The sequence below is a fragment of the Callospermophilus lateralis genome, chromosome 2, assembly GCF_048772815.1.
Source record: "Callospermophilus lateralis isolate mCalLat2 chromosome 2, mCalLat2.hap1, whole genome shotgun sequence".
Lineage (NCBI taxonomy): Eukaryota > Metazoa > Chordata > Mammalia > Rodentia > Sciuridae > Callospermophilus > Callospermophilus lateralis.
The window spans coordinates 84,365,336-84,653,693 of record NC_135306.1 but is presented as its reverse complement, the minus strand read 5'-3'; the positions used below and the strand labels follow the sequence as shown (position 1 = coordinate 84,653,693).

The 288,358-nt window shown below is 37.3% G+C and overlaps 4 protein-coding genes and 1 pseudogene across 9 annotated transcripts in view; 4 read left to right on the top strand and 1 right to left on the bottom strand.

Moving 5' to 3' along the window:
• Window positions 1–103,601: 103,601 nt before the first annotated feature.
• On the top strand, window positions 103,602–103,696 carry LOC143393190 (U6 spliceosomal RNA; annotated as a pseudogene).
• A 44,111-nt stretch (window positions 103,697–147,807) lies between these two features.
• On the bottom strand, window positions 147,808–178,955 carry LOC143386515 (uncharacterized). Its single transcript, XM_077108133.1, has 5 exons — window positions 178,826–178,955; window positions 178,274–178,682; window positions 157,455–157,659; window positions 151,874–151,952; window positions 147,808–147,952 (listed from the first exon to the last, which is right to left on the bottom strand). Exons 1-5 carry the CDS (start codon window positions 178,953–178,955, stop codon window positions 147,924–147,926), a joined length of 852 nt encoding a protein of 283 aa, XP_076964248.1. The 3' UTR covers window positions 147,808–147,923.
• Window positions 178,512–239,345, top strand: Tut7 (terminal uridylyl transferase 7). 6 transcript variants are annotated; one of them, XM_076846141.2, is made up of 29 exons: window positions 178,512–178,610; window positions 179,738–180,288; window positions 186,041–186,222; window positions 186,927–187,043; window positions 187,542–187,719; window positions 189,890–189,978; window positions 191,560–191,611; window positions 192,840–192,909; window positions 193,715–193,841; window positions 195,853–195,972; window positions 200,908–201,057; window positions 203,846–204,026; window positions 205,397–206,502; window positions 207,105–207,255; window positions 208,583–208,669; window positions 209,228–209,328; window positions 211,421–211,478; window positions 214,802–214,905; window positions 215,742–215,831; window positions 216,559–216,672; window positions 216,846–216,923; window positions 217,523–217,700; window positions 220,169–220,216; window positions 220,300–220,391; window positions 221,818–221,933; window positions 223,806–224,131; window positions 226,509–226,585; window positions 226,907–226,970; window positions 237,343–239,345. In XM_076846141.2, the coding sequence occupies exons 2-29, from the start codon at window positions 179,769–179,771 to the stop codon at window positions 237,408–237,410; spliced, it is 4,644 nt and encodes a 1,547-aa protein (XP_076702256.1). In that variant the 5' UTR covers window positions 178,512–178,610; window positions 179,738–179,768; the 3' UTR covers window positions 237,411–239,345. The 6 variants fall into 6 exon arrangements, with proteins under 6 accessions (XP_076702256.1, XP_076702257.1, XP_076702260.1 ...); XM_076846142.2 differs by lacking the exon at window positions 237,343–239,345 and adding an exon at window positions 230,286–233,476; XM_076846145.1 differs by lacking the exon at window positions 226,509–226,585 and having other exon boundaries at window positions 237,343–237,365.
• Window positions 239,346–243,096: 3,751 nt separating this feature from the next.
• On the top strand, window positions 243,097–267,065 carry Isca1 (iron-sulfur cluster assembly 1). The gene is made up of 4 exons (XM_076846140.2): window positions 243,097–243,289; window positions 258,865–258,918; window positions 263,011–263,116; window positions 265,394–267,065. Exons 1-4 carry the CDS (start codon window positions 243,209–243,211, stop codon window positions 265,540–265,542), a joined length of 390 nt encoding a protein of 129 aa, XP_076702255.1. The 5' UTR covers window positions 243,097–243,208; the 3' UTR covers window positions 265,543–267,065.
• Window positions 267,066–281,937: 14,872 nt separating this feature from the next.
• C2H9orf153 (chromosome 2 C9orf153 homolog) overlaps window positions 281,938–288,358 on the top strand; it is a 21,572-nt gene continuing 15,151 nt past the window's right edge. The window contains exons 1-2 of the mRNA XM_076841557.1: window positions 281,938–281,985; window positions 286,034–286,171. Of these exons, the coding sequence (XP_076697672.1) occupies window positions 281,938–281,985; window positions 286,034–286,171 (186 nt within the window). The remainder of the gene's footprint in view (window positions 281,986–286,033; window positions 286,172–288,358) is intronic.

The window sequence follows — 288,358 nt, the reverse complement described above, 5'->3', positions numbered from 1 at the left end:
ATGTATTTATTTAAGTCTCTGTTTTCTATTCTTCCGAGCACATACAAAGGAGTGGAATTTCTGGGACATATGGGAATTCTATGTGTAATTTTTTAAGGAAGAGGGCAAACTGTTTTCCAAACCAGAATCATCATTTTACATTCCCAACCAGCAATGTACAGGGCTCCAATTTCCCCACATTCTTCCAACACCTGTCATTTTCAATTTTATTGTTGTTTCTTAATTGTTATTATTATAACCATTCTAGTGGGTATGGAGTAGCTTCTCATTGTGGTCTTGATCTGCATTTCCCTAGTAATCAATGATGGTGAGCATCTTTCATATGCTTCTTGGCCATTTACATATCTTCTTTAAAGAAATGTCTGTTCCAGTCCTTTGCCCCTTTTAAAATTGAGTTATTTCTCCTTTGGTTTGAGGTTGTAAGATTTATATCTTCTGGATACTAGATACTGGATACTATCAGATATGTGATTTGCAAGTATTTTTTCCACTCTGCAGGTAGTCTTTTTCACTTTCTTGGCAATATCCTTTGATGGAGAAAAGTTTTTAATTTTGAAGACTGCAGTTTTTTCTTTCTTTTTTTTTTTTTTTTTTCTTTTGGTGCTCATGGATTTTTGCACAAAAAAAAAAAAAAAAAAAACTTCATAGTTTTGTTTTTTTCCAGAGTGCTCTATAGTTGTATCATGCAATATTTAGCCTTTTCAGTCTGGCTTCTTTTCAGACATGCTTTACTTCTTTTTTAACCAAAGCACCTAAATGAGTACCATGCACTTTGAAGGAAATTTTATAAATGTTTACCAAGCAGTTTACTGTATAGATTTGGCTGAAAAGAATGACCTACAATTTCCCAGCCATTTCAAACATTCTAAAGCTGTTATCCTTATATTTCAGAGTATATCCTATGTTTCCCAAACCAACAATTGTTTCTCATTAGTTCCTTAGAAAAACCATAGTTTTACTATACGTATATCATCCTTTCTGAGAAAGAATACTGCCTAGTCTTCCACTTGAGAATTTTTAGGGGTTTTTTTTTGTTTGTTTTTGTTTTGTTTTTATTGTTCTTTGGCCATTGAACAGCTCTGATCTTTTAAAAATAGAGACCTTTAGGTAGACTTTTCTCAGGCATAAATCATGAGAGGGAGGGAGTAACCTGAAAGTTTAATGTGTTATAATTGCTCTTGGATTGCCACACCTCCTCTGACTTATTATTCCCAAGCAAATGATACCATCTAAATCTTTCTGTGGGATTTATGGCTATACTTGCCAGGAAGGTAATTTATCTGGCTAAAAAACATCCAAGATAAATTTTCCAAGTACAAAACTTGGAGTCACCAAGATGTCCTTCAGTAGGTGAATGGATAAACTGTAGAACAGCAGAAAATGAAATATTATTCAGTGCTAAAGTGAAAAACCATGGGAAAACCTTAAATGCAAATTACTGAGTGAAAGAAGGCAGTATGCAAAGGGTAAATACTGTGTGATTCCATCTACAAGACATTCTTGAAAAGGTAAAACTATGGATATGTTTAAAATAACAATGGTACTATAAAGCTCTAATAAAAAAAATAGATAAATAGGGGCTGGGGCTGTAGCTTAGTGGCAGAGCGCTTACCTAGCATGCTTGAAGCACTGGGTTCAATCCTCAGCACCACATAAAAATAAATAAAATAAAGGCATTCTGTCCATCTACAACTACAAATTTTTTTAATTAAATAAAATAAATAAATAAATAAATAAAATGATGGTGATTATCAGGGACTCAGGAGAGGGAGGGATAAATGGGCAGAGCATAGGGGATTCTTAGAGAAGTTAACTGCTCTGTATGACATCATAATGATGGATACATGTTATCATACATTTTTGGAAATCCTCAGAATGCATGATATAGAAAGTGAACTCTAAAAAAATTAATTCATATAATAATAATATGCCAACATATTTTTATCAAGTATACAAATGCCTTGCTCCAGTATAAGATATTGATAATGGGAGATGATATGAACATGTAGGTGCAGGAGATATATGGGAATTCCAAATGTGTTACTTAATTTTTCTGTGAAAATAAATCTGCTCTATAAAGTAAAGTCTGTTAAAAGAAAAAAGAGCAGTGACAACAACAAAAATAATATATATATATGAGACTTCAGACTTCAATAAGTCACAGGGTCACTTTTGATCAGAGGAAGAATTGTCTTTGGGAGGTAGAAATGTTTGGAGATGGGCTTCAAAAAGCTGCCTGGCCTTTGGAAAGCCATCTCTTCTGCAATACTAGTCCACAGTGTTCCTCCCACTACTTGAAGACACAGCAAGAAACCATCCTCTCAAATATAGAGCAGCCCTTCCCATATAACAAATCTGCCAGTGCCTCAATCTTGGACTTCCCAGCCTAATTAGCAAATAGAAATCCCACACACCCAGTTAGATTTGAAATTCAGGTGATCAATGAATAGTTTTTAGTCCCAAATATTGCATAGAACATATTTGTATTAAAAAATTATTCACTGTTAATCTGAAATTCAAATTGAACTGGGCATTGTATTTTAACTGAGAACTATATATGTAGAGAAAGGCATTTCACATGTTTGGGCCTTTTAATTCCTTGCCTGGAGACATGTTCCTCTACTGGGAAAGTTTCATGGGAAAAACATGGTCTCAGGAAGAAAAACTCAAGAAAATTTAGGGAAGAATGGGACACCTGCCTTGTCAGCTGAATCAGCTCTCCCATGCCAGGCAGCCAACAGCATGAAGGTGAAATCCTCTCCTCCATTCACTGTTCAATTTTTGAAAGCTAGCTACATAAAATATGCACTGCTTTAAGCCATAGATGAGTTTCTGAATGGAATATAAATGAAATCACATCTTAACTGTAACAAAACATCTTCACTTAAAGCAACCCTTGAAATAAACACACACATATGCACTCAAAACCCCACCTCTCTTGCTGTAAAAGACCACTCTCTAATTAAAACTATATTGCATTTCCATCATAGTTTTTCTGAAACTGAGATACACATACACATAATCTTAATCACACCCTGGCACAAAAGACCACAAATATTTTTAACTGTTTTCAATGAAAAAAACAAAACAAAACTTCATTTCCTGCTCACAGCTCACTTCCACTAAGCATTCCAATATCACCACCACCTGCTTCTGTTTAAGCAAAGAGTTGCCCAGTTTTCTCCCCCAAACTGGGTTCAATTTAATTATGAATTTCGTTTTAACCCACACCACTTGGTGATTAAGACAGGAACAGAAACCAAAAGAAACCTATAAGCTGAAATAAAAGTTTGTTCCAAACATTTTGAGAAGTTTTTTTTTTTTTCATTTCCATATATCCTTTGTCCCTGCAATCCAGCCAACTGTGACATTAAAGACTCTCCAAGGAAAATATCTCTGTTATGACCACTTAGAGATAAGTTAGTATTGTATTTTCCCTTTGGAAACTTGAAAGAATTCTCCAAGGTCTCTAGATACTTCAATCAGGGTCTGGCTCTTCCTGATTCCTTCTGAATTACATCAGAACCATCTAAAATTCCATGGCAAAGATTCAGTGGAAATGCCTTTATGCATGCAGCTGGTTAATGTTCATGGATTATTCATGAAGCACCACCATCCCAAATTGGTCTAAAGGAAACAACAGGACAAAGGGCTCAGCAACCAGCCTGACTAACTGGAAATCTGATCGGATGAAGTTGGTGTAGTCATCAGAACTAAGGCCCCCATCAGATCTGATTTCCGATGAGTTTCAGCTGAATCTGAGCAGTAAATACAAAGCAGCTGTCATTGCTGGTGCTACAATGGTAGTAGCCAAGGCCACTCAAAGACCCATTCCTCTCAGATCTGCAACTCGTGAATGGTAAAGGACACTCATGATATGCCTTGAAAAATTCATGGATATGAGCTCAGCCACATGTCCTTTAATGAGTAGCTGGCTTCTTTTTAGAAGAACTAAAGACCGAGAACAAGACAGCAAAAGCACATGTGAGGACAAATTCCCAAAATTACCTTGAAAGGCATAAGAGCTGTCTCAAGGGAAGTGGCAAACGTAAGCATCGAAGACAGAATTTGACTCCTGGGTTTCTGCCTTTTTCCAAATCCAAGATGGTTTTTAGTGTTCTATTTTTATAGAAGGAGGCTGAAATTTGCAGAAAGGGTGATGGCCTTTATCAGAGGCATTACTACAGTGTATATTCCTGGGGCCATAAAACAGAGTACAGAGGTTTGGATCAGTACTCAAAACCAACTCTCAAACCAGGGTCCAACATAGAAGAAGTCACTGAATGCTAACACAGACGTTAACAGTTCTGAATTCTCCTAGCTAGAAGGCAGAGGGGAGAATTACTCATGAAGGGGAGGAAAGAGACAGAACTAAGATGAGCTAGAGAAGACAGGACAAAAGAGGTATTCTCAGTCAAAGTAGGGAATGCTGAAAAATTGCTCATGTGTTTCTCAGACAAGTGTGTATTTGGCACATGGAGCATCATCTATGGCAAACATAAAGATGTCCTCACTAGGCCCCCTTCACTGACGTACTTCTTGTCTCTGACACTGGAAGAGCCATTAGCATAAAGTCTTCACTGCCAGCCCCTTTGGAGGCTGCCTCAGCTGCAGAAAGCCACCTTTTCCAAGGCCTTCCTGGGCAGCCATGTCCAATCACTGATTCATCTCAGCCAAATTCAAGCAAACTACAAATCATTATTCTATATCTAGAGTCCAAGTAAAAACAGTTGGGGCTGTCATGGCTTTCATTCCGCCCACATCTGATTCCTTTTCCTCCCTTATGACATTCCCTTCCCAAGAGCACTCCTGAATTAATATCCCACATACTGTAGGGGCACCCTACTTCCTCCATCCAATGCATCTGATTTAAGCTTCTTCAGAGACCTTCACCACAATTGTTCCTGTTAACAAAATATCAGTCAAGATCTCTGTAGAAGGGCTTAATGTGGTTAGCACCTGTTTCCTGTTGCTCTACTCTGTCTTGCAAAAACTAAATTTAACTGTGGACTTGATGGATGTACTCTGCTTTTGTGGTATTATCTGTAAAATACCCCCTGACTGTTCTAAGAAATGGGACAATAGGCACTTTCTGAGAACTCACAGAAAAAATAATGTTTCTATACTTCTATGTAAACTTCTGGAAAAAGTTACGGACCTCCAAGCTCCACCACCCTTCACTGGGTATAAAGTTCAAAGAATTTCTAGACTCAGCAATCAGAGAAAAAAATGTTGTAGGTAAAAGGCCCCTCTGAACCAGCTGCAGCCAATAAACCTGCTTCCTGCTAATTCCTCAGGTGTCCAGTCTCTTCTGTCCTGCATCAGAACCATCCTCCATTGCAGGATCTACCTATCAGGAAACCCCACCTGTGACACCATATATATCTTGGATTTCCTTAACAACTTCCTAGTGTAAACTTGGCTAAATCTCTAGCTGAACCATTGGATGACACTCAGACAATTGATTTCTCATGCCTGAAAATAATACACAGGAAACTTGGGTCATCAATTTATTGAGGCATTTGATGAAAGAGCATGTGTGAGTTATTGGCACTAGGATAAACAATTGCCAAATAAAGAGGAACAGCGTGGATTATTAGATAAGGGAGAGCTCATATTCTTGTTGTTGTTTTTCAGCTGTGTGAATCATTGTGGCTGAGGCAACCTGGCTTAATAATGCCAATTCATCATGTGTCTCTTTAATTAAAAGTCAGAATGAAGAATAGCATTATACTATTTAAATTTTGTTCATCATGTATCACTCTTTAGCTCCACTTGGGGTGGGTAAGGAAAGAGAGGTCTGTGAATACAAACAGGACCAGAACCTTCTCCCCTTTCTTTGTCTTCTCTTAGAAGTATAATCCTGAGTATTAATTTGGGGGTCATCTCTGAATTCTGAGCTCAGCTACCCCCTAGCACCACCACCCCATCTATTTGGATGTCTTTAGCAGCTCAGACAGGGCCTCCTTGACCACGGAGCAATATCCACAGCTATGGAAGAGGCATGCCTCTGACATCCAAATGCTTGAACCTACTCTCAACTCTTGGCCAGAACGTAGGCACAGGACCCTGTTTTCAAGCCAACAGGAATTCCTAAAGACTACTGGCAAACAACCTCAGCAACCCTCAAAGTAAAACAAACTTAGAATATGAAGTGTTTCCTATTCAAATACTGGGGTCATCATAGGGAAGCTGAGAAACTAGGAGGGACAAAAATATGACACTTGTTCTTAAGACAATTCAGGTGTCTCGTGGCTCAGCCCAGTCACCACCTGTAAATTTCACAAGGCAGGCTTTAGGACAGGATGTACTTTGAGCATTTTGTTTGAGGGATCCTGTTTCTTAACTGTCTTTTCAACAAAGATGGTCTCCTTGACCATCCCAGAAGGACCCATATCAACCTGAGATGACACAACAGAATAGTTGCACACAGTCACAGTCCAAGGAGGGAGGAGGGTAAAGGGGGACTATAAAAGACGATTATGGAGAAGAGAAGGCAGAGCAGGAAATGCCAGATCAGATTTCTCTTCTGCTCCAGCAGGAACAACTGTGACCTCTGAACATCCAAGATAACAAAGGAGCCAGAGTAACAAAGAAGCCCGTCTACCAGGAAGGTTGCTGAGGAATGAGTTGAACATCACATAGGCATTTGGATGTCAGAGGCCAATTGTGGGCACCCTCTGGAAGGAAGTCTTTCTGGATGATAGAATCCCCTTCCCTCTGCTTCCCAACTTCAGGAATGAGCATTACTGAGAGTACTTGTTTTAAAAGCTGACCATGAACCCTACTCCTAGAATTTTTGAGTTTGTAATGAGAGGCAGGAATCTGCTTTACTAGTTTATATTTAAAGTTAGCCAAGGGTGATTCCAATGCATGAATCATGGTTGAGAAACAGAGCTCATATCTACAGAGAAGAGTTTCTTCTCATAGTTTTGACATTTGCTTTCCTCCCAGCAAGCCAGTCTGGATTGTGTGCGTAACAGGCAAGCATACACTCCTAAAGAGCCTGGCAGAATTTGAACATAATTATTCTAAGGGGAGTGGATGAGAAGAAATGACTATAAGGGTTTGATGAAATGTTAGGAATTGTGTTGGCTGATTCACCTAATCTTGATTTAGTTGATTCTTACAAGAACCCTGAGAAAAGAAACACCTCCATTTTACAAATGGAGAAACTGAGGCTCTGAGAAGTGAAGCAGGTAATTTGCCAAGGATCACAGGAGTAAAGTAGCAAAGACTTAAACACAGGAAAATCTGGCTCTGAAAGTAAATATTCCTGAACATAAGAACATGCAGGACATTTTAACATCCCCATTCTCAATCTACTCCCTTGGAGACTCCAGCTTGGTGTCTTTGTATTGGAGCCCTGCAATCTGTAACTTAGATAATTTACATTTAGGTGACTTTTCCTTCCAAGTTAAGAAAAGATCCTAGTAACCTTACTTATCTCTCATAAAGTGCACATATTTTTTTACTCCTTCCCAGTAGACTTAAGTGCCTCAAAAAATTCGTTTTTGCATTTAGGGCAAAAGTATTGCTTTTGAAAACCGCCTGACAATACCCTCTAAAACGTGTCTTGGAAAATAAATGTGTTGCTATTCAGCTGGTTTCCTTCCCTATGTTGTTTCTTTTTATAGAGAAAATCATTGGATCAGGATAAAGGGATTTCCAAAGTCATGTAATAATACTTAAGGGTGGGCAACATTTTTTTGCATGAGTCTCAGTAATAAAAAACAGTAAGTGGTTGAAAAAATGGTCACAGAATTTGAACAACTGCTGGGTTCCTTAGAGAAATTAATTGCTTGATGGAAGGATCAAGTTTCTACCCTTCAATTTCTCAATATTTTCTAGTTGTTCTCAAACTTTAGGGTACATCAGAACAATGATTGTGGGGGAGGCTGTTAAAAATGCCTAAGTGGGTTCATAGTGGGTTTTAATGGTCTGTGTTTTTGAAAGAGCACCTCAGTTTAGTCTGATGCAAATGCCTACAAACCACAATTTGAAAAATTATATGTCAATACAGCTTTAGTTCTTCTTAGAAGTAAGGTATAAATGAATTAGTGGATGGATTGATGCATTGATAATAGATAGATGGGTATCAGAATATCAACCCACAAAAATGGACCAGTAGATAATTTCAAACATTCTATATTATCATTACTAGTTAGTAATCCTACTAATTACTAGTTAGTAATCCTACTAACATTCTTGGGAGGAAAAGATTGCTATCCTGTTAAGGTATGAGATCTCTCACTTATGTAGTAGTCTTGAAGAAGCTTATCTGAAGCAAATCTGGTTTTACTATCAATGTTCATGATAAAATTGGGCTGTACTCTAAAAGGAATAATAGAATCCTCAGAATATAATAAAAGAGCAGCGGATAATACATTAAACATTTACAATTTGAAACAGTTGATATTTTGATGGAAATAAAAATATTATTTAACAATTTAACAGTAACCTTGTATTGTGTTATTATACACTGAAAGAGAAAAATAGGGTCGTTTTCTCAAAAAAATATGTGATAAAGTAGGCATCAAAAATCCAATGAGGAATGAAGGAAATATTTAATATAATTTGTTTTATCATACCATATAGCAAAATAAGTTCTAGATAGTTTTTAATGAGTCTTTTTTGGGGCTTGGGGGGGTTTTGATTTTGTTTTTTTGTTTGTTTTATTTTGTTTTGCTTTTCTTTTAATGCTGGGAGTTGAATGCAGGCCCTCAATGCAAGCATTTTCTTTTAATGCTGGGAGTTGAATGCAGGCCCTCCATCATTGAGCTAAGTCCCCAGCAGAGATAAGCTTTTAAAATTAGAGAAAATGCAAATAAAAAGGATTAGAGACTTCTCAGGATAGATAAAATATGAATGAAAATATCAGCTTCTCAAAGCTCACATTTTTCTTGTTCACGTGATAAACCCATAATGCCATTATAAGTGTCCAAAAATGTGTCTATGAATGATTCAATGTATTAAGTTTCTTAAAAGGAGAAGGACTTTACAACAAAGACAGTGAAAAATACCACAAAATGTCTTTAAAATAAATCAATAGATTATAAAAGTCAGAAAACAAACCAGTGAAATATTGGCAGCAAACATATGCACAGATAATGATTTAATAAATTTGCTACATAGAAAATTCATAGCAACAAAAGTATTGTACACATAAGGCACTCTGTACTCTTCTCATTTGCTGCTTGTGGGAATATAATTGGAGACATTCTAGAAGACAATCTGATAAGATGCATCAGGTACATTATGAATACTGTTTATTTCAGGCATTTGTGCTAAAGATTCAACTAAAGCTAACTATTTGGGTCTGTGATAATGTATATGCTAGGATAAAATAAATGTTCATGGCTTTTAACAGATGAAAATATTGGAAACATCCAAATGTCTATCAACACCAGGTCCCAGATCATCATGGAACCATAAAGAACCATTAAAGAATTAGAGACTGAGGTAGGAGGATCGAAAATTCAAGGCAAGTTCTCAGAAACTTAAAAAGATCCTCAGCAATTTACTGTGACCCTGTCTCAAAAAATAAAAAGGGCTGAGAATGTAGCTCAGAGGTAAAACACTCCTATATTATCCCCCAAATTGTGCCTGATTTTTATATGAGAAATTTTGGGTGTAAATGAAATAATTCAAACTAAAAACAGCATGTTTACACAATACTATGATTTATGCATAATATCACAAAATGGATATTCAAAAATGATTAAAATGGTAAACTTTGTATTATATATTTTAATCATAATTTTAAAATCCAGCATGTTTTATTAGTTTTAATAAACATTAAGAAAAATATTAATTCATAAAATAATATTATGAAGAAAATATTTATTCTGAGTGATAAAATTATGAATGATTTTTACTTCTTGATCCTTTGATAAATGTCTCAGTTTTTATAGAGTACATACATAATTTTCCATTATTTTACTTATGTTAATATTATCATTAGTAAAAACAATAAAGCTTCTACTTTGGAAAAAAGTTCATCCCATACATAGTGAAATTGAGCAGAGAAAAATTATAGACATTTCAAAATAAATAATAATATAAATATATGAGAATTTGTTCAACATTAACAATTATCAAACTTATGCATACAAAGTGAAAATAAATGACGTTTTCAAATATCAGCTTAGCAACTTTTGGGTTGTTTTATTTTCTTTTAAGACAATACCTAATGCTGGTACATTAATTACTGGTGTCTCCCAATTACCACACATTTGAAATGTAATCACCAATTAATACCTTTTTTGTCCTACCCATTTGCTTTGTACTCCACCAAGCCCTGATGTCAGTACTATAAAAGAGCCCTCTCTTCTCTCCCTCACACCTATGTGAGGCATCATTCCAAGCTGTTGTCCTTCATCCATCTAAAGCTGCTTTCTCATGTGCCTTGCCCTTCACTCTCCATTCCAGTCCTGGGTTTTCTCACTTTTGACGCCACGATTTCTTTTCATATGTATGGCCTCTTCTTATTGCTCAAACTGAATTAATAATCTTCCTTTTACCCCCTTGTGTGTCTCATGAGGCATGGTGAGCCCTAATTAATACAGCTGGAAGATCATGATAATCCTCAGTTTTCTTTAAATTTATGGCTTTGTACTAAATCAATTTGTGTCTCAGAACCACCACTCCCAGTGACCTGTGTCATGCTTCACTAGTAGGTTCACTTTATATGGTAATTCACATCTTCAGATTAGTGTTGTTGTGAACTCCAGATTGACTTTATTTGCAGGAGTCCTTATGTACCTCAAGCCACATACACACAAATCATGTATAACTACATCCAGACATGGAATTAAGATGGAAGTTATGAGTCTCCCGAGTCACACCTAAGACTGAACAGAACCCAGCAAGGTCCCAAGGCCAACACAGACCCCTGAGTCATTCCTTCAAAACATGGCCAGTAACTCTTGGCCTGACCTTTATAAATACACAAGGAAATGCAGGGACAATTAGTAATTTAAGGAAGAGTGTGTATTATTGATATATTCGAATTTTTAGTTTTGGAGATTCTCTGTATTTGACATGAAAAGTAGAAAATGTATTCCTTCATTGAAAAAAAAAAAAAAAAACTACCTCTGTCGATTTTATGTCCTATAAGCAAAGCAGTTTAAGTGGGAAAAAAGCACTACAATGAAATACAAGTTTGGGGGTGTATTTGTTTTTTTTTGTTGTTGTTGTGTTTTTTTTTAAAGATAGAGGGGGAGAGAGAGAGAGAGAGAGAGAGAGAGAGAGAGAGAGAGAGAGAGAGAGAATTTTAATATTTTATTTTTTAGTTATCGGCGGACACAACATCCTTTGTTTTTTTTTGTACGTGGTGCTGAGGATCGAAACCGGGCCGCAGGCATGCCAGGCGAGCGCGCTACCACTTACGCCACATCCCCAGCCCCTGGGGATGTATTTGTGCTCACAAAAAAGATGTTCAAAAAGGCAATGTTACTGACTTCCACACTCCTACAGGCACCCCCATAATCCCTAAAATCTAGTCTTTTAAAAAATATATTTGGAAGACTGACATTTCAGCATGTAGTCTCATTTTGTGTGTGTGTGTGTGTCAGAGATTAAGAACTTCCAAGCTAGATAAAAGAGCTGCTTGCATAACCAGCACATCCTGTAAATAGGTTTACCTTAGTTCTCGAACAAACCTGTGTTCTATGAGGCAACCATGAGTGTAGCTTAATGAGAAACTGGCCAGCTCAATCTCAATTTCTCAGGGTATCACAATCACTTCATTTGCTCATCCATAAGCATCTTCTGAGTCTTACTCTTGGGCCAATCATTGGTATACAATAGGTGGCTATGCCTTTTGGTCACACTGGCAATGAAAAAGTCTAATTTTCCTTTCCATACTGAAAATTTTTGAGGCTGATTTTAGCAAATTGTGAGGTACAGAGGAACTAATGAATTTTAAGTCTGTAGGCTTTAAGTCTTATTTTCAGCATCATTCAATACAACTAAGTATTCGTTCTCTACAAACACTTTTCTCTGACTTCTTACAAATGGCTCCATCCTGTTTTCCTTGACTGGCTCCTCTTCCTGTCTTGACCTCCATCCACTGGAAGTCCTGTGGGCTGCTCAGTCCCAGTCCCCTATTCCTCTATGCTTTCTCTTTTTCTAAAGTAACCACCCCCATCCCCTTGATTAAAATTGCTCTTTATGTAGTGACAATTCCTCATTATTTATTTGCTACTCAAAACCTTCTGCTGACCTCCAGACTAGCACATCCAGCAGCCTTTTACATGCCATTTGGAGTTTCCAGGACATCCACCCTCGGCCTATCCCAGTTGATTTCTGACTCCTGCCTCCCCCACCATGTATCTTCTTTCCTGGGATTGAGTTAATTAAAGATTCACATGCAACTATAAAAAAATTAATACCATATACCCTTTACCCATTTTCCCCCAATGGCAACATCTTATAAAACTATAGCATAAAATCAGACTTAGGATATTGACATTGATATAACCCAACCCACAGGATTCCCCAGTTTTATGTATTTGACATGAAAAGTAGAAAATGCTTATGAATGTGCATGTGTGTGTGTGTGTGTGTGTGTGTCTGAGAAACTTCTTCAAATGTCCACCACATAGTCAAGATATAGAACAGTTTCATCACCAAAAGAATCCCTTGCATTGTTTTTTATGCTCTTTTCTAATCTACTCTAACCCTCTTCCCATGTCCTAATGCCAAATACTAATATGATCTCCCTATCTCTGATTTCTCATGATTTATTATATAAATTGAATCATGCAATATATAGCTTTTGAAGATTGGCTTTGTTCACACGTGTACCATAATTCTCTTCAGATTCATCTAGTTGTTGCATATATCAGTCCTTTTCCCTCCTCTGAATTGCTGAGTAGTAGTACTACAACTTGTTTAACCCTTTACTCACGAAGAACATTTGCATTACTTCCTCTTTTTAACTATTAACAATAAAACTACTATGAATGGTCAGCTATAGGTTTTATGTGAACAAAAGCTTTCATAAATCAAGAATGCAAATTTCTGAATCTTATGGCAGTATGCTGTTTAGCTTAATAAGAAACTGTCAAACTTTTTTGCAGAGTAGCTATACCACTTCATATCCCCAACACCTCACCATTTGAAGGATTGCCTCTTTCTTGGTATGAAGTCTTTCAGATCCAAGAAAACATTGCTTGCCTGAGATTCACATCTCCAGCATTCTCAATATCTGAATTGTCACCTGTTGGTTAACTAAATTTCTCTGAACTGCAATTTGTGAAAGTCAAATTACAGATTTGTAATATTGCTAGATTATTAGATGAAGTGAACTTCATCTTCTTGGGCTTTGCTTCCCTATTAGTCTTTCCCACTCTGAGAAAACTTAAGGATGTTTTCCTGGGCTTTTGATCCTAAAGCAAGACCAGTTAAGAGGCAAGGGGAAACAAGAATAAGCTACACTACCTTGAACTTCTCCATCCCTCTGGTAGGACCATGTGACTTCAGTGCTTTGTTTTTTTTCTTTACACAATTCCTAGAATCCCTTCTGCTAAATTTGACTCTTCCTTTGCTAAATACAGTCATTTCAATATTTCCTTTGCAGACATCTGCTCAGCTTAGCCCTTCAATAACTATTCCAGACAATATGATTGTGTAAGAGAATGAGGAACCATTGGAATTTTGGCTATACTGAGTTCAATGCACTGATTAGGGATCCATGGCAATCCAAGGATCACTAAATACTTGATGCAATGGACAGGGGTCATCTAAGGTCCACTACCTGTTGGTGTTCTAGGAAGAGGTTATCTTTTCTCCTCCATATGCTTGAAGTTCACAAAGAGCCACCTCAATCCAGATGAGTGAATTCTAAATCAAGAACAAAATTTGACACATGTGAACAAACATGACTAGAAGGGTGTCATCAAGATCACCTTTCCCCAACAGGAAAACGCCCTCATCTGACAATATCCACGCAGATTTGTCTTTATATTGAAAGATAAACTCAATCCAGGTATATTGATTCCATCAGGCAAATATTATGAAATCTGGAATAGGCTGAGGAGGCGAAGGGAGAAACATTATTAACATGATGTGGACAGTCCTGATACTTCCCACATTCTGGGTTCTTTCTCCTTATCATTTCTTTTTCTGACTTTTTCAGTCATTGTACTGCCCAAATACTTCCTTCATTCTCAGTCTTATTTTTTTCCAGGCATACTAATGGCACAGGCACAACAGATCTTTGTAGGCCTTGCCCCAACCCTCCCAGGGACCACTGGAGCAATACCCCAACATCAACACCACCCTCAAACCAAAACACACCTAGCCCTACGTCCACTGGATAATGAGTATATTTTTCAGAATAGAAAAAATTCACTGTTTTCAGAAAAATATTCCCGTTCCAAAGACCCTCAATGTAGTTAGGCAGGGAAAGTAGTCTTGGAGAGAGTTTTCATGTCCTGGGCTTTCAACCCAGTTTCCATTCAGTTGCAGAAGAGTGACCTGAGTGCTCCCTGAGGGTATGCAAAGATTTCTTACTCAAGTCTGAAGATGTAATGTCTCCCTTCCATTCCCAGCACTACCATGCCCACTCATCTGCCTTTCCTTGAACTCTAGCGTCACCTTGTTGGGAAAAACAAGAACAGAAAAGAGACTGTGCACTGGTCACCATCACCTGCCTAGGTCTATAGGAAATAAAAATAGCAAGCATACTATACAGATGTTTGCCACCTCTGTTGCTCCTTCAGATAAAGGCTCACTGGGTTGGTATAGAAAGGTCACTAATGGTCACTAATTACAACCTATATTTGGTAGCAAGAGATAAACAGGGCCAGAGCAACCTTCCAGACATACACACAGAACTTGAAGTTCTGGAAATAACTTAGTCACTTGTGGACAAGCAGACCCTAATTCTGCTCTGCCCCTCAGGAGCAACATGGACAAACCACAGCAGGTGAATAGGTCATGGTAGCCTCTCTTGTTCCAGGACCATGTGCACCATGTACAACAAACATCAAGCCAGCTCTTCTGTTGTGACCTTTGTCTGGACAGCTAGTCCCTGGTGGCAACTTTCCCTGCCTCTAGTGGCTCTTAATCACTAGAATCCTCTGGCTTAGTCTGTTCAGGATTTTATAATAGAGTATCACAGATTGAGTGGCTTATGAACATTAGAGATTAATTTATCATAATTCCAGAGGCTGGAAATCCAAGATCAAGTCAATGATCTAGTAAGAGTCGAGTTCTTACTTCATAGCCATGATCTAGCATGGTGGAAGGATCAAGGGAGCACCCTGGGGTCCTTTTCATGAATACTAATCCCATTCATGAGGGCTCCTCCTGCATGACCTAATCACCTCCCAGAGCCCCTGTTTCCAAATACCCTGGGGATTGGATTTCAACATAGGAATTTTAAAGGGACGGGAATATTTGGTCAATAGCATCCCTTTTTGAGTTGTTCAGGTTCTTTTCTTCCCACCAACAATATAAAATCTCCTCCCACTTTTACACAAAACAATTCAGCTCTCCCATGTCCCTGTACTCCAGTCCACAGACCTAAAGCCATCTTGATTTGGAGCATTTCTCATAATCCAACCTCAGAAGAAAGAAGCTGCAGTTATGCATAACAATATCTTTGTTTTGAATCACACTGATTTCTATTTCCTGGACTTTTGTTTTGGTTTTCCCTCCTACTTTTAAACTTTTCGCCAAGATCTTTGTTATATTCTCAACATTTAAAAATATAATAAGATTATTCATTTGATGGCATAAATGCATATGATTTATGAGGGGTGTGTGTATTCTATTTCCCCATATTACCTAGGCATATAAAGGTGATTTTCATTTTGATGAATACAGTTTACCTATTTGTTCTTTTTCTTGCCTCTGCTTTTATTGTCATATTTAAGAAATCACTGATGAATCTGTATACAGGATGTGTTTCCATTTATTTGTTCTTTGATTGCTTTTGGCAGCCTTTAGTAGTTACCACACCTTAAGTTTTATATGCATATTATAAATATGGCATAATGAATCCCACTATTATATGTAATTATAATGCACCAATAAAATTTTTAAAGAGTTTTATATGCATAAAATTAACAAGAAGGACAAAAAAAGAAGCTAGTAATAATTGTCACAGTGCTGGGTATGGAGATAAAAACAACAGATGGAGGAGGCCTTTATGTACTTCATTGTACCTCTGTTTTCCTTTCGTGCCTGCATTCTGTGAATCAGAACCACAAACCGAGTGAGGTAAATAGGGCACCTGTGGCTCAGGTGCTGACCCTGCCCTTGCATGAACCTAAGAGTGAGTACCTCCTCAAGTTTTGTGCTCCAGACCCTCTCCTGAGACCTGCCTTTGATAAATGGCTTACCACTTATCCTTATCTCAGGGTCTGCTGCAGGGAATCCTGCCCAAAGATACCCTCTACTCTCTGCCAACATGTTGTATCCTCAGAGACATTTCCCTTGATAACCCTTTTGGCAAGTAGGAGACTTCTACTATCTCCTGTTCTACTCCATCACAAAAATGCTGTTTCTTTCCTCAGTAGAAATTACCTGGTTTTCTATGTTTACTTACTATTTCTCTCACACAGGTTGTACCCTCCATAATTGTCCTAGCACAGTTTCCAGCATAAGATAAGCACTTAAAATGCATCTGTTAAGAAAAAAAGAAGAAGAAGAGATGGATAGATGGATGGAAGGACAGAGGGAGAGATTTATTCCCTGAGTGTCAAAACAAAATTCAAGGAAAACAACTTTTTACGTTGAGGAAGTTGAGATTTTAAATTCAAGCATCATTATAAAACCTTAATAAATAAAATAGTACATTTAAAACATATTTCTAAAGGTGTATTTAGACCCAGGACTCTAAGGGAAAATATTATTTCTGAATATCACTTCTTATTGTCAAATCTGCCCATCTCATCTGGATCTGATTTAGTTGGATCTTCCTGTTGCTTTTTATTTTCCTTTTTTTTTTCACTGAAATATTCCTACATTTCCATTATGTCATGTATTTTGTAACCATAGCTTAAATATCTGGTTTCTTCAAAAATCTCTGGGCCAGCAAATCTGTTTTGCCTCAGATAAGCTCCAGATTTGTAACATAATCATATAATTTATGCACTTGGGACCTCCTTTTTCCTGCCTTCCCTTTATACAAAGAAAACTTTCTACAAGTTTCCAGGACACTGAGATTCTTTTTTCCAAAATATTATGCAAATACTAAAGATGCCTTTCCCCTCAAGGTCCTATGAATGTTTTCAGACATTGGAGATTCCCACAATATTCCTTTGTAGCAAGAGCCAGATTTGAAGAGGAATGGAGACACTGAGCTCAGACCCCAGAAGCCAATTTCATGTAGGGAAACAGAGGGTGAAGTCTCCCTTCCAACATGCAAAAAACTTTGCTGGATCCTGAGCCCACAGGAAGGTGACCAATGGGACTCTCTGTGCATGAATGTTTTTGTATAGTTCTGTGCCCTCCACCATAGTAGCTTTTGCTTGGATGTTTACAGATTTGCTCTGGAACAGATGGATAAACATGTTCTATAAAGTACCAGATAGGAAATATTATAGACTTTTTGGTTTACATGTGGTCTCTTTTGTATCTTTTGTTTGTTGTGTTTTTTTTTCTTTTTAATAACCCTTTTAATATGAGAAGCTGATCCCTAGATTGCTGGTTATACTAAACAGGTCACAGGAGAGATTTGACCCATGGGCCATAGTCTAGTGAACTCTGATCTAGAAGATGCAAGAAAAAGAGTTTGTTTATCTGTGCTTCTTGTGGTTTCCTTTTTGATCCCTTCTCTGACTTCCAGTTTATTGGAATAAACCTCCTGACTGTCTCTACCTAATACTACTACTCTGGTCTGTGCCAGACCCTGCACCAGGGTACATTAATTGCAGAACCTCACTGAACAATCTTTTGAAGTTAGGGTTTATAAATAGAAAAATTGAGATGTACACTAAATAACCTCCCAAGATCATACTGAGTCAAGAACCAAAATTAATCCTGATTCTAAGTCCCTCCTTTGCTCTTTCTACTAAACTTGACAGTACCCGCTTTCCCTATTTCCTATCTACTTCCAATCCATTGTATATCACTTTACTCAGTCTTCCTATATATCAGTTTAATGACATTTGATCATGACATTTCCCTTATACCACCTGAAATCCACTGTACTGTATATGTTTTCCATATAACAATGCATTCAATTTCTTCATTTTCTTTACCCAGAAAGTGTTTGGAATCTTTCGTGACTCTTCAGTACTTAACAAATATAGTGAAAGCTCTACCACTTAGCTCTGATTTGACCTCAGTTTAACTTCTAAGTTTTACTTACCTACCCCCTGTGGTTCTCTATATTTGGTCACGCTGAGTTATCCTATGCTTTCTCCAAATGGAACTTTCCCATTGCCCACATGGCCATTTCCCACGGCCATATTTTCCTTCATGCCATCCCCTCCCTCCTCACGTCTCCACATACAGTCATCCGTTGGTATCTGTGGAGGATTGGTTCCAGGATCCTGCAGATATCAAAATCCTTAGGTGCTCAAGTTCCTTGTATAAAATGGCATTCTATTTGCATGTAACCTATGCACATATCCTCCTGTACACTTTAAACCACCTTTAGATTATTTGTAATACTGAATACAATGTAAATGCTATGGAAATAATTGTTATACTGTATTATTTAGGGAGTAATGAAGAGAACAAAAAGTCTGCACGTGTTCAATACAAATGCTGTTTTTTCCCTAATATTTTCAACCCATGATTGACTAAACCCATGTAGAAGAATCTGCAGATTCAAAGTACCAACTCTATCTCCCTCTTGTTCATCCCTTTGTCTTCTCTAGGAAGCCTGTGCTATGGACCCTCTTCTTCCAGGTAGAGGGGGTGAGCTCCACTTAGCAGAGCTATGGCCCTTTGTTTGCAATTCTATTCCAGGAATTAAACTTGATCAGGGAAGAAATGTAAGAAATTGGCATGGCATAGCCATCTGATCCCTGACTCTTGGAGGTGAGGAAGCGCAGCAACCCTCACCTAGGCATGGTGATGGCATCTGCCAGCAAACTAGAACACTCAAGGTCTGCAGGACTTGGCATATGTTTTGTTTGATAGTCTACTGTTTTAAGAGCATAATTCTGCTTTAGCTAGAGTTTTCCCCAAGAGAGAGCTTCCAATTGTTCACTACTTAAGCTTGATCTTGTAAGATGGAGCCTTGGCTTTAGTTAGTACTGAAACTCCCTTCTCATATTCTATCGTCATTCATGTCTTCAGCTTTCTAGACAGCTCCTATACTCATACACATCATTGTATTTACATATTTAATGTACTTCATACTTGGCACACTATTTTCAAATGTATTCTCACATTTAATCTTCATTTTTTAAAAAAATCCTGTAAAGCCAATGATATATCCTCAGTTTATTCATCTATAAACTGGAAGAAGTTAATGAGTTTGTACAAGAGTCACAGTGTGTCCTCACTGAGCTCCAACATTGCCTGTAAATACTATCTTGCGGATAATAAATGGCAGCTCCATATCCATACATGTGAACTTCCTTCTACACATTGATTAAAAATTCCTATAACCACAAAATTGGGTAGAGAAGGAAGGGGCAGAAAGAAAGGACAGTAAATATCTGAAGATGGTTCTCTCCCAGGAACTACTTGACAATTTCTATAAGGCTCTAACACTTTATGATATGAAGGAAATTTTTCTTTCCCTAATGTAACATCTTATACCTCTGCAGGCATGCCTTTGCCTCACCCAATCACCCATGAGGACTTGTAACACAAAAAATTCTATTTCTGAATCTGCTATATCAAACAGCCTTGGGGAAGAAAAAATACATACTCCTAAGGGAATGTGTAAGCATGTGTGTGTGCATACATATATGAGTAAGTATATAAATATATTTAATAGCTCCAGGAAAGATGCACAAAGTGGATATAATTGTCACAGGTATTGATTATATATATCATGTGTAAAGCTGGAGAAGATGTGACTATTAAAAAGAAAACTCCAATGTTTAAATGGAGAAAAGAAAAAGGTAAACAAAAATGATAGAAACTGAAATTACTTAAATGCTCATTCACACTCACCAGCAAGAAATGAGACAGATCTGAGGTTAGCAGAATTGATATGAATGGCCTCGTTGTCATAGTTTCCAGCTAAGAACTTACCTTCAGGCAAACCATAACCAATTTACAACCTCTGCTCAGCATATCCTGAATCAAAATTATTAAGTGCATAAATTTTGTCTTTGGGGAAATTTTCTCATATCACTTCTGATGTTTGTTCATTCATTCATCCATCCATTCATTCATGCACACATGCATAGACACATACATTCAAGAAGCATTTCTTGAGTTCCTGCTATGAGCCACACAGTCTGGTAGGTGCTATTACTGGCAGAGAGCTAATCAAGTAGTAGAGATCAGGCCTCACAGAGCATAATAGAAGTGTCAGCTCCTATTTGTGAAGTGCTCCCAATATGCCATTAGTTATCCCATTAATATGCACAAATACCCCACGCAGTAAGGTTCTTATTCTGAAAACTGTGGTAGTGAGGGTGCTCAGGAATTTTCCCAACATCCTGCTCAGTGCCCTCTGCCTTGGTCCCAGGCTTCATGTGCTTTGCTATACTGCAGCACAGTTTTTTACAAATCTCATATGAGAAATGAACTTTTTAAATTTTAAATTTCTTAGTAGCCACATTTGAAAAGAGGTAAAAAGAAACAAGGGAAAATAATTTTAGTTATGAATTTTGTTTAACCCAATATATCACAAAATACTACTCTATCAACATAAGTACAAAAGTTATTAAGATATTTCACAATTTTTTCAGCTCCAAAATCCATGTATGTTCTACATATACTGAACATTTAATTGAACAGGCCACCTTTCCAGGGCTCAGTGACAACCTGAGGCTAATGACAACTGTATATCTAAAGCCTTTTCTCCTGCATTTACACTGGATCCCATGTGGGCACAGGTGATAATGACCAAAGAATAAGGCAAGGGTCAGTTTCTGTGAGGATATAGAGAGAAGCTTGGTTACTCCTCCATGGGTTAGGATATTAGGAAGAGAAGCCTTCAAAAAAAGCTGACTATTTAGCCAGACCTTGAAAACAAGGAGGGAACATATGAGAGCAGAGGAAAGTTCTGCTAGGCTGGGTGAGCAGGCAGAGCAGAGGAAGAGGGGCTGGGTGGGAAGCCCAGGCTGTGAACATGAAGGTCAACACCAGTTCACACTGCCTGGAGCATGGGATCATGGGAAGGGATCATCCCTGGGAGCAGTGTGTTCACAATTTTTTTAAGAACCATGTTTTATACACCCTCACTACCACAGTTTTCAGAATAAGAACCTTACTGCGTGGGGTATTTGTGCATATTAATGGGATAACTAATGGCATATTGGGAGCACTTCACAAATAGGAGCTGACACTTCTATTATGCTCTGTGAGGCCTGATCTCTACTACTTGATTAGCTCTCTGCCAAAATAGCACCTACCAGACTGTGTGGCTCATAGCAGGAACTCAAGAAATGCTTCTTGAATGTATGCATCTATGCATGTGTGCATGAATGAATGGATGAATGAATGAATAAACAAATTTTCTCATGTCACTTCTGCTTATGATTTTTCAAGTTTACAGTGCTACAAAAAAAAACGTATACATTCAGTAGAAACTATCTTCAACCTTTGAATTTTTCCATTCCCAGGCTAGTTATACACTTTACAATCCTTTCTCAAGATTCTGGGCAAGGGAAGTGAGCCACAGCTCCCATGATCACAAAGGGCATGTGATGCTCTGTAGCATATTCCAAGCAGCAGTAGCAGAAGAAGCAGCCAGCAATTAATTTTAGTTCTTTCTGCTGTGTGTGTAAGTGATAGGTGTCCATACCATCATTCGCTTTTCACTTTCAGTACAGTGTTTATACGTTTCATGAGATATTCGATTCTTTATTATAGAATAGACTTTCTATTAGGTAACTTTGCCCAAATGTTAGCTAATATAAGTGTTCTGAGCACATTTAAGTAGGTTAGGATACGTTGTGATGTTCAGTGGTTTAGGTGTATTACATGCATCTTCCACTTAAAATATTTTCAACTTATGATGGGTTTATCAGGACATACCCCTATTGTAAATCAACATCTGCACAAGTACGCGCATGTGCATGAACACATACACCTACCACCACATTTCAAAAAAAAAGTTTTCCCAAAACTTACTTTTATGTGTTACATTCTGATAGTTTCTATTAAATTCACTTCTACCATAATTCTTCAATGTTAATAGTGATCCAGCAATTTATTTCACAGTCACTCAGTGTTGGACCTCAAAGAAGCTACCAAGGAGGATATGAGTTGTCTGCATCTCTAACACCCATTTCCATCTCTTCTCTCAATGCCATGTCCATTTCTTCAGGGAAAGTTTATCAGTGGAGCTGACCCATCTCCATTTCTAGGAGGACACATCTAACTCCAGCATAGCCCACCAGAGAGTTGCATTGCAAGGTCACTGCAACTGATTCGGAGGTTAGTAACCAATCAGAGATTATTCTACAATTTTTCTGCAGTGTCTAGAACAAAGAAGAAACTTTTATACTATACATAGGAGAATACAGGTGCCCCCATGAGTTGATGTCCTGCAAAAAGGGACTTCCAAGAGAGAAAAGAGGGTCGCACTGCAGAGAAAACCAAATTTTGAAAATATGATTTGATTCCTGGAACAAGCCGTGCCTGATTGCCCACTCCAAATCTACCATGGGGTTTTGAAATTATGAATCAATAGATTCTCCTTTTTCCCTTAGGCCCATTTGAGTTGGATTTTCTGTCTCTTGAAATAAAAAAAAAAAAATTTAAAAAGCTGTCTGATAAAAGTCCCGTACAGTGTATTTTATCGCCTGCCCTTGTAAAGATCCAGGCATTCTTCTTTGTGGCAATTATTTGTCCTCTACAATGGTCCCTTCTACTCTAGAATTCAGAATTCTTTTTTCTCTATGCATTCTTTTCACCATAGTGTTAGTGTCTCTGAGCAGTCTTACCTAGGCTACTTCTCCTGCATTTTTAAACTCATTAGTTTGAAGAGTTATATCTAAGGATAGCATTTCAACAGTATGGAGAGCAAGTAGGGAGATATTTGGGAACAAAGATTCACCTGGTGCCTGCTCCTTCCGTACACAGGGGCTTATTTTTTAATGATCACATTTATATATATATATATATGTTTTTGTTGTTGTTGTTGCTAGGTGATTGGCTCTGTCCCGAAACTCTAAGCCTCCCTCTGGGGTTTATGACTCTCCAAAAGTCTCTAGCTTAATTTGAACAAGGCACCCAAAGAAGTATCTTGCTAATTCTTGGTTGCTTAAAGGAAAATATGAAAGCTTTAAAAATAAATTCTCTGCCAAATTTTCAGAGCTGCAAAAGGTTGTGTCTAGAACTGTCAAATGTCAAAAATAATTACCAGGCTGAATGTGACTCACATATCTAGAGGGTGTGATCAAAGCTAATCCTTCCTGCCTCCATCTGTCTGGACAAAGCAAGGTAGGAAAGCTGCGGGTCCGGTGCCTTCAGGCCTCATGATTTGCAGAGGAAGAGCCCTCAAGTTAATACTGAAGAGTTCTCTTTAGCTCCCAGGGGTGATTTTATGTATTCACAGGTCAACTGCTGATAATTATACGTGTGTGTTTATATACTTGTAGAGAATACTTCATAAATGCATAGATATATTGTGTTATATTTACCAGGAGGTTTTTAAGCTCTTCATTTAAAGTAAAATATAATCCAGAAGAAAAAACTATAGAAAGCAAATGTAAATCTTTAAAAATTATTATAACCATAACCCAGGCAAAAAAAAAAAAAAACAGAACTTTGCAGCCAGCCCAGAAATCCCTGTGGTTTGCTTCACCTCAGACAAATATATATATATATATATATATATATATATATATATATATATATATATATATATACATACATACATATACACACCCCACAGTGGGGGTCATTGTGTGGGTCCCCTGTCCTCCAAGACATAACCACTGTTGGACTCTCATGATAATCCTGTCCTTGTGCTTCTTTACAGTCTACACTCACAAGCATGTTCTTAGACTTTGTTGTGTGGTCTTGCCCACTTTTTCTAATTTGGAAGGTCTTCATTTCTTCTCTTCATGGGTTCCCTTTAGTCCTTTTCTTTTCCTTATTTTCTTATTGCAGAACCCAACCTGCTGCTTTAGGGTTTTGGGTTTTTTCCTGTGTATTTCATGCCTGTTATCCCTCATCTCTTTCTCTCAGATTTAGTCACATCCCAGAACTTCCCTCCTCTACTCGACACCAAGTAACTGTGTTAACAAACACCTATGATCCTTTGGTATTTTCTCCAAGCTCCTAAAGCATATTGTTATGGTTTGGATGTGAGGTGTCCCCCAAAAGCTCACATGTGAGACAATGCAAGAAGGTTCAGAAGAGAAATGATTGGGTGGTGTCTTAACCCAATCAGTGAATTAATCCCCTAACAGGGATTAACTGAATGGTAACTGAAGTGGTAGGCTGTGGCTGGCCGAGGTGGAATTGGGGCGTGACTTTGGGATATATATTTGTACCTGGCAAGTACAGACCCCCCTCTGCTTTCTGATCACCATATGAGTTGCTTCCCTCTGCCACACTCCTTCGCCAGGATGTTCTGCCTCACCTTGAGCCCCAAGGAATGGAGCCAACCTTCTATGGACTAAAATCTCTGAAACTGTGAACCCTAAATAAACCTTTCCTCCTTTACAGTTGTTCTAGTTGGGTCCTTTAGTCACAGCAGAAAAAAAACTGACTAAAACACATATGTATTGATAGAAATTCATGCATGCACAGAAGATTTTCAGGATAACATCCATACTTATTGAGAAGGTCTACTCCTGCCACCTTTCCAAGTCTTCTTTCTAAGTCTTCTAAGTCTTCTTTGTAGGAATCCTTCCAAGTCAGTTAGTTAAAACTCATTCTTTTTTGACAGCAGTATAGACATATAGGATAAAGACATGCCAGTTTTAAAGCAACAGCTGGAGCAGGGGATCAGGCTGGACAATTGTTGGACCTTTATTTTGTGTCCAGTTTTTTGCTCAATGAATAGTGCTACAAATAACATCTTTGAACACATGCAGAATAAGAACTTTCATGTCTCAGAGATAGATTCCCAATAGTTGAACCATAGGTTCAACTTTTAATAGCTGTCAACAGATTGATTCCTCAGATGTCACCAGCGAACTCTACCCCTCATCACCATCAGGAAGAATTCAGCCTCTTTATTTTTTACCAGTGTGGTGGATGGGGAGTGTTCTTTGCTTCTTTAGATTGTTGAGCATCTTTTCATCTGCTCTTCATATTTTTCACTGGTTTTTCTCTTGGGACCTCTAGACTCATCCTTGTGAATTTGCAAGCCCATTTATCAATTAGCAATCTAATCTTTATCTATACAGAAAGCAGCTTGATTATATACGAGCAGATTTAATTCTCAAGGGCAGCAGTTTGTATTCATTCATACCAACAATTCAATTACTTCTAAAAAGTTGGTGTATCTTATTCTCTGAATAGTATGAAATGGGTCAGAATACTACATTGATTGGAGATATTTATTCCCTGAATGTGAAGAGGAAAAGTTAAATTTATGAGAGAGATAAAGAACTCAGAATATTCCTGGGTCCACATTACTTTTTTCTGTACCTTTTAAAGGTAGCCACATAGATGACAATGTCCCTGCTAAGATTTTTTATGGTGACAGATTTTCCAAGACAGTTGCCAAGTTTCACTCTGGAAAGAATTAGTCAGTATTATGGTTTGGATGTTGGATTAATAATCACCCCATAGAAATTAACTAGTTCTCAAAGGACTGGGTCAGTTACTATGAGGGTGAGTAGTTATAATGGGAGGCTGCCCCATGTGTTCAGCCTCATCCACACACTCCACTCATCACTTTCACACATTCCCCTATGTGATGCCATCTACCATGTTATAATGTAGCCAAAAGGTCCTCACCAGAGACCACCACATGTGGCCTCCTGACCTTGGAACTTTAGCTTCCAACTGTGAGCTAAACAAACCTCTTTTCTTTATAAATTATCCAGCCCCTGGTATTTTGTCATAACATCACAAAACAGACTAACACAGTCAGTTAACTATTATTTATCCAACAAGGTTCTGTCTTAGAAGTTTTGAATTGTTTTCTTTTTAGAAATTTTATTTATTTTAACTAGGTATATATGACAGCAGAATGCATTTTGATTCAGTGTACACAATTGCAGTACAACATTTCATTTCTCTGGTTGTGCATGATGTAGCGCCGCACCATATGTGCAATCATACAAGTACCTACAGTAATGATGTCCATGTCATTTATTAAATTGCTTTCTATTCAATAAAGTCCACATTTCCAAGTAAATTTTTAAGGTCCCTGTTTTTATTTGGTTTTCTAGAAAGTAGAGCCTGAGATAAGGCCTTGGGTGCAAGTGATTTATTTAAGAAATGAGTCCAGGTCATGTGACGGAGGGAAATGGGAGAGGAAAATGGGGAAGAAAAAGGCAAGGAAACCATGATATAGAGAACCAGCCCCTCAGAGGAAGTGAGTAGAAAGTGCCTCATAGTTGCCACTCTAAAAGAATGGAGGCTTGAGGCTCTGACTACCAGATCTCAGTTTCCTTGGCTGAGAGTCACCCCAGGGTTGGGAGATCCCCGTGCTTCAGGAGCCCTGCACACAGGCCTAAAGCAGAACGACGGGGAGACACTAAGGTACACACATAATAACTGTCCACCACAGATGCATAAAAGTCACAGGAGGGCCAGGGGAAAGTGATTCAAGACACAAAGGGCACCTGCTACTACCCCTCTCAACAAGCCCTGATCTGGCTTCCTGCATCAGCCTCCTCTCTTTTCAAAGATATCTCTAACTTTTCTGCTTCCATAATATTATGGATCTATGTTTTCTCTCCTGCTATTCAAATCCTCATTTTCTTCTGAGCCCAAAAGAGTTTGCCATCTTTGAAAGCTCAGATTTGAATACTACCTTTGAGTGGCAACATAGTGGTGGGAGAGTTTGGACTTAGGTGTCTGCTATAGTTTGGATCTTGAAGGTCCCTCAAAGACCCTGTGTGTTAAAGCCTTGGTTCCCAGTTTGGTGCTATTAAGAGGCAGTAAAAACCAAGAGGTCCATCCTAGTGGGAGGTCTTGGGGTTATTTGGGATGTACTCTTGAAGGGGATTGTGGGATGCCAGCCTCATTCTCTCTTTAATTTCTCAGCCACCATGAGGCAAGCCGCTGCTTCCACCATGTGTTCCCTCACATAATGGGCTGCCTCATCAGAGGCCCAAAAGCAAAAGGGCCAACCAACTATGGACTTCAACCTTCAAAAGTATGAGCCAAAATAAACCTCTCCTCTTTTTAAGTTGATTATATCTCAGGTATTTGTTTGAGTAACAGGAAGCTGACCAACACAGGGTCCAACATAGGTGCCTGCTGTGGTTCAGCCTCTTTCTGGCTATACCAGAGACCTGAAGAGCTAATTTGGGGTCCCAGAGAGGCAAATGGCTTCCTACTGCACATATATAGGGGAGTCTAGGATCCAATTCAACCAGACCAGAACCTCTGCTGAAAACAAGAATCTCCCTCTGTGCCAAAAGTCTCAGTGAAGCCTATGCCCAGCATGTTCCAGCTCAATAAACTCTGCTTCTGTGGAAACTAATTAAATAAATAAATATTAAAAACCTTCATAAAATAGCAACAGAGGATCAGAAAGAGCAAAACAGGAATTGATATCTCGATAAAACTGGTCTCCTCAACAATCCTTTAAACAAGCACTCTGTCCCCTAAACGTCTCCAATATCTCTCAAACCTACTGCCCAGTCACTGTGGCCTGAGTTACAGAAACATAATAATCCAATAAGAGCAACAACCCCATCTGCATAAAACTCAGGGTACTTTGAGAATACAATGAAAGATGAAACTTGTCCCCTCCACAAAAAAAAAAATAATGAGAAAGTAGGAGGGAAGTGTTCATTACCCTCACAAAAGGGAAAACATCTGGATTTGACAAGCTGGAGACAATTCAGGTATGTGCCACTGCTCACATTGTGTGAATGTCATTTCCTACTTGCCTCTGAGGCTAAAATATCAAAACTGACACTATCTCACAATTTGAGAGCTACTCCCTGCAAAACGACAGTATATAAATTTTATCATAAACAAGTCAGCACAAAAGTCCTCCCTCCTCACTTATTTAAGAAGACACTGTGCTAATCCTTTAATTAAGCAGCATGGTTATCTGTCAAACTGACTTTCCCTCTGCCGAAAAGTATTTTGTTATCACAGAAGCTGTTGATAAATATCCTGCTCAAAGAATTTATGCTGTTACAGAAACATTCCCTTTAAAAAAAACAACAGCAGAATGGAAAACTTAATCTTTTAATCCTTTCAAGAAAGCAAGCACTACCCAGGCCTAATCAGGAGCCACTACCCTCATGCCAGCTTCCTGCTGAAGGAGATGCAGACATACACCCTGGAACATGGTCTCAGTGCAAACAGCCACTCAGGGGATATTTCCAATAGGATGTCGGAGGATTTAACTGAGTAGAAGCCACAAAAAAAAGTCTCAGATCCAGCTGAAGCATCGCCTGCTCCCAGGCTAAGGGCTAAGACTGGGTGGAAATGGGTCACCTGCTGTTCAGAGGAAACATAGGGGCCTGAGTCCCAGCCCTGCCATTTGGGAGCTGTATGAAGCTGACAAAATCCCATAATTTTTTCTATGTGAGGCATTTTCCAAAAGTAGGAATAGCAGCTCTGTCTGGGAAGTCTTTTGTTAGGAAATGAGAGAGTGCATAGGAAAGCACTTTGCAAAGTATAAGATAGTGGTAGAATTAGCTGGTTGCTCCAGTGGATTGTGTTTACAGGTATGTAGAACCCAATCAAAAAAAAAAACTAAGATTATCTATCGTACTCTACTTAGTTCTCGTAGGTCCCAGAAACACAAAAGAGAAACAAAAAAACTTTATTCTGGCAACCTGTACATAGTTGATTACATTCTAACAATGAAACCTTTCTGGTATTAAAGCCAGAAATAGAGAAGCTCAGGATAGACTAAAATGCCCAGAAAAAAAAAGAGAGAGGAAGGCATCTCAAATAAATGAAAAAAAAAAAAAAAAAGGTACGGGGAAAACTTGCTAGTCAAAAAAAAAAAAAAAAAAAATCAGAAAAACAATTTCATACTTCATTTCTGAATCAAATTAATTTTAAATGTATGGAAGATCTGAGCATTAAATAAATCATAAAAAGTACCAAAAAAGGCATGATAAGGAATGCTTACAATTTTATTGAGGATATCTAAGCATAATTTAAAAAAAGAAGAAATATTGATAAATTCAACCACAAAAAAAATTTAGTATTGAAAGTGGTTAAAAAAACACAAAAAAAAGCAAACACACACACACACACACAAAGCAAATGTAACTAAAATTTTTAAAAACTCACAACATACCACAGCAGACAGAAAATTAATATAAAGAACACTATTTTAGGATATGGGGTTGTGGCTCAGTGGTAGAGCACTTCCCTAGCATGTGTGAGGCACTAGATTCAATCCTCAGCACCAAATAACCATAAATATATAAAATAAGGGTATATTTTTTTAAAAAAAGAACACTATTCTACAATAAGAAAAAGCTGGGCAATCTAATTGGGGGAAAACATGTCAAGAGTTTAACAATACTTTTCGAGAAAAAGAAATCCAAAACACACTAAATAAGTGAGGGGTTCTGCATGATAATAAAATTCATATAAAATAAGGCATGAAATACCATTTTCACCTATCATACAGGAAATAAAGTGTTTGAGTATATCCAGTCTTTGGGAGCAAGAGGATAGAAATAACTTTTTGTTAGAAGACTATTATGAAAGGCCATTTAACCTAACAGAGTGGAGCAAGTAGAAGCCAGAACGTCAGATAATGAAGACAAAATATATCATCTTGAAAAGAGTCTAGCCAACTCAGAAAGGCTGGTAAAAAAATCATGAGAAAAACATCCAAGAGACATGGGATAACATAAAAAAACCAAACTTAAGAGTCATCGGGATAGAGGAAGGTATAGAGATTCAAACCAAGGGAATGAGTAACCTGCTGAATGAAATAATTACAGAAAACTTTCCAGAAATAAAAAAGGAAACAGATATACAAATTGTAGATGCATACAGGACACTGAGCATACAAAATCACAGTAGACCAACGCCAAGACACATTGTTATGAAGATATCCAATATACAGAACAAAGAGAAAATATTAAAAGCTACAAGAGAAAGGAGGCAGATTACATTCAGGGGTAAACCAATAAGATTAACAACGGATTTTTCCTCACAGACTCTGAAAGCGAGAAGATCCTGGAACAACGTATTTCAAACACTGAAAGACAATGGATGCCAACCAAGAATTCTGTATCCAGCAAAATTAAGCTTCAGGCACGACAACGAAATAAAAATCTTTCATGATAAACAAAAGTTAAAAGAATTTGCAGCCAGAAAACCAGCATTGCAAAGCATCTTGAGCAAAACACTACACAAGGAAGAAATGAAAAACAATAACCAAAACCATCAGTGGGAAGTGCCTCAGTAAAGACAGAGGGCAGGGGAAAGCTAATCATGGAGAAACAAACTAAATTTAAAAAAGAGATAAATAGTCAAACATGGCTGGAAGTGCAAACCTTATATCAATAGTAACTCTAAACGTTAATGGCTTAAACTCTCTAATAAAGCAACATAGGCTGGTAACATGGATTAAAAAAACAAATCCAACAATATGCTGCCTCCAGGAGACACATCTGATTGGAAAAGACATACACAGGCTGAAGGTGAAAGGTTGGGAAAAAATATACCACGCACACGGTCCTCGTAAGCAAGCAGGGGTGGCCATCCTCATATTGAATAAAATCGACTTCAAGATTAAGTTAATCAAAAGGGAGAAGGAAGGACATTATATACTGTTAAAAGGAACCATTCACCAACAAGACATAACAATTATCAATATTTATGCACCAAATAATGGTGCTGCAACGTTCATAAAACAAATTCTCCTCAAGTTCAAGAATCAAATAGACCACATCACAATAATTATGGGTGACTTCAACACACCTCTCTCACCATTGGACAGATCCTCCAAACAAAAGTTGAATAAAGAAACTATAGAACTCAATATCACAATCAATAACCTAGACTTAACTGACATATATAGAATATATCAACCATCATCAAGTGGATATACTTTTTTCTCAGCAGCACATGGATCCTTCTCAAAAATAGACCATATATTATGCCATAGGGCAACCCTCAGTAAATATAAAGGGGTGGAGATAATATCATGCGTTTTATCTGACCATAATGGAATGAAACTGGAAATCAATGATAAAAGAAGGAAGGAAAAATCCTACATCACATGGAAAATGAACAATATGTTACTGAATGATCAATGGGTTACAGAAGACATAAAGGAGGAAATCAAAAAATTCTTAGAGATAAATGAAAATACAGACACAACATACCGGAATCTATGGGACACAATGAAAGCAGTTTTACGAGGGAAATTCATCACCTGGAGGTCATTCCTCAAAAAAAGAAAAAAACAACAAATAAATGAGCTCACACTTCATCTCAAAGCCCTAGAAAAGGAAGAGCAAAACAACAGCAAATGTAGCATAAGGCAAGAAATAATTAAAATCAGAGCGGAAATCAATGAAATTGAAACAAAAGAAACTATTGAAAAAATTAACAAAACTAAAAGTTGGTTCTTCAAAAAAATAAATAAGATTGACAGACCCTTAGCCATGCTAACGAAGAGATGAAGAAAGAGAACTCAAATTACTAACATACGGGATGAAAAAAGGTAATATCACAACAGATGCTACAGAAATACAGAAGACAATTAGAAACTATTTGGAAAACCTATATTCCAATAAAATAGAAGATAGTGAAGACATCGATAAATTTCTTAAGTCATATGATTTGCCCAGACTGAGTCAGGAGGATACACACAATTTGAACAGACCAATATCAATGGATGAAATAGAAGAAGCAATCAAAGACTACCAACCAAGAAAAGCCCAGGACCAGATGGGTATACAGCGGAGTTTTACAAAACCTTTAAAGAAGAATTAATACCAAAACTTTTCAAGTTATTTCAGGAAACAGAAAAGGAGGGAGCTCTTCCAAATTCATTCTATGAGGCCAACATCAGCCTGATTCCGAAACCAGACAAAGACACCTCAAAGAAAGAAAACTATAGACCAATATCTCTAATGAACCTAGATGCAAAAATCCTCAATAAAATTCTGGCGAATCGAATACAAAAACACATCAAAAAATTGTGCACCATGATCAAGTAGGATTCATCCCTGGGATGCAAGGATGGTTCAATATACGGAAATCAATAAATGTTATTCACCACATCAATAAACTTAAAGATAAGAACCATATGATCATCTCAATAGTCTCAGAAAAAGCATTCAACAAAGTACTGCACCCCTTTATGTTCAAACCATTAGGAAAACTAGGGATAACAGGAACTTACCTCAACATTGTAAAAGCTATCTATGCTAAGCCTCAGGCTAGCATCATTCTGAATGGAGAAAAATTAAAGGCATTCCCTCTAAAATCTGGAACAAGACAGGGATGCCCTCTATCACCACTTCTATTCAATATAGTTCTCAAAACACTGGCCAGAGCAATTAGACAAACGAAAGAAATTAAAGGCATAAAAATAGGAAAAGAAGAACTTAAATTATCACTATTTGTGGACGACATGATTCTATACCTAGAAGACCAAAAAGGGTTTACAAAAAAACTACTAGAACTAATAAATGAATTCAGCAAAGTGGAAGGATATAAAATCAACATGCATAAATCAAAGGCATTTGTGTATATCAGCGACAAAACTTCTGAAACGGAAATGAGGAAAAACACCCCATTCACAATATCCTCAAAAAAAAAATAAAATACTTGGGAATCAACCTAACAAAAGAGGTGAAAGATTTATACAATGAAAACTACAGAACCCTAAAGAGAGAAGTAGAAAAAGATCTTAGAAGATGGAAAAATATACCCTGTTCATGGATAGGCAGAACTAACATCATCAAAATGGTGATATTACCAAAAGTTCTCTATAGGTTTAATGCAATGCCAATCAAAATCCCAACGGCATTTCTTGTAGAAATAGATAAAGCAATCATGAAATTCATATGGAAAAATAAGACCCAGAATAGCAAAAGCAATTCTAAGCAGAAAGTGTGAATCAGGCGGTATAGCGATACCGGATTTCAAACTATATTACAGAACAATAGTAACAAAAACAGCATGGTACTGTTACCAAAACAGGCGAGTGGACCAATGGTACAGAATAGAGGACACAGAGACTAATCCACAAAGTTACAACTATCTTATATTTGATAAAGGGGCTAAAAGCATGCAATGGAGGAAGGATAGCATCTTCAACAAATGGTGCTGGGAAAACTGGAAATCCATATACAACAAAATAAAACTGAATCCCCTCCTCTCGCAATGCACAAAAGTTAACTCAAAATGGATCAAGGAGCTTGATATCAAATCAGAGACTCTGTGTCTGATAGAAGAAAAAGTTGGCTCCGATCTACATATTGTGGAGTCAGGCTCCAAATTCCTTAATAGGACACCCATAGCACAAAAGTTAATAACAAGAATCAACAAATGGGACTTACTGAAACTAAAAAGTTTTTTCTCAGCAAGAGAAACAATGAGAGGTAAATAGGGAGCCCACATCATGGGAACAAATCTTACTCCTCACACTTCAGATAGAGCCCTAATATCCAGAATATACAAAGAATTCAAAAAGTAGACAATAAGATAACAAATAACCCAATCAACAAATGGGCCAAGGACCTGAACAGACACTTCTCAGAGGAGGACATACAATCAATCAACAAGTACATGAAAAAATGCTCACCATCTCTAGCAGTCAGAGAAATGCAAAGCAAAACCACCCTAAGATACCATCTCACTCCAGTAAGATTGGAAGCCATTCTGAAGTCAAACAACAACAAGTGCTGGCGAGGATGTGGGGAAAAGGGTACTCTTGTACATTGCTGGTGGGACTGCAAATTGGTGCGGCCAATTTGGAAAGCAGTATGGAGATTCCTGGGAAAGCTGGGAATGGAACCACCATTTGACCCAGCTATTGCCCTTCTCGGACTATTTCCTGAAGACCTTAAAAGAGCGTACTACAGGGATACTGCCACATCGATGTTCATAGCAGCACAATTCATAATAGCTAGACTGTGGAACCAACCCAGATGCCCTTCAATAGATGAATGGATAAAAAAAATGTGGCATTTATACACCATGGAGTATTATGCAGCACTAAAAAATGACAAAATCATGGAATTTGCAGGGAAATGGATGTCACTAGTGCAGATTATGCTAAGTGAAGCTAGCCAATCCCTAAAAAACAAATACCAAATGTCTTCTTTGATATAATGAGAGCAACTAAGAACAGAGCAGGGAGGAAGAGCAGGAGGAAATGATTAACATTAAACAGAGACATGAGGTGGGAGGGAAAGGGAGAGAAAAGGGAAATTGCGTGGAAATGAAAGGAGACCCTCATTGTTATACAAAATTACATATAAGAGGTTGTGAGGGGAATGGGAAAATAAACAAGGAGAGAAATGAATTACAGTAGATGGCGTAGCGAGAGAAGATGGGAGGGAGGGGAGGGGGGATAGTAGAGGATAGGAAAGGTAGCAGAATACAACAGTTACTAATATGGCATTATGCAAAAATGTGGATGTGTAACGGATGTGATTCTGCAATCTGTATTTGGGGTAAAAATGGGAGTTCATAACCCACTTGAATCTTATGTATGAAATATGATATGTCAAGAGCTTTGTAATATTTTGAACAACCAATAAAAAAAGAGAGAGAGTTAAAAAAAGAGAGAGAGAGAAATAACATCCTTTGTATCTAGGTATAATAATGCAGTTAACTATTTCCTTAATCTTGGATTTTTAAATTTTAAGTTTTTAAAAAATGCTACACATATTAAATGAACTTTTGGGTAACTGAACATTGATACAAAAACAAAAATATATTAAAAAAAGAAAGGCCATTTAACAGAAAATTTTAAATCATAGATTCAGCAATAATATTTCCAGAAAAGTATATTCCTTACAGGTGTACAAAAATTACATAAAGAAGAACATTTAGGCGGGGCATGGTGGTACACACCTGTAATCCCAGTGGCTCGGGAGGCTGAGGCAGGAGGATTGTGAGTTCAAAGCCAGCTTCAGCAAAAGTGAGGTGCTAAACAACTCAGTGAGACCCTGTTTCTAAATAAAATACAAAATAGGGCTGGGGATGTGGCTCAGTGGTTGAGTGCCCCCGAGTTCAATCACTGGTACCCCACCCACCCCAAAAAGAACATTTGTTGAAATAATGTTTGCTTTCAAAAAAAAATGTGTCTTAAGTGCCTATTAGTAGTCAAATCAGGTAAGAAGTATTCATACAACAGAATGCTAAACACCTATTGAAAGAAAAAGAGAAAGTTATTTATACTGACATGAAAAAATGCTCATATATTGTCAATTGACAAATCCTACTTTGCAGAAGAATACAGGTTATTCAGGTTAACACTAACATGTACTTTGATTATATAAATATATAAAATATATAAATGGTCTTATAAGTGCATAGAAAAATCTATAATGTTACTCAATAGGAGTGAAATTTAGAAAACTGGGGGGAAAAAAGTTCTTTTATTTATTTATTTTTATTTTTTAAAAAAATAAATGACAATGGAATGCATTACAATTCTTATTACATGTATACAGCACAATTTTTCATATTTCTGGTTGTATATAAATTTCAATTTATATATTGTAAGAAAATTTTACCATAAAGAATAGAAGGGAGACCAGTAGAGTAGAGGAAGGGAGCCAGGGGGCAGAAGAAGGAAAAGAAAGGGGGAGGTCCTGGAAAATGAAATTGATCAAATTATACTGTTATATTTGTGTGTATGTACAAACAAAACAAATCAGACTATTATGTATAATTGTAATGCACCAATAAATGAATAAATGTTTTCATTAACTTTTATTAATTTTATAATATAAAATAAGAAAAGATAGTGTCACATTATATGTGCATAAAGTCCAACAAAATTAAATGAAGAATATTCTCAGAAATAAACTAAATCTATTGTCTATAATGAGTATAAAACTCTTGGGAAGTATATGAATCTTTACTTGAGAATGTGAAGAACAATAAAAACGTCGAGATGATTTCTTAAAACTTCTAGAACATGGAATATCTGCAATTTTTCTTAAATATAATTGTTCCCTATTTTATTAAATTACTTAGGAATGCCTCAATACCATTCCTAAAAGAATTTGGGACTTATTAAAATATGCAAAAGTAGTTTAATAAGATTTAAATATGTGTGAAAAATCAAACAGGAAATAGGGGAGGAAAAATAAATGAAATAATGTTAGTAGGAAAAAAATGTATGTTGTAGCATCGTGTCTCCATAACTTGATTTCCGAACATTTCTGCCAACAAGGAAACACATATCTCCCTAGACTTCACAGTGTCCATAAAGTCAAAGCAAAACAATTGCTTATGAAGAGCCCCATTATTGGAGTAGTGATTCCTGAGAAAAATTTCTTTCATGATAAATTAACAAGGTTCTCCAAAAAATTCCTACAGAAATTAATTTCATAGAGTGGTATTTGTTGAGGTAAGAAAAGCAGAGAAAAAAAAAAGCTGCTGGTACTCTTTACTTTCTAGTTCAGGATCTTTTTCAAAGCAAGAAAACCAACACTAACTTGCCTACTTCACAGTCATGATATGCAATTTAGATCACTAAAATCCCAAGAATGCTAACGACAAAACAATTTTTGTAAACCTTCAGTCCTTGACACCTCACCCATCCTGGTACATGGTATGCATTCAAAAACTATTTCACAGCAGCATTAGAACACGGTGAACTCGGATTTTATGTGGACATTCTATGGTCACCTGCTCCTCTGCTAGTCTTCTATGTTGCCTTTCATCAATGACAATCAGGATTGCAAAGCAGTAAAACACACAAAGGAAGCTTGGAATGTCTTTCAAAACATACCTTTCTCCTGGCCCTAGGAGTTAGGAGGTGGGTACAAAATTGTTAAAAGATAAAGTTTTCGGGAACAAGATCAAAACAGTTCAAAAGATGCTATTGTGCAGCTGTCAGCCAAGGGGACTGTGCTGCAGAGCTAATAAGAATGATATGGGAAGCCTGCAATTTAGTCAGCTACAGACTCCTGACCCTCAGTGCCTACATGGAGATGCATCCATCAGGTGTGTATTTCATAGAGTAGACATTTAAGAATTAGGGAAGAAGTTGAAGGTGGGAACGGTCATTGACCCAGGACCTTCTTGCTATTAGAGAATTTCTTATGGGTAGCAACTACATCACCTCATCATCTTTAAAAATAAAAAGGTAGATCCACCAAATAGACCTCAGAGAGGTTACCCTCAAGAAACTTGATAGTCCCTCTTCACTCTTTGGTCATAAAATTCAGTATATGACACTGAAATATTTCAACCTCTAAAGAACTAATTCAGAAGTGGAAATACCTGGGAATAACATTGGCCAAATTATATTATTACCTTGTGACTATGTAAGAATATGTTACAATGAATCCCATTGCTAAAATTATAATGCAGCATTAAAAATGGGAAAAAAATTAAAAAGCAAATTTTAAAAAGTTTTTTTTTAATTTAAAAAATTTGCATTCACCAGCTAAGCAAGCAGCCTTTCCAAAATGAAGAGTAGGACACAACCATGTAAAAGAGACCTTTGGAAGAAAGGTAAGTGCATCAAAATAAGAGAGTCAAACTGAGTGCAACACTGCACTCCTGTAATCCCAGTGTGGTGTCTGCCTGTAATCCCGACGACTGAGGAGCTTGAAGCAGAAGGATCACAAACTCAAGGCCAAGCTGGGCAGTTTAGTGAAACTCTGTCTTGAAATAAAAAAGAAAAAGGTCCAGTGGGCATAGTTCAGGGGTAAAGTGCCCCCTGGCTTCAATCCCCAGTACCATAGATAGATAGATAGACAGACAAATAAATAAGTGGGTCTGTAACTGAGATATGCCGCGTGCCCTCAGTCTGGAAAGGACACACACACATCAACAGCCATCTCACCCCTTAGGTCTGTAATAAGAGGGAGCAGAGTGCACACAAGTAGCCACAGGTTTACAGACTCATTTTTCACACTCCCACTCCTTTCCTTCCCTGTTGGATCACAAGGTCATGATTTCTCTGTCCTTAACATCTCCATTATCAATAAAGAATCCTGAATAAGCTAAAGTCCACTCATAAATTATTGATCCCATCTGAGTAGTAAATAGAAGACATCAGTGCACACCACCTAGACAAAATAAAACAGGAATTTATTCTATTTTTAAAGTTTTCCAAAAAATAAAATTCCACATATTTTATTTTGTAATCCAACCCTAAACCTTGGACTTAAAGATCAAAGTTTTAAATTTTTTTTCACACAAGTGGGGGGGTATATGCAAGTGGGCAGACTACAAAGTGGTGAAGAATGCAGTAAAAATTAACTTCTTTCCCCAGAAGAGCAAAGTTGTCATTGCTGTCCCTTCACAAATGGAAGTCAGACATATAAGACAGAGCTAAATGAAAACAGGGGTGTCCAGGGCTTGGCTGGGACTGGAATGGGAGAGTACTTGGGCAGTCCCAGGGCTCTGGCTACCAAATGGCCCTCTCCTTTTTATACCTGATACCTCAGATCAATTCACTTAGCAGGCCACTGAGGTGTCACTGCTACCAAACAATGTACAGATGCCCCAAGAAAGTTCCTTCTGCCAACAGTATCTCTTACTAGACATAAACACCTACTTTCCAAGCTTGAAATTTATTAGCACCCAAATGATGTTTATTACCCCGCAGCTTGTGATCGCGTCATGGATTCTATCAACCAAGGAGACTGGATTAGCTCACATACCTAGGTATTTATGACTCTGAAGTGAGCCAGTTTTCAGAAGGAGTCCTGAGGACACATGGAACTGATCGCCAACAGGTGGATGAGCTCCCCTGGAACAGGAAGACCAAAAAACAGCCAGGACGGAGGAGAAACTGCAAACTAACAAAGCAAGAGTCTAAACCATAACTAGCAACTGACCAGAACTAAAAGACATGAGCTAACCAGGGTGTAAAAAAGCAACCAAATATTGCAGTAATATCATTTTTTAAAAAGCAGCAAGATTTTTCACTCAAATAAAAAATTTTAAAAAGAACAAATGTCATTGAAATTTATTCTTAATGGAACACTCTGAGTTATCTATGTATGAATATGAGAGCAATTAATTTTTTTTTTGGTAGTGGGGACTGAGTCCAGGGCCTCATGCATACAAGGCAAGCACTCTGCCAACTGAGCTACATCCCCAGCCCCAAGAGTAATTAATTTTTAAATAGTGGAGGTTTAAAAAGTTTTTTTTCAAACCAGAAATATGTATATTCTGAAGTGCAATTTGATATCTGTTTAACCAAAACCATTCAAGAGAAAATGGAAATTTGAAGAAACACTGATGTATATGCTGGATTAGGACGTCATGGAAATAGAAGCAGAAGGACCACTATGATGGAATAAAATACTAAATTTCCAAAAATATAGATAGTATAAAATATCCTAATCACTTCAGTATTTTGTTATCATCTTCTGCAGTAGTTGTTAATTTTTGTTAACTGTTGCTCATTGTTTTAAGGAACATACAAAAAGACAATTAAACTTGGGCTTTTCTTTTGGAGTCTTCACTCCAGAACAGGGGTAATTGGTATCAGGGTCTTTCAGAAAATTATTTCAGAGAGATTTACACATTTATTTCCTGGGCCTTCTTCCTACCTGACCAGTGTGTCACGTTCTATCTTCACAGTCCCTTAACTTTGTCTATTTGTGTTCCCCATCGTGTAGGTTATAGGAAGTTTAAGGTTCTTCACCAATTTTGAAGATAAAACATTGTTTTCTAAAATATCTACTTCTCTCTGTTGCTGTCCATCCCAAAACTTATCCTATGTCCAGCCACTAGCAAGTGAATCCATATGGGATATTTACTAATAAGTTTCTGTTTGTACTTTCTCAGATATTTTTTCACCATCAGATTTCCAGCAATGTAAGCAACTGGAATGTAGGAAATCTGAAAGTTGTAGGGTCAGGAAAAGTATCAAAATAGGTCCAATCACTCATTTCTTGGATCAACATGACCCAGGTTGCCAGACGGTCTATCATTTTCTATTTTGCAGGTTTCTTGCCTACCTGTTTTGCATTTTAACACAAAATTCTGGGAAGGAATTATCACCAGTATGATGAGAGAGAACTTTCTTTTAGTTTGAAATCTGGATCCTGTCAAGTCCATGGAAAAGTCAAATTGAACAATTTACTAAATAGGGGCAAAAGATGTTCATTGCCAATTTGGGTAACTGGCTGTGATTATCAGCAGGTTCTTGAATGCCCACAGGGTATATGTGCATGTCCTTATGGAAAGACAACTAATGAGGATGTCTACATGGAGTCACTGAATAATCTCACCTGTCACCCTAATTCTCTACCTCTCTGTCCTAGTGGAGACTGGCCTTTGTTTTCTCAGTGCAGCATTAGTCCCTGCAGAGCCAGATTCCCTTGGAAGAAGGAAAAGTCACCCAGGAATGGAATGTGAGAAGAACTGGGGAAGCCAGGCTCTCCAAATGTCTAACTCAGGGAAGAACTTCAGTGTGCCTGTGGCAAAACATTAACCTATTTGTGTTTCCATCTCTCATTTGTAAATGGGGTAATTATAACCTCCCTGCCTCATATGGCTTGGGAAGCTTCATTAAAGTTGGTAAATCATTTTGAAGATGGGAGTTATTGCTCATGGCTCTGGCCACGAGTCCTCCCTTGGCATTTCCTGGCAGCTGGCTTTGTCTTAGATGGAAGACAGAGTTCTTTCCTGTCCTTCTATCAACACTGAACATCCAAAGGGAAACTTTCTTTTTTCCCAAAATCTGTGTTCTCAGTTGTATATTTTTCATCACAATTCAGAAAGTATTAATGATTTTGGATGCAATAACAAAATAAATATCCTTGTAAAAAATCCCACAAAGTTATAGAATTATCATCAATAATAATTTCTATTCATTAAATCATGCTGATGTCATGTTCAAGTGTGTATTTCTATAAATTCAGAAACAAAGGAATCTTGAATATTCTCTCCATTGGGATTAATACCTAAATCAACTTGCCTTTGCTATGTAGTCCCTTGAAGGTCCATGGGTTAAGGTCATAGTCCCCAGCTTAGAGCTTTCAGGAGGAAGAAGAACCTTTAAGAGGTGGGGCCTAGTAGAATTTTTCTGGTCATTGGGGGCATACCCTCGAAAAGAATTGTGGGACACTGGTCTCTTACTTTTTTGCTCTTTGCATCCCAACCACGAGCACTTTACTCTGCCACATGCTCCCTGCCATGGTTGGGAACATGATGTGCTGCCTTGCCATGGGACCAAAGAAGCAGGGCCACTGAACTGAAACCTCCAAAACTGTGAGCTAAAATAAAACTTTTCTCTTTATAAGCTGATTATCTCAAGTATTTGTTACGGTAATGGAAAGCTAACAAGACCTTCTTTTTAAAAAAAAAAAAAAAAAAGCATTACCATTTTTATGTTGCTCTTCCATACACATATATACACACACCAACGTGCAAGGAACTTTTAAATATTTTCTTATATATTGAAACAAAAACAAAAATGCCAAAATATCTTTGGAACTAATTTTTGTGTTAGAATATTTCAAAAGAACTACATTTTAACCAAAAATCTATGGATATATTAGCTTGATTTGGGTGGTTGTTTTTAGTTTGGTTTCGGTTTTGGTTGTGTTAGGGGATGATTGATACTTGGGCCTCATACATGCAAGCATGAAGTATGTGCTCCCCCACCAAGCCACAACCCCAGCCCAGCTGCTTTTTTAGATATTCAAAAACATAAAGTTAAAAATAAATTTACTTAAAAATGTATGTTTACTTAAGTAATCACTATTAAGATGCTAGTTACATAAAACATGGTACATCCACCATGTGTATATGAACACATACATATATGCACAGAATAAAATTCTAGATATGTTTTAATTTTAAAAAAATATAAAATAATGTTTATTTTATCATATATATTTTATTTTTATAGATGCTAAAAATAAGGTGATAAATTATAACATGTAATAAAAGAAATATTATATTTATAAAACATAACATGCAGACTATCTCTGGAAGAACAAAAATAAAATAGGTAACAGTAGTGAAGAAATGAACAGCCTCAATCATTTGAAGGAAACATGCTAATACTGGGAACTTTTTGCCTTTGCAAGTATAGTAGTAATTTCAGAAGGGTTTGTCCAATTTTAATCCTACATAAATCCTAAAAGGCCTGGTGATAATTTCTGAACACACTAGGCCACGTGCAACCTTTCTCTTTGGATCTGTAAGGTTTTTTTTTTTTTAATCCAATATAATTTTGTATAACAAGACAAAAGAAATATTCCTGGACATATTGAATGCAAATTTGCCCCAAATTAGTTGCTTTTACTGTCTGAATTACTCCATACTTTCCTAAAGGCCAAATGCTTTCTGTGTAAAACTAGGAATCAATATGTCCAGGAATATTTCTGCTCTCTTGTTATACAGAATTATATTGGATTAAAAAAAAAAAAAAACCTTACAGATCCAAAGAGAAAGGTTGCACGTGGCCTAGTGTGTTCAGAAATTATCACCAGGCCTTTTCAATCAATGCCCTATCCCTGCTTGTCAATGTTAGGCAGTGTCTATATGGATCTTCTGGGATAGGACTACTTAATAGATCAGAGCCCTTTACTGATTGATACTTACCAATGAAAGAAATATTCATAATATGAAATGCCATTGCAGTTATGGTCCTGGACTCAATATCTAATAACTGCCTTGTGAAATGATAAACTGAGGAGGAAACAAATGTTGGAAATGTGGGGGCAAAATGCATAAGAGACCAAATGTTCTCTCTGATATGTGGATGCTAACCCACAATAAGAGAGGGTAAGGAAGGGAAGAACAGAAGTCCAATGGATTAAACAAATGAAGGGAAGGGGGGGATAGGAAGGACAATAGAATTAATCGAACATCACTTTCTAATCCTTGTATTTGAATACACGAGCAGGATTACTCTGCATCATGTACAACCACAAAAATAGGATCCTAATTATAATAAGTTACATTTCATATATGTATAATATACCAAAATATTCTACTGTCATGTATATCTAAAAGGAACAAATAAAATAAGAATCTAAAAAGAAGCATATTAGTTCACTATTCATTTTGAGGAGTGAGAAATCAGGATAATGGGAGCTACTCAATCCAAGGATCTCTTTTCTGAATCCAAGGATCTCTTTTTAAAGAAAACAAGATTTAAATAATCACAGTGATCCAAAAGAGGCTGAAATTCCAATCCAGGCTATCAGACAAACCCCAAGTCCTGGGAAAACAAAATCATTCATTAATTTTCTGTCAAATGTTCTAGTGATCTACATGTTTGCTTGATCATCTATCCATAGCCGCATAATAGAAGTGTGTCTCCCCTCCTCTTTCTGCTCCTCCCACTAAAGCAGAAAGCATTTTTTAAAAGTTGTTTGGAGAAGTTGTTCTCAAGTTTGTGTGTGAGGTTAAATTTGTTTAACCTCAAGTTTACACAACACTTGGGGCTCTTCATGGAAGGTAAAATAACGTCCAATCTTAAATCCCATTTGCTAAGCAAGAAAACCTCATACCCTAGATAGGCCTGTGGTCAGCTAGACACGACCTTTGAAAGATAAGTGCCTCAGAGACTGAGGCCAAGGTCAGAATGTTCTGTTGCAGCTTGGTTCTTCTGGCTGAAACTCACATGCACTAAGACAGATCTGGCCCAAAGTGAATGTTAGATACTAAATTCTTTCTTATTATTTCCACTTTTAGCTCACTCATAACTTATTTTACATTATTAAGGCCCATTAAGGCAGGAAACCAGTTTCTCTTCTGAAAGAATTATAAATGACCTCTGAGCTTTGGCACCATTAGTTCACAAAGGTTTCTGGTTCTTTTAAAATTGTTCTTTGCTTTATCAAATAATTTTTCAAATTATAAAAGTATGCCACCATAAGATACAGGAAGGAAAATCTATACAATTCTTCCATGTGCATCTTCCATAATGTTTCTAGGCGTAAATGAAAGCACAAATTAAACACGAAAAGACACAGGACATATATTTAGATGGGTAGAATGATGGGCTTATCATTAAATCATGCATGATTTAATAGCTTTGGCTTTGCAAATTAAAATACTACTTCCATTACTCTGGTATATTGTTTTACTTTTGCTTTTCTAGCATATAAGAATAGATTATCAATATATAACTTGATCAATAGATAGCAATATATACATGATCAATAGATCAAGTACTAACATATCTACATACATATACTAATTTTATGTAAATGAAATCCTATCATCTTTGATAGAGATCTGCTTTGTGCAACTTTTTTTTTCTTTTTTTTTTGCTTGCCTTCATTTTCCCTAAGCCCATAATTCCTTAGCATCCCATGACTGCAGCTAAAAACCATTATCTTTGTGTTCATGTCATCATAGAAATACACACACACATAGAGAATTATTGGTCCATGTTTATTTTACAAATTGGATGATTTTATACAGTTTTTGTTTGTATCCCCCTTTTTCCCCTCTTATTTAGTAATACTCTGCCAACAAGGATGACTCAAACCTATATCTAAAAATGTACCTTGGTGAAGTGATACCAATTATTTTACCAACGATTCCCTCAGAGCTTCTTTGTTTACAGCTTATTTTTTGTGTGTGTGGTTTTGCTCTTTGCCTTTACTAATGATGTTTCAATAAATATCCATGTAAATATAGCTTTCCATATTAATTTTGGTGATTTTAAAGCCACCTACACTAAGGAGGACTGATTCATAAGAGAGTTTTAATAATTATTGAGTGCCAAGGACATTATATGAAACTGAATTACTAAAGGAGAGTTGGCGGGGAACATGAGGATAGTGTTGATCATGAGAAGGCATAAGCAGGGCTTTTCAGGATGTTTACATTTCTGAGGAAATGTATAATCAGAGCAATGGACTGTTAGCATATGTATTTATAAATTTTAGTGGCTAAATTCATTGTTTCTTCCCCTGAACATGGTAACAACTTAACTTGTTATTAGCCATGCATGAAAATGCCCTTTTCCCAGCCACCCCACAGCAATAGGTAGGAGAGCTTTAAATTTCTGCCAGTGTTATCTCATTGTTACTTTTTTTGGTACCAGGAATTGAAACCAGGGGTGCTTAACCATTGAGCCACAATCCTAGCCCTTTTTATTTTTCATTCTGAATTGGGGTCTCACTAAGTTTCTGAGGCTAACTTTGAACTTGTAATTCCCCAGCCTCAGATTCCACAACCACTAGGGTAACAGACATGTGCCATCATGCCCAGCTCATATTATTTCTTTTATCTGTGTGCCCCTCATTACCAGCATCTTTTTATAATTCTTTAGCCCATCTGGAACTCTCGATATTTTTACTCAATTGTCTTTTCCCACCTTGCCACTTGAGTGATGTACCTGAAAGTGAGCAGAAAGTGGGTGGAAATCACAGCTAAGATTAAGAATAACCAAGAGTTACATGTGTAAAGAAAAGAGCTAGAAAATGGAGCTCACACACACACAATTTTGCCAAAAGGCCAGTGATGACTGGGAGGCAGTTCTACTTTACACACAGATCTATGATGGGCTTTTGTCCTCTATTTTTTTTTTTCAGTAACAGAGCAAGAAGACTTTGCCAAGAGCCCAGGAGCTGAGTTGACCTAAATTATGGAGGAAGTGTCTAGTGGAAGAAGAGGGAACAAAAAGCAAAGAGGTAAAGTGAAGGAAAGGAACACATAGTGAATACTTGGGCCAGATACTGTGAACATTTTAGAGTTATAATCTCAGTTATTCCTTGAAGTAAACCTACAAGATGAGGTAGGTTCTTGTCTCCATGAACATGCAAAAACAGAATCAGCAATGCCAAGTACCTTCTTCTGCATCATTCAGTTAGGGAGGGATGGCTCTCAGAGCACAAGCCAGGCCTCACTCCCACATCTATGCCCTTTACTAGTCATCGTGAGGATGCCAGAGGAAACCCAAGCAATGCACTTGGCCTGCCTAGAAAAGCCAGGGAGACACAGGCTCTGTAAACATCCTGAAAAGCCCTGCTTATGCCTTCTCATGATCAACACTATCCTCATGTGCCCAGCCAACTCTGATTTAGTAATTCAGTTTCATATAATGTTCTTGGCACTCAATAATTATTAAAACTCTCTTATGAATCAGTCTTCCTTAGGGTAGGTGGCTTTAAAATCACCAAAATCAACAAATTAAAAACAAATACTGGTATTGCCACAGGCTGAATATCTCAATTTCTGATGGAGTATTTATTAATACTTATTAATATTAATTTATTAATACTCCAAATCCCCCAAATTTATGGATGAGTATTATTTTCTCCTTTTGTAACTTGACAGTTACCTCACTAATCAGTACCTTTTTCTTGTCTCCTTGCTAATTTAAACTTTTTTGATCACAGAAGTCCACTAAAATCTCATTCTGGAATAAAATCCAGTTGTTCAATGTTAATTCTCCATTTAGGGCTCCTGAAAATAACTTTGGATTTTTCCATGGAACAATTAATTATGCAAAATATAAATGATTACACATAATATGGAAGTTATCAGCACTGTACTGGAACAGATATGATGCAGCCAGCCCATCTAGCCTGTTTCAAAAGCTGTAAGGGACAGACATCCATTTGAGACATCTGCTTCAATTTCTCATTGCATTGTCAAGCCTCATTACATAAAGGTGGTTTGTGTTTCACATTAATTAGCCAAGAGGTTTGAACATTTATCCAATACCCAATAAGCATCCCTCTGCAATGAGTTAGTCTTTGAAAAAAAAACAGTCCTGGCTTTCTTATATTTATTAAAGTGAGAAAATAGACATTCCATTCTCTTGAATGTCAGCTGAAGATATTCCTGCTTTATTCTTTACATGAGTAATATTTCCTTCTTGTTTCATGTGCCTTGTGGGCACATCATTCAAGTGCAAAGACAGTGGGGAATGTCATCTGAAAAAGTTCAGTAAAAGGAAGCTGTGTGTATATGATGAGGGCTTTCACCAAAAATACATGAAGTACCCCTACAACTCAATAATAAAAAGAATACAATTAAAATGTCAGAAGCAGACATTTTTCCAAGGAAGGTACACAAATGACCAATAAGCACAAGAAAAGATACTGGTCATCATTAGTCACTAGAGAAATGCAGGCTAGAAATATAAACACATATACCACTTCATGCCTACTAGAATGGCTAGAATAAAAAAAGACAGATAATGACAAGTGGTAGAAATGATGTGGCAAAGACTGAACCCTTATATGCTGTGGTGAGAGTATAAAATAGTGATTTGGAAAACAATCTGGTGGTTCCTCAAAAAGTAAAACAAAATGACCCAAAAATTCTACTTTTAGGTATCTAAAAAAATTAAATATATACAAAAATGTGTACATGAATGTTTATAACAACATTATTCATAATAGCTCAAAATTGGAAACAACCCAAATGTCCATCAACTGATGAACAGATAAACAAAATGTGGCAAATGAAGGAAAATGAATACATGCTACAAAATGAGTGAACCTTGAAAATGATATGCCAAGTAAAAGAATGTAATCAAAAATGTTCACATATTATAATTCCATTTATATAAAATGTCCATAACCAGGAAATCTATAAAGACAGAAAGAAGAGGTTTCTTCAAAATGGCGGTTAGACAGTGGGGAGAGAAATGGGAGTAATAGCTACAGTCAATGGGACTTCTTTTTGAGGTAATGAAGATGTTCTAAAATTGACTTTGATGATAATTGTGCAAATCTGGGAATAGAAGTAGAAAACCATTAAATCATACATTTTAAATGGCTGAATTATACAGTATATGAATTATAACTTAATAAAACTATTTCTAAAAACCCGTAAAAAGAAATCTATGAGTTCTGTGAATATAAGACCCACTTGTTAGATGCTCCAAGTAAAAGCAAATGGTAGAGTAACAGGAGAATTGTATTAGAGTTAGAGGAACAGAACTATACGACTAATAGGTGATTTTTGTGGACAGATGCTAGATAGATAGATAGATAGATAGATAGATAGATAGATAGAATAAAATGGAATTTGTTTATTAGATTGGCTTTCAGGACCAGAAGCTGAATAGTCCCATGATAGATGACTGCAGACTAGAGAGCTGGAGGAACCAGTATCTGCTCAGTCCAAGAAGCTGTAGTCTCATAAGAAGCGGGACCAATTTTGCACCCAATCTAGGACTAGAGCCTGGAGAGTTACTGGTCAGAGGCTGCTTCGGGGAGAATAAAGGAGCTCAACTCTGACATTCTCAGATTATGGCAGTAGCAATCCAAGATCTGTTCCAGAGAGAGAAAATGCAACTGCAATGATGTTGGCTTCCTCCTTCCTCCACCCTCCTTCCATCTATGCCCCAGTCCATTGGGCTGCACCATCCACATTCAGGGTGGGTCTATCCTCCTCATGTGCCATCCCACATGTCAATGATCTCTAGAAACACCCTCACACACAAAAATCTCTGAATCAAATTGACAATTCATATTAACCATCATTGGTCAAAAGAGCGTACTACAGGGATACTGCCACATCGATGTTCATAGCAGCACAATTCACAATAGCTAGACTGTGGAACCAACCCCGATGCCCCTCAATAGATGAATGGATAAAAAAAATGTGGCATTTATACACAATGGAGTACTACGCAGCACTAAGAAATGACAAAATCATGGAATTTGCAGGGAAATGGATGACACTAGAGCAGATTATGCTAAGTGAAGCTAGCCAATCCCTAAAAAACAAATGCCAAATGTCTTCTTTGATATAATGAGAGCAACCAAGAACAGAGCAGGGAGGATGAGCAGGAGGAAAAGATTAACATTAAGCAGAGTCATGAAGTGGGAGGGAAAGGGAGAGAAAAGGGAAATTGCTTGGAAATGGAAGGAGACCCTCATTGTTATACAAAATTACATATAAGAGTTTGTGAGGGGAATGGGAAAAAATAAGGAGAGAAATGAATTACAGTAGATGGGGTAGAGAGAGAAGATGGGAGGGGAGGGGAGGGGGGATAGTAGAGGATAGGAAAGGTAGCAGAATACAACAGTTACTATTATGGTATTATGTAAAAATGTGGATGTGTAACCAATGTGATTCTGAAATCTTTGTAATGTTTTGAATAACCAATAAAAAAATAAAATAAAAATAAAAAAAAACCATCATTGGGATGTAGGAAGATAAAGAATAGAGATGCCCAATTTAAAAGGGGATTATATGCTAATAAACGCATTGTAAGTTTGAAATATTATAGGTAAAAAATGCATTTAAGTTGGAGATGTAGCTCAGTGGTAGAGTGCTTCCTTAGCTTGCATGAGGCCATGGATCCAATCTCCAGTACCGAAAAAAAAAATTATTTACTACACCAAACATCATAGCTTAGCCACATAATACACCAGAGAGTATCTATTGCTTTCCCTTAGAATCATGCGGCTGACTGGGAGTTGAAGCTCTGCTGGCACCATGAGTATATTGTACCATATTTCACTAAGTTCAGAAAAAGACTAGAATTCAAAATCCAAACTACAATTTCTACTAGATGTATACTGCTTTAGCACCTCTATAAAGTCAAAAAGCATAAGTCAGGAACCATCTGTATATGTGAAGAACCCGTGAACCCATCTAATCACAAGGGGCAAACCAGATGAACAGCATACAATTCACATAGCTGGTGTGAAAGTGTTAGAACTCCACCAATTTAGTCACTCAACAAATGTTTATTGAGCATGTTCCATGTGCAAAGTTATGTTCTAAGAAATTGGGATACAGCCATGAGCAACTGTTTTAAAAAGAGACTTCTGTTTCTTGTCTGGTATGTAAAAAGCTTATAAGTTATTGCTCCAACAAATAAAAAGCTGAAAATCTGAAAAAAATAGCAATTATTCTTAGAACCATAAGAGAAGTCACAGGACAAACGGCTACTCCCATAATTGGAAAGGAAGACAGGTGAATCAAAGGATCACAACTTAACTAGAAGAGAACAGAAACCTCCCTGGGAGCCAGTGTTGGGGTAGGGAAATCTGAATTATAATAAATTGCTTGAGGCTCAATGTGGACAAGTCTGAAAGATCAAAGATCCAGGAGACCCATCGGAGCAGAGTCCCCACACTTTCATGAGTTCTATCTCCTGGACCTCTGCTAGGTTCTCATGGTGAATATCAGAGGAAAATCTCCTCATGCTTACAGAATGGGAGGAGAAAAGGAATCATTTTGAAATACCACAGACTATTCTGTTCTTAACAATGCCTGCCCTCAGGAGAAACTATTTAATCAGAGCCTAACCTACTGGAGTTTTGTCATAGATTAACTGACCAGAGGGAAGGGAAATAGCCAATTCCTTTTTTAAAAAATTTTTAATTGATTTTTTAAAAAATAAATGACAGCGGAATGCATTACAATTCTTATTACACTTATACAGCACAATTTTTCATATCTCTGGTTGTATATAAAGTATGCTCACACCAATTCTTGTCTTCATACATGTACTTTGGTTAAGGATGTTCGTCAAATTCCACCATTCTTGCTAACCCCCTGCCCCCTCCCTTAACCTTCAACCCCTCTGCCCTATCTAGAGTTCCTCTATTCCTCCCACGCTCCCTCTCTATCCCACTATGAATCAGCCTCCTTATATCAGAGATAACATTAGGCATTTGTTTTTTGGGGATTGGTTAACTTCACTTAGCATCATTTTTCTCCAACGCCATCCATTTACCTGCATATGCCATAATTTTATTCTCTTTTATTGCTGAGTAATATTCATTGTGTATATAAGTCACTTTTTTTTATCCATTCATCTATTGAAGGGAATCTAGGTTGGTTCCACAATTTAGCTATTGTGAATTGTGCTGCTATAAACATTGATGTGGCTGTATCCCTGTAGTATGTTGTTTTTAAGTCCTTTGAGTATAGACGGAGGAGAGGGATAGCTGGGTCAAATGGTGGTTCCATTCCCAGTTTTCCAAGGGATCTCCATACTTCTTTAAATATTGGCTGCACCATTTTGCAGTCTCACCAGAAATGTATGAGTGTACCTTTTCCCCCACATCCTTATGAAGTTCACAGTCCAGAGCCATTGGTTCACTGAAAGACTGAGACGTAACCACAGGACCATAGAATGATTCTCCTCCCCAACAAGTTACATTACTAAAGGCCTGTTTACAAGACATCATGTCTGGCTATCAATAAAAAATTACAAGATACACCAAAGTAAAAAATATTTAAAGATGGCTAGGGATATAACCCAGAGTCAGAGGGCTTGCCTAGCATTCATGAAGCCCTGGGTTCCATTCTGAGCACCATTACATCTGTGTGTGTGTGTGTGTGTGTGTGTGTGTGTGTGTGTGTTTAAGAGACACCAGGCCTATAGTAGGGATGTAGGGATGTCGGAATTATCAAGCTGGGAATTTAAAACAACTATGATTAATATGATAAGGTCTCTAATGTATAATGTAAATAACAATTTAAGTAACGTGAAAGGCAACATAAACAAAAGATGGAAGTTCTAGGAAAAATAAAACAAAAACACTGTAACACAAATGAAAAATACTTTGATAGGCTTATGAGCAGATTGGACATGGCTAAAGAAAGAATCTCTGAACCTCAGGATATCTCACTAGATACCTCCAAAACTTAAAAGCAAAGAAAAAAAAAAAAAAGAACAGCACATCCTATAACTGTAGAACAACTACAAAAGGTGTAATACATATGTAATGTGAATATCAAAAAAAGGAAATAAAGGGAAATGAGCAATGTTTGAAGCATAAAAACTACAATGAAAACTAAGGAGGTGCCTATAAAACGAAATCCATGATTCAGATTCATGATTCCTTATCTTCAAGCTTAATATTACGCAATGTGCAATATTATGGGTTGACTGTCTAGATGTGAACACCCACCACACTAAGGAAGTTGCATAGAAATGGGAATTAGCTCTGAAAATGTCTCAATAACTGCTCTGAAGGAAATACAATAAAAATAGTTTTGGAACACTTGTGATAAGATTACAAAGATTGATCACTTGACATCATTGTATCAAGTATTTTGTCCATCTAGGGACAAAGAAGTTCAGAAGTATTTCATGTTGTACATGAAATAAAAGATAGGAAATCTGTAGAGATAAGATTTCAGGACATTGCTGGGTTGCATGGATTCCATTCATTCTACACAACTCCCAAACTAAATCCCAGAACTTGATTCAAATCTGGAATAGACTTGGAACTAAGATGTTTTTTCTTTTTTTAATGAATTGCACTTTATATATGATCCTTCTCCTGAGTAGGCAGTACTGTGAACATTGACAGTATCATAACTAGAAAGTATGTGACTTAAGACACAATCCCAAAGCACAGAATAACTGCATTCAAATCATTGCTCTATTTCTCACTGGCTTAGACAACTCATTCAACCTCCTTGTGAAATTAGCTTCCCCCTCTATAAGGTGGCAATCATGATAAAAATCACCTCTAGGGACTGCTATAAATATTAAACATTGATGGTGCATGCCCCTAATCCAAAAGACTCAGGAGACTGAGACAAAAGGATTGCAAGTTTGAGGCCAGCCTTGGACACTTAGCAGGACCTGTGTTGAAATAAAAAATAACGAAGACTGGAAGTACACCTCAATGGGAAAGCATCCTGGTATTGCAAAATAATAATAATAATAATTAACTGTGTTAATATATGTAAAGAATTTGAAATTGTGCCTGACTCTAAACTCTGTAAGTATATGTGCATTCAGAAATTAAAATCACAGTGTTGCCACACTTTTCCAAAACTGGTTATAATGTGATATTTTCTCTTAATCACTGAATATTCATGTTTTGATTAAATGCCTCCTGCCTACCAGGCATTGTGCAAGACATTTAGAATAATAAATTAATTGATGAATATAGTTCATAATCTCTAAGCTGAATGGTCCATTTCATAATGTGCATAGAGTACCCTTTTTAACCACTGTCTCTTTTCAAAGCAGATGACAAATGGAAGTTGCCATTATTGCATAACATAAGTGGTAAAGACCATCCAAGCTAGGAGTAGGATAGCACAAGCTGGATCCTCCAGAAGGAACACCAACTCAGCATCTGTGTTGTGACTACAAATTATTGAGCCTAGAGTCACAATCTAAAGCAGAATAATATGATCCTGTTCCTTATGAGTTTGGTGAGTTACATTAATGCCCAGTCAAGTTTAGAGCACTGTGTCTCCAGGTAAACATGAAAATTCACACTGTGCAGGCCTGAGAGAAATCAAGGCTGACAGAAAGACCCAGAATATGGATCTAACAAAAAATTAAAAACTGTACACCACTCTTTCTACATCTTTTCCTGCTGAGTTTTATGGATTGCAGAGACCTCTTCAGTGTATCTGGTTTGTGATTTTTGTTAAACCTTTGGATTGGCAAACAAAGGAAGAGATGATGACCATGGAAATGCTCATTGACCATTTTTTGCGGCTCAATGATTTCCCCAAATCAGTGAGGCTCAACATGAGAACTTTCTAAGCCATCTGTGGTTTCAGTGAGACTTCACAGCAACTCAGCAGCTCCATACAATACAATGCACAGTATGGCCCAATAGCATGATGGTCATTCCACTCATTCCTTTGTGTAGTCATTCTGCAGGGACAGCACTTTCCATGTGCTGGATAGGGTGCTAAAAATCAATATTACAAAGGTTGTTTTAATTTTTTAATTTAGAGCAAAAATAAGTATAAATGTCAAAAGTTTAATGTTCAGTCAGAAAAGAATTAAAATTTCTAGCAAAATAAATACATAATTTGATGGTGCCTTTACGAGGAACCATCAGCCTAATATATCATTGTGTCATATGCCCATAGTTCAAGTGCAAATTTCTCAGGAGCTGGTGCAAAGCAAAAGTCTTGGGAAGGTGTAATCTCCCTTTTCCATCATTGTTTCTGAAGGAACACTACTCAAAATTATCCTCAGAAATGTTGCACCAACTGAGGATAAGCAATATTGACCTGGAAACTGTGCTAACATCATGCACCTTTCTGTTTGTCACAACACAAAGTTCAGGTTAACCTGGTTTTGATCTGTTCTACTCGGGGATCATCCTCATGAGTAGACCTCCTCATCTGAAGTCATTCTTGAATGCCTAGACTTATCTAGGGGCCTCAGAGTCATGTTATCACAGGGCAGCTATAAAATTTTTATAGTAGCAAGACTTCATTGATCAGTGGGTCAACCATACACGCAGTAAAAATTGTGTGTCAGACAGAATTCAGAAGCCAGGCCACAGAGGTCAGGCCTGCTGTTTGACTGCTGGTGTAGAGTTTCTTAATGTCAAAGAATCCCTTCAAAAATGTGTTCCCACCTGTTTACATATCTCCCTCCAAAAAGATGAATAAACAACCAAAAATCAAAACAAAGATAGCCATTTAAAGAACATTAAGTCAAATACAGACATTAGATGGTAAAGAAGTCATATTTGTATGAGGTCTTAAAGGATCCAGATATAATCCTTGTACTGTCCAAGAAAGATGAAAATTGAGGTAGAGGGAAATAGAAGGAAAATGAATTTGTGATATTTACCAGACTTGTTGGGGGCAGAAGGAGGGGAGTCTCCTTTTCAATGCAGGATCACTTTGTTTTCACAGTTGTGTTGTAAAAACAACTGATAATGCCTGGAATGGCCTAATTCTGCCACTTTCAAAGAAGAGTTCTCTGTGGCTTATCTAAGTAGCCCACTGATCCCAGCCTTACACACCCTGTCTAGACTAAGCTGAGCATTATCAGCAACCTCTAAGTATTAGTTAAGAACCTACTCTGACACGTTCAGCCTAATAACCTTGGTATGATAGAAGATGTAGGAAGACACAGACTGATTTCCATTTCCTCCAAGTTTTTCACTGATGATAACTAGGAAACAAGAAAACCCTCTGCTTGATGTTCTCCATTGCGTCAGAGAGAATGATGGCAGGTGCTCTTTCAGTCCTTGGAAACAAGAACACATTTTCTCTAACTCCTTCCTTAATGATATTTCTGAATCTAATAGGAGAGGAGAAGCAGTCTCCAGCCCTTCCACCCTGAGGGTTCTCAATCAACAGGTCAAGGGCTACACGCACGTCTCAGATCTTATAGAATCCTAAAGTACTGCTTCTGCTACCCACCTCTCACCCAAATCTTCTAACGGACATGGATGGAGAACAGTTGTTGATGGTTCCCTCTTCTCAGCCCTGGTGGAGTGGGCCCCACCCACTTACAGGTTATGTGGTCAGCTCCACAGAAAAATTAGAAGTGTTATTCCTCACATTCAGGTTGGGAGCAATTATATCTAAAGGAATATAATACCCAGGAAAAAGAGAACTCTGCCTATACTCTGACCTCTATCTGCGCTGCCCATCCCTTCTGGGGAGCTCTGTGATATAGACTGAGTAGGCAGGCCTCTGGCATACCTGTCCTAATTCAGAGATTGGACATTCATTAAGCATAAACTATATGTCTGGCATTGTCAATTTATGGAAGAGTCTGATTCCCACGTATGAACTGAAAAGAGGGAAAGACAGGATGACACAAAGCTGTGCAAGTGATAAGCACCCAGCCAAGGAAGTGAGTAGGGATTGACATACAGCCCATGCTTCTCCATATAGCACATGCACCATATATGGGGCTGTATCTTCTCAGAAGGGGTGGCTTTTCCTACTGTCTAGTCCAATAGAGGCCCTGTGTAAGAGGTTGGCATGTGATCAGATACCAATGGACTACAGTTTCCCATTATCAGACTATTGCTAACAAATGACATGAAAGAGGGTGTATCTCTTAATTTGTCATTGCCTCCATCCATAAAATGGGGACAGTAATGTTTCTCTGTATTTTATGCCTTGAGATAGTTATTTTAAGGAGAAATATCAAAATTTATTTCCTCCTGTTGCCCAAGTGCTACTTACTAGCTATAAATCACTATATGATCAGAGAATAAATCTATTTTGTAGTCCCTATCAAGGAAATTTAGTGGAAGCTCTTATTTCACTAGCTAGGCAGTGGTCATAGAAAGTTCTCACTAGGCACTGGCCAAACAGCTAACTGCCTGTTCAGAGATTGAACTAAAATTTCAGATCAATTCTTCATCAATTGTCCTTTTTCAATTTTAACAAGCAAACTAAGGTCATAAACATGGCCACCAACAAACTCTTGGAAAGAGATGCAGAAAGGACTTTCTTATCTCAAGAGCAGACAATGTATCTTTCTCATCCTTGAATTTCAGGGCCCAAATTGAAATGTGGGAGCTCAATCAATATTTGTTGCTAAGTGGTCCATATACGCTCCTAAGCACATGACTCTCCTGAAGGGTCTTGAAAAATTCATACAAAATAACAAAATTCGGAAGGGTCTTGAGTAATTCATACAAAATAATTCAGTTCGGGTAGGTCTTCAGGAAAGGACCTTTGATTCCTGTTTAAAAATTTCCTCATATCTAGACTAACTCTTGCATGTTTCCCTCTAGCTTTAAAAGTCAGAAAACATGGCTATAAATTCATTGATTCTGCATATCCAGGCTATGTAAGAGACTAAAAGTTTCACATTTTAAGTTCAAATCTAATAATTATAATATACTGTGTCTGACTTACATATGAATAGTCTTTCTAGGTAAAAATGAAAACAATTTAATGTTAGTGCCACAGGCATTCTATGACCACTTGCTCTATGTACAGCACTTCTAAATACTTTTGTCCATTTTATCTTTCAGTCATAAACCATATTTTCAGTCTTGAAAGTCAAAAGAATGCATATTATCTAACCTCAATAGAACCTCAAAACCATAGTGGAGAGAAAGCATATTCCATGGTCTCCAGCCCAAGGTCTCATTTCTGGAGGACAGCAGAGCCTCATAACATACAGGCAAACTGCAAGTCTATTCTCTCATTTCTCTCCTAACATCTAAGGACAGGGTTTGCAGAGGGAGATTCCCATGAGCAGCCCTCACCCAGTCTTTAAATGTATTTATTCTGGTTTCAATAGCATCAATTCCCTCATCAGTGATTAAATAATTCTTTGCCACTTAGTGGCTTCATTCTTCTGGAAGCAGATGGCCACTTGTGAATGTATTAACTGCCACCTTGTGGAATAGGTAAAAACATTTGTAAAGGGTTGACTAGTCAATTTTTGGTCACACTCGAAAACATTTTTCTCATTTTTTTACAACTTTTCTGTACAGGATCTCAAACCTAGCAGGAGAAAACAACAACAACAACAACAAATTATTGGCTTTATGGACTTTTGTTCTCTGCCAAAATGGAGGTATAATACACAGAAAGCAAAATCTTCCAGTCCCAGGAACATTCCTAAACTTCACTGACAGTGCCAGGAACTGAACCATAATCCCAGACAATTATATTTACAAGAAAGGGACTGGCCATAATCTCTCCAAAAATAATGTTCTTCACATTCGTTCTGTATAGAAATACAACATACATTGGTTTCGTTAGCCATGTTTGAATTTTGATCTTAGCCTAGAAAATTAGCCTGACCTAACAGAAGTGTTTAAAATAGCCTATTCTACAATGGATCACATCATTTGATTTCAATGCTGTTCATGTCTGGCTTTTCATTGCATTTTCCTACTGCAAATATATTTCTATGGTTGCGTGTATCTCTATAGATGGCTCTAAGAAAAGTGTTTTCTTAGAAGCAAGACTGTACCCATTTGCTAGTTAAGGTGTCACCTCTTTCTCATTCTTTCATTTCATACGATAAATCACATAAAATGCAAGTCTCCCTGATGTAGCTTCAGTTGGCCACCGAAAACGAATGAAAGCAAGCCCTTGGTTTCCAAGCTATATGAATGTGTTTTAGAGCTTGGCACCAGCAAATTTATGTTCTATTTTCCCAACCCATTCTGTAAAATATACCCTCTAACTGACCCAGAGAGTAATGATGGCATTTAAAATGCCAGCAAGAGAAATATTTAAGGATTTCAGACCTGAACAAACTATTAATTCATTGGGTTTTTTTTTTTTTAGTAGTCTCTCTTTTTTTTTTTTTTTTTTTGAGAGAGAGAGAGAGAGAGAGAATTTTTTAATATTTATTTTTCAGTTTTCAGTGGACACAACATCTTTATTTTATTTTATGTGGTGCTGAGGATTGAACCCAGGCGATCGAGTTACTGCTTGAGCCACATCCCCAGCCCTTGTTTTGTTTTGTTTTTTGGTTTTTTTGTTTGTTTTTGTAGTTGTAGATAGAAACAATGCCTTCACTTTATCTATTTTTATGTGGTGCTAAGGATCGAACCCAGCACCTCACACATGCTAGGCAAGCACTCTGCCACTGAACTAGAACCCCAGCCCCTAGTTTACTGTTTTTTATATTGTGTCTATTATTAAATAATTTATAGTTACTGTCTTTATTATATACAGCAACCCCTATAAAGCATTAGATATCATTGTCTACATTTTATGTATGAGGAAAATAAGGCTTTAGAGAGGGTAAAGAAACTGCCTGAGGTAACATCTTAGTTTATATTTAAAGACAATTCTAATTTTGAAGCATATGCATGTATTTAATCATTCCACTTTGCCAACTCCTCCAAGAAACTACATTCATCTGATTTGGGACATTGTGGACTACTAAAGAATATCAGAGAAGTTTGACTCATGAAATTGAAGACCTAGAAAGAACCTTACCACTAAACATTGGTGTGGTGGACTCAATCCTCATGCACTGCAGAGAAATAGACAAGATACTGATTGAAAACTCATACTTAACAGCTAACTGAACTATTGACAGACATCCAAATAAGTGTCATCTCCTGAAAATGCCATCAAATGACACAGCACTAATTCTATTGGTGCTTCCAGTGCTCAGCACATATTTGGAACATCATATTTCAGAAACTCCTTCAAAGTTCATTTACAAAGCATCTAAGAAAAGATCTCATTACTCTATAATCACTCCCTTCTTTGTCTAAATATAGTATTATCTGGCTTAATTACCCTCTCATTTACCAAACTTGGTTCTAAATGAGTCTTGGTTGTTTTCAAAACTAAACCCAACTTCTAAAGATGAAAATGACCCACCAATCTAAGAATATTCAATAGAAAATTTTCAAATAAGAACTATCAAAAACTTTTTGAATTGAAGCTACATTTTGTTTGTTTGTTTGTTTGTTTGTGACAAGATTTTCCTGAACCTGTTTATGTTTGTTTGTTTGGTGGTTCCGGGGATCAAACATGCTAGGGAACTGCTCTATCACTGAGCTACAGCCCAGCCCCAGCTACATTTCAGAAAATGCACACAGTCTTCTAAAATGAGCACACATTTTTTTCCAGCTTTAAAAATTGAATATATTCAAAGGGTACAATATGATAATTAGGTATATGGACACACTGTAAAATGAATACCACAATCAAATTAATTAGCACATCATCATAATATGTAGTTACCATTTGTGTGTGTGTATGTATGTCTGTAGTGAGCACAGTTAAGATCTACTATGTAGCAAAATTCAAGTAAACAATACAGTTTTGTTGATTATATACCATGCTGTACATTAGATCCCCAGAACTTATTCATCTTACAACTGAAAGTTTTTACCTTTTGACCAACATCTCTTTTTTCCCCAAACCCCAGCAACCATCATTCTACTCTGTTTCTATGACAACATTTTAGATCCCATATATGAGTAAGATCATGGGGTATTTGTCCTTCTGTGTCTAGCTTATTTCACTTAGCATAATATCCTCCAGGTTTATTCATGTTGTAACAAAGAATTTCCTTCTTTTTCATAATTGAATAATAGTTCATAATATATTTCAAATTTTCTTTATGTATTCATCTCTCCACAAACAATTAGGTGGTTTCCACAGCTTGGCTATTGTGAATAATGCTGAAATGAACATGGAGGTACAGATATTTCTTTGAGATTCTGATTTCATTTCCTTTCGATGTATACCTAGGAGTGGGATTGATGGATCAGACAGTAGTTATGTTTCTAATTTTTTAAGGAACCTCAATACTATTTTCCACAATGACTGTACTGATTTACAGTCCCACGGCAATGTATTTAAGGGTTCTCTTTTCTCCACATCCTTGCCAACAATTATCACTTATCTTTTTGGTGACAGCCACCCTAACAGTGTGAGGTGATATGTCACTGTGGTTTTGACTTGCATTTCCCTCATTAGTGATTTGTCCATTGTATGTCCTCTTTGATCCTTTGCTCATTTCTTAATCAAATTATTGATTCTTGCTATTGAGTTTCGTTGGTTCCCTATATATTTTAGCTATTAACCTTCTATCAGATACACGATTTGCAAATATTTTCTCTCATTCCACAGGTTGCCTTTGAATTTTGTTGATTGTTTCCTTTGTTCTACAGAAGCTTTTTAGTTTGATGTAGTCTAAATTGTTTATTTTTACTTTGTTACTTAAACAAATATTTCAATGTATAACTTCTAAGTTGTTTATTTTTAAAACTAACCACTTAATTGGATCATCATCACTCCTTGCACATTCATTATAATTAATGAATCTAAATATCAATTACAGTTGTTTTAGTCAGGGTTCTCTAGGGGAACAGAATCAATAGGAAGTATGATTATAAAAAGGGGATTTATTAGATTGGCTTATACAACCAGAAGCTAGAGAGTCCACAATATGCTGTTTATTGGCTGGAGACCTGAAAGAGCCAGTAGGTACGCAGTCCAAGAGGCTGAAGCCTCAGAGCAAAGGGATCAATGGTACTAACCTCGTCTGAGACCAAAGGCTTCTGGAAACTCCCTGGAGAATCACTGGCAGAGTCCACTTTGGGAGAGTGAAGAATCAATCCTCAGGCAATCGCAGCAGCATACAAGAACCCATTCAAGAAGAATAGAGCTTGCATCTGCTACTGCTTCCTTGTTCTTCCAACTTTTATTCCATTCAAGCCATCATCCTATTGAATGGTGCTGTCCGTGTTTAGGGAGGGTTTCCACGTTAGTTCACTATACCACTTGCCAATCATTCCTAGACCCACCCTCATTGACACACCCAGAAACCCCTTAATCATCAGCATCTCTTAATACAATCAAGTTGACAATTCAAATTAACCATTACAATAGTCAACACCATATTACTAACTGTACCATCATAAAAATAAAACATTCTTCATTTGAAACATTTTCCCTGTATTTATATTACATAAATATATATGTATTTTTTTAATAAATACAACATTAAGTCTTTCAATGCTTCTGCTTTCATTTTATGGATATTTTATTCGATAAGCTCTTTTTCTATTTTTACCAGACAAGTCAATTCAAAAATGTACCTATTCTCTGTGTTTATCTTAAAAGGTACTGAATAACCACAATGACACACTTATGGTTATTCATGTACTCAGATTTTTTGGTGTTTGATTGTTAGATTTTATTGGATTTTGGAACATTTGCATATGCATGATATCTTGGGAATGTGACCCAAGTCTAAACAGGAAAATGATTTATGGTTCATTTGCAACTTACACACATAGCCTGAAGATAATCATGTACAAAATTTTTAGTACACCTGAATTTTGGCTGCAACCCATCACATGAGGTCAGTTGTGGAATTTTCCACTAGTAGTATCATGAGGGTGCTCAAAAAGTTTTAGGTTTTGGAGCATTTCAGCTTTTATGTTTTTGGATTAGGGATGCTCACACTGTAATGCACTTTCTCATCCCTAATTATGTGCTCAGTTATTCTCAATTATCTTCTGCTTACTATTTAAAAAATTTGAATTAAAGAATCCCTCCAAGAATATCATTACAGATAGATGTCTGGACCGGGAAAACACCAATTTGAGCTAAATATTGATGTCAGATCAAAAATAACCTTCATGGGCTGGGGTTGTGGCTCACAGTGGTAGCATGCTTACCTAGCATGCATGAGGCACTGGGTTTGACCCTCAGGACCTCATTAAAAAATAAAAAATAAAGGTATTGCATCCATCTACAACAACAACAAAAATATTTTTTAATAACCTTTACAATGTTACCTTAACAAAGTTTAAGTGTACTATGTATTTGGGTGCTTTTCTTTTCTCTCATATTTTAAAATGACATTGAAGCAAAAACAAAACAACATATAGATATTAGGATCAATAAACATGATTTGTGAAGAACAGAAATTCAGGACACATATCTGATTTTTTAGTCGATAACTAAAGGAAGGCCTATTTTGATTAAGAAAAAAAAATATTTGATGAAAAACAAATCCTTAAAACTAATGATAAAGTTATAAAATCACAGAAAAATAATGCAGAAAAGCAGAGTGATAATATCAAGTGCAATTTGAAAATGTATTTCCAGCTCTTGGAATGTTTCCTAGAAACAATATAGCATCAATAAGAACAAAAGGCAAACAAATTTAAAGATGATATTAATAAATTATAGTATAGCCAGATATATTTTGAGTACTATCAGAGAAACAGTTGAAATACATTTATTCCCAATCAACTTTGTAAAATAGTGTAAATATTACATGAGAAGATAGCAATCATAGGGTGCAATCAGAAAGCAATTTCATTCTTATTTCCCACTGTTCCTTTAAACCTGCTCTGTGGAGGGGCTCCAAAGTAGCTCAGTGGGAACTTCCTTAGCAGCACTTCCTAGTATCCACAGGCCCCGAGTTCAATCTCTAGTGCTATCGACCGATCGATAGATAGATAGATAGAGAGAGAGAGAGAGAGAGAGAGATAGCAGGCAAGCTCTTCCTTGACTGGTACGGCCCTAGGACCTGACTGTGGTCACATTTACACTTGACAGTTATTTAAAACTGACTTTCTCTCTCTTGAACACTTTTGTGGGTTTTTTCAGAAACCCTTTCCCTTGATTACTAGAAATTGCTTACCTACAGTTCTTTTTCCTTGAGCAAACGATTCTCTAGACCAGCTGGCTGCTCTAGCTTGTCCCAGAAAATGGACTTCCAGTGACACTCCTCTGGTCCTTCCGTAGAAAAGACTTTGCCCCTCCAAAAGGACCTCTGGGGTAGGAATTAAGGCAGTCCTACTCAGGCTTTTCTTCCTGAGCAGCCCACATCTGCATCCTTTGCTCCTGCAGACTAGACTGCGGGATGGTCCACTCTCACAGGAGCAGTCGGCTGCTCAGCCTTGGGTCCTTCAAGCTGGAGCCACACGTCAGTTCTCTCCGTCTACCAGACTACCAGGACCTCATACTGAACTCTCTGAATCGTCCCCTTCAAGTCCATTTCTCCTGGGCTTCAGGTAAGAGATGGGCACCCACAGTACTCACCTATAGCTGAGAGAGGAATCATGACATATAGAAAGATGATCCTCAAATCCTCCATTCTAAAATCTGACTCTGCTAAACTTCACATGGGTAAGAAGAGCAATGAAATCAAGTTTTACCCATATTTTTTTAAAATTCTGCAACCTGGTTTACACCTCCACTATGGAGATCTCTCTCTCTCTCTCTCTCTCTCTCTCTCTCTGTGTGTGTGTGTGTGTGTGTGTGTGTGTGTGTAGAGAGAGAGAGAGAGAGAGAGAGAGAGAGAGAGAGATCTTGACTTGAGCCAACTCTATATGATATATACAATACGGGGTTGGCTTTAGCTAGTATTTCCATTTTAACATCTCTTTGCACTGATTCCTTCAAAGTATCCACTGCCCAGGCTGGTTTGACTCTCCAGGTGAATCAGCTGCTGGATATGCCTGGGAGGAAAGACTCTGCAATAACATAGTGAAACACGATCCCATGGCCCATCAGGACATCAGCACTGTCTACTTGAGGCAAAAGGAGAAATCAGATCCACTTCTCAGACCATGCCTGACTCTAAGATACTATACTCATGATTCAATCAAACACTGTTGAGAGATCCCCTAGGCCTTTCTATAACTAGGCTTCAAGTCATTTTCAAGACCACCAAGTTTATTCCTTAAGGTCCTTACCCCCTAATACTGAAAACCCTTCAATATCTTGCCCACCTGCCTCTTTGCTGACCCTGATGACAAATTCACAGGTTCTAAGAACAGTATTCTGGTGAATAGAAGGATTCATATCAGCAATAATTACAAAAACTGGGGAATGATGAAGGTTCTTATGGCCCTGGTAACCCTCCTGAGGAATGCAGATGGAAGTTCTGGTGTCTTAAAGCTCCCAACTTTTATTACTAATAATAATATTCCCTAAAATTTTGGTGGCCATATAATATATCATCCATAATCAGGCATTTTGAACATCCAAACAGGTGCAAATAATAATTATGCTGAGACAGACATATTCATGAGTTTTCCAGATAAGTTTAAAGGGTGGTCATTTTCTCTTCTTTCCTGACTACCTCTGAAAAGTCTGTACAGAAAGATCACCTTCCTCCATACAGGAAGGGCACCATCTTGAACATGAATTTATTCTTGCTTTGGTTGGCCAGTTGCAGTTTTGTCCAAAACTAAAATTCATCACTCAGAGCATTTTTTCACAGGTCAGGTCTTTTCCAAAGAAAAATCTTACCTGGCTTCTGAATTTTCTCATAGTTGATAATTTTAAAAAATACACTGCAAATAATGAAACCTCTCAGTGTTTTTAAGTCCCAGAATATCCAAATATTCATCATGATTTTTCTACATATATGGAAATTCTCTTCCCAGTGAAAAAGAAAAAAACAAGTCCTTAAAGAAACATCTTTATGAGTTAAAGTGTGTGTGAGAATTGTTTAACAGCCTGCATGATTCATTGCCAAGCCTAATACAAAAACGCATGTATGAGAATTTCAATGTGAATATCCTTATCTGATTATTACACAAAACCACGTTTCTTTCTCTCTTTTTTTGGAGCATAGATCTTAACTGTATTTTAATCTAATTGTGTTAATAAATAATTATATAGTTTTTATGACAGCAGAATGCATTACAATTCTTATTACATATCTAGAGCACAATTTTTCATATCTCTGGTTGTATACAAAGTATATTCATATCGATTCGTGTCTTCATACCTGTACTTTGGATAATAACAATCATAACATTACACCATCATTAATTACCCCATGCCCCCTCCCTTTCCCTCCAATCCCTCTGCCCTATCTAGAGTTCATCTGTTCCTACCATGTTCCCCCTCCCTATCCCACTATGAGTTAGTCACCTTATATTAGAGAAAACATTCACCATTTGGTTTTTTGGGATTGGCTAACTTCACTTAGCATTATCTTCTCTAACTCCATCCATTTACCTGCAAATGCCATGATTTTATTCTCTTTTATTGCTGAGTAATATTCCATTGTGTATAAATGCCACATTTTTTTAATCCATTCATCTATTGAAGGGCATCTAGGTTGGTTCCACAGTTTAGCTGTTGTGAATTGTGCTGCTATAAATATTGATGTGGCTGTGTCCCTGTAGTATGCTGGTTTTAAGTCAGCTGGACAAAACCACATTTCTACATCTTTAGGAAGTATTGATCCTTTTCTGTTACTATGAAAAAAGCAGTGTTGTTTATAAGTCTTCCACTTTTAACTGTCACAATCTTTATTAAGGAACATAAGCCTATGTTATCAACCCTGACTGAAGAACATCTGTTTGAGATGAGAAGCAGAAACATATTTATATATTGATATATTTCAACTAGATAAGATGTGGGAAATACACCATTGTCAGTCAGGTCATTTCCTGAGCCTTATTGCAACTTGAACTTCAATTACCAAAAAAAAAAAAAAACCGCAGGTGTTATTTTTATATTTGCTTAAAATAAATATTATATGGATTAATCTATTCCTAACAACTACTAACATCAGGTTACTTTTCCTTTGTACAATTTGTGAAGATGATTTAAATTCTACACACTCCTTCCCATATATTTTTTCTGTAGTTGTTAGGGAAGTTCCACTTTTTTTGCACTTTGCAAAAGATAGTTTGAGTTTGTCCTGATAAAACAATTGTTTATGAAGATCAAAGACAGTTGAATATTGGCAGCACCACATGGTTCCATGTAATAGTATCTCATTTGATCCTCTCAATGACCTGGCAGATGGCTATCATTATTGTTTCTGTTTTAATAATGATAAGAATGAGATTCATAAGGATTAAATTCTTGGTACAAAACCATTCAGTGAGTACATGGCCAATACTTAGAACCCCAGCCTTTCAATCCTAAATCATTTTTTGTTATTATTGTTTTTTCATTATGATGAACTTAACTCATGACATAGCTCAGGGATTTTTGAGACATCTTGTACAGAAAGTCCAGATTCTAAGCTATCTCTTTTCCCTGTGCCCACTGATATATTATAAGGAAAAGATCCAAACCCAAGAACCACAGAGCTTGCTTTATATAAGTTCTTGGAGGCAAATTCTGAAGACAAGGGGGAAAGAAGCAAAAGGAATGTAAAGAGTCCTATTGTTCTCAGAACTGTCAGGGGCTATCAATTTTCCCTTCATTAGGGAATTAATGCATAAAACTATATGGCTTTCCAGGCCACCTGCTTGCCCTTTAATTTAAAGTTTATCCCCTTTTCAAAAATGGATTTTTTAAAAGTGATATATAACAAGGATCAGTTCTTCATAGGGAAAGAAAAAAAAAAGCCAGCATCATCTAATTTACATCCTGGATCAAGCACGTTATGTTAGTTTCATTCAAAGAAGATTCCCAGACAATTCTCACACACATTGCTGGTTTTCTCAACACACTGATGGCTGCTGGACAGTAATCACTTTATAACCTGGAAGGCAGCCCTTCCTCCTTTTGTGGGCTGCCTCCCAAGAATTAGAACCTGCAGGTAGCAAAAAGAACGGGACAGCTGTGGGTTCAAGAACAAAAAATAATGGATCTAAATCAATCAGACGTTATCTTCATACCTCCTCCAAATTATGGGCCTCTTCCGTATGACATCTTTCACGCTAGAAATTCAGGATTGCACTGGAAAGGAAAGGAAATTTCAGATACATCTTGCCTAATTAAACAAAAGACATACTTCACTGAGCTGGCATTTTATGGACATCCTGTATTCCATTAAGAGATCCTTACCTTGAAGAAATTTTAAAAAAAGAAAAAGAAAAGAAAAAAAAACCTCTCACATCTGGTCAACACATCTTTAAAATGCAGCATGTTCCCAGGGAAATGGAAACATATTTATGATCCCTAAGTTATAGGTGAGTAACACAAGATAGGGAAGACCTAAATTTAATTCTCTTTTTAAACCTAATAGGTAAAATATGTTCTATCTGAAGAAAAAATAGCACAGGCTCACGTGCTCACTAAACCTTCTGGAATGTTCCAGGGATGATGAACTCAAGATAAAAGAGTGCAGATGAGTCTGAAAGAAGAACAAAGTGAGCATAATGGGTTCTATTTTCAATTTCCATTTTTAAAAATAGGCTTTAAAAATAGGCTTGATTTTCTTTTCAGCTCTGTATAAAGTTCTCTTTGGACCTGGAGCCGTGGGGGGGGGGGTGGAATACTAAATGTTCATGGCTGGGAAAAGTGACTCTCTCCATGGAGGCCATTCTTCCTGTTTCTTATTTAAGGCACTAGAAATTAATCTGAACTGTCTCCTTCCAGATATGGAGAAACCAGATTCTCTCCTTTCCTTCTTACCCTCCTCTCCACCCTTTAAGGAGAAATGGGAAACATTTTTTCTGTCATCATAACCTTTTTTTGGGGGGGGGATCAGGGATTTCTGATGAATATGGCATTAAGCTTTAGGCAGTTGGGACTCTGAGGTATCTAAATGGCAGGAAGTGATTTACTATGATTTATCCCCAGAGAACAAAGATTGGAACACAATAGTGATTTTTGTTAATAATATGAAAAGAGGTTTTCTACATACAAATTACATTGGCATATGTTTCTAGGTTAAATGTCCATAAGGTTCCAATTTAGGCTTTAAATTCTTTAAAAATCATACTCAACAATCTCATATTGTAAATTTGATATGAAATTAGTGAATTTTATTCAACAAAAATGTTCACCTCTAAGGAGAAAAACACTAGTTCAATCAGTTGACTAAACCCCAAATATTGTAAAGGCAAATTGCTAAAATATTTTCAAGAAAAAAAAAACATAAGAATTCTCTTATAAAAATTTTAGATTCATGTTAATTTATAGTGCATTTGACATTTAATAGGATATTTCTCATTAGCTGCTTTACCAAAATTGTCTGCAGATAATATATTCTTTACTTTTTAGTCAAAGAAGAGAAGAAAGGGGGAAAAATCTGGCATCCATGTTTTCTCAAATTATTTTCCAAAAAAATATTTTAAGTACCACTGAAATTATTTGAGTTCATTCCTTTATTAATTAACATGCATCAAAAACATGCACCTATTAGATATCAGAGACCAAAAAGGCCCTGCCTACCCTTAAGTAGTTCACAGACTAATGGAAGAAAACAGCATGTAAGCATTTAGAATATAACCTCTAAGTGTTATCACCAGGACCAATGCTCCACAAACAATTCCATTCACAACTGTTCTTCTCATAAACATCTTTGTACATAAGAAACACAGGAATCTATCATAAGCATTTCATGAGCATTATATTAAGCCTAACATCCACAATTCAGAGAGGTATTATTTATTTCATTTTACAGATAAGGAGGCTGCTGGTTCAGAATGTTTAACTCATATAACTATTAGGCAGCTTAGGCAATCCTTGAGGCTCCTCTGGTTTTACATTCCATGCCAATTTAGCCAAGCCCCATGCTATTCTCTCATTGTAGATTGTCTTAGTCCAGTTTCTGTTGCTTATAACGCAATACCATAGACTGGATAACTTGTAAAGAAAAGAGGTTTATTTGGGCTCACAGTTCTGGTCCACAGTCAAGGGGCTGCATGTGGTGACAGTGTTATTACTTCAAAATCTTACTGGCAGAGTCCTGAGGTGATAAGGGCAAGATATGGTGAGAAACAGGGACTGTACATGTATATCTCTTCCAGTCTCTCACCCTTTTCTTAGAAACACCAGTACTAAATCATGAGGTCTCCACCCTAATGACTTTATCTCATCCTTTGTGAAATCCCCTCCCAAAGGCCTCACCTCTAAACACTGTAGTCACATTAAATTTCCACCCTATTAGTACCTCACAATGGAGATTAACCATATGCAAATCATAGTTTAAGATTAACCCAAAATCTGGACACAGGGATGCATGCTTTCGATCCCAACAACTCCAGAGGCTGAGGCATGATGATCTCAAATTCAAGGCCAGCCTAGCAACTTAGAAAGATCCTGTCTCAAAATTTAAATAAATAAAAAGTATGTGACTTAGTGGTGAAGCACCCCTGGGATCAATCCCCAGTACCAAAAGATTAAACAAAACTTCACTACAAACTAATAATACTGTTGCCGTAAAAGGACCACTTGCTGAATTCTCAAGATAATTTACTTTTGGAAACTAATATTTCTCTATTCAACCATCGCATGATTTATAATAGATTATTAAAGTTTTAGAACTTAAAAATCCACTCTAATATGAGAGCTAGAAGTAAAGATTCTAAACATTCTGAGATGCATAAGACACTTTTTACCTTATTGAAACCTTGTACATCCCAGTATATCTGAAACCTCATGTGCTCATATAAAACTACCCCTAAAGAGACCATCAGTTTTTCAGAAGAATTAGAAAGTTGGTATTTAACTAGTTGAATTAGATGTTTATTTTTCAAACTGATATGGAAGAAATCCTTCCTTAATGGGTTCACCCACCACTTAATTCCACATTAAACCAAACTTAGAGACAAGATGGGGTTTAGCCACAAAAATGTGGCCTTCCCTCTACTGCCTACTTCCTAAGCATCAATTATGTCTTAGAGACTTAGCTCTAATGGCCTAGACAACAGTCTAGGTTTACCTTCTTCACCTGGTTTCTTAAGGGGCTTTTATAAGGGGGCACTGTTTTTTTCTTTTAAATTCTATAAAATGTCCTCAGTTACTATAGTTTGAATCTGGAATATCCCCAAAGGCCCATATGGTAAAGGCTTGATTTCCATCCAGTGGCACTGTTGGGAGGTAGTGGAGCCTTTGAGAGGTGGGGCCAAGTAGGAGGTTTAGGGTCACTGGAGGAGTTTCCCTGAAGAGAACTATGGGACCATAGATTCTTCCTTTTTCGTTGCTCCTGATCATCAGTATAAATGGCTTCCTTCCACCACATGCTCTGGCCATGATGTACTATCTCACCACAGGTCCAAAAGCAAAAGGACCAATCGGCCTGGGACTAAAAACTCCAAAACTCTGAACCAAAATAAACCTTTACTTTACTCTTAATTTTCTGTTTGTTTTTTGTGATACTAAGGGTTGAAAACAGCGCCGTGCTCATGCCCTACCAGTGAAATATGCCTTTCAATCCTCAATCTTTTTTTTTTTAGACAGGGTTTTACTAAATTGATCACAAATTCAAATTTGTGATCCTCCTCCCTCAGCCTTCCCAGTAGCTGAGACTGCAGGTATGTACCACCATATCCAGCTCACCTTTACTTTATTCTTTTTAAATTTATTGTGCCAGGTATTTTGTTATAGTTATGGAAAGCTTATCAACATATGAGAGTACAATGCAGTGAATAGCCACAATCTTTAAAACAATTACACATACTGATTTTCTTACTCTGCACTAAAGAAGACTACATATGCACTTGTAGCAAATTCACAAAATGTGTTCTCCAAACATAGGTTAGAAAAATGTGTTCTAATAGTGGCTAACTTAAAACTTCCTTTAATTTGGCTATTGGGCATACTGAAAAATGACAAATAAAATATGTAACAGAAAACTTCTCTTCTTGTTGGGATGAGGAATATTAGAAAAGTATTTCTATTGACATTTTCTAATACAATTTTTCTAAAGAAAAACAACAGGTCTCATTATACCCATCCCTTTTATCTATCTCCATTAACATTAAAACTATTAGAGGTATAGTGTTTAATGTTATATTTGAGTTGATGGATGTTCAGGGTGGGAAGACATAAGGATGATTCCAGTTCAGGAACTGGATGGATGATTCATTGATAGAAACATAAATTAAAGGAGGGTCATTTTGAAGAGAAGATAGGAATCAGAGGCAAAGGAGAAAGATCTAGACTGGAACCACAAATTTTTAAATTATTCTACAAAAGAAATGAACCAAACAGGCTCTAGAATTTTTACCCTGAAAACAAAAATGTCTGTTCTTTTCTGTGTAGGTGAGGCCAAGACCTTGTTCTGATCAGTGTGTTCAAAAGATTCACAAAATGCTGCGCTCTTAGTTCACGTTTGTGTCTACGTGCATTGGAGTTCGTGCACACAGTTATGCTAATTCCATTGTACTTACCCTGAAACTGTCACATCTCAAGCACACCTGAACATGTCTGAGAACATGATATCGACACAAAGGACCAAGCAGACAACAGGGAAATAACATGGAAAGTTGAGGTAAGACCCCTGGCAGGGTATCAAGCCAAGGTAAGAGGACACTTGTTTCTGAATGAAACATGTGCCTACTGCTCACTTCACCCTCCCAGGCCTCAGGATCACTCAGATTCCTCATATCCTCTACTGAATCTGGTTCACCGAAAGGAAACACAGACACTGCCATGAAGCTTTAAGAACACAGAATAAAGCCACACTAGGACAGGTGCTTTTTCAGAATGATCATGGCGAAGATGGATGCCATGAACCAGAGCCCTGTCTTGATGGAAGTATTGCAGAGGCCACCACCCTTTCAGAAAGCATTGTGTCGGCGGTGCTGCTTGGAGGGATGAGGCCATCAGGCACTGACGCCCCTGAGAGACCCCAGAGCCTCCTTATCAGATGCCAGGGCAATCAGGAGACGAGTTCCTCACTTCGCCATCAGCAAAGACAGACCACATTATAGTCCCCTATGAACAAAATGCCACAGAATGGTGATTCGTTGTTTCAGTCAGATTTTCATTGCTGTGAACAGAATACCTGACTGGAATAACTTGGAGGAGGAAAATTTTACTTTGGCTCCCCGTTTCAGAGGTTCAGTCCATGGTCTGTTATCCCCATTGCTCTGAGCCTGAGAGGAGGCCGGACATGATAGTGGAAGGGTGTGGCAGAAAAAGCTACTCAGATCTTGACAGCCAGGAAACAGAAAAAATGTGTGTCAGGAAGGACAGATATAGTCCCTAAGACCACGCCCCCAGGGAACGACTTCCTTCCAGCCCCAGGGAATGACTTCCATCAAAGGGGTTAATATATTGACATAATCCAATTGTTGCCTAAAATCCCCACCTCTGTACCTTGGGTACCATGCTTTCAACACATGAGCTTTTGGGGGGGACATTCCAGATCCAGACTATAACGTTTATGAACAACAGAAATTTATTTCTCACAATCATAAAGGTTGGAAAGTCCAAGATCAAGGGGATGGCAGATTTGTTGTCTATCAGGGACCTATTTTCTGTTTCATAGAGAGCTCTTTCTCACCAAGTCCTCACCTGATGGAAGAGGAAGGAGTACCTCTAGGGCTTCTTTTATAAGGGCACTAATCCCATTCTAAAGGGCTCCATCTTCATGACCTAATTACCTTCCAAAGGCCCCACCTCCTGATACCATCACCTTGAGCATTAAGAATTCAACATTTGGATTTGGAGAGGGAACATGACCATTGAGACCAAAGCAATGGCCCTCGGGATTTCAGCAACAGCATGGCTTGCTTTATTTGATCCTTTTTATTTGATTTTCATGGAATTTTTAACAAAACTATAACTGTCAAATGTTATGCATTGTCTAAACAAAAGTAGGACAAACCACACCTGGAAAAGTGGGACATGTTAGATACTTCATAGTACCCAAGAAGAACATGTTAAATTATTCCATGCTTCCAAAGCCATGTAAGAAGAACCTGAGAATTGAGAATTTTCAGAGTTTGTAGAGGCAGAGGCAGAACCAGAGAAATGCTACTTTGTGATTTATTTTAATTTTAATTTTAATCCTAGTCTAGCATGTCTTCAGAAAGAGAAGTGGTATACATCTGTAATCCCAGCAACTCAGAAGACCAAGACAGAAGAATCACAAGTTCAAGGTCAACCTAGACAACTTTGTGAAATTTTGCCTCAAAATAAAAAATAAAAAGGACTGGGAATATAGCTCAGTGGTAGAACCACCCTGGATTCAATCTCTAGCAACACATGAAAAGGAAGACAGGAAGGAAGGAAGGCAGGAAGGAAGGAAGGAAGGAAGGAAGGAAGGAAGGAAGGAAGGAAGGAAGGAAGGAAAGGGGCTATACAAACAGAACAAACAAGAAATTTTATAACTCCTACCAATTCCTGTACATTAAAAGTGTCTATTTTTAAACAAACACACCTCATAATTCAGAAATTTCTGATTTTTTTCTAGGAAAATATTTGAATTATATCTCAGTTCCCTATTCAACCCCTGGCAATGAAATGCTCAGAGCAATTGTTCTTCTCTTACTGTCTTTGTAGTTCTACGGGTCTCTTATACTTAAAAACAGAAAGAAGAATGTGAAGGCTCTTGCTCTCTAAAATTCAGTGATCAGAAAAGAAAGTTGCCTAGGAAAATTCAAGGTAAGCCTGACACACAATAGCAGGCACTGTTCTCACAGCTAACTAGGAAACCTGGATGGTGCCCAGGTTTGAATCACACAGAAGTAATTATCCCTTCCCTTCACAGATAACTTTAGAAAAGCATTCCCTTAACATTCATGAACTTTTCCCACTGCATCAAGAGAAACACAGGAATGTAGCTCAGTCTGCCTTGGCCAGAGGAAGATGTTTCTCAAAATTGAGTGCATTTGTTTAAGTGCATCCTGTTTCAAAAAAAAAAAAAAAGAAAGAAAGAAAGAAAGAAACAAAGAAAAAAAAAGGTAGTTTAACTCTAGGGTTTTTTTCCAAGAGGTGAATTAATGGACTTTTATCAGATGACTGAGAAAATAATGCTAAGTATCTGATGAAGAATCATATTGCTTTGTATTTCTTTTACAAAAAAAAAATCAAGCTGATTGTGCAATGAGAAGGCATCCCACATGACAAATCAGTCAAGATGAAATGCAGTGGTTTGGCATTTCTGGAAATTTAATTCTCAGGTTTTGAAAAATCTTGGGAAAACAAGAAATCTCATTGCTAAAGTGGAATAGGTTAGCATAGTGGCAGCAACCCACTTGTAAGAAAAACTGATTTGCAAACAGAAAAGAAAATTTCAAAGCAACAGCTTGTCTGTAAAGCCGCCATGTAAGAGATAATTCGTACACAACAAAAGTCCAATAGCAAGAATGAGGAGGGTGCACTGGAGAAGCTAAGTCCTACACAGTTTTTATCCCTTTGATTCTTTTTACCCAACTTTCATGAGTAAGGTACGCAAGTTCCTCTGCTTAAGATTTTTTTCCATATTACTTACTGGTAGCATTATAATTATACACAATAGTGGGATTCCTTGTTACACATTTGCACATGTACACAATTATAACAATATAATATGATCAATATCATTCACCAGTTCCTCCCTATTTCTCTCCTTCTCCCTTCCCTTAGGCCCCTACCTCTATTCTACTGTCTCCCATCTATTTTCATGAGATCCCAACACATACACACACCTTTTATTTTCTTTTTATATTCTTTTTATTTTCTAACTTCCACATATGAGAGAAAGCATATGATCCTTGATTTTCTGAGTTTGGCTTATTTGGTTTAACGTAATACTCTCAAGTTCCATTGATTTTTCTACAAATGTCATAATTTTATTTTTCTTTATGGCTGAATGAAACCCCATTGTGTTCACACACCACATTTTTTTTAACCATTCATCCACTGATAGACACATAGACTAGTTCCATAATTTGACTGTTGTGAATTGTATGCTATAAGCAGGTGTATACATGTATCAATATAGTATGCTGACTTTTTTTTAGTGTATTGACCATTTGTATTTCTTCTTTTGAGAACTATCTCTTTAGTTCATATGCCCATTTACTGATTGGATTTGGGATGGTAAGTTCTTTGAGTTCTTTATATATTCTGGGTATATATAAATCCTCTATTGAAAGAGTAACTGATACAGATTTTCTCCCATTCTGTAGGTACTCCCTCTCTCTATTTTTAAAATATTTTAGTTATAGATGGACACAGTACCTTTGTTTTATTTATTTATTGATGTGGTGCTAAGAATTGAACCCAGTGCCTCACACATGCTAGGCAAGTGCTCTACCACTGAGCCACAACCCTAGCCCTATAGGTTCTCTCTTCACACTCTTGTTTCCTTTGCTGTGCAAGAAGCTTTTGAATTTGATACCATCCATTTGTTAATTCTTGGCATTATTTCCTGAGCTTTAGGAATCCCATTGAGAAAGTAGTTGCCTGTGTCTATATGTTGGAGTGTTGACCCTACATTTTCTTATAGCAATTGAAAAGTTTCTGTCTAATTCCTAGGTCTTTAATCCATTCTGAGATGACTTTTGTGCAGGATGAGAGATAAGGGTCATGTCTCATTGTTTTACATATGAATAATCAGTTTTCCCAGTACCATTTGTTAAAAAGGCTGTCTTTTCTCCAACCTTGCCACCTTTGCCAAGGATCAGATGTCTATATCTTTGTGAGTGTGTCTCTTATTCTGTATCACTGATCTATATACCTGTCTTTATGTTAATACAATGCAGTTTCTGTTACTATAGCTCTGTAATGTAATTTGAAGTAAAATATTGTGATGCCTCTATTATTGCTTTTATTTATTTAGACTTGATTTTGTTATTCTAGGTCTTTTTTTTTCTTCTAAATGAATATTGGGACTATTTTTTCTAGTTCTGTGAAGAATGGCATTGGGAGACTGGAGGAGGAAGCCGCCTGGCGCCAGCCAAGCCAGACCGGAGGAGGAAGACCAGCCCCACCCTGTGTGCTAGTCCGGAGGAAGCCCATCAACCCTTAAAATCCATCAAAGGGGGTGTGGATACCAGCACAGTTCTGCAGCTGATCCAGGTACCTGGTTTCCACTCCCCCACCCTTAGCTGCGATAACTCAAAATATTTCCCACAAGCTTTTGGGGGTTGTAGCTATCAACACAAAACAACAGCTGTACAGGCACCTGGTTTCTACCTCAGAGACTAGAGTAGGGAAGATACAGGTAGAAGCTCATTTCCTTTCACACTGGCTATACCCACCACCCTGAATACAGAGGCCCAAGCTAGGAATAGACAACGCCACCTACTGGAAGAAAGGAAAATAGTGTTCTGAGAGACTTTTTTTTTTCTCTCTTTCTCTCTTTTCTTCTCTCTCTTCCACAACTTCAACATATGTGAAACCAAGAACTGTGCATGAACAACCAAATTACCAAAGTAATATAATATAGAGGAATTGCATATACCCCACCTTCCCCCCATTTTTTCTTTATTTCTATCTTACTTTCCTTTTCCTTCTCTCTTATTTCTCTATTCTTCCTTGTTATTTTTTCTTTTTTTTTTCATTCGTAATCTCTCTATCCCACTTTCAATCTCCTAACTTTTGCTATCTATACATAGGGGAACTATCTAAATACAGATAGGAGGTTGAGTCTATACATTCTTCCATAAATTACCAGTCTAGTGGTTAGAGTTATCCAAAGGTGCTAAGTTAGTTTAACCTCATTCCCTCACTCCTTTCTCTTTAAGTATAACATCCTTCGTCTGAAATTAAGTTTTCTATATGCCACCAGATATGGTACGCCTTTTATGAAACTAAGGAATATATTCTTAAGTAATAATTAAATTCAATATCTATAGTCTTAGAATCTAACTATAAATGTATTAATAATGAAAACTTGTCCTTAGATAATGTACTGTTGATATTGGGATCTGATAACATTGTCTTTCTCCGAAAAAGAGGGATATTGGAGCTATTCAAGAACAATACAAATATATAAGGGGAAAAACATTAGCTCAACAGTTTCACAAAGCTAGAAAGAATCATGAGCAGTATGAAAAGACAAGGAAAGAAAGGACCACAAACAATACAGGTCAATTCAACATTAGATGAGGTAATATCTGCAGCTGATGGAATGTCAGACAAAGAGTTCAGGATATACATGCTTCAGATGATCTGGAGTCTCAAGGAAGACATTATTCATCAAATTCAGACAATGAAAAATCACTTTGACAATGAATTACATAAACAAATCCAAGAAGCAAAAGATCAACTCTATAGGGAGATAGAGGATATAAAAAACAAACAAACAGAAATCCTGGAAATGCAGGAAACAATAAACCAAATTAAAAACTCAAATGAGAGTATTACCAGCAGAGTAGAACACTTGGAAGATAGAACTTCAGACAACGAAGACAAAGTTTTTCAACTTGAAAAGAACATAGACAGCTCAGCGAGAATGTTAAGAAATCATGAGCAGAACATCCAAGAATTATGGGATAACATCAAGAAACCAAACCTAAGAGTTATTGGGGTACAAGAGGGTACAGAGGTCCAAACCAAGGGAATGAGTAATCTATTCAATGAAATAATACTAGAAAACTTCCCAGACTTAAAGAATGAAAAAGAAATCCAAATACTAGAAGCCTACAGGACACCGAATATACAAAATCATAAGAGATCCACACCAAGACATATAATAATGAAGATGCCCAACATACAGGATAAGGAGAGAATCTTAAAAGCCACAAGAGAGAGGAAGCAGATTACATTTAAGGGTAAACCAATCAGGATAACTGCTGATCTTTCAACACAGACTCTGAAAGCTAGAAGATCCTGGAACAACTTATTTCAAACGCTGAAAGAAAAAGGGCTCCAACCAAGAATCATGTGTCCAGTGAAATTAAGCTTCAGGATTGAAGATGAAATAAAAATCTTCAACGATAAGCAAAAGTTAAAAGAATTTGCAGCTAGAAAGCCAGCTCTTCAAAACATCCTTGGCAAAACATTACAGGAAGAGGAAATGAAAAATAACAATGAAAACCAACAACGGGAGGTAGTACAATAAAGGAAAAACTAAGCATAGAGGAAAAACTAATCATGTTAAGTATCATACATAACCAAATATGGCTGGAAATACAAACCATATCTCAATAGTAACCCTAAATGTTAATGGCTTAAATGCACCAATCAAAAGACATAGGCTAGTAGAATGGATTAAAAAAAAAAAGATCCAACAATATGCTGCCTACAGGAGACTCATCTGATAGGAAAAGACATACACAGACTGAAGGTGAAAGGTTGGGAAAAATCATATCACTCATACGGACCCTGGAAGCAAGCAGGGGTGTCCATACTTGTATCAAATAAAATAGACTTCAAGCCAAAGTTAATCAAAAGGGATAAACAAGGACAATACATACTGCTCAAGGGAACCATACACCAACAAGACTTGACGATCATTAATATATATGCCCCAAACAATGGTGCAGCTACGTTCATCAAACAAACTCTTCTCAAGTTCAAGAGTCTAATAGACCACAACACAATAATCATGGGAGATTTTAATACACCTCTCTTACCAATGGACAGATCTTCCAAACAAAAATTGAATAAAGAAACCATAGAGCTCAATAATACAATTAATAACTTAGACTTAATTGATATATACAGAATATACCACACAACATCAAGCGGATACACTTTCTTCTCAGCAGCACATGGATCCTTCTCAAAAATAGACCATATATTATGTCACAGGGCAAAGCTTAGCAATTACAAAGTAGTTGAGATACTACCATGCATTTTATCTGATCATAATGGAATGAAATTGGAAATCAATAATAAAATGAGAAAGGAAAAACCCTACATCACATGGAGATTAAACAATATGCTACCGAATGAACAAAGGGTTACAGAAGATATCAAAGAGGAAATTAAAAAATTCTTAGAGGTAAACGAAAACTCAGAAACAACATATCCGAAATCTTTGGGACACTATGAAAGCAGTACTAAGAGGAAAATTCATTTCATGGAGTTCATTCCTTAAAAGAAGGAAAAGCCAACAAATAAATGACCTCATACTACACCTCAAAGCCTTAGAAAAAGAAGAACAAATCAGCAGCAAATACAGTAGAAGGCAAGAAATAATTAAAATTAGAGCAGAAATCAATGAAATCGAAACAAAAGAAACAATCGAAAAAATTGACAAAACTAAAAGTTGGTTCTTTGAAAAAATAAATAAGATTGATAGACCACTAGCCACACTAACAAAGAGAAGAATAGAGAGAACCCAAATTACTAGCTTACGGGATGAAAAAGGCAACATCACAACAGACAATCCAGAAATACAGACGATAATTAGAAATTATTTTGAAACCCTATACTCTAATAAAATAGAAGATAGTGAAGGCATAGATAAATTCCTTGAGACATATGAACTACCCAGATTGAATCAGGAAGATATAAACAACCTAAACAGATCAATATCAAGGGAGGAAATAGAAGAAGCCATCAAAAGACTACCAACCAAGAAAAGCCCAGGACCGGATGGATATACAGCAGAGTTTTTCAAAACATTTAAAGAGGAACTAATACCAATACTCCATAATCTATTTCAGGAGATAGAAAAAGAGGGAGAACTCCCAAATTCATTCTATGAGGCCAATATCACCCTGATTCCCAAACCAGAGAAGGACACCTCAAAGAAAGAAAACTACAGACCAATATCCCTAATGAATTTAGATGCAAAAATCCTCAATAAAATTCTGGCAAATCGTATACAAAAACATATCAAAAAGATTGTGCACCATGATCAAGTAGGATTCATCCCTGGGATGCAAGGCTGGTTCAATATACGGAAATCAATAAACGTTATTCACCACATCAATAGACTTAAAGATAAGAACCATATGATCATCTCGATGGACGCAGAAAAAGCATTCGACAAAGTACAGCATCCCTTTATGTTCAAAACATTAGAAAAACTAGGGATAACAGGAACTTACCTCAAAATTATAAAAGCTATATATGCTAAGCCTCAGGCTAGCATCATTCTAAATGGAAAAAAACTGAAGGCATTCCCTCTAAAATCTGGAACAAGACAGGGATGCCCTCTCTCACCACTTCTATTCAATATAGTTCTCGAAACACTGGCCAGAGCAATTAGACAGATGAAAGAAATTAAAGGCATAAAAATAGGAAAAGAAGAACTTAAATTATCACTATTTGCGGATGATATGATCCTATACCTAGAAGACACAAAAGGGTCTACAAAGAAACTACTAGAGCTAATAAATGAATTCAGCAAAGTGGCTGGATATAAAATCAACACGCATAAATCAAAGGCATTCCTGTATATCAGCGACAAATCTTCTGAACTGGAAATGAGGACATCTACCCCATTCACAATATCCTCAAAAAAAATAAAATACTTGGGAATCAACCTAACAAAAGAGGTGAAAGATCTATACAATGAAAACTACAGAACCCTAAAGAGAGAAATAGAAGAAGATCTTAGAAGATGGAAAAATATACCCTGTTCATGGATAGGCAGAACTAACATCATCAAAATGGCAATATTACCAAAAGTTCTCTGTAGGTTCAATGCAATGCCAATCAAAATCCCAACGGCATTTCTTGTGGAAATAGATAAAGCAATCATGAAATTCATATGGAAAAATAAAAGACCCAGAATAGCAAAAGCAATTCTAAGCAGGAAGTGTGAATCAGGAGGTGTAGCGATACCAGATTTCAAACTGTACTACAAAGCAATAGTAACAAAAACAGCATGGTACTGGTACCAAAACAGGCGGGTGGACCAATGGTATAGAATAGAGGACACAGAAACCAATCCACAAAATTACAACTATCTTATATTCGATAAAGGGGCTAAAAGCATGCAATGGAGGAAGGATAGCATCTTCAACAAATGGTGCTGGGAAAACTGGAAATCCATATGCAATAAAATGAAACTGAATCCCCTCCTCTCGCCATGCACAAAAGTTAACTCAAAATGGATCAAGGACCTTGATATCAAATCAGAGACTATGCGTCTGATAGATGAAAAGGTTGGCTCCGATCTACATATTGTGGGGTCGGGCTCCAAATTCCTTAATAGGACACCCATAGCACAAGAGTTAAAAACAAGAATCGACAAATGGGACTTACTTAAACTAAAAAGTTTTTTCTCAGCAAGAGAAACAATAAGAGAGGTAAATAGGGAGCCTACATCATGGGAACAAATTTTTACTCCTCACACTTCAGATAGAGCCCTAATATCCAGAGTATACAAAGAACTCAAAAAATTAAACAATAAGAAAACAAATAACCCAATCAACAAATGGGCCAAAGACCTGAACAGACACTTCTCAGAGGAGGACATACAATCAATCAACAAGTACATGAAAAAATGCTCACCATCTCTAGCAGTCAGAGAAATGCAAATCAAAACCACCCTAAGATACCATCTCACTCCAGTAAGATTGGCAGCCATTATGAAGTGGAACAATAACAAGTGCTGGCGAGGATGTGGGGAAAAGGGTACTCTTATACATTGCTGGTGGGACTGCAAAATGGTGAGGCCAATATGGAAAGCAGTATGGAGATTCCTGGGAAAGCTGGGAATGGAACCACCATTTGACCCAGCTATTGCCCTTCTCGGACTATTCCCTGAAGACCTCAAAAGAGCGTACTACAGGGATACTGCCACATCGATGTTCATAGCAGCACAATTCACAATAGCTAGACTGTGGAACCAACCCCGATGCCCCTCAATAGATGAATGGATAAAAAAAATGTGGCATTTATACACAATGGAGTACTACGCAGCACTAAGAAATGACAAAATCATGGAATTTGCAGGGAAATGGATGGCACTAGAGCAGATTATGCTAAGTGAAGCTAGCCAATCCCTAAAAAACAAATGCCAAATGTCTTCTTTGATATAATGAGAGCAACCAAGAACAGAGCAGGGAGGAAGAGCTGGAGGAAAAGATTAACATTAAGCAGAGTCATGAAGTGGGAGGGAAAGGGAGAGAAAAGGGAAATTGCTTGGAAATGGAAGGAGACCCTCATTGTTATACAAAATTACATATAAGAGTTTGTGAGGGGAATGGGAAAAAATAAGGAGAGAAATGAATTACAGTAGATGGGGTAGAGAGAGAAGATGGGAGGGGAGGGGAGGGGGGATAGTAGAGGATAGGAAAGGTAGCAGAATACAACAGTTACTATTATGGTATTATGTAAAAATGTGGATGTGTAACCGATGTGATTCTGCAAGCTTTGTAATGGTTTGAATAACCAATAAAAAAAATTAAAAAATAAAGTTTTTCAACTTGAAAAGAACATAGACAGCTCAGTGACAATGTTAAGAAATCATGAGCAGAACATCCAAGAATTATGGGATAATATAAAGAAACCAAACCTAAGAGTTATTGGGATACAAGAGGGTATAGAGGTCCAAACCAAGGGAATGAGCAATCTATTCAATGAAATAATACTAGAAAACTTCCCAGACTTAAAGAATGAAAAAGAAATCCAAATACTAGAAGCCTACAGTACACCAAATGTACAAAATCATAAGAGATCCACACCAAGACACATAATAATGAAGATGCCCAAAATACAGAATAAGGAGAGAATCTTAAAAGCCACAAGAGAGAGGAAGCAGATTACATTTAGGGGTAAATCAATCAGGATAACTGCTGATCTTTCAACATAGACTCTGAAAGCTAGAAGATCCTGGAACAACATATTTCAAACGCTGAAAGAAAAAGGGTTCCAACCAAGAATCATGTGTCCAGCGAAATTAAGCTTCAAGATTGAAGATGAAATAAAAATTTTCCATGATAAACAAAAGTTAAAAGAATTTGCAGCTAGAAAACCAGCTCTTCAAAACATCCTTGGCAAAACATTACAGGAAGAGGAAATGAAAATTAACAATGAAAACCAACAGCGGAAGGTAGTACAGTAAAGGAAAAACTAATCATACAGGAAAAACAAATCATGTTAAGTAACATACATAATCAAATATGACTGGAAATACAAACCATATCTCAATAGTAACCCTAAATGTTAATGGCTTAAATGCACCAATCAAAAGACATAGGCTAGTAGAATGGATTTTAAAAAAAGATCCAACAATATGCTGCCTACAGGAGACTCATCTGATAAGAAAAGACATACACAGACTGAAGGTGATATGATTTGGGGAAAAATCATATCACTCATACGAACCCTGAAAGCAAGCAGGGGTGTCCATACTTGTATCAAATAAAATAGACTTCAAGCCAAAGTTAATCAAAAGGGATAAACAAGGACACTACATACTGCTCAAGGGAACCATACACCAACAAGACTTGACGATCATTAATATATATGCCCCCAAAAATGGAGCAGCTACGTTCATCAAACAAACTCTTCTCAAGTTCAAGAATCAAATAGACCACAACACAATAATCATGGGAGATTTAAACACACCTCTCTCACCACTGGACAGATCTTCCAAACAGAAGTTGAATAAAGAAACCATAGAGCTCAATAATACAATTAATAATTTAGACTTAATTGATATATACAGAATATACCACCCAACATCAAGCGGATACACTTTCTTCTCAGCAGCACACGGATCCTTCTCAAAAATAGACCATATATTATGTCACAGGGCAAATCTCAGCAATTACAAAGGAGTAGAGATACTACCATGCATTTTATCTGATCATAATGGAATGAAATTGGAAATCAATAATAAAATGAGAAAGAAAAAATCCTACATCACATGGATATTAAACAATATGCTACTGAATAAACAAAGGTTACAAAAGACATCAAGAGGAAATTAAAAAATTCTTAGAGGTAAATGAAAACTCAGAAACAACATATCAAAATCTCTGGGACACTATGAAAGCAGTACTAAGAGGAAAATTCATTTCATGCAGTTCATTCCTTAAAAGTAAGAAAAGCCAACAAATAAATGACCTCAAACTACACCTCGAAGCCTTAGAAAAAGAAGAACAAATCAGCAGCAAATACAGTAGAAGGTAAGAAATAATTAAAATTAGAGCTGAAATCAATGAAATCGAAACAAAAGAAACAATTGAAAAAAATGACAAAACTAAAAGTTGGTTCTTTGAAAAAATAAATAAGATTGATAGACCACTAGCCACACTAACAAAGAGAAGAATAGAGAGAACCCAAATTACTAGCTTACGGGATGAAAAAGGCAACATCACAACAGACAATCCAGAAATACAGACGATAATTAGAAATTATTTTGAAACCCTATACTCTAATAAAATAGAAGATAGTGAAGGCATAGATAAATTCCTTGAGACATATGAACTACCCAGATTGAATCAGGAAGATATAAACAACCTAAACAGATCAATATCAAGGGAGGAAATAGAAGAAGCCATCAAAAGACTACCAACCAAGAAAAGCCCAGGACCGGATGGATATACAGCAGAGTTTTTCAAAACATTTAAAGAGGAACTAATACCAATACTCCATAATCTATTTCAGGAGATAGAAAAAGAGGGAGAACTCCCAAATTCATTCTATGAGGCCAATATCACCCTGATTCCCAAACCAGAGAAGGACACCTCAAAGAAAGAAAACTACAGACCAATATCCCTAATGAATTTAGATGCAAAAATCCTCAATAAAATTCTGGCAAATCGTATACAAAAACATATCAAAAAGATTGTGCACCATGATCAAGTAGGATTCATCCCTGGGATGCAAGGCTGGTTCAATATACGGAAATCAATAAACGTTATTCACCACATCAATAGACTTAAAGATAAGAACCATATGATCATCTCGATGGACGCAGAAAAAGCATTCGACAAAGTACAGCATCCCTTTATGTTCAAAACATTAGAAAAACTAGGGATAACAGGAACTTACCTCAAAATTATAAAAGCTATATATGCTAAGCCTCAGGCTAGCATCATTCTAAATGGAAAAAAACTGAAGGCATTCCCTCTAAAATCTGGAACAAGACAGGGATGCCCTCTCTCACCACTTCTATTCAATATAGTTCTCGAAACACTGGCCAGAGCAATTAGACAGATGAAAGAAATTAAAGGCATAAAAATAGGAAAAGAAGAACTTAAATTATCACTATTTGCGGATGATATGATCCTATACCTAGAAGACACAAAAGGGTCTACAAAGAAACTACTAGAGCTAATAAATGAATTCAGCAAAGTGGCTGGATATAAAATCAACACGCATAAATCAAAGGCATTCCTGTATATCAGCGACAAATCTTCTGAACTGGAAATGAGGACATCTACCCCATTCACAATATCCTCAAAAAAAATAAAATACTTGGGAATCAACCTAACAAAAGAGGTGAAAGATCTATACAATGAAAACTACAGAACCCTAAAGAGAGAAATAGAAGAAGATCTTAGAAGATGGAAAAATATACCCTGTTCATGGATAGGCAGAACTAACATCATCAAAATGGCAATATTACCAAAAGTTCTCTGTAGGTTCAATGCAATGCCAATCAAAATCCCAACGGCATTTCTTGTGGAAATAGATAAAGCAATCATGAAATTCATATGGAAAAATAAAAGACCCAGAATAGCAAAAGCAATTCTAAGCAGGAAGTGTGAATCAGGAGGTGTAGCGATACCAGATTTCAAACTGTACTACAAAGCAATAGTAACAAAAACAGCATGGTACTGGTACCAAAACAGGCGGGTGGACCAATGGTATAGAATAGAGGACACAGAAACCAATCCACAAAATTACAACTATCTTATATTCGATAAAGGGGCTAAAAGCATGCAATGGAGGAAGGATAGCATCTTCAACAAATGGTGCTGGGAAAACTGGAAATCCATATGCAATAAAATGAAACTGAATCCCCTCCTCTCGCCATGCACAAAAGTTAACTCAAAATGGATCAAGGACCTTGATATCAAATCAGAGACTATGCGTCTGATAGATGAAAAGGTTGGCTCCGATCTACATATTGTGGGGTCGGGCTCCAAATTCCTTAATAGGACACCCATAGCACAAGAGTTAAAAACAAGAATCGACAAATGGGACTTACTTAAACTAAAAAGTTTTTTCTCAGCAAGAGAAACAATAAGAGAGGTAAATAGGGAGCCTACATCATGGGAACAAATTTTTACTCCTCACACTTCAGATAGAGCCCTAATATCCAGAGTATACAAAGAACTCAAAAAATTAAACAATAAGAAAACAAATAACCCAATCAACAAATGGGCCAAAGACCTGAACAGACACTTCTCAGAGGAGGACATACAATCAATCAACAAGTACATGAAAAAATGCTCACCATCTCTAGCAGTCAGAGAAATGCAAATCAAAACCACCCTAAGATACCATCTCACTCCAGTAAGATTGGCAGCCATTATGAAGTGGAACAATAACAAGTGCTGGCGAGGATGTGGGGAAAAGGGTACTCTTATACATTGCTGGTGGGACTGCAAAATGGTGAGGCCAATATGGAAAGCAGTATGGAGATTCCTGGGAAAGCTGGGAATGGAACCACCATTTGACCCAGCTATTGCCCTTCTCGGACTATTCCCTGAAGACCTCAAAAGAGCGTACTACAGGGATACTGCCACATCGATGTTCATAGCAGCACAATTCACAATAGCTAGACTGTGGAACCAACCCCGATGCCCCTCAATAGATGAATGGATAAAAAAAATGTGGCATTTATACACAATGGAGTACTACGCAGCACTAAGAAATGACAAAATCATGGAATTTGCAGGGAAATGGATGGCACTAGAGCAGATTATGCTAAGTGAAGCTAGCCAATCCCTAAAAAACAAATGCCAAATGTCTTCTTTGATATAATGAGAGCAACCAAGAACAGAGCAGGGAGGAAGAGCTGGAGGAAAAGATTAACATTAAGCAGAGTCATGAAGTGGGAGGGAAAGGGAGAGAAAAGGGAAATTGCTTGGAAATGGAAGGAGACCCTCATTGTTATACAAAATTACATATAAGAGTTTGTGAGGGGAATGGGAAAAAATAAGGAGAGAAATGAATTACAGTAGATGGGGTAGAGAGAGAAGATGGGAGGGGAGGGGAGGGGGGATAGTAGAGGATAGGAAAGGTAGCAGAATACAACAGTTACTATTATGGTATTATGTAAAAATGTGGATGTGTAACCGATGTGATTCTGCAAGCTTTGTAATGGTTTGAATAACCAATAAAAAAAATTAAAAAATAAAGTTTTTCAACTTGAAAAGAACATAGACAGCTCAGTGACAATGTTAAGAAATCATGAGCAGAACATCCAAGAATTATGGGATAATATAAAGAAACCAAACCTAAGAGTTATTGGGATACAAGAGGGTATAGAGGTCCAAACCAAGGGAATGAGCAATCTATTCAATGAAATAATACTAGAAAACTTCCCAGACTTAAAGAATGAAAAAGAAATCCAAATACTAGAAGCCTACAGTACACCAAATGTACAAAATCATAAGAGATCCACACCAAGACACATAATAATGAAGATGCCCAAAATACAGAATAAGGAGAGAATCTTAAAAGCCACAAGAGAGAGGAAGCAGATTACATTTAGGGGTAAATCAATCAGGATAACTGCTGATCTTTCAACATAGACTCTGAAAGCTAGAAGATCCTGGAACAACATATTTCAAACGCTGAAAGAAAAAGGGTTCCAACCAAGAATCATGTGTCCAGCGAAATTAAGCTTCAAGATTGAAGATGAAATAAAAATTTTCCATGATAAACAAAAGTTAAAAGAATTTGCAGCTAGAAAACCAGCTCTTCAAAACATCCTTGGCAAAACATTACAGGAAGAGGAAATGAAAATTAACAATGAAAACCAACAGCGGAAGGTAGTACAGTAAAGGAAAAACTAATCATACAGGAAAAACAAATCATGTTAAGTAACATACATAATCAAATATGACTGGAAATACAAACCATATCTCAATAGTAACCCTAAATGTTAATGGCTTAAATGCACCAATCAAAAGACATAGGCTAGTAGAATGGATTTTAAAAAAAGATCCAACAATATGCTGCCTACAGGAGACTCATCTGATAAGAAAAGACATACACAGACTGAAGGTGATATGATTTGGGGAAAAATCATATCACTCATACGAACCCTGAAAGCAAGCAGGGGTGTCCATACTTGTATCAAATAAAATAGACTTCAAGCCAAAGTTAATCAAAAGGGATAAACAAGGACACTACATACTGCTCAAGGGAACCATACACCAACAAGACTTGACGATCATTAATATATATGCCCCCAAAAATGGAGCAGCTACGTTCATCAAACAAACTCTTCTCAAGTTCAAGAATCAAATAGACCACAACACAATAATCATGGGAGATTTAAACACACCTCTCTCACCACTGGACAGATCTTCCAAACAGAAGTTGAATAAAGAAACCATAGAGCTCAATAATACAATTAATAATTTAGACTTAATTGATATATACAGAATATACCACCCAACATCAAGCGGATACACTTTCTTCTCAGCAGCACACGGATCCTTCTCAAAAATAGACCATATATTATGTCACAGGGCAAATCTCAGCAATTACAAAGGAGTAGAGATACTACCATGCATTTTATCTGATCATAATGGAATGAAATTGGAAATCAATAATAAAATGAGAAAGAAAAAATCCTACATCACATGGATATTAAACAATATGCTACTGAATAAACAAAGGTTACAAAAGACATCAAGAGGAAATTAAAAAATTCTTAGAGGTAAATGAAAACTCAGAAACAACATATCAAAATCTCTGGGACACTATGAAAGCAGTACTAAGAGGAAAATTCATTTCATGCAGTTCATTCCTTAAAAGTAAGAAAAGCCAACAAATAAATGACCTCAAACTACACCTCGAAGCCTTAGAAAAAGAAGAACAAATCAGCAGCAAATACAGTAGAAGGTAAGAAATAATTAAAATTAGAGCTGAAATCAATGAAATCGAAACAAAAGAAACAATTGAAAAAAATGACAAAACTAAAAGTTGGTTCTTTGAAAAAATAAATAAGATTGATAGACCACTAGCCACACTAACAAAGAGAAGAAGAGAGAGAACCCAAATTACTAGCTTACGGGATGAAAAAGGCAACATCACAACAGACAATTCAGAAATACAGAATATAATTAGAAATTATTTTGAAACCCTATACTCTAATAAAATGGAAGATAGTGAAGGCATCGATAAATTCCTTAAGACATATGAACTACCCAGATTGAGTCAGGATGATATAAACAACCAAAACAGACCAATATCAAGTGAGGAAATAGAAGAAGCCATCAAAAGACTACCAATCAAGAAAAGCCCAGGACCGGATGGATATACAGCAGAGTTTTACAAGAACTTTAAAGAAGAACTAATACCAATACTCTACAATCTATTTCAGGAGATAGAAAAAGAGGGAGAACTTCCAAATTCATTCTATGAGGCCAACATCACCCTGATTCCGAAACCAGATAAAGACACCTCAAAGAAAGAAAACTACAGACCAATATCCCTAATGAATTTAGATGCAAAAATCCTCAATAAAATTCTGGCGAATCGGATACAAAAACATATCAAAACGATTGTGCACCATGATCAAGTAGGATTCATCCCTGGGATGCAAGGCTGGTTCAATATACGGAAATCAATAAATATTATTCACCACATCAATAGACTTAAAGATAAAAACCATATGATCATCTCGATAGACACAGAAAAAGCATTCGACAAAGTACAGCATCCCTTTATGTTCAAAACTGTAGAAAAACTAGGGATAACAGGAACTTACCTCAACATTGTAAAAGCTTTATATGCTAAGCCTCAGGCTAGCATCATTCTAAATGGAGAAAAACTGAAGGCATTTCCTCTAAAATCTGGAACAAGACAGGGATGCCCTCTATCACCACTTCTATTCAATTTAGTTCTTGAAATACTAGCTAGAGCAATTAGACAGACAAAAGAAATTAAAGGCATAAAAATAGGAAAAGAAGAACTTAAATTATCACTATTTGTTGACGACATGATTCTATACCTAGAAGATCCAAAAGGGTCTACAAAGAAACTACTAGAACTAATAAATGAATTTAGCAAAGTAGCAGGATATAAAATCAACACACATAAATCAAAGGCATTTGTGTATATCAGCAACAAAACTTCTGAAGTGGAAATGAGGAAAACCACCCCATTCACAATATCCTCAAAAAAAATAAAATACTTGGGAATCAACCTAACAAAAGAGGTGAAAGATTTATAAAATGAAAACTACAGAACCCTAAAGAGAGAAATAGAAGAAGATCTTAGAAGATGGAAAAATATACCCTGTTCATGGATAGGCAGAACTAACATCACCAAAATGGCAATATTACCAAAAGTTCTCTATAAGTTTAATGCAATGCCAATCAAAATCCCAACGGCATTTCTTGTGGAAATAGATAAAGCAATCATGAAATTCATATGGAAAAAAAAGACTCAGAATAGCAAAAGCAATTATAAGCAAGAAGTGTGAATCAGGCGGTATAGTGATACCAGATTTCAAACCGTACTACAGAGCAATAGTAACAAAAACAGCATGGTACTGGTACCAAAACAGGCGGGTGGACCAATGGTACAGAATAGAGGACACAAAAACCAAACCACCAAATTACAACTATCTTATATTCGATAAAGGAGCTAAAAGCATGCAATGAAGGAAGGATAGCATCTTCAACAAATGGTGCTGGGAAAACTGGAAATCCATATGCAACAAAATGAAACTGAATCCCTTTCTCTCACCATGCACAAAAGTTAACTCAAAATGGATCAAGGAGCTTGATATCAAATCAGAGACTCTGCATCTGATAGAAGAAAAAGTTGGCTCCGATCTACATATTGTGGGGTCGGGCTCCAAATTCCTCAATAGGACACCCATTGCACAAGAGTTAAAAACAAGAATCAATAAATGGGACTTACTCATACTAAAAAGTTTTTTCTCAGCAAGAGAAACAATAAGAGAGGTAAATAGGGAGCCTACATCCTGGGAACAAATCTTTACTCCTCACACTTCAGATAGAGCCCTAATATCCAGAGTATACAAACAACTCAAAAAATTAAACAATAAGAAAACAAATAACCCAATCAACAAATGGGCCAAGGACCTGAACAGACACTTCTCAGAGGAGGATATACAATCAATCAACAAGTACATGAAAAAATGCTTACCATCTCTAGCAGTCAGAGAAATGCAAATCAAAACCACCCTAAGATACCATCTCACTCCAGTAAGATTGGCAGCCATTATGAAGTCAAACAACAACAAGTGTTGGCGAGGATGTGGGGAAAAGGGTACACTTGTACATTGCTGGTGGGACTGCAAATTGGTGCCGCCAATTTGGAAAGCAGTATGGAGATTCCTGGGAAAGCTGGGAATGGAACCACCATTTGACCCAGCTATTGCCCTTCTCGGACTATTCCCTGAAGACCTTAAAAGAGCGTACTATAGAGATACTGCTACATCGATGTTCATAGCAGCACAATTCACAATAGCTAGACTGTGGAAACAACTTAGATGCCCTTCAATAGATGAATGGATTAAAAAATGTGGCATTTATACACAATGGAGTATTACTCTGCACTGAAAAATGACAAAATCATGGAGTTTGCAGGGAAATGGATGGCATTAGAGCAGATTATGCTAAGTGAAGCCAGCCAATCCCTAAAAAACAAATGCCAAATGTCTTCTTTGATATAATGAGAGCAACTAAGAACAGAGCAGGGAGGAAGAGCATGAGAAAAAGATTAACATTAAACAGGGACGAGAGGTGGGAGGGAAAGGGAGAGAGAAGGGAAATTGCATGGAAATGGAAGGAGACCCTCATTGTTATACAAAATTACATATAAGAGGTTGTGAGGGGAAAGGGGAAAAAAATCAAGGGAGGGAAGAATGGCATTGGTATTTTGATGAGGATCACATTAAATCTGTATATTGTTTTTGGAAGTATGACCATTTTAACAATATTAATTCTGCCTCTCTGTGAACATGGGCAGTCTTTCCATCTTCTAGTGTCTTTTTAATTTCTTTCTTCAAAATTCTATAATTGTAGATGTCTTTCACCTCTTTGGTTAGATTTATTCCTAGATTTTTTGTTTATTTGTTTGTTTTGTGAATCTTTTGTAAATGGGATTGTTTTCCTGTTTTCTTGGTATATAAATAATCTATTGATCTTTACACATTGATTTTTTTTTACCCTGGTACTTTGCTGAATTTGTTTATTAGTCCTAGCAGTCTTCTGGTGGAACTTTTTGAATCTTCTAAGATCATATCATCTGTCCTGCATGATAATTTGACTTTTTTCTTTCCTATTTGTATCCCTTTTCTTTCCTTATCTTGCCTAATTTCTCTGCTGCCTAAGATTTTAAACAGAACGAGGACACAAATACAGGGGTAGAAAAACAAAACAAAAATCTGAAGCAAAAGAGAATCAGAATAAAGGAGGCAAGTTCAGAAACAGAAGAGGCGAGAGTGAGGTCATTATGCCAAGATCAGGAACACCCTGGGTCAGAGGAAAGTGCTTTTCAGACTTTTCCAAAGGACCTCTAATGACAGAGAACAGATTCATAGCCTTGAAGATTCTGTAGAGCCCAAAGCCAGAAACAAATGGCCTTGGGGTAGCATTTGTAAATACCATAATCAGAAAAAAATTCATGTACAAGTTGCAGTTTGTTCCATATCTTACCTTTTAAAAAAAAGATGATATTAAACCAGTTTCTTACCACTCAGTAAAGAGGACTGCTCAGGAGATAATAAAAATACAGGATAACCCCTGCCCCCATGCATCTAGGAAATTAGAACTATTTGAAAATCACAGAGCTCAGTCACAGTCTCTGGCTGTACCTCCACTTGATACTGTCCCTCCCATCCTTAGGAGTAAGGATTAACTCTTCTTGATTCCACAGCCATCAAGGTAGTCAGAGATGGCAAATTCAGATGGCAAAGGGAACTAGGAAGCTAACACACTATTCAAGCAACTCGTTTCTAAGCCAATCATAGTGTCTGAAAATGAAAGTCTTTCTTAGAATTCCATGAAACCCAATGAAAGTCAAATAAAGAAGACACAGGGCCATCTGTAGCTCTATCCCTTTTACTTTAGTCTGAATGTTTGTATTCCCCAAAAATCCATATACTGAAATTGTAACCTCCAAGATGATGTAAAGGAAATGGGGTTGGGGGGGTGGTTAGGCCATGAGGATGGAGGCCTTGAGAATGGCATTAGTGTCCTTCTCAGAGAGGCCCCAGAGAGATCCCTGCTTCTTCTATCATGTGAGGAAACAGTGAGGAGAAGCTCTCTATGAACCAGGAGACAGGCCTTCCCAGACACGACTCTGCAACAGCCTCCATCCTGAGCTTTCCAGCCTCCACAACTGTACGAAATGAATTTCTGTTGTTCATAAGTTATCCATTGTGTGGTGTTCTGGTTTAGAAGCATGAATCGACTAACCATACTTAACAACTTCTAGCAGTTCAGGTCCCCGTCCCGTAGTAAAAACTCCATTAATACTGGGTGGAAGGCAAAATCTGAGAGGTGGGTGGAAGATTTTTTTAAGGGGAAGAAACCGAGTTCAAGAAAGAGATAGTAAATGAAATTATAATTTACATTTTAGCATATCAAGTGTATGTTTTAGCAGATGATCCATTTTAATAAAGGACAAAATATGTTAGTTATGGAGTAGAGTTTTGCCATGAGTTCCCCAGAAAAAAGGATCCTAAACAAATGTCCCTGTGCGAAAACTTTATTAAGGAGTGTGGTCCTAGGAGCAGGAATGAGGGCAAGGGGAAGAAAAACAGGGTCCAGTTAAGCACCGGTACAAAGAGCCTTGCATGAGTTGGCCACCATGGCAGGAATCTGTTTCCTTGCAGGATTGTTTCAAGAATTTTATGAAATTATCATCCGACATTTCTGGTTATACAGCAGTTGGAGCTAAATTGTTTCATTGCCTTCACTATTTTTAAAAAGGGATGAGGAGGAATGAGACACTATTGAGTTGCACAGGTGTGTAGCTGGTCAGAGCTGCTATGCAACTGATTATTGATTACAGTGGTGGCTGGAATAAGAGATAGATGAGACCATAGGAGCCTGAAATGGTGTATATATATATACACACATACACACACACTAGAGAAAAAAAGAGAGGTGCTATAGATTCGATTTTTCCTTCTATTTTATTTATTTTATTCATTTGAGTACTGGAGATTGAACCCAAAGTCTGTACTTGTGAGGCAAGTGCTCTACCCCAGCTCTGTAATTTGGAACTTGAATGTCCCCAAAAGCCCTGTGTTCAAGGCTTGGTCCTCATCTTGGCTCTATTGGAAGATGGTGGAATCTTTAAGAAGTGGGACCTAGTGGAGGGTCTTAGGTCATTGAGGGCATGCTCTTGAAGAAGACTGTGGGACTCCAGTCTTTCTTTGTTTCCTAGTTCCCATGAAGTGAGAAGCTTCCTCAACCTCATGTTCTTACTATGTTATACAGCCTTACCACAGGATCAAAAGCAATAGGGTCAACTAACTATAGACTAAAACTCCAAAACTGTGCTAAAATCAACCTTTCCTCTCTTAAGTTAATTATCTCAGGTATTTTGTTATAGTAACACAAAGCTGACTAACAGGAGGCAAATATAGGAATCTAAGTAATGCTTCAATTTTTAGATCATTATTAAATATGGTATTTCCCAACTTTTGACCATTTTCCTACCAATGACCATTTTCCTACCAATGAATTTCTGTTGTTCATAAGTTATCCATTGTGTGGTATTACTATCGTAATTATTTATTTGATATTTTCTCTAAATTCACTCATTCTTCTGACATAAATTTTTGGCCAATAATTAAGATATAATCTACCTTCAGAGTAATATTCACTCTTCTAAGGTGTGTAGCTCAATAAATTTTGGCAAACAGTCACAAAACCAACACAAATCATGCACAAAAATATATCCACTGAACCCTGTTATAGTCCATGTCCTTCTGACCCCAAGCCTCTGGCAACTTATAGATCTGATTTCTGTCCCTATAAATTTGCCTCTTCCAAACTGACACTTTGAAAAAAGGAATTGAATGTCATCTTTTTAGTTAAATTTGACTTTAAAATGGAACCATAATCTCACTATTATAAAGTATGAGTGTGATGTGCTGGTCATATTGTAATAAACACTAAAGGACGTACTGATTCAATACGTACCACCTAAGTCATGTCTTCTACCATACTTTGGGAAACACCAAATGCATTTTGCTGGGCTGATATGGGAGTGAGTGTAAATTAGTGTGAAACCACATGTGGGTGTGGAATACACAGGCAGCCACTGGCTGCTGAAGGCAGAGGTGGAATAGATCTAACACACAGACAAAGGATACTTGAGCAGGAAGGTGTGTGAGGGGAAGAAGTAATCCTTGAAGAATTGAACCCTGGGTTTCTAGGTAGGTATTCTTTGATACAACCCAAGCTTGACACGCTGTTAACAATCTCATGTGTACACTGGCAAGCAAAGGAGAGAACTCTGAATTCAGGGCTTCTGGAACATTGTGCAAGTATCTAATAGTTGAGCAAAGAGAAAAAGGGTGTGGTGAGAATGGAGAAGCCTCTCTGAACACTACAAATAGGGTACCAGATATAAAACTCCCCCAGAAACTAAAAGTGTATGGATTATAATTTAGAAAAAAAGAACAAGAGATAAATGGCAGAGGGAAGCATTCTATGGCTAAGGAAAAAAAATTAGCCCTTAAGGAGTTTGGTTCCTAACACATATTTACAATGGGTTCTTAACAGTTGCTTTTCTGAGACTATAAATGTAAAGGTTAAGAACTAACATTATGCTACTTCTTATATCTTTTTTTGTTGTTGTTGTTGGGGGGTTGGGATACCAGGATTGAACTCTGGGTCACTCAACCACTGAGCCCTATTTTGTATTTTATTTAGGGACAGGGTCTCACACAGTTGTTTAGTGCCTCACTTTTGCTAAATCTGGCTTAGAACTCACAATCCTCCTGCCTCAGTTTCCCAAGTCCCTGGGATTACAGGTGTGTGCCACTGCACCTGGCACTTGTATCTTTTTGAACTCCATGTTGTCCAAGCTTTTCCTAAAATAACATCCAAATAGTTATTCTTTCTTAGATTTTGGATATGAAGTGTCCCCTAAAAACTCATATGTGAGGCAATGTAGGAATGCTCAGAGGTAAATTATTAGATTATGAAAGATGTAACCTAATCACTAGATTAATCCAATTGATGAAGTAATAATTTGAAAGGACTATTGTACTTTGTGGTAACTATAGGCAGGTAGGGTGTGGTTGGAGGAAGTAGATCACTGGGGGCATACCCTTGGGGATTAATGATATTTTGCCCCTAGTGCCCCCACCTCTGCTTCCCAGCCACCATGAGTGAAGTAGTGCTCCTCCATTACACCTTTCCACCACAATGTTCTGCCTCACCTTGATATCAAAGTAATTGATTTGGCCACCATGGACTGAATTTCTGAAACTGGGAGGCAAAATAAACTTTCCTCTTCTAAGTTGTTCTTGTCCATATTTTGATTACAGTGACAAAAAGCTGACTAACATATTCTTCAATATGATCATAAATCAAAACACACTGATGAAATATGTCTTTAGATAAAACACTATCTCCATCTTCTCAGGTTACCATACAAAGTAGCACACAGTAAAGGGCTTAAACAAAAGAGATCTATCATGTCATAATTCTAAAAGATAGGTATCCAAGTTCAAGGTGCCAGCATGGTCAGCTCCTAGCTTGCAGATGGTACCCTTCTCACTGTGTGCTCACAAGACCTCTCCTCCCTGTATTCTTGCAGAATGAAAGAGATAGAGAAAGAGACAGACAGGGACAGAGATACAGTTCTAGTCTTTCTTCTTATAAGGTTATCAATCCCAACTGACCAGGATCCACTCTCATGACTTCATCAAACTCTGATTACTGCCCAAAGAGGTTACCTGTCCAAACATGACATTGAGGGTTAGGGCTCCACTCCATTGGGAGTGGGCACAAACATTCAGTTTTAAGTCAATAATTTTTTTCAATGAAAACTAATGTTTCTGTTCCCAAGAGTAATCTCTGAGGAATCTCAGCTGGCTCTTAATAGTAGAAAGGAATAAGGTCAATTTTGACAAAGGTGGTCTTAAATACTTGGCAGAAGAGTATAGCCTAAGCATTGTCCTACATGAACATTTAAAAGGAAAAATAATAGTTTTTCTGTTTTGGTACTGGGGATTGAACTCAGGGGCACTAGACCACTGAACCATATCTCCACTCATATTTTGTATTTTATTTAGAGACAGGGTCTCACTGAGTTGCTTAGCACCTCGCTTTTGCTGAGGCTGACTTTGAATTCACAATCCTCCCGCCTCAGTCTCCCAAGATGCTGGAATACAGGCGTGCACCACCATGCCTGGCCATAATTTTTTTTTCAAATGAAACTTAAGATGTACACTTGTGTCAGCCCAACCAAAAGTAATGGAAGGGTTCTTCTATGGGTGTGCCTAATAAAAATGATCACAAAGGACTTGAGAGTCACAAGTTTGTCCTGACTTAATTTGAGCCAGATCTCAGAGTCTTACAAATCATCCTAACCTTGTACATTGATAAACTCAATCTGTTTTTCACTGATGTGAGTTACTGTCTTCATGGTTTTCAGAGACTGGCTTAAATACTAATTGCTTTTGTGTTAATTGTTTACCAAAAAAAGTAATGCTTTGCTGTCTTGTTTATTGTTGTCTTAGCATGATCCCTGCCCTGTGTATGCTTTGTCCAGTCATCTGCCATCTGTCACTGTGGACCTCTGGACTGCTCTGATGTTGAATATCCTTAACTGTCCGCATCTCCACCCCCATAGAAAACAAGGACTTTGGGTTACTTCCCTCAACTTCACCCTCTTTCAGCAGGAAGCAGCTTGGAGGTGTCCTTGCCCATTTCCATAGAAATGGAATGGAGAAATCGACAGCAGGGAAATGTAACAGTGACCCACTTTGTACTTTGAATATAGTTCTTGCTGTTCTACTACTGCAACTTATTTTTAAAATGGACATGTTTCTTTCCCTTCCTCTCTCCCTGCTCCTCCTTAATCTCTCCCCCTCCCTAATCTCAGGAGAAACAGGATTACCTTTCTTTCCCATTTTGGGGCTGGTACCAGAAGATCTCAGAAATAACTAGTTCCCAAATTAACAAGTGAATTACAGCTCCAACAGACAACACATGGAATGTAGACTTTGAGTCACCTCTTTAAAAGCCCCCTGTTCCTGCTGAAGGGCAGAATCATAGCCTCTGGGATAGGAGCCCCCTGTGTTTCTCCCTAGCTAGCAAAGCAATAAATCTTCTTTTTGAGAGAGAGAGAGAGAGAGAGAGAGAGAGAGAGAGAGAGAAACAAAACCAGTGTTTCAGCTAAATCTCATTTTATTTGTTTGGAAATTCTTTTTCAGACCAGTTTCTCAAGCACCATAACAAACCACTTTCTAGTCAGAACAAGGATTAAATGTCACTTCATTTCTCAGTTAAAAGTAGGTCCTTTGTGTGTGAGTTTGTGTGTGTGTGTGTGTGTGTGTGTATGTGTATGTGTGGTACTGAGGATTGAACCCAGAGTGCTCAACCACAGAGCTACATCTTCAACTCTTTTTGAGGCAGGGTCTTGCTAGTTTACAAAAGCTGGCCTACAATTTGCAATCCTCTTGCGTCAGCCCCCTAAATCGCTGGGATTACAAACATATGCTACCATACCTGGCTAAAAGTAGTTCTTTAATTACATGCTGAATCAAAGGAGATTTTATATTGCATCCAAAAAATCCAGTAAGTGTTCATTTAGTTCCCACAGTAGACAGAACACTTGAGAGATTACAACTTGAAATTCAGATCAATCTTCTTTACTTTGGTGGATTTTCATCTCCCCGCGGCCCCCACCCCCTTTTCCTTCCACCTAACTCCAGCCTCTGTTTGGTTCTCCTTATTCTCCATCAAAAGGTAAACTATAAGAGATAGAAAACCAAAAGAATTATATAATCAAAAGATGAGATGAGCCAGGCTGTGGCACACACCTGTAATTCAAATGGCTCAGGAAGCTAAGGCAAGAGGATTAAAAGTTCAAAGCCAACCTCAGCAATTTAGTGAGACCCTGTTTCAAAATAAAAAACATGGAAGACTGGAGATATGGCTCAGTGGTTAAGCAACCCTGGATTCAATCTCTAGTACCAAAAAAAAAAAAAAAATGCAGGGGACATGAAAGGTGGTATATGATGTTTTCCTCCCATATGTGTCTCCAAATAGAGACACATCTCCTTTTGGAATTGTATTCATTCAATTGTCTTCTAGACCTGAGATTCCCATTCATCTCTCTCGGCAAGTTGGAGACAATGGATGAAAAATCTGAATAGCCAGGCATAGTGGCACAGGCCTGTAATCCTAGAGACTCAGGAGGCTAAGGCAGAAGGATCATAAGTTCCAGGTCAGCCTGCACAACTTAGTGAGACCCTGTCTCAAAATAAAAATTAAGGCACTGGAGTTGTGGCTTAGTAGTAAAGCACTAGCCTAGCATGTGGGAGGCACTGGGTTCAATTCTTAGCACCACCTATAAAAAATAAGTAAAGTCCATCAACAACTAAAGTATTTCAAAATAAATAAACAAATAAAATTAAAAAATGAAAGGGCTGGGGATGTATCTCAGTGGTAAGTACCCATGTGTTTAATATTCAGTACCAAGTAAAAAAGAAAAGTGAACAGGAGATAGGGGGACTTGTGATTGAATCGTATACCACTGCCCTATCCTCATCTCAAATAGCAAATTAATACCAGATGGGGATAATATAAACTACTTTTCATACTTTTTAAATATAATTTTTTATACTTTTTAAATATAATTTCCATTTTATTTTTTTTCCAGAGGATACCTCATTTATTTTGTCCTTAAAGACTTGACTCTTTACAAGGACTTTGTTGGAGACCATGGGGCAACAGCAGCTGTTCTAAATCAGGATGTTGAATTCAGTCTTTCTGGGCCTCCCAAGATCAATTCCTGACCACCTTGATGTGAATGGCATAACTCAGGTAGTAATATTATTTTTTTATAAAGCTTAGGAAGCACATAGGCATTGAAAAATACTCATTTCAGATATGTCCCTGATGGTTGTGGCCTCTCTTGGGTTTCTAATGACAAATTTCTTAAGGGTCTTGTCTTTGGACATATATAACGTACAGTTGAAGCAAGAATAGCTGCAGGTGATTGAGGCCCTTTGGGGCATGGCCATTGTATCTTCTTTTCTTTGTCATCATGGAAGTGAGAACTTGAGAGCTGTATCAGTCTTTCAATATAGAACCAGCTAGAAAGATGGCACCTTGAAGTCAGAATGACCCTTAAGCCCCCTCCCCCTTTCTAAAGCAGCAGAACAGCTTGAGCAGGCAAGGCACTAAGAAGGGGCTGGGGATGTGGCTCAAGTGGTAGCGCGCTCGCCTGGCATGCGTGCGGCCCGGGTTCGATTCTCAGCACCACGTACAAAGATGTTGTGTCCGCCGATAACTAAAAAATAAATATTAAAAAAAAAAAGAATTGGTGAGTTAGTAAAGACAATCAGCCACTCTTCATTACATTGTAAAATGTACATACCCCCTAGCTCAGAAACCTGAGTAACATAGCAGTATATACGAATGCATGTATTAGTACTTCAATTACAGGTTATTTGTAGTGAGTTTATTTAGTATTGTGGAAGGAAAAGTTAACCAAAGACAAAACACATTGACATTCTAGAAAGAAACTGCTTTATTTTTAAAATCTACTATACACACAAGATATCTTAGTGCATTGTTCATTTTAACACTCCATGACAAAATGAGCATCAATAGCTTTTCAGTATAATGTGGACATTTATGAAAACTCAAGAAACCTTGACATGAGCTATTATACTTTTGATTTGCCATTAATTTTCACCACAACACTCTTTTGTTACTTTTGTAATTATCTAAACAGTGTTCCTCAAACATTTGAAACAATTAAGATCCGTAAAGAGTCTACATGTGTACAGAGAAGCAGAGTTTATTAGCATTAAGAAAGTTCTTCCTTTTCTCCTTGTGTGACAGGAATCTGAGGATAAAGCTGAAATACATTTATTCTTTGAATTTTCCTTAGCCTTCAAAATCTAGCTAGCAAAACCTTTATTGTTTGGAAGTTAACCTTAATTTTTAGAAATAAAAATTCCTACTTACCTAACATTACAATGTCTACCAATTAGCTGAATAAATTGTAAAGTCCAAATAATATAAACTATCACACACTTTTATTTTTAGGTGTTTAATTAACATTTTTATTAAGTGAATTTTTCTTGTTATTATACTCATTTTATCTCTGACATTAACATTAGTGAACACAACCCTAGGGGAAAAAGGAATGCAACCACACTTATTTTTATTTCTTTACTAAAAGAAATAAAATAACTAATGAATTTTAATTTATGTCCTGTTAAAACAAAAACAACACAAATGCCGCTGTAGACATACTTAGAAGATTTCCCTGTCATTAGTACTTTCAGAGGCATGGTATTGTACCTGTTAGTAATCGGTCAGTCCCAACAGCTTCAAAAAGACAATCTACTTTTCATAAAAGCATGGCATACTAGGTAGTGATTTTTTTATTGTTCAAGGTTCTCACACTCAGAGACTTTATCTTCAAACTATAGTTCTGTTACTTCTTAAAGTTCTTAGTCTGTTCTTCTGTGAGACTGCAATTGGTTATCCTATGATTGATTATTTTTGTGCATTTTACTTAATGCTAATTTTAGATGTTGTGATTTGTTGCTCTGAAGGCATCTAACAGATATATACTCAAACCAGCTCAAGTAAAAAGTAGACTTAATGTAAGAATGAATGAAAACAAAGAACTTCAGTCTTATTCAGGTATGTCTGAACAGAGACAAACCCAGCTCCTAAGCCACATTCCCAATTTCAAATTCTTGAGAAAAAAATTCAGTTGATTCAGTGATCCACTTCATCTTCAGACCATGGTCACAGAATTCTGAGTAATCTATTTATTGGTGACTCTCAAGCTGATGATGATTCCTCCTCCAATCAACTACACCTGGGGTAAACATTTTCCTGGTACACAAATATAACTTTTAAACATTGCATAAGAGATATTGCCTTAGGAATGTAAAAATACATTTCATCTACAATATATATTGATACTAGCAAAGGCACTGCATGTGTTGTTCATGAAATAGATTCTTTTTTTCATTTATCTATTCCACAAACACTTGTTGAGTTCTATTATCAGCAGGCATTAGATCAGATATTAGGGATATATAACTGACTAAAAATAGGCAAGATATTTTTCATAATTCTTACCAACTTGGGAAGAGACAGATATTAATCAACTAAAAGTATGAACAAAATAATTGCAGACAGTGCTAAGTTACTGCAAAAATAAGCAGAATAATATTACAGCATAAGAATCCACAAACTTTTTCTTTAAGGGGTTAGATAGAAAATATTTCAGTCATTGCAAGATATATGGTAACTCATAGCTTCCCAACTATGTCACTGTAGGGTGAAAGCAGCCATAAATAGCATTAAACAAATGAGTGTGGCTGCATTTCCAAAAAAAACCTTGTTTATAAAATCAGGTGGTAGACAGATGATGTGCTGGGTTTAGCTTGATGCAATAATTTATTGATTCTTGTTATAAAGACTAACAGTGTGGTGGTTGGTAAGTAGGTGGGTGAGTATATTTACTGTAGATAGTATAGTCTGAAGAAACCCTTCTGCTGCTCACTTTGGCAGCTGTTTTAACCAGCTATTTCATCACTGTGACTAAAGGACAAGTGGCATTTTTATTGTTTTTGTTTTAACAGGACAGAAATTAAAATTCTTTTAGTAAAGAAATAAAAAAACTTTTTCTGGAGGGGAGAAAAAGTTTATTTTAGGGCTTACAGTTTCAGAGGTCTCAATCCATAGACAGCAGACCCTGTTCCTCCGTGCTCAAGGTGAGGCTGAACATTATGGCAGAAAAAAAGTATAGGGTAAGTTGAGCAATTAATAAAACAAATTAAAAAGAAAAAAAAAGTTAATGGGACAACATCAAATTAAACAGCTTCTGCACAGCCAAGAAATCAATTAAGAAGAGAGAACCGGACATAATATAAGTTATTGTTCTATAGAAATATCCTATTAAATATTGTATGTCCCTCCCTCTGTATACTTTGTAAAAAAATTTAAAAAAGGAAAATACATAAAAAGGAAAAAAAAAAAGTATAGGGTAAGGAAGTGGCTCACATGATGATCAGAAAGCAGAGAGAGAGACAAAATATATACCCCAAAGCCACACCCACAATGACCCACCACCTCCAGCCACACCCCATCTGCCTCATTACCATTCAGTTAAAATCTTCAGGGATTAATTCGCTGATTAATTTAAGGCCCTCACAGTCTAAACATTTCTCCTCTGAACCCTCTTGCATTGTCTCATACTTGAGTTTTTGGGGGACACCTCACATACAAACCATAACAGCAGCACATATACTAAAAACAGAATGATAAAGAGAAGGTCAGCATGGGCCCTGCACAAGGAGGACACACAAACTCAGGAAACATTTCATATTTTTAAAAAACATAAAAGCAACCTCTCTAAAGAAGTAACATTTGAAAAAGATGCAAAGGATGATGAGCCAGGTATAGTGTAACTGCCAGAATCTCTTGTCAGGCAAAGAGATCATCAGATTCAAAAAGAAAAAGAAGGAGTTAGTTTGAAATATTCCAAAAAAGAGAGAGAGAGAACTGAGATAGCCAGAGTTTAATGATAATCCCTGAGAATTCATTAATATTCCCTGAGAATACTCTTTCCTCTGAAATCTTTTTTGCTTGAAATAATAGCCATGTTTGTTATATTTTGATCCAGGGCAGTTTGGTATAATATTTTTTTCTTCCATTTATGTTTAGCTTATTTGTGCCTTTATGTTTAAAGAGGGTATCTTTCAGGCACTCCATAATTATTTTTTAGCCAACTTTAAAATTCCTATCTTGTACCTAGTTTGATTAGGATATTTACATTAACATAATTTTTTATTTTTAATTTACAAATAATGTGTATATTTATGTGACACAAAATGATGTTTGATTTTATATACACATTGTAGAAAGTTTCAATTAAATTAATTAATATATCTATTACCTCACTAACATAATTTTGTGGGGAGAATATTAAAATCTATCCTTTATTAATTTTAAAATATATATTATTGTTAACTGTGGTCACCATACAGTACAAAAGATCATTAAAATATATTCCTTGACCTAACAAAAACTCTGTCCCCTTTGGTCAATATCTTCCATTTCATTATCCCTCCTTCTCCCTTCAGACTCTGGTAACCACCTTTCTGCTCTTTATTTCTGTGAGTTTGATTTTTCTAGACTTTACATATAAGAAAGGTCATATAGTGTTTGTCTTTTGTGCCTGGCTTACTTTACCTAGCATAATATTCAATTCCATCCATGTTGTCATAAATTACAGAATTTCTCTTTAAGGTTGTATAGTAGTCATGTGTGTGTATGTATGTATATATATGCCACATTTTATTTATTTATTCATCCATTAGTAGATATTTATATTGCTTTCATATCTTGATTATTGTAAATGATGCTGAAATATATATGAGAATGCAAATATCTCCAAAAACAGATACCTCTTCAACATGCCAATTTCAAGTCCTTTGGATATATATACACAAAAGTGGGTTGTTAGGTCAAATGATAACTCTTTTTAAGTATTTTCAGGAATCTCCAGGCTTTTTTCCAAAATAGCTGCTAAGTTCTATTCCCACTGATTGTGCCCAAGGATTCTCTTTTCTCCCCGCCCTTTCCACCACTTAGTATTCACCTTTTTGATGACAGCGAATCTAATGGGTATGAGTAACATCTCATTGTGGTTTTAATCCACATTTACCTGAAGATTAAAGTATTGAGCATTTTTCATGTGTCTGAAGGTCCTGCATATCTCTTTTTTTAAGAAATGTCTGTTCAAATCATTGGTCCATTTTTTCAATCAAATGGTTTTCTTGCTTTTTAATTGTTTGTATTCCTTATAGATTTTTGAATATTAGCCCTTTTTCAGATGTATAGTTTTCAAATATTGATTTTCAATTGTTGTCTCCATACTGTGTTGACTGTTTCCATGTCTGTGAAAAAACTGTTTAGTTTACCAAAATCCTTTGCCTATTTTTGCTTTTGCTGTCTGTGCTTTGAGTCTTATCCAAAAAATCATGACCTACAGTAATTTTGTAGAGATTTTTCCCAGTATTTTCTTCTGGTAGATTTATTGTTTCACACCTCATGCTTAAGTCCTTTTTCCATTTGGAGTTGAATTTTTATATGTAGTGTGAGATGAGTTCAATTTTACTGTCCTACACGTGTACATCCAGTTTTCCCAGCACTATTTATGAAAAGACTGTCCTTTCCTCCACTGTGTGTTCATGGTACCTTTTCTAAAACTGCATGATCATAAATACTTGGTCTTATTTTGTGCTTCCTATTCTGTTGCACTGCCATGTATTTGTGTGTGTGTGTGTGTGTGTGTGTGTGTGTGTGTGTGTTTATTCCAGTACCATGCTGTTTTGATTACAATAGCTTCACATAATATTTTGAAATCATAGAGGATGATGCCTGCAGCTTTTTTGTCTTTGTTCAAGATTGCTTTGTCTAATCAGGGTCTTTCTGACTGCATATGCATTTTAGCATTGTTTTTTTTTTTATTTTTGTGAAAATGATATTGGAATTCAGGAATTTCATTGAATCTGATGACTTTGAGCCATTCTTTTCTGCTTTTTATTGTACAGATCTTATATCTCTTTGGTTAAATTTACTAAGTATTTTGCTGCAATTATAAATGGAATTGTTCTCTTAATTTCTTTTGTAGATAGTTCATTGTTACCATATAGAAATGCTACTGATTTTTGTATGTTGATTTTGCAGTCTACAACTTTACTGAATTTGTCTATCAGTACTAAAATATTTTGATGGAGTGTTCAGGATTTTCCCTATATATGATCATATCATGAGCAAAGACAATTCCACTTCTTCCTTTTCTGTGGATAACTTTTACTTCTTTTCCCTACCTAATTGCTTTGGCTAGAACTTCCACTACTGACTGTGCCTCCTTGTCTTATTCCTGATCTGAAAGAAAAGCTTCCAACGTTTACCAGTGAGTATGAACATATATGGCCTTTATTGAATTGAGGTATATTCTTTCTATACCTATTTTTGAGAGGTTTTTAACATGATCAGATATTAAATTTTATCAAACACTTTTTTTAAATTTTTATTGTTGGTTGTTCAAAACATTACATAGTTCTTGATATATCATATTTCACACTTTGATTCAAGTGGGATATGAACTCCCATTTTTACCCCGTATACAGATTGCAGAATCACATCAGTTGCACATCCACTGATTTACATATTGCCATACTAGTGTCTGTTGTATTCTGCTGCCTTTCCTATCCTCTACTATCCCCCCTCCCCCCTCCCCTCCCCTCTTCTCTCTCTACCCCCTCTACTGTAATTCATTTCTCCCCCTTATATTTTTTCCCTTTCCCCTCACTTCCTCTTGTATGTAATTTTGTATACCCCTGAGGGTCTCCTTCCATTTCCATGCAATTTCCCTTCTCTCTCCCTTTCCCTCCCACCTCTCATCCCTGTTTAATGTCAAACACTTTTTTTTTTTTAACTGGTGTGATTTTTGTCCTTTATTTTTGTTAATGTTGTGGATCACATTTACTGATTTACATATGTTGAACCATCCTTTTATCCATGGGAAAAATCCCATTTGACATGGTAAATGATCTTTTTAATGGGCTCTTTAATTCAGTCTGCTAATATTTTGCTCGGAATTTTTGTATCTGTATTTATCATGAATACTGGCCTATAGTTTTCTTTCTTGTAATGTCTTTGCCTGGCTTTAATATTAAGATAATGTCAGACTTATAAAATGACTTTATAAGAGCTAAGCACCCTGGTGCATGCCTGTAATCCCAGCAACTCTGGAGGCTGAAGCAGGAGAATCTGAAATTCAAGGTCAGCCTAGGCAGTTTAGCAAAGCCCTAAGCAACCTAGCAAGACCCTGCCTCAAAATAAAAAGTAAAAAGGACGACAGATGTAACTCATTGGAAAGGTACCTCTGTGTTCAATTCCCAGCACTCCCCAAAAATAATAAATGAATTTGAAAGTACTCTCTCATCTTCAATTATTTGGAAGAATTTGAGAAAGATGTGTATTATTTCTTCTTTAAAAGTTTGATAGAATTCAGCAATGAAACCATTAGACCCTGGACTTTTCTTTGATGGGAGAATTTCTATTATTGATTTAATGTACTCATGCATTATTGACCCATTAGATTTTCTATTTTTTTCTGTTTAATATTGTTAGGTTGCATGTTTCTAGAAATTCATCCTTTTCTTCTAGATTGTATAGTTGTTTATAGTAGTGTCCTATGACCCCTTGTATTTCTATAGTAGTCTCCTCTTTTATTTCTTATTTTGTTTACTTAAGTCTTCTATTTTTCTCTTAGTCTAGCCAAAAGTTTGTTGATGTTCCTTATCTTTTCAAAGAACCAACCAACTTTTGGTTTCATGATCTTTTCTATTGTTTTTCCAGCCTCTGTTCTGTCTATTTCTGCTCTTTGTTGTATTCCTCCTTTGGCAAAGTTGGGATTACTTTACTTTGTTCTTTTTCTAGTTCCTTAGATATAACACTAAGTTTTATTTGAGGTCTTTCTTCATTTTTCATGTAGCCATTTATTGCTATAAAATTTCCTCTCAGGGCTGCTTTTGTTGTACCCCATGAATTTTGGTATTTTGTGTCTCCATTTGTCTCAAGATATTTTTTAATTACTTTTTTTAATATCTTCTTTTACCCATTGGTTATTGAGGTGATTTTTTTTAAATTTCCACATATTTGTGAATTTTCCAAGATTCTTGCAATTGATTTATACTCTTACAACACTGTGATGAATTGACCTTTACCATTATATAATGATCAACTTTGTCTCTTGTGTTAGTCAACCTTATGTCACTTTAACCAAAATACCCAACAGGACCAACGTAAGAGTGGGAAAAGTTTATTTGGGGTTCACAGCAGGTTGAGTCCATCGTTGGCAGGCTCCATTACACTGGGTCCAAAGTGAGGCAGAATATTATGGCATAAGAGAATGGCAGCGAAATTTGCTCTCTCATGGTGTCTGGGAAGCAAAGTTGGTAGGGGGAATGCCTCTAGTAATCCACCTCATCTAGCCACAACTCACCTCCTTATAATTACCACTCAATTACTCCATTCAAGTTAAGATGAACTGGTTATGGCTCTCATAATCCAATCATTCCACCTCCTACAGTAACACAGGAGCTTTGGGGGAATACCTCATATCCAAACCATAACATTCTGCCCCAGCCCCCAAAATCTCATGTCCATCTCACAATGCAAAATGCATTTAGTTGATTTCCAAAGGTCTCCATAATCTTTTTTTTTAAAGAGAGAGAGGTAGAGAGAGGGAGAGAGAATTTTAATATTTATTTTTTAGTTATCAGCCGGGCACAACATCTTTGTTTGTATGTGGTGCTGAGGATCGAACCCGGGCCGCACACATGCCAGGCGAGCGCGCTACCGCTTGAGCCACATCCCAGCCCCATAATCTTAATAGTACCAGCACTGCCCAAAAACCCAAGTTCCAAGTCTCAGGATTTTCTTGGGAACACCTCATATCCAAGTAATAACATTTCTTTTTGCAGTTTTGGACCTAAATTATATTTTTTTGACATAAGTATATTTATCCCTGCTTTCTTCAGCTTCAATTTACATGAAATATTCTTTTCTACCTCTTCACTATCAGTCTATGTATATTTTTAAAGAAAGAAGTGATTATCTTGAAGACAACATGTAGTTGAGTCTTATTTGAAGTCCATTCAGCCATTCAATGATTTTTGATTAGATAATTTAATCCATTTACATCATAGTAATTACTGAAAAAAAGCCCAAAGTACTGATAGGTACTTACTATTGGCAATTTTTATATCATTTTCTGATTTATTTATAGAACCTTTGTTGCTATCTTCTTCTCTTTTCCATCTACCTTTCTGGTTTAATAATTTCAAAGTGGTATGCTTTGAATCCCATTTTTTTAAGTGTTTACATATCTACTAAGGGTTTTTTATTTTGTGGTTACTGGGAAGCTTACTAAAATATTTTAAACAAATAACAGGCTATTTTAGGCTAATCATGACTTAAGTTTCATCACATGTATAAACTACACATAAAATCCCCCCGATTGTTTTTCTTTGTTTTATTTTGCTTTCTTTTGCCTCACTTTTTTGGTACTAGGGATTCAACCCAGAGGCACTTTATCACTGAGCTACATCCTCAAAACCTTTTACTTTCTATTTTGAGACAGGGTCTCACTAAGTTGCTTGGGTCCTAAGTTGCTGAGATTGGCTTCAAACTTTCAATCCTCCTGCCTCAGACTTCAAAGTCACTGGGAATACAAGCATGAACTACCATGCCCAGTGCCAATTTGTTTTTGATGACACATTTTGTATTTTTTATATAGTTTATGTCCCTTAACAAATTATTGTAGGTATAATGGTTTTCAATAGTTTTGTCTTTAATATTCATATTAAAGATATTATTTTTATACCAACACTAAAGTATAACAGTGTTATGAGTTTGACTATATACTATTACCAGTGAGTTTCACATTTTCACATATTTTCACGTTGCTACTTAACAACCTTGTAAGGTGCTGTACTCAGGGTGAAGTTAATACACAAGTCTGTCTCTACTTTTCTACCCATTTTGATGTGGATGTTTTCATAGTTGCCCAGTGTATAGGAATCTTACAACTGGATTCTAGCTTTCCCTTGGGGAGAACTGATTTGGGTGTAGGTATTTACTGCATCTGTGGAAGGAAGGATAATCAGGAGTCTCATATTCTTCCATATTGCTGACCCACATCTTTAATTTTTTTAATATTTATTTTTTAGTTGTAGTTGGACACAATACCTTTATTTTATTTATTTATTTTTATGTGGTACTGAGGATTGAACCCAGGGCCTTACACATGTGAGGCAAGTGCTCTACTGCTGAGTCACAACCTCAGTCCATACTTTTAATTTTTAAAATGAGTTTGGATCTACAACTATCATTCCAGAGGTAAATGTACATTGTTAAAATAAGAAAGAAAATTTGCAACAGAATCTATATATTATAATCCTCATTTTACAAAAACAAATAACCATGACTCCCCATGTAGGAGTCATGGTTTATCTGTTGTGTCTGTGTGTAGCTGGTGTGTGTGTGTGTGTGTGTGTGTGTGTGTGTGTGTGTGTGTTTTAAAGAAAATTAGTGGAAACATTCTAGAATATTAACACTTAGTTACTGCAAATGAAGTTGGAATATATCACTAATTTTTACTTAAAATTTTGTAATTTTTATTAGTTATAATGATCATAACCTACCCTTGTAAATAACAGAAAAAAATATGTAAATGGAAAATGGAGGCTGTAGAAATTCAATTTTTATTTCTGTAATGAAACACCCAAAGCTGGCTAATTTTATTTTTAAAGAGGGTTATTTAGTTAACAGTTCTAGAGATGCAAGGGCAAGGTACCAGCATTGGTTTAGCTCAAGTGAGGATATCATGGAATATGGTATAACAAGAGTGGGAGGATGTGTGGGAAAAAGATATCCTATCTCAAAATAAGAAGCCAAAGAGACACTGGAGTCTCACAATCCTTTCCAAAGGCATGCATCCAATTAACCTAAGTCTTCCCACTAGGTCTTTCTAGGCCAAACTGAAGACTAAGCCACCATACATGAACCCTTATGTATATACTCAAACCATATGTAAAGCATAGTTTATTTTATTTATTATTTATTAATATGTGGTGCTGAGAATCGAACCCAGTGCCTCACACATGCCAGGCAAGTGTGCTACCACTTAGCTACAGCCCCAGCCCTCCAAGTTTTAACTGAAAATCAATGACATACCATAGGCTTTTGACAAAAACTTCATCAAGGGCTGGGGGTGTAGCTCAGGATAAAGTGCTTGCCTAGCATGTATAAGGGCCCTGGGTTCAATAACACATTCAGATAAATACTTAGGGAATACACTAACCCACCTAGATTCATCAAGTAAAATTACTTTCCAAGCTCAAGTAAAGATATATAAATGTGCTCCTAATGAAAGTATCAAATAACATTCTGACAGGTCTATAGGAAAAAAATATTACTACCTTAAGTAGCATAGCTTTAAACTGTGCTTTTTAAAAGGCTGACCTTGAAAATGAGAAAATGAGGACATAAGACTAAGAGAGGATAAAAGGCCCACAACCTTCAGTACTTTCCATTTTATACATTCCATTTCATTTTAGGGAAGTTTAAACATAATCCTAACACCCTTCCAGCTGCTCTGGAAGACCTGAGGCCATGGGGTACTGAAGAGAAAAGAGAAACCAAGGTACTGAAGTGGAATCAGGGAAAGGGCTTAGTCAGTCCCACACAATTCAAGAAACGCCTTGGGGGACCCAAGGAACATACTAAAGCCCCATCAACTTCTGGAGGAAATTCGTTACCTGAGTGGTATTTGTGGAACCAGAGTTGGATAACAAAAACAACAAGAATCCAATAAAAAACTGTTGTAAAAGGTGGTTTCAGAAACTCTTGAGATAAATGTGATAGCTGTCCTGTGCTCCATTTGCTCATTAAAAGTAAGTGGCAGGGCTGGGGATGTGGCTTAAGCAGTAGTGGGCTCGCCTGGCATGCCTGCGGCCCGGGTTCGATCCTCAGCACCACATACAAACAACGATGTTGTGTCCGTGGAAAAACTACAGAAAAAAAATAAATATTTAAAAATTCTCTCTCTCTCTAAAAAAAAAAAAAAAAAAAAAAAAAAGTAAGTGGCACATCCTATATCCCAGCAACTAGAAGGCTAAAGCAGGACCAAAGTCATCCTCAGCAACTTAGTGAGACCCTGCCTCTAACTGAAAAATAAAAAATGGGCTAGGTGTGTAGCTCAGTGGCAAAGGATCTCTGAGTTCAATCCTCAGTACTATAAAAATAAAAATTTTAAAAATTAACTTGGGCTCTTCCTTCTTACAAGCAAGTCTATATTTTCAACTCATTCTACCACACTATATCATAAGAACTTACTAATCTAATATTTCTTCCATCTGGTGATAAAACACTGACTTGAGTTTTTACTTCAAAGGACAGCAGACACCTTGAGCTATTGCTATATTAAAGAAGGGGTGATGTTGGCTTTGATTCTCCATCTAGTACTTTATGCTATTTCATAAAAAAATTCACAACAAACAAACAAACTTATATAAGATCTTTACCCAAGTGTGGTTCATACCTTCCTGTGTAAATTGGAGCTGTCAAAAACAAATTAAGGACTGGGGATGTGACTCAAGCGGTAACGCTCGCCTGGCGTGTGTGGGGCGCTGGGTTCTATCCTCGGCACCACATAAAAATAAAATATTGTGTCCACCGAAAACTGAAAATTAAATATTTAAAAATCCTCTCTCTCTTTCTCTCCTCTCTCTCTCCTTTTTTTTTTAAAAAAAAATAAGTAATTACCTGGTGTTGCTGCAGCTGTGTGTGTCCTCCATTACATTATATGACTGGTTCAGGGATGACTCTGTCCTGCCTAGTTTTTAAAATATTGACAATGGAAGGTGTGTTACCAAAGCAGGTTAAACTACTGCCAGAAAAAAAAAATAAATGAAAACTACATTGATGGCATGGCACAGTTCCATAGGGGTGTGTGTGTGTGTGTGTGTGTGTGTGTGTGTGTATACAGCAGATGCTGAGTTATCCTGTAAAATTTATTCTTAGGGTTGGTGTTTCCCGGCCGAACCGGGATGAGGGGGGCGCGGGGCCTGGGCAGGGGCGGTAGCTGAGAGCCCGCTGCGACAGCATGGGCGAAGGGGAGCGGCGAGGGGGAGGCCTTGGGCTTCTTTGGGTGGTGGGCCAGAGTCCCGGGTCCAGGCCGGGGATCTGACCCGTGGTGCCTCCTCCCCCGCTCCCGGAACTCGCAGCGCAGCCGGAGCTGGAGAACCGGATTGATAGGCAGCAGCTTGAAGAGACAGTTCGAACTCTAAATAACCTTTATACAGAAGCAGAGAAGCTTGGGGGCCCATCGTATCTTGAAGGCTGTTTGGCTTGTTTAACAGCATATACCATCTTCTTATGTATGGAAACTCATTATGAGAAGATCCCACATCCAGCTGGGACCCTCAGCTACCCACTGGCTGATCACAGAGTGTCCCTACCTCCTCTCATTCCTTTGTATCTGCTGCCAGAGCCACGGTGCCATTTACTCCAAGTACTAACTTTCTAAAATTCCACGCCTGGAGTGACCTCTAGTTGCTCAGCATCCACTTTGTGTCTGAATTGTGTAGGATTCTGTGATCTTTTGATTCGTTTCTAAGAAAACACAATGAAGCATTTCACATTTTTTTTTTCAAAGTGATTATAAAATATGCAACTGGTCAGCCCAATGCAAAGTTTTATTTATTTATTACTTGCCACCAGTACCATGAAATCTATTCATTCCTTGAGCCAGTTTTCCAGGTGGCTTTAGACTTCATCGAGTTTATATTAGTGAATGTTCAGTCTTATTCCCCAAAATTAATAAATGGCTTTTTTCCAGGTGAGGAATAGACTATGTCTGTGGTTATGTTGATGCATTTCCCAGACTTCAAAGAACTACCAGTTTTGCCATGATTCAAATCTTGAGATTGATTTCTGTTGTTCAGTTTTCAAACTGAAGCTCATTGAAAAATATTGTATAATGTTATTTGTTTTACTCTAGCAGTTATATCTAATTCAAGCAGTATTGAATGCAATTTCCAGTTATTTTATTTGGAGACTTTTATGTTATTATTGCAATACCTTGAATGTTGGAAAGATGTGGTATGTGTTGCTTGTTCATTACACAAATAAATAAGCACAATAAAGTGGATGCTAAACCATCAAACACATATATCCCTGCTGTGTCCCTGAATGTGTAATAAACAAGTATAGTAAATATTTTAATTATAGTTTTGTTATAAATATAACTTATGAGAAAAAAATTGATAGGCATAATACTATATATTGCTAATTTTTAACCCTACTGGCAACTTTATGATTTATAGATTCCTCATACAGCCTCTTACAGTATTCAGTGCACAGAAATCTTATAATTGGTTTCAAATAAGTTAAGTGACTTTCAAGTTAAACTCTTAAGTCTGAATCAATACTTCTAGCTCTTCTTTTGTTTGTATGTTCCTAGTGTTTGGATTTCTTATGCCCCTCATTCTTTTCTGGGTTTGAGAGCACTGTATTTGGGAGAAAGTTAAGAAATATATTAGGAGAGAATGAAACAGTTAAAAGTTTTACTTTCAGAGATATTGTAGGTGCTAATACTGGATTTAACCTTTCAGATGTAATTTCTGGATGTGGTAGTTATTCAATAAATCCCATAGGTCTGTGTAATATTTTAATTGTATAAAACTTTGTTACTTTATAGCCTCTTATAGTGTGTCTGCCTAAACCCATTGCAATAACTTTGCTGAAATATTAACACATTAGTAAAACTTTTCATAAACAAAAATAATTTATTATTATTAGTTATTTTTTCCTCATTTCTACGAAAGCTCCATAAATATGGAAATGGAGTATCTTTCAACTTTTAAATAACTCAATAAATAGAATATTCTTAGTACACACAGGATTTACTGTTCACAATTTATTGTATAACCATAAAAAACTAGCAATCTGCATGGAAAAATTTTATGTAAATCAGTAACAGTTATTTGCCCATGAAAATAACATCCTTAAGATCTAGCTACAATCTCCTGTGGCTCCTCTCCTCTCCACTCTCTTTCTTAATTGCGGCCGGGGACAGTGTGGATTGCTTTCCTTTCCTTCATTTGCCCTGGAAACCTCTCCTTTTGCTTGCTTGTTTAAAGGCAAGGTCTCTCTAGGCTGCCTGCCTGATTCCTCTGCCTCAGCTTGTCTTATGAGTAGCTGGGGTGGTGGGTGCTGGACATACTACACTGTTCCACCAGTCTGATCTTTGACTGCTCTACAGTTCTGTTCTAGGACATTCGGCTCTCCTTCCTTCTTCAAACGTGATATGTGACGGAGTTGGAGAACTGGAACATTTTTCTTCTGGACAGTTGTCAAACCTGCAGTAGGACACATCTGTCCATCCCACAATGGAGGCTTTCTAGAGGGTCTTAAGTAAAAGAGAATAGAAGGAGTGAGTACCAGAGACTCTTCCTATGAGATCAAACCTTTTTCCCCACTCTTGTCTTTAGGAAATGAAAGCTCAAAGTTTAAATAAATAATAACAATAAAAACAGAAAAGAAAAAAAATCTAGTAATCCTGAAAAGGTGAGTGTTCAGTTTTTGCTGACATAAGGAGGAAAAGAATAAAAAGTGAAAAAGAATGAAGATGATTGATCATTTCAAAATGTCCTGCTAAAAAAAAAAGAATCTTACTTTAGTTTTTGGGCACTGATATCCTTGAAATCCTTATTTTCAGCATTCTGAATTAATAAAAAGTAGTTAGCAATTATAGTTCAAGATTTATGCCTATTTCCTGAGGAAAAGTACTCCATCTTGTGGGGGGATAATTGATTAATCGAGTTGTTATAAGAACATGGTGCATGATGCCTAGCATGGATAAGGTCTTGGGTTTAATCCTCAATGTTGCAAAATAAGTAAATAAATAAACCTTCATTAAGTGTCCCTCAGCCCTGAAAAATAAATAAACCTTCATGAAGTGTACCTCTTTCCATTAAATACTAAATATACATAAAAATATCTCAAAAGAGAGTGGGGTTCAAGATGGCAGCATAGAGAAGGTTGCAGTCCTGGTTGCTCCGTGGTATGAAACCACGAAAGCAGACAGGCAGCATCATTCAGCAAGGTGGGTAAATGATAACAAGCTGGGGTGGGGGTGAGGGATGACATGACTTTACTGGAATTTAATACTGGACAATCAAAGCAGATCAGGGACTCAGGAGGTTGGATATAATAAAATAAAGAAGAAGCCCCCAGCACCATGTTATCCCATAGTTCTTAGAAGTTCCAGCAAAGTGGAGGGATAAGGGAATTAAAGGAAACTACAGTTTTAGGAGGCCTGAGGTGTGTCTATGTACCAAGAGTTTAAAGAGATGAAAGACACTGCCCAACTAAATTGAAAGACATATCCTCATTCAGGAAAGAAGCTCCATCTCTCCTAGCTGCACGCTGAGGACAGAGGAAAGAACCATTTTGCAGCCATAGTGTGGGGGCTGGTAGCTGGGGGAGCCGATTCCTGGCAAATCAGGGTTTGGCCTGAAATGTAGGCCTTCCAAACTCACATTGCACAACATAGAGGGTGCCTAAGTGACCAAGAGAAAATCAGATGTGGAGAGAGGTTTACACAGGGGACTACTGGTCGTGGAAACCCACACAGCTCTTTCCCTCCTCCTCCGATCTGGCTGCTTACAGGACAGGCTGGAAGAGACATAGCTGACCAGGAATTCAAATGTTGGGAGTTGGGGGTGTTATAGGAGAGATTGAGTTTAGAGACTAAACTTGAGACCAGGAAACCTGAGGTCCACAGGTGATGTAGGAGACTAAGAATTGGAGACCCTATCGAACACTTTCAAGAAGAAAAGCTGAGAAACTTTTGAACTCTAACAGAAACAATTCTTTAACTTTTCATTGAGACTTTTGTTTTCTTTTTTCTATTCTGCTTAATTGTGACCTTAATGGTTCATAGACATTAATTCATATTCATATTTTTTCCTCATTTCTAGAATTTTTGAAGTCAGTTATTTTTTATGAATTGATATTTTGAGGACTAGGTTGTTTGATCAGTATATTTCGGTTTTGGTTTATATTGTCTCATTCTTATTTTTATTTTTATTTTTTACTTTCTATATATTTTTTCTCACTTATCTGTTTCCCTTGATTTTCTTTCTCTTTTCTTCCACTGACAGCCAATCTCCATTGTTCTCTATTTTACTCTTCCTTTAATTTTTTACTTCTATCTCCTCTCCTTCTCCCTCATAATCACCACATACTACATCACTTCTGTTCCCTCCCTGTCCACTATTTGAAATTGGAAACCCTTTTGCAAACTTCATATTTTGATTGTAGGCAATAACTGCACATATCATTTTTGTTTATTGTGACAATTAAAATTGTAGACATCATAGCAGGAAATATTTGGTTTAATACTGTATATTGTTTGCATTGGTTGTTGTTATTATTTGTCTCCCCTTAAATGGTGAGGTATTAGAAATCTTCAGGGACACTATGAGCCCACAGGGTAGAAACTCTTCAGCCTCAGTTCCATACTGTTAGATGGGTAGACACACAAACAACATGAAAAAACAAGGAAACAAATCCCCCCAAACAAACCAAGATACTTTAATAAAAGGATCCATTAACACTATTATGGCAGAAATGTCAGAGGAGTTTATAATGTATATAGTTAAACTGATTTGCGAGGTAAAGGATGATGTAAGGAGTGAAATCAAAGAGAAAATACAAGAAGTGAAAGATAAAGTCAATAAAGAGATAAAAAAGTATGAAAAAATAAAGCAGAAATCACTGAAATAAAGGAATCAATAAACCAAATTAAAAATTCAATAGAAAGCATCACCAACAGACTAATCCACTTGGAAGACAAAATATATAATCTTGAAAATAAAGTTGACCATGGAGAAACGATGTTAAGAGAACATGAACAGAACTTCCAAGAAATATGGGATAATCTGAAGAGAACAAATTTAAGATTTGTCAGGACAGATGAAGGCTTAGAGATACAAATCAAAGGAATGCACAATCTTTTCAATGAAATGATATCAAAAATTTCCCAAATTTGAAGAATTAAGTGGAAAATCAAATACAGGAGGCTTGTGGGACTCCAAAATACAAAATTACCACAGACCCACACCAATGCACATTATTCTGAAAATGCCAAACATACAGAATAAGGATAGAATTTTAAAGGCTTCCATAGAAAAATGACAGGTAACATTTAGAGGAAAACCAATCTAATCTCAGCTGATTTCTCAACCCAGAAGCTCAAAGTTAGGAGGTCTTGGAATGATATATACCAAGCTCTGAAAGAAAATGGATGCCAGCCAAGAATACTATACCCAGAAAAATTAAGCTTCAGAATTGATGATAAAATTAAAACCTTCCATGTAAACAAAAATTCAAAGAATTCACAAATAGAAAGTGTTTATTACAAAACATACTCCATAAGATATTTCATGAAGAAATAAAAAATGAAAGTTAAAACCAGCAAAGGGAGGGAGTATACTAGAAGAATAGTCAATCAAAGGAGAAAGTAATTCAAATTAAAAACCAAAAATAAAACAAACTGACAGGGAATCGAAATCATTTCTCAAAAAAAAATCACTGAATGTAAATGGCCTAAAATCATCAATCAAAAGATACAGACTGGATTAAAAATCAAGATGCAACAATGTGTTGTATCCAAGAGACTCACATCACAGGCAAGGACATTCACAGACTGAAGGTTAAAGGATGGGAAAAAACATATCATTCACATGGATCTCATAAACACAGAGGGGTTTCTATCCTCATATCAGATAAAATGGACTTCAAAGTTAATCAGAAGGGACAAAGGACATTTCATGTTGCTTAAGGGAATTATACATCAACAAGACATAACAATTATAAATATTTATGCCCCAAACAATGAAGCATCTATATACATAAAACAAATCCATCCCAATTTCAAGAATCAAATAGACTACAACACAGTAATACTGGGTGACTTTAACAGACCTCTCTTACCACTGGATAGATCTCCAAACAAAAACTAAATAAAGAAGCTACAGAACTGTATGTGTTCCTAAGTCCCTTCGTGATTGATGGTCACTCGGCTACCTTGTCATGGGGGGTGGGGTGGGTACAGACACGCAATCAACACACAGACTCTGGGGGCTGATGAGAGAACTGGCTGAAGACCCACCACAAGTGGTCATCCAGGAGCTCAATTTATTTTTGGAATGCACACAACTGTTATAGGGTTCGAATGGTGCATGCCTGCCAATCACACATAAGCATCTTAACATTTATAAGCCAATCATCTTATGCCTAATGTAACTGCACTATGAGGAAGCACTAAATATTGCTGTCATGATGGAAGGCAGTCTGGAAGGGTCTTTGTCCTAAGGGAGGGGGACTCTGAGTTGGGGGGTTACATGCCCTGAAGCATTTGACTCTAGGTTTCCTGATCTGGTAGTCTGGTAACTTGGCAACGGTGACCACAAGTGCTCAGGGTGTGGTTTCACAGATGGCTTGCTAGGGCAGAGTGCCCCGTCCTGCAGGTGTTCCTGTCAGACCTGTATGAGCGTAAGTTTTCCTAGCACTCTGAACTGCTCGTAGCTACTAGCTGTGAACCAAAAGTTATTCCAACACAGAACTAAAAAATACAATTAATAATTTAGACTTAACAGACATATATAGAATAATTCATCCAATAATGACTGAATATACTTTCTTCTCAGCAGCATATGGATCCTTCCCTAAAATACACCATATCTTATGCCATAAAGCAAATCTAAGCAAATACAAAAAAAAATTATATGTATCCTATCAGATCATAATGGAATAAAATCAGAAATCAATAACAGAAAATAGAAGCTACTCTAACACCTGGAGACTAAATAATACCCTATCGAATGGCAAATGGATAAGAAATCAGGGATGAAATTTAAAAAAAAACTTAAGAGGTAAATAAGAATAGTTATACAATATATCAAAATCCCTGAGATACTATGATGGCAGTTCTAAGAAGAAAGTTCATTGCATTAAGCTCTTTTATTAAAAGAATAGAAAGTCACCAAGTAAATAACCTAACATTACATCTCAAAGGTCTAGAAAAAAGAAGATGAAATCAACACCAAAAGCAGAAGACAGGAAATAATTAAAATCAGAGACAAAAATCACTGAAATTAAAACAAACAAACAAATTTTTTTTAAAAAATCAATGAAACTAAAAGTTGAAAAAATAAATAAAATTGATAAACCCTTAGTCAAGCTAATGAAAAGAAAGAAAGAAAATGCAAAACAATTACAATTAATGATGAAATAGGAAATATCATGAAAGACACTACTGAAATAGACAATAATCAGGAACTATTTTGAAAATCTATGCTCTAATAAAATAGAAAAATCTTGAAGATATTGACAAATTTCTACAGATACATGACCTACCCAAAATAAATCAGGAAAATATATATGATTTCAACAGATCAATTTCAAGCAATTAAATTGAAGACCCATCAAAAGCCTACCAACAATGAAAAGCCCAAGACCAGACAAGTTGTACCAGACCTCAAAGAAGAACTAACACCAGTTCTCCTCAAATTATTCCATAAAATAGAAAAAGAGGAAACCCTTCCAAACTCATTCTATGAGACTAGTATCACCCTAATACAAAAACCAGATAAAGACACATTAAGGTAAGAAAATTTGGGACCAATATCCTTGATAAACAGAGATGTAAATATTTTTAATAAAATATTGTCAAATTTCACACAAAAAAAAACATATTTAAAAGATAGTGCATCATGATCAAGTGAGGTTTATCCCAGGAATGCAAGGTTGGTTCAACATATGGAAATGAATAATTATAATTCATCACATCAACAGACATAAAGGCAAGAATTACATGGTTATCTCAATAGATGCAGAAAAAGCACTTGACAAAATACATCATCCATTCATGTCCAAAACACTAGAAAAACTAGGGATACTAGGAACATACCTCAACACTGCGAAAGCTATCTATACTAAGCCTAAGGCCAACATCATTCTAAATGGAGAAAAATTAAAAGCATTGCCCCTTTTGTGGAACAAGACAGGGATGCCCTCTTTCATCACTTTTATTCAACATAGTCCTTAAAACTCTAGCCAGAGCAATTGGACAGATGAAAGAAATTACAGGGATACAAATACAAAAAGAAGAACTCAAACTATCGCTATTTGCTGATTCTATATTTAGAAGACCCAAAAAGCTTCACAGAAAACTTCAAGAACTCATAAATGAATCAGCAAAGTAACAGGATATAAAATTAACAGCCATAAATCAATTGTGTTCCTAAACATCAGTGATGAATCAACTGAAAAAGAAATTAGGAAGACTATCCCATTCATAATAGCCTTAAAGAAAATAAAATTTTTAGGAATCAATCTAACAAAAGAGGTGAATGACCTCTACAATGAAAACTACAGAACACTGAAGAAGGAAATTGAAGAAGATCTTAGAAGATGAAAAGATCTTCCACATTCTTGGTTAGGCAGAATATTGTCAAAATGACCATACTATCAAAAGCACTATACAGATTTAATGCAATTCCTATTAAGGTTTCAATGACATTTTTTTCATAGAAATAGAAAAAGCAGTAATAAAATTCATTTGGAAAAATAAGAGGCCCAGAATAGCCAAAGCAATACTTAGCAAGAAAAGTGAAGCAGAGGGTATCACAATATCAGACTTTAAACTATACTACAAAGTTATAATAACAAAAATGGCACGGTAATGGCACCAAAACAGACAGAAAGACCAATGGTACAGAAGAGAAGACACAAAGACAAACCCACTTAAACAGTTATCTCATATTAGACAAAGGCACATAAACATACATTGGAGAAAAGATAGCCTATTCAACAAACAGTGCTAGGAAAACTAGAAATCCGTAAGTAATAAAATGAAATTAGACCCCTATCTCTCACTCTGCATGAAACTCAACTCAAAGTGGATCAAGAACCTAAGCATTAGACCACAGACCCTGTGCTTACTAGAAGAAAAAGCAGGCCCAACTCTCCATCATGTCGGCTTACGAACCGAATTTCTCAATAAGACTCCTAAAGTCAAGAAATAAAATCAAGAATCAATAAATGGGATGGCATCAAACTAAAAGGCTTCTTCACAGCAAAGAAAACAATCAAGAACATGAAGAGAGAGCCTACAGAATCGGAGAAAATGTTTGCCACCTGCACTAATCTCTCCATGATACATAAAGAACTCAAAAAACCTAACAAAAAAAAAAATCCTCAACCAATAAATGGGCAAAGGAACTAAACAGATACTTCACAGAAGAAGAAATATGAATGGTAAACAAATATTTGGAAAATATTTAGCAATTAGAGACAGGCAAATTAAAACTACACTGAGATTTCTTCTTACTCCAGTCAGAATGGCAATTATCAAGAATACAAGCAACAATTAGTGTTGGCAACAATGTGGGGAAAAAGATACACTCATACATTGCTGGTGGGCCTGCAAATTTATGCTACCACTATGGAAAGTAGTATGGACGATTCCTCAGAAAACTTGGAATGGAACAACCATTTGACCCAACTATCCTACTCTTCAGTATATACTCAAATTATATAAAATTAGCATACTATAGTCTCGCAGTCACATCAATGTTTACAGCAACTCAATTCACAATAGCTTAGCTATGGAACCAACCTAGGTGCCCTTCAATAGATGAATGAATAAAGAAAATGTGGTATATATACACAATGGAGTATTACTCTGCCATAAAGAAAAATGAAATGATGGCATTTGCTGGTAAGTGGATGGAATGGAGACCATCATGCTATGTGAAAGAAGCCAATACCAAAAAATCAAAGACCAAATGTTCTCTCTAATATGTGGATGCTAACACACAATAAGGGAGGGATGGGAACAGGAAAGACAGAATGAATTGGACATAACTTTCCCATGTTCATATATGAATACACGACCAGTGTAACTCCACATCATGAATAACCACAAGAATGGGAAATTATACTCCATGTGTGTATAATATGTCAAAATACACTTTACTCTCATTTATATTTAAAAATAACAAATTAAAAAAACTCTGCAAGAAAATTATTTTTAGAGATGATCAAATATCATTGGCACATGCAACCAAAATAAATGTAATCAAGTGGTAAGTGGTATTTTATTGACATTCTGAAATATTTATAGAAACTATTAAGTATTGCTAACAAAGAATAAAAACTACACTTATAAATTATTTCTGCCATAAATTATATGAATAGTTTTAGCCAGTATAAACACAATTCTAAAGAGGAGAAAGGCTTGAGATCACATATCATCGTCCAAGCAATAGGTTTTCATATGTTCAGAATGCTTTCCTAGAATAGAAATAAAAGTTTCTTTAACCTTTTATAGAGCCCTGTTTTTCTGTATGGATGATGGCATGTCAAGTTTAAATAGGTACATCCTTCCAAAAGTTGACTGTTTCCTCATCAAAAGAGGAATCAAGTAACTTTGAGCTACATCTAAAGTTAAATCCTCACCACCCACCCACCACCACCTCCCCACAGATATCTATCATTTGACTGGAAGAAGCTTTCCTTGAAAATAAAATTCTGATAATCATGGCTTTAGAACAACTGCCATCTCTTTTGCCCATTTTAATCAACCAAGTCCACCCAGAATCTCTGTGCATAAGTCACTTAACTTGCTAAAATTCCTAGACAAGGGGAAGTAGGCAAATAACAAACATAACTTCCTGTGAAGTTTCCTGTGCATTCCTGGAGTCACTAAGCTACCACTTCTCTGTCTGCCAGGGGAAGGTATTACATTAAGAGTGATGATGAAGGGCCATGTTTGGTGGTGTATACCTGTAATCCCAGTGGTTCAGGAGGCTGAGGTAGAAGGGTCACAGGTTCAAAGCCAGCCTCAGCCACTTAGAAGCCTGTAAGCAACCTAGCGAGACCCTGTCTCAAAAAATAAAAGGGGCTGGGGATGTGACTCAGTGGTTAAGTGCCCTTGGATTCAATCCCTGTACCAAAGAGAAAGGGGGGTGGTGGTGATGAAGAGTGACATAGTAGTGTATGCCCAGTGGCACATACCTGTAATCCTAGAAATGGGGAGAGTGAGGCAGAAGGATCACAAATTGAAGGCCAGCATTAAAATATTAGTGAGATCCTGCTCAAAATAAATAAAAAGGGCTGGGGATGTTGGTCAGTGGAGGACACGCCTGGGTTCGATCCCCAGTACCACAAGAGAGAGAGGTACAGAGTGATGAAGCCCAAGGCCTCCCAAACTGGAGACTGTGATGTAAAATAGCTTCATAAAGCTGAGACCATCCTGTATAGGAGAAAAAAAACTAAACTCTACCACACAGAAAGTACATAAAAAGTAAACTTTCCTACCCCATCCTAATGCAAAATGAAGAAACAGAAAGAAAAATGTCCCCTGAAGGTTAATACCCACAAGATGGCCCTCCCCATGATCTATGGTACCAACTTATAGAACTGTGAAAGTCTAAAGAATCTTAAGTGGAGAATTTAAAGTAGTTGAACAAGGAATTATTAGAGAGAATAAGGAAGAGATATTAAATAAAAAGAAAATGTCATCATGGTACTATATGCATGAAAATTGCTAAGAATTGATCTTAAATGTTTCTACCATAAAATAAATTATAAATATTGAGATGATGAATGCTAATGAGCTTTATTTTACATTGTATAAAATGTCAAAACTTTACTTTGTACACTATAAATATATACAATTTTTATTTGTCAATTTAAAAATGTTAAAAAGTAAAAAAAATAAATTTTAAGAGAGAAAATGGAGAACCATGCTGGAGCTCAGGCCCCAGCCCAGGATGACCTCCACCGCCCCCGGCCTAGGACTGCCCCACCCCACTCGTGCAGGAGTCCAGGCCCAAGTTAGCCCCAGGTCTGTCCCGCTGACTAGCAGATCCACTCTGGAGCCTAGGCCCTAGCACAAGACTACCTTCACCACATGGCAGGAGAGCCCTGGCCCAGGCCTAGGACTGCCTCTGCCACCTGTGGGGGAGCCCAGGTTAGGCCCAGCACCATCCCCTGGGCCTACCTGGGAGCCCAGGCCTACCCCACCTCCATCTTGGGACACTGCAACCATGGCCATAGCCCTCCTCATGCAGTAACCTCCACTTTGTGACAACAGACAGGGCCCAGAAGCAGCTGCATCTTGGAACAGGCAGCTTGAAGCCACTGCAAGGCCCACCCTTTCAGCCCCATCTCTAAAAGTGGTTACAGCCATCTTGGGAACCCCCCTCCATCTCAAGTTACCCCTGCTATTGCAACCACCTACCTTTAGTTCCAGTAGCATCCATCACAGGACACCAGCAGGGTCTGGAAGCCCAACATCAAAGTGAGGTACAGATAATCTGCACAGATACTATAAGACTATAAGGTAGAAATGTGTAATTCCTCAGATCCGCATGGCAGTAAAGGAAGACAATAGACAACATGAAAAAATAAGGGAAGAAAGTATACTAAACAAACCAGGATCCTACAATAATAGAATCCATGGACAGAGCAGTTGATAAAATGTCAGAGGAGTTCAGAATATACAGAATTAAAATGATCAGTGAATTAAAGAAAGACCTAACTGAGCAAATACAGGCAAAAATTGATCACACCAACAAAGAGATAAGGGAGCAAATACAGGTAGCAAAAGATTGCTTCAAGAAAGAGAGATATTCTGAAAACAAAATCAGACATTCTTGAAATGAAGGAAACAATAAGCCGAATCACTTGGAAGACAGAATGTCAGATAATGAAGACAAAGTATACAATCTTGAAAATAAAGTTGAACACACAGTGAAGATGGTAAAAAACCTTGAGCAGAAAATCCAATAATTATGGGATAAATCAAAAGACCAAATCTAAGAATTATTGTGATAGAGGAAGGCACAGAGATTCAAATCAAAGGAAAGCACAGACTTGTAAATGAAATAATATCAGAAAATTTCCCAAACATGAAGAATGAATTAGAAAATCAATACAAGAGGTTTACAGGACATCAAATGTACAAAATTACAACAGATCTACACCAAGACACATTATAATGAAAATGCGTAACATACAGAATAAGGATAGAATCCTAAAGGCCACAAGAGAGAGGAATCAGATCACATATAGGGGGAGACCAATTTGTGTATCAGCAGATTTTTCAACCCAGACCCTCAAAGCCAGAAGATCCTGGAACAACATATACCAAGCTCTGAAAGAAAATGGATGCCAACCCAGAATCTTGTATCCAGCAAAATTAAGCTTCAGATTTGATGATGAAATAAAAACCTTTCATGATAAACAAAAGTTAAAAGAATTTACAGAGAGAAAGCACTACAGATCATCGTTATCAAAATATTTCAGGAGGAGGAAATGAAAAACAACAATGAAAATCAGCAAAGGAAGGAACTACAATAAAGGAAAAGCCAATCAAAGGAGAAAGGAAGTCAGGTTAAAAACCAAAAGTAAACCAAAATGTCTGGGAATACAAATCATATTTCAATAATAATCCTGAATGTAAATGTCCTAAACTCATCAATTAAAAGACATAGACTGACAGATTGGATTTAAAGGAAAAAAAAAGACCCAAAAATATGTTGCCTTCAAGAAACTCATCTCACAGGAAATGACATCCACAGACTGAAGGTCAAAGGTTGGTAAAAAAAAAAAAAATGTACCACTCACATGGACCATGTAAACAAGCAGGGGTTTCCATCCCCATATCAGATAAAGTGGACTTCAAGCCAAAGTTAGAGAAAAGGGATAAAGAAGGACATTTCATACTGCTTAAGGGATTCACATATCAATAAGACATAACAGTCATAAATATCTATGCCTGAAACAATGGGGCATCTATGTATGTCAAACAAACTTTTCTCAAATACAAGAACCAAATAGACCACAACACAATAATACTAGGTGACTTTAATATACCTCTCTCATCACTGGATAGATCTTCTAAACAAAAACTAAACAAAGAAACTACAGAACTCAATAATATAATCAACAATTTGGACTTAACAGACATATATAGACTATTCCATCCATCAATGAGCAAATATACTTTCTTCTCAGCAGCACATGGATCCTTCTCCAAAACAGACCATATGTTATGCCACAAAGCAAATATTAGCAAATACAAAAAAAATAGAGATACTACCATGCATTCTATCAGACTAAAATGGAATGAAATTAGAAATCAATGAAAACAGTAAAAAGAGAAAGCTACTCTAACACCTGGAGACTAAACAATATGCTATTTAACGAGGCATCAATAACCAAAAACATCAGGGAGAAGACAAAAAATTCTTAGAGGTAAATGAGAACTCCAATACAACTTATCAAAATCTCTGGGACACATTATGAAGGCAGTGTTAAGAGGAAAGTTCACTGCATTAAGCTCATTCATTGAAAGAAGAAAAAGTCAACAAATGAAACACCTGACATTACATCTCTAAGTCCTAGAAAAAGAACAAACCATACCAAAAGTAGTAGAAGACAGGAAATAATTAAAATCAGGGTGGAAATCAATGAAATTGAAACAAAAGAAACATGGCACTCGATAAAACCAAACAAAAAATATACCAAGGGCTGGGGTTAGAGCTCACTGGTAGAGTGCTTGACGTGAGGCACTAAGTTCCATCCTTAGCACCACATAAAAAGAAATAAATAAAATAAAGGCATGTGTCAATCTACAACTAAAAAAAAATATTTTTAAAAATCCTCTTATTTAAACTATATGTGTGTGTGTGTGTGTGTGTGTGTGTGTGTGTAAAATACATTATAGTGAAACTAAAAAATGTCAAAGAAGAAACAGATTTTTGAAAAGCAGCCAGAGAGAAGGTAGGTTACAGAGAAATGGCAATAGCAGATGATCAACTTCCCAGCACTCATTCACTGGATGCCAGCAGACAATGTGCTGAGAGAAAGAAAATAACCTACAACATGGAATCTAGAAAACATTCTTTTCAAATATTAATAGTAAAATCCAGGTGGCAGTTATATGAGTGTTCACTATAAAATTCTTTCAACTCTGCTATACATTTGAATTTTTTTAATATTGGAAAAACATTTTTCCAGGAATTAGGTACAACTATTTACAACAGTTAAGGTATGCAATCAACCTAACTTCCCATTAACAGATATACAGTATATATAATGGAATATTATTCAGCCCCCAAAGCGAATGAAACCCTGAAATTTGCAGCAAAATGGATGAAACCAGAGTTCGTTATAGCAAGTGAAATGAAGATAAATAATGCATGTTCTGTCATATATGGATGATTAAGAATTCCATCTTGCTAGAGGAGTGGCTCATGGTACATCACTACCTATCATGTGCAAGGATCAGGATTCTATCACCAGCACCACACACACACACAAAAAAAATCATATTGTGGAAGAGGTATCAGGGCTACATAAAATTTTTTAAAAAAAAGTCATCCTGAATGTAGAATAGTGGTTTCTAGAGGCTGGGAAATGTGTGGAGGATAGGAAAGATAAAGGGAAGGGAAGTTAGGTAACAGGTTAGGTACCAAAGCACAGTTAGACAGAAGGAATAAGTTCTAGTATTCCACAGAATCGTAGGTAACTATAGTTCACAATAACCCATTACACGTTATAAAATCTATATGAGAGGGCTTGGGATGTGGCTCAAGTGGTAGCGCGCTCACCTGGCATGCATGAGGCACTGGGTTTGATCCTCAGCACCACATAAAAATAAAAAAAGATACTGTGTTCACCTAAGACTAAAAAATAAACATTTTTAAAAAATCTATATGAGAGGAGCTCAATTCAACTATAAGAAAATGATAAGGAGAAGGAAATACTAACTACTCTGATTTCATAAGTACATGCTATGTGCAAGTGTTGAAATATCCCACTGAACCTCATTAATTTGTATAATTAATATATGTTAATATAAAATTTTTAGTGTGTGAGGTACAATAAGGACATTTTCAAGTAAACTGAAATATCACAGGACTGTATTTCAGGCAGGAGAATTAGCTAAACTGGAAAGGATTAAATATTCAAACATCATGAGCACAGACTAGTAGATAGGTGAGTAAATCTAAACAAATCACTGTTCAAAATAATAATAATAATTGTCTATTTTGTAAAGGAAAACATTCTAGAGATAAAAGACAACTGCAATAATTTATAAGGTGGAAGAGAACTAAATAGAGTTTAAACATTCTAATATCTTTGTACTCTGTGAGAGAATAATAGGATATTGATTAATGTAAGCTGTTGGGGCATTAAATGCTAGTGAGACTGCAGGAAAAAAAAAGGAACTCTTATAGCTGTCAGTGAGTAAATAAATTAGTACAGCCACCATAGAAAACAGTATGGAGGTCACTCCAATAAATTAAAAATAAAATTACCATATGATTCAGCAATTCTACTACTGGTATACATATCCAAAGGAGATGAAGTCAATACACTGAAAAGATACTTGTACTCCGATGTGTACTGCAGCACTCATCACAATAACTAAAATAGGTAATCAACCCAGATGCCCTTTAGTAAGTGAAGGGAAAAAGAAAATATTATATTTATACAGAGGAATACTATTTGGCCATAAAAAGGAATGGAATCCATGTCATTTGTAGCATTATGGATCAAACTGGAGGACACTGTGTTAAGTGAAATAATCCAGACATAGAAAGACAAACACCATATGTTCTCACACATTCGTGGAAACTAATTAAGTCAGTCTTGTAGAGGAATGGAATGAAATAATGCTCACAGGAGACTGGAAAGGACAGTAGGGATCAGAGTTGGAAAGAAGTTAGAATGGTGGAATTACTTCTTTAGCACATTAGGGTATTTTGGTTAAAAAATCTATGATATATTTCAAAATTACTGGAAAAGATTATAAAATTCTCAAAATGTAAAGATGATTAATGGTAGAAGAGATGAAAATGCATATTACTCTGATTTTATTATTACACACTGTATGCATGTATTGAATTAACATAACATATCCTATAATCTCGCCATCTGCCCACGTTGACTAGATGAGCTGGGTTCAAAAGAGCTGGCTGCAAGATTAAGATAAGAAAACAGCGAAGAAAATAAAATAAAGATACATGTGTTTTCATGTAACACATGGAAATGAGTTTCTCAGATTGAGGGTAGGACAGCTCTTCTACCTTAAGGGTCAACTGGGAAAGAGAATGTGCACCCAGAATCTCTTTATTTTTATAGGGGGTACCCACAAAGGAGATTTGATGGAATGTTCTTCACCAAATAAGGCAGGGGATAATGTTTCAAAGGTGGAGTCTTGCTTTGTGATGTCTTATGGTCAGCAGATTGACTGACATCTTGGCAAGTCACACCCATCTCAGGTGCTGTATGGGAATCACAGGCGAGCAAGAGGACGCAGAGCACTTGCGTCACACAGCCCAATCAGCATGCAATGCCAGACCTGTCCCTTCATATAGCTCTAATGTGCATAGTTCACACACACAGCCCATAGATGGCTCATGACACCATAAAGATATACAAATATTATATTTCAATAAAAAATAAATTTAAAAATTTAAAAAGACAGAACATAACTTCCAAACCAAAACGAATTAGAAAAAAAATTGAGCAAAAATTAAACCTAAACAAAGTCAAGAAAGGAGAATCTTTTTAAAGGAAAGGCAGGACTGAAAACATGAGACAAAAAGAAAGTCCATAACAAAACAAAAGGGTCTATGACAAAACAAATGGACTGGGCGCTGTGGCACAAACATATAATCTTAGCAATTCAGGAGGCTAACGAAAGTAAATCAAGTTCAAAGTGGACCTGGGTAATTTTGTGAGAGCTTCAGCAACTTAACAAGAACCCGTCTCCAAATTAAAAATAAAAATAAAAGTGAAAAGGATAGGGTGTGGTTTAGTGGTAAAGCACCCTTGGGTTTGAAACATTCCTAATACCAAAAAAAATTTTTTTTTAAATGACCAACAATTAGTCTCCTTCACAAAGCATGTCATGGAGAGTGATCAGTTTGAGCATTCACTTGAATTCTCTCTTCCGAGTATTCTATATAAAACAAACAGGACAGATTTTGAACTGACAGAGTGTGTGTTCCCCCTATGGTAATGGGGGGGGGTATGGAGACCAAAAGGCGAAAATAAAAAATATCAAAGAATACACATGAAGTGGAATATGCCTGTAATTTCAGCAACTCAGGAGGTTGAGGCAGAAGGACTGCAAGTTCCAGGTGACCCTCCACAATTTAGCAAGACCCTCGGAAACTTGGGAAGACCTTATCTGAAAATGAAAAACAAAAAGGACTGGAATGTAACTCAGTGGCAAAGTACCCTTGGATTCAATCTCCAACATTGTTAAAAAAAAAAAATGCTGAAGAGAAAACAAGAACAAAACAAAACAGAGTTTACTTACTTTTCAACCCAGATTGATTCTGAAAAGTTGGATATTTATTTACCATAACCTGTCAGGGGAAAGGAGGAAATAAGTGGAATTACAAATAACACAAATTCTTTTTTCTTTTCCCCAAAACTTTATGCTTAAGTCCTTTATCCATTTTCAATTCTAAAGGGTGAAGAGGAAAATTGCTGATTGGCATTTAATTTCTGGAATTTTCTTCTAAAAGTTTTAGACAAATAAAAAAGATTCTGATTCTTATGTGGAAGACTGGGATCCTAGGTCAAAAAAAATTTTTTTCCAGCCACAGGTATTAATGTACCATCTAGCTGGATAGAGACGTATAAACAGGAAAAAAATGCTACATGAAATGGAACAATTTAAACCTATTCAATAAATAAAAGAGCTATCACAAGACAAGTAGTGATTGTCAAAGGAATCAGTGCCAAAAGAAATGCTAGCAAAGATGGGCTGATGATATTGCTAAAGCATTTACTTCCATACCAAGAGATATGTGAAGGCAATCCCACATAAGCCTATGACCCAGTAACAAGAAAGAGAGGGAGAATCCAGTGGATAAAGAACAAGCAAATGCTGCACAAACCCACAGTTGCAGAAGAGGGTGGTAGTGTCAAGGCAAGGGTTCTGTATCTTTTGCTCAGCCCACAGCTCTGTTGCTAAAGAAGAATAACACTGTGGGAGCAAGTTAGGCGAGACAGAAGAGGAGGGGTCCTGTCTCTGCTAAGTCAGCAATGGAGATAGTGCGGGAAGGACACTGAAGACTAGTGCAATGGGAACTGATGAGTCAGGGGGAAAGAACTCATCCCAGCTCCCACTCTGCAGCCACATCAAAGGTCTCAAGGATAAGCAAAACTGCTCAGCCCCTCATGCAAGTGATCTTAGATTCTGAGAATCTAATCCAGTTTATGAGTTTATTCAGGTCAGCTTTGTATGAACTTGGTACAAAATGCTTAAATCACTTTTTTGCTTAAGGAAGAAAAATGGAAGAATAGTCCTTAAGGAGCACCCTCATCCACATTTCCTAGCTGTAATGGAGCAATTCTAGAACTCTGCTAATATTTTAACAAGAAATCATGATAGCCAAAAACCCAAATCATAGTCCCACATTCTTTTTTCCCCTAAATAAATTAGTCTCAGTTATCTAGATTATTTGAGTAGTATCCTCTCTATTCTCCGGTGAACATATTGCTGTCACGGAAACCAAAGGATAGGTACATTGCTCCCTCTACTGGCTCTACAAGTACAGTTAACACAAATTTAACCTCACACTCAAAGCTAGACTCCTTTCTATAACGACCAAGAAATAGAACAATTGTGCAAGTTTCCTAAGGTAAAAAATCAAAGATTTACAGTACCTGGGTGCAGTGATGCATCCCTGTAATCCCGTGGCTCAGGAGGCTAGGTGGGAGGATCATGAGTTCAAAATCAGTTCAGCAAAAGTGAGGTACTAAACAACTCAGTGAGACCCTGTCTCTAAATAAAATACAAAATAGGGATGGATATGTGGCACAGTGGTTGGGTACTCCTGAGTTCAATCCCTGGTGCCCTACTCCACCGCAAAAAAAAAGATTCACAGGCTATTCCTTGCTTACGATGTATAGACTAGTAGTTCTCAGACTATGTCTAAGCCTGTATTACTCCTTTTAAAAAGTGATAGGCAGTTTGCCATAAGCTATTCCATTTTGAGTTTAAGTGCTGAGATAGAATGACTATATACCTTGTTTGTCCAATTACAAAAAAAACACCATCTGCATAGAAAATTGATAAATAAATTAATCACACTAATAAAAATAACACCTTGGAATTATCAAATTATCAAACTCAAATCATAAAAACTATGAGCTTACCAAATACACCAGGCCACCAGATGAAGCAAACCCCTCACTCCAGGCCCATAAAAGGAGGAGTACTCTGAGACTGGACACCATGGCAACCTGCCCCTATCACTTGGTGACTCCTCACAAACTTTGCCAAAGGAAATTGCTATAGCAACAAACCTCTAAATCTCTATCCTCAGGCTTCAGCAGAGCATGATTTCTCCTACTCATAGCTACCACACATGGCCCACTCCAAGTTGACATCTCAAGTTGACACTCTGAGCTGATACTCTGAAACTGCTGTTTCATCTGGACCTGGACTGAGAGTAAATTCCTATACTTTGACAGATTTGCACCATGAACCAATTCTTGGCTGGTTCTACATCTTATCTAACCAACTACAATGACTCTTTGCATTCACATCTGCTCTGTGCCTTTGCTTTCAGTTCAGTATCCTGAACCCTTGTGGCTGTCTTAGCCCTTTTCTTATTCTTTCTGTTATATATGAAATTGTATTAAGAATGTGACTTCAAATGTTATATAGAAATTAGGATTAGAATAAAATAACTTGTGATTACCTGACTTATGACTACCAAGTAACCCACAAGTATTCAGTGAACCAATGAAAGTGGTGTAACCTGAGAATTTATTGTTATTCAATAAATTCTGACATTGTGGAAAGATACAAATAAATTTGGTATATGTTAATGACCATAGTTTGCTCATGACAAAAGTTAACATAAAAATGTTTAAATCCTTAAAAATAATTCTGTTCATAAACCAGGCACAGTGGTGTATTCCTGTAATTCCAGCTACTCAGGAGGCTGAGGCAGGCACAATTCCAAGGCTAGCCTTAGCAACTTAAGACCCTATCTCAAAATAAAAAATAAAAAGGGCTGGGAATGTAGCTCAGTGGTAAAGCACTTGATTTTCAGTTCCACTAAAAAAAAATTTTTTTGGTTCATTTGATACATGTTAGAACTATTATAATTTTCTGTCATTGACTGCAGGGAGCATCAAAGACAGAAAAATTAAGACAGAAAAATAAAAATAAAGCCATTGTAGATGTTTGTTTCAAAGCAACATTTCCCATACCCTTTTCCTATTCTCTCTCTCTCATCAATACTTGCAGAATTTCTGCTACCCTGTTTTTCCATCACTGAAATAGACAAACTCACAGTGTTCTTATACTTCCCTCCTTTGAACTCTCTGAAAAGAATGCATATAGATGTACCGACTTTAGTGAGCTCAATGTGGCATTCCCTGATTCTCAAAAATTACAGAAATAAAACAATAGTCTAATGATAACAACAATTTAATTCCCCTTGCAAGAAGCCAACTATTACTCAAATGACTTAATAGCTGTTCCTCCCTCACTGATTACGTATCATATGGTCCAAACCTGATGTTCCAAAATGTATGCTCTCTCTTTCAAATTGCCAATTCCACACCTAACTTATTTATTCAACCAAATTCATTCATTGGAGTATTTTATATTTACTGAGCATCTACAATGCAATTTTTTCCCTAATGTTTGAATTGAACCCAAGGCCTCATAATACTAGCTAAGTGCTCTATCACTAAGCTACATTCCCAGCCTGAGCATCTACAATATATTAAGCAATGTTGTAGGTACTGTGGATACAGAAGTGAATAGAAGGCCTCAGCCCCATTTCACTGAAATGGTGAGTTAGCTTGGTGAGTTACCATTTATTCTCAAAGAGTTTGTGCATCTGCACACAAACTAAGGTTAAATTCCTATTCCATGAAGTTTCCATTGACTAACTAGGGTCATGGGTCTCATATCAACTCATCCTGTAATTAAGATACTATGTATTTCCTGTTTAGAGTATTACTCACATCTCTCATTGCCTTGGATTAGTATTTAAAGATTTCACTGAATTTGACTTTTCACATACATGTTGTCTCCTAAACTAAATTAAAAGTAAGAGACACATGCCTTGACATACAATACTATGAGAAACCTTTAAAAAGTTTAATAATAAAACAATATACAATATACCTTTATACAATATACAATGTTTAACAATATATCTTTTTCTTACATTAAATACAACCCATTAGCAAAGCTTTATATGCTATAGAACTTTAGTGGTTATTAATCAAAACTATATTATTATGTTAACAGCAAGTTATATTTTATGTAATCCCCAGAGCAAATGTCAAAAACTAACTCAAGAATATAGTAAAAAAAATAGCAAAAGAATTAAAATGTTATGCTAAAAATATATCTATTTGACACAAAGGAAAGCAATAATGAAGAAGCAGATGAGCAAAAAGGATATAAGATACATAAAAAGCAACAAAATGACAAGAATGAATCCTGCCTTTATGAGTAATCATATTAAATGTAAATGGATTAAACACTCCCAAAGGCAGATATTGACAAACTGGATTTTCTTTTAAAACTGATCTAAGTCTATATATATAGAGTATAATCTATATATAGATTCAAATACATGGGTTAAAAGTAAAAAGATGGTGCTATGGTTTGAATATGTTCCCTTCATGTTGCCAATGTGATAGTATTAAGAAATGGAGCCTTTAAGAGGTAATTAGACCATGCAGGTTCTTCCATCACAAATGGAATTAAGTTCCTTATAAAAGAGGATTTATGTGGGATTTGGATCACTTGATCTGTTATTGCCCTTCTCGGACTATTCCCTGAAGACCTTAAAAGAGCGTATTACAGGGATACTGCCACATCGATGTTCATAGCAGCACAATTTACAATAGCTAGATTGTGGAACCAACCCAGATGCCCTTCAATGGATGAATGGATTAAAAAAATGTGGCATCTATACACCATGGAGTATTACGCAGCACTAAAAAATGACAAAATCTTGGAATTTGCAGGGAAATGGATGGCACTAGAGCAGATTATGCTTAGTGAAGCTAGCCAATCTCTAAAAAACAAATACCAAATGTCATCTTTGATATAATGAGAGCAACTAAGAATAAAGCAGGGAGGAAGAGCAGGAAGAAAAGATTAACTTTAAACAGAGACATGAGGTGGGAGGGAAAGGGAGAGAAAAGGGGAATTGCATGGAAACGGAGGGAGACCCTCATTGTTATACTAAATTACATATAAGAGGTTGTAAGTGGAATGGGAAAATAAACAAGGTGAGAAATGAATTACAGTAGAGGGGGTAGAGAGAGAAGATGGGAGGGGAGGGGAGGGGGGATAGTAGAGGATAGGAAAGGTAGCAGAATACAACAGTTACTATTATGGTATTATGTAAAAATGTGGATGTGTAACCCATGTGATTCTGCAATCTGTACTTGGGGTAAAAAAGGGAGTTCATAACTCACTTGAAGCTAATGTATGCTAATGTATGAAATATGATATGTCAAGAGCTTTGTAGGGTTTTGAACAACCAATAAAAAAAAAAAATAAAAAAAAATGAAACAAAAAAAAAAAAAAAAAGACACAAAATCCCCCACACACTGGAGATTGCAGCAATAAGACATCAACCTGAATGTGGAGACAGCAGGCCCTCATCAACCAATAAAACCTGCTGGTGCCTGCCTTGATCTTGGACTTCCTAGCCTCCAAAACTATGAGAAAATAAATATATGGTCTTTAGAAATTACTCAGTACCAGATATTATTATAGCAGCACAGACAAAGACAGCTTTAAAAAGATGTATCATACAAGAAGTAACCAAAATAGAGTTGGAGTCCTATGCTAATAGCAAACAAAATAGACTTTGAGGCAGAAAAGACTGATGATAAGAGAGTCAATCCATCAGAAAGACATGACAATATAAATATGTATGCATTTACATACCAATGCTTGTAGCAATGCAATTCACAATAGCCAAATTATTCCATAATTTGGAACCAGCCTGGGTGCCCCTCAATAGATGAATGGATAAGTGGTTGATATATACAATGGAGTTTTACTCAGCCATAAAGAAGAATGAAATCATGTCATTTATGGGCAAATGGATGGAACTGAAGAACATTATGCTAAGTGAAATAAGCCAAATTCAGAAAGTTGAAGGTTAAATGTTCTCTCTCCTATGTGGAAACTAAAAAGAGAGGAGGAAAGTTGGGTAAAATGGTGGTGTATCTCAGGAAAATAGAACAGAGATCAATAAACTAGAAGAAAGGGATTGAGAGGAAGGGCATGAGGAAGTAATGGGGAACAAAATTTACTAAGTTGTGCTAGGTCCACGTTCAAATATACCACAATGAATTCTGATATATATGAATGACACAGACAGACAGACAGACACTCCATGCAGAGGGAGCCATAAGAAGAAAACCAAAAACAACATTTGTTCAGGGAACTGGGATTAGCTCAGTACAACAGGAACATACCTAAGATTAGGAACAGTTACAGAAAACCCTAGTGAGGCAGGCAAAAACCAAGTCACAAAATGTCTTATTTCCTCCGTCACTGAATGGAATCACCAGATGAATAGGGATCTCCCTATACCCTTCTAACAGAGGCACTTCCTTTTATTGGTTTTATTTGTGGTGTTGCTGTCACCAAAGGTCAAAGGGCAAAACAAGAAGGACTGAACACACTTTGCCATGCTTCAGACAAGTTAAACATTTCTAAAATGTTCTGCTCATTTTACTTCTGACAAGGCTAGTCATTCACTGGTCAGTCACCAATGTACAACAAGAGACTGCAGCAGCAATCAGAAATAAAGTTTCCTTGATAAGTGTTGCGCACTTTGTAAAGCCCAGTTTTCCTTCCCTGCTCCCTACATGCATCATTCCCACGCTGTACACCAGGAGGCTAAAACAAGATGGCAGCTCCCAGAGGAATCCCCTCAATTACCTACAACAAGCAGCTGCACATAGGGTCCTCATCATAGGTGATTATGGCCATGGGTTAATCTAGTGGTTCCTCCTAATTAATAGCCTGGAGTATTGAAGAAGCCAGAAGTGACCACAACACTCCAAGTTTTTGGAAAACCCCAGCTGTGTAAGTGTCAGTCTTGCATTAGGCCAGCCCTTGGTGTGCTGTTTAACCACATCACCCTTTCCTGGAATCCAGCCCTTTGGCTGACACTCTTCTGTGGAGACAGAGTGTCCCTCTCACGGTTCACAAATACCACTTAGGCTTTTTTCTGCTTCAGCTTTCCCAGCCCTCAGTCCTCAGCCTCTTCTAATCCATTCTTATCTTCTCTTGGAAACACATTCTTTCCTCACTTGTTTGTCAGTTTATTCTCTCTAGAGGTCTGTTTTTCCTTTTTTCTTAAAAGAACTTAAGATTTTCCAATTTCTCCCTTTCCTACTGCCCCTCATCTTTCTCTCACTTATCTATTTTTCCTTTTTTCTACTGCCTTCAAATGAAACAAATAGATTAACTACATTAAGTGTTTCTTGACATTTTCACCAGGTTCCATACACGGACTTCTTTGTTTTTTTTTCTAATTACTTGTTTCAATAATCATCTCCCATGAATCCAACGATCACTGAAACAAAAACAAGAATATTCTACAGTGATCCCCCACCACCACCATTAATGGTCACCATCATGCTAAAACCTCTGCATCACACATCCTTTCTTTTAATAGTTTCATCCTATCTAACTACTATAACTAATTTAAGCTACTCTACATTTTTACATTTATGAAAAGGTACAACACTATTTGTACTCCTTTTCTGTGTTTTAGCCTTATTTTATAGAACTTTTTAAAAATTTTTACCTTGAAATAAGTTCAAACTTACAGAAAAATTGTAAGGATAATACAAAAACTCTCTCATATCTTTACTGATACTTACATATATGTATATGTTATATATTTATATATTATTAATATTTTCCAAATCACCTGCAAATAGGTTGTATATATATATATATCATGACTCTTTCTCTCTTAATATACCAGTGTGTATTTCCTAAGAACAAAGAAATTCTTATATAACAACAATTATCAAATTTAACATTGAAACCATATTTATATACTATCTATAGTCTATTTTTAAGTTTTCTCAGTTGTCCCAACATATTGTTAATGGAGGCTTTCCAAGTATGTAATCTGGTCTAGAATTATACATTGTGCTCAGTTGTCTTATCTCTTTAGTCTTCTTTAATCTTAAACTCAACCTTTCTTTGCTCCTCACAACCTTACCATTATGAATGTCTGATAATTTAACATGTCAGTGCCTGGTATTTTATTAATGTCCTTTATTTTGGTTCTTCTGATGTTTCCCTTTGATTAGATTCAAGTGATTCATTTTGGGCAAGAATATAACAAAATCCACGCTACAAGTTTCTTAGTAAGTCACATCCTGAGACCCCATGTTAGTAACATTAGCTTTCATCCTTTTGTTACAGAGCCGCCTAATTTCTCCAGATTATATTTATATCTTTGCATATATTCTTGGAAGAATTGCTATTTCACTTAATATGACATTGCCAAGATTTATCCATATTGTTAAATCAAATATCAATCCCTTAAGAATTCCTGCCTGCCCCCCACCTCACACACACACACACACACACACACACCTACCTTCATTTTTCTTTCATGCTTTTGTACTCAAAATAAACTTATGGGAGTATATAACTCCTAGCTGAAGCATGATTTCTCCTGTAAAATTACTACAAACTAAATCTCCAAAGATTAATAATATATAATGTTCCAAGAATGTGCTGCTGTGAAAATGTGACTAAGTAAAGAGATACCAAAGATATCCTTCCCCTTTTACTCACTCAACTAACCAAACTGTCAACACGTAATAACAGAGTAACTATTACATTCATAGCACCACACTTGAATAGATAGAGGAATTTAAAGTACATGCTTCAAGACACAGCAGATTGTCACCTTCTGTAAAGTGAACCATTACTTCTCTGTCCATGCCTCCCCCAAACCCAAGTAACTGATTGAGTACATACTATTTTCCAAGTTCAGTATTGGATTTTTTTGTCACTGTAGTAGTTTGGAAGTTAGGTATTACCATCCTCATATCTCTAATGAATAGACTGAAACTCAAAATGTTAAAGGACTTGAATACAATCACACAGCTGTTTCAGGGCAAAGCCAGAACTGGTGCCAAGTCCTGATTTCAAAGTCAATTAGTCTTCTCACTATCCCATGATATATACTAAGAGAGTTATGTGCTCATAGCTCAATTATAGTGGTCATCACTGTATTATATTAGTTTTGTTCACCTCACTCCCCTGAGATTAATTTTTAAGCTTGTTGAGCATTAACAGTTAAGTCTTGTTCATCTTTGAACATACAGAACTTGGCAAAGGCACTGCAAATAGTCAATCCTCATTATTCACAGATTCTATATTTGAAAATGTTAATTTTTTTTTATTCCCCAAATCAGTATTTATGGCACTTTTGCAGGCATGATCATACTCACAGCAGTGAAAATGCTGAGTTGCTCCATGAGTGCATTCCAAGCTGAGGTAAAACAAGGCTTCCAGTTTCAACTCTCTGCCTTCCAGTTGCAGCTCTCATAATGGTGTCCTTTTTAGAGTCTATATGGTGTCATTGTTTTTCATATTTTGTGTTTTTTGTTGCTGTTTAAAATGATCCTAAGCATAATGCTGAAGTATTGTCCAGTACAAAAAGACTCAGATGTTATAGAGAAAACACATGTGTTAGATAAGCTTTTTCCAGGCATGTGTTATAGTAGCGTTGGCCATGAGTTCAATGACAATGAATTGACTATTGTGTTAATCAGCTTTTATGTATCTGTGACCAAAATACCTAAGAACAACTACTTAGAGGAGAGAAAGTGCATTTGGGCTCATAGTTTCAGAGATTTAGTCCATAGTCAGTGGAATCAATTGCTCTGGGCCCAAGATAAGAACATCATGGCAGAAAGGTATTGAGGAGGAGAATTGCTCTGATTCTAATAGCCAGGAAACAAAGAAAAGGAAGGGAAAGGAGGCTGCATGGAAGATGAACCCTTCCAGAACATGCCCCCAATGACCCATCTCCTCCAGCCATGATCCACCTGCTTACAGTTACCACCCAATTAGTTCATTCAAACTAGGAAGAACTGATTAGGTCACAGTTTTCACAATCCAATGATTTCATCTCTGAATATTCCTGCATGAACACAGGAGCTTTTGAGGAACACCTCATTTCTTAACTATAACAACTACATATTAAATAAAGAGTCATTAAGCTGGATGTTGTGGTGCGTACCTATTATTTCAGCTACTCAGGAGGCTGATGCAGGAGGATCACAAATTGGAGGCTAGCCTAGGCAATTTGTCTCAAAATAAAAGGGCTGGGAATATAGCTCAGTACTAGAGCACTCCTGGGCTCAATATCTTCACCAAAAAAAAAAAGAAGGAAAGAGGACATGGGTTATAGTGATGATATTAGCAGATAAAAAGCTGCTTCGTAAACACATATTAAGCCAAATAGATATAATATTGATATAATCAAGAAGTACTGAATTATGTTGCTCAGATTGAAATATATTATCATGAAATAAGACTTATATATAAAAGAAAGGAATAACAAATGTCACTGCCTGCTCAATAAAAAGAAGGTGTTATGTAAAACTGACTTCTAAAATAATAAATATTATGCAAATTCAAGTATATTTGGCTGCCTTGAATTTAATAGTCCATAATTAATAACTTTACTCTTAATATGTCATTGAGCATATTAAAAATCTGTATGTTTTATGTTTGCATAACAGTACTAGTTTTTTGCATGTGAGGTGCTGGGAATCAGTCTTACACATGTGAGGCAGGTATTTTACTACTGAGCTATATATACCCATAGTCCTGTACAACATTTTTAACCCTAAGAGTTTTCAAAGGTTCACTATAACTCTTCCCCCAAATTTTCTTACTATATTTCCCATACAAAATACAGCATTATTACCACTACTTTTTAAAAGAAGTGCTACGATATTTATCTTTGAGTTCCTCGTGAAGCAAGGAAGAAGGAATTTGGTTGATCTTTTGACTGACTATAAAAAGCAAGATTTTAGCTTGGCATGATGGCCCATGCTTATAATCCCACAACCTAGGAGACTAGGGCAGGAAGAAGTTTGAGACTAGCTTCAGCAACTTAGAGAGACCCTGTCTCAAAATAAAATAGGGCTGGGGACGTGGCTCAGTGTTTAAGCACTTCTGGGTTCAAACTCCAGTACCAAAAGAAAAAAAAAAAGCAGATTCTACCCTGTTTCATGATGGAAGAAGGCCTGGCCTGCTAGTTCCTTATCCATATGATTGTGGTAAAAGCAGACATAACATTATGGCTCAAACAGAACAAAGATGAGCTTACAAAGTACATGGTTAAAAATTCCAGAGTTTTGGGACACATCTCTTTTTTCAAGACACAAATCTCATGTAACCATAATCATGATTGGTAGTGGGGAATTTTAAAAACAGAGCCTCCCCCAAACCTTCCAGACTTAGTTATGCCACAGCTAAATCAGGTGATTCCAACACATGATTCACATCCCACAAAAAATGAAATGTTTACAAAAACAAGACTCTCAAAGAATAAAGCAGCCTTTTCTCAAAATCCATTCAAATTTTTAAACCAATCTTTCTTTCTGTGTTTTTTTTTTACTTTAACTGCTATGTTTCTTCTTCTAAAAGTCCATACAAACACAGTTTTCACATCTAAATTTTAACATTCCCAAGATATTGTAAACACAGTTTTGTCTTAGTAGAAGTCATAAGTCAAATCTATTATTATAGTGATGTATACACACATAAATACATACATACATTTTTTTATTGTGAAAAATTTTAGTCATACTCAAAAGTGTTACAAGGGCTAATATAACACACTACCAAGTACCATCTAGCTTTAAAAATTATATGAGGCTGAGAGAGTAACTCACTGGTAGAACATATACATGAGTCCTTGAGTTCAGTCTCCAACAACAGCAAATACTATTTGAGATATCAGAAATAATTTCGAATATAAAGATTATATGGTATCCTGTCTTGTCCAGCCAATACCTACAGCAAACAATACTACTACCACCAATACTTCACAGAATATATGAGCTGTTTGACTTAAAAACACTTTTAATTTCAGGGGAGCAGCCAGTAAAAGCAGCTTTCCTAAATCCCTTGAATAATAAAATTGATGGGAACAATTCATGGTGATTATAAAAATCTGATTTTTTAAAAAGAGATTATTTTCTTTTGTTGTTACAAAGTTTTGCATTTTCATTTTGCAAAAGTTATAAATCATAAATTTGTAGATTTTATTATATTATGAAATAATAGTTTGTTTTCTTTGGTGTGATCATGATGCTTTGTCTAAGCAAAAATGTTACATAAGGAGATACAATAATGAATTATTTGAAGCAGAAATGTTATAATGTGCAGCTTGCTTTCAAATGGTTCAGCAAAATGTGTGTGTGTGTGTGTGTGTGTGTGTGTGTGTGTGTGAGAGAAGGTTGGAATATTTTTTGGAGTAGGGGAATTATTTTTGGTTTTGTTTTTAATTTGTACTAGGAATTGAGCCCAAGGGCACTTTATCACCAAGTTAAGTCCCCAGTCCTTTTTATTTTTTATTTTGAGTCAGGGTCACTACGTTGCTTAGGGCTCCAAAGTTGTGATTATTGGGTTACCCCCCCCCCAAGTTGGCGCCAACTAGGCTTCTCTTCTGGGTCCATTTTCTGCTTTATGCAGATTAAGGCGCCAATAAATCACCAATGGGCGACTGACAAAACCATTCTAATGGCTGTAATCCAATGAGAATTTGCCTCCTGTCCTAAGGGGCTCTGCCTACCCTGGATAAAAGCCTCTGCTGTACTGGAATAAACGGACTTCTTCTAGGGGTAACTCAGCGTTCAGTTTCAGTTCTTTCTCTCCTGGGGAGGGAACAGTCTCTCCCTGAGGGCCCCTCCCAGCTCGAACCTACCAGAGTTTCTCCTCCTCATCCACCTTCTCGAGCTCTTGCTTCTTCCCGACCAACACCAGCCGATCTCTAGGTGAGTGCCGCCTATGAAGTAACCACCTGGATCTTGCTGTTGCAGAGAACCATGATCATTAGGCAACTCCGACGCTTGGCTGTGGGAGGAGAATTCACCCCACCTAGGTCTTCATGACCACACTGGTCTCCTAGGTCATTTCCCAAGACGGTTCCAGTCCTACCCTGACGAAATGGGAGGGAAGAACAGACCCCTCCTTCCCAGTTCGTCCTCCCTCCCTCCCTCCCTCCCTCCCTCTCTCTCTCTCTCTCTCTCTCTCTCTCTCTCTCTCTCTCTCTCTCTCTCCCTCGCCCCCCTCCTCTCCTCTCCTTCTCCAACAAACGCCTAGTACTAAGTGCTCCAAGACCTCTGGCGTTTCCACCCTATGGGAAGAGCCCTTGGGTGATGACCCGACTGCTCCTCCAGTTTCACACTGTAATGAGTCCGTCCAACAGAACTACCTCTTGGGGACACCCAACTGGGTCCCATTCGTAATTCCCGTCCAGAGTTTCTTCTCCTTGAACTTCCTTGTTCTCCTCTGTCCTCACCATGGGGGCCTCTTCTTCCCTTCCGAATGACTCCCCTCTAAAATGCCTTCTTTCCAATTTGAACTGTCTATCCTTTGCTCTAGACATTAAACCTAAATTATTAATCAAATTTTGCACCCAAGACTGGCTATACTATCCTTTGGACAATCTCAGTAAATGGTCTGCTGAAGGGTCCTTAGATCCCCAAATTCTTCATGACTTGTTCAACTACTGCGAGCGCTCAAAAAAGTGGAAGGAGATCCTTTATGTTGAAGCCTTTTCCCTTCTTCGTACCCATTCCAAACTTTGCTCCACAGGCAGTCCTCAACAAGTCCTCTTAGCCTATAAGCCTGTCCCCTCACCTCCTGGTGATTCTTTTGTATCTTCTTTTTACCTGGCTGACGAACCACCCCCTTATTGTCCTTCACCACCTTCTGCACCCCAGCCTTCTGCCCCACCTCCACTTTCCCCTTCACCCCCAGCCCACTCTTTCAGCCCCCCCCCAAACCCGATCTCCAACGCTTCATAATCCTTCTAGTCAACCCCTTATTATGGCTCCTTTACATGAAGTGGCTGGATCTGAAGGCATTGTGCGTGTCCATGTTCCCTTCTCTATATCCGATCTCACACAGCTTGAAAAGAGGCTGGGACCTTACACCATTGACCCTACTACTTATATTAGAGAATTTCAGTGGGTCTTACAAGCCTATAGTCTCACCCACCACGATATATACATGATCCTGGCCAATACATTACTCCCTGAGGAATGTAGGAGGGTATAGGACTTGGCTCCGCCCGTGCAGATGAGACCCACCTAGTTAATCCTAATCACCCTAACTGGACCCCATGCGGTCCCAAACCAAGAACCAAACTGGGACTATAATACCGCGGCTTGACTCCAATTGAGGGACCAGTTTGCCGCATGTTTTATTGTAGGCCTTAAGAAGGCCTCTAGAAAAGCAGTCAACTTTCAAAAACTTCAGGAAGTTATTCAGAAAAGGGAAGAGACTCCTTCAGAGTTCCTGGAGTGCCTTACAAAAGCCCTCCAACAATATACAAATTTAGATCCTGAGTCTCCAGATGGGAGATGTGTCCTTATGATGTACTTCCTATCCCAAAGCTACCCCGACATAAAAGCTAAATTGAAGAAATTGGAACAGGGTCCTGCAACTACTCAGACCGAAATTCTGGCCATAGCCTTTAAAGTATATCATAACCGGGATGAGGAGGCTGAGCACCTCAAGCATCAGAGATCTGAATAATTTGAATACTGAAAATTTCAAATGCTGGCCTGGTCTTACAAAAGGCTCCACAAGCTCAATGACAACTGCTCTTCTGGGGTAAGAGTCCCCTGGGTGCCTGCTTTAAATGTGGTAAAGAGGGTCACTGGGCAAAGGCCTGCCCAACCCCGAGGACTCCAACGCCTTGTCCGAAGTGCCAACAGATGGGCCATTGAGGGTTGGATTGTCCCAATCCCCGAAGGGGGAATGTGGTCAAACACCCTAGCTCTGACCTCCTGGGTCTTGCACTCAATGATTGACGAGGTCCTGGGTCCTCCTCCCCAACTGTTACCATCAGCAGGCAAGAATCTAGGGTACAAATTTATGTAGAAGGGCATTCTTTCCTCATAAATAGCAGAGCCACCTTTTGGGTCCTGAGGGAATATTGGGGTCCCACATTCCCTTCATCTTCTCCTATTGTTGGGGTAGGAGGGAAAAACCATCATTCCTCATAACCCCACCCCTCACTTGTTCCATAAAAAAGTTCCCATTCACCCATTCTTTCTTGGTTATGCCTCAATGTCTTGACCCCTTCTGGGAAGATATTCTTTCCACTCTCCGAGCTACACTCTCCATCCAATTGCCAATCTCATCCACGCTCTCCTTCCTTTTAGCACTTCTGCCTGAAGATTTTATGCTCCCCTTCTGCTCTCAATGTGATACATCAATAGAAGCCCACTCTGAAAGACATTTTCCTACACCTGTACAACTGGTGGATCCCATAATATGGGACATTCAAAGTCCATCCAGGGTAAATTGTCCACCCATTTTGGCGCAACTTAAGGATCCCTCCTACTTCCCCAGCCAGCCCCAATATCCTTTATCTACAACAGCTCTAGAGCCAATCATAAAAGACTAATAAGGATACATTAGGCCCACACATTCATCATTCAACACCCCCATATTGGCAGTAAAAAAGCCTAATGGCACTTACTGCATGGTTCAAAATCTTCACCTCATTAATTCCACTATTAAACCCATCCACCCGCTGGTTCCCAACCCCTTTACCCTTTTGTCACAAATTCCTGCCATAACCACCCACTGTTCTGTCATCGACTTAAAGGACTAAACTACTTCCTTTAGCCCTTCTCCATCTGCGAGCCCTGCCTAAGAAGACCTCATCTCTCTCTCCCTTTGAGGTCATGTATGGATGCCCAATCCTTCCTCTGGGCCTTACCCCATCATCTTGGCCCATTCCCAGTCGCTACGCGTCACCACTTCTTTCTCATCTCGTGCTGAGATCTGGAAACATCAAGACTGGCTTCTTCCAGATCTGGAAGCCTCCCAGATCCCTCTCTCCATGTCGCCTGGCCAATCTGCCCTCTTTAATCAGCCAGGAGACAAGGGTCCCCTACTACAGACGTGGGAAGGTCCAACACAAGTTGTATAATGTATTCCATCTGCACCCAGGCTAGCACTCCCTAATAACCAATTAACTCCTTGGATTCATATTTCCAGGCTCAAGCTGACCTACGATTCATTTGCATGCGGAGCAGTCTCAGCTCCATCTGTCTTGGGTCGCGCTTCTTGAACCCATACTGGAAAATGAACCCCTGGGTTTCTAAGCCGCTCCTTTTCTTAACTCTCATAAGCCTTATTCTTATGGTCTCTTCTTCCCCTTATGTCTGGAGATTTAAGGCTAGACAAACCTATACTGAAAAAAATACTAAAACTACAGCCCTAACCGCAACGGCAGACTGCCCCAGCATGGTTGCTCTGACATTGAGTACTTATCCTTACCTGCCTCAACAAAACCTATTCAGCAGTCCTCGAGGTCATATCTTTGTTTCCTATATGATCAATGGGATGAACAATGCCGTTGGTGGCCAGAGGTATATGGAGGATGTCCATATTCAGGCCAATTAAACATGGGAATATTCTCCTATGTTAGTCAGATTCAAAAATATAACATCACCATCAAGGACCCATGGGACCCACAATGGGCTGCAGGGGTCACCGCCTTCTTCTATCTCAAGTTTCTCGATTCAAGACTCCTCTTCCTCTTCAGCCTCTTCTTCACCCACAATGTCTTACTCTTGGCTCCAGATCCTAAGGGATACTTAACAAAACATCAATAAACTTAATGATCTGGCAGCAGGCTTATGGAAGACATCCCAAACCTCTCCTTTTTCCTTCTGGCTCCAGTCACCCCTCTTGACATGGATGTGGCCAATAATTGAACCGCTCTCCATTATTCTGTTGGCCTGCCTCTTTCTCCCTTGCATGATTAAATTTGCTCAAAGTCAAATAGCAAAAATCTCTAACCAATCTTTTAAGCAGCTCCTTCTTAGGAATTACCAACTACTGGCCTCAGAAGATCCTGATCAGTCTTCCACCACTCATGGCCTGCTAAATGGCAGATCCATGGAAAACCTTTTTGGATGCCCTTCGCCATGAACACTGAGAAAGATTAGTGGGACACGATCCAGGACCTATGGTTTCAGGGTACTTTTTTGGAGCTGGCCCCATCAGAAGTCTTTAGTTTTCCTGTGCTGCTTTGGGGATTAACATCAGGGTTATCCAGTGTTCTCCCCGCCCCTTCCTGGCAACGCCCCTGCTCAGCAGGAAGCAGTCAGAAGGAACGCCGACCCTACATCCATTATTAAACTAAAAAGGGGAAAATATTGGGTTACCTGCCCCAAGATGGTGCTGACTAGGCTTCTCTTCTGGGTCCGTTTCCCACTTTATGCATATTAAGGCACCAATAAGTCACCAATGGGTGACTGACAAAACCAGTCTAATGACTGTAATCCAATGAGAATTTGCCCCCTGTCCTAAGGGGCTCCACCTACCCTGGATAAAAGGCTCTGCTGTACTGGAATAAACGGACTTCTCCAATGGGTAACTCCATGTCTCGGTTTCAGTTCTTTCAGTGATCCTCCTTCCTTAGCCTCCTGGGGCACTGAGATTATAGAAAAGTGCTACTGCACCCAGCTGGAATTGTTTTGTTTTGTTTTTTTTTTTTTAATTTTTTTTTTTTACACAGGGTTAGATGATGAAGTTTTAGGTTTTGCAGACCAAGAGGCAAAATCAAAGATACTTTGTATGTTATGCATATAGCCAATTAAAATACTGCTATTTGAAAAATGAAAAAACATTCCTTAATTCAGAGCTGTGAAAAAACAGATGATGGGCCAGATATGGCCTTGCGACAAAACTTATTAACTTCTGATGCAGATATATAGATAAAATAGATAATAGATCATATATGGGAAAACAAGCAATTGTTGAATCCAACTAGGTGCATGGATAATCATTATACTAGTCTTTCAAATTCTTCTTTAAAAATTTTTAAAGATAATAATTGGAAGAAAATGAAAATATATAAAAATAATAATGAAAATAAATATGCATAAGGCTAGCATCCATAGATGAACACCATTAACATCTCAGTAAATTAATTTTTAGTTTATGGAGCTTGTGTTTTTTATTCCAACTCTTATAAGATCCTATTCCATATAAAATTTTATAGCTCACTATTTCATTTAACATGTAATCCCAGTAACTGGGTTAGTGGGGTAGCCGAGGCAGGAAGATCACAAGTTCAAGGCTAGCCTCAACAACTTAGGGAGGCCCTCAGCAACTTATCAAGGATTTAATCCCCAGTACAAAAAAAAATTGATAATTACTATAAATAAAGCAATTTAGTTGGGTATGTGTATATATGTGTGTCTTTGTTTCATACATAATATAGGGAAAAAGGAGAAAAGATAGTAAAAATTGATGGTCAATAATACTGGAAAAGCCAGGTGCAGGGGCACATGCATTTAATCCCAGCAACTGAAGAGGCTAAGGCATGAGGATTACAAGTTTGAGGCTTGTTACAGCAACTTAACAAGATCTTGTCTCAAAAAAATAAAAAAGGCTAAGAATGTGGCTCAGTAGTAAAGTGTCCCTGGGTTTAATTCCCAGTATAAAAAAAAAATACTACTAGAAAGTATCCATATCTTAAAGTCCTTGTCCTTGTAAATAGTTACTTGAGAGGATAAAGTAAATAATAGGAATAATGAAGAAATAAAGAAAGTTTTTTGATTGTACTAAAATATGTATAATATAAACTTTGCCATTTTAACCATTTTAATTGTACAGCTCAGTGGCATTCAGTATATTCATAATATTGTGCAACTATCACCACTAACCATTTCCAGAACTTTTTCATAATTCCAAACAGAAACTCCATACACATTAAAAAATAACTCCCCATTACTCACTCTCCTTAGACCCTGGTAACCTCTGTTCTACTTTTCTTCTCTGAAAATTTGTCTATTCTGAGTATCTCATATAAGCAGAATCATACAGTATTTTTTCTTTTGTGTCCTGCTTATTTCACTTAGTATAACACTTTTAAAGTTTCATCCATGTTGTAACATGTATCAAAATTTTATTCCTTCTTAAAATTCAATAATATTCCAAGTATGTGTACATATCACATTTTACTTATCTATTGATTTGTCAATGAACACTTAATTTGCTTCACCTTGCAGCCATTGTGAATAATACTGTTCTGATTATGGGTATGCAAATCTCTCTTTGGGACTCTGCTTTCAATTATTTTGAATACATACCTAGAAGTAGAACTGCTGGGTAATATGATAATCCTATGTTCCACATTTTGAGAAAATACCAAACTGTTTTCTGAACAAAGATTTTGATAATATTACATTGGCTATTAAGATCTTTTCTCCTCAATGTCTGTTCACTTACTGGTTCATAAGGCCAGACCATGATCTGGCCCTAGTACCTGCCTAGTCTCATCTTCTAGCTGATTCCTATCCTTCATTTCATTAAGTCATATTGGCTGCTTATCCACCTGACTCATAGTCTTTGCATAGAAACTTCTCTCCAGATGCACAGAGCTCACACCTGGTTTGCTCAGGCTTTTACTCCAACATCACCTCTTGAGAGGCCGGCCTACTCTGACTACCCTATCAAAGTAACAGTAATTTTCATTTTCTTTCTAGTACTTACCATTACACAATCAATGGTATGGGTATTTGCTTTTTTCTGTCTTTCCTAGCTCCAGGAGGGCAGAAATTTTGTCTACAATATTGGTTACTATAAGCCCTGAAAAGAGTCTCATATTCAGTAATTGTTAAATAAGTATGTGTTAAATGAATAACAGTCTGGGGTCCAACCATGGTAGAGACTAGGCCTTAATTTGCTAGAATAGTAGGTCTCATCCAAAACTTCTTAGACTGATATGTTTGGTATATTTATTATAGTTGTGGTTATGCTGCATAATAATCCCTTCTATGAATCTACTATGCATGAGTTATGACACAATCTCTTATGTGTAAGTTATGTGATAACATTTTTTGCTTTTCTAGTTTTTAATATGAAACATTTTTAAAATTTTTATTAGTTGAAACATTTTTAAACTATGGAAAATATACAAGAACAGTATAACAAATACCACATGACTTCCACTGAACTACACCAATTGTTAATGGTTTTACACATGTGCTTTATATCTCCCTCCCCATAGTCATTATTTGTTATTGTATTTGAGAATCTTGAGAAAATTGCCCTTAAATTTCTTGCTAAACTATTCAAAATCTACTAAAGAGCGAACTTTCTCAGGATTTCTAATTTTCAAATTAAATGTCCTCTGAGACATAACTAATCTTGAATAAATCAATTAAATGACACTTGAAAATTGGGCTGAAGTGTAATCAGTAGTAAAATACATGATTAGCAAGAGAAAGGCCCTGGGTTCAGTTCCCAGAACCACAAGTAAAAAAAGAAAGGAAGAAAAGAAAGAAAAAAAATGAACAAACCCAAAAGATATTTTTAATAATAATGTCAAATTAATTTTTTGCCAATTAAAGTTAACTTCATGTATTGGGATTTAGAGTTAATAGTTCCCTAATAGTTCCCTAAAGGTATGTACTTTTATCTTGTAAAGACTCAAATGCAGAGAAAGACAGCTCCAAATATGTTTTGTCAAAATGAGTATATATGTTCGAGTGTTATATCACACCTTCTTGTAATTTCTCTTTATATAGATTTTGTTCTCCCTCTGTCTTCATTGCAGCTTTGTGGGAAAATTCACCAAGTCTCTGAAATAAAGAGATAGAGGCTTTTAATGTTTTTCGTTTGCTCTACTGCCATCTCATGGACATAAAAGAGAATTCAGAGCTCAGTAAAAACAAAATTTGCTTGTTTATCTTGGGACACAGCATATTTTACTATAAAATAAACTCTTGGAAACTTAGACACCTATCATAGTCTTATTTCTTTGATATGGATTAAGTAAAATTCTTAGTAAAACCATACTTCAAAAAATCCACCATACCCGTATTTCACATTGTCTTGAAAACAATACAGGCATTAAGGCTTGGTTTTATTAGTGACCTTTTGGTCCATTTGGCCTCACAAAGGAGGCTTCCATTTTCCCATTCTATACAGTCATGTCTTCAGATCTTTGGCAAGGTTATATTCCTTCTTTCAAGTGTGGCAAGTTGGGAGCAGGGAGAAGAAACTAGAGAAAGGAGAGAAAGTCAAAAGAAAGAGAAAGGGAATGAGATAGGGGTATAAATGATAAGGGCAAAAAGATAGACACTAAAGAAATTAAACAGTGGGTTAAAGATGAGAGAAAGAGAGGGAAAGCCATATAATGCTAGAGTAAGAGACTGGGATATGGTTTGAGTATGTTCCTCAAAGTCTCATGTAATGAAAGCATGATCTCTTGTATGGCAATATTGAGAGGTGGAGGGAACTTTTAAGAGGTGGGACCTTATGGGAGATTATTAGGTCATCATCCTTAGAAGATATTAATATAGTTCTCACAAAAGACCAGTTTTTGTGAGATTATCATTATAAAAGTTATTATAAAAAGGATAAATCTGACCCCAAAATCTGATTTCCTATCTTTCCATGTAATCTCTTGTGCTTACAGAAGGTTCCATTTTCCTTTCTCTACAATGTTGTGACATAGCTAGGAGGTCCTTGCCAAGAGACTGGCACCATGCTGTTTGGACCCTCCAGCCACCAGAACTGTGAGCTAAATAAACCTCCTTTATTTACAAGTAACACAGACTCAGTGATTTTTTTATGTAATAGAAAATAGACTAATACACCTGAGCATGTTGGTGCATGCCTATAATCCCAGTGTTTCCAGAGGCTGTGGCAGGGGATTGCAAGTTCAAAGCCAGCCTCAGCAACTTAGCAAGATCCTGTCTCAAAATAAAAAATTAAAAAGTACATCTGTGTTCAATCCCCAATACCAAAAAAAAAAAAAAAAAAAAAAACTAATTCAGACACTCAAGAAGGTATAATGACAATGAAATACAAGGGGCGGACTAGGGGGTGCAGCTCAGTAGTAGCATGTTTGTGAGGCCCTAGGTTTAAGTAAGAAGGAAGGAAGGAAGCAAAGAAAGAAAGAAAGGGAGAAAGAGCGCAAAAGAAAGAAAAATTATAAGGAAATCATTTGAGGAAGGAAGGAAGGGTAAATATCAATTAATAGAAGAAACAAGGTAAAAAGAAGGAAAAGAAAGAAATGGGGAGAACAAAGGGGTGGGCTTGTCACTTGTTCGTTTTTTTAACCTCAAGAGGGACACCTGGCCAGATCTATGCACTTGCATCTTGAGCAGTTTAAAAACCTTCAATGGTTCCTAACCCCACATCCCATTCCCCCAACACCCAGAGTTGCACATGTGTGCAGTGGTCCTGATGTCCCCTATCCTGCTCTGTTCATTCCCCAGTACTCATCATCTCCTTTCCTACCATCTAATTGGCTTATTTGTTAAGCTTTCTATTCATTGCTGGATTTTCCCTATCCCTGCTGGAATGCAACCTACAGAAAGGCAAAAATTTTTATCTTTTAGTCTTTCCTGATTTGTTTGTTTTTACCAGGGATTCAATCCAGCGGTGCTTAACCACTTGGCCACATCCCCAGCCTTTTTTATTTTTTGAGACAGGGTTTCTCTAAATTGCCAAGGCTGGCTTTGAACTTCCTCAGCCTCCTTTGTCACTGGGATTATAGGCATTGCACCACACACCTAGTTCTTTCCCGTTTTGTTCACTGAATTTACCCCCACTTAAACAGAGTAAAGCCTGGCATACATATGACAAGCACTTAATAAATATTTATGAAATAAATGAACAAAAGGAATAAATGAAGAGAATATATATTTGCATAATTCCTTTGCTCTGTGACTGATACCTTTTCCCATAGGCAGAACACATTTTCATTCACAGGCTTCATATTTAATTCACAGTAAAAGATCACATTCATTACCTTTGATATTTTGTTGTTGTTTGTATCCTAAGGAGAAGGGCAATGTTGCTTCCTTTCTTTTACTACCGTTTCACTCAAATAAACATTGATTCTGTTTATCAAAAACAGAGAAATCGTATAATACTAGACATTGTATGACTAGATATTATACAATACCATACATCAAAAATAGATATTTTGCTAGGAACCATGTAATGATAGAATGGAATAACTCTTTAGAAACAATAAAGCAAACTAGACAAGATATAGATTTTCAGTTCAAGCTAAATCTTGGAAATGATGTTATAAAGCAATCATACCAAATTTTAAAAGGTTGTTTTTCCTTCTATCTAGTGACAGCCTTATTTGTTTCGTGGGGCTAGGAATTTAACCAAGGGACTTGCACATAATAAGCATGCACTCTACCATTGGGCTACATCCCCAGCCAAATAACTGTAATAAATTTCTCCTTTCCCTACATTTTACTCCTTGTAAATTATTATAGATACCTTCTTAGATTCCCAATTCCCGATTCAGATAAAGTAATCACTATGAATTTCTGAATCCTGAACCTTGTATAAACAAAAAAATTGTAAAGAACTAATTTTAAAAATTATGTTAAGAATGAATTTCATCCTAGGGATGCAAGGTTATTTCACCATATGCAAATCAACATAATTTACCACAAAATAATAATTAGAAGAATCACATTATCATCTCAATAGATACAGGAAAAGCATTAGAAGAATTAAGTATAGCACCCATTCATGTTTAAAACTAGAGAAAGTAGGGATAGAAAAAACTTACCTCAACATTATAGGACTACATATAACAAACACAAAGCTAACATCATTCTGAACAAAGAAAAAAAGCATTTTTTCTAAAACAGGAACAAGACAAGAATATCCATTCTCACCACTCCTATTCAACATAATCCTTAAAACTCTAGCCAGAATGATCAGACAAGAGAACGAAATTAAAGGGATATAAATAGGAAAATAAGATGACAAATTATCAATTTGCTGATGAGATGATCCCATTATTTAGAAGACCCAAAAAAACTCCACCAGAAGTCTTCTTAAGCTGACAAAGTAGCAGGGTACAAGATAAATATATAAATCGTTTCCCTATACTCCAATAAATCTGCTGCAAAATAAATTAACACTGAAGAAAGAAATTGAAGAAGACATTAGAAGATGGAAAGACATCCCACGTTCTTAGATAGGCAGGATTATTAATACTGCATGACCATCAAAATGGCAATACTAACAAAAACATGAAGATTCAATCAGTTCCCATCAAAATACCAATGACATTTCTTACAGAACTAGAAAAAATAATCTGATGTGGTGGTGCATGCCTGTAACCTCCCGAATTCGGGAGGCTGAGGCAGAAGGATCACAAATTCAAGATGAGCCTCAGCAACGTAGCAAGACCCTCAGCAACTAGTAAGATACTGTCTCAGGGGAATTAAGGGAAGGGAGGGAGGACAGAAGCAGGAAAGATGGTGAAATTATTCGGACCTAACTTTCTTATGTACATATATGAATACACCACAGTTTGAATCATTACTCTAGGTACATGTATGATTGCACTAATGCTGTGACTCTACTTCATGTACAACCAGAGAAGTAAAACTTTCTGCTCCATTTTTGTACAATGAATCAAAGAGATTTCTACTATCATGTATAACTGATAAGAACTAATTTTTAAAAAATTAAATTAGTACACTATAGTGAATTCCTACATCATGTACAAGCACAAGACTGGGATCCTAATTAGAATAAGATGGACTCCATGTTTGTATAAATAAGTCAAATTATACTTTACTGTCATGTATAACTTTAAGAACAAAAATTTTTTAAAAATTTAAAAAAGAATGACCCCCCCACAGTCTCAAAATACAACTCAAAAAAGAGCTGAGTTTGTAACTTAGTGATAGAGCGCCTTTGTTCAGTCCTCACTACTGAAAAGAACTTGAAGAAAGAGTTCTAAAATTTATTAGAAAGTTCAGGCGACCCAGAATAGCCAAAGCAATCCTGAGCAAGAGCAATGTTGGAGGCATCATAATATCATATTTCAAATTATACTAGAGTTATAGTAATAAAAAAGCATAGTATTGGCACCAAAACAGACACGAAGATCAATGAAAGATAATAGAAGACACAGAGACAAATACACATACAGTCATCTCATACTTGACAAAATTGCCAAAAACATACCCTGAAGAAAAGATAGTCTTTTGAACAAATGGAGAGCCATATGTAGAAAAATGAAACTGGATCAAAGCGGATCAAAGACCTAAGAAGTAGACCAGAAACTCTGGCACTGCTAGAAGAAAATGTGTTGGCTCAACACTCCAACACACAGGCCTAGGCAACAACTTTCTCAATAGGATCCCTAAAGTTCAGGAAATTGTACCAAGAATTAATAAATGTATATCCATAATGTACTAATTTAAAAAAAACTGTATAGAAGAAAGGTCTGCAGTGTAGAGGAAAGGGAACAAAGCAAGGGAGGAGAGAAGAAAAAGTAAAGTACTGGGGATTGAATTACAGCAACTTATATTTTATACTTGTAAAATTACGTCAAAATGAGGGCTGAGATTGTAGCTCAGTGGCAGAACACTTGCCTAGCAGGTGTGAGGCACTGGGTTCAATTCTCAGCACAGAATATAAATAAATGAATAAAGTAAAGAGGTCTATCAACAACTGAAAAAAAAACGTTTAAAAAATGAACCACAATGTTATGTATAACTATAAGGCACTAATGAAAAATATTTTTAAAGAAAACTGCATTTTCAAAAATTACTTATGAAAAAAAATTATTTATGAAGCTAGGCATGTTGGCACATACCTGTTATCCCAGTGACTTAGAAGCCTGAGGCAGAATGCAGCAGGATGATCCTAAATTCAAAGGCTAGCTTCAGCAACTCATGAGACTCAGCAATTTAGCCATACTCTGTTTCAAAATAAAACAATAAAATAGGCTGAGGGGTGTAGCTCAGTGGTAAAGTGCTACAGGGTTCAAAAGAAAAATAATTACTTAAGAACAAGAAGATTACATGAGAATCTACTGAAATATTTAAAAAAGGAACAGAGAAGCAAGAAGTGATGGCACACACTTATAATCCCAGCACTAGGGAGGCTAAAGTAGGAAGATAGCAAGTTCAAGGTCAGCCTGGGCAACAAAAAGACCTTGTCTCGCAATAAAAAGGCCTGAAGGAGTAGCTCATCTATAGAGCACCTGCACTCCAAAAAAAGGAAAAGGAAAAGAAAAAATGGGAGGTTGACATAGAAAAGTTTAAAGAAGACAGTTTCTCAAGTATCTATACCTTCTTTACCTTATTTGGTACTCCAAATATTCTTTTGGCATAGGTGAAACCAAGTAGTATCCTTAGCTGCACTGTTTTTTGGTGGAAAACTGGATTCATACTTTCCCCTGCCCTTCTCAGCCTCCCACTGCCATGGAAATGAGAGATGAGCCAGTTCAGGACTTTGGGTCTCTTCTCACCTTCCACCAGACCATCATGGAATCTGAAATAAATCCTAGAGGGTAAATGGAGCAAAGGTTGAAGATCTCAACTGGGAGTCTCTGAAAGGTTCGATAGAACACAGTTTGGTTTATAAGTAAACTCTCGATTTTATATTATGTACTTGTAAAATGGTCACATAATTCTATGTGATTTTTTAAAAATATTTTTAGTTGTCAATGAACCTTTATTTTAATTTACATATAATGCTGAGAATCAAACCCAGTACCTCACAAATGCTAAGCAAGTGATCTGTCACTGAGCGACAACCCCAGACCCTCTATGTCATCTTTAAGGTAAAGGAGTCCAGATGATGAGACCTTAGATCAGTTTGAAACTGACTTTAATTTTGAAGATGAATGGTCTTACCAACTCTTTTTTATTTGAAATACGTTAAAGAAAATAACTATGACTATTCACTCACTCTTTCTCCTACCCTGGTTCCAATCAGTAAAGAAATAACTACTGAAATATTTTAAAAAGGAACAGAGAAGCAAGAAGACAGAGACAGATGTAGTGGCACATGTTTATAATTCCAGCAACTCAGAAGGCTGAGGCAGGAGGATCACAATCACAAGTTCAAGGCCAACTTCAGCAATTTGCAAGATCCTGTCTCAAAATAAAAAGGGTTAGGGATGTAGCTTTCTGGTAAATGCCCCAAAGTTTAATTCCCAGTACCAAATGTAAGTGGAGAGAGAGCCAAACAACCCATTTCTAAGAAAAGTAATCCACCCCATGAAAAAGGCATTAAACCCTCCCAAGGGTAGTACCCCTAATACTTAACCATCTTCTACTAGGCCCCACCTCTTAAATGTTCTACCACCTCGATACCACCACATTGGGGATCAAGATTACATGACATGAAATCCTTGGGGATACACTCAAACCATGCCCAAATCAAAACAATGAGTGTTTCAGATGGAGGGTTGTGGATCCCAGTGGCACTTGAGGTATTTTCAGGAACAAGCCAGTGGTCAAAGGTACAATCCACATTCAAGTTTCCAATAGAATGGATCCTAAAAGAGGAACTATTTAAATTTGTACCCAATGACTGAACAGATATGCCTTAATTCTTGTTTGCTATACCTGTTTCTCAGATGTGGCAGAAAATGAATCACGTTTTCATATACTACCCAACCCTGTACCCAAGAAGATGCTAGAACTTCCAAAAAATCTTAATACCATATCAAAACTTTGAGTGCAAATGTACCACCTGACACACTGAAGACCTAGTCCAAATTCCTTAGAGAACAATTAATCATATATTAGAATATTATTCAGCCTTAAATAGGAAGGAAATTCTGACACATGCTACAACATGGCTGAATCTTGAGGATGATATCTTTTTTTTTTTTTTTTTTTTTTTTTTTGGTATCAGGGATTGAACTCAGGGGCACTCAACTACTGAGCCACATCCTTAGTCCTTTTTTGTATTTTACTTAGAGAAAGGGTCTCATTGAGTTGCTTAGTGCCTTGCTAAGTTGCTGAGGCTGGCTTTGAACTCGGATCCTCCTATCTCAGCCTCCCGAGCCACTGGGATTACAAGCATGTGACATGGCACCCAGCTTGAGGACAATATCTAAGTGATATAAGCCAGTCACAAAAAGATAGATATTACATGATTCCACTTATATGAGTTGCTTAGAGTAGCAAATTCATAAAGACCTACAGAAGAATGGGTGTTGACAGGAGCTGAGGGATAAGGGAATGGGAAGTTACTGTTTAATAAGTATAGAGTTTCAGTTTTGGAAGATGAGAAAGTTCTGGAGATACATGATAATGATAATTATACCACAATGTAAATGTACTTAAGCCACTGAAACATGCACTTAAAAATGGTTAAGATGGTAAATTTAATATTAGTATATTTTAATCACAATTTTAAACTTTTCTCTTTAATAAAAAATAGATTCTTGCAGGGTGCAGTAGTGCATGCCTGTAATCCCAGCTGATACAGGAGGATCTCGAGTTCAAAGCCAGCCTCAGCAACTTTGTAAGCAACTCAGTGAGACCCTGTCTCTAAATAAAATACAATATAGGGCTAGGGATGTGGCTCAGTGGTTGAGTGCCCCTTAGTTCAATTTCCAGTATGTATAAATAAATAAATAAATAAATATTCTTACTTAGTCCAATTGTGGAACTAAGAACACTTTTTATTATTTTCTCCAACCCTTAACTGTCCAATGCTGGCAGATTACAATGAAATCATTAAGGTAACTCAAGTCTCTTTCAGCAAATATTAAGTTTACATAGCTCTCCTGTGTTCCACGGAGGAAGAGGTCCACAGAGGACCTTCCTCCAACATTTCCCCCTCCAGACCTACACTGGGAGGAGAGCTTTCACTCTACATTTTTGCCATCTCAAAGGAAGAGAAACACCTCTTCTGATTGGTGATGGTTGATGTTAAGAGTGTATAGTTCACTGGTGATCAAGGTCCTAGAATTAGAGTTCACTGTACCTGTCCTTATCTTTGTTAGATAAGCAGACTATGCTGGGAAATTAGCAAATTAAAAATTCTCTTTCAGCTCCACCTCCTCTGCCTGTGTCTGGTATGAGTCAGATCACCCTCATGGGATGGACCTGACTGAATTTGGTTTCGAGTTTTCAGAAATAGGAAGTTCCTTCTGGCCTGGAAACCGAAAGCTTTTCTCATCTCAGTTTCACAAGAGCTGGCCTGAATTTAGGGTTCTACTGGGGGAAAAGAATGTATCAATCCCCTTCTGGATGGGATCTTTTTCTTTTTAAATTTTCTGTTCTAATTTGTTATACATGTCAGCAGAATGCATTTTGATTCATAGTACACTAATGGAGCACAATTTTTCAATTCTCTGGTTGTAAACAAAGTAGCCACGCCATTCGTCTCTTCATACATGTACCTAGGGTAATAATGTCCATCTCATTCTACCATCTTTCCTACCCCTGTGCCCTCTCCCTTCCCCTCCCTCCCTTTTGCCCTATCCAAAGTTCCTCCATTCCTCCCCCACCCACCAATTATGGATCAGCATCTACTTATCAGAGAAAACATTTGGCCTTTGGTTTTTTGGGATTAGCTTACTTCACTTAGCATGATATTCTCCAACTCCATCCATTTTCCTGCCAATGCCATAATTTCATTCTCTTTTAATGCTGAGTAATATTCCATTGTGTATATATACCACAGTTTCTTTATCCATTCATCTATTGAAGGGCATCTAGGTGGCTTCCATAATTTAGCTATTATGAATTGTGCTGCTATAAACACTGATGTGGCTGCATCACTGTAGTTTGCTGTTTTATGTCCCTTTGGGTATAAACCAAGCTGTAGGGGATATTGAGCCTGTCCTCTACTGGCAGAAAGTAGGCAGAAACAAAAGAGTAGAGCATACAAGCTTCATTCCCTGAAATCATTATGAAATTACCTTCTAAAAATAAGAAAAGTAGGACAAACATTCAAAAACAAAATCTTTTCAATTGAACACATTTCACTTTATAAATCTGGTACCTTTCCAGGCGTGACAACACATGTCTGTAATCCTTGCCACACAGAAGGCTGAGGCAGGAGGATCACAAGTTTAAGGACAGCCTCAGCAACTTAAAGAGGCCCTATCTCAAAATAAAAAATAAAAGGGCTGGGGATATAACTCATTGACTGCCCCTGAGTTTTATTCCCATCCTGGGGGCAGTGAGGGACTTGCTACCTTCTTACTTTGTCTTTCAGTTTGTCCAAATTGAGGATAATTTCCTAATATCACAAGTCTATAAAGCTGCATTTGATATTTGACAGCATTCTTCTGAAGCACTTTTTTACTCTAAAATTCTATAATATGATACTCTCCCTTTATCCACAAAGGATATATTCCAAAACCTCCAGTGGATACCTAAAATCATGGATGTACTAAACCCTATACTAGCTATCTCTTTTCTATACATATATACCTATTATAAAGTTTAATATAAATTAAGCCCAGTAAGAGATTAATGCTAACAACAGAACAATAACAAAAACGTACTATAATAAAAGTCATGGGAATATGGTCCCTTTCTCAAAATGTTATCGTGGCCAGGTGCAGTGGCACATACCTGTAATCCCAGCTCAGGAGGATCATGAGTTCAAAGCCAGCTCAGCAAAAGTGAGGTACTAAGCAAACAGTGAGACTCTGTCTCTAAATAAAATGCAAAATAGGGTTGGGGATGTGGCTCAGTGGTTGAGTGCCCCCAAGTTCAATCCCCAGTACCAAAACACATATATTATTGTGCTACACTACTTAACCTTGTGATGTGTGATGATATAATGCTTTCACAATAAGAAGGTGAGTGGTATAGGCATTGGTTATAAAGCATCATGTTACTAACAAGCTTTTGACAATATAAGATGAAGCATCTTTTTATATGTGTGTGTGTGGTACTGGAGATTGTACCCAGTTTAGTGGTAGAGAGGTGTTCTACCACTAAACTTTACAAGCCCCAGCCCTTTTTATTTTTATTTTGAGACAAGGTCATACTAAGTTGCCCAGGATAGCCTCAAATTTGCGATCCTCTTGCCTCAACATCCTAGATCAGTGTGAATACAGGCATGTACCATCATAACTGACCAGAAAACCATTAAGCCATATGATTCCTGTTAACTGCAGATAACAGAAACCATGGAAAGACAATCACAGACAAGGGGGACTACTGTATTGCTTCACCATGCTTCCCATAACCTCAGGAAATGGAGGAGATAACAGAAGACTAGAGTGGAAACCAAGGCTTAGTGCCTACAGTCAGCTTTCCTGAGGTAGCCAACTTACCAAGAGAAAAGTTTTAATTTGTCTCAAGGTCTTGGGAGGTTTCATTCCATGGTTGATCTGTCCTGTTTTTTTGTTTTTTGGTTTTTGTTTACCTTTGTTTTGTCCTGTGGAGTCACAATGCCGTGGAGTAAATGGCAGACAGAGGAAAACCATTCATCTCAAGGCCAAGAAGCAAAAGAAAGAGATAGAAACCAGGGTCCCACCAACCCCTTTCAAGAGCACACCTCTGATGACCCATAAACCTCCTACTAGGCCCTATCTTAAAGCTACCGCCACCTCCCAAGAGCACCAAGGTAAGGATCACACCTCTAAAATTTGGGCCTTTGATTCAACACAGAAACCAAAGCAGTACTTTATAGTCTACTTTGACAAAGATATACTTAACAAATTAAAAGATACACATATAGTCTATTATACTTTGGATCTGCAATGTTCCCCAAAAGCCCAAGTGTTAAAGGCTTGGTCCCCAGGTTGACACTACTGGGAGGTAAAAAACTTAAGAGGTAGGGACAAGTGGGAAGTCTTTAGGTCCCTGGGGAATCCCCTTTAAGAGGGACTGTGGTGGGCTGGGATTGTGGCTCATGGGAGAGCACTTGCCTAGCATGTGTGAGGCACTGGGTTTAATCTCAGCGCTGAATATAAAAATAAATAAAATAAAGGTCCCTTGACAACTAAAAAATATTTTTAAAAAGGCGGGGGAGGGTTTGTGGGATCCAGCACTCTCCCTCTCTTTCTTGCTTTTTGGTCATTAGGTAAGTAGTTTCCCTCTGCCATGTGCTTCCACCATGATTTGCCACTACAGGTTCAAAGCAATAAGGCCAACCAAACATGAATACGGACCTCCAAAACTTTAAACCAAAGTAAACCTTTTCTAAGTTTAATATCTCAGGTATTTTGTTATAGTCACAGAAAGCTGACTAATATATAGCCTGTTCTGTGCCAGGATGACCAAGAATTCACTCAACCCAAAGTTCTGTTCATCTGAATCCAAAGACTGCTGGAACAAGATGCTCACATGCAAATGGAAAAGATTACCAGGAATGGCACATTCCTGGGGCACACACTGCAACAAAAATGATTTTGCAATAGTGCCCAGCTTATTTTTACTTCATGAGGCTACCCACATATTCAGGTCTTTCTAGTTTATCTCCTTCTTGTTAGTATTTATTAAAGTGATATCAGCATTTCTTCCTGAAGCTTGCCTCATTTTGTATACACCTACGCTAGTATTAAATTTTCACTTCATGTTCTCCAGATATCTGGATTCATCAGAAGTCATATAGTTCTCTGAGAATCATCAGGTCATTCTCCCTACCCACCATTCGGAGTAGAGGCAGGTTAAGAACTCCCTGTGTCCGCACCCCTATACCGAGCCCTTTTCTCCTTGTAAGCAATTGGTACATTTTTCAGTTGACATGTCCTAGATTGTTCTAAAAAGAGTAGCAGCCAAAGAAACTATAAAAACAGATGATTCAAAGACTACTCGCATACTGCCGCCAGTCAGCTCATAATTACAAACGCTGGGGTAGGTGGAACATCTGTATACTGAGTCACTCCACTTTTCTGGAAGAGAGAATGTCATTAGTCCTCTTGTTGCATAAACCTTTGCAATCTATTTGCTGGCTTCAGGACCAGTTCACAGAGTACTCTATCTTGAGACTACAACTGATCCCTTCCCCATTCTCACACAAATTAAACATATGTTGCAGTCATCTTAATTATCAATTGCTTACAGCCTAGACAGCTTTCAAGCTATATTTTGAATAATGACTCTTTCAAAGGCGGGGTGTGTGTGTGTGTTTTGAAGGGAGAAGAAAGCAAGTAGCCTTAAAATCTTGTGATTCTTACCCTGGTTCTCTAATGCCTGGAATACTATTAATATAGGGACATTGCCTTTTGTGGGAACAGATACTAGGAAAAAGTAAAAAGTAAGCAGAAAGTCTGTAATCCCAGCAACCCAAGGGCTTGAGGCTGGAGGATTTCAAATTCAAGGTGAGCCTTGGAAACTTAGCAAGAACATGTGTCAAAATAAAAAGTACTGAGGATAAAGCTCAGTGGTAAAGCACCCTTGGGTTCAACCTCCAGGACCAAATAACAACAAGAGCCAGGTGTGATGATGCATGTCTGTAATCCCAGCAACCAAGCAGGCTGAGGCAGAAGCCTCACAAATTCGAGGTCAGGGTGGGCAACTTAGCAAGACCATGACTCAAATAAAAAATTTTAAAAAGGGCTGGGGATGTAGCTCAACAGTAGAAGGCCCCTGGATTTAATCCTCAGTACCATAAAATAAAATCTAAAAATAAAACAAAAATAAAAGGAAGGCATGGTCTTGTGCATACTCAGAGGATAAAGCAGGAGGATCACTTGAGCCCAGGAGTTCAAAGCTAGCCTGGGAATACAGCAAGAATCCATCTCAAAAGAACATGACAAAATAGAAACAAAAAATGTAAAATATACAAAATTTAATTTCTAAATTTTAGAAATTTAAATCCAAAATTTTAAAAATTAATCTAATTAAATTTTTAATTTAAAATGATCAATAAAAGCATAAAAATCATAAAGCTGAGTGGTGATGAATGCCTATATATAATCCCATCTACTCAGAAGGCCGAGGGAGAAGGATGTCAAGCTCAAGGCCAGCAATTTAGCAAGACCCTGTCTCACAAAGGGCTAGGGTAGCTCTGTGGTAGAGCCTTGTCTAGCATGCATGAGATTCTGTATTCAAATCAAAGTACTGCAAAAATAAATAAATAAAACCTTATAAAAATATTCACCCATGTTATGGTTTGGATACAAGGTGTTCCCCCAAAGCTCCAGTATTAATGCAGGTATGTTTGGAGGTAAAATGTTTGGATTGTGAGCTATTACCTAATCAGTTTATGTAGAATAAATGGGTGGTAACTGTAGGCAGGTTGGGCATGGCTGGAGGAGGTGGGTCACTGGGGATGTACCTTGGAAGGGTACATTTTCTCTGCAGCCCTGTCTCTCTGCTTCCTGACCCTACCATGAACTGAGCAGCTTTCCTCTACTGAGCCCTTCTCCTATAATGTGCTGTCTCATCTTGAGCCCAAAGGAAAAGAGTCAGCCATCTAAGACTTGAGACCTCTGAAACCACGAGCCCAAATAAACTTCCTCCTCTAAGCTGTTCTTGTCAGGTATTTGACCAACACACCCCAAGATAAGTTTCTCATTGAGAAGAATTAAACTATTCATGATAAATCAAGAACAGAAGGTCTTTGACTTTATATTTCTATCTTTTCCTTACAGACAGGGAAGCTGAGGCCCAGGAGGGAAGACAACTTGCCCAAGATCAAAGCAGAAGCATTGCTGGAATTATGGTTTGAGCCCACTGAGTCTTAGTTTCCGAGAGTAGTCTCAGAAAAAGAGAATTCAGAAAGAAACAGTGGCTCTTTGGAGTATAAGACCTCCATCAGGGGACAAGAGCTTAGCCTGGGGTCTAGTAAAAAGAATATAAACCTTGAAGTCATAAAGATCTAGATCAGTCAGGTGTGGGGATACAGGCCTGTATTCCCAGCAAGTAGAGAGGCTGAGGCAGGGGGAGACCAGACTTGGAGACCATACTTGGCAATTTAGTGAGACCCTGTCTCAAAATAAGAAATCAAAAGGGCTGGGGATGTAGCTCAGTGGTAAATAGCCCTTAGGTTCAATTCTCAGTACCTCCCCCTCCCCCAAAAAAATAAAACAAACCTAGTCAAGTCTTAAAGAGGACCAGTGAAGCCATAGTACCACTGCCTATAATTTAATTTCAACGAGCCTCCACTTTCTAATGTAACTCATAAATTGTAGACTGCAAATGATAACCAGTCACATATACTTAGTGCTCCCCTCAGTGTTACTACATATAGAAGTTTCCTTCCCTCTCCTGTCTTTGCATAATCAACATGGTAACAGATCTATTTAACACCAGCTTGATCTCCTTTTGAAGGAGATAGATTTTTTTTTTCCTCCGAAGAATGCAGCCCTGATTTCTTCCCATCATAGCCCAATGTCAAGTGCTAAAGGAGAGACTCCATCTATGCTAGAATTATTAGTCAGGTGCAAGGCAGCAGCTTGCTGGCTTCTTATGGGGGTTAGGTCTATAAAGATGAAGACAACCACACAATGTGTCTGTTTATGTCCTTATTGGTGACAGTGACTTACACCACATGGATGGCTATACCTAGATGCTAGAGTTGAGGGCTGGGAGATCACAATCTCCAGTTTAACAGGGATTAATTTAGTATCAATTCTATACAATGAAAGGAGGTACACTGCCATCTCAATCTTACACACACAAGACATAACATCTTTCATTACAAACAATTAATTCATTTAGAGTTTATATTATTTTCTAAAATAGAGTCTTAAAATACTGGTGCTTTCTTAAGTTATTGTAAAATTTGTGCACTGTCAATGTAATCTGGTGGCCTCTTTATCCTAATTTCAAAGTTTATCAGATTTCAAAACTGGTCCAAGTTTTCTTTTCGTTCCTTTGTTTTAAATTTTCCTGGCCTCGTCTGATCCTTGAAATCTAGCTTCCTCGGTTTCAACCCACATTGATTGGCTGAAGCTCAGACTTTTAGAAATTAGAAGTACTTCACTAGAGCAAGCAGATAATGGTGAGGGAGGAAAGGAGAGAAAGGGAAGGTATGGGAAATGAGATTAATGACATTATCTTATGTGCATGTACAAAGATGCATGATGAGTCCTGCTATCATGCACTGACACAATGTTTTAAAAATTAAAAAAAAATAACACACTGGTAACACTAAAAGAAATCTTATAAAAAGAATTAAAGATACCTTTTCCATTCTTTAAAAAAAAAAAAGATGAAGACAACCTAGAGATGAGTCTGAAAGCCCCAGGATGACCCCCAGTAAGCCAGCAATGAGAGGACTAGAAGCTATGTAGGTAGCCCTGAGGCCCCGGGAAATACTCAGCTTTGTGACCCAGTGAATGCAGAGATCTCTAGGGAAAGTTCTGGAAGCAGGGCTGTGGATAGCCAGAGAGAAGTGGAGGCCTACATTTGGTGAGTATAGAGATGAGAGAACCATTCTCCATAGTGAAAGTTTGAGGCATACAGCTATGTTATCTACAAAAATGTTGGGAGTTGGGTATTCAGAAAAAGGAAGGCTGAGACTTGGAAGTGGAAGTGAAGGGTGGTTGGTCTCCAAGGCAACAGGAAAGGAAACAGAACATTCTACCATACTGAGAGTAAGAATAGTCAAAGGAAAAGCTTAGAGTATATGACCCTGGCTTGGAACTAGGGGAAGTTAACCACTAACAGAAACAGAATGGTTTCAGCATTATAAAAAATAATAGCAGGGCATAGCAAGCAGAACAGGCCCCAAACTGGCAAATTTAAAGCACACTTGAGATTCATGTGTCCTTGGAAGGAATCCAGGCATTCCTGGGTTCTTCATGGTGCCAAGGAAAAACATAGGGCAAAGTAGCCAGGAGACAGCCACAATTGGGGCAAAGTAGTGGACCACCCATACTGAAAATCACCTGTGATTACAGTGAAAGGTGGGTCCCTGTCAGCAGGAACAAAGCACAGGAGATGGACTCACCATTAGCTATCATCAATAAGGCAATGAAGAGAGACTGGTATTAAAAGACAAAACCACAACAATTTAGATTAATAATCTTAAATGACTTTATTTTTTATTCTAAAATCAGGCAAGTCTTCACTCCACAGAAGAGAAAAAGGGTTCCAATGGGCAAAGCAGAAAAGGTTGGTTTTATAAACAGAGAATAAAGAAAGCAAAAACAAAAGAACAAAAAGCAGATTCATCATTTCAAAACTGTTCTTAGTAAGATAGGAATAAACAATAGAAAAATTAACTGATGGATAAATTTCAGATCACTTTAGGATAACTTCTTTGTGTAAGAATTAAGGTAGAGGAAACTTTCACTACTTTGTCAAGTGAAAGTACCCTGTTTGGGAAATTTGGTTGCTACCTCTCTCATCCTAATTTCTCAGAAGATGAGAAAAAAAAAAATTAGCTTAATTTCAGTTTTGTGACATGAAACTTTAGTGTGTGACTCCATTTAGGTTTCTAACCTGGGCTATTACAGGTTCTCATTTCAAAGCAATGTAATGTTTATTTGACATTGGAAACATCAGAAAAGCAAGTAGAAAAGAAACCTACCTGGGCAACTTAGCAAGATCCTGGCTCAAAATAAAATTTTAAAAAGAGGTAAGGAGTCTACTAGATCAGTGGTAGAGTGCTTGCCTAGCATGCTAGAGACCCCAGGTTCAATCCCCAGTACCACCAATTAAGTTTAAAAAAATAAAAAAGAGGCTGGGCATGGTGGTGCATGCCTGTAATCCCTGCAGTTTAGGAGGTTGACACAGGAAGATCACAAGTTACTGGACAGCCTCATCAACTTAGTGAGGCCCTAGGCAATTTAGCAAGACCCTGTCTCAAAATTAAAAATGGCTGGGGATGTAACTCGCATCCCTGGTACCAAAATCAATGAAATATAAAATAAATAAATTAGAGAATCACACAAACAGCCCTGTGGATGTGTCTAAGGACTCTTTCCAAGCAAAGTCCAGATCATCACATCCCCAATGGTATCCATGGAAAGTGAAATAGGAAATCTGAATGAGAGGACATATATCCAAAAGAAGTGGAACTATAAGATATAATTCAAAATTGAAAAAACTTTTTTTTTTTTTAAGATACATTAAATGGGGAGTAGGATTCTCAGAGCAAGATTAGATCAATTTTCAGTTGCGGGCAGGAAATCTGAGTAAGATCTTTCTTTTCTTTCCTTTTTTTTTCCTCCAAGTGCTGGGGATGGAACCTCAGGCCCACTGTAGGCAAGCCCTCTACCGCTGAGCTACATTCTCCACCTCTCTGGAAATACTTTTGAGTGTCACAGTCGGAGGAAATCACAGTTAGAGATCCAGAACATTCTATCATTCAGAGAATAGTACCATACACAAAGAATTGCCCAACTCAAAAAATACAATAGTTTTGAGGTGGAGAAACTTGGTCTAAGGGTATGGCATCCCCCTTACCTGAAACTGCTATTAGACTGACCTATTTAAGTATATTAAGATGTCAAATGAAGTTTGCAAAAGATTACTGGAAAGTTCTTCCTGATCTCTGGAGGCCACCTTCTCTCTCTCTTTTTTTCTTTTTTTTTTTTTTTGGTATCAGGGATTGAACCCAGGGCCACTCAACCACTAAGCCCCAGCCCCAGCCCTTTTTTTATACATTTTATTTTGAGACAGGGTGTCACTAAATTATTTAGGGCCATGCTGAGTTTCTGAGGCTGGCATTGAACTCATGATCTTCCTGCCTCAGCCTCCCAAGCTGCTAGGATTGGTATTTGCCACTGCACCCAGCTTACCTTCTTTCTTGCTGGTAGAAGTGAATTTAATAAATGCTATTGACAACTGTGCCTTTCTGAAGATGTTCACACACACAGGAAAGCACAGCCACTAGATGAAGCTGGCACAGAAGACTGTCTGGACACTGTTTTGTGAATCAATAAATGTCCTCATTGTTTAAACCAGTTTAAATTAGGTTTTCCAAACCCAAATCCTTATACTTCTTAAGTGGCTTAAGAAGTATTCTAGCTAGGTGCAAAGGTGCACGCCTGTAATACCTGTGACTCCGGAGGCTGAGCAGAAGGATCACAAGTCCAAGGCAAGCCTCAGAAACTTAGAAAGACCCTCAGCAACATGGCAATACCCTGTCTCAAAATTAAAAATAGAAAAGGCTGGGAATGTAGCTCAGTGGTAAAGTGACACAGGTTCAATTGCCAGTACCAAAAAAGAAAAGAAAAAAGTATTCTTATTTAATTAGATTTTTCACCCCTGGTACTGGAGACTGAATCCAGGGCTTCACACATGTTAGGCAAGTGCCCTACCTCTGAGTTACATCCCTAGTTCTATTTGAGAAATTAAAAGGAAAAAAATTAAAGCCATTATGATGTTGAAAACTTGGCAAGCTGAGTATGATGGCACATGCCTATTATGTTAAAAACAGACTAGAGGAGGATAAAGGTGGAAACTGCTGATTTCAGCAATCCAAGCAAGTCATGGTGATGACTAAGAAAGACCATGTTGCAAGCAGAAGGAGTGTCGAGAAGTCACTGAACTCTGACCATATTTATCTTTTATTTCCCCTGGATATATATATTTAAAGGAAGAACCATATTACATGCTAACAAAGTGCTTGAAAGCATTGAAAGAAAAAAACGTGGCTGATAAAGCTATGAATATAATTCCTGCACTTCTGAAACCACAGCTCCACAGGAAAAGGGGCATTGGTTTTGTTAAAGGTTGGATTGTCAAGATATAATATCAAATCTTCTGGCTTAAGATAGAAGACATATTGTAACTTAAGAAGCAGTATTAATATCTTCTGAACATTGGGTAATAGTGTAACAGTGGTCTACTTCATGCTTTGAATATAGCCCTTGCTGCTCTGCCACTGTGACTTTAAAGGGGACATGTTTATTTCTCTTCCTCTCTCCCTTCTCCTCCCTAACCTCAGGAGAAACAGGAATACCTTTCTTCCCCATCCCAAGGAGTTATCTATCCTTGAGCACACACCTACCACTGGAACAAAGTAATTCAGACTTGGGGATGGCACCAAAAGAAATGACAACATGGAAAGCAGCCATTCAGTCAGGGATATCCATCACTGGGGCAGAGCAATCCTTGCTATAACAGTATCTCATCAAACTAAATGCAGGCACTAGGGCTGTAGCTCAGTGGCAAAGCGCTTGTGTGAGGCACTGGGTTCAATCCTTAGCATCACATAAAGATAAACAAATAAAATAAAGGCATGCTGTCCATCTAAAACTATAAAAAAATTTTTAAAAAACTAAATGCATAAGGAAATTGGTAGGATAAATAACTGCACTCAGAAATAAAAAAATAAATAAATAAAAACAGAAATCAAAGCCAATCCCAAGTTTTGCTGGCAACCTCCGCAAAGGGATCTTCAAGAATGCTCAAAGAAAAGGATGGAAAGGGCCTCTTCTATTGACCATCAATATGCCTAGTGTAAGAAAATGGTGTAAAGGAGACTTGGGATACAGTTGACCATTGGGGAACTCAAAGTTGGTGGTATTGTAATAAAGATAAGGAAGACAGGTCAGGCTCAAAAATATTCCGTGCTCCAACCCCTTGAATCCAACCTAGAAGAAAAAGATTAAGGTACAGTTTTTCTATATGCCAAATTGTCTGGTCCTCTCCTGGGATAAAATTTATTGAGTAATTACATGCACATATAATATTCATAAAGATTGTTTTAGAATATGAATTTAAGAAAGGGTCTGAAACTAGAAAAGAAATGTAAGAAAGTTACAGGTGTGGAAATATATTTTAGCTGTAAAATTAGAAGGTAAAAGAAATATTTCTGGATGATGAAGCATTTTATCTGATAAAGTAATAATCTTGTGCTAATGACCAAGATGAAAGAGAGGACAAAACTAAGGATGTAAACAAATTGTAGAATGGCTAAATAAGTTGCAGAAGGTTTGTGAAAAAGTTTGTGTGATTAAATTGGCTGTAATTAGCATAGTCAAAGTTATTCAAATTTTAATGCAATGATATGAAGCAAAGTCTAGAACATTAATCTGCTCTTATTAAGATAATTTTCTTGTGTCTGTCAAGTTTTATTACTTAGGGAAATTAAATCTTAAAGGAATTAGGATTTATGCCTGTTTTAAAGTCTTTTAAATGATTACTTCATAACTAGTTAAATAAGCAACTTCTATTTTAGGTTACTACAATATAGTTGACACCCTAAATACATGTTACCAGAGATATATATACATCTGAGAATTGTGTTTGCCTGAGCCTGGTCTAAGTGTTATGTAAGTTCATAAAATGAAAGTTTATGTAGGTTTACTAGCAAGGTAACTAATAAATGTTCTTTTATACTTTGTATCTGACATAGAAGGGCCACAATGCCATTTGAAGACTTGGCTTATATCTGTTTGCTTTGACTAAGCCTATTCCTGATCATTAATAGTTTCCTAAATACATGAGACTTAAGGCTATTCTTTGATTTTTGCTAATATGAGACTTATGATTATTGTTACCATATACAATGTGGACTCTAAATTTTACTTTTAAGTTAAACTTAGTTAATATAGGGACATCTATGCAATTGTAATGCTAACCATTACTAGCTTCTTTGAATATTAAATGAGTTTATGTTCTTCAAATATATAAGCCATCTAAATGTAACCTTAAAAGAGCAATTTACCAGGTTGGTGTTCTCTAAACTAAAATTATCTGTAGCAATAATCACCCTCAGGTTTATATAGAAATAACAAATCTGGTTGGTATTTACTTATGTCAGTTAATGTTTTGTAACTGGATAAAAGTAACCCATTGTCAATAAATTACATACAAAATTTTGTGGTACTCTTTACACTGGGATGGAAATTTAAGTGTATTTTTGGAAGATAATAAGGAGAGCCTGATTTGTTCAAAGGTTGACAATGTGGAACATGAAAACATTTTGTCACTTTTTCCACAAAAAGAAAGTTAAGAACTCTCTTAGCCTTTTTTCTTTGATTCATGTTTCAGATGTGATGTTGTATTATGCTAACTGCTATTCAGACAGACTCAAGAAACAATTCATGAGAACTTTGTAAAAGGATACTTTTTAAAAAAGAAAGGCAAAGATCAGATCAGCTTCAGCAATAAACACTTTGTCAAGAGTCCAGCCTCACCTAAGTTAAGGCTTGGCTCTTGTCCTTCTCCATGTTAGGAGAGTTCCAAAGTAAGCTAAAATTAAGCTTAAGTTGTGCTCAAAAGATTTATTTTGTTGTTGTTGTAAAGATTACTATGATCTCAAAATAAACAAGGGATGTGATACTTAAGTAAAAGTTTGGGCAAACTGTAAAAGTTATTTAGGCTTGTAAAAGAGTTAAAAAAACTTGTATGTAATTGAGTTGATAAATATATGGATCTTTCTAGAAGTTATAGGATACCAAAAATAGTCTAGTGTTCATTTTGTATTTTCCTTATAAAAGTATATAACTATTGCCTATTAATGTTTTACAGAAGTTCTACTTTGAACAGAACAACCGTAATAAATTTAAGACAATAAGTTATGACCTAAAGAACAGACAGATTGCAATGCTGCTTTTCAATACTAATACCCCAATTAAATGATAGGGTAACTGTAAAAGTATAGCCCATATTTTTCACTTTTAATATTGGTGAAACTGGCCTGCTGGATGTTCAAAACCAAAAAGTTGGGAGACCCAAGTCAAGGAAGTAAAAGGGCCAAGGAAAAAGCAGTCAATTTTCTGGCCCTTGCTCTCTCAGATCAGCAAGGAGCCAGAGAATGACAGAACCCCTCTAAGGACCCTGCAACTTTATGGAGTCACCCAGCCTCCTCATCAGGGGGATCAAGGAGATACTAGAGAACAGGAAGCCAGCCAATCAGTGCACATTCTGCAAAGAGCGGGGTCATTGAAGAGGGAAATATCCTGATACAGTCAGCAAGACTTTGACCCATCCTAGCAGATAACACAATTGGTACAGGAAGGCTAAAAGAGGAAAGAGACTTCTCATACTATGTCCCCAAGAATGATTGCTAAGGAATCCTGAGATCACTGACTCTAAGAGAAGATATGAACAAAGTGAATTTTGACCAACTTGGTCTTAAACACCTGGCAGGAGAGTATGACTGAAGTACAACTATATGTGGACATTTAAAAATAAAGAGAGCCAGGAATGGTGCCACATGCCTGTAATCCTAGCAGCTTGGGAGGCTGAGACAGGAGGATCATAATTTCAAAGCCAGCCTCAGCAATTTGGCAAGGCCCTAGGCAACTTAGTGAGACCCTGCCTCAAAATAAAAAATAAAGGGCTGGAGATATGTCTCAGTAGTTAAGAGCCTCTGGGTTTAATCCCTGGTTCCTAAATGCATAAATGGAAAGATAATTTTTTTAATGTAACAAAAGTAAGTAAAGCTGGAAGCTATAAAGGAAGGGTTCTTGTGTGGGAATGCCTAATAATAATGATCACGAAAGACTCAAAAGTCACAAGTTTATCCTGAGTCAATTTGAGCCTGATCTCATAGACCTACAAATCTTCTTAACCTTCTACATAGATAAACTTGATCTGTTTTTCATTGACATGATTATGAGTTACTTGTTTATGGTTTTCAGAGACTGGCAAAAATACTAATTGCTTTTGTGTTAATTGTTCACCCAAACATAATACTTTGAAGTCTTTATTATTGTCCTAGCATGATCCCTGTCCTATGTAAACTTTGTCCAGTCACTTACCAACTGCCACCATGGACCTCTGGTCTGCCCTGATGCTGAATATACACTTAACTGTCCCACCTGATAGAGAACAAGAACTTCAGGTCATTTCCCCCAAGTTCACACAGAAAGTAGCTCAGAGATGTCACTGCCATAAAAAGGGAACTGTAGAAAGTGACAGTAAGGGCCAGGCAAGGTGGCACAGGCCTATAATCCCAGCAGACTGGGAGGCTGAGGCAGGAAGATCATGAGTTCAAAGCCAGCATCAGCAATGGCGAGGTGCTAAGCAATTCAGTGAGATCCTATCACTAAATAAAATACAAAATAAGGAAATGTAACAGTGGTTCATTTTATGCTCTGCCACTGCAACTTATTTTTAAAAGGAACATGTTTCTTCCCCTTTCTCAGTCACTTCTCCTCCCTAATCTCTTCCCAACCCTAATCTTGGGAAGGCGGGGATGGGTACAGGATGGAACAGGATTACCTTTCTTCCACTTCGCAGTTATCTGTCCTTGAGCACACACCCACCACAGGAACAAAGTAATTCAGACTTGCAGATACAAAGATATATACAAAGCACCAAAAGATACAAGAAATGACTCTCTCAAATTAACAAGTGAATTACACATGGAAAGTAGCCTTTGATTCAGTTCTTTAAAAACCCGTTTCCCTAGATGGGCAGAATCACAGCCTCTGGGACAGGAGTCCTGGTATTTCTCCTTTGCTTGCAAAGCAATAAAAATGTTTTCCTTTTTCTCAAAACTGTGTCCTTTTTATTGAACTGGCATTGGGGACAATGATCATGCTTTTGGTAACAACAGTATCGCTACCTCCCAACCAGAGAACAACCTCTGTCCCCACATTTCTACTATAAATTGTTGAAAATATTTGTAGAACAAGAAGCAATCATTCTGAGAAACTCAATCCTCCTTTCAATGACATCAAAGAAAATTCCAAACTTTTCAACTGGATTTAAGGATTTCCACTGACCAATTTAAATTACTCTTACAGTATAAAAGGTCACAAAAAAATTAAATCTACTGCCAGCGTTTCAATTAGTATTATGTCCTCAAGATGAATCGTAAAATCAGCTAATTTAGAATATGAGAAGTTACACTTTGGACAAAGCATTGAAGAAAATGCAAATATGAACTATTCTAAATCCTTAAAAAGATGTTTGCTATTTTGGTTCCCTAGAATTCGGAAATCAAGATGGACTTACCCAAACCAGTTCTTTCGAATAGGAAGTACTAACCTGACTGGTAATGCTATTTTCCCATAATAAATACAATCATGTATCGCCACACTCCCTAACTACTCTATGTTAAATGCTACTGCCTACTGGTCAAAAAGATTATTAGTTTTATTCCCATGAATTTTCAAAACCAAAACATTTTCTTTGGGGGGGGGGTTGATTTGTTTTGTTTTTTGGTACTAGGATTAAACTCAGGGGCATTCAATCACTGAGCTGTATCCCCAGCCCTATTTTGTATTTTATTTAGAGACAGGGTCTCATTGAATTGTTTACTGCCTCGCTTTTGCTGATGCTGGCTTTGAACTTATCATCCTCCAGCCTCAGCCTCCTGAGCTGCTGGGATTACAAGTGTGTGCCACATGCAGTCCCAAAACATCTATATAAAGAATTACAGCAAAGTTGTAGGAATGTGCCTAAAATCACCATAGTCACCTAGTTAAGAACAGACATCTCAGGATAATCTGAATTTGGATTCCAGTTGTGCTATTTACTTCACCAAGTGCTAATTTCCCCATCTTTATTTATTATACTGAGGAAAGCAAAAATAATCAGAGACCAGATCTCAATGGAAAGCAAGTTTTCTCTATTAAGCAACAGAATGGCACATTTTCAGAAGAAAAAATGGCAAATGATTATAGGAGGGGTCTAATTTTTTTTTACAGGGTTTAAGTAAGTTTTGATTCATAAAAATGAGATTTGAAAGCCAAGGTGGCATGGGTCTGTAATCCTAGCAGCTTGGGAGGATGAGATAGGAGGATCAGGAGTTCAAAATCAACAATTTAGCCAGACCTTAAGCAACTCACATCCTGTCTCTAAATAATATACAAAATAGGGCTGAAGATGTGGCTCAGTGATCGAATGCCCCCGAGTTCAATCCCTAGTATCCACCTCCCTACAAAAAGTAAGATTTGAATCATTTGTTGCTGGGAAAGGGTGAATGAATGTCCAGAGCTCAGAGATCATTGCTTGCTCCCCAAAACAAACTGTCCTCCTTTCTCCTTGAGGGTTATATTTCATATCCTTCACACTCTACCCCAACTATATCCTTTGCCCTTTTTGACAGGTCTTGCTAAATTGTTGAGGCTGGCCTCCAATTTGATCCTCTTGCCACAGCCTCCAATGTTTCTGGGATTACAGGCATGCCCCACCCCACGCAGCAATTTCCCCATCTTTAAAGTGGGAATAATGATATTTTCTTAATGCAGTTGTTGTAAGGATGATTAAATGCGTTAATATTTGTAAAGCTCTCAAAGATGTCTGGCAATAACCAATATTTTACCGATTTAGACTCTTACCTCAACAGAACCTCATGGGTTTAAATTTAAAAGCTCTAGAAAAATGGACTAATAAGCTGTCCTATTTTCCCAGCACTCCCTAATTCTATTAATTTTGATTTTTTTTAAACACTCAGAACATCCCAGGTAGCAAGGAGGATAATACCAATGTTCTTTTTTTTTTTTTTTTTTGGTGGGGGGAGGCAACCCTTAGTTGTTCGCTATTTCAAGGTGTACATTCTTCAGATCAAAAATCTGAATTTGAACTAGCCCTGAGGCAGAGGCCTGTGAATCCCAGCCATTCTGGAGGCCAAAGCAGGAGGATCCCCAGGTTTGAAGGCTGGCTGGGCCATTTAGCAGGATTGGGTCAAAAAAAAAAAATTGCTGGGTATGTAGCTCAACAGTGGTATTCGTCCCTGGGTTCAATTCCCAGTATCAAAAAAAAAGTTTGAATTTGACCCTCCCTGATCATCCTTTCCCATCACACATACTTTTCAAAACGACTTTTAATAGGTGTATAATTGTACAGAATAGTGGGTTTCACGGTGCAATATTCATACATAAATATAACCTGATCACTTTCACTCTCTAAAAATGACTTTTCTTAAAAGTAAACCATGCCCGGCTACCTTTCTTTTTAAATGTCCACATATGGTCGTGCTTTGGCCATACTCTCCTGCCAGGTGTTTAAGACCAAGTTCGTCGAAATTCACTTTGTTCTTATCTTCTCTTAGGGTCACAACCTTAGGAAAGAGCAGAGCATTCCCCTGGGCCACATTAAACTGTGGGTGAACATTAGATGCTTAAACTGACCTTTCTACCAGGTCGGCAATTAAGACCTCACGGAAACGTTAAGTCACTCTGGATTATCAGGAAAACAGGAATAGAAAGAAGCTGGCTCAATTTCCCCCAGAAGTCACTGAGTAGCATCCAGGGGCAAAGCTGAGTCCCCCAGTGCCGACTCCCCTCAGATCGCAGGAGACTGGGCTCCCCTTGCTTCCCCCACCCTACCCCGAGCTTTTAGCGCCCACAATCAAGAGGGGAACCCGGGGTGCCCCGGGCACTGCTCACCGGAGAAGGCCCTGCCCGCGCGCCGGGGTAGAGGGCGAACAACCCGCGGGCGCCGAGGGGCGTAACCGGGCTGGCCCTGACAACCCATACCCCGGGGCAGAGCGCCGGGGCGACGGTGGGCGGCCCGGCAGCGGGGCGACGGCGGGCGGGGCGGAGGGCGGCCCTCCGGGCGCGGCGCGCGTTTCCGGCGTGCGCGGCGGAGCGCCGGGGCGGGGGCACAGCCGGCTCCCAATCGCGCACAATGAGACAGCGCTGAGCGCCGGAAGTGGGACCGAAGGAAAACTCGGAGAGGGAGCCCAGCCGGGACAGGAAGAGGCAGGGGACCGCGGCGGAGGTGGTGAGTGTTCTGGGGCGCCTTCTCCCTGTGTCCCTCCTAGACTCGCCTCCTGGCTGGGTCTCCCGTGGGTTCCTTAGTCTCCAAAGTAGAGGTCGGGCCTGGCCCCATAGGTACGTTGGCTCCATCCTAAGGCGGCCTCCTAGTCCAGTTTCGGTGTCTAGGGATCCTCCAGGCCGGCTAGAACTGAGCTCTCGGGTTCGAGTCCGCCTTTTCACTTTGTGTCAGACTCTGCGAGGGTGGGAGAAGGGATTTGGGTCGAGACACTCGGCCCCGGCCCCCTGGCGGCTGGGGGGACCCCGGAATCCCATCGAAGTGGCGGGTCACTTCCTGCTTCCTGGTCCCCATGGTGGCTTCGTGGCCGGGACTGCGGGTACGCCTCCTACTTTTTCATCTCGGACGGTCAGGGGTGGAAACTGAGGCAGACCGGGGTGGGGCAGTCAAGACAGGAATCGAAAAGGCGTGGCATTCTTTAGAGAATTGCTGTTAGTGACAAAACCAAACTTGTTTAGTATTGAAGAAAGAGAAATGGGGCGGTTCTCTGGAGTTGTCCATTGGTCAGAAACCCAGTCCCTTTCATTAGTCCGGAGCCCAGCCCCTCTGTAGCCCAAGAGATCAAAGCCGGTCTGTTCTGAAACGTGATGAAGCAACTAGAGTGGAGTTGAGAGGAAATGTAGTCTGTTTACATAAAGTTTTGGTTACTTTGTGTAACACTTTAAAGTAATTGCCAACTTAAAAAAATAGACTTTCAGAGTTCTGTAGCAGTATTGGCTTGGGATGAGGTTTACTTTTGAAGTTTTCTTTGAAGAGAGGCGCTTTTGTATATAAGTAAAGCTTACCAATGTGATATAACGTTTTACTATAATAGTTTTCCGGATTAGAGGAGCTTTTCTTATTCACAGATTTAGTCTTCACAAAAAATACTAGGTACGAATCTCATGATTGTAGGACTATGTCTCCTAATTTCTAGTGCAATGCACTGATTATTAGGAATGTGATAGAAATTTAATTAAAAGAAAAAAAGGAAAGGTTTCTTACACACTTTGGGGCATCAATACGATATGGCATTTTGTGTACTTGGTATCATATCTTGTTATATTTGGTTGTTTTCCTGAAATGCCTTCTTTCAGGTGCAAAGAAAGAAAATTGAAGTCAAAGACCATGGGAGATGCAGCAAAACCTTATATTGTGAAGCGCAGTAAAGATCGAGGACCTGTCGATGATGATGATTTCAGAAGGGGTCACCCCCAACAAGATTATTTAATAATGGATGATTATGCTAAAGGCCATAGCAGTAAAATGGAAAAAGGCCTTCCGAAAAAAAAGCTAACTCCTGGGAACTATGGGAATACCCCGAGAAAAGGATCATATGCTGTTTCCAGCAATCCATATGCATTTAAAAACCCAATTTACAGTCAACCCACTTGGATGAATGATAACCACAAAGATCAAAATAAGAGGTGGCTATCTGATGAACTTACTGGTAATTCAGACAATTGGAGAGAGTTTAAACCTGGACCTAGAATTCCTATCATAAGCAGACCAAGGAAAGATGCCTTTCAAGAAAGTGAAGATGGTTACAGGTGGCAAGATGGAAGAGGCTGCAGAACTGTAAGAAGACTGTTTCATAAAGACCTAACAAGCCTAGAGGCCATGTCAGAAATGGAAGCAGGAAGTCCTGGTAATGTGTTCCAACTTGTAAGGTTATAGCCCCAAAGTCAACAATGTCTTATTTTTTTTCATCCAAATAAGTTTTATTTTCAGCAGTGAATTTCCAATTTTTCGTAGTATATGTTTTCAGAAGTGTTAATTTATTTAATGTGATTATTTTAAGGTTTATAATCATGACATTTGGGCACCTCTAACACATTTCATATATTGGTCCTTTCAAAAGTTTACCTCACTGGGGGTGTAGCACATGCCTGCTAATTCCAGCAACTTGGTAGACTAAGGTAGGAGGATTGCAGGTTCAAGGTTACCTTTAGCAACTTAGCTCTCTCAAATTAGAAAAAAATTTAAAAAAGGGCTGAGGATGTAACTCAGCGGTGAAACACCTCCGGGTTCAATCCCCCATACCAAAAAAAAATTTTACCTCAAGGCTTATTTTACTTTAGTGAACATATTTTCATACAGTAAAAAATATGTTTTTTATAGAAGAGGGTATCATATCCCCCTAGGGACCATAGCATAATTTCTAAGTGGTATTATGTATTTTCAAAATTATGTTTATAATTTTGTATTTAGGGCTGGAATTGTGGCTCAGAGCTAGAGTGCTCGCCTAGCACGTGCGAGGCCCTGGGTTCGATCCTCAGCACCACATAAAAATAAATAAAGATATTGTGTCCTACAATATCTAATAATAATAATACTACAACTAAAAAATTTTTTAAAAATTGTATTTAAATAATGAACATGTCCATTATATAAGTGACAGTATAAAAGTAAAACAAAAAAGATTCAATGTGAAAACACAATATAGACTGAATATATTGCCTGCCAAAAGAAGGATTTGTCTTTTGGGTGAAGTATCAATCTCCAGAGGAGAACAACCTATGGTTTTTGTTTTTCGAGAGCTGTCAGGTGCAGTTAGTTGCATGCATCTGTAGTTCCAGCCCTGAGGAGACGGAGGATCACTTGAACCTAAGAATTGGAGGCCAGTCTGGGAATTCAGCAAGTCACCATCTGGGGGGAACTAGGGGTGTAGCTCAGTGGTAGAACACTTACCTAGCTTGTGCAAGGCCATGGAGGGGTAGGGGTGGGAGGGTAAGCATGGCAACAGAGATTGGGAAACATGAGTTTAGAAAGTCAGAATACAGAAAAAAGCTTTGCTGTTTGCTTTCAGTAAATAACAACCCATTTGTAAATGCCTTCACATGCTTGATAATAATTACCCCAGAGTGATTATTTATACTTTTTTTCTGAAAGGTTCAAGGTAGATAATGTCCATGTAGCAATGATTTCTATAATCAGGAAGGAAGGTTGTTTTTATCTAATGGATATATTCACTGAGGTGAGGGGAAGTCATAAATTAGATGGGAAAAATGAAACAATAATATATAGTATGAAAATTATACTTGGAAAAATGGGCTTTTATGTTTATTGGCTGAAAGTCTTTTGTAGTGACCATGTAGAATGAATTATAAACTGTCCAAATCAAATTTTTTTTAAATTTTTTTAAACTTTTTTTTTTTTTTTAATTTAAATGTATTCAGGCAAATGTGGGTGCTTTTCTAAGTCTCCAGATGCCTCTTTCTTCATGTTGTCTCAGTAGCCAGTTCATATATGTGTTACTTGCAAGGCACTTGAATTTGGGACTCATGCATATAGAATGCTTAAAAAGGAAAAGCTCTTTTTTTTTTTTTCAATCATTAGACAGTCTTAGAACAAAGTGAAAATCTCAAGCACTTGTTAATATTAAATGGGGGGAAAGGAAAAAGGAAAGTTAAAATTAATGCTAACATCAAGGAGCAGAGACAGAATGCAAGATTATAAAAGAATTAAAATAATAGGTAGAGGTAATACCTTAGCATTACATGTCATTAAGCCTAGAAAGAACTTGAAGGAATTTTCTGATGGAGCACTGATATGATATGATACAACAAAGGTGGAATCACAATTTTACAAATTAGGCAGTTGCAGTTTGGAGACTTTAAATTTATCCACACTTGTTTATTCAAAGTGGTAGATGAGGAAGTAGAATAGTAGTAGGGACTCCGTTGCACTGGCCATTAAGTAATTCTCACTAAACCCAGAATCCAAATAGGGAAACTGAACATTTATTGATAATTTCTGGGCTTTTAGTTTGTGTTTTTCTTTTTTATATTGTATATTTGTATTTATGTATTGCAGTGTCCATGTGGAATGTGGACATTAAATTTAATTATCAATGCTTGTCTTTTAGAAAAGAAAAAGTTGAAAAGCATTTAAAAATGAAGGTTTATAGATCATAAATTTGCAGCTAGACAATACAAGGTGCCATTTGGAGACCCAAAAAGCAGTTCATGTATTCTTATTTGGTGTTAGGAATAACTAAGGAAGTTGTTCAAATTGAATAACTGTTATTCAGTTTAATATCTAAACTTTGCTCTTCATTTAAAGGATCCTAAAAAGGATCTCATTAAAGGGATCAAAATGTCCTTAAATCAAAATGTGTCTTAATAGAAGAATCTTATTGAAACTGTGAGAAAATATAATGAAAATAATGTTACTTTTTTTTTAATACCATCTCTTCTGTTTATCAGTTTACATTACTGTTTCTACCTTATCCCTTAAATGTCCTAGGTTGCAATTTAATATATTTGGGAAAATGCCATTAATTATTTTAGCTGGAAAACATCCACTCAGATACGCATGTCTTTTGTGAATGGGCTAATGGACCATATTCAAATAAAATATGGGAAAATTCGAATACTGAATATAGAGAACTCTTATTACAATAAATTTGGAATGAGCTAGATGGTCTTTCTCCATTATGGGAATTTTTTAGCAATACCCAGTTATACCTTCTAAGAATCCCTCCAATGAGATTTTGACAGTTTACACCTGCAGGCCTGTGAGACTTAGTTCAGGAGGTTATACTGCTATCAGTTTCTAGTCTGTTCTAGAAGTGAGTCTGTATGTGCCTCAAAGAAATTTTGTAGTAATTTTTATTTTTTCTGTTTCAAGATGAAAGGCCGAATTTCAGGATCCATCCATATTTTAATCTGTATTTCAAATCCCTTCCCTTTGACTTTGTCCCGTATCCTTGAATAGATTATTAATTCTCTTGGACTGGCATTGTCCCCATCTGTACAATGGGGAAAATATTAATATCCATGTCAAGATTACTGTAGGGATTAAACGAGTACAGAACACAGAAAATGCTTGCTTTACATCTGCCACAAATAAAATAGTAATGGTAGCTACTGTTATCATCATCTGGCAGAATTTCTGTAGCCATGCTACAGATAAAAGTAATTGGAGTTAATCATGGTCTTTGGTGAGAGATGTCAATCCTTAGAAAATGACAGCAAATAGTTATATGGGAAAGCTTTTGTCAACAAGAGAAAGGAAGTTAATGAAGGAACTTGGTTACATATCAATTACTGTTGTGAATATGGGACTTTTCTAAAAAGGTGTTCACATGTAGAAACTCTTTTTTGAGTGTTTGCCTAAGTAAGAAGTTACTGTCATGTTCTGAACACTGAAGTCAAATGTATTTATTTAGAAAAAGATACTAATAAAATAAATAAAGATTAAACTAATAATAATTAAACGAGAATGAACATATTGAGATGGTTATCTCAAAAATTTATTAAGACAATAAGTACTACTGGCTTTAAAAGTTTGTGATAATTGGGGGAAGAAGTATTGAGGTAGCCTGATGATTTTCTAGTCAAATGCTATTAATCTTTTGATATTTTATTTGCTCAGTCTTTTTTTTTTTTTTTTTTAAGAATTAAGCCCAGGAGATCGCCAGCACCACCAAAAAAAGAAAAAGAATTGAGCCCAGGGTCACTTTACAACTGAGCTGCATCTTCAACCCATTTATTTTTTGATTGATTGACAGGGTTTTCCAGAGGTGCTAAGGCTGGCCTTGAACTTGGGATCCCCCTGTCTTAGCCTCCCAAATTGCTGGGATTTTAGGCACGAGCCATAGTGCTCTGCTGCTCAGTCCATTTTGATTTTTTTAAGTGCATTTTTCCCTAATATTGTTTAGTTTTTAAAAAACTTTCACTTTTATAGAAGCTTTTTGTCAGATTTCATTACATTCATCTCACGTGTATTGAGCATATTGCTTACTATTTGTGTGTTAGAGTTCTTAGCTTTAGTTTTGTGTGTTTTTCCCATGCTGTGGATTGAACCCATGACCTCATGCATACTAGGCAGGTGCTCTACCACTGAGCTACATTCCCCAGCCTCAAAATAGCCTTTTTGAAAACTGGAGGTCCTATACTTCCATTGACACTGAATTTTTTTTACAATTAGTTAATTCATTGTAATTTGCTACACTAGTAATGAGTTAATGAGTTCTGAAAAATTGAGAGGAATTTGCCTCATGCTGGGCAGTAGGTTTATATTTCCAAAAAGTAATTTGTATTAAACCATTGAACATGATTCCATTCACTTAACAGAATTTTAATTTAGAAAACAAATTTTAGTCATATTATTAATAACTTTATTTTTCTCAACTTATTGATAAAAGTCACAAATGTACTTAAAACAGTGTTTATGGTTCAGTCTCACCACCATCTTTCACAGGTTGAAAGTTGTAAACTTAAAAAAAAAAGAACTGATTCATTTATTCTAGAAATTATAGAAGTAACAGCACGAGTTTATAGCAGATAAATTTGTGCTTAGAAAAAAGCCTTTATTTTAACTACCAATTGTTTTTTCCTTTGATATGCTAGGTGTGCAGGTGGCTCAAAAAATCTAAGATGAAAGTAAAAATAAAATGGGAAATGGTTGCCCTCAGCAGATGAAATTTTATATTTCTTCCCATTTCTGGTAGACCCCAATTTTATGTCTTGAAAGGCTTAATTTACAACTAAATGATTTTTTTTTTCACTGCTCATAAGGATTTCTGAATTCTTGAGAAGTATACAGTAGTGTCCATTTCACACTATTAAGATTGGTCACTTAAAAAATAAAAGCAAACGTGGGAAGTTTTCATTACTACAGATGTACTAACAAGTATAATAAAATATTAGGTATAATGTAGATTATATATGTTAATATATAAAAGTATATTAGAAAATTCTAATATGGAATATATTAGAATTACATATATACTTGCCATCAGAGGATAATTTTTACTCTTGATTTAGAATGCTCAGCAGCATATCGGGAAGGAAGAAAATCAAATTGTATTATCAAAGCAGAATTCTTTCCTTTTTTTTTTTTTTTTTTCTTTTTTGGGTGCCAGGGATTGAACTGAGGGGCTCTCAACCACTAAGCCACATCCCCAGCCCTATTTTGTATTTTATTTAGAGACAGGGTCTCACTGAGTTGCTTAGCGCCTTAATAAGTTGCTGAGGCTGGCTTTGAACTCAAAATCTTCCTGCGTCAGCCTCCAGAGAGCCATTGGGATTAAGGCATGTGCCACTATGCCTGGATAAATTTTTTTTTCCTTCTTGTTTCTTCTTTTTATTGTTAGTGCACTTAATTAATAGTAAGGTTTGTTTTGACATATTCATAAAAACATATGACAGTTTTCTTCATTCCAGCAGAATTCCTTTTGAAGTTATGGTATTTCTGTGGATTAGTATATCACAGATGATGTGCTTAGTGATTATTCAAACATTTTGTCCATGGAGATCCACCTTTCCCTTTGCTCTGTGTTCAGATGTCATTTATTCTGTCATGCCATTTAATTAATAAATAGGTAAATCCTGCTTTTTATCTAGGAGAGGTATAATTCAATATTGTCAATAATATTTTTCCCCTAACTTAAGAAAACAAGAAACAGCGGTCCAGACCCAGGAAACCAAGGAGGACTAGAAATGAGGAAAATGAACAGGATGGAGAGTTGGAAGGCCCTGTGATTGACGAGTCTGTGCTTTCGACAAAGGAGCTACTGGGCTTACAGCAGGCTGAGGAGCGTTTGAGGAGAGACTGCATTGACAGGCTAAAAAGGGTAACAGCTATGAGCATGTATTTGCTAATAAAAATCCTTGTTCTGGTTTAAACTGTGCTAATTGGAAATACCAGCTTTGATGAATTCGGTACCCTATTTTTTTAAAGTTAAAATAACAAGTGTTTATTTTTAACAGGCATATTATTCTGAAAATATACTAATGAACTTGCTATACCATGAAACCTCCTCCCTTATATCTCTCCTTCCTCAGCCCCATCCTGTAAGAAATACTTTAGGATCAGGCTTCTCCTCTAATCACTTCCTAACTTCTCTAGGTAGTCTTCTTTTGTCCTGAGGAATCTTTTGGGATAATTATTGTACCCTGTTGTGGCACTTTGCATTGTCAAAAAGTTCCCCTTGTAATTCAGTGATTTTATTTCCTTCTGGGGGTTAAAACTTTTTTTCACATGTTCTGAAGTCCTAGGACCTGCCCAACATACAAATAAGCCCACCTCTCTTTTGAGGTATACTACTTGGATTATCAGTATTTAAGTATTACACATTGAAAAGTATATTCAGTATGAGGCAATAGAATTTCAAATAGTTGCAATTGTACTTAATAAAAATTACTATTAAGATAGTGATAAAGCAATACAGTAACATAGTATCAGTTTTTAAACTGAAGGGGAAATCACTTTTCTGGCTTATTTTTTTTCCCTGGATGTTTGGAGATATACCTTTTGATTAATCTGTTTAAATTATAGCGACCACGAAACTGCCCTACAGCAAAATACACCTGCAAACTCTGTGATGTTTTAATTGAATCCATTGCATTTGCTCATAAGCATATCAAAGAGAAGAGGCACAAGAAAAACATTAAGGTAAGTTTTATGTGACCCAAACTGTTGTTTTTACCTATCAGTTGTCATTGTCATTTTTCTTCTCCTTAAAGCTATGAATATTAATAACTTTAATTAACTTCTTGAAATTGTTTTAACCAAAATACTTTTAATTAATCAGATGTGTTTTCTGGGCAGTCTTTTGAATTTCCTTAAGTATAAAATCAGGGTATAGGAAATCACAGTTAGGACCTATATGTGTCCTTATGACAGTAATAAAAAAAAATCAGACTGTCATTACTGGTTTTAATGTTCTTTTCTTACACTTTCTCCTTGTTCCTGCTTACTCTCTATTGTCACTGATCCAAATTATATGCATAAAGTGTGTATATGTTTGTTACAATAAAGACAAACACAGCTAAGATCAAAAGGAGGGCTAAAAACAGATTCCTGAAAATTCTATAGGGTGTTGTCTCAGTGAAACATAAAAGGTAAAACCTATGTATGAGCCATTTTTAATTTGAACATTGATCCTAAAAGGAGAAGCAGGAGGAAGAGTTGCTCACTACGTTACCCCCGCCAACACCCTCCCAGATAAATGCAATTGGCATTGCCATTGACAAAGTGGTACAGGAGTTTGGCTTACACAATGAGAATTTGGAACAGAGGCTAGAAATCAAATGTATCATGGAAAATGTGTTCCAGCACAAGTTACCAGGTATTTTCTAGATTTCTTTTTTCTATTTAGCTACTTAAAAGTAACTCGTTCATATTTCAAGTAATTTTCACCTCATAAAAATTCATTTGTTATGTACTGAAGCTTTTTTCCTTAGTGAGTATGTCGTTGTTGTTGTGTTTGGTTGTTATTTCTCCTGGCTTCTCCAAAGGTAACAGACTTTAAACATTCATTGCCACTGTGAACCTGTTTTCATTATAAATATTATTCTCTTATAAAATTCAATATGGCTAATTGCCCTATATTGGGGCACTGTGGAACTCTTGTATGTATTTGTTTACCTTTCCATCTGAATTGACAGAATACTTTTTAATTAAAATAGCTGGGCACAGTGGTGCAAATAATCCCAGCAGCTCAGTAGGCTGAGTCAAGAGGATCTAAAAGAGCTTTGAAAAAACTAGTTTATAAATAATTTTATAATGGGTTTTGTGTGTTGTTCAGTTGATATTTTGAAATTATATCTATTTTTAATTTAATTTTTTGAGACAGAGGTCTCACTGTGTCACCCAAACTCACCTTGAACTCCTGGACTCAAATGATCCTCTTGCCTCGGCCTCCTGAGTAGCTGGAACTATGGGCACACACCACTGACTTGCATTATTTTTCATGTAGACTTTAGTGCAAAATAGGGGAGGGAATATAATGTTTGGAGTAAATTGCTTATAAAAATTTAAGGCTTGGTATGGTAAATGCTTGACACTGCAGCTGCTAGTCTTGATAGGAACAACCCTTGCCAATGAAAGGTCATTGGCCTTCCTATATAGATAAATGATTGGAATAGCTTAATCATCCTCAATTCTTTCCATAAATAAGAATTATCTGTGGAGTCATGGACAATTACTCTTAGAAAGTTTCACAAGTGATTCTGATTCACAGGGCTAGACTCATTATTTATGTATATATCACCTTATAATTCTTTAAACTATTTGTTCCTGGAAATCATGCAAGTATTTATAACATGTTCACATGGATACATATACATATAATTTTTATAAGAATAGGAGGGAAGTTCAACTCATTTCAATACATAGGTATCTCCCAAATAGTAAATTTTAATTTCACTGATTTTTGCTATGAAATTCCATGTAAAATTAAACTTTTTTTAGAAAACTCCTATTTATTAATTTTTGCAGAACTGGGGGATTAAACCTAGGGCCTACCATGTGCTAGGCAAGTGCTCTACCACTGATCTACATTCCCAGCTCTATCTATCTATCTATTTTGAGGCAGGATATTATTAAGTTGCTCACACTGGCCTCCTTATCCTCCTGTGTCAACCTCCTGAGTCACTGGGATTGTGGACATGGACTATCACACCTGATTGTTAATAGAAAACTCTTGAAGCCTGGTATGATGGTTCACAACTGTAGTCCCAGCACTTAGGAGGCTAAGGCAGGAGTTTGAGTCCAATCTGGACAACATAGTAAGTTCCCATCTGAAGAAAAAAATATGCATCTTAAACCCCAAAGAAATCACTTGAATTGAATTGGCAAACTTGAAGGAAGAAAATGTCCTCTTGATAAGAATGGGTAATATTTTGGCAAAAATAGTAAAATATTGAAAATAAATTCCATAAATACATATGGAAGATACACATGTGAACACTTATATCCTCCTCTGAAAAAGAAATGTATACTGCCTAGCATATTAAGATATCGGTTATATTGTAATTATTTTGCAAGTTTTTCTCAAGGGATTGCATTATATCAAATACTTTTTGTTTGTGAGTAATTTGTATTATAAAATAAGTAACAAAAAATATTTGCATTAGCTCTTGATTATACTATAAAGTTTATAAGTGTAAAATAGACATCCCTTTTCAGCTTTTTTATTTTGAAAATCATTGTCAATAGTTTTCTACACAAAATGCAAGAGTGATAAAATAAAAATTTTTATTTAAAGTGTTTTGCAACTGACTTGAGAGCAATAGTCATTAAACCAAACCAGTCATTGCTGTCTTTTCCTGTTACATAAAATTAAGGGATGAGCAAATAGCCACCTATTCCTGTCCTTTGTTGGTGACATACATTACAGTTTTGCTTTTGTATGTAGTTTTAATTGATGGTTCCATTTCTGAAATAGCAGTGTTTAGTTACAACTTTTTGAGAAATTTTACTCTATTTATGCCTTCTATGTATTTATTTATTTGTAGATTGTTCTCTAAGATTATATGGGTCTTCCTGTAGCAGATTGGGTTTCAAAAATTCGGATGTAAACATTGACATTCAATTTCCAGCCATTGTAAGTACAAAATGAAATGTTGAAATTTTCAGTGGTATGGAAATTCTTTCTTTCAAATTTTCTTTCAAATTGAACTGTGTGTGAATATATTTTAGATACATAAAGATACTTTAATGGTGACACCTATTTTCTTAAAAGTTCCATTTTTATGTCTTGCCTGTTTTCAGCTTCAGATTCAGAAAATTCTTATGCTCCATAGATTTTCAATCTTGTTTATTTTACACTACAGATCTTTCATACTTACTTTTAACACTGGTTTTCTAACGATGTGAATCTTATGGGGATGTTTAGGTTTCTGTTAGCTTGGAAAGCTTAAATTCTTGGTAAAATCAACTTTCCATTAATAGGAAAGGAATTCAGGTTTTAAACAGTGTAGATTTTTAAACATTTATGATCTGAAAGCTTAATGAGCCTCTGAATTTCCTATTTTTATATATCAATTTTGTTAAAATATTATTTTTTTTGAAGAAACACACCCAGCCTCGATTTCTGTGTTAAATGTAATTCAAAAAGACATTGACAGTCAGAATTTTAAAACTGGAAGGAACTTAAGTAGATTGTCTGTTTACCCACTTTGTCATTCTCATAGGTCAGTTTGCAGAAGGTGTATCCTACTTTGGTTACTCATTAAAAGTATAGACTCTGAGATTCCACCCCCAGATATTCTATTTTATAGCCTCTTGTTCCTTGCTCTGAGTAATGTAGTTACTTAGTCAGTTAACCAGTGGATTTTGCTCTTCTTTTAATCTTAAATTCTGATCAGTGAAATTACTAACCATAGCAGTTATTTTGTTCTGACATCATTCATTCATTCATTTAACAAATATTCACTAAATACCTGTTGTATGGCAGGTACTATACTCTATTTAAAGGAAAAAACAAATGCAGTTTCTCTTTCACAGAATGCATATCTAGTTAAGGAGATAAGTAGTTACTTATATTATTAATTATAATGAGAGTTGTGCAGAAAAATAGGGTTCAATAACAGAAAACATGTACTGTGAAGAGATGCCACAGTCATGGAGGCTTCATTGAAGAGGGAACATTTAAGCTGAACTCTGATTAGGATGGAAGGTAGGCTGAGGCCCAATATGCAGGATCTCATAGGCCATGGTAAGAATTTTACTTTGATCTACAGTCAGTGAAAAGTCATTGATACGTTTTAAGAATCCAGTTCATGATTTTTAATGATTTTGATTTCCACTGTGGAACAAGATTTAGAGTTAGAACCAGTAAGCTATCTGTTGTAATAGTCTTACAGAGTGAGAGGAAATGTCATTAGTAGTGTAACAACTTCCAGCTACCACTTTGAGATTTTCTAAAAAGCTAATTACCTCAAGAATTAATTAACCACGAATTAAATGTATAGTAGGTCTCTTGCCCACACTCATCCTCATTTGGTTTTCATCTGTCTTTCTGTCTCTGACATACATAGACACTGCATAATGATTAGTTCTTTATTCTGGTACCAATGTTCATTTCTAATTTGGGAAACAATATTGGGAACTTTAGACTGTGTATTTTATTGTGAAGCAAAATTATTTAGGGATTATTTCATGTATTCATTCATTTATTTCCTAGATGTCTCAGCCAGATGTCCTCTTAATTGTTCAAGAATGTTTAAAGAACAGTGGTAAGGTCAAATTCTTTGTACACTTTGCTCTTAATATTTTCTTTTGTCTATAAATTTTATATAACTTATTACTCAAACTCTGAAAATAGAAACTCATGTTTTTAAAGTTTTTTTTTTGCTTTTGCTTTTTTGTTACATTATAATTATACATAATAGTGGAATTCATTATGCCTCATTTGTACAGGCACATAACATAATTTGATTAATTTTATTCCCCAGTAACTTTCCTTTCCCTCCCTTCCTCTCTCCTTCTTAAAATTATTGATAAGTGTAATATCCAAAGCAAAAAAATTAAAGCAAATGGCCATGATTTATTAACTAGCTAGCATTCTAGTAGTAGGTCTATGTCTCAAAGTAAAGCTTTTAGCTTGCTGATGACATCACTATAAAGATTAAATGAGGGCTTGGGCTATAGCTCAGTGGCAGAACACTTCCTAGCATGTGTGAGGCACTGAGTTTGATCCTTAGCAATACATAAAAATAAACAAGTAAAGGTGTTCTGTCCATCTACAACTACAAGAAAAAATTTTTAAAGCTTAAATGAGTCTTAAGAGTGTGACGAAGAAATGCAAAATATGCATAATTTAGTCTTGAGTGTAAAATTAAAGAATAATACACTGTATCCAGTGGTTCAAATTAATGTTTTATAAAGGTGCAGTAAATGTGGCCCAATCCTGATTAATGAATTCATAAATAGTTGTTCCCATGTAAGTTTATCAGTTGCCTTTTCCAATATACTATCCAACTTAGAGCTTTATGACTTTTTTGCTTTCATAACCTCACTAATTTTCCCTTGAAGTAGTCATCCCCTGTCCTTTTTGTTTTGATTGAATAAAGCATTTAAACATTTCTTATTTTAGTCAATACATATTTTGACACTGAAGATTTCAGTAGCCTTTGTATCAATTTTGTTTTTAAATCATATGTCTATATTTCTAATTGAGTTACCCTCATAATATTTAAATAATGTGATCCACTGGTGTAGTTACTTTTAATTAAACATAAGCTTTATAAAATAATGATTTTAAATTAATGTGATTACTTGATTCTTGAATATAACATTTTTTTTCTTTTTTCAAATCCCTTCAGAATTTTATTTAGTAGTTGTCTTTCAAAATGGCTGAATAGATAAGCCACACAGGGTACTTGGGTACTTATACTTTATCTCATTTTGCTTGTAACAAAGCTTTGATTAACCTACTTAACATGTGTTTTCTTTTTTCCTCAGACTCCTTTATTGATGTTGACGCAGATTTCCATGCAAGGGTACCGGTGGTAGTATGCAGAGAAAAGCAAAGGTCTCTGTTTCTTTAAGCTGATCATTAGCTATTAGCTTGCCAAAAGCACAAGAACTTTGCTAAATCTTAATTCCAACTTTGAAGTTATAAGCTATACCTTATATGGTTATCTCATGTTTCTTACTAGCATTCTCTCTGTACTTTGGCATTTGATGCAAGAGAGGGAAGGAAATCTTATTTTAAAAAGAGTAAAATTACCTAGAAGGAAAATTTATAAGGAAGCATTTGACCCATTTTAACTAAGTAAAAAAGCAACCTTATCAAATGGTTACTTGCTCTAATCACTTTTTACTTGCCATCCTTTTTACCAGCATTTGTGGCAGTGCTGAATAGCTGTTAATGTGACCTCCCCTATATAGGTCTCCCTCCATCTGGAAACATGTAACTATCACTACCATGAATGGGTGACTTATAAGCAATAATGACTCTTCACCAACAGATTCCTTAACTCTTGTAAAAACACCATTTGAAAAAAATGAGACAAGTCATGCTCCCATTTGAAATATTTCATAATATTTTCCTTATTTGCATGTTCCTCCAAAAAATAATTTTAGCGTATTAAAACAGAGTTCTTCTGAAAATATAGTTTGTTCAATAAGTAACTGTCTTTTTTTTTTTTATAATTCAGTATTTTTAAATGACCTATGAAGATGTAGGGAGTTTTAGGGTTTTTTTTTTTTTTCCATTTTTTAAAAAAGTTATTATCAGTGTAAATTAGCTACTGGTGTAAAAATGTACTGGTACCTATGTAACACACCTTTTTCTCTTTCTTTTTCATTCCCATCTTCACCGGCACACCCACCAGTGGTCTTCTTTGTAAAGTGAGTGCAGGAAATGAAAATGCTTGTCTGACAACAAAGCACTTAACTGCACTTGGAAAACTAGAACCAAAGCTGGTTCCTTTGGTGATTGCATTTAGGTACTGGGCAAAGGTAAGTTAGACTTCATTAAATGCATGTGTGTATTCTGTGAACTTAACTGAGCTTTAATTTTTACTGGGTTCATTTAACCTTAAATGTTTAGAAAAATACCTATAGACATCAAAAGAGAAAATATCTGAATATTGGAATAGAAACACTATACGGAAGGAAAATTTAAGGTTTCTTTTTCATTACAACAGTATTGCTTAAAAGATCAAAATGACTTATAATATGCTTATTGGAAGTCAGATTTGGGTCAAATCCCAAGGGATGTAGCCAAAGAATTTACAATCTTAACTAGTTTCCCAGGGTAATACTTAGGCACAGTAAAGTTTTAGAAAATGATTCTCAAACCATTTTCAAGAAGAAATCCAAGGATTACAAAAAGAAATGAAAAGTACTGTATCTGGTCTTGCCTATATCTACAGTGTTTTAAATATATTCTCCCAGTTGATATGCTGTAATAAACATTAGAGCACTTAATATTCCCCCATAGTATAAGGTCAAATTATAATGATAAAATTGATATTCTATAAGGTGCCTTATATAAAGAAAAAGCAAAAATCTTACTGATTGAGGTATAACAGTGATAAGAGATAGTTCCAATTTCTTAGATCCAGGATCAACACAGGATACCCCACTCTTGGTGAATGAATTAATAATTACAATATGCTTCTCTTTGAAAACTCTCTTCTGCTTCATCACTATGTAGGCCATGCTCTTTTAGGTGTTATTTTAATTAGTGCTGATGGGTTTGCCAACATTCTCTTCCCAAATTGCCTTTGTGACCAAAGCATACATTTGTAGGACTATAAAAGTTGAGAGGGGGGCTGGGGATGTGGCTCAAGCAGTAGTGCTCTTGCCTGGCATGTGTGTGGCCAGGGTTCGATCCTCAGCACCACATACTAACAAAGATGTTGTGTCTGCTGAAAACTAAAACAATAAATAAAAATTAAAAAAAAAAAAAAAAAGTTGAGAGGACCCTTAAACTAAGCAAAATCAGTTAAAACTGAACGATCATTAACATTAACATTAACATGTGATCATTTCATTAACATGTGATCATTTCATTAACATGTGTCTTAACTAAGTGAGTGGATTTATTGTAGATGTCAAAAAAAATGAAACAGTAAATAGTATTTTAGGGCCTTCCATGAGTAAGTTAACAAGATTAAATATTTGAAATTGAAACTCTTTCAAAACCACAGTATGTGGTTACTGCAAAGGAATAGGAAGTTGTCTATTTGTAGCACTTTGCTTGGGGGAAGGGATTGTTGTTGCTTTGTTTTTTGGTTTGTTTGTGGAATTGGTGATCAAATCTTGAGCCTTATACATGCTGGACAAGTGCTTTACCACTGAGCTATACCCCTGCCCTTTATTGTGCTGCTTTATTCAGAATAATCACTATATATCATATAATATATGTGTATTAGTCAGGGTTCCCTAGAGGAACAGAATCAGCAGGAAGTATAATTACAAAAAGAGAATTTCACAGGCGACCAAAAGCTAGATAGTCCAAAGTGGTCGTCTATAGGCAGAGAGCTGGAAGAACCAGCAACTGCTCAGTCCAAGGAGCTGAAGCCCCAGAACAAGTGCTATCACAGTCTGAGACTGAAGGCTTCTGGAGAATCACTGACAGAATCCACTTTGGAAGAGTGAAAAAGTGAGAGTCCTATATCATCAATCACAGCTGTAGTCAAGAACTTGATCATGAAGAATCAAGCTTGTATCTGCTGTTGCTGTCATGTTCTTCCATCTTTTATTTCATCCAAACCATCATCTTATTGGATGGTGCTGCCCTCGCTTAGGGAGGGTCTCCATTTTATTTGGTTATTCCACATGCCACTTATTCCTAGACACACTGGTTTCTCTAGAAACCCTCTGGTTTCTCTTAATCCAATCAAGTTGACAATTCTAATTAACCATTACAGTATGGGCATGGGTTGCAGGTTTTAGGCCAAGTTATTTAAATCACAGATTGATGCCAAAAAAAAATGCAAATTCTCTTTTCTCTCACTTATAGCTTTGCAGTATAGATCGCCCTGAGGAAGGAGGCCTGCCACCTTACGTGTTTGCCCTTATGGCCATTTATTTTCTTCAACAGAGGAAAGAACCTCTTCTGCCAGTTTATCTAGGATCATGGGTATGAAACTTTTTTGCTTATATATCCGATTGATTGATTATAAATCTACAACTCCTTATGCATAATTTCAAAATTTAAAAATCTAACCAGAAGTAAAATAGATTTGTTTGTTTTACTGGTATTCACATCTTTCATTGCTGAAATGTTAATATGATTACAAGATGCCGATCTATACCTTGCTAGGGCTATTACTACATTTTTAGCCTATAAATCTTAGTTTTTGAAACACCTGAAGATTTCAAACAAGAGACTTTGAACCTATGTTAAGTTTATCATTTGACACATTCTTTGTGTACAGCACTCTAATTTGATACTTAAACTTATATATCATCTTCATACAGTATATGAAGCATTTGTCTCTCTGAAATGGACTTCAATTCATGTACGTATACATGAATGAATGAATGAATTTGAATTTTTGCTATGTTGCCTAGGCTAACCTCAAAATCCTAGGCTCAAATGATCCTCTTGGCTTAGCTTCCTGAGTAACTGAGTCTACATGCATATACTACCATGACCAGTGTAGCTTACTTTCTATTTCTGGTTTTTTGCTTCTCTTTATATCCCATGACCTGTAAAACAATAAAAGCATCAAGATTACTAACTATACAAGATGCAGAGCTTATAGTCAACTCTTCAATAATATTTTGGTTTTATCTTTAAGGTGAATTAGACTTTAATAATGTAATCTGGAGGGGCTGGAGTGGTGGCTCAGTGGTAGAGTGCTTGCCTAGCATGTGTAAGGCACTAGATTCAATTCTCAGTGCCGCATATAAATAAATAAAATAAAAAGCTTCACTGACAACTAAAAAATATTTTAAGAAAAACAATAATAATGTAATCTGGATAAATTAAAGTTGAGGAGGCTGAGGCAGGAGAATGATGAGTTAAAGACTACCCTAGACAACTTAGCAAGACCTGAAAAAAATTAAAGTTGAGTTTATTTGAACCACTATGGAAATTTGTCTGGAGATTTCTCAAAAGACTAGTAATGGAACCACAGTGTGACTAGCTATACCACTCTTTAGTACTTATCCTAGAGAATTGAAGTCATCATACTATAGTAATACATGCACACTCATGTCTATAGCAGCACAATTTATATTTGCCCAAACTATTGAACCAGCCTAAGTGTCCATCAGCAGATGAATAGATAAAGAAAATGTGGTATTTATACACAATGGCATTTTATTCCACCATAAAGATAAATAAAATTTGTCATTTGCTGGATATGAATGGAATGTGAGAACATTATATTAAGCAAAATAAACCAAACTCAGAAGGTCAAGGGTTGTATGTTTTCTCTCATGTGTGGAAGCTAGAGAGGAAAAAGGAAAAGAAAAGTGGGGGTAAGGGAGTTGTATGAAAATCAAAGGGAAATCAGAGTAGAGGAAAGGGACCAGGGGGTGGGAAGGGGAAATACTGAAAAATTACATTAGCCAAATTACGTTGTTATATTATATGCATGTACAAATACATAACAACAACTCCCAGTTATATACAACTCTAATGCACCAATAAAAAAATCTAGAAAAAAAACCATAAAAAACAATTGAGTTGATTTGTTAATAAGTCTAATAAGAACCCACTGAAAGGTCAAAATTATGCTATTGCTTCTGGAACCATTTTTAATCTCTACATGTTTATCTTGGTATATTCTTATGTGTGTAGGTATTTTATGGAAAGCCTTATTTACTGAAAAGCTTACTTTTACACATTGAATATTTTCACTGCTTTTTGTCTTAATAGCATACAGTCTTCTCTTGAAGAAGATGTTCAGTTGGCCATCGTATCACATGCCTGTAATCCTAGCAACTCAGGAGGATAAGGCAGGAAAATCACAAGTTGGAGGCCAGCCTGGGCAATTTAAATCCTTTCTCATAATTTAAAAAATAAATAAATAAAAGGGCTAAGGAGCTTGCTCAATGGTAAAGTGCCCCTGGGTTCAGTCCCTCTGGGTTCAGTCCCTAGTACTCCCCCCTCCACACACACACAAAAAAAAAAGTATGTTCTAGAGTGGTAGTTCTTATCTGTAGGCATATTTGTGTGTGTGTGTGTGTGTGTGTGTGTGTGTGTGTGTGTGTGTGATTTTAAGACATTTTTTCTTTATATTTAATAAACAGAATTAAGTGGAGACTTTGTCTAGCAGACCCCAGTAATAAAAAACTGAAGTAGAATAAACCACTTGCAAACTTTATCCTGACACAAGGGATTAGTATGCTCTATATCTTAGTTGTCTAATGGTAACTCTTTGTAGCTATGACACTGAGAAGAAAGGATTCAGGGCTACCAAGAGGGGTATCTCTGCCAGATTACTCTCCTTCCAAAAAGAACAAGAGAACAAAGTCATCCACACCCTAGAAGGAATTTGGTAAACTGTTTGTAGTTTTCCTTTCATCTTGTCCCAAAAGAGATAGGAGTTTAGGATGGGACCAAGACAGTTGGACCCAAAAGGGCCTGGAAATAAATTGGATATTTGGCTTTGCACATAAATGTCTTACTGAGTAAGAGCTGCCTTTTCATGTGTACTGATCCTCTCTAAATAATAATTTGTCAGTGATGTGAGGATGTAGGAAAAAGCTGTTTCTCTTCCTTAAGAGTAGTATGAATACTTTATTCTATGGCCAATGTATAATTTCCTTTGCAGTGAAACTGGAAACTCTCTGAAGCAACTCTGAATTTATTTTGATTGTATCATTTAACTTTTTTTCCCAAGACTTAATGACAAAAACAGGTACATGATGATCAAACACTGGGTTGACTCTATGGATCAAATAATCTACTTAATGAACCAAAAAATCTACTTAATGAACCAAAATGATCTGCAGGTTATAAACTATACAGGCATTGGTTTAGTGGCTGCTGCCAGAAGCTTAATCAAGAAAAGTAAATAAAGCAAATGAGGGGGAAAGGAATTAATATTATTCTTACCAGATATTTCACCTACATCACTTCTGCAGAAACTCCTTCAAGGTTCTCACAATTAAAGTACTGTGTACACTAGTCATTGTACCAGGCCTTGAAGAGAATATAAAAATGAATAAGACTAAATTCTCTTATCAGGAAATTTAGTATATTGTGCCCCTGTGCTCTGATTTATCTTTCTCGAAGTTTTTAGCCTCTCTGCCCAGTTGTACTCAGATTTCTTCCACCTTGACTAGGATAATCTCCAATCTTTTACTCCCAGTCAGATTTCCCATTGTATTGTTATTAGACCTTGATACAATTGAAGTTAATCATAATGGGCATTGAATTAAGAGTGAAAAGCAGGAAGATACTAGATAAAAAATTAGTAGAGCAGAGTCTAAATAAGATGGGGAAGTTGAGCCATATAATTGACTGATAGCAGGAAGAGTATTCCAGGCAGAAGGAAGAGCAGATGTTAGTTCCAAATCAGAAGGATAGACTATGGTTCTGAGAAACAGCCAAGAGCCAGATTACATAGACCCTGGAAGGACTGAATTTTCTCTGAAATAAGAAGGAAACCACAATGAGCAGAAGAGTGTGACACAATGTCTTATGTTTCAGAGGGATCACTCTTTGGGGTAGAAATAAATTTGGAAAACCTTATCCACACCTTATCTCACAATTTATTTTGTTCACTAACCTGTTTATTATGTAATGAGTCCATTATATAATTAAAAAAAGACCTGTTCAACTCTGTTAATATTTCTCAGAACTTTTTAGCCCAGACCTTTTTCTTTTGCATTCATTAATAGCACATTAAACTGTATTTTGAAACCTTTGGGCTTAACTAGAATTTAAAATATTGGAAATAGTTTCCAGCCAGGCACAATGGCCTATGCCTGTAATCCTACCTACTAGGTAGGTAAAGACTGGTGGATTGCAAGTTCAGGCCAGGCTAGGCAACTTAGGGGAGACTGCATCTCAAAAGAAAAACAAAAAGATCGATAATATCGTTCAGTGGTAGAAATCCCCTGGGTTCAATTCCTAGTACTATGAAAAAAAAAATTCTAATTAGGAGAATTTAGTTTTTATAATTATATCTCTACAATACTGATAATGACAGTTTCTTGGATTTATTATTTCTACATGCGGCATATATATCAGAGCTGTCCCATGAAGGAAGTTCTAGTGTTATCCCATTTTACTAGAAATTGAGACCTAAAGAGATGCCTGGAGGATCCAAGATTTGGGACCAGTGAGTTTTACTCCAAAACTCATGGCTTTAGTCACTATGCCATGTTTCCTTCTCAGAAATTTTGTTGTCATAACTTTTTGGTTTGGTTTGGTTTGGTTTGGTTTTACAGTACTGGGGATTGAACCAAAGGCTTTGCTATGGAAGTGCTTTACCACCAAAGTACATCCTCAATTCAGAATATTTACTAAAGAATTATAAATGGTTGAAGGTATAGTTAGTGGTAGAGCATTTGCCTAGCATGTGGAAGGCCCTGGGTTTGTTCCCTAGCATCGCTTAAAACAAAACAAAACAAAACAAAAAACACAAAAATTTGCCATTTCTTTTGCAAATCAGAATCATCAGAATCTTCTTTTTTACTTTGATTGCAGATTTTTTGTTGTTGTTGGGTTTTGTTTTGTTTCATTTTTTAGTGCTGGACATTGAATCCAGGGTTGCTTAAACACTAAGCAACATCTCCAGCCCTTTTTAATTTTTAATTTGAGACAAGGTCTCACTAAGTTGCCTAGGACCTTGCTAAGTTGCTGAGGCTGGCTTACAATCCTCCTGCCTCAGCCTCCCTAAATGGCTGGGATTATAGGCATGTACCACAGAACCCAGCTAAAAATATTTTTAAATTTATGTTTATCTTAAAAATATTCCACAAACAATATCTTTTATATTTTCAGTGAACTTGGAATATATAAACTTTTTTCATTTCTTCAAACATATTAAATGCTCAAATCAATACAAAAATGGTTTCTACCTTATAATAATAAATGTCTACTTTTTCCTAGATTGAAGGATTCTCATTAAACAAACTTACAAACTTCAACCTTAAAGACGTTGAGAAAGATTTTGTGGTCTGGGAATACACTGATAATGTTGGGGATACAAACACAGCAAAAGAAGAGTCATCAAAAGAAAGGCCAATTAAAAGGGGGCAGGTCTGTTCTCTTATTTCCAGTTTTACTGTTGATTTTTATTTTAGTTATCAATTGTGGTGTTTATGAGTTAGTCAGTTTTCCTTAACTATCTTAAGTATTTCATGGTTATTTCATTTCCTAATCTGTTTAGTCCATTGAATAATCAACATGAAAGATTTTTTAAAATTATAAAAAGATTTTTAAAAGTAATGTGGAAAGATTTTTAAAAATTGATCATTAAATTTATTTATATGGTTTGTTCTTTGTACAGAGGGCTTGGAAAAATACTGAGAATTCAAAGAAAAATCCCTGTGTATCCTCAAAAGAGCTAGGTCTTAAATTGTATTTAAGGTTTAAATCTATGGAATGTTAACTTCAAAGGACTGAAATAACAGTAAATAAGCATATGATTTAATGTACTGGTCCCATACTATTGGAGATGCATAAAAAAATCTATGTGTAAAGAATTACCATTTGAGTTTCCAATAAAAAAAAAATCTGTGCACAGATTATACAGGTCGCACTATTCTGTCCCAAATTGGTGAACGGTCCTAGATCCCAATGACAGTAATATTCATGAAATACTTCTGATGCCAGAAATCTAATCCCATCTCTATACAAATAAGTCATATAATTCCTCCAGTCTGTAGTTTACTTGTTCCTAAAATGAAGACATAGTGGTGAATCATAGATTTTCCGGTTGTGTTTCCTAGAATTCTTAAGCATTGGAGCAGGAAGGAGGAGATGCCACCCCAGCCTTGCTGGCACCAGAACAGCACCACTTTTGTCTGTTTTCTATTGGGGGTTCCAGTTGTGGATAAGAGCACAGGCTGTGGAGCCAGATATGCAAATATTCTCACTTCTCCCACTTATATGTCCTTGGCAAGTTACTTAATTTTTCCATGCCCCAGTTTCCTCCCTGTAAATGAGGATAATATTAGTACCCTCTCATAGGGTCATTGATTTATAGAATGCTTAACTCAGTGCCAAGCATGTGGTAAGCACTCAGGAAATGTTACCTACACTATTCATACTTTATTCAAAAAAGAAATGTTCTCTACTTCTAAACAGTTTTATTGATGGTAATCTAGATATTTTAAAGTTCCATGTTAAAGTGTTTTCAAGTCATTTCAGTGAGATGCTTAAAAATCTTTTGTAAAGCTGAAAAAGGCTGTGGATGAGAGGTGAAATTTAATAAAGCTTTCAATTTCTGGGGGTTTCCTTTGTGTCCTCAATTCTAGTATTTGGGACCCAGACAACTTCCAGTATCTATCAGTTCTGCCTTGTAAGTCTACCTACCAGATGACTTTATCTTACTCTAAGACCCTTTGTGGTTGAGATTTATCCATGAATAAACTACTATACCACTTGTTTTAAAGTCTGATTTAGTAAAATGTGATTGGAGACAAATTTGTATACTTAAGGAAAGAATTTTTTCAATGTGAATTATAAGACTAATGTGAAGAAAAAGCTATTTCTGTAAGTCCATTTAATGCTTTTCTTTTATATTTTTATGTTCTTTGGAGAGGTTAGTCATGCTGCCACATCTGAAATTAAGTGAGCTCTAGACTTTGTAGAAGTTGCATATGCTATGGTGAGAAAAACAATGTATTGGGGTCAGAAGAAATTCTCACGCCACCTACAAGCAGTGCAACCTTCTGACAAGTCACGAAAACTTTTGGGGCTTCAGTTCCTTTTAACATGTGGACTTCTTCACTAGATTACCTTTAAGAGCATCTTACTGTTGTGACATTGTTTCAGTGATATATGAATTTCTTGTATTTAAAGACTACCTGAGTGAAAAAAAACAGAAAGCAACCAAGTCTGCCAGATGCTTTCCCTTGTTTCTGATTTAATCCTCATAACTATCCTGTGTTATAGGTGGTATCATCCCTACTCTGCAGATAATGATAGCGACCATTTTTTGAACACTGTGTGCCAGGCACTGTGCTAAGCACTTTACAGACACTATCTCACTCAGTCCTCCCAACAACCCAATGAGGTGGGTACTATTATCCCCATTTGTCAGATGAGGAAACCAAGTCTTAGGTTATAGACATTGACCAGGATCATACATGGCTAGTACTTGGCAGAGTTTGGATTTCAAACTAAGGTTGTTCCAATTCCAAAGCCAGTTCACTTAGCCATTGTGCAATACTGCCAGTCTGAGAATGAAAACACTAAATTACAGAGCAATCAAGAGCTATGAAATGGCAGAATCACTGTTTGGGCCCTTTCCCCCACCCCATTCTGAGTTCTGTGTATTTCCCAAAATATAAGTATGTTATTTGAACTTGTCAAGTCAGTGACTGTAGAACTAGTATCAATTTCTATTATAGTTATTTGACTTTAATTGCCACTGGCAGATTTAGTGTACTTAAGTAGCATATCAGGGCAATGAGAGTATTGGTTTTCTGTTTCTCTGTCTTTAGCTACTATACTTTTCCATGTATCCATATAAAGGTGCCCTCCAGCAGCAGTAACAGGTGAAGGTCCATGCTGAGAGTATTAGCAAACTGTGCAAGGTCCTATCCACCTGTTATTAAAATTTCAAAATTCGGTGCTGTCTGGTTAAATAAAATTGGTCCTGTCTGTTCCATGGTACTGACTAGATTTTAACCTACCTAAATGTCAGGGATGCAGTGAAATTTTGCTATTTTCCCGCATACAAAGTGATTTGTCTAGATGTCAAATTTCTATCTTTGCTCAGATTTTCCAGGTTTTTTAATTTGATGCTCGAATGATCTTTAATTTTTCAGATTGAGCCAACACCTGAAGTAACCAATATATTTCTCTTTGATATTAATAGGTATCATTAATATTTGATACAAAACACCAGCCTTCAGTACCAGTTGGGCAGCTCTGGGTGGAACTGCTGCGATTCTATGCTTTAGAATTTAATTTGGCTGATTTAGTGATCAGTATCCGTGTCAAAGAATCAATATCTCGAGAATCAAAGGATTGGCCCAAAAAGCGAATTGCCATTGAAGGTATCTCAAAATGTTTATTTTTTATTTATTTTATTATTTTTTTTTTAAGGTACCAGTCTAACAGCATGCTTTTATTTCAGTCTCTTTTCAGCTCCTACTTGTAAGGTAGGCCTGACCTCAAAGGTGAACTAAATAATTAGGATCTTGTATGTGTTACAGTGAGTCATCTAAAAGGATCAAAAGGTTTATCCTGAGTTTTTGAAGAACTATAATGAAATATCTTAATTTTTAAGCAACTTGAATAATAGTTAGCTGAGTTCTTGCTTTCTTTGTGAATTGCTTAACAACTTAAATGCTTAATGTTTTTTCCCGGTGATCTGAGTTTCCCTTTCCTGCTTTCTCACTTCTGGATTTTTAAATTCAGTCCTTTCATGGGTTATTGTTAATATTGTTTAGTTTTGCATAGATGAGAAAAATGCTTTTTCTTGTGAAGACTGACATTCTTAGTTGGATAACTCTCCAGTAAAGGGAACAGATAATTATTTTTTTAAATAGTAATCAGTAACTTACTCATTAAAAACACATTTTTAGTGAAGGCTTCTTTAACTGAAGTCACTATATGAAAGACACACTGATGTGCCCTGTAGATATCATTAAATGGACTATCTCTTCTCAGCTTTGCAAAGTCAGGAGGTTGAAACCCCTCTAGAAATCTTAATTCTCCTCCTTTAATAATTTACAGAATTTCCTAAATGGAATTCTCTTATTTTTGCTTGATTTTTTTTCAAGCTTTATGTTGCATAAGAGGGTTTTTTGCATTTTGCATAAATTCTGTGTGCAGTCATGGGGATCTCACATTTTTAAACCCTCCCCTGCAGTTTCTCTGGCTCAGCTCTTCTGGCCAATTGCCTAACCTGCTGGAGTTCTAGGGGAGGAGAAAAGATTGAGAGAAGTGGTGTCTCCTCCTGGTGCCTCCCTCTCGCCCCTGAAATTCAGTCCAGCCAATTCAGTGATGGGGCTTCCCAGGGCAGAAGAGTGGAGGTAAGCTCGACAAACCACAGGGCTTGGCTGAGTGGGGAGGCAAAGCACTCAGCAGCAAAGCCTGTAGGGAAGACCTGACTTCCTGAGGGCACGATAAACACACTAATGACATCTTTCCTACCACCACAGTCACGCAGAATAGGGAAGGGGTACTGGTTCTGTACAGGATGGGTTCTCTTCGTAGAACAGATGTTTCAGAAAACATTGCTTTTTGTTCTTATATGGTATCTTCTTATTCTCTACCTGCATTTTTTCTTTTTTTAAGCATATAAGATATAAACTTAACTGTTTATTTGTTATCTATTTTTATTTGCAGCAGGCTAATTTTTAGAGCATGAAATAGAAATATATTAAGTGGTATATTTGTTTTTTCATTGTTATTGTTACAGATCCCTACTCTGTTAAAAGAAATGTGGCAAGGACCCTAAATAATCAACCTGTGTTTGAATATATACTTCACTGTTTAAGGACGACATATAAATATTTTGCTCTTCCGCACAAACTTGCAAAATCCAGCCTTCCAAAGCCTCTGAGCACAGTTACATGTATTTCAGAACATTTTAAAGAAGTAATAAATCATGATCCAGATGTGCAAGCAAAAGATGATAAACTCAACAATTCAGTTTTGGCTCAAGGCCCTGGTGCTACTACCATTTCAACTGAAAATGCATGCAAGGCACAGCCACTTTCTCTTAAAGAGACTGCTGAAAGCTGTGGAAGCCCACCAGCTGAGGAAATTGGAAATGTACACATCAGGAAATGCACACATCTGGGAAACTCCGGCTGTATCCAGGCAGAAGTCATTTGTGATAATTATGAGGATATTAAAGTACACCATCAAGAAACAGGAAGTAAAGATGAGAAAGAGAAAATCAGAAAGAAGGGAAAGCATCCTTTGACTGCTGATGACTCCGGTATAAGCAGTAATGAGTGTGGAGAACTTACAATTGGCAGCAGCCCATGTAATTATGAGACAGATAGCATTTTGAATTTAGAAGGCCTCCAAAATCCTACAGCCAAAGTGTGTGATGGATTTGCTACTTTTGTTGACAAGGTTGATCTTGATGAAGAAAGTATAGAAGGTACTGATAAGCTAGAAGACTCTTTAAACCACTTTGTCCCTTTAGTCCAGTGTCAAACATCTGAAATCATTCACTTTGATGAAGAAGAGGAGGAAGATGAAGAGGAGGAGGAAGAATCCAGGCTCACCATTAACCAAAGGGAAGATGAGGATGGCATCGCTAATGAAGATGAGCTGGACAATACCTATACTGGATCAGGTGATGAGGATGCTCTTTCTGAAGAGGATGATGAATTAGTTGAGCCGGCTAAATATGAAGACTTAAAAGAATGTGAAAAAAATGTAGATGGAGCTCTACTTATGGAACTTAATAAAATAAATCTTAAAGAAGAAAATATATGTGAGGAAAATTCACCAGTGGACCAGTCTGATTTCTTCTATGAATTTAGTAAACTTATCTTCACCAAAGGCAAGGTAATCAGGAGACTTTAAACAATTAAACACCAGGAGACTTTAAACAATTTTAATACATGTAATTTCAATTTTCATACACAAAAACATAATTCTCCCTGTTTTGGGTGTGGTTAAGAAGTTTTGCCTTTGTCCTAATACAGCCACTTGATTCACTTCCTTCCACTTTACATTCCTTCCAATCAGATTTGTAGGAATCTGCGTAGGAGGAATGGAAAGCTTATAGTAACTATCCTTTTCTCCTGATGACATCATAAGGATGCCTCTCTCTCAGATCATTTAATGGCTTCATTTCGTTGGAAAGTGAAGAGTAGGCTTTGTACTTCAAAAATAAAAAAGATCCAGGCATGTAATCTCAGCCACTCAAGGGGCTGAGGCAGGAGGGATCCTAAGTTCAAAGCCAGCCTCAGCAACTTAGCAAGGACCTAACCAACTTAACAAGATCATGTCTCAAAATGAAAAGTAAAAAGGGCTGGGGATGTTACTCAGTGGTTAAGTGCTCCTAGGTTCAATCTCCAAGACAAAAAAAAAAAAAAAAAAATCTAAATCCCATTATTTGGCAAATAAAGTTTTCAGTGTTATTTTGCTTTGCCATATTCCTACAGTCTCCCACAGTTGTGTGCAGCTTATGCAAACGAGAGGGTCATCTAAAGAAGGACTGTCCTGAAGACTTCAAAAGAATCCAGCTGGAACCTTTGCCACCACTAACACCCAAGTTTTCAAATATCTTAGATCAAGTTTGTTTCCAGTGTTACAGTAAGTTATTCACATTTCTTTTCATTTGTCAGAAAAGTAAATTGACTATTTGTTGTTGTTGTTGTGGTGGTTGTTACTGGAAATTGAACCCAGGGGTGCTTTACCATTGAGCCATATTCCTGGTCCTTTTTATTTTTTCTATTGAGACCCTTGCTAAATTAAGGATCACTCTTAAGTTGTTGAGGCTGGCTTTGAATTTGAGATCCTCTTGCTTCAGTGTGTCATGCAGGTCCCATTTGGGACACACAATAAGTAATCATTAAAGAAAGAAGGAAGGAATATCTTTTTAAGTTGTTTGTTTTTTCTGTTTTATTTGTGCTGTGGATTGAACCCAGGGCCTTCCACATGCTTAACTCATGCTTTATCACTGAACTACTTAATCTTAAGACTTTTTAAGATTAAAGTACTATATTAGCTTTTCCAACTAATAGATTACATTCCTTGAAATGTTTTCCTAGATGCATTTTTCATGACCAGAAGTATTCTCTCACAAAGGAATAACTGTACATATTGCCCTCTCCCTTGGGGGGCAGTAAATCTTCTTTAGAGATTTGCAAGGCATGATAAAAGCAGTGTTTAAAAGCAATGTTGTAGCAAAGAAACTTGTTTTTATATCTTTAATCCAACAGCTCCAAAATTTGAGCACAGAATCCTTTTTAGTTAACAGTAATTCATAGTGCACACAACATGACAGCCCTTTAAGGAAGAGTAGAGTTTTGGGGGAGCATTGGTATAGAGAGTTTTCAAGTCCTACAATGAGAAAATTTTGCAATAGAGACATTTTACTGCTTAGAATGGATAACTTAATACTTCATATTGCTACATCTTGAGGTGTCCATCTATGCTGAAAATAATTTTTTAAAAACTTTTGAGATATTATCAAAAGCCTTCTCAAATTCCTAAACTCAAGTGATCCTCCCACCTCAGCTTCCTGAGTAACCGGGACTACAGTGTGTACCATCATGCCTGGCTGCCAGGGATTTAAAAATGAAAACAAAAACTTTTTGGTGGTTTAAATCTATAAAAGAAAACTAGTTTCTCTTTAGGAAAAAACATGGACATGCTCACAAACTTTTGGATTCACTCTTTGAGGTCTCTGTAAAACCCAGGTACAGAGCCTGTCTAAATTAGTTTTTATTTTAAGAGTAGTTCTTTCTAATAGACTCTTCTGTTAAAGAAACAAAAGATTATTTTACATTACAAATGTTATCTGGGCAAAGGCACAAAAATTAGGGTGTTTTCTTTAAACCTTAGAAGTCTTACTTTCAGCTTTTTCAAAAAAAAAGTCATCAGTCTTTTTCTCAATGTGTCTATTTATTTTAAACAGAGGATTTTTCTCCAACTATTTTAGAAGATCAGGCTCGTGAACATATCCGGCAAAACTTAGAAAGTTTCATAAAACAGGACTTTCCAGGTAAATGATTTTTTTTTTTTTAATCCTTAAAAAAGGTAATGTGACCTTCCTCTCAAAAGAGTACATGTGTTACGAGCATACTAATTTTGAGAATAACATCTTGCAATGATTGTGGGTTCGGAGTTTCAGTTGCTTTGTGATATACCTAGGATGGTCTTTGGTCCACCAAATCCTGGTTTACGAACAGAAAAGAAAGTACAGTGCAGAATTTATTCTAATAGATACCACAAGTGAATTTCACTTAATATTACATTTGTAATCAGAGTTCACACCTCTAAAATATGCATTTATTTAGAAAGGAGTGATACATTATTAAGTGTTGAAATGATCTCCATTTTGTTTGAAATGTCACCTAGTAATCTTTCATGATATATACAGCTTGTATATTAAAGTAAACTTGGAAAAATATTTTTAAAATAAATAAATAGTTAATAAAAAAATTATTATGAGATAGGATAGTTTACACCTGGGTATATTTGATTCATGAGAGGGCCATTTTGGTCAAAATATTAAATGTACTCAGGTAATTAGTTATTACTTTTCATATATCCCTAACAGGAACTAAATTGAGCTTGTTTGGCTCCTCCAAAAATGGATTTGGTTTCAAGCAGAGTGACCTTGACGTCTGTATGACAATTAATGGACATGAAACTGCTGAGGTACAGTGACCACATAAAACTTGCATTTGCTGTGGCAGTGTGTGATTTGAACTATCTTGACTGATGGTACAGCTTGGTATTTTCCAAATTTATCAAGGCATGCCATATGGAGTGTGCCATTTGGCACACCCTCTAGCCAAATACATTAAGCTTAGAGGTGAATATGAAGAATAGATTGCCTTGTACTTTCAACTTTTAGTATGAAGTAGATTTGAAAGTGACCACTGGGAATTCTACAAAGCCAAATCAGCTTTCCTGGTGTTCCATTGGCCTGGCTACTAGACTGACCTGGATATGCATATCCATACGTTATCTATAAGGTTTTCATTTTGTTTTTGTTTTAAATCAGGCAGGCAGTGTGGTATAAATGATGAGTGCTACCTTTATAGACCAAAGACCTGGATTTGAGACAACTTGGATTTTTCAGTACCTAAACATGTGGTCTTTGGTCGATAGTTATAAAATGGAAATAATAACTTCTATATCTTGCTTTAGGAGATCATAGTGCACATCAGCTTGGTTTTTATATGTCAGGAGATAGCAAATTTTGGCCTATGGGCTGAATTCAGCTCACAGCCTATTTTTGTAAATAAACTTGTATTAGAACAGAGCCACACCATTCATTTATGTATTATCTATTTAGTTGGTTTTTGTGTGTGTGTGTGTGTGTGTGTGTGGTGCTGGGAATGGAACCCAGTGGCTCAGTGCCTCACGCATGCTAAGTAAGCACTCTACCATTGAGCCATAACCCCCAGTCCTATGTTTTGTCTATGTCTGTTTCTCTACATGACTGGGAATTTAGTACTTATAACACATGCTTACGTGGCTCGCAAAGCAGAACAAATTTGTCAGCCCCTGATGTATATAGGAAGGCACTTATATAAAAATTATATAAATTCTGAGACGTGCTGAGTTCCTATTCGTTTTTCTTTGTTTTGTTTATTTCTGTTTTTATTATTTTTATTTTTGATTAGTGGTGCTGAGGGATTTGAACATGCTAAATAAGGGCTCTTACCTCTTAGCTACACCCCAAGTCCCTATTTTTCAAATTTGTAACAGTAGTCCAAAGGCTCTATATCCAGAAGAGTGCTGCTACTGTTCTCAAGAGCTTTCTTTGCCTTCCTTTTGAGTTCACATTTTGAAAATGTAACAGATTTGGAAAAATGACCTGCCCAGAATTTGGTGAATAAAATGGATAAGCAAGATTAGGTCTTTCGTATGGAACAACCCTATTATACAACCTCAAGATTAATTAATTAATTTATTTATTTATTTATTTTTAGAGAGAGAGAATTTCTTAATTTTTTTTTTTTTTTTTTTTTTAAGTTTTCACTGGACACAACATCTTTAGTTTATTTGTATTTGGTGCTGAGGTTCGAACCCAGCGCCCTGCACATGGCAGGAGAGCGTGCTACCGCTTGAGCCACATCCCCAGCCCGAGATTAATTTTTTTTAACCTAGTATATAAACTAATTTTGAAGGAATTTCTAAAGTGAAATTCCAAATATGTTCTGGGATGTGTACAGTCATCAAAAGGGCTTACATTGATAGGGACTGTGAATGTATTTTTAAGTATGAATTATTAGAAATATCATTCTTATTTGCTATATTACCTTAATTTTCTGCATTATAATTTTGGCTAGTCCAGTGGGGAAATAATGTGAGCTTAATCATTATCCACAGCAAGTCATCAACTCTTAAACTATAATTAAGATTTTACCTGGAATTAATAAGATGAGGCATAGAAGCCCCTTCTTATATACTCTGGCACATAGGGTACTTCTGAGAGAGATAATTACATAGCAAAAAAATGGAAGTCCTCATCCATGGTTCAGAGACTTTTCAAGAAGCTCTCAATCCATGGCTTCCTGACTGATTTTAACCTTTTTTTGCACCTTCAAAAGCAATTAGAACATAGGATGTGTGGCAGTTTTTGCATATTTAGAATATTTCCGATGGATACTGACTGATTCTCATCTAAAAGTGAAAAACATATAATGAGTTTCATTATATCTGAAGACAGTGGATACTATAAACAGTATAGGAACCTGTCTTCCAATTTTGATTAATTTTTGTGTCATCTTTGTTGCAGGGGTTGGACTGTGTAAGAACTATTGAAGAATTGGCAAGAGTCCTTAGAAAACATTCAGGTACCTCTAAATATTTGTTTCTAAAAATACTATAACTTTTTTAGTGTTTCGTGTACTTAGAATTTATTTTTATTAATTTTTTTATTTTTTAGTTGTAGGTGGACACAATATCTTTATTTCATTTTTATGTGGTGCTGAGGTTTGAACCTAGTGCCTCACGTGTGCTAGACAAGCACTCTATCACTGAGCCATAACCTCAGCCCCATGTACTTATAATACATTAATGCCTATAAAGCAATATAGTGACTCACTTTATAAAATACTTACAGTACTAGTGTCCTTAAAAAATATCATGATTAAGTATGAAAGACTGAGGAGTTGGTGATAATTTGTGTGCATATTGTTCCCTAGCTGAGTTTTGTGTCTGTGTGTGTGTGTGTGTGTGTTTCTCCCAAGACAAATTTTGGAAATTTTGGAAATCATTTTACTTATTGATATCATATAAATCAAAGTATAGAAATTATTAAACCTCATAAGTGTAGTGAAGAGCATCTTGGCCTAGGCAATTGCATTCACAACTGTTCTGTTCATCAAGCTCTTATAACCCCGAGCCAGGGTTCACTTTGCTTGATCTGTTTTATCAGTAAATTAAGAAAAGTGAGAAATCATTTACAACTGTAAAATATATGGATTTGTAAATTGTTTGCAGAGCTAAAATGCCATTAACATATTCTTTTGTTAGTGGGGCATCCATCAATGCTGTGTAAACCTGAGAGTCCAAGAGTGATACCAAGAATTAAGCAAAATTGTAAGGAATTGTTTGAAAGAAGTTGAGGACTAAACCTTAATTTCAGTGGGTAGAAAATAAAGACTGAACATGGGAGCTTTGGGGTTGATAAAATAGAACCAGTTTGATTTACTATGAATAAATGCTAGGACAAGGTTCTATGTATTATAGTGGCCAATGGTGTCTAATTCCTGAATGTGAAGGAGTTGGAGAAAATGGTTTATCTAATTTAGAGGTGATAGAGAAAAGTATTTGGTAGATATTCTGAAATCAGACTCTTATGTGGGGTGTTTTGTTTTTGTGATAAAGGGAATTGAATTAAAGGGCAGTCTACCACTGAGCTATATTCTCAGCCCTTTTCATTTTTTTTTAATTTTTTTATTAGTTGCTCAAAACATTACAATGATCTTGACATTTCATACATTTGATTCAAATGGGGTACATAATCTCATTTTTTATTTTGAGAAATGTTCTCACTAAGTTGCTACAGCTGGTTTACAACTTGCCATCCTCCTTTCTCGGCCTCCCAAGTAGCTGGGCCTGGCTCTTTGGTTTTTTTGTTTCTGTTTTTAAAATTTTTTGTTTTGTGATGCTGGGGATTGAACTCAGGGCCTTCTGCATCTAAAGCAGGTACTCTTTTTTTTTTTTTGTGGTACTGGGGATTGATCCCAATTGATCCCACAGCCTTGTTAGCAGCGCCCCACCACCACCACCACCCGGCTTTAAATCCTGGTTTCCCATTTTCAGGCTGTGTGATCCCAATACCTCACTCAGCCTCATTATAAACACCCAGTTCCTCATCTGTACAGCACCGTGTATATTCTGAGTATATAGTAAATCCAAGCTTCCTTACTTCTCTTCCCCGTTAATATGTTAGTTTCCTCTATTTCCCACACAGATCTATCTATCTTTCTTTCTTTCTTTTAATATTTTTAGTTGTAGATGGACACAATACCTTTATTTTGTTTATTTAATTTTATTTGGTGCTGGGGATCAAACCCAGGGCCTCACACATGCTAGACAAGCTCTACCACTGAACTACAACCTCAGCCCCTTACACAGACTTTTCATCCTGAAATTACTTTTACCATTTACATGCTTTTTACCTGAGTTCTTTTTTTTTTAATATTTATTTTTTTTAGTTGTAGTTGGACACAATAGCTTTATTTTTATTTATTTATTTTATGTGGTGCTGAGAATCGAACCCAGGGCGTCACACATGCTAGGCAAGTGCTCTGCCGCTAAGCCGCAATCCCCAGCATCACAAAACCCTAGCCCCTTTACCTAAGTTCTGTAATGTGATAACTGTATATCTGCCCTTTAAACATCACCACTTAGCACTCAGGAAATTAATACTCCTACATATCAGAATAGACTCATTTTTCTCTTTACTTCCTTCCTTCTATTGGTTCCACCACTGCTACCTGCCCTTCCTTCTGAATCCTCTTTCTAGATTTTCAACATTGGTATCTTTAGAATCACCAGAATGGGTGAAGTGATTATTAGTCTGACGTAGTCTATTCATGAGAGGTTTGGAATCATTTGTGCCTCTTTTGAATCCTAGGTTCACCATTTACCAATTGTATGTTCCTAAGTGGATTTCTGTGGGTCTCTGTTTCCTCATCTGTAAGATGATGGTGCTCAATCTAAGTAAAGTTTGTGAAAGACTCTTTGCATGCCCCTGGTAACACATTTTGTACTCAGAAAATAGTAATTCTTACTGTTAACAGCCCTTCTCCTCCTTAACATTTCTCCTCCCCATCCTGTCATAGAGACTCAAGCATGACTTGTTTTGTCTCTGTATTTCCATTGCACCTTGATAGTTCAGGCCCAGATGTTTTTAAGTGGTTGTCTTGCATTCCATTGTCTCCAGTGCATCCATTGCTGAGGCATTGTTTAAATAAAGATTGTCAGTGATTTTTCCTCACACATGATTGTTGACTTCTCTTTATCTCTAAATATCATTCTTAGCATGGTATCTAGGGCTCTGGGTTCTTCCCAATTTCTTCCTCAACTCTCTTTATTCATGTTCCTTTACCTCAATTCATTCTACTGCCTGCATAATTCCTTGTAAGATCTCTCGAGCCATTCTGTTTCAGACGTCTATCCTTTCTGAGTATAGTTTTTCTTGCCTGGTAAATCCCCTCAACCTACACACAATCATTTGCACATTCTTTTCCTTCAAAGGCTAGATCAGGTAATTTCCTTCTCTTACTGAAATTGATTGCTTCCTGTTACCTTCATAACTTCTAGCTCCATGACGAATAGGTTGTTTCAAAGGATTCAGGTGATTGCCCATAGGGTTTCTTCCAAATTAGATACAGTCATGAAGAGAATAGACAAAACACGTACTGCAGATACTGTAGTTGTTTCCTCTGTTTTGGTGTTTATCAAACTAACAATCTCACATACATGCGTGCACGCTCACGCGCGCACATACACACACACACAAAAGGTCAGCTAAGTTCTAGTTCAATATAGTGAAACAAGCCTAAGTTATGTTACATCATTTATGTTTATGTTGAAATATTAGCTTACAAACCATTTTTTATTCCCAGCTACTGTATTTAATCATACTATCTTATTTCCAATCTAGGTCTGAGAAACATCTTACCTATTACAACAGCAAAAGTGCCAATTGTGAAGTTCTTCCATTCAAGAAGTGGTCTGGAAGTAGATATCAGTTTGTATAACACATTGGTAAGATTTTTTTCAGGGCTTTTTCTTTAAAAAGATTAAAGAGAGTAAGTGGCCCTTTTTAAAAACCTGAAGTTAAATGAGCCATTTATTTCATGTTACTTATTCTTTGGAGAGATTTTTATGAGTACTTGCTGTGTGCTTGATGATGTTCTGAGGATAGGGATAGAGAATTTAGTTAATATGAATATTTACTTGAGCTGGAGAAGTAGGTCAATGATAGAGCACTTGCCAGTATGCATGAGACCCTGGCTTCCATCCCCAGTGCCATAAAAATTTTTAAAAACAAAGTATACTATTCAACAGTTGGGGGAAAAAATAAAAATAAAAAAATTATACACACACACACACACACACATATTACTATTCTCTTCACTTAAAATGAGATCAGAGTGGCAAGCTTTTTTGGTTGGCTTGAATTTTGTGGTAATTTTCTGGTGCTGGTATTTTTGGAGAGAACACGATGGTGTCAGTCTTGCTTCAGGATTTTATAAAATTTTTCTGGTCCCTGAGATAATTTAATTGAAATAATGCCATGGAGCAAAGAGAAACTTTATATTTACTTAAAGGAAACTAATTGTTTATTTTAATAGCTCCTTATTTTCTAGAACTTCAAAGTAAGGACATATTAACATAATGGAAGTCATGAGAACATGTTACTACAATTCTTTGTTTTTATCTAGTAAATTAACAAAGTGTGTCTTTGAAAAGAAAAGGTAATCTCAATCTAAATAAGTTCTTCCTAAAATTAATTGCAAGTGACCATTTCCAGAATATTTCAGCTTAAAATATTTTTTCATCTAATTGATAGCCTTATAGTGTAATTTCCCTTTTAACAGGCCCTTCATAACACAAGGCTTTTATCTGCTTACTCAACCATTGATCCCAGAGTGAAATATCTGTGCTATACCATGAAAGTATTTACAAAGGTGAGTAAGCTTCTTGTTGTGATTTGTCAGGAAATTGCATTGAATCTTCAAATCTTGTTGAAAACAGTCTGTATTTTTTAATGAAAAATAACCATGTCAGATGCTTCCTGTAACTTTGGGAAGCCCTATACAGGCAACTAAATTTTTGTTGTCTTAAATTTTACATAATAGTCTGATCTTGCTTCTGGTTAATAGTTCACTGCTTCATTGGGTTCAGTTTGGTTTGAATTGGGTTGGTTCATTTCATTGGGATATTTAAGATTTTTAGAAAAAGTAGAGGGTGGGATCTCACAAAAATCAAAGGGAAATCCATAGATGAAAAGGACCGAGGGGTGAAAGGGAGGGAGGGGAAAGTGCTGGGGAGTGATATTGGGCAAATCATGTTATAGGTGTGCATATATATTGTTATAAATATATATATGTATATCCCCATCATTATATACAACTGTGATGCGCCAATTTAAAAAAAAGGTGGGGAAAAATGTGATTTTTATATTAGTTTTATATATAGTATATAATTGTTTTATATATATATATATATTTTTTTTTTTTTTTCCCTCATTATATACAACTGTGATGCACCAATTAAAAAAAAAGGTGGGGAAAAATGTGATTTTTATATTAGTTCCCCAAATGAATATCTTATTTTTAGTGATTATAGGATGACTGCAAATTTAGTAGAAAACACTAGTGATCTTCCTTTGTCTTGCATTTTCCTCCACTTTAGATGTGTGATATTGGTGATGCATCTAGAGGCAGTTTATCATCATATGCATACACTCTTATGGTGCTATATTTCCTCCAGCAGAGGAATCCGCCAGTCATTCCTGTTCTTCAAGAGGTATTCGTTAAAGAACTTGTATTTCTCTTCTATAAAGCTGGGTGATCTCTCAGCCCTCTTCCTTCTCTAAAAGTCTGTGGCTCTGTAGTTAAATTTTAAACTATTTTCCTAGAAGTTTTTGTATCAATGCATTAAGTTTATAATCCATACTAATAGTTTAAAATTAATTTCAGATATACAAAGGTGAAAAGAAACCTGAAATATTTGTTGATGGCTGGAATATTTATTTTTTTGATCAAATAGATGAACTGGTACGTATTTTAAGAGTAAAGATTTTCCTACATCCTTACTAAAAGTTAGCTATACTGTGCTATAATGTAGGTGGTCAACAACAATATTATTGCTTGTAACATTTATTTATATGATAATAATGAAAAATAACATTACAGATGTGTTCTTTGAAGAGAAAATATTTTTATTAAGCCAGGTGAGTTTCTAGGCACTATTCTGGTATTTCTGTAATGCCTGATAATTTCAAATGGTTAGGTAACTTTATTACATGGGAACAAATATTTCCTCTGTGATTCTGTACCAATAATTTGGTAAGATTTTATTGAGATATAGAGACACCTAATAATTCAGGTATCACCAAGGATCTTAGAATTTATTTTTGAATTTTCCTGCTGACATGTTCCGAGATATGTCACTGAAAACTCTGAGCTCTTTCTATTTTCAAGTCACAGAGCAGAAATTATAATAAATTCATCTAAGTTATATAATTACATTTTGATGTATTTAAACTCTTAGGTAATTAGAAACAAGTCAAAATTTACTCCCTAAGATGCAGATGAATATAGATATTAACACTTTGTTCTAGAGCATGATATCCTGTGTTCCCTTCTTTTTCTAGCCTATCTATTGGCCAGAATATGGAAAAAATACAGAATCTGTTGGGCAACTGTGGTTGGGACTTCTTCGTTTCTACACAGAGGAATTTGATTTTAAAGAACATGTTATTAGCATCAGGAGAAGAAGTCTGCTTACAACATTTAAGAAACAGTGGACTTCAAAATACATTGTTATTGAAGGTACAAGTAGAATTAAACTTCAAACTGAATAGAACAGAGTTTGAACTATGAACACTTTTGTTCTTCCTCCTAACAGTTCTGGGCCTTTATGAGCTGCTGCCTAGATGTGCAATATAGTCCTCCTGCTCTCCTGACCTCATATGGACCTCTCACAAGTGTAAAAGGCTTCGTTTACCATGAAAATTTTTTTATCATTGTTGACCATATATTGGAGAATAAGATAGTAGTAAAGATAAGGGAATGTAAAATAGCGGGACTTTTAAAACCTTACTAATTGAGGGTGTGAGGGTGCCATCAAGTTCTTTTTATCAATAGCAATAAAGATCTTGAAAATTAATTGCATAAATATTGACATTTATTTTAATTTTTGAAGCCTTATTATCATGCTTTTAATTTTTACATTACTTTCAGATGAGTTATAAATAATAGGCTAAACTGTATATGAGAGAATATTCATGATTATATAACCATGATTATATAACCCACTTATTCTAGAATTAAGAAATTTCAATTGTAGCAGTACTAATGTTTTTAACTGTGTAATAGCTAATATTGGAATAATCTAATTCTACTATACCAAGCAAACAACCAAAAATACCACACTTACTACAAACATCACCAGCATGACCAGACTGACCACGAGGGTAATATTCTCATAGCAGTTATTGTTATAGGGTTAAGTTGAGTAAAGAGGAAACTGTTAGTCTAAATTCCAATATGATACATCTAAGATATTTCCATTAGAAGCATAATGGGCTAGCAGAAGGGTGCCTCTTTACTCCTTTTGTCCATACAGTGTACATGTGAGCCTACATTTTCTCAATGACAGTTTCCCTCAAAAAGGGTCCTTTCATTTTTCTTTCTTTGTTTGAATATTGTTTCAGGCATGTTAAATATTTATGCATAATGTCTAAATTATGAAAGATTGCATGCATATGGCAGTTTAGATCATCTATTAAGTAGTGGTTGGATTTAGAAATAATATATGTACTTCCATTTCATGAACAATGCATTCAAACCTCATACACATCTTTAACATCTGCATCCTTTTCATCACTGCTGCCACTTTATGCATCATCTAAGAATATTTCAGAACACATCATATATATAGCTATCTAAGATGTTTGAGGTGCAGACATTTAAGAAGATATGGACTGTATTGCTTAAAATGCATCATCCTATGCTATAAGATCTAAATATTATTTTAGCATATAGTATTTTTTTAATATACATATATTTAACTACAAAGACAATTTATAGATCAGTTACCACATTTCACTCTTCAGCATACAGATTAAACTGCCACTGGCTGGAGCATTCCCGCATGTACTTTAAAAAGAACATGCCAAGAATTTTGTCTTTTGGTTGAATCAACATTTATTTTGATGAAAATAGCAAATTGACCATGACATGTAAGACAAATAGCTAGACCATTACAGGTACTTCCCAAAGCTCAATTGCCTATTAATGTTCAAATAGACAGTAATGTTAGCATGTCCTTTTGTTTGTCTATAAATGGGTCTGCTTCTTAGTAATATTAGAAATGTTTTGTAAAAGTAATCCATAAATAATAATAATAATAATTCATGTTACTTCTTTGGTCTTTCCATGCCATAGAGCAAATAAACTATTTACACTACTTTTTTTTTTTTTTTTTTTTTTTAATGATATGGGAGTTTTTACATGCAGCTTTTACTGGAAATTGTTTCCTAAGATCCAAGTAGTCGCTCATATGCCACTGGGCAGGTGTATGTGTCTTTGTGTATTTTAATTTTATCTTACAAGTATTTATGATCTACTTGGCAAATTATTTTTTAAAGGGATCTTTTAGAGACTGGTTAGTTAACATAAGCATTCAGTGATAAAATATGTTAAATATACTTGTGATTGCTATATGCATTCAAAACTGGCTTTATTAGGTAATATCAGGTAAATGTGTCTTCTGCGAACACTGTTTTTCTAGTATTAAGCAACCGGTCATTAGACATTCTAAAAAAGATTTAAATATAAAACAATACTGCAACACTATCTTTTCTTTTCCTTAAACCAGGGATTAAACCTAGGGACACCTTACCACTGAGCCACATCCCCAGCCCTTTTTACTTTTTTGAGACGGGGTCTTGCTGAGTTGTTTAGGGCCTTGCCAAGTTGCTGAGGCTAGCTTTGAACTCTCAATCCTCCTGCTTCATCCTCTCAAGATGCTGGGATTACTGTTGTGCACCACTGTACCTGGCAACACACTCTTTTCTGATGAACACTTGTAGGGGCAAACTTGCCTTATATTGAGGAATATCTATTACTTAGGTATATTATGGATTTTAAGCTCATTTAAGAGGCAATCTTTTAATGCATTTACTACTAATAAGTAAAAAGTTGAATTTCCTTGTTATATGAATGTCACTTCTTGAACAAATGTGGCATTTCTTATTTGATTATCTTATTTGCTATCTTTAATTTTCTTTCCTTAGATCCCTTTGATCTAAATCATAATCTTGGAGCCGGATTATCAAGGAAAAGTAAGTTACTTTATTTGTAAATTTTAATGAAATCTCTTTTCCCTGTAAGCCATTTAATTGAGTTCTTACTCTTTTCTTCTTAGTGACAAATTTTATAATGAAAGCTTTTATCAATGGTAGAAGAGTATTTGGAATTCCAGTCAAAGGATTACCAAAGGATTATCCCTCAAAAATGGTAAGTGTCTGTTGGAAATGCCAGATTAAAAAAAAAAAAAATTTTTTTAAAGCATCCAATTTGAACATTTTAAGCCTCTAGCTAGCTTGTACACATTACTCCAGTAATAAATACTCAAAAGTCTGGTGAATCCGGCCGAGACAAATGGTTATAATACAAACAAATTTCTAAGGAACTTTATTTTTAAGGTCCCAGCTTAGAGGCCAGTCATGAGAAATACAGAAAGAAATACAGTTTGAGTGGGGAAATTAATAATTTTACTGATGCTTCTTTTCCTTGATAACACAAACCAGCACTTAGATAGAGCAGCTTTTAAAATGAGAATGTAAAACCCACTCTAAACTCCTGAAGTGGCTTCGCAACAGAGAAAAAGGATTTAAGTTTGTTAAATTCTATTTTTCCCCCCTTTGCCATCTTGTAGTCCTTTTCTATGCCAGCCTCATCCAAGCAGTGTGCTCACATCTAAGAACATTTAACCTTTGTGGGAATCTATATTTTCTAGCCTGCTTGCAATGACTAATAAATCCCCTTGACAGGGCTAAAAGAATGACCCTCCCTTCCCTGTAGAACTACCTGTTCTCATATAGCCTGACACCCAGGTATCTGAGGAACCACCCTTATCATCAAAAATAAAGCAAAGGGGGCTGGGGGTTGTGGCTCAGAGATAGAATGCTTGCCTAGCATGCGAGAGGCACCTGGTTTGATCCTCAGCACCACATAAAAAAATTAAAGATATTGTGTCCACCAATAACTAAAAAATAAATATGTTTTTTAGTGCAAAATTACATGAAAAAAATTAGAGAAAAATGATGGTTGGGAATAAAGGTTTTTTCCCCTGCATTTCCTTAATAAAGACTTTTTCTAATGAAAAAATAATGATAATATATTAATATCTTGACTGACAAAATCATAATTATATGTATTTATGGGGTAAAATGTGGTATCTATATATATGTGCAATATGGAATGACTAAATTAAAATTAATGTGTCTATCCCTTTACCTGTTTTTTGTGTGTGTGTGGTGAGACATTTAAGATCTACTCTCTCAATTATTTTGAAATATCCCATACATTTTGTTTTTTTGTCTTATTTTAGCTCAGTTGGACACAATACTTTTATTCTTATATGATGCTGAGGATATAACCCAGTGCTCCACACGTGTTAGGCAAGCACTCTATGGCTGAGCCACAACTCTAGTCCCTGCCATACATTATTATTATTATTTGTAATCACCTGCTTTGCAACATGTCTCAAAACTTATTTCTCCTTTGTGCCTAAAACTTTGTACCCTTATTCCCTCTCCCCCTTCTCCAATAGAGACATTTTAAATGAACCCTAAGCATATGACTGTATAGGCACATTCATCATTTTGTGTTTTATTTCACATTAATAATTCATTACTTAGATAAATTTATGTTCTTCTAGGAATACTTTTTTGATCCAGATGTACTAACTGAAGGAGAGCTGGCCCCAAATGATAGATGTTGCAGAATTTGTGGGAAAATTGGACACTTCATGAAAGATTGTCCCATGAGAAGAAAGTAAGCAAATATTCAGAAAGGATGGTTTTGTTTTCGTTTTTCTTTTGTGCCACTTTTTAAATGTGATTCTGTTGTAGCAGAGAAAATAAACTTATGTGAAACTCAGCAGATTTTAATAAATTTAAGATTTTTTTAAAAAATGAAAATGAAATGATTAAAACATGACTGTAAATACAGAAAACTAAGGCTAACACTCAGTTGTAGAGATGACAGTCTTTCAGGCCTGATCTTTCCTAGTTTTGATCATGGCCCTAATCATTAATTAGCCTTCAATAGGGATAGAAAAAGAAAGGAGGAAACTAAGACATTCATTCCTTTCATAGTGGTAAGAAGTTCAGAATCATTTCAATGAACAGTTAAGTAAGCTCCATCAGGGTCTCACCTACATTTCTAATGTACAGTAGCTGAGGTATAACATATTGGGATTTATATCCACTCACAGTTTACAGGAATTTCTGATCCTTCATTTGTACTTGGCTTAACTTTAATAATTGCTATGAGTAGATAAGCTACTGAGCTAGGTCACCATGCTTTCTCCTTATGATATTTGTGGGAGGACAGGGGAGACAGTTTTGGTTCCTTCTTTGGGACATATTATTGGCTTAGGGTAGTACTGGTGGTGTTTTTTAACTAGAAAGTAATATTCTTATTTAGAAATTTATTTTGCTATTCAAAATAAGTCATAATCTAGAATTTGAGGAGCTCTTTTATAGTATTTTTTTATTATTAAATCAGTGCTCATAAAGGGCAAGCTAGAAATGATTTTGACATTTTAAAAAGATAAATCTTAACCATTTAAAAAATAACCATTTTTCCCTTGTGAACTTAAAAAGTTTCACATCCAAGTTTCCACTACCTAGTAAAGAATGTTAATAAGCTGTTCAAGAAGTCAGCCCATGGATAATTTGAGTTACCACATCAGTATCAAAGCAGGCATTGAACTAAGTGCTTCAAAAATTGGTTTTACAGGGGCTGGGGTTGTAGCTCAGTGGTACAGAACTTGCCTAGCACATGTGAGGCCCTGGGTTCAATCCTCAACACCATATAAAGATAAATAAATAAAATAAAGGTATTGTATCCATCTCTAGCTACAAAAAGTATTTTTTTAAAAAAATTGGTTTTACAGCACTACAGCAACCTTGAAAATGGAAAAGAAATATATATGTGTGTGTGTGGTGAGACATTCAAGATCTCCTCTCTCTGTTATTTTGAAATATGCCATATATTTTTTTGTTGTTGAAAACGGAAAACACACACACACACACACACACACACACACCACACACACACACACACACACCACACACACACACACACACCAATAAGCCCTGAGGTACTACAGTCAGCTTTCTGTATCCATGGGTTCCACATCCTTTGAAAACTGCAGGTCAAAAGTATATGGAAAAAAACATATTTATATTAGATATTTATAGACTTGTTTTTTAAATATTTCTTGTGAAATATAGTATAACAGCCATTTATATAGTATTTATGTTATTATATGAAATATAGTATAACAGCCATTTATATAGTATTTATATGTTATTATGTTATTATTTATGTTATTATGTTATTATAGAGATGATATAAAGTATAATAGGAGATATAACGAAAGGATTTGTGTAAATTACATACAAGCACTGCACCATTTGATAAAAGGGTCTTGAGCATCTGTGGCTTTCGGTTTCCACGGGGAACCCTGGGACCAGACCTCCATGGATACTGGTGTACAATTGTAGCTTCCTAACAGAGAAGATGGACTTAAATCTGTTGATATCTTCTATTCCTGATTATGTCCTAAACCTGGAATTATCTGGATATTTTGTAAGGTTTTTGTTTAGATTTTTCCTATCAGTATAATATCTTCCACAGAGTGAGGCGACGGCGAGATCAGGAAGATACCCTGAACCAAAGATTCCCTGAGAACAAAGAAAAAAGAAGCAAAGAGGACAAAGAAATTCAAAACAAGTACACAGAAAGAGAGGTATCAACGAAAGAAGACAAACCCTCACAGGGTGCAGCTCAGAAAGCCAAGCCAATGAGGGCAGCTGTTGACCTGGGCAGGGAAAAGATTCTCAGGCCACCCACGGAAAAATGGAAGAGACAGGATGACAAAGACTTAAGGGAAAAACGTTGTTTCATTTGTGGAAGAGAAGGGCACATTAAGAAGGAATGTCCACAGTTTAAAGGCTCTCCAGGTATGAATACATGTCAAACCTTGGTGTTTGCACTAATATCTCAAGGCGGACCTCCTTTTTAAATTTCTTTCCTATATATTTACCTTAAAAAGGAAGGTTTTTTTTGTTTTTTTTGTTTTGTTTTTTTTTTCCAAAAAAGGGAAGTCATCCCTTCCTTAAATTCTGATTCCTGGTTTTATTTAGAATCTTATAAAAGTCATTTGGTAGGCTTTTCTAAGATTATTAGTGAAGTGAATATGTACTAATCCCCAATACCTGTAAGTGTAGTCTTAATAACTAGAAAACGAAGTACAGCTTGAGTTTCTCTGCTCAGTATGTGCACTTTTAAAATCAAAGCAGTGCCCAGCTGCTGGGCAAGGCAGTGGCCAAAATTGTCTGAAAACCCAGAGTCTGGATATAGGTGAGCTACTTGTATTTTTGTTCATATATAAACAAGCACATGCATAGAAATGGGAACAGAAGGGAATATACATACACAGTTAGCAATGGCTATATTTGCTAAGGGGAATTATAGAGGAATTTACCTTTAAATCTTATCATTTTGGTAATTTTGACAAATGAGTATGATTATTCTTAGGATTCGGAAGAGATACATATTCAGTCAGTAGTTCAAAATCATACACAAATCTAATCCAGGTGCAATGGTGGCATTTACCTGTAGTCCAAGCTACTCAGAAGACTGAGGCAGGAGGATCACTTTAGCCAAGGAGTTTAAAGCCAGCCTGGGTATTATAGCAAGACTGTGTCTTAAACATACACACACACAAAATTCATTCACAAATTTTGCCCTTTTGAGTTGCTGGATACAAATTGGCCATTTTTATTAAATGGGTAAGGTGTCCACTGTTGACACTTTTTTAACAGACTATTAAGAATAAGTGTATCTTATATGTGCAAAATAAGTTATTTACAACTTATTTACAAAATAAGTTGATTTACAAGGCGATTTGTACACTCTTCATTTTGTTTCTTAGAACAGACCTGTGCCAGTGGATGCAATTTCATAAGGATAGAAAAGAAACCCTGAGAAATAGTTTTTTATTAAGACAGTTGCTATTCTCAATTGTATATGTTAGTAGACAGCATATAAAAGCTAACACTGCTTTATAGATTCCTTAAAATTACTGTGGTGTTTGTAGTTTTTGGAGCATCTTTGTCTCTCTTCCATTTTATATTCAACAATATAGCAATATCTTGTTACTTAAGAGAGACAATTCTTAGGCCACCCATTCTTATTTTTTTAAGTAGTTTTATTAGAAAAAAAAATGTATTCAAAAATTTTCTTTATTTATTTTCAAAATAGGGTTGAAATACATCTGGTGTGATAACAGCTTCAGCTGGCTCACATAACCAAAATTAGACTTGCCCCACTTCTGAGGAACTTAGAACTTTGACCCAGCTTAGAACATACACCAGAATAATGTGATTTTCCTTTATAAGAGGAAAGTATAATTAAAAGAAATTAGAATAAGGGCACATTCATTGACCATTTACTCTAGGTCAGGCACTATTTTAAGTATTTTACATGGATAATCTAATTTTACTTTCACAATAGCCCCATTATTTTCTGTGGTGCTAATATCTCCATTTTATGGGTGAGAAAACTAAATAGTAAAGATAAGATTAAGGGGCTGGGATTGTGGCTCAGTGGTAGATCACTTGCCTAGCGTGTGTGAGGCACTGGGTTCGATTCTCAACACTGCATATAAACAAATAAATGAATAAAGGTTCATCAATAACTAATAGAAATTTTTTTTAAAAAAGATTGAATATGGTTTTAACCAAAACAGTTTTTGTAGACCACCCTTTATAAAAATTCAAGTTCCGTGTTTATGAACATCCCATGGCAGGTTATCATTGTGCTCCTCTTCAGTACAACAAAGTGATGAATTTGCCCCAACTTTAATGGATTCCTTCTTTCTAGTAGCAGATCTTAAGTTGTTCACTTAGCACAGCTGTCAAAAAAAGAAAATCAAAACCCGAGAGGGCAGTAGCAGATCAGATAGAGGTAGAGGACATTGTGGTGGCAGTGGAATTAGCAAACCTCAGGACAGGCTCTTAACTAGAAACTTGGTTTCCTCAGAATGCAATATTTACACATTAAGCAGTCATCATGTGATAAGAGGAGAGATAGAAAGTGAGGGATATGGTGGATTTCCTTTGGTAGCAATGAAAAATAATCAGATTCTGCCTATCTAAAAATTATGCTATTCCCTCTTCATTTCTTCAAATGAAATATTATGTTGTCCATGAAATATACTGAGTGAGTTTCTGTCACACATAAGCCGAAAAGTCTGTCTGTGAAAGTTTGGGGAAAAAATCCTACTGCTTTCAACTTAAAGTAGAAAAAAAAAAAAATGCCACTTTCTTCCTTTAGGTATAACTAAGTCAGATTGTGTGTTTGGATCCCCTTCTTCACTTAGCCCTTTGAGACCAGCTGGTACATTTGTTCAGGTAAACCCAGCTCAAAGCCATGCTTTTTATTCATGAAACACTTCCTGAGCTCTGGGCCTTCCTTCCTCCTGGCTAACTAACCTTCCTTGCTCCCAGTCTCTGCGCCACATGTGTGTGCACTGTGTGGCGAGGTTTGCAGGGCACCAGACAGCAGGGCCTTATTGAAGTACTCCTGCATGTGTGTCTGTCTTTCCAATTAACTTGCAAAATTCTGCCACCTACGTGCCTAACTTCAGCTCTCCTTGGAAATGGTTTCATTTTTAAGGCTGTTTCAGACACTCTTCCTTTCTCTTTTGTAAACCAGTCTATTTCATTTTTTAGGCAGTGCTTTTACATGAAGACAAAAAGAAACAAAAAACAACAATATTTTTGAGTCCCCAGTCAGGTATGTGGGTTTTAAAAAAAACAAATGTGTGTTATTTTATTTACTGCATATTTTACCACATGCCTTTTGAGATTCTTCCTTTAGCTAAGTGGTTTAAACAGGGACCAGACATCAGAATCCTTTGAGGGAACTTTCAGAAATACACTTGCTTTCCCTCACTTTCATTTCCTAAGTATGATTCTTCAGTGATTCAGCATGGGCCTGTGTATTTTTTGAATGCTCCAGGTGATTCTTAACCTCTCCCTCCACCCCAGTAAGAAACACAGTGCTCAGTTAATTTTTCCCCTCCCATGTTTTTAATTTCTGCTTTAAAATTGCCACCATCTGGCCAGCCATGTATTCTTAATAGAGATTGTTTGCTGTGCACCAAAGGAAGAAAAGGAAAATAATAGCCTACACTCCTCCACTCTTTCCTTTTTCAGCTATTTCACTTATGTATTATTTCAACAGATTTGATTAAGCCCCCCACCTTATTTAACTGCAGGGCACTGAACTCTATGCTCCATATACCACAGTGAACAAGCAAAGCCCCTTCTTTCACTTACTGTACATTCTTATCAAAAGAGAAGATAAAAAATAATGATAAATGAAAAAGTAATAAGAAAGAGTAATCATCTTGAAGCCAAGAAAATATAAAGCAGGAAAGGGAAAGAGAATATTGGATAGGAAAGTGTCCTCTGCTGAAGTAACATTAAAGCCAAGAATCAAATAAAATAAAAGGACAAGTGAAGAGGAAATTGGAGTTGCAGCTAAAAATATTTCTTGTCCTCCATCCTCACATAGGCACTGTTGCAGGAAAGGAGTGAGGGAGGGGAATGGAGGGTTGTTGATAGGAGGTGAAATCTGAAGCTGCTTTGGCAGTGGAGGGACTGGAGTTTTTTTCTCTAAGTGAGATGAAAAGCTCTTGGAGAGTTGTTCAGCCACAGAGTGACATTATCTGAAGTCCCTTTTAAAAGGTTTATTATGGCTGCTGGATTGAGATTAGGGTGAAAACAACTAGAGGAGCAGCCTTGGCACATGCCTATAATCCCAGTGATTCTGGAGGCTGAGGCAGGAGGATAACCAGTTCAAGGCCACCCTCAGCAATTTAGCAAGATTTAGTCTCAAAAGGCTGGAGGTATGTTAGAACACCCCTGGATCCAATTCCCAGTGCCACTTGAAGGAAAAATCAAAAAAAACCAGATCATTACCACAGTAGTTCAGGAGAGAGATGGTGGCTTAGACTTAGAAAAGGTGGAAGAAGTAAGGACAGGTCAAGTTCCACATACTGAAGAATACCAACAAGATTTATTGATGGATTGGATGGTCAGGTATGAGATAAAATGAGTCAAAGATAACACTGCAGCCTTTAGCCTGAGCACTGAAGGAATGGAGGTTAGATTCACTGTCTTTGGCATAAAGAATTAAGACAGAAGTAGAGGTCAGTTGATAGCTGTGGATAGCCAGGGAGAGATGTCAAGTAGCCAGTTGGGCATACAAACCTGGCATCTGTTTAGAAAGGAAGTTCAGGCTAGAAAACCAAATGTGGGTATTGTCACTGTATACATCGTATTTCAAGCCCCTGTGTCTTAGTGAGGTCACTAGCATGTAAACACATGGAAAAGAAAAGCTTTGGAGACTGGAAATAGAAGGAGGCAAAGAGAGAAAGTGGTCACTGAGGGAAGGGAAGGAACTAGAGAAAGAGATCCAGGAGACCATGTGGAGAATGTGCTTCTCAGAGGAGGGCTTGACTTAATTGCAGCTCAGAGTTTGAGACATAGATGGAATTAAACATGGGATTTGTCATAAACATTGGATTTGGCAATGAGGAACTGATTGATTTTGAAAAGCAACATTTCTTTGGAGTGGAAGAGAAAAAAACTCAACTATAGTAAAGTGAAGAAATGCTTGAAGAGGAAGTATAGGTTGCCTAACCTCAGCTGTGGGTAGAAGCCAGGGCCCTAACCTATGGAAGATGCTGGAAGGGAAAGAAAGGGTGGGGAGCTGCAAGGATCTGAGGTATAGTTTTTAGTTCCTGAAAGGGGAGGGATAAAATTGAGTTGGAAGAGCAAAAGCAAAGTGACTTTAACTGATTTTTTTGCATTTTTTAGTAAGAAAGAATGAAACTAAAACGCAATGTAAACACCTGAGTCCTGGCCTGCAGACACCCTAAGTAACTTAGCTTAATCGATCTCTTTTTATCAGTTCCTCTTTGGAAATTAAGCAAACAGACCATGTGCAGTCTTTTTTTTAAAAAATGATTATATAGTTTATAAGAAAACTTTTTGAACTTTAAAAATTCGTAGGTATAACCTACTGTGTGTGAATGTAATGTAAAGCAACCCACATACAATAATTGCCCTTATCTATGGTTTCACTCTACTGTAGTTCCAGCTACCTGTGGTCAACCAAGATTTGCAAGAATAGTACAATAAGGTATTTTTGAGAGGGACCACATTCACATAATTTTATTATGATGATCATTTTATTTAATTGTTAATCTCTTTATAAATTAAACTTTGTCATTGGTATGAATTGGAAAAGATTAGTATACATGGGATTCAGTACTATCTGCAGTTTCAGGCATCCACTGAGGGTCTTAGAACCCATTCCCCTGGGATAAGTGAGAACTACTGTATTCTGTGCTCAGCTTTTATACACTATTGCATCTTAATGCTAGGAGCAGTGTTTGCTTTTAGACTAGGGAGATGCCTATGCCAGGTACAGAGTGAGGATTCTTAACTGCCCCTTTGCATCATTGTCGTTATTGAGGAACAGCCATTGCAGATCCAAAGCAGGTTCCCGAGCCCACAGCAGAGAGAGCTCTCCTTCCATGGTCTCCCTGGCCCAGTCTGTCAAGGCAAAGTACCTTGATTACAACCTCATAAAGCTCTGGACATAGGAGTATTCATTTGTCTCTTAAGTTATTAACACAAGAATTAATAGAAGTATTAACTTATTCAAATATTTAAGTGTCTATAAATAATGATCTAAACAGAGCTAGACATTTCTTTGATGTGTGAGTTTCACACTTGGGTAGAAGGCAGTTTAATGATTGGACAAAGCATTTAAAGTGGCATCACATCTCTTCACAATGAAAATTTAAAAGAAATAGAGGTTGAAATTGGTTGGTAGAATGAAATCAGATCATTCAAAGAGAAGGAATCAGAAATCTTCACTTAGACACAAAAAGGGGTTGGTACATGAAAAGCAGGTAAGAGGTTCTAAGAGAAAATAAAAGAACAACTAATTCCTGAGAAGGTATGTAATTGTTCTCAGTGGAATATGTAGACTTAAAAATAAGAAATTTCTGTTTTTGTTTTCTTTTGGGTACAGCCCCCAAACCCAATAGGCAGAAGAAAAGTGAGAATGGGGCCTACTGTGAGGCAGGTTGATTGATCAACAGAAACGTGAAAGATGGGTGAGAAGACTGATGGGCTGGATCACAACCAGGCAGACCTTGGAAGGACACCACCAGAGGGAAGGGTGTGGGAAACAGACTCAACCAGTTGATGGGACTTTTTTCCCCATGGATCCTCTGAGAGTTTGAGGATCAGGGAGATTCCATGTGTAAACAAGCGAAAGGAATGTTATTTTTATAATTGTTAGCCCTGAGCAGATGTTTCCAAAAACATTTTACATAGGAAAAATACCAGTCCTTGCTTGGTCAAAATGTTCACATTGGCTAGAATTAGAGAGCACAGTGTTTAAAAACATTGGTTCTGCAGTCAGATTCCCTGGTTTGAGTCCTAGCTTTGTGATGTTGAGAAACCTCTTTATTCAGTGTCCTCATCTGTGAAAAAGTGTTATCAAAATATCTGATAGGTAAGGATATTGAGAAGTCTATGTAAAAGCACATGACACAGCATCTATATATAGTGAAAGCATGGAAAAGGTTCATGGTGATGATTGCATTGACACACCATTTTTGTGGGGTATCACCAGGTCTGCAGGTGCCAGCATTGTTCCTGCTAAAGCTAATACACATCTTGTGCTGGGCACAGTGTCATATGCCTATAATCTCAAATGACTAGGGAGGCTGAGGCAGAACGATCACAAACAAGTTCCTAGTCTAGCCTGGGCAACTTAAAGAGACTCTGTCTCAAACTAAAAAAGACTGGGAATGTAACTAAGTAATAAGAGTACCCTGGGTTCAATCCCCAGCCCCATCCCACCCCACTCCACCCCCGAAAAAAGCTTCACACATCTTAAAAGTAAAATTTTACCCCTATTTTATAATATTTTTAATGGTTGGGGGGAGACACAGATGATAGAGAAATAGAAATGACATTGTCAGTTGACAATAATTTAGGGTTTCTTCTGGTTTAAATTAATAAATCTTTGAGCTACTGAAATAACTTACCAACTTAAATTTATTACAGAAAAATAATTTATAGGTGGTTAAAATGCATTCTTTCCAATAAATTGTACTCTTTGAGTAGGTATAAGGCAGCTGTGATGCTGTCATATTTTCTCAGGATAAGTTTTTGTAAATTATTTATGTTGTTACAATGTGAACTATGTTTCAATTATAAATAGAGTTAATTTCCCCAAAGCACTTCCTTTTGATAGTTCAAGTATATCTGTGACACTCTAGTAGTTTCCTAAAGATCATATCTCAGTATAGACAGCTTTTGCTCTCACACATTAGCTGTGTGGACCTTGGTTAAAAAATTAGTTTCTCTGGGACTGGGGTTGTGGCTCAGCAATAGAGTACTTGCCTAGCAAGGCCCTGGGTTCAATCCTCAGCACCACATAAAAATAAATAAATAAAATAAAAGGTATTGTGTCCAACGATAACTAAATGATAAATATTTTTTTAAAGGAGAGAGAGAAAATCTTTTTTTTTTTTTTTTTTTTTTGTAGATGGACATAACACAATGCCTTTATTTTTTTATGTGGTGCTGAGAATCGAACCGGGGTCCCGCCCATGCTAGGCAAGTGCTCTATTGCTGAGCCACAATCCCAGCCCCAATAAATATTTTTTAAAAATTAGTTTCTCTGAGCTCCAGATGTCTTATCAAATTGGCACCATCTATCTCACAGGGTGCTAAGAAGATTAAAGTACCCACCAATACCAAGCACCCCATCAAGTTCTTTCTTCTCCTGGTACCAGGCTCCTGTCCTTTCCATTAGACTATTTATAGAGTTATTAACTCCCTAATAAAATAATAATGGATAGAATGTTCTGGAAATTTCCTTGCTGTTTGATATTACTTCTCTCTGCCACATGCAGACACCTAGCACAATACCTTAAATATTCAGGCCCAAATGGGGCAGCAGTCAAAAACACAAGTTTGAGAGTCAGGCATTTGAGTTAAAAACTAGCCCAACTATTTACTAGTTGTGTGACATCTGTCTGGTTCTCCAAGCTCCCTGTGCCTCAGTTTCCTGATCATTTAGTTAGGGCTAACACCCCACAGGACCATGGTGAGGATTAACTTCATTTAGATAAAACACCTAACAGAGCCTCAGGTCTATTTCATCAGTCAGTAAATTATAGTCAGCAAATTATTTGTTCTTGTCTTTAACCGTCTACACCCTGCCACAATTTGTCTTTTAAACCTATAGGGCAAATAAGCCCTGGATTTCTGTGGGGTTGTTTTTGTTTGTTTGTGGGGTTTTTCGTGTTTTTTTGTTTGTTTGTTTGGTTTTTTGTTGTTGTTGTTGTTGTTTTGGTTTGGTTTTTTGTTTTGTTTTGGTTTTGATACTGGGAAGTGAACCCGGGGTACTTTACCACTGAGCTGTATCTTTACCCTTTTTATTTTTTATTTCAAGATAGGGTCTTGTTAAGTTCCTGAGGCTAACTTTGAATTGTGCAACACCACACTCAGCTCACACTGGAAATTTTTTAAGAGTATGTGGGGCCAGGCACAGTGGGGCATACTTGTAATCCCAGCATCTTGGGAGGCTGAGGCAGGAGAATTGAGAGTTCAAAGCAGTTCTGCAAGACCCTGTCTCTAAATAAAATATTAAAAAAGGGTTGGAGATGCTCGGTCGTTGAGCAGCCCAGGGTTCAATCCTCGATACCAAAAAAAAAAAAAGGAAAGCAGAGTATATGAAGTTTGCATGCAGTACCAGTCATAATTGTTTTTTATTCCTAATAACTGTGATTTGCATATAACAATTTAGTATGAGAATCTCAGAAAAAATTAAGTTTTTCATTTCTTAATCATCCTCCTGCATCCTTTTTTAAAACAAAAATGAACAGAAAATCAGTACTTCCATCTTTTCATGTATTCCCCTTTTAATCCCATGCTGTGAAATCTTAAAAATTGTAAATGCTGCAAGACATTGATAGATATCTTTTCTCATATTGATGTATAAACGACTTTTATCATTGAGCAGAATTTTAAAGCCTACCCATTAAAAAAAATAATAAAAAAGCATTCCTCCTTATGATAATAAATTTAAAATAGAAATAGTTTTACAAATAACATGGGAAGAACTCATTGTCAGTGAATATAGATCATTCTTTGATACCTTTTCTTAATATTCCAGTCTACAAATATATCATTATGTATTTAATTGCTCCTATTGATTAATCTCATACTTAATCTATAATAAAAACATTTATATAAATTGGATTTTAAAGCTTTTTGTTAAATCTTAAAGTGTAAAAATTTCTACATTGAGTTTTTACAATTTCAGGCTATATCATTGGTCATGTAACAAATGTTACATATTTTGATTAAAATTTACATTTTATGTTTACTTACTGATGAAAATTACTTTCATTAAATGAGGTATTTATGAAATATTTCCCCATGCATTCATGTGTCTTTAGATCAGTGCTACTTATTGCGTGAGTGAAAGTAGTTTTTTATCATTTCTAATTCTAAACTTTTTTGTTTTACAGTTTGTAAACATTGTGAAAGTTCATTAGGCTTTATAGTAATAAATTAAAATAGTAAATTACTTTAAGAGTTTGGAAATGGAAGCTGTATTTTAATTAACAATGACATCCAATTATTTAATTCCTTCTTAATTATATGACCAAAAATTATATAGGGATATGTCATCAAAAATTATTTGTATTGGTCATCCAGTATCAATGTAACTTTTTTTTAAATTTTCCATATAAATAAGACTTATTTTCTGCTTTTTCTACAAACACATCTTATAGATCTTTCAATATCACTGCCTAGAGACCCAGTTCACCCGCTATCAATGTAATTTTATAAAAGCTGAAAATTGGGGTTTTTATTAGAAGCATTCACATTTACTATAGCTATGTCAGCATTTTGTTTGCCTCCTTTCCTCCTCACAATGTTACTATGAAAAGGCTGTAAAGTACTATGAAAAAACACTGAATAACACAGTACACAGGTTCAGAGTTAAGTTTCAATTTGCTGTAGGAACAGAGTGAACAGTGCATCTTTTAAGAGACATTCTCAGACTCCTGTCTTGAAAAAGTCTATGTATACTCCATATAAGAGGCCAAGTTTTTTTCACCTCTGGGAAATGCATCAGAGTAAGATTTGGATAGTTAGGAGATTGATTCCTTTCTTTTGTGAAGTGGAAAAGGAATAATTGTGAAAGGGGTGTTGGAAAAAGAAGTGGGAAAGCTGGAAAGTGGCTCATTTTTTATTTTATTTTGTTTATTTTTTCTTTTTAGTTATATATGACAGTAGAATGTATTTTGACATATCATATATACAATGGAGTATAACTTCCCATTCTTATGGTTATATATGATATAGAATTACACTGGTCTTGTATTCTTGAACGTATTAACATTATGTCTGATTCATTCTACTGTCTTTCCCATTCCTATCCCTGCTCCCCATCCCCTGGAAATAGGCTTTCTTAAAACTATCCTTACCTACATGCCCTGTCAAGTAGTGTGAGAACACATGGATACCTGTTTATGTAACACTATAATGAATGTTTGTGTATTTGCCTACTTGTCAGGATAAATCCTCACTTATGGTAGATTAGAGTGTGCACATTTTGACTATGATGCCACTACTGTCAATCTATAACTGTTGACAATCCCAGAGAGTTAATGAATAATGTTTCTCAAACACTGAACTTCATGGGGATAGTCTTTATATTTCACCAATCTGAATTTCTGTGATAACCATTGAAATCTTAACATTTTTCACATTTTCATTACATCTTCTTATTTATGGATTTGTATTTTTATATCACAGTATTCATTTCTATTTTTAGGAGCATCTTTTGCACAGGAGTTCATTCACGCTTTGTCAAATGTGTTATAAGAATCTTCACTTCACCATCAACAACTCTTATTTCATCCTCACTTAGATATGCTTACCATACATGTTTGTTTGTTTTAATAGTTTGATTTAGCCAATGTTTAGGTGATTTCAAACCATATGTAAAAATTTTATAAATTTTATGTTTTTCCCTTGGATTATATAAAAGTTCCATTCATTTTCAATTCCAATAGTTTGGGGAGCTTGGGAGTTTTGTTTTGTTTTTTTTTTTTTTTTTTTGGTACTAGGGATTGAACCCAGGGGCACTTAACCACGGAACCACATCCTTAGCCCCATTTATTTTTTTTTTTTTAATTTTGAGATGGGATCTCGCTAAGTTGCTTAGGGCTTTGCTGTGTTGCTGAGGCTGACTTTGAACTTGCCATCCTCCTGCTTCAGCCTCTCATGTCATTAGTACTGTTCTTAGAAAAATATTTAAGATTTTGAGAAAAGCATGAAACAGGTTAAAAAAATATCATCTATCTTATAGACAACTGACTTTTTTTGCATATCTTCTTTTTAATCTTTGATTCTAAATAAAAGACTATTAAGATAGTAGAAGTACCCTTTAACTGTCATCACCAGGCCCATCTCTCTCAGGTCCCACTCTACCCAAGAAGCATCCATTATTATAAGTTAACTCTTACATGTGTGTACTTGATGAATTTTTACATTTAAATGGCATATTGTAAACTTTAAAATAAGAATATTCCCCACCTATTTTTCATATCTAGTTAAAATAATTTTAAGATTTTTATATGCTGCTATATATATTTAGTATTTTGTACAATATTCCACTATATGAATACAAAATATTTATGTTTTTATTGCCTAGGATATGGGCATTTATACCTGGGTCTTATATTTTGCTGTTATAAGCAGTACTGTAATGAACATCCTTGTGGGAGTCTTCCTTGAGCATGTATGAGAGATTCTATAGGTTAGTATACCTACAAGTGAAATCCTTACATCGTAGTATATGTGCATTTTAGTTAGATACTATTAAATTACCATCTTACTGGCTAAACAATTGCAGCTCCCACCAGTAGTGTCTGAGCTATTTCCATATATCACATCCTTACAAATACTTGATTTTGTCAGAATTTTAATTTTTGCAAATTTGACGGACGAAAACTATTTAGTGGTATTCATTTCATGCACGTCTATATTTTCTTGACTTTAGCAACGCTAAATACTTTTTTTACATATATTTAGCCACTTCTTCTCTTTTGTATATTGTTTTTTTTTTTCTTTGCCCAGATACCTGTTGGTGTTCATCTTTTCTATATTGACTTATAAGTCCTTTAGGTATGGTGATATGATATGCTTAGGAAACTCCCACCCACTATTTTTTAAGTATTTGCTACTGCTTATACTTTGATTTTTTATACTTATATTTAATTCTGTAATTCATTTTGGAAATGAATGAAGAAGCAGGGATATGGTTGGAGAAAGGAAACTAACTTCTTTCTCCCTCAAAAAGTATATATTTGATACAATACTAGTTATTGAATAATTCATACTTTCCCCTATTGGTTTGAAATTGCAACCTTCATTATGTACAAGTACTCTGTTATGCATCATCTCTAAAGAATTTCTCAACTCTCTCTTGTTGCATTGATCTATTTGTTTAGGCTCCAGAACAAACTTTAGTAACTGCACTACTGTATGGTTGAATTAGTAATTCTCTTTCCTGTCCTTCATTTATTAATATAATAAATTTCTTTTTTTTTCTTTTATAAGTTATAAATACCATGTCATCATCCAAAACTTAATCTGCAGAGTAATGATGCAAGATATTTATTTCTGGTCCAAGAATTCTTTGCAATCTATTCTATTTAGTTGCAAATGAGGACACTAATCTATGTAAAGCAGAGTCTTGAAAAGTTGGGTTTATCTGCCCTCTGCACCAACATGAAAGTAACAAATGGATAAACATATTAAAGTAATCACTCTAAGCAGCTTGTCTGCTTTTAGAAAGAGTTGACTAAGCATATGTTTAATATGTCACATGTACTTTTTTATATCTAGTCTAATTACTTGATTCAAAACAAGTGATCATTTTGATGAAAAAAAATCTGTAATTAACAATAAGAAGTAATTTTATGATTTTTTTGATGAAGTGAGACTTGTTTCATTTATGTTGGGTTTTGTTTTTTCCCCTTCTCTAGGTAGCCTTTCCAGTAAATATATGACTCAGGGAAAAGCCTCATCGAAGAGGACCCAGCAGGAATCATGAGGGAAGGAAAATGCAGCACTCTAATGGCCACTCAGGCATCCCTATTCACTTGGAAAATTAGGTTCATTTCACAGGACATAGCAGCATAGATCAGGCTTCAACTTAACATTCAAGGGAAATGTCGGATTTTTTTAATTTAATGATATTAATGAGGAAAAAAAATTTTAATATAGTCTTATCTACCACCAATCCCCATAGATTTAAGGTTTTTAATAGAAAGCCATGATGTATGTATTTAAGCCAGGTTTTAAAAAAAAAAAAGAAAAGAAAAAAGTGTAACTAACTATGGGCCAGTATTCAATGAATACAGCTTCATGGTTTTAATTCTTTGTAAGCACACAAAAAATAGTGTGCTGAAAAACCCCAAGTAAATTAACTCCTTTTTTCCCTATAAGTCCCTTTTTGTTTTGAAGAGGGGAAATTATATTTATTGTTGTTTACTGAATCCTTGTGTGGAAGCGTATCAAATATGTGTGAACTGCTACTGCTGAACTTAGGATTTACAAACATTATTTTATTGCTCTTTGTAGAAGTGATAACATAAACATGAGTATTTATGTGAGCCTTAGTGGATACGCAAGTGCCACTGAGAAATCTCTGGGTGTTTTCCTCTCTAATTTTAAGTAAATTGACAGAACTACTATGCTATAAAAATGAAGTCAGGAAAACAAGTAGTTCTGTTTGCTTACTAGTAAAAACATTTTCAAGGGAAAAGTGACAAAAGTGCTTTTTACTTTTTATGATATTCAGAAATTAGGGTGGAGAACTTTTAAAAACCTTAAGATCAGTGATGCTGTCTCTGCCAATTATAAGTTTGATTGGCATCATTCTGGATCTGACTGGAGCCCTCACAGAACTGTTTCTCTAACTTCACAAGCCTTTCCAAAGTAGTACATGGTCAGAACTATGCCTCCGTTTATTTATCATTTTGAAATAAAATCAAAATTTCCACCTGTAATTTTATCCACATTATTTTCTAGTGAAAGAGTTCTAAATTTCATTAGGAAAGTAAATCAAGGAGTTAGGACCATGTAAATCTTAATCTCTTCTTTTTGAGGGGGTGGGGGACAGTGCTGAGTATAGAAGCCAGGGCCTTACATATGTTAGGCAAGCATTATACCACTGCACTATACCCCCAGGCCAAATCTTCTTTAATAGGAAGCACACGAAGTTCCCTTTGTTGTGTGCCTTGTGATAATTGATATTTATCTTAACCCACTCTGTGCCCTATGATAATTGATGTTTATCTTAACCCACTATGTGCCAGACCCTAGGTATGAACACAAAAGACAGAAATTGAAGGATGCAGAGAATGTTAATGGCAAGCACTACAAATGTGAGAAAACTCAGGCATATACTCCCCACCACTACCACCACCCTCTGTCTTTTTTACCCAAGGCTTTGTGAATGCAATGCAGACACTTTGCCACTGAGCTACATCCCAGCCCCCTTTTTTTATTTAAAAAAATAAATAAATAAAAGTACTTGAAAACATCCTAGCTATGGAAGAATCATCAAAATTAAGAACTTTAGAGGGCTGGGGTTGTGGCTCAGCGGTAAAGCGCTCACCTTGCACGTGCAAGACCCTGGGTTTGATCCTCAGCACCACATAAAAATAAAATGAATAAAATAAAGGTATTGTGTTCAACTACAACTAAAAAATAAATTTAAAAAAAAAGAACTTTAGAATTTCAAAGTCACAGTTACAAAACAATTTCTGATTGTTCCTTACTCAGTTTAAACAGACTCACCAATTGCACAACCTGGGATGATCCTGCTCTACATGACTCTCTTCAGCTTTGGCTCTTCTGGTTTCTTTTCTTTGCTTAGGGCATTAATGTCAACTGGGCTACAGTGTCAGTCACACTTTCTTTGAAAAGCCTGTTGATGCTGTTCTGTTGTCTTCTGGCATTATAGCAGAAGAGTTCTGTTAAGACCAGCCTAATTTTTGTTCCCTGGATAGTTTTGTTTTTATACTTTCGTGCTTCTATACTGTATACTTTTTATTTATCCTCATAATTAAGAAAGAAAATTACCTTAGTCTAAAAATGTCTCTCCAGTGACTGGAACAAAATTCAATATGTCTCCCTATTCATTTCCTTTTTGAGAAAGTATTTTCTTTTGTTTTTGATAACTCTTATCTTTTCTCAATATCCCATGCTCTGTCATCTTTCCTTTTCATCATGCTGGAAAACTTCTCAAGTTTAATTTTCACATGACTGGCTTGATTTTTAGTGTCACTATGCTGTTTTCTAATATGAATTTCTAATATGTCATCATTCTTTCTTAACTTACCCACACCTTCCTTTTCCTCTAGTTTACTGTTATATTTTCTTCCTTGTCATAGAAACCATGCTTTCTTGTATCCTTTTAATAATGTTAAGGTTTCCTACATTTTATTCAGATTTCTATATTAGATACTACCCAATACATTGGAGTTTGTTTGATTTTTGAATCCTCACACTGGATCTGTGGGACAATGAACAGTGTTTACCTGCAAACCTAGAGAATGGATTGCTCCTGGTTCTTCACTTGAATGATGATCACAACCCTTTCTCAGCACTCCATGCAGAGTGTAATTCTTAAGACATTGCTGTTTTTCAATTACAGCAGGCCTGTTGGTCTTAACAAGCACCACCAGTGCTCCACTACCAATGTTTTTGTTTTGTTTTGTTTTGTTTGATACTGAGGTATCCAGGATGCTTTTCCATGGAGTGCTATGTTCCCAACCTTTTTTATTTTGAGAAAGGGTCTGCTGAATTGCTGAGGGTCTCACTAAGTTGCGGAGGCTGGCCTCAAACTTGTGATCCTCCTATGTCAGCCTCCCAAGTGACTGGGATTACAGGCTGCATCACCATGCCTGACTGAAATCCCCCCCCCTTTTTTTTTATAATAGCAGTGGTCCAGAATCAACATTTTTTTTTTTATATCTTGCTCAGTGTGGATAGTATCAGTAATGTGCAGGTTTAAACATGTTTTTAAAATGTTCTTAGATAATACATTTATTTTTCCTTTTGAAATATGCTTCACAGATGGCTTCTAAGGGACAAAAATTAAAAACTTTCCCAGGTGGAAAAAAAAATCCTGTACAGATGAGTAGAATTCAGTGTTACAAGGGGGAAAAGTTTGAAACAATTTTAACAGCTTCCCATAAAACTGTAAAGAAGTGCTTAGAATAGTGTGGGGTTTTTTTTATTATTGTTCTTGTTTGTTTGTGTTTTTGTTTCTTCTTCAAGCCAGGCGTTTTGGGCAGCAATAGTTAAAAAAGTGGCACTTTCACCAGGTGGAACTCTAGACTTGGGTAGGGTTGGCCCTGCCAGTTTTCTAGTTGTGTAGCAAACCTCCTAACCTCAGATAGTTAAGTTTCCATCCTATAACAAAGAAATCATACCTGCCCTTACAGAGTCATGAGGATCAAGTGAGGTCTTATTAGGGAAATGTCTAGAACTGTGAAACTAAATGCTGAAGTGCAGAATCGTATGTTTCTTCCCTTCCAAATTTTTAGCATTATTAGTGGAAATCTAAAAGTGTTTACGCTTGTTTCAACACCACAGGACAGCTGCTGCTCTGAGATAAAGCTCACATATTTCTTAATAGTGAAAACTTTCCTAACATATTCAGGAGACTGCCAGTTTCAAATAACATTAGGTATGCCTGATCCACTGGCAAGAAGATTATGTAACTTCATGCTTACAAGCAAAACAGCTACCCAAGTGAAAAACTAAATAGTGTGAATTTCAAAAGGAAAGAAGGGCTTTTAAATATACATGGGATCCTAGGGCTGGGATTCGGCTCAATGCACTTGCCTAACATGAACCAGGGTTTGATTCCCATCATCAAAAAATCAACAGGAAGTCTGGGTTTGTGGCTCAGTGGTACAGCACTTGTTTAGTATGTGTGAGGCACTGGGTTTGATTCTCAGCACCACATATAAATAAATGAATAAAATAAAGGTCTATCAACAACATATGTATATATAATTTTTTAAAACCCCACAGGATCCTGAATTAGGAAATTAGGACTAGATTTTTTTAAATAGCATCTAATGCACTAAGTTGGAGAATTTGAGTTTAAGTACCACTTGTAATAGACAAGCTGGTTCTTTTGCCCCCTCAGTTCAAAGTTGTAAGGCCAGTAGGACACAATGTGCAACAAGGTACTTTTCAAACCTGTAAAGTGCTACGCAGCTTTACAGCTTTTCAGTAATTGAAAAAATTACACATGGCATCTTTTTAATTTTACTTGTAAGAGCAATTTTAGTTTCATCGCAAAATTGACAAGAGTACAGAGTTCTAAATATCTCTTATTCCCACACATGCCAACCAACCACTCCCATTATTCTGCACTACAATAGTATATGTGTTAAAATCAATAAACCTGGTTTGACACATCATTATGCAAAGTGCAGTTCACATTAGGGTTCACTCTTGATGTTGTACATCATATGGGTTTTGAAAACTAAACAACACGTCCATTACAGTTTCATACAAAGTAGTTTCACAATACATGGCACCTTCATTATCAATTAACTATGTTTATTGAGTGCTGTTATGTGCCTGCACTCTTCCGAGGGTTTTTTATGTATTAACTTGTTTAATCTTCACAATATCTGTAGGGGAAAGGCATAAAAAATAAATACCTTATCCCAAATCATCCAAAGATGAAGCCAAGACAAACCCACCACCCTACTGCCTCTCAACCCCCCCCCCCCATTTTCTGTTTGTATTAACAACAAAAAGTCCTGTCGATGCAATTCCTCTTCTGAAACAGGAAGACAGACTGCCTGATAATTGTGAGGTATCCTTTCAGACCTTGTATGTTCCAGAGGATCAGAGAAAAAGTGGCCTCTGAAAAACTTCTCGTTCTTTCAATTATTAAAACACTGAATAATAATCTATACCCCTCCCCCCAGCACCACTCCACAGAATTCCTGTCTCTATCCTAAACCTCCCCTTGTTTACGTGGCTTCCCGTGTATGCCTGGGATACGGTGCCTGGTGTTCAAGAATATTGCTTAATTAAAAGGCAGAATTATGCTCCTGAGCAGCCAGACAAGGTCTCGCAACAGGTACTGATAGGTACCCTCTACCAAAGTGACTATTCGCCTAGTCATTTACTGTGAAGCTGGGTTCCGCATGCAGCACCAGAACAAAAATTGCTTTAGTCACCATCCTTTAGCATCCCCAGCAGTAGAGCATGCTAGAGGTGGGAAAGAGGGAAACTGCATAATACACAACTCCGCAGCAATTCTGTGCTCTTAATAACTGCCGAGTTGGACAAAAGGGAAGGGGAAAAAAATGATGTAGATGTCCGATTATCGGAACGGTTCTCCTTTAGAGAACAAAACTCCCGGGGGCGCTCTTAAGCCTCAAGAGCCTGTTACTGATTGTTACAGGAGGCGATGGCGCCGCACCTCGCCCAGCAACCCTCCTCAGAAGTCAGCGAGGTCGGAGGTCATGGCTTGTCCCCCATCTCCGCTCCACGAGGTCGCGCCGACTCTGTGCTCGGCGGTGACGGCCTACCTCCCGTGTCCCTGCACCCACCGGGGTGATTAACAAACACCACAAGCCAAGCCGCGCGCAGTCCTAAAAGCTGCTTGCAGGGCCGCCCGCAGAAATCCGCCCCGCCCCCGGCCCGTCACTCACACTACCCGCCCAATGGCGGGTACGGGCGGAGCAGGGCGGGGCCCGGGGCGCTGTGCGCCGGAGCTTGTGGCGTCAATGCGCCCGCGGTGTCCATGGAGAGAGGTTGAGGTGGCCGAGCTTCGGCCCAAGGCACCCGGGCGCCGGGACGGCAAAGATGTCGGCCTCGTTGGTCCGGGCCACCGTCCGGGCTGTGAGCAAGAGGAAGCTGCAGCCCACCCGAGCCGCCCTCACCCTGGTGAGTGCACGCGGCGCGTGGCTGGGCCTGTGACATCGCTCACGTCCGCCCCCTGCCAGCGGAGGTCAAGGCGGCTGGGAGCCGGTTCGCAGGCCGCGGGCACGTCCGGGCCCTGGGGCCGCTGAGTTGCTGCAGCACCGCCGTTTTCCCGACTGGCCCGGGATTGAGCGGTAAACAAGCCCCAGGCGGGGCTTCTGCGGGGGCCCCGGCGTCCCGGGAACTACGCTTCCCGGCAGGCTCTGCCCGGGCGGGGTGGGGGCGGGGAGGCTGACGGTGCGTGTCAGCGCGAGCCTGGCGGGGACCCTGCTACACCCCAGTTGCCGGACGTCTCCTTCGCTGAGATCGGACGTACCTAGTGCCAGGTTTGGCAGGACGACACCAGGAGTCCTGCCCAGGAGGTTCGTGGGTTGGGGCGAGCCCCGGAACCCGCCTGTGCGAGAGGTGATAAAGCCCCCACCCCTTCCGAGGTCTAGGCTGGGGCGCACAAAGAGTTACTTCCCGGTGTCTGTGGTAGCGGAGGCTTTTTGAAACACCCCGTGAGCCTCCTGCGATCCTAGGGTTTTACAAAGGACAAAGGATGAAGATTTTCACGCCGAGTTCACAGCGTTTTCTGGGAGAGAGGTCAAACACACAGAAATGAGACCAGAACGCAAACCACAGATACTTAAAAGAATTCACTGAGTGTACTGTACTCCCTCGGGACTCTGGATTTTTTTAGTTAAAGGAAAACTCGTATTACGTAGAATTAACCTTTCTAAAGGGTACAGTTCAGTGGTAGCACTCACAATGTTGTGCCACCATTTCTTCTATCTAGTTCCAACTCATTTGCACCTTCGTAAGCAACCTTATGATCAGTTCAACTTGTTCTCAAATACTGTTAGTTAACCCACTCTTTGTGCAAGCATTCGCCTAGAGACTGGGAATCAGAAGACCTAGTGCCATAAAATTAGTTGAAATAAAAGTCAAGTCGTGATCAGCTGGAAGAATTTATTTACATCATCAGTGTTTAGGCCCTTGAGGTTACCCCAATTATATTCATACTGTATTCTGTATTACTTTTCTGTATTAGCCAGTACATTTTCATGTGTGGAAAATGTATCATGGAATCTAGAATTTTCCAAGGTCTTAAGAACTAACTAAAGGGCACAGCTCATACTTTGTGTCTCATTTCAATCTTAATAAAAATTATTCAGAATTCTTTTGAATTCTGATAATAGTAGATCTAAGAAAAGTCGGAAGGTAAGGATGGTTTTCTGTCATTTCTTTTTCGATAGCTGTATGGCAAGTTATCTGTTCCTTCAGAATTTCTGTGTCATTCCCTTCCACTCCATTCTTGTTCTTTCAGCAGATATATCAAGATCTACTCTGGTTCAGGACAACAAATAATGAATTTCCACCCTTCATGGACAGTCATAAAGAAAGCTTTTGCCATCTTTTACGAGGAATAATAACATATCTCATAATCTCAGGCTAATTACCTCTCCCCTCTTGCTTGCTGCTTCCTCATTACATGTTATCATGGCAGTTGTCAGATTTCAGGGTCTTCCATGTTGCCTGGCTCTACTGTAGGAATCTGTTATCTAAATCCTAAGTGTTATGACTGACTTGAGAAGCTTCTTTCCCTATGATTTTCTTAGGAGATGGTGGGAGAGAAAAAGCACATTAGTACTACTTTCCACCATGATCTGTATTAATGGGCTGTCAGTCAATTTAGTCCTAGTATATGTACCCTTATCTCAAAACACCATGGCCTGTATTGTGTTTAGTTTTAAACCCAGAATGTTATGTTAAGCACAGAAGTAGGGAAGTGATCAAAGGCCTAATAAATGGAGACAGATAAGAGCACCCAAAAGAAGAGATAATATAATAAAATAAGAAAGAGATAAATTTACTTGGATATATAAATTTTCACATCAGGAATTTGACATGTTGCAACATTCAAAAAGGAATGTACTTGTGGAGTCTACCTCAGATCAGAAAGAGTAGGAAAAGCAATTGATGACATGAAAAAATTACAGATTGTCTGCATTAACTTGTGTTGGTTCTGAAGAGAATTGGTGGATTGTTCAAAACAAGTGTTTAGACTGGTGATAAATTGCCTATGTAACTTTTATGCAAACCATGAGTGGTCCCTTGATTGACAAGGAATTGAAAAATGCAATTGAATTCATAGGAGCCAGAGTAACATATGATTACAGAACACAAAGATTAAACAGGCACCTTTATTTCTGGCATTTAACAAGTCAAAATGAGTGTAATCCTAATTTAGGATTATAGATGACCCACACTGTACATAAAGTACAACCAAAGTTCTATAAGATGATAATGGTATACTGACAAAATAGTTGTTGAAACATGAAGAGAAGTTATGTACAGAGGTGTCTTGGGGCTTAATTTTCTAGTGGAACCTGGTTGATAAGGGTTTAGAAATGCTTAATATTTAATAAGCTATAATTCTTTGTATCAGAACCAGAAGTCCTTTGAAACAGTGACCAGGAACTAAGATTTTTTACATGAAGGCAATTTAGGAATTATTAAAACATTGGGAGTAGTTCAATAGTAGAAAGTGCTTAGCTTTCACAAAGCCCTGGGTTCATCCCCAACATCAAAATAATCACAGAATTGTAAGAATAAAAACATGGTTGGGGCTGGGGTTGTGGATGAGCGGTAGAGTGATCGCCTTGCACATGTGAAGCCCTGGGTTCTAGCCTCAGCACCACATAGAAATAAATAAAGTAAAGGTATTATGTCAAACTACAACTGAAAAATAAAAATTTTTTAAAACACGGTATGTATATAATATCCAACACCTAGAAAGTATTCAATAAATGATGGCTATCTTTATTTCTTTATTACTGTGTATCAAATGAGAAGAATGATATGTTAAAAATTTTAACGGGTTTTGAATAACCAATAAAAAAATAAAATAAAAAAAAATTTTAACGGGAGCTGTTAAAATGTAAACGTACACTACAAATATTTTATAAGTGTATGTGTAATTACATGTGAATAGAAGATAAAAGAAAAACACCCTAATGCCAGTCATAGATGCTAAATAGTAGTGTAACAAAATATACTCATTGCTCATTGGTTGCCATTTACCTAACATCTTTTAAACATTAAAATGCCAGATTTTTAATGGAATTAAAATAGGTTATAATTGTTGGTGCATGTTTATAAGTGTCTTTTCCTATAAATATAATAATAAAAATAGCTTGGAAGTAGATCTTTTATAAATTGGGCCAAAATATCTTAAAGATAATTCTCTCACTTTAAAAAGAACTTGTTCCTAGTTGGGTGCCATGGCACATACCTATAGTCCTAGCAATTTAGGAGAGGATTGCAAATTCAAGGCCAGTCAGGGCAACTTTGCAAGACCCTGTCTCAAAAAAACAAAAAATTAAAAAGTTAAAAGAATAAAAAGGGGTAGGGATGAAGCTTAGTGGTAAAATGTCCCTGGATTCAATCGCCAGTACCACCAAAAAAAAAAAAAAAAAAGTTATGAGTAGGTTAAAAGCCAACATTATGTTTCAATGGATTTTAATAGTCTCTTAAATTTTAAATTCACAGACTAAATCTGAGATTAATTATTAAGTCACAATTAATGACAATACAATTAATATCAATTTTGGGGGGGGTACTGGGGATTGAACTCAGGCACTCAACCACTGAACCACATTCCCACCCTTTTTGTATTTATTTAGAGATAAGGTCTCACTAAGTTGCTTAGCCCCTTGCTAAATTGCTAAGGCTGGCTTTGAACTCATGAGCCTCCTGCCTCAGCCTCCCAGTCTGCTGGGATTATAGGTGTGTGCCACCGTGCCCTGCTAATTAGTATCCATTTTGAGGGGGAAATAGGGGTCCCCTAGTTGTCCTAGAGAATGCATTGGTAATGTAAGGCTGCATGTCATTTGGTGGAAGATTTTATGCCATTTTCCAGATTGATTTCCCTAAACAAAAAGTTGCCAAACTATGCAAACAGTCCTGGGGCAAAGTAAGATATTTAGCTTATGCCTTGTACTTGATACACAAAGTCCTTTTTTTGGAGGAGGGAAGGGGGATTGAATTCACAGCCTCAAACATGCTAGGCAAGTATTGTACTACTGAGCTATATCCCCAGCCCTAGAAGGTACTTTTTATAGGGAGAGGGTTTTTTTTTTAATTTTTCTAATTTGTTTTAATTAGTTATACCTAACAGTAGAATGCATTTATGCACTTTGATATATCATGCATAGATGGGATATAATTTCTCATTTTTCTAAGTGTACATGTTGTAGAATCAAATTGGTCATGCAGTCACATAGATACATAAGAAAATTATGTATATATGCAGTCGTATTTATACTTACAGTAATAATAACAGGACATTATTTCGTTCTACTATCATTCCTATCCCCACATCCCCTCCTCCTTCCTTCCCTTCCCTCTGCCTAATCTAAGGTAACTCTATTCTTCTCTAGTGCCCCAACCCCAACCCCCACATAACAGAAAAAACATTCGGCTTTTGATTTTTTAGGATTGGCTTATTTCACTTGCCATGATAGTCTCCAACTTCATCCATTTACTGGCAAATGCCATAATTTCATTCATTCTTCTTTAAAGCTAAGTAGTTCATTGGAGATATATACACACACACCCACATATATATAAAATATATCTCACATTTTCTTTCCATTCATCTATTGAAGGACACCTAGATTGGTTCCATAGTTTAGCTATTGTGAATGAGCTGCTATAAACACTGACGTGGCTGCATTACTGCTGATTTTAAGTCCTTTGAATATAAACCGAGGAATAGGATAGCTGGGTCACACGTTGGTCCCATTCCAAGTTTTCTGAGGAAATAGAGATTTTTTTTTTTTTAAAAGGACTTGTTCATTCTGACATCTTAAAAAATCAATCACTTCAATATTATTAGAACCATCATTTTCCCCTTGGTTGAATACTCAGTTATCAGTGTTATACATCAGTAGTAACATTCCCTCAATAGAGCATGTTTTGTTTTCACCTGACCCAGGAAAGTTAATGGTTTTTTTTGTTGTTGTTGTTCTTATAAATACAGCTTCCAGGCACACAATCCTGTTTTAATGTTATTTTCTCATTGATTCCTTTCTGTATACAATATAAACATCAACAACTTTTTGATAGATAGACCATTTGCTGTGACTTGCTTCCTTTTATTGTGTTTAAATGTTTTCTACTAGAAGTTGAGGAAAGAAGAAAATATATAATTTTGTAAAACCAAATTTGATAATTTAGAAAATCACATGGAAAGGAGGAAAAAAAAAAAAACTTGGAGCTAGTAGAGGAGGAGAGCCCTATGTTTTCTTCAGCACCTGAACTCTCTGCACCTTTTACCAGCCACACTAAACCAAAATTACCCATCAGTTTTTAGTTTGAACAAATATTTTTCCACGGTTATGCCTTTTTTTTTTAACAGAAATCTTTTTTTTTTTTAATTTGACAGGAAGTAGATTAATTTCGTAAGCACACACCTAGGAAATATGCCCATGAAAATTTACAAATGGAAAATAAAGCTTGTTTTTATTAGCATCCATTTAGAACAGTGAACAAGCACTTAAAAAAGTTTTAATAAGTATATCTCTAAAAAGTTGATATTCTGTCATCTCAAAAAAAAAAAATGCTGTAATTCTGCTTTTGAGCATTTCCTTCTAATGCCCTCTGTGTTTTGTTGTTCTGCTCCTCTTCTTATACAACTGTGGGAAAAGGCCTTTAGAAGCCATCTGCCAGCCAGGAATGGTGGTGCACTCCTATAATCCCAGCAACTCAAGATTCTGAGGCAGGAGGATCATGAGTTCAAAGCCAGCCTCAGCAATTTAGCAAGGCCCTAGGCAACATAGCAAGACCTGTCTCTAAATAAAATGTAAAAAGGGGCTGGGGATGTGGCTTAGTGGTAAAGCACTCCTGGGTTCAATCCCTAGTACCAAAAAAAAAAAAAAGAGAGAGAGAGAGAAATAGAAGTCATCTGCTGATAGTGATTTTTTCTCTCTTTTTTTTATAGTAACATAAGAAATACAGACCTACACACACACATATCATACATTAATAACTTAAAATGGTTCACTTATTTAACATCTGCTTTTTTTATTGGTTTTAAAATGCTGGTATCGGCCTTCTAAATTGACTTCATGACCCTTCTAACTAGGGTCTACTCTGTGTTTAAACATTCTCGTCATCTGACCGCGAGCCCCAACCCAGACAGCACACTCCAGGGCCAATCCTTGGGTCTTTTCCCCCAGTAGAAACTTGAGTCCTGGCTACAGTTTTCTACTAAGCCGTAGGTCATAATATTGACATCAGGAATTCACAAAAACCAAAGGACCAGTACAGCATTGCTGGTTAGAGGAGCTCATAAATCAGAAACTAGGAAATACATCATTTCTTCATTAATAGTTGAGCTTATTGTGCCTGGCACTGTCCTGAATGCCTTTCCTGAATTTGAATATGTTATCTTCACTAGAATCCTAAAGAAGAGGGACTGTTATCCATATTTCACCAGTTAAGGTGTAAAGGTCGGGCGAGCGTCGGAGGAAGAGACCACCAAGAGACTATCTCATGCAACAGCAAAGGGTTTAATGGGGGTCCGGCATGCTGGGGGCTCAGAGCTCACTTGAATAGAGCAGAGAGAGAGAGCCCCAGGAACAGCTTAAGCAGAGCTTATATACTTTCCTTGGAGAGGGCAGGGACTTCACATACAGCATAACCAATCATTGCACAGTTTCTGGGAGGGGCTGTTTTCGTAGAGCAACCAGATGATCAGTGGGCATTTTGGGGAGTTGTTTTCAACTTCTACATGAGTTTCAGGTTCTAGGAAAACAGAACTTAATTCTGACATTCTTAACCTTTTCATTTCCCACTTCTTTTTCTGACTACTTTTAATCTTAAAAGTAAGAAATCATAATTATTGAGGGGTATCACATTCTATTTCTGCCAGTGAGGCATATTGTTGTCTGATTACCATAAGTTTAACTTGTCCAATTTGAGCTTGGAGAAAGGAAACTACACGGTTGAGCAAACAGGGTCCTACAGTTAGCAATAATATGAGGATTATTAATGGACCGGCCAGAGCTGATAAAAGCGTAGTTAACCAGGGGGACTGTGTGAACCAAGACTCAAACCACCCTTTTTGGGTCTCTCTCGCTGACGCTCTTCAAGGCGTCTTCTTAATTTACTCATAGATTCTTTTACAACTCCAGTATGGTCGGCATAAAAACAACATTCTTCCCTCAATGCAGCACAAAGGCCCCCTTCTCTCATGAAGAGGAGGTCCAACCCTCGCCTGTTCTGTAAAACAACTTCAGAGAGAGAGGTTAAAGATTCCTGTAAAGCTGTGATGGAGGTTTCTAATATCTTTAAGTTTTGGTCTATTGCTGCTTCTAATTGGGTCATTTGTTGTGTCCCACGGACCAGGGCAGTGGTTCCTGTGCCCACCCCTGCAGCAACTCCTATTTCTAATAGGATGGCTAAAGTGAGGGATACAGGTTCCCGGCGGAACCGGGTTGTATGCCCCCTATTTGATCTTCAAACGAACCTGCGTCATGATAGAGCACTCTGGGAATCATTTGCACCATTACACAATAATTTACAGAGCTGTTAAATACCTGGGCTGAAATGCAAGGAGTTAACCCTGAGTCACATGCCCACCAGGTTCCATTTTCAGGGGTAAGGAAACCCTGTGTGGTGCTAATTTTTTTATCTGGGTATGTAAGTGTTGTTTACTTTTAGGTGGTGACCCTATACATAAGCCTGCCCCGGTTACTTCTGGGAGGGTTAACTTAGGATTTTCACCCCGATTACAGGAGGAACTCTGGGCTTTTACTGCATAAGTCCCGTCAATTACTATCCTTTCATAGTAAGGAGGAGCAGCGGAGAGACAGAGCCAACAAGACTGAGTGAGGTCTGGTTGCGTGGAATTCAGTACCGCAAAGGCTCCTTCAATTAGCCCCCAGAGGGAGGGGTTGACTTCACTCTGGATTGGGGAAGTAAACGAAGGTGAAACTTGAGGAGTATGGGAAAGTGAAGGGATCCTAGTAGATTTAGGTTCGGGAGGTCTATGAGGCCCAATTCCTGGCTTGAGGGGACTGGGCCCTATGGCTAAGGGAATTTCTTTTCTTTCAAACCGGATAGTGAACCAAAGGCCAAAATCATATCCTGTGGTGTAAAATCGCATTCCATAGGTTTTTCCTGAAAGCCATGTCCAGATATTTTGGTTTCTTCCTTTGGAGGTGAAGGTTATATTTAGGGGGTTACATCGGCTACTTGTGTCACGTGGAGTAGGGTCAGCTAGTCCAGAAGTCCCCGCTTGGGGTTCCCATTTAAATGGGAGACATTGTTCGGGACTTAACTTAGTATTATTTCTTCCTATCCGAATCAGACTATCAGGGGAGTTTGGGTTCCACCAGGCAGCCCCTGTATGCTCACATCCCCATGACTTACAGAAGAAGTCGGCTTCTCCCCCACACAGCTGTGACTGTTTGCGGCTTCAATAGTCCACTGGGCAAACATAGTAATCTAGGCTAGCCAACCTGCATCTGGCTCAAGTGTCCCTACATCCATAATGTTTGTTTCCATTATCTATGGTACAGAAGAGATTTAATGGAATTTTAGTGGGATCCTCTTCATCAGGGATATCCCAATAGGAAGGACCTATAGCCAGCTGACAAATGTCTGGGTGGAGAGATGGCCACCAGGTCCCTAAGGGGGCTGTATGCAAGATAGACCATACTTCTTGTCCAGTAGGATTTGTGATCAGCCATCGCTGCTGAACGGGCTGATGAGGGTTAGGACTACTGGTGGTCAAGGGGAGAGTCCATAGCCCTATCCACACGGCGAATACGCAATTTGAGAGAGTTACCAGTCTTTTCCAGTTTCCAGCCAGAGTCTGGACAGGGTGCAGGCTTGAGATGAGAGGCATGGATCCAGGAAGTGATTCCGTCTACCTTTACCACTGTAGGTGTTATAAGTAGCACCTGGTATGGTCCTTTCCAGCGGGGTTCCAGGGATGACATCTGATGTTGTCTTACGTAGACGAAGTTTCCCACTTGATATCGGTGTGGAGTCCCTTCATCCCCAGGTTGGTAGGCAGTGGCCAGCTGTTTCCACAGGTATCGCTGGGTTCTTTCAAGAGCTTTAAGTCTGTCAAGCAAGGGGGATGTGAAAGGAATCATTAGGTCTTAGAATTGGGGTTAGGTCCCTTACTGGAGGAGGGGCACCATAGAGAATTTCATAGGGGTGAGGTTACACAAAGAAACAGAGGGAGTATTTCTTGCACAAAACAGTGCATAAGGCAGGAGCATAGTCCAATCTTTTATGCCGGTCTCTAAGCTTAATTTCGTTAAGGTCTCTTTAATGGTTCTATTCATTCTTTACCTGTCCTGAGCTCTGGGGTCTAAAAGCACAATGTAACTTCCAATTAATCCCCAGGGTCCTGGCTAACCCCTGACTTACCTGGGCCACGAACGCCAGTCCATTATCAAACCCTATTACCTTAGGCAGGCCGTATCTTGGAAAAATATCTTCCAGGATCTTCTTGACCACCATTTGCGCCGTTTCTTTTTTTGTGGGGAAGGCTTCAATCTATCCTGAAAATGTATCTACAAAGACTAGGAGATATTTGAGTCCATACCTTGCTGGCTTAATTTCAGTAAAGTCCACTTCCCAGAATTGTCCTGGTCTGGTTCCTCATAGGCGCTTTCCTGCAGGAAGCTTGGAAGGGTAAGCATTAACCAATTGACAGACCCGACAGGCTTTTGTTACCCGTTCAGCTATTTCCTTTCGCTGTTTGATGTACATTTTTAACATAGTGTAGGGCTTTCTGAGATCACAGGCTGGGCTCAGTGAAGTCGAGGAGTTCAGTGTCATTGTCCTTAGATGTTAAGTTGTCGGGGTGCTCCAACGTAGTTAAATCTCCTGACTTATGTTCCCCCGGTGTGGAAAGTGTTAACATGGTTACTCTGTTTAGGGCTGCCAATTTAGCCTCTTCATCCACCCTCCTGTTCCCGACTGCTACGGGATCGTTTCCTTTCTGGTGTCCTGGACAGTGCACTATAGCTGGTTCCCTAGGGCTTTGCACTGCTGAGAGGAGGCGGAGGATCTCATCTCTGTTTTTTATTTCTTTTCCCGCCGAGGTTAATAGTCCCCTTTGCTGGTAGATAGCCCCGTGTATATGAGCGGTAGCGAAGGCATAGCGGCTATCTGTGTATATGGTGGCCTTTTTGCCTGCCGCTAGCTCCAGTGCCTTCATGAGGGCGATCAGCTCTGCCTTTTGAGCCGATGTTCCCTCCGGGAGGCTAGAGGACCAGATGACTTTAGTTCCACTAACTATTGCTGCCCCAGCCCGCCGCTTACCGTCCTGGAGGAAGCTGCTGCCATCAGTGAACCATATGACCTCAGGGTGGGGCAGTGGCTGATCCTTTAAATCCCGTCGTATACTGGTGTCTTCTGCCAGTATATGTTGACAGTCATGAGTGACGGGTCCTGATGATTGTTCAGGTAGTAGTGTAGCCGGGTTAAGCGGGGCGGGGGGGTCCCAGCGTTATTCTGTCTTTGTCGAGCAACAGGCTCTGATAGTGTGTTATTCTAGAGTTTGATAGCCATCTGTCTGGTGGCTGGCGGATGATGCTCTCTAGGGCATGGGGGGCTATAATGGTTAGCTTCTGCACCAGCGTTAACTGATCAGCATCCTTGATTAGTAGGGCCGCCACTGCTATAGCTTTTAGGCAATGGGGCCATCCACTAGCCACTGGGTCCAGCTTTTTAGACAAGTAGGCTACAGGCCTTTTCCAGGGCCCTAGAGTCTGAGTGAGCACTCCTCGTGCTATTCCTTTTTTTTCCTCAATGTAGAGAGTAAAGGGTTTTTCTACATCCTGGAGTGCTAAGGCCGGAGCAGATAGCAGCGCCCTTTTGATATTATCAAAAGCTTGCTGGTGCTCAGGGATCCATTGGAATTGGGCATCTCCCTTTAACCGCGGGTATAAAGGAGCAGCTAAGGACGCAAACCCAGGTATCCATAACCTGCAAAAGCCAGCAGTCCCAAGAAACTCTGAGTTGCCTCCTATTAGATGGGGGTGGTATCTGCACAACGGTTGGTTTTCTGGGCTCAGTGAGCCATCATTTATTGCCCCTAAGGGAATAGCCCAGGAAGATTACTTCTTGCTGGCAAATTTGGGCCTTTTTCGCAGAAGCTCTATACCCGAGTTGAGCAAGCTCAGATAATAGTGCTTGGGTCCCAGACTCACAATTTTCCTTGGTGTCGGCTGCCAGTAGCAGATCATCCACATATTAAAGCAGGGTGACTTCGGGGTGCGTAGTTCTGAAGTTGTTGAGATCTCTGTGGAGGACTTCATCAAAGAGAGTAGGGGAGTTTTTGAACCCCTGTGGGAGTCTAGTCCAAGTTAGTTGACCAGACTTTCCAGTTTCTGGGTCTACCCACTGGAAAGCAAACAGCAACTGACTATCTTTATGCAGAGGCAAGCAAAAGAAAGCATCTTTTAAGTCCAGAACAGTATACCATTTCCACTCAGGGTTCAGAGTGCTAAGCAGATTGTATGGATTAGGTACCGGGGGGTGAATGTCCTGCACTCTGTTATTGTTCTCTCTTAGGTCTTGAACGGGGCGATAGTCCCCGGTTCCTGGCTTTTTTATTGGTAGCAGGGGAGTGTTCCAGGCCGATTGACAGGGCCTTAGGACCCCTAAGGGCAGATATTTCTGAATATGGGGCCTTATCCCATCTTTAGCTTCTTTGCTCAGAGGATATTGTTTGACATTGATTGGGGAGGCTGAGGTTTTTAACTCCACTGTTATTGGAGGTTGTTTCACGGCTAGGCCTAACCCAGCAGTTTCTGCCCAGGCATCTGGGTAATCTGTTATCCATTTCTGGGGTAGCTTGCCTGTTTGATCAGTCTTTGGGGGTGTGAAGAGTTGATGTTCATCTTCTACTGACATAGTTAAAGCCGTGACTATAGGAGTTTTTACTGAAGGGTTTAGAAATTCCACTTGGGGGCCTTCAGGGTTAAAAGTTATTCTGGCCCAGAGCTTGGTGAGCAGATCTCTGCCCATCAATGGGGCTGGGCATTCTGGGATCACTAGGAAGGAGTGATGGACTTTTCCTTTCCCCAGGTCCATGGTCCTCTTAGTTGTCCAAGCCCGATATTTACTGCTGTTAGCCCCTTGAACTAGAGACCTTTTATTTGATAGAGGGCCCAATGGGGCCTTAAGGGCTGAGTATATTGCCCCTGTATCCACTTCAAAGTTTACTGGGGTCCCCTCCACTTCAAAAGTTACCCTGAGCTCGGGGAGGGGATCCGAGCCCCGACTTTCCTAGTCATCCTCCAGAGTCAAAATGGCTGACTGGCGTGGCTGTCTCTTTCTAGGGCACTCTCTGGCCCAGTGTCCTTTTTCTCTACAGTAGGCACATTGATCTGAGGTCAGAGGTGGCTTCTGACGTGGGCCCAGGTATCCCTTCCTGTCTCCCTGTCTCTTAACTTCTGGCCTATTTGTTGTTGTGACCAGGACCTTAGTCAATGCCTTAGTCTGTCTTTTGCTTCTCTCATCCTCCCTTTGCTCTCTTTCTTTCTCCCTCCTTTGTTCCTTCTCTTCCTCAGTTTCTCTCTTATAGTATACCTTCTCGGCTTCTCTGACTAAATCTCTCAAAGTCATATCTTGTAATCCATCTAAGCATTGTAACTTTCTTTTAATATCCAGGGCAGCTTGCCCAATAAAGGCCATTGTGACAGATGCCTTTTGATCCTCTGCCTGAGGATTGAAAGGAGTATATCTCCTATATGCCTCCTTAATTCTCTCTAGAAACATAGAGGGAGATTCATCAGGCCCTTGAATAATCTCTCTTACCTTGGCCAAATTAGTTGGTCGCTTAGCGGTCGCTCGGAGACCTGCTATTAGAGCCCGGCGATAAGTGGACAGATGTTCCCTACCTTCAAAGGTGTGGGGGTCCCAGTTGGGTCGGTTCAAGGGGAAGCCGGCTTCGATTATATTGGGAAGTTGTGTCGGTCGCCCATCTGGTCCGAGGATATTTTTTCTAGCTTCCAGGAGGATTCTCTCTCGTTCCTCTGTCATGAAGAGAATCCCTAGGAGTTGTTGGCAGTCATCCCAAGTAGGCTGGTGTGAAAATATCAGTGACTCAACCAGACCTGTGAGCCGGGTGGGGTCCTCGGAAAAAGGGGGATTGTTATTTTTCCAGTTATATAGGTCTGAAGAGGAGAAAGGCCAATACTGGTAGGCTTGCATTTCTCCACCATGGCTGTCGTCAATCACTGGCCCATAGGGACAGAGGGGGAGCATCACGGGAGCTCCAGGGTTTTCAATCATTCACTGCCGGTGAGTTCCTTTAGCTGGGCCAGCTTCCTCCAGGGGAGGAGGGGCTGTGTGTGCCACGTGGGAGTCATCTGGAGGGCGCTGGGCCGGCCTAGCTTCCTCCAATGGTGGAGAGGCTGAGTCAGCAGCAGAGGAATCACTTAGAGGGCGCTGGGGGTTGGGGGACGAGGGCAGGGGATAAGGAGGGGGAGGAGAGTCCAGTAGAGTCAAATCTTGAGACTCAGGGAGAACAGAGGGTGGAGGAGGAGGAGGAGCAGAGGGTTTGAGAGATAGAATCATGGGGGAAGGAGTAGGAGCAGGGGCAGGGACAAGGAAAGGCTTCACCCATGGAGGAGGAGTTTCACAGAGGTCCTGCCAAGTTAAGATATACGGCTGTTGATCTGGATGGCTATGTGGCCCCGGCTGAAAGACAATATCTCTGACTTTTCGAATTAGTGGGAAGTAGAAAGATCCTTCTGGGGGCCATTCAACTCCAAAGGTGGGCCATTCTGAGGCACAGAGAGTCTGCCAGGTCCTGCGTTTTACTGAAAAAGAAAGATTCTGAGCCCTTAAGCGGACTTCGGTCCAGTGATCAAGGGTCAGGGACAGAGGCGTTGAAGTGCTCTGTCCCATAATGAAAGATACACAAACAGTGAAAGCAACGACACACGACACAGACAAGACAAGACAATAAAGACAGACAATGGACATCCAACACTGAGACCAGGACTGAGTAGCCGGCAAAACCCGATGGGCTGGCAATACTGAATCCGAAACAAAATATCACCGAGTCGAGGAGACTATTGTTCCTCGATTTCCCGAGTCCTCTGGGGCGTCCCCCAGGGACGTGGCCTGTGGCTCTATGACACATCTGTCAGCCACCGTCGGAGAGAGCTCACACTCTTCACCGACAGCCACTTTGCCTAGCCCTAACCTGAAACCGGAAAGAGGCGCCTTACTTACCCTAAGAGGAGCCCATTGGGGTCTTTTGTCTGCCGCTGCCGATCTCACTGGGGCCTCCAGATGTAAAGGTCGGGCGAGCGTCAGAGGAAGAGACCACCAAGAGACTATCTCATGCAACAGCAAAGGGTTTATTGGGGGTCCAGCATGCTGGGGCTCAGAGCTCACTTGAATAGAGCAGAGAGAGAGAGAGCCCCGGGAACAGCTTAAGCAGAGCTTATATACTTTCCTTGGAGAGGGCAGGGACTTCACATTACAACATAGCCAATCATTGCACGGTTTCTGGGAGGGGTTGTTTTCGTAGAGCAACCAGATGATCAGTGGGCATTTCCGGGAGTTGTTTTCAACTTCTACATGAGTTTCAGGTTCCAGGAAAACAGAACTTAATTCTTACGTTCTTAACCTTTTCAAAGGGACTAGGAGTCAGAGAAGCTGCTTGGAGGACACCAAAGAAGTAGACCAAAAAGCCCCCAAACAGACTCTTCTCAGTAGCCTCTTTCCCAAGAAGTTTGGTTTGGTAATGCTAACCTGAGGGCACAGAATAGGTCATCACATTTTTTCTCATGTTGAGGATCACTGAGCCAGGTTAAACCATTCTTCCTGAGAAACAACAACATTTTTATCATTGTCTAGTTATGTTCATCTAGGTATCCAGAGATGTTGGTTTAATTCACATTGAAAACCTATGTGAGCATTTGACTGAGAAGCATACCTTGGGTTTCTTTTATGCTGGTAATACTCTTTCTTCTGTGCATTTTGATGGATTTGGATTAGATTGTAAGTTTGCACTCTCTTGCTTGCACACACTGTCTTTCTCTCCCCCCCCCACATGAATGTGTGTGTGTGTGTGTGTGTGTGTGTAAAATAATAATCAATAGAAAAAGCAACAGAGAGGCTTTTCCACTGAGATACTTGATTTTGTTCATTGGCATTCTGTGTGTCTGGCAGTGTGTTTGTTGCTGGGCATACAGTAAGGGCACAAAATAAATGCTGCCTAGGAAAATCACATTTGTAATGTAAGTAGATAATACAGTAAGTATATGAGAGAACTAACCTAGATCAGAGCAAGATTTAAAAGGATGTTGCTAGCAATTTTGACAAAGAGGTTTTAATTGAGCAGACCTTCATGTGTTTGGGTATAAAAGCCACAAAGTATCTTGGCAAGAATGAAACAAAACTATTAATCACATGGATTTGCTAAAGACAGACTTTAATAGTCTTTAAAGACTATTCAAGAATGCTAGTTTTATAGCTAAAAACTTAATAACATTTTCATTTTTCAGACACCTTCAGCAGTAAACAAGATAAAACAGCTTCTTAAAGATAAGCCTGAGCACGTAAGTAAAGCCTATCAAACAAATATGTACTAAAAAATTAAAGTTCTCTTTTCAGAATGAATATATTTTGTGACAATGTGCTTTCGTTAATTAGAAATTTTTTTCTTTTCTTTTTTTCTGTGGTGCTAGGGGTTGAACCCAAGGTCTCACTGTGCTAGGCAAGCCCTCTCCCACCGAACTACACCCTCATCCCTGCACGTAATTTTTAAAAATTCAAATAATACAGAAGGGGATATTCAGTATAAAAGAAGTTACTCTCAACTCTAGACTCTTCATTGTCATTCTTCCTTCCAAAAGCAACCTCTTAGTGTCCTTGAAGAAATAATATTTGATATGGCCAAACCATGTCTTCTCTGCCTTCACACTGTTGATGTTTTAGAGTGGTTTTTAGGATATTTGACATCATCTCTGGCCTCTACCTACTAGTTGCCAGTAGCACCCTCTTCTCTTTCTGTGACAACTAAAACCACTGCTCTACACTCTTCTTATTATTCTTGTCTCTCTATTACTAGTTCCCATATGTGCTATGGTTACACCTTGCTTTTTACCCTTAATAGGCTTGAAGATCTTTCCATGTCATTGTGCAAAGGTCTGCCTCCCCCACTGGGCATGATAGTGCAAGCCTATAATCCCAGCTGAGGCAGGAGGATCAAAAGTTTAAAGCCAGCCTCCTCAGCAATGTGTCAAAGCCCAAAGCATAGTGAAATCCTGTCTCATATAAAAAAATAACAAAGATCCAGGTTAAGGTCAGTGGTTAAACACCCTGGGGTTCAATCTCTGGTACCAAAAAAAAAAAAAAGGAAAGAAAAAAATCTGCCTCACCTTCATGACTTTGTATAGTGTATTTTATACATTCATTGTTTTCTTTAACCAGTTCATTATATTAAGGGTCATTTGGGTTGTTTTCCTTCATTACTACCACAAACATCATTTAACAGCTATTTGTTTAGTAGAGGTGTGTATGCCTGGCCCTTGTTATGGATCTGGAAGTATGACATAGTGTACCTGTTTCCTGGAGGTAGAATTGTTGAGTTAGGGATGTATGTATCATTTTAATTTTAGTGCATTGATAAGGGTTAATGGTGTACTGTAAATCACTTCAAAAAATAAACTGTCAATAGTTAATATTTAGCCTACAGAGTTATTTCTGTGTTCTCTTGTACAATCTATACATTACAAAGTAGTGGAAGTTCTCAGCACTTCCCTCCTAAGAATTAATAAATGCTGACCAATGTTAGTGTTCCAATTCAGTTTGAATAGGAACAGTATAAATTGGCCAATTGAAACAGGAAGTCAGTTTGTAGATTTAAAGGATGTTCATTCCTATTGACATAAGAAGGTATCATTTATAGTATGAACAATCCCTTTTCCCAACTGTAGTTACCTAAAGCTGTGTTTTCATAAACTTTTTTATTGGTGCATTATAATTACATGTAGTAGTGGGACACATTTCAACATATTCATATATGCACATAATATAATTTAGTCAGTGTCATTCTCTAGTGCTTGCTTTCCCTTTCCTTCTCTCCCTTGTTTCCCCTGATTCTCTTCCTTTACTGGTCTCCCTTCTATTTTCCTGAGATTCCTCTTAACCCACTTTTTTTTTCTTTTTTCTTTTTCTTCTCTATCTTCCACATGTAAGAGAAAACAAACAATCTTGATTTTTGGAGTCTGGCTTATTTCACTTAACATAATGCTCTCACATTCCATCTCTTGACTTGCAGATGACTTAATTTAGTTCTTTATGGCTAAATAAAAACCATTGTTTATATATACTACATCTTCTTTATCCATTTATCTGTTGCTAGACACCTAGGCCGGTTCCATGAATTCCACTACTATAAACATGGGTATGCATGTATGGCATAGTATATATGACATAGTATATTGATAAATATTTATGATGGGTGCTTCAGGAATTAATCCTGGCAGTTTATTATTTTTCATTCTGAATATGTAAAATTCCCTCAACATTTTCTAAGCTGTCACTCTGAAGGTGAATAAAATTTACCACTCTATGATTGCTTTTATAAAGCAAGCACATATTGCTATCTTTCAGAGAATCAGGATCAACTAGTAAAATAATACTTAAGAAAATAATACTTTATATACTTAAATGAAAAAGCAGGCTCTAAGGCAGAGAGCATAGATTGATATTAGAAAATTGCATTAACATAGATATTAGTATTTAAAAGTGCTGTTTGGGCACTTTTTATTTTTTTTTTCTTGATACTGGGCATCAAACACCGGGCCTCTATTATGCTAAGCACACATTACCACTAAGCTATACCTTTTTTGAACATCTTATGTTTGCATTGACTACGGTCTTTGCTTTCTGAAACTTGAAAACATTTATACAAGTCTGCCCTAGGATTTAGGCTTTTGTATAGAGGTAGCATTATTTCCGGGTAGTAGCCTATGAAACTTAATGAATCCTAACCAGAAGGAAACATACAGAGAACTTCTCAGAGAATGAGATGGAACATTCAGAAAGTACATTCTTTTAAAAAGGCATCTTTGCCATCAGGTGTTTTTGTTGTTGTTTTCTCTCTTTTAAAAAATACACTTATTTTTTATTTTTTTCCCTTATTTTTGGCATATTATTATTTTTTGTTGTTCTTTTTAGTTAGAAGTGATTTTTCTTTGCTATTTTTTCTTCTTGTGTTGGAATTGAACCCACGACCTTATACATGCTAGGTGATTTTTTTATTTTTTAAATTAAAACTCTGCTATTAAAATTTTTTATTTCTAAGGGGAAAAGAAGGCAGAGTAGAATTCCATCAGAATAAAAGATCTGTGGAATAAACAGAGGGAATTAAGTGGGAGGGAAAAAAGACAAGATAAGGGAATAAAAGAACAATTGAATGAATCTATCCTAACTTTGTACATATATGAATATATCGCAGTGAATATCACCTAATATTATGTATAACTAAAAAAGAACCAATAAAGAAAATATTGGGCTAGGGTTATGGCTAAGTGGTAGAGCCCTTGCCTAGCATGCACAAGGCACTGTGTTTGATCCCCAGACCACATAAAAAATTAAATAAACAAAATAAAGGTATCGTGTCCATCTACAACTACAAATAAAAAATGTTTAGAATAAATACTAAGAAAAAATATCTATTTCTAGCCAAGTATAGTGGCGCATACCTGTAATTCCAGCAGCTGGGGAGGCTGAGGATCATCAGTTCAAAGCCAGCCTCAGCAACTTATTGAGGACCTAAGCAGTTTAGCCAGACCCGTCTCTAAATAAAATATTGAAAAAAGTCTGGGGATGTGGCTCAGTGGTTAGGTTCTCCTGGGTTCAATCCCTGGTACCAAAAAAAAAAACAATTATAATAATAATTAAGTGAAATATTATGTGGCCATTACTTGCAAGTGATTTGTGAAAGTACATTCCATGGGGAAAATGATGTCTTAAGTATATACAACTAGGGCCTAGGGATGTGGCTCAAGCGGTATCGCGCTCCCCTGGCATGCTTGCCGCCTGGGTTTGATCCTCAGCACCATATACAAACAAAGATGTTGTGTCCGCCATGAACTAAAAATTAAATATTAAAAAGATTCTCTCTCTATTTAAAAAAAAAAGTATATACAACTAAATATAGAATAAATTTTAATTTCACTATAATAAAAATATTCAAATTATATATGTGACAAGGACTGGAAAAAACTGGGCGGGGGGGTTCTGGTCTGTATTGTTTTTTGTACAACATTGGTTTTTATTTTTTTGGATACCTGCTAATGTTATAATAATTATACAAAAATAAAATTTTTCAAATTCTTATTTTCTGTTTTGTTATTTTGTTTTTTGTACCAAGGATTGAACCCTTGGGGTACTTGACTCTTGAGCCCTTTTATTTTCTGTTTTGAGATAGGTTTTACTAAGTTGCCAAAACTGACTTCAAATTAGGATTATGTGCCACCATGATCTGCTCCTACAAGGACATTATTTATAACCAGAAATCTAATATTTGTTAACTTATGAGAAAATTAATAATAGTAATAAATAGCCAATGTTTTTTATTAGTGTGATTGTTTAATCTGTTCAACTTTAAAACTGAGTTTATATTTTTAATTCTTTTTCAGGTAGGTGTGAAAGTCGGTGTCCGAACTAGGGGTTGTAATGGCCTTTCTTACACTCTGGAATATACAAAGACAAAGGGAGATTCTGATGAAGAAGTTGTTCAAGATGGTAAGTTTTTGACAGATTTTTCCGGACACTTTGTTTTGCTTAAAAATTTTATCCTTGTAGCCAGGCACAGTGGTACACGCCTATAATCCCAGTGACTCAGGAAGCTAAGACAGAAGGATTTCGAGTTCAAGACCAGCCTCAGCAACTTAGTGAAACCTGACTCAGAATAAAAAATAAAAAGGGATAGGGATGTAGCTTAGTGATAGCTTAGTGGTTCAATCCCCAGTACCCAAAAAAAGAAAAAATAGCTTTGTGAAGAATGAATTAATGATAGAAATAGAAATTATATAAATAGTGTTCACTGTATGCTAGGTGTTGGTTAATGAACTTAAATGTTATATGATTTAAATTCATTGGGTTTTGTTGTTATTGCTTTTGTTGTTATTATTTGTTTGCTTATTTATTATACCTGTTTTCTGTTGAAGAAACTGAGGTATGGAGAGGTTAAATAATTTACACGTGATCACACAGTGAGTAAGTGGCCTAATGAAATGTGAACCCAATCAATTCAATTCTCTCCAGAGGCTGTGCTTTTAGTAACCAATAGATTAGTTGGTAAGTTGTTTGTTTTAACTCTGAAAGGTCATTATTGTGTCCAGAAAGATTTTAAACTTCAGAATGAACCAACCAACCATTTTTTGTGTGAAGCAACAATTTTACATTTATGTCAAATAAGTAATGCTTTTTTAAACTCATACTCTTAAGAAAGTCTTTTTTTTCCAATTTTTATTAAAATTTTCTGTTTTTTAATATATTTAGCACCAACTCTCCCAACCAAGGATTTGATAAAAACCTATTTAAAGGAAGATAAATAATGCTACCAGTATGGGAGAACTTGAGTGTTCATGATTTTTGCCATGATGGTTTTCTGCATTGGAGGTATGCTCTGGGCTAGTTTGCAGTCCTTGCCTACATGGAGGGACAAGGTCTAGATTCTTAAGTGTTCTTTTATCTTATTAAACTGACTTCAAGAAAGACATTTGTTAATACTTTAAATCATTTTTTAAGACTGACTGAAAATGTCATAAACTAAAGATTTTCATCTTAGAGAACACCCGTATTTACCTATAGTTCATATGTAGGTAATGACTCAAATATTTGACTCAGTTTCTTGTAAAGAAGAAAGCTGCTTTTTTTTTTTTTAACCTATAGTTCATATGTAGGTAATGACTCAGTTTCTTGAAAAGAAGAAAGCTTTTTTTTTTCCCCCTCTTCCCTACCAAGAATTAATTAAACACAGGATTGCTTAACTACTGAGCCACATCCCCGGGCCTTTTATATTTTATTAGAGACAGGGTCTCACTGAGTTCCTTGGGGCCTTCCTAAATTGCTGAGGCTTGCTTGGAATTCACAATCCTCCTGACTCAGCCTCCCAAGCCGCTGGGATTACAGACATGCAACACCATGCCCGGAACAGGAAGAAAGCTTTTTAAACTGGTTGTATTTGCCAAAATGTTGACTTCTATCTACATAATTAGAAGGAATATTACTCATTTTTTGGCCCATAACCAGAACTATTGTACTGATCTGGCTTATTAAAGTAGTCCTATTTTTCTCACAGTCCTCTGGATATTTGACACTTAGCCATGTGTTGAGAATATAGATGCCATTACAATTTTTATTGGCTTCATCTTTACAAACAGTTACTAAGAATACACATATTTTTTTCATTTTGCAAATTGAAAAAATTGAAGTAAAGTCAGATAATCGTTTGGCACGGTTGACATGGAATTTACTTGTATAAAACTACCTTCCCTTATATAATGTGGGGGACATAGGAGATTGACAGGAATCTGGTGGAGGGTTTTTTTGTTTGTTTGTTTTTTCATTGCTGGGGATCAGACTCAGGGCTTCGTGCATGCTGTGCAAGCCCTTTGCCTCTGAGCCACATCACCAGCCTTCTTCATTTTTATTTTGAGACAAGCAGGGTGTCACTTAGTTGCCCGTGCTAACCTCAAACTACAGTCTTTCTGTCTCACACTTCAATTCACTGGGATTGCAGGAATGCACAACCTGTCAAGCTCTGACTGCTTTTCATTAGTATAATTTTTTAATCCAAACTACTTTAAAAACTGAGTTTATATCTTTAGTTCTTTTTTCGGGTAGGTATCAAAGTCTGTGTCCAAACCAGGGGTTCAGTTCGGTCACCAACTTTGAAACCCGTTCAGAAGCTTCCTGTAGAATTTTGTTAGTGGTTACTATTTAAAGTTCACTGTGCTTTGAATCAAGTTCCATAGGCTACAGGCTTTATATGACCCATGTTTTCTTTTCCCGAAGGAGTCAGAGTGTTCATCGAAAAGAAAGCACAGCTGACACTTTTAGGAACAGAAATGGACTATGTTGAAGACAAATTATCCAGTGAGTTTGTCTTCAATAACCCAAACATCAAAGGAACTTGTGGCTGTGGAGAAAGCTTTAATATTTGAAACCTCAGGACTCCTCTGGCTGAAAACTCCAGGAAAGCTTGCTGAAACCTTGGAGCTTGCTGAAGAAATCATGTCACTGTCACATGCCTAAGTTTTATAATATGTGGCCACCTTGTGAGGAAAATAAAGTGATGCATTTTGAAAATGGAAGCCAGTATGTTAGATTCCAGAAGACATGATATTTGTATTCTCCATATGGGGCAGAAAATGAGAAGCCATTGCTCTTTTTGGATCATTGTTATGTAAAGAAAAAAATCCTACCCTACACTTAATTCTCATATTCCTTTCTGTTGGAACCAGTTTCAATAATACTGCCTCCCTGACAGTAATTCACAAAACAGGTTAATAGGTATGTGCTTGCTAAATTTGTATCAAATGGCTTGAATGTGCATCTCCATGGGCATTTTCCCAACCAGATTAGTGGTTCCCAAAACTCAGAGGTGAGAAGTCCTTGACTACTGATAGTAACATGGCAGTGCATTGTTTTTCTACCCAAATTGGCATGACCTCTTTTTTTACATTTTTATCAAAATTGTCAAATGCCTCATTTGTGTAGCCTTCAACAGTACTAGGAAAAAGACTTCCTTAAAGTGTAGTGCAGAATAGTTCCAAGTGATGAGAGAAAAAAGTGAGGAATATTTTATCCACCTGTTTTACGACTTTTTTTTTCCATCCTAAGAGTCTGCTCAAAGCCTACTTAGATCCTTTTAGTTGGAAGGTCTCTTAAAAACCATCTAACCCATTCCCCTCAATTCTATATAGGAAGAAACAAACTCCAGGGAAGCTGAAGGCCATTTGTCCACATTGCTGTGCAACTAGGAGACAGCTTGGGCCCTGCCCCATCACCTCATCCTCATAGGGAACACTTGTGCTCAGCTTTCCGAGGCAGTGAAGGGAAATGATAGTGTGGCTTAATCTGGTCAACATTTGGATAGAGTTTCCTTTATAAGTTGATGAGATCCTATTGTATTTTATTTTGTGAGAGGGGACAAATATTATTTAAGTCTTTTTTATGTGAATCACCATCTTGTTTCTTTAAAACTTAGAAACAGTGGTCTACACTAGTAGAGAATCCACTTCATTCTTTTAAGGTATAATAGTGATTATAAAGCAGAATATGGGGGTCTTTACTTAAAATTCTCATTATGTGTACACTTTCTGGTTCCTAGGTCCAATTGCTAAAATTTTTAAACAATATTACAACATTTTGATCACCAACTTTTCTTTTAAAGTAGCCCTTTTTTCACGTAGTCTACTGATTTCCCTGGGTTTGACATATTAAATATTCTCTAAGATGATATACTTTTTTTGAAAGCTGATTCTCATGAATTAAAGTAGCTGAGCTCTTTTGTGTTTGTCCCATTTACTAAAGTATCTGACACAAAATGCACCAAAACTTAGAGCAGAAGTTCCATGTATATGTTCATGAGTTTGTATTGATAATATAATTGTTGATCTACTCATAATTTGTGCAATACTGTATGTAGAGATTGAGTTATCAATTAAAAAAAATGTGGCCTCTATGTGATCAGAAAAATGCCTTTTGTTGAGGGAGAGGTTTGGGGTGGTAGTTGCTAAAGCTACTAATGAATAATTGTGTTTTGTTTTTCTTTTTTGCCCAGTCTCCACACAACCCCTGAGAGATCTCCTCAAATTGTTCTCATCACCAAATAGCCCTGCTGTTTAACAACCATCTTCAAGAGGAAAGAACATTATTCCCACCAAGAATGCTTTTCCCTTCATGTTTACTTCATCTAAGAAGGCACTAACTTTATTTCAGGCAGGGTTTCACAGATAATAGAAATTATTCTGGACTTTGGAGATCTTAGAGTTGATAAATGAGGCAGACTCCAGTGCAGGGTATCAATATGGTAAATGTTGCTAATGATAATGTTCACTGCACACTTAATGCATGCCAGAAACTGTTCTTACATCTTCATGATAGCTAGAGAAGTAAGACTAATTGCCTTTTTCATACATGGGAATCTATAGCAACATGAACAAAATATTTCACTCAAGTAATATAAGTGGCCATATTAGGATTAATATCCATGTCCTCTGGCTCCAGCATCTATGCTCTTGTGTGTATGAGTGTGTGTGTGTGTGTGTGTGTGTGTGTGTGTGTGTGTGTGTGTGTGTGTTTACTGGGAATTTAATTACCACTGAGCTACATCCCTACATCCCCTTCTCTTATTTTTTGAGACAGAATCTCACTATGTTGTCCATCCTCCTGCCTCAGCCTCCTAAATTCCTGGGATTACAGGCATACACCACCACACCCAGTTCTAAGTCTAAGGTACTGTAAGAACCAATAGAGAGGGTGCACTTGTACAAAGGTATCCTAGAAACTATGACCCATCAGCTGAGTTTGGAAAGACAATAGAGATTTAGGGAAGAGAAAGAACCAACTAAATGCTTTTTTAAAAGTCAAGAGAGAAGCTAAGCACTGAGGAAAATGAGCTAAGCACTGAGGTTAGAGGATGAAGTGGAAGACCTGGGATACCTGACTTTGTATTGCAGAGTTCTGTAGGAGTTGGCAGCACTGAAAATGTTTACAAGGGAGTCATCAGAAAACCATTGCATTCAGAAGTGTCAACCTGGCACTTCTTCAGTGCAAAGTGGGCTGGATGATGAGGGCAAGAGGGAGGTACTGCAAAACCCCAGAGAGGACCTGCATTGGGAAGCTTAGGAGAGAGAACCAACCTCAACAAGCTGGGCTTTTTTGTGACTTTGTTTATACCGGTACAAGTAATAACACAGTTTTTTTGTTTTGAGGTTTTGTGTACCACAATATGGAAATATTAAAGACGGGAACTGAATCTCTTCTTTAATGTTCATTTAGCACAAAATAGCCCTTCCTACAGCCATAACAGGAGGACCATATCATGCAAGCTTGAGCCCTAAGCAGGAAGGTTCTGATGTCTTGTTTCACATTCCACTCACAGATCCTGGATATCCTTGTGTCCGTGAGGTCATGTGGCAGTGCCCCCTAGGTGACATGTAGACTTGAATGAGATCTCCTGCTTTACAAGATTGATGGAAGAAGCCCTCTCTTCCTTAATCAGGGTGCTAAATTGAATGGATGAGGCTACAAGGTAGTTAAAAATACCCCTTAAAGAATTTCAGAAGATGAGCCTTCTGTGCTTTGTTGTTCAGAGCATCTCCCAGCCCCCTGTTGCTGGTCCTACAAGAATGATTTTTTTCATCAAAAAGGAAAAGGGTGTAGGAGTGTTGAAAAACCCCTTTAGGTTGGGAGCAGTGGCGCACATCTATAATCCCTACAACTTGGGAAGCTGAGGCAGGAAGATAACAAGCTTGAAGCTAGCCTTATTAATAAAAAGCACTGCAGGGGTAAATTACCCCTGGATTTGGTTCCCAGTACAAAAAAAAAAAAAAAATCCTATAAGATCCCTAAGATTCTCAGTACTTCCTAGGATTTATTCGGCAGGAAATGCCTTTTAAAAAAAAAAAAATGTCATGTTTTCATAGCTGAGAGGTCAGGAAATACAAAAGCCTGTGATGTTAAGCTGAGTCTTGGCACTGTCTCATTTCAGCCTCAAGGCAGATATAACATGGGCCAGAGGCAATATCAGCCCAGATTCAACAAAACAGCCAGTATGAGTAAGTGCAGACTAGGGTCTAGGCACAGAAAGGATTATGGATTGAGATAGATCTGAATTTGAATCAAGGTTTCTATCATTTTTATGGCCATGAGACCTGACATACATTACTAATTTCTCTTAGTTCATTTCTCCATGTAGAACAATCAGGATGTTTGGGGGATTTGATGAACTAACTACACATAAGCATCATTCTTTTAAGAAAATCAATACATGATCATTCTCATCCCTTTTGCCTGATTTCCTGTGCCATATAATCTGCCAATAGGTTAAATCAATCAGAACAAGAGCTTAGGGAAATGAGAATTTTAACATAATAGAAAATCATTGTCCTATATTAAAATCTAGGGGAAAATATTCTCTATTTCCAGCAAATAAATGGCCACAGTAACTTGTTTGAAAGAACAATAAGTGACTTGTAAATATACAGAGAAATTTTATTGTCTCAGTGGCTGATTAGCCATAGAGAAGAAACCTGCCTTAATCAGAGACCTATTTTGAAAAGCCAACCCATAGAACTCCCAGGTTGGAGAAGGGAGGAAGAGCCACCCTGCCCTGATCCTCTTTTGAGATACTGAGCCCCTGTGTGTTGTGAAGTCACTGGGATGGTCCTCCCTCACTCCCCAAAGGTGAAGGCCACATTTCTTATCTATAAGGCTCTGCATTTGACCTTCAGCTGGACAATGGCTCTTTATCAGCACTCCTCCTTCCATAGCCTGAGTGGCATTCCCATTTATTGTTTTCCATGGATTCCTTTTTTTGTTTGTTTGGTACTGAGGATTGAACCCAGGGGTGCTTTGTCACTGAGCTACATCTCCAGCCCTTTTTATTTTTTGAGACAGGGTCTTGCTGAGTTATTTAGGGCCTAAGTTGCTGAGACTGTCATCAAATTTGTGATCCTCTGTCTCAGTCTGCCCAGTCACTGGGATTACAGGTATGCACCACCCCACTCTACTAGATTCGTTTTTGTTTCGTTTTATTTTTAATTTAATAGTAGTAGAGATGGAACCCAGGGCCTGGGATACCAGGCAAATGCTATCCTATGAAGCAACATCCCCAGCCCAGATTCCACGTCAAAGCAGTTCTTAAACTTTGAGGTACAAATAAATCTGGGAATCCTGTTAAAAAGCAGATTCTGATCCCCAAGGTCTGGAGTAGGACCTGGGATTCTGTATTTCTAGCAAAGGCCCAAGTGAAGCTAATCCTATTGCCCTGCAGACCACCTTTGAATAGCAAGATTTTACAGTTCAATATACTTTTTTTGGTGGGGTGGTACTGGGAGTTGAACTCAGAGGCAGTAGACCACTGAGCCACATCTCCAGCCTTATCTTGTATTTTATTTAGAGACGGGGTCTCACTGAGTTGCTTAGCACCTCACCATTGCTGAACTCGTGATCCTCCTGCCTCAGCCTCCGGAGCACTGGGATTACAGGCATGCTCTACCGCGCCCGACATGGTTTTAAAATACTTCTCTCCAAACGGGCCTGGTTGAAAGTAATAATTGGTGCCCACAATTGTTTTCACTAAGCACCCTTATCCTTTAGATATGTGACATGTTGAAAATATTTTAGGAACCCTCAACCCCATTTTCACTTTGTAGTTTCTTGGTCGCTAGGGTTCCCAACACAGCCCCACTGTCTAAGCCAGCAGAAGAACCCAGTCACCCAGAGGGTCCAGTCATTCTTACCCTAACATTTCTGAACTTTTCCCAAATAGAAAGACCACATTTGATGTCTGAGGAAGACAGAAAAGAAAGGGAAAGACTCTAGGAACCTTCCTTCCTTCTTTGAATGGCTATTTAAAGGTGTCATGGGACCTTGCCTTTCTCAGGATTTGCGCTGTATATCTTTTTCTTTTTTTTTTTAATTGTGGTTGTGATTTTAAAAACATGAAATTTACCATTTTTAAATTATATAGCTCAGTGGCATTAGGTACATACACATTATTGTACAATCATCACCATCATCCATTTCCAAAACTTTCTCATCCTCTCAAACTGAATCTCTGCTCTTATTAAACACTTAACTCCCCACCCTCCTAACCCCCAGCTCCTGGCAACCACCATTCTACTTCCTGTCTCTATGACTTTGACCATTCTATGTACCTCATATAATACAATATTTATCTCTTCATGTCTGATTTAGGAGATTCATTAAATTTTTTTCTTCTTTATCATCATGAGCCTTTGGCTTAAATATTGACCAGTTATTACCATCATTGTTGACTCTGTGTTGGGCGGGGGACAGACACTGGAGACTAAACCCAGGGCTGAGCTACACCTCCAGACATTTTGATTTTGATTTTGATACAGGGTCTCACTAAGTTGCCAAGGCTGGTCTTGAACTCACGATCCTTCCTCCTCAGCCTTCTGTGTAGCTGGGACTACAGACATGTGCCACCATGCCTGACACCCTTCTTCTTGAAACCTTTCCAATGGAATCCTTAATTACTCAGCTATGAAATTGTCCTTTGAAGATATGTTGATTGATGGCTACTTATGATCAACTGGGGGCTATTTCTAAGAAAAGCATTAAAAGTTTGCACACTGCGCCAATGTAGCCAAAGCTCTTTACAAAGATACTGAGCAGACACGTTATAGTAATAACGAAACAAGATAGATACATGTCAAATCTTGCCCAAAAAAATTGAGGCAAGCTGACATATTTGGTGCTGCACCAGACCTTTTCTCCATTTCTCACTGAAGCAACGGCTGGTGGCACACGCGTATGATCCCAACAACTCAGGAGGCTAAAGCAGGAGGATTGCGAATTCGAGGCACCCTGACCAATTTAGCAAAATCCTGTCTCAAAATAAAAAGCACAAAGGGCTGTAGTTCTGTGGTTGAGTGCCCCTGGGTTCAAACCTAAGTATCTCAAAAACAAAACAAAGCAAAAACTTTATCCCATGCCTACTATAGAAACTTCCAAGACCAGGGAATTCCAGAGTTGACACAACCTCTGTGGCTCGAGAGGTAGTACAAATGCAATTTGCTAAAAATGAGTAAAGCATGTGGAAGATTACAGAGAGGCTGTAACAAATGCAGTTGTTTTATGATTTCCTTTAGATATGTGACATGTGGCAGGGTGGCTGTTAGTTCCTCATCCTTAGGACACTCAAATGGAGATTGGGCAAACCCATTGCCTGGTTCAGAAGAGATTTATGCATAATTCTAATTATTCTTCATAATTTATGAAGGATAAAATAAATCACCCCATTCCTACCAGATGAGAATCTGTTATTCTCCAGAGTTTCATTTTCGAAGGTAAATCTTTCAGAGTAGAGAAAGACAGTATTTACTTCAAACAAAGCAACTTAGCATTAATCATTTTATAGAGGAGAAAACCCAGATTGTTTTAGGAAATTATACTTTGCTCCTGACATAGCAAATTTCTATGTATCTTAAACTTAAAAGCACTAAAAAAATTCAAACCACAGTTATTTTCCTCCTGTTAGAGGAAAACAACAAAACAATATCAAGCCAGGTGCAGTGGCACATGCCTGTAATCCCAGTGACAGGGCAGGCCGAGGCAGGATTATCACAAGTTTGAGGTCAGGCTCTGCAACTTAGTGAGGCCCTTACAATTTAGAAAGATCCTATTTCAAAATAAAAAATTAAAAGAGCAGGGGATGTGGCTCAGTTGGTGTAGCACCTCTGGGTTCAATCCTCAGCACCCCCCTGAAAAAAAATCAAGTTTGTATCATAAAAGGGAAATAAATAAATTTGGGCATGTAAGTGATCAAAATAAACCACTCTTTCTCACTACACATGTGTTTGCAATCATTTATTTTGTTGATGTTGCTGCTGTTGCAGTGCTAAGGACTGAACCCAGGGACTCCTCACACATGCTAGGCAAGTGTTGTGCCTCTGAGCTTCACCCCAAGCCCTTATGTTTGTTTATTTTTAATGCCACTACTACATATCCAAAAATGAAGGTTAGCCTGAAGCCTGGTTTGCCCCAGATGGTTCTAATATATGCCTGTTGTCCCAGCAGAATTATTGGCAGTGGTCATATTGGTTAAATTCTCTCTCAGAGTAACCATTTGGGCTAATAAATTACATGGCCACCTATCAAATATCATGTCAATAGCTACCTACATAAGGTTTTCTATATCAATTTCTGTTTCAAGTCATTGACTTTTTTGTACACCCATGTCCATAGAAACATTATTTATAATGGCCCAAAGGAAGAAGTAATCCAAATGTCCATTAAAAAACAATGGTTATGTGACATACATAAAAAGGAGTATTATTCAACCTTAAAAAATGAAGGATACAACATGGATAACCCTTGAAGACCTATGCTAAGTGTAATGAGGCATTCGAAAAAAGACAAATACTATGTGATTCTAACTTATGTGAGGTACCTAGGATAGTCAAATTAATAAACACAGGAAGTAAAAAAGAAGTTACCAGAGACTGAGGGAAGAAGAGGATGGGGAGTTATTGTTTAATGGATACTAAGTTTTCCATTTTATAAGATGAAAAGAACTCTGGAGATGAATATTGGTGATGGTCTCATAACAATGTGAATATACTTAATGCCATTTAAAAATGAATAATATGGGCTCTGGGGTTGTGATTCAGTGGTAGAGCACTCGCCTAGCATGTGTGAATACTGGGTTTTATTCTCAGCACCACAGATAAATAAATAAAAAATAAAATCCATTGACAACTAAGAAAATATTTTTTAATGTACAATATGGTCAATTTTATGTTATGTATAATATGATCAATTAATGTTGCTAATTTAATGTTTCTATTTTTTTAAGTTGGCAACTCTCAATTAATGACTACTTAATTACATGGTAGATTCCGCTCTGGGGTATTGGTTCACTTTATGTTGCTACAATAGAATACCTGACACTGGGTAATTTATAAAGAAAATAAAATGGAACTGGGATTGTGGCTCAGTGGTAGAGCACTCTCCTAGCACGGGCGGGACCCCGGTTCGATCACCAGCACCACATAAAAATAAAGACATTGTGTTGTGTCCATCTACACCTAAAAAAATAAATATTTTTTAAAAAAGAAAATAAATGTATTCCTTATACTTCTGAAGGCTGGGACATCCAAGATAGAGGAGGCAATCTGGTGAGGGTCCTCTTACTGCATCCTAAAATGGTGGAAGGCATCACAGGGAGTGTGCAGATTCAGGTCTCTCTTGCTTTCTTATGAAGCCATTAATGGGAGCCAGCCCTGTTGCCAGCTAGTTGGCCTGGAGACCTATGCTGGGTTCACAAAATCTGGCTACATCAATAACTGAGAAAATGGCAAGTATGCAAGAACACAGAAATACCTTTTCAAAATCCGGGAAAACTCTAGACCTTAGGGATCCATTGGAAATGAAAGAGCGAGCCACCTGAAAATCCTCTATTTATTGGGGAGAAAAACATTGGAGAATGTTTAACCCAAATGAGGCAAGGAATTGGGTTTCAGGGGTTTGCTTGGCAATGTCCTGCAGTAGCAGATTTGACTGACATCTCTGAAAACCATGCCCATCTCAGGTGCTGTATGGGATCAAAGGCAGAGCAAGCAAAAAGGACACATACTTTGCACAGCCCAGTCAGAGAAGCAAGGTCAGTCCAGTCTCCTATGCGCTCAAATGCTCCCAGCTCACACACACAGCCCATGGCTGGCTCTTGACACCACCCCAATGTCTTTATCTAACACTAATAGCCAAAGGCATTACCTCCAAAACCATCGGAATATGAATTTGGGGACTTAAACTTCCACTGCATTAATTTGGGGTTCAAATCATAGAAAGTTCCTTCAGCAAAATTCTCAGTGATTGCTACAAGAATCTCCCAAGGAAAGAAACTAAGTTCAGAGCATAGGTTCACGGCTCAGGTAGATAATTCACATGGCCATGTTGCTCCCAACCCACTTCTCCCACAGCTAGACAGGTGTAAAAAGTGTGGCCTTTTATCTTTTTTAATTGCTCCAATTTCTCCTCTGTACTTTTCTCCATGTCTGTAGTAGGAAAACTTGACTGAGTAGAAATTATAGTCACAGTTCAGGTATTTAATGTTCACTCTTTTAAAAAAATGCCCTTCCATCCTCTTCTCTCCATCTACCCATTACCCTCACACAGGAAAATAATCCTCTGCCCCTTAGTGTCATACAACTGTTTGTATGACCTTTGGGGTGTCCAAATGTCACAATGGAAAGTTACTCACTTGCCACTCAATTAGCATTAGCATATGCCAGGTTCAGGGCTGGATCTTAGGGCTACAGGATGAATGAGACTCAGCCACTGCCCTTAGATGGCATAGATTCATGACAGATGACCACAAAAGAAAGGTAATTTTAAGACACATGGTAAATGTAGTGATGGATCTAGTTCTGGGATACCATGGGAAGACTGAAAAAGTGGAGGTGAAGCCAGTCTGGGCTGGACAAGGAAGGTGGGCTGAGAGGGGCTGGGAAGGAGATGGACAGATGACAGCTGGGAGGTGAAACAGTGTCTGGGCTCATTTTTACCAGTAGGGGGTTTGGAGGCAGAAGCCAGCTGGTCATGGCTGAGCCTGCACAACCTTCATCATTCTCTTTGGCCATAATCTCCAACAGCCTTCTCTCCCTAGCCTTCCCCACCTCCTTCCCTCTCCTGCCCTGTTCCCATGGACACTGGGCTCTGGCTTTGCTCTGCTCCCCTGCCTGGCCTCCTTTCTTTTCCTTCTCCACACATCCAGACTTGAGAGTGTACAGATAGAGATAAGAACATGAAAGGGGAGGAAATGAAAAACTGCTAGACAGCTTTTTCTCCCCTTTTCCAGAGCCTGAGCAAGCTATGTGTCTTGGACCAAACTGAATGGTGGTAAGACATGAACTGGTTAAAGCTGCCTCTCCATACCCCAACAGAGCTGTCAGTCCTTATGGACACCAATAAGGTCACAACCCTTCCAACTGAAAGGTCCCTAAATATATACAGTTCTCTAGAGATTGCCCACAAAGCTTGGGACCCTAGCATTAAACACAGGCAGCTTCCCATGAGATTCTTCCCCTTCCTTCTGTGTGTGGGGGTGGGGGTTCTAGGGATCAAGCCCGGGGACTTGTGCACACTAGGCCTGCGCCTTACCACTGGGCAGCCACATCCCCATCACATGCAATTCTACTGGATGGAATTTTACTGTTTCTGAGCCTCTGTACTCTCTCCTACACCTGCTACCATACTCACGGCATCTTTTCTACCCTCTTTCCTTATTATACTCCACCTTACATTTCAGTCTGCCAACAGCACCCACAGACACACAAGACCGGTGAGCCCTGGCCAGTGTTCCCAGACTCATCTAGAATCTCATCCAGTAACCTTGTCAGTTCCCTGGAGAAAGAGTGGGAGAGTAACACTTCACTACACTAAAGGAAGTAATGTAGGAAGGAGTGTACACATAGATGGTGGGCACAGTCTGAGTTACAGCAAACCAAAAGGAAATCTGTCCTTCCTCCTTTGGGTTCTTGTGCTGTAGAGCATCCACATCCCTGTGTTTCCATCTTTGGAAGTCTGGCTCTTTCATTTCAGGATTCCATCCTATACACCAAGTGCTGCTGCCTCCACGAAGCAAACCAAGTGAAGCAAACCTACAACCTGCACCAGGTGCCAATTCTTTTCCTTTTCTGAAAAGACAGGCATCTTCTGATGATGATCACTAGGCTCTTTCCTGAGGCACCCATGCTGTCCCTGTTGTGCCTGTGTTAGTCTGTTTTGTCTTGTGATAACAAAATACCTGAGGCTATGTACTTTATAAAGAAAACCAGCTTATTTGGCTCTCACTTCTGAGGGTCAAGAAATTCAAGATCAAGCAGCCACATCTGAGGGTCTCTCATAACATGATGAGAAAGCAGAAGGGCATGCAGAAGAGAGAGCAAGAGAAGTGGGGCTTGCTCTATAACAACCCGCTCTCATTTCTAGCCCACTATTGCAGGAAAGGCATTAATCCCTCTTAACAATCTCTTAAAGGCCCTACTTCCCAGCAATGCTATAAGGGCAATCAAATTTCAGCATGAGTTTCAGAGGGCACAAACCATAGCAGGTGCTAATTAAACTGATAACATTTATGAGACAACTTCTAGGGGTCAGGAAGTCTTGTAAACACTTTTCGTGAGTTAGCTCATTTACTCCTCACTTATCATCCACATTTTACAGTGTTCCATTACATCATCTGGGGAAAATAAGGCACATTCGACTGAGCAAGATGGAAAATAAATGCTACTGAGGAACACAGAGACTCTGTGAAGAGTTCAAAATGTTTAGAGAGCAGGGAGATGACTGCCGTGAGGGAACAGAGAAGGTTTTAGGAACAGTTCTGGAGCTATGCTTTGGTAAGTGGGCTGCAGCCATGAGATGACACAGAGGGCCTTGGTGCGGGAAGTACAGCACAAACAGGCACAGAAGTAGGAGACTGAGGGGAAATGGGGATGACAGAAAGTACCACTATTGGGCAGAGCCATCTGAAAGGAAAATAGGGGTGGACACAGGTAAAGTGGTCTGGGAGTAGGAAGAGCCCTGTTCTGGAAGCAGATGAGATTTTATTTTGTGGGCCAGGAAGGTTACTCATGGTTTTGAGCAAGAGCGAATCTTGATTAGCATTCTTTTGTAGGACAGATAACCCAAAGTGGCTTATAGGAAGTAAAAAGTTAGAACCAAGCCATGCCCATTAGCACACACTTGTAATTCTAGTTATTCAGGAGGCTGAGTTAAATTACAAGTTAAAGGCCAATCTGGGTAACTTAGTAAGATGCTGTCTCAAAATAAAATTGAAAAGGGCTGGGGATGTAACTTATTGGTAGAGCATTTGTCTAGCATGTGTAAGAGCCTAGGTTCAATCCCTAGCACTGAAAAAAAAAAAATTAGAACATGGGATTTTCCAGGCACTAGAACTATTCTCTAATAGTTTGTGATACATACCCAGATGGTGCTAAAGGCAAAGATGGAGACTCCTGCCCATCCCAAAGTTGAAGCCAAAGCAAAGGCTTTTAAGGTCAAGAAGGCAACGCTGAAAGGTGTCCACGGTCATAAAAAGAAGATCTGGCATCATGCAACTTCTGTGACCTAGGACACAGCCCAGGTACCCTCCGAAGAAACCCCTAGGAAAAACAAGCTTGACCACTACACCATCATCAAGTTCCCCTGACCACCGAGTCCATGATGAAGAAAATAGAAGCTCATTGTGGAGGTCAAGGCCAAAAGCACCAGCTCACACAGGCTTGTGAAGCAGCTCTGTGATATTGGTGTATCCAAAGTCAACACTTGATCAGGCCTGATGGAAAGGAGAAGCATAAATTCAGCTGGCCCCTGATTAACATCCTTTGGATATGGACTCATCTAAACAGTCTATTCAGCTAATTCTAAACATACTGGGTGGGTTTTGTTTGTGTTTTGGTTTTTGGGGTTTTTTTTAACCATTAAGAAAAAGAAGAGTAGCATACTTGCCTAGCATGTATGAGGCACTAGGTTTGATTCTCAGCACCAAATACAAAGAAGTAAAAATAAAGTCCATCAACAACTAAAAAAATATTTTTAAAAAATAGAAGAAAAAGGAAAAGAAGAGTGAGCCCAAGTGTAAACTACTGACTTTAGTTTAATCATTTTTCAGTATTGACTCATCAATTATAACAAATGTACTGTATCAGTGCAGAAATTATATAATAGGGGAAACTGCATGAATGATGAGAGGAGGGGCCTGTGGGAAATACTGTAATTTCTGACCAATTTTTCTGTAAAACTAGAAGTGCTCTAAAAATAATGTCTGTTTATTATTTTTAAAATAAATCTTTCACTAGCAATATAATAGTGGGTAGAATAGTTGCTTATTCTAGCCAAGAAAACTCAGGCTTTTGAATGTTGCATTAATCAATTAATTAACGGTGATATTGGGGATCAAATTCAGGAACTTGTGCATGCTAGGCAGATGTTCTATCACCAAGCTATGCCTCCAGCCCTGAATACTGCATTTTAAAAGCAGTTATTTCTGAGGGGGCAGTTGAAAATTTCATATTCTACCTCCAAGTTCCTTTTTCCTGTAAAATGTTCAATATATGTCATTTTTAATGTGTACCACTATAAAGCCCCAAATCAGAGGCCGTTATAATCTAACATCTCATCAGAATGGATGACTTATCCCCACCCCCTCAGCACCAGTAGAGTGCATGAGCAGCTTCCTAGTGCAGTTCCCAAGGCCAGGTGACCAACTGTCACCTCCCCAGTACATTGTGTAGGCCAGTAAAACCCCTCCACCAATCTGCTCTTGGCCAGTGCCAGACTCTTCCCCTGGCTGAGGGGCCAAATTCAATAGTTCCATGTTTCCAATTCTGATTGTGTTATAATCAATAGTAGCAAATTGTATTCCAGAATCAATCGATTTGTATTCAGTTCACCTTCTCACAGCCCAAGCAGAAGGCCTATACAAATGCTTCTCATCTTGTGCTGGGATTACATCCTGATAAACCCATAAATCGAAAATATGCTATGTCAACAATGCATTGACTACAGCTGATCTATTAACCACTGCAGCTTAGCAACAGCATGCTGTAGAGTGCCTGTCAGCTGTTTGCCCTAGTGATAGGGCAGTGGCTGACTGGGCTCTGTGGTTTGCTGCCCAGTATCATGACAGATCAAACCGCATATTTTCAGGTCCTGATTCAAAATCTAAAGTATGGTTTCTACTGAATGTGTGTCACTTCCTACTGTAATAGAGTCAAAGAATCCCAAATGGAACCAGCAAAAGTCGAGGACCAGCTGTAATTACTGAGGGCCAGTTACTGGGCAAGACGAGGGGATCCATGGGAAGACAGACTCGAGGCCAAGTAATCCAGGGAAATCAGCCAGAAAAGCCTGTTAGGCATTCTGGAAAGACCAGGCAAGCGCTAATTAAGGCTAATGAGGAGGGATAGCAAAGAGGATCTAAAGACAGGATAGTCAGACAAGGTGGACCATAATCTCAGCTACTCTAGAAACTGAGGCAGTAGGATCACAAGTTCAAGGTCAGCCTGGACAACTTAGCAAGACCTGGTCTCAAAATTTAAAACAATAAAATGAATGACTGGGAATGTAGCTCAGCTGTAGAGCACTCCTGGGTTCAATCTCTAGTACCACACACACACAAAAAATAAAAATTAAAAAATAATAAAAATGGGACAGTTGTTAACTTGTTATGGTTGATCCTGTCTCCAACTGATTAGGCCAAGAGGGAGAAGTAAAAAAGGGTCTGCTGGTCCCTATGGAAACCCTCAGGTCCCTATTGGCTCACCTCCTCTCTAAGGGCCTTCTCACTTACACCAGCATCCCAAAGCATGGAATCCAGCCATCTCTCCATTAGGCCACAGTATGTTGGGGATTTCAGAGGAAAAAGCAATGAAATATGATGAAGCCATACTTCATTGTTGCAGTAATTCACTCGCAGGTCAGCATGAGAAAGAAAGAAGAAGCAGAGCAAGCAAAGCAGCAGTAGGGAAAAAAAGTGCTTTATTGTATACAAGCAATCTTTTTATAGTATTGTGAACAAAGAAGGCAGCCTTCCAACAGCAGTAAATCAGGTCTTTCAGCTAATTAAACATAGCATACAGAAGTTTTACTTTCTAATCAGAAGTGACCCGCTTCTCATGGCTAATCTACTCTCAGCCTGGAGCCTGCTGAGCTCTGCTCTTGTTAAGAACAGATAATAAAATTTTTCTCAGCGCCCTTCTAGCCCACTTGGCAGAACATCCCGTTTGCAGGCAAGTCCTCCCAAGGACAGCAGACACCTCGTTTTCAAGCACGACCGCTGTTACCTATCTATACCTTGACAGAATATCCCGTTCGCAGGCAGACTCCATCAAGGACAATAATAGTAACACAGTCACATCTGATTCTCTACACTTCATCAACTGAAAATGCAAGATTGTAACTATTTCACAGAATTTCTATTTTCTTCTTAATAGCTCTTGCACATTTAAATGTTGAGCATTTCCTCAAAGACTGAATTAATCAGATTGTCTTAAATAACATTCAGTTGACAGAATACAGTTCATCCTGGCTAATGTATTTTTCACACCATTTGCTTGTTTATGTTTATTGAATTGTCAGTCTTTTATCACTACTATTGAGTTATATTAAACTCAAGTTTCTTTTTAAAAAGAGATCAGTGGCTCAATAGTATTCATCGAAGCCTAAAATAATGACGGAAACAGTAATGTATATCCTACACATCAGAATAACCTATGAATATACATGGTGACCATGACTCAAGAATCGTGAAGAATATCAATTAGGACATACAAGATTGAAAAAATCTGTAGATATAACTACATAAAACAATATATATATATATATATATATATATATATATATATATATATATATATATATATATACACACACACACACACCATGTCCTGACCATATTTTTGCTGGATTATTATCTCTGGCCCATCCTAAAGTCCTTCCAGATGCTATAGCTATGACAAACTCTCTTTCCCCGAAGACACCCTTGTGAACTTGCAGGAAAGCTGAACATAAGCAGAATCCTGCGATCCCCAAATTGGTCACTGTCTACTGGGAGCTTTGTTCCAGCCAGGGAATCATTCTAAAAATTTTAATGCTGGGGTTGGGGATGTGGCTCAAGTGGTAGCGCGCTCACCTGGCATGCGTGCAGCCCGGGTTTGATCCTCAGCACCACATACAAACAAAGATGTTGTGTCCGCCGATAACTAAAAAATAAATATTAAAATTCTCTCTCTCTCTCCCTCTCTCACTCTCTCTTTTAAAAAAAAAAAAATTTAATGCTTTGGCCAGGTGCAATGATGCCTCTGCTATTTGGCAGGCTGAGCCAGGAAGATTACAAGTTCAAGGTCAGTCTCTGCATCTTAGTGAGAAACTGTCTCCAAGTAAAATAAATAAATAAATAAAAGGGACTGGGGATGTGGCTCAGGGGTAGAGTTCTTGCCTAGCATGTGTGAAGCCCTGGATTCAATACCCAGTAACCAAAAAAAAAAAAAAAAAAAAAAAAACAACCACAGAAAACTTTAATACCACTTTCCAGTCAATATCTTATACTCTTAAGTATGAAAACAGGGTATAAAATGTATGTGTATGATTTAAAGAATTTAAAACAACAACAGCATGTACTTACCAACAGGCTAACAAGCCAGATCTTAGAATCCCCCGGGTGGTTTGTCCCATGATGAGCACCGCCCCCAACCCCAACCACTCTCAGTTCTGTGGACTTCATTCTCTTGTTTTTCACTGTAATTTTGCCTTTGATTTGTGAGTCCCTCACACAACAGTCTGTGCTTTTGAAATGGAATAGCAAGCCACCCCTGAAAGGGGAAAATGATTTCTCTTGCCCATTGATTCTAAACCATACTGTATTATCAGGGACACAGAGGAACAGCCAGAGGAAGAGATGGATGTAGAAGGAAAGCATGGGGTGACTAGGCTCCAACAACCCAAGTTTGAGAGTTGTTTTGTTTTGGTATTGGGGATCCCAGGAGTGCTTTACCACTGAGCTACACGCCTAGCCTTTCTTATTTTTATTTTGAGACAGAGCCTTGCTTAGTTGCTGAGGTTGGCCTTGAAGTTGCAATCCTCCTGCTTCTGAGTTTCTGGGGATTACAGGTAACACCAAGCTGTTTGAGTTTTTAACAAAGTTGATCTCTCCTTTCATTCCTTAACCCTCACTCTCTTCTACTGAAATTTGGTAAGTGTCCTTCCAGATGTCTTCCTGTGAATTGACAATTAGGCATATATATTCACTCGATAAATATATTATCTCTCTTATATACATACAGTACATACATGGCTTTATTATATATATATATGGACTCATACTGCACAATGACATTAATATGACATTAATATATTCAATTAATGAATACTATTTTATCAGTAAGTTTCTCCACAAGGCAGCCGGAGCACTCCCTCAGGAATGGATGTCAGGATCTGCTGCACTACCTTCTGTTCCCTCTGAGAACAACCAGAGTCCCAGGCCTGCCTGCAGGGCCCTAAGAAGACGGGGCCCTCCCACCTCTTTTCCCCCTGCCCTGTCTCTCCTGCAACCTGCTCTTCCTCCAGCCCCACAAGCACTTGGCCTTTGCCCTGGCTGTTTCCTCTACCCAGCTCCTTCCTCTAGGCTCACTCTCACCTCCTATAGGCTTCAGTCAACCCGTAATCTTCCCAATGAGGTGGACCTCCACCACCCTGATTAAACGGCACCCTCCCCCACAGCACACCAACCCCTTGACTCTAATCTAGTTGTATATCCTTAGCACTTATGACTTCCAAACTGATTAATTCGTTTATTATGGTAGCTTTTTCCAAATATGCCTCCCTGCTTTCTACCATGTAAACTGCCACATAAACAGAAATCTGCATTCTGCTTCTTAGTGTATCCCAAGGAACTAACAGTACCTGATTCACAACAGGTATTCAATAAATATTTGTAGAAGTTTTAGAAATCTTAAGGCTAAGTTCTGCACCTGAAACATTATAAACATTACATATTTGCTGAATTAATTATGTCCTCCATTTAAAATACAGACAAAAATTCAAGTGGGGAAGAAAGGAAGGAGAGGGGAGAAGAAGGAAAGGGCAGGAGTTAAAGAAAAAGTAGGAAGTAGCTGAGGCAAACTTCTGGTGAGCGCCACCTGGTGGTAAAACTGTAGAGTCTGGATCCCTGGACAAAAAAGAAGGGATTCATGGTGTGGTTGAAATCAAGTAATACTGTCAAGGTCATACCTTAAAATGGCCATTATATAAGATTTGCTTTATAATATTTTTTGTAATGTATAAGCTTTTAGAGGGCAGAGATGGAAAAGTACATCTTAGGAGGGTTGATGAAATAGGTATTAGGGATGACAAGTATTCAAATGCCTACTCAGACAAAAACTTATTTTCTGAGGAAACTTTTTTCCCCAACTATCATCCGTGTCCAGCACAGGCAACTAACTGTTTGGACACTCAGGGGAAATTCTCAAGGTGTTAGAAATAAAACACAGACACACAGTTTATCTTTAAACTAAGCTCCAGGACGGCTCCTCTGCCCTCAAGCTCTCCAACCGGGGAATAGGCTGGTGAGAGAGCGCGAGCACGCGTTGGAGTGGACTTTTATTAGGAGACTCTAAATTCTTGGGAAATCCCGGTCCAATGGGGGTCAAGGGGGGCAGGGTTACAAGGACAGGTGAGGTGATTGGATCCCTGGGGATGTGGAGAGACACGCCCCTACAGGAAGACACAGTTGCTGGAACCCCAGAAGATGGGGCTGTCTAGCAGCGTGATGGTGACTGCTGCAGGGCGCCACACCGCTCAGCAGGGGAGTCAGACCAGTCACAGGCAAGATTGGTCTCCTACCCCCAACTACTGAGGGAGATGATGATGATGATAGAAAGGCGAGTGACTCACCCAAAACGGAGATTCAACCAAGAGATTTTATTGGTGGGGGGGCTGCCTGAAGGAGAGGTAGAGAGCAGAGAGGTAAAAGGGCAGAAAGGGTAGAGAGAGGAGAGAAAGAAAGGAAGAGGGCAAAGAACAGAGAGAGAAGAGAGCGTGTGCTTACAAGCTTTGGTTTAAGAAGGGTTTCGGTAGGGGACATGGTGGGTGTTGATTGAACAGCGAGTGGACACTGTGTCCTATGGGGATTGGTCGAGGAAACCTTTGAATTTGGCACTCTTGGCTTGGTGCCCTTTGGAGAGGAGGGAGAGGAGTAAGGGATTCCATGATGTTCTCCAAGAAGGGGGAGTCTCCCGCACACCCAACAATAACAACAACAATCAATCCTTACAATGAAGTTAAGAGGTGTAACTTGTTTTTTCTTATTTCATACTGAGTAACAAAACAAATCATATCTCCACAAAAAGAGAGCTGCGTACTGAGGCTATGTAGGACAAAAGACCACAGAGCCGCCCTGTATTAGCCCTGTCTTGTGTTGTTCCTTCCGGTGCTTTGATGGCTGGGGCCTTCCTGACCCTGGATGAATTGTTCTTTCAGGCACTAAATAATTCCTTGGGATTGTGTGCCTTACAAATGCAAACCAACCAGAGCCTATGCTCCCAACCACCTCCTGTATTGAAGTTTTACACTCTGAGCCCCTATTTACTTTCTGTAATCACTGCAGGATCAGTTACCACAAACCTGTAACAGCCTCTGTACTCCAGGGCTTGCTGTATTTATTAAGACTAGTTGATCCTAAACCTTACCCTGCCTGCCTTGTTCTTTCCCATGGAAGCCATACTAACAGCTCTTCCCTGCATTTTCCCCACTCCTACCCTGTCCTTGGATCAACACCTGTGCTTCCCCTGGTACCTCCAACCACACACACAGCATGTCATATTACCCCTTTCCACTTTCTTTTCTTTCTTTTTTTTTTTTTTTTTTTGAGAGAGAATTTTAATATTTGATTTTTTAGTTCTCGGCGGACACAACATCTTTGTTTGTATGTGGTGTGGTGCTAAAGATCGAACCCGGGCCGCACGCATGCCAGGCGAGTGCGCTACAGCTTGAACCACATCCCCAGCCCTCCACTCTATTTTCAATAGCAATCATTTCTTGGTCTGTTGGCCTTACTGAATTTCAATTTTCTATTAACACACAATATTTTAAAATGATTGATTGATTGATTGATTGATATACTGGGGGCTGAACCCAGGGGTACTCTACCTCTGACTTACATTCCCAACTCCTGCCTTCTATTTTACATGTTTGGACAGAATCTTGCTAAGTTGCCTAGACTTGCCTTGAACTAGGGATCCTCCTGCCTCAGAGTTGCTGGGGTTACAGGTGAGTGCCACCACACCCAGCTATTATACACCATATTTTAAAACAAGGTCCTCATAAGTAAGATGCCCAGGGAATGCGGGATCCTGGCCCCTTGGAATTATGTTCCCTCTGCCTCTGTCCCCACAGCAGTATGGCTGCTGTCGTCATGGGCACCTCATTTGCTCCTCACCTCCTTCCCACAAGCAAAGCCATTTCTGCCACCCTGAAATAGGTCGGAATCCTCCAGCTGAAAAAGGAGATGCCCCTCAAGCAGGCCAGCTCCAGGTAGAATGTGGAACAAGGAGTCTCAGCAGTCTTGTGGCATGTCTTTCCTGTCCCTAGGTAGGAAGGCCTGGGGACAGCTACATGAGAGAGTTAAAGCAGGAATCATAACATGTTCTTGTAGAAAAAAATGTAAGACAGTACTCATGATGACCAGAGGTGAGTTAGGTGAGTGGGCGGACTTTCCATGAGCAATCATTGGTGAGAAAAGCAAGATGTGGAAATTGAGTGTAACGGGATTCTAGTTCTGTAAACAATTACTATGTATGTGTGTTTATATGCCAGCATGTGACTATATAAACACAGGGAAAAATGAGCCTAATTCTATGGGTTACCTGATAAAGTAACTAATAAAATATAGCAGAGGAGAGGAAAAAGGGCAAAAAGAAAAACTAAATTACACTGGACTGGGGATGTAGCTCAGTGAAAAACCCTTGTCTAACATCCATGATCCCTGGGTTTGATCCCCCAGCACCTCAAGAAAAGAAAAGTTAAATTGCACCAAAAAAAAAAAAAAAAAAAAAAATATATATATATATATATATATATATATATATATATATATATATATATAAAATTCAGTGATTTTTGCTAATTTTACAAGTTGTTCAAGCAACATCACAATCTAATTTTAGAACTTTCCCGTCACCCTCATTAGAAAGTTATTTTCATTCCCTCCCCATTGCCCCCTTCAGCCTCAGGAAAGCACCAATAGTTTGCTTTTGATTTGACCAACAGTCTATGCAGTCAGGCCCTTTTGGGACCTGCACCTTATTTGCTGCAAGAAGCACCTTTACCCTACACCACTGAGTCAGCCTCCTTATATCAAAGAAAACATTTGGCATTTGATTTTGGGGGATTAGCTAACTTCACTTAGCATTATCTTCTCCAACGCCATCCATTTACCTGCAAATGCTATGATTTTATTCTCTTTTAATGCTGAGTAAAATTATCCATTGTGTATATATGCCACATTTTTTTTAATCCATTCACCCACTGAAGGGCATCTAGGTTGGCTCCACAGTTTAGCTATTGTGAATTGTGCTGCTACAAACATTGTTGTGGCTCTGTCCCTGTAGTATGCTGGTTTTAAGTCCTTTGGGTATAAACTGAGGAGTGGAATAGCTGGGTTAAATGGTGGTTCCATTCCCAGATTTCCAAGGAATCTCCATATTGCTCTCCATATTGGCTGCACCAATTTGCAGTCCCACCAGCAGTGTATGAGTGTACCTTTTTCCCCACATCCTCGCCAACACTTATTGTTGTTTGTCTTCATAATAGCTGCCATTCTGACTGGTGTGAGATGATATCTTAGAGTAGTTTTGATTTTCATTTCTTTAATTGCTAGAGACGATGAACATGTTTTTCATATATTTGTTGATTGATTGAATATCCTCTTCTGAAAAGTGTCTGTTCATGTCCTTGGCCCATTTATTGATTGGGTTATTTGGTTTTTGGTGTTTAGCTTTTTGAGTTCTTTATATACTCTAGAGGTTACTGCTCTATCTGATGTGTGAGGGGTAAAAATTTGCTCCCAAGATGTAGGCTCTCTATTCCCTCACAGATTATTTCTTTTGCTCAGAAGAAACTTTTTAGTTTGAGTCCATCCCATTTATTGATTCTTGGTTTTAATTCTTGCCCTATAGGAGTCTTATTAAGGAAATTGGGGCCTAATCCCACATGATGAAGATTAGGGCCTACTTTTTTTTCTATTAGACGCAGAGTCTCTGGTCTAATTCCTAAGTCCTTGATCCATTTTGAGTTGAATTTTGTGCATGGTGAGAGATAGAGGTTTAATTTCATTTTATTGCATATGGATTTCCAGTTTTCCCAGCACCATTTGTTGAAGAGGCTATCTTTTCTCCAATGCATGTTTTTGTCTAATATAAGATAATTGTAATTTTGTGGGTTAGTCTCTGTGTCCTTTATTCTGTACCATTTGTCTACCAGTCTGTTTTGGTGCCAATACCATGCTGTTTTTGTTACTATTGCTCTGTAGTATAGTTTAAGGTAAACAAATTCATCAAAGTATCAGGTTATGAAATCATTTCTGTATATCAGAGACAAATCCTCTGAGATGGAAATGAGAAAAACTACCCTATTTACAATAACCTCAAAAAAAATACTTGGGAATCAACTTAGCAAAAGGTGAAAGACCTATACAATGAAAACTACAGAGCCCTAAAGAAA

Bases quoted from the DNA above. Each gene is read 5' to 3' on its own strand.
- LOC143386515 (XM_077108133.1), bottom strand. From the start codon at position 178,955: ATGGGGACCAGGAAGCAGGAAGTGACCCGCCACTTCGATGGGATTCCG. The intron at 157,660-178,273 runs GTGAGCAGTGCC...TTTACCCTCTAG, and splicing joins CGCGGGCAGGGCCTTCTCCG to GATTTATTTCAGATTCCATG. The intron at 147,953-151,873 runs GTGTGATATAAC...TGTTTTGTTAAG, and splicing joins TAAAGAGAAATTACAAGAAG to TATCCCTTAGGATCTGGAGC.
- Isca1 (XM_076846140.2), top strand. From the start codon at position 243,209: ATGTCGGCCTCGTTGGTCCGGGCCACCGTCCGGGCTGTGAGCAAGAGG. The intron at 243,290-258,864 runs GTGAGTGCACGC...TTCATTTTTCAG, and splicing joins CCCGAGCCGCCCTCACCCTG to ACACCTTCAGCAGTAAACAA. The intron at 258,919-263,010 runs GTAAGTAAAGCC...ATTCTTTTTCAG, and splicing joins TTAAAGATAAGCCTGAGCAC to GTAGGTGTGAAAGTCGGTGT.
- Tut7 (XM_076846141.2), top strand. From the start codon at position 179,769: ATGGGAGATGCAGCAAAACCTTATATTGTGAAGCGCAGTAAAGATCGA. The intron at 192,910-193,714 runs GTCTCTGTTTCT...CACACCCACCAG, and splicing joins GTATGCAGAGAAAAGCAAAG to TGGTCTTCTTTGTAAAGTGA. The intron at 226,586-226,906 runs GTAAACCCAGCT...TTCATTTTTTAG, and splicing joins CAGCTGGTACATTTGTTCAG to GCAGTGCTTTTACATGAAGA.